Raw genomic sequence first — 274,969 nt, 5'->3', positions numbered from 1 at the left:
CATCTAGACATAGCAGCTTTTAATAAATTTGAACCCTCTATTACATAGGAAAAAGATAGCACTGCACAAATACCTTGTAATTGCAATAAAGGAAAAATAGACCAATTCTTGCAAAAATTAAAATGTTTATTTAACTGTTTTTTAGACAATTCTGTATTCAGAATAATGGAACACTTAGCGTTCCACATTTTAAAGGAATATATTAAGAAAACGTCATTATGTAATTGTGTGTACATTTTTTCTAGATTAGTTTTTCCAACTTATAGGTTTTAGCCCAAATTTGTTTGCTGAAACATTTTATAATGCATTGCCTGGAATACTGTATAATATTAAAATGTGTACAAGGTAGTGTGTCAAGGTAGAGGGAAAATTATTGTGCCTGGTACCTGATCTATGCCTCATGAGTTCATTTATAAGTAACTGAATTTCTTCATTAATTAAATATTTAATTCTGGATGTCACTATTTCTGTGATTTTTAAAGCCATCATGTTGGGTTGTGAAACTTTTTGGATTATGAATAGGGGATTACATCCTAAAATGATTTGTAATCACTGTTCAGGATTTTACAGCGTGAAAGAATGTAGAGCAGTTAAATATAATGACATAATCATTACAATTTTACAATTAAAAATTCACTTTTTTTTTAGCCTTCTCCAAAAGAAAATGATTAACAATAAATAACTTCCGTTCTAGTCCCCCCCCCTACCTGCTTTGTGCCAGAAAAGTTTCACAGTTCTTTCATTTAGCCATTCTTTAAGTACAGTCGGTCCTCGTATAACACGTGTTTACATTACACGAATTCGATCATACACGATTTATAAATAGGGGAACGTTATCTTATATAACACGAACCGAATTCGCTTATGCACGATTCGCCTTTGTTTTTACAAGAAATGGCAGTCGAACGTGGAATCACCCCAACCGAACGCAACAAGATAGGAATGAAGAAGATTCTGAAAATGTATTTATGTTTTTTATATCAGTGAAGGGGAAACACATTTCACTATAATAACGTAAAAACCAACACAATTCCAGCTATCGGTATAATCGCAAATGCAATTACATCGAGTTTACTACCAGTTTATAACAGATTCCACTAGCAGAAACGAAACTGGAAATTGTTTTTATTGTTTTATGGTAGTAATCCCCAGAAATGTGCTTTAGTAAAATGTGAGGTGTTAATAGCGTATCTCGGCCTTTACGGTGTTGTTTATTCAGTTGCTATACGCGCGCAGCTTTGTTTATGTGTATTAAGCGTGCCTCCTTGTTTTGTAATTGCGCTTTATTCCCTAAAAATGAGTAAAATACTTAAAAGGTGTGAAAAGGAAGCGTCCTGGCGAAGACACTGCAGATTCAGAGAGAGAGAAAAAAAAGCAATATCGATAAACAGAGGCGGACTGGGTCAAAAATTCTTACCCGGGAAAATTTAGTGGCCTCATACTACGGTTTATGGCCAAAATCACACTGGCCTCCGGGATTTCCCAGGTAAGGCTTATGGCCAGTCCGCCTTTGTCGATAGAGAAAAAAATATGAAATTGTGAAACGCTTTGAGCGAAATGAAAGACCATGTGATATTGCACGTGCTACAGACCTAAATGAGGCAACGCCGAGAATTACAAAGAATGCGGAGAAAATAAAAACAACTTTCATAGCAGGAACAACTCAAAGTGTAATTAAAATCCATTGGATTAAGACAAGAATTGGAAGAGATGGAACGGTTGTCACCTGTTTGGATAGAAAAATCAAACAAAAACAAGTTTGCTTATGATAGAAGCAAAAGCATTAGCAATATTTTATTACGCCTATTTTATTTAATATAATAAATTTTTTACGAATAAAATACGTATTTTATTCGTAAAAAATACTTTTTTAATATTAAAAAATACTAAAAATACTTTATTATAATATATTATATTTTTTATTACGTATTTTAATCGTTATAAAATACGTAAGTATTTTATAACGATTAAAATTACCCGATTATTTATTGTGTTTGGTAATGTTTTGGTTCCAAATGTGTGTTCAATCTTGGGTGGTCGGCACCTAACCCCACTTTTCCCATAGGGCCTGTTGTTTATATTGCACGATTTTGCATTGCACAAGGGTTTCTAGGAACACAACTATCGTGCTATACGAGGACAGACTGTACATTTCAAAAATTTCCTGTAGAGTGTGTGCAGTAAATGCATACGAGGTGTGACGATAAAATTCCTGGACTAGTGCTGTTGTGGTCATATTTGATAAGTTTGAAAATAAACATAAGTGGTATGTTGTAGTTCAAACTTCCTCCAACAGATTGTTCAGTAGACTGACAAATTGCAAGTAACAACCAATTTTGTTAGTAGCATTAACATTCCATATCAGGGTTTTGCAACAGAGCAATGAACAAATATCTAATTTTGCTTTAAACTGGAAAAATCTGCAGCAGAAATTGTTTAAACTGTTTATGGTGATGAAGTCGTACTAGTGTGTTTGAATGGCATAAATAGTTCAAATACGGATGGATGTGAGGATGTTTGTGATGATCCAAGAAGTGAATGTCTGTCAACCTCTCAAAATGAGGACAGAGTTTGAAAAGGTTGGGAAAATTGTGGCAAGAAATCATTGTTTGACCCTCAGAAGAATGGCTAATGGTTGGATATGGATAAGGAGATGATTTGTTAAATTCTGGATGAAGATTTAGTTAAAAGGAAGGTCTGTGCAAAATTTGTGCTGCACAGCCTCACAGAAAAGCAGAAGCAACAAAGAGTGTCATGCAAAGACTTCATCCAGACTTATCAAGACAATCCTAATTTTCTTGACTGTACTCTTACTGGAGATTAGTGTTGATGTTTCAGTACAACCCAGAGATTAGAGTATGCATTGGACTACACAATCAGATCATTATCAAGTCCCAAAAAGTTTTGTTTACAGAAGTCCAGGATTGGGATAATGTTGATCATGTTTTTTCATCAAATAGGATGTGTGAATTCCTTGGAAAAAAAAAAATTTTTTTCAAGGAATTTTTACCCGAGGGGTAGGTAGAGTGAATAGAAAGAAATACATGTAATTGCTAGAATATTATGAAACAATGCAGTACTATTATTGCACCTATTGTGTGGAATATGAAAGAGCTTGAAATTTTGCTGTTTCCTATGGTAGCAGTGACTAAAGCTTGTCTGTAGAGGTCTCAAGTACCCTTGCTTTAGAGGTTCAGATGATTCCTACTAATGTTTGAAGTGAAATGTTTACTAGACTAATGGAAAGTGTTGGCAAGGAAAATTCTTTCACTTGGCTTTTTTTCGTTTTTTTTTTAAATATTTGGTGAATACCAATGGACTCAGGCAGTGTTATATCATGGGCCTGGCCAGACAAAGAGCCTGGCTGTTAACTGAATGCTGTCTGTGAAATTGCAGTCTGTTGAAGCAAAGTTACGATATGTAAAATCCACTCTGACATTACTATTAACAGCTTAGTGTTTAGGCCTTCAAGTCTGGTAAGTATGAGATGGTAAATGAGAATATTGTTTCAGTGTATTTGTTGGTGAAACAGTATTTATTTTTTCCTTTATGTACTGAATCCCTTCAGATATCTGTTTTGTCAGTTAACATAATGTGAGGAAATTTTGCAAAATTCATACACAGAGCCTACTGTGATTAGATATGCATCTTGCCAACAGTCAGGGAACAATTAAGTTTCATATAAGTAAAATTGCTTGAATAGTAGTCAGAATTTTCTACAGATGTAATAATAGAATTGTAATGTATTTTGACAATTGCATATTGCCTATAAGTGAAATAATCTTAATGTGAGAAATGACAAATTTAAACAGTAAGAACAGTCTTCATTAGTGCTGTACAGTATCTTGCTTATATTAGATATTTTTAGCATGCCCAGGTTACCAGCATACTGAATTGGGTTGGACAAATAGCCAACAGAATTGAAATGTTTGATTTTGAGTTCAGAGTTCCTTGTTTTCAAATGTTTCATTGAATATTTTTTTACTTTTTTTTTTCCTATCGGTAAATATGGTTTCCACTATAAATGGTAAGCATAATGTGATTTAGGATGGCATGACTTTGGGGAGAATTCTCACTGGTTCTACACAATTCACATTTTTCTTAACTGAATCTGTGTGTCTATTTTATGACCACTGATCTGCATCAAGATTGAGGTAATTCATTAGCCATGATGAAGAGTTTGAGTGATGATCAAAACATATCAGTCTGTTCAGCTTTAAAGTTAATCTTAAGCAAGTTTATATGCCAGAAACTTCTTTGTATTCTTTTATTAAGATGTTCTGTGTGGATTTCTGAAGGCAAGTTTGGAGTCTAAAATATTTGCAAAAGATAAGCTCTTGATGTGCTAGTGAGAAGTTGATGTACTGAATTAGCAAAATTCAATTTCAGGTTAAAGAAGGTAAGATGAGATTTTGAGGTAAAGAAAACTTTTAATGTCTCTTCAGCTGGTACTGATGGGATTTCTGGTTTTTATTTTAAAAAAAAGTATAGCGGTGGCAACAAAGAGTAGGGCTGATGGGGAACCACCTTGGGCAATCCCTGTCTTTGGAGTACTTGGTTAATAATTGATCCTAAAATTTGAAATGAAGTATTTTCTGATAGAATGAAAGATAACACAGAATCTTTGATTACCAAGAATTGTTCAAGCAAAGAAAGAAGGGATATAATGGTAACAGAGTCAAATGCAACAGATATGTCAAGGACAATATCCGTCAATATTTATCAATGATATTGATGAAGGTATATCAGGCTTAATGTCGAAGTTTGCAGATGATACAAAGGTTGGCAGGGTTGTTAATGACAGTAATGGCAGTGTGCTACTGCAACAGGATCTAGATAATTTGGGCAGATGGGCTAAGAAGTGGCAACTGAAGTTTAACCTTGACAAATGCAAACTACTGCATATGGGTAGAAGTAACCCCAGAGAAACGTACCAACTGTGTGGTACTACACTTAAGGTGGTAGAAAATGAAAAAGACCTGGGAGTAATTGTGCAGTTTTCTGAGCAATGCAGACAGGCTGCCAGGGCAGGTCATGGGGTTTTGTCAATAATATATAGGAATTTTGCTAGCAGGGAGAAGGTGATTGTCCCTCTGTATAAGGCAATGGTCAGGCCACGCCTTGAATACTGCGTACAGGTCTGGAGGCCTCATTTTAGGAAGGATGTAGATTTACTTGAGCGTGTACAGAGAAGGGCAACAAGATTGGTGAGGGGAATGAAGGGATCCTCTTACCAAGAGAGAGGCTTATGTTCTGCAAATTGCAGTGGCTGGAGACTAGGCACCCGCGCGGTGATATGATTGAGGTGTATAAGAGCTTGAATGGGTTGAGCATGCTGAATTCTGATGGGATCTTTCCACTTGTTCAGATTACAAACCTAAGAGGCATAAATTCAAATTAAGAAAGGACAGATGTGCAGAAATTTGCCTTTAGCCAGTGGGTGGTTAATTGCGGAACAAACTTCCATCTGTTATTGTGGAAGTTGATAGGTTGAATAAGTTTAAGGAGGAACTGGACAGGCATTTGGAGGGAATGGTGTGATTTTTTTTTTTTTTTTTTTTTTTTGGCTGATGTTGCATAAGCTCATACACTTGCTTTCTTGCATCACATGCCACTACTACTACTACAATTGCATGAAGATGCATATCCTAATTTTAAGAATGTTTTTAGAATTAGAGCATCTAAGCATGTTATGGTAGACCATTTTTTCATTCCATAAACCTACTATGGAATTAGCCTTTCACGGAAAATATGGGCTGATAAGTAATGAAGCATACATTTTTCTAACAATTTCAACAAGCCCGAATAGACTGAGATTGGTTGAAAATCCAGTTTTATGCACAGGAGGTCTATATCAGGAAGAACCCAGACTTCTGCAAACATTCTGTTGATCAACAAAGAGGATATCAGTATAATGATGAGTAGTTTTAAGGGCATAACTTGTAAATTGCTTTGCCCCAAAGCTAGAGCAGTTAGGTAACATTTAATATTTCATTTGGTTCTTTTTTGGAGATATTGACCCTGCTAAGGATTGGCATATTAATATAGGCATTGTGATTCTATCACTGCTTAATGAGAGGAGGAGAATTTAAGGATATATTTGACCCATTCACTTGACTGCAGCATCCTTAGACTGCTTGGTTTGTTGTGAAATTGTTTTTTCTTGCTTAACATGCTTGTAGCTACTAGAAGTGTTTCCTTTTGTCAATAAACTCATTAATCGATATTGTGGTCAACGCTGTATGTATGATGCAGACTGAAATTTTGAGCTCCTAAAAATGGACAGGTTTTTGGAAAATTGCGTATATTACTAAACTGTATAGTAATACATAGTTTTGTCATCATGTATATTAGTGTCTTTTGGAATTTAACTAAGGATTTAATAAGTTACAACTTATTATTCATAAGGTTTGTTATTAGTAATTTTTTTGTGCAAACGTAGGTAATTGCAGTATTTTATATCATAGTAAATAAATAATTTTAAGGTTCTAATCAAAAGGCACAGGTTTTAATTTCAAAAGAGAGGACTTTGATAGTTTAAGGTACTATATGGCATCTGTTGGGTGGATTGCAGAATGAGGGTGAATACACTTGAATTATGGAATGCTTTTAAAGCAAAAATCACAGATCCATGAATGCATACATACCATTAAGAAAACACAAGAAGAGGATTCCGAAATGGATGAATGGAGCTGGCCGATCAAATAGAGCATAAAAAGATAGAATGGGACAGTTACAGAGTGATGGAAATTACTGAAGCCTACAACAGCTACAAGTTGATTTGTAACAGTACCACAGATGAAGTTACAGAGGTGAAAGCTACTTATGAGAAAGCACTGGATAAGAGAACAAAGTGGGGACAAGGAATTTTTCATGAATGTGAATACAATTAAAAAAAAAAAACAGATCAGATCAGACCCTTGTGCACTGGTTGTGGGAAAGTCTTGAACAATCCATCTGATGTGGATCAATTGAACAGGTACTTTGCATCTTCTTTACTAAAGAAAGACCGCGTTGAGAAGAGGCTGTCATATGAAATTAGTGATTTCGGAATTACAAATGACTATTTATTAGAAAAACTTTCAAGCATAAAGGCAAGTAAAGCTCCTGGAGTTGATGGCATAGTAATAGTAGTAGAAAAGGCATGTGATGCAAGAAAGCAAGCTTATGTAGCATTAGCCAAAACATTTCACACATCTATTCCCTCTAAACGTTTGTCCAGTTCCTCCTTGAATTTATTTAAGCTATCAACTTCCACAACGATAGATGGAAGTTTGTTCCAGCAATCAACTACCTGCTGGCTGAAGGCAAATTTCCGTATATATATATCTGTTCTATAACTGTCTTTCCTCAATTTGAATTTATACCCCTTCGGGCTCGTAATCTGAGCAAGAGGAAGAATCCCATCTCAATTGAGCCTGCTGAACCCATTCAAAGCCTTATACAGAAGCCTATGATATTAAGCATATTCCCAGTGATTTTGAGTGAGGCTGCCAAGGAGTGTATTGACCAATTGAGGTTAATTATGAGGGCATCTTTGGACTCAGGAATTAGATTGGAGAAGTGCCAGTGTATTTGGTATAGCTGTGGCATTCTGAATAACACACATGGTTTCGTTAAGGGAAAATCATGTTTAACTAAATAAACTGTTTTGACTTGCCTCTCATGAGCTGGTTTTAGGTTATAATTTTGACATTTATTTGGATTTTAGTAAGGTATTTGACTCTGTCCCTCATAAGAGGTTACTGTATAAGCTGGAACATGTTGGGATTACTGGAAAAATTCTAATGTGGTTTTCTGATGGCTGCAGGGCATTGTGATTAATGGATATTCTTCAGATTGGTGTAAAATCAGAAGTGGGGTAATCCCCCCCCCCCAAGGACTACTTGGACTACTGTTTCTGATTTTCATAAACTACATCAGTAATGAGATAGAAGGCTTGATGTCAAAAATTTGCAGACGTAAAGATTGGTAGAGTAGTTACTAAACCGTACCAAGCAGTGCTCCTTCAGAATGATTTGAACAGGCTGCAAGAATTGTCATAAAAGTGACAGCTATGTTTTAATGCAGCAAAATGTAAGGTATAAGCAAGGACTTGGGGAATATCAACCCCAAAATAAATTATACACTTGGTGGGGTTGAATTAAAAACAGTAGAGGAGAAAATGGATCTGGTAGTTATAATACGGGCAGATATGAGGTTTTCTTAGCAGCGTAAATGGGCAGCCAGGAAAGCCCAATGTCATATTGATAATTTATTAAACATTATCCTGTAGAGATATGGAGGTCATAGTCCTACTGTATAAGGCAATTGTAAGACCATATTTGGAATACTGCATTCAAGTATGGATGCAAATTTCTGTATCATCTGAAAAAAGACTGAGCTTCTTGAAGGGTGCCAAAGATGGGCAACTTGCATGGTGAGATCAGCAAAAGGGCAACCATATGAAGAGACTCCAATTATGTGGGCTAGAGTTTGGCAACCAGGCACCTTAGATGAGACCTGATTGAAGTTTATAAAGCTCTGAGAAGGGTTAATAAAATGAACAAAGGTGGAATTTTCACCGTTATAGAGAATTCCAGAACTTGGGCATAAATTCAAATTAGAGGGGAAGAGGTTTAGACTAGATTGTAGGAAGTTTTCTTTTAGCCTGCACAGGTAGTTGTGGCTGACAGTTTGGACAAATTCAGAGATCAACTGGATAGTTACCTATGTGAGGAGGGAAGCAAATAATTTATATTTTCTTATCTACTTGGTTTTTTTGTCAGCCAGTGCTGCAAAAGCCGGTGGCTTTCTTGCACTATATGGCTATTACAGTAGCTGCAGACAGAGGTAAAAGTGATTCTTGCACTGTTTTTTATTGGATTTTCATAGTGCAACTCAGAGACATAAAGGTAGAAGAGTTTTGCTCTTGATTAAGAAGTACACAGAATATAAGGCAGTCCACCCATTTGATATGGGTGGCACAGTGTAATGTTTAATTGAGCAGGAGTATGTTATTATTATAAAAACTCCTTTGTGGGATTTTTTCTGCACTGTGATTGATAGATACTGGTATGATTTTTTTAGTGGTTGGTTGTGTCCAGTTACTATTATTGTTATTACTGTCAGTCAAGGAACTCTCTTACTATCCTATAGGTGTTCATAATTGTAGCTTTCTGGAGTTCCATGTAAGTGATTCTTGGTTCTTCTGGAGTTCCATGTAAGTGTTCTCTGGGACATCTATTACTGTTAGGTTCTTATAGAGGCTCTTTTGCACCATGCTGGTGGTTGACATGGTAGTAAAGATGGCTGTTACTTGTTCCATTTGCCACATTTCTTTGACTTTCGTGATCTGTTTCTCACGTTTTCTGGAAGTTGTTAGTGTATGGGCACCAGTATGTTGAGAAGGTAGGTAGCCTTCTTGTCGATTAGAATTATGTCTTGTTTGTTATTATGGTGTATAGTTTGTGAGGGGTCTTTAGTATGGCCTGATGAGGTTCGTACTTGTAATATGATATGCTTTCTTTGATCAACTGGTATTTTTGCACTAGCTTCTGATCTATTAACCGGCAACCTAGTCAGGGGCTACCAGTGTACTCCGCCTGGGTGATGTGCTGAATTGTTTCTGGAGCCAGGTAGCATTATTGATGTGTCATCTGTCACTATGGGGCCCTTGGCAATGTAGTTCCTGGTATTGGATGGCAAGCGTTTGTTCAGTGAGGTCAGCCAAACCCTTTCCTTTATTCTAGGCTGTGACCAGTCTCTCGATGGCCAATTTTAGGTGATGTTGGTGGCTCCTGGTCAATCTCCTCCAGCTTGGTGTGAGGCCAATCTCTGATTCTGAAGGAGTATGTTAGTACTGGGACTGTTTATTGCTGTGACCATGTTTCCACCATTCAGCTTTCATTTTTTCAAGTTTCTCAGTGAGGTGGACCTTGATCTCCATGTTCTAACTGGTGAGCCTGCATCATTGTCCCCAGATATTTGTAGGTCTGTTGATCTTTTCCTCACATTTTCTGGAGGTTTGCTAGTGTTGGGCAACAGTATGTAGATCAGGCAAGTAGCCTTTTCTTCTTGTTGATGAGGGCTATGTCTAGTTTGTTGTGCAGGATCGTCTTGTCCATTATCATGGTGCAGTCCAAGTATAGTTTATGAGTAGGTGTCTCCCTCTGTCATAGCTTCGATATCTTCACCAGTCTTCAGTTGGTAGTTTCAGCTGACTGGACGTCGATGTTATTCATGGGTCTTGCCTCTAGGCCAAATTGCATCCTGATATCAGTGCTGAACTCTTCACTGATTTGGAGTCACTGTTGGGGTTGATTCTCGGTTATAGCATAGTTTGATGCCATCCATGTACATAAGGTGAGAGTATGAATCAGAGCTGTAATACTCAATATGTTCCACGTTGAGGAAGGAAAATCGTTTTGAATATTTTCGTTAGATTCTTTTAATTGCGTTAATTTGAATTTTAATTGTTTTAAATTGATTTTGAATTGTGTTAAATTGATTATTTAATTATTTATATTTTACTTTAATGTACCGGTAAGTTGTCGATTTTTTCGTTTTTTCCGTTTTAATTTCTGGAGGGTATCATACGGAAGTGTTCTACGTACTATGTTGAGGTAAACTCCTCTTATTAATTTACTAATAAGGTGAGAGTGTACAGGCTCTGCCTTCTTTTTAGGGTATATCCATACTTGTTGCTATTGATCATGGTGGATAGTGGGTTGAGTGGTCATCATGGTTACTTCTACAAAGTGTCAGTGTTGTGATACTTTATTATTATAAAACTCTTTCTCCTTTATGGAATTTTTCCTATTCTTGATGAGTACTGGTATCAAGAGCATGAGGGTTGCTTGTGTCTGGTTAGTGTTGTTGGTTGAGGAATTCTCTTGCTATCCTACAGGCGTTCAGGATCATGGCTTTCTGGAATTCCATCGTACTCTTGAAGGCCTATTGCTGCTAGGTTCTTATGGAGGCTTTTTAGCACCATGCTGGTGATGGACATCGTCATTGGGTTGTTTTTTACTTGTTCCATATGCCACATTTCTTTGACTTCCTGTCTTAAGTATTTCTTGATCTTTTCCTCATGTTTTCTGGAGGTTGCTGGTGTTCAGTGTCGCTATATCAATCAGGTAGGTAGCCATTTCCTTCTTGTCAGTGAGGGTTATGTCTAGTCTGTTGTGTTGGATCATCTTGTGCATTATAATGGCACGGTCCCAGTATAGTCTGTGGGTAGGGATTTCTAGTACAGCCTGAAGCTTGTTCTTGTAATATGGTATTACTATTAGTGGCATATGATGCAAGGAAGCAAGCTTGCATGTGAAAAAAAAAAAAAAAAAAAAAAACCTCGCACATCACTTGTTCACCCTTTCCAATAATTTGGCTAGTTTTCCTTTAATTTATTCAGACTGCTCACCTCCACAACAACAGATGGAAATTTGTTTCAACAGTCAACTACCCTCTAGCTGAAGGCAAATCTCCTCACATCTATCCTGCAATTTGAATTTATGCCCTCTCGTGTGTGTAGTCCTCTCAAACCATTCAATGCCTTAAACTTCCCAGTCAGATCACCTTGTAGATGCCTAGTCTCCAGATGCTGCAATTTTCAGAACTGAAGCTTTTCTTGGTAAGAGCACCCCTCTGTTTTGCATCACCAATCTTGTTATCTGTACCTTCTCTGTACCTGTTCCAGCAGCCCTGCATCATTCCTAAAATGAAGCCTTCAGACCTGTATGCATTACTCCAGATGTGGCCTTACCATCTTATACAATGGGTTAATCACCTTGTCCCTGCCATATGATATACTGGAACAGCAAAGTTCCAGTATATCATAAACAAAACTCCTTAAGCTATCCTGGCAGCCTGTCTGCACTGCTCAGAGAACTTAATATCTGACTGCACAATCTGCACAATAACTCCCAGGTCTGTTTCATTTTCCACTATCCTGAGTGCAGTTGGTACATTAATCTGGGATTACTGGCAGTAGTTTAACATGATAAGTGCAAGGTACTGCATTTATTAAATGTTAAACTACTGCCATTTCTCAGACGATTGGCCTAATTTGTTCTTATGTCAAATTGGCTGATAAATATAACAAACAACTCTACAGAAAAATAGTGGGCCTGTAAATCGGAATGTCTTCAAATGGGGGATTTTAACTTTTCAGATATTGACTGCAGGTTGGTTTCTTGCGCGGTATTGACTTCTGGATTTATAGGATGATAATAGAGAAAGCAATACTCTATATCTGATTATCAGCAGCAACCCTTCTTGCATTAAGATTCTGCAAACCTACTATGTGGAAATGATCACAGTGTACTGATGTGGGATTTACTTAAAGATGTAGCTGCTGTTGAGGGTAAAGGGATGAGCTTTTGTAAGTGGTCTCAGGCAGTTTTTAAATTCTGTTCAGCGGGATCACCTTAAAGGAAGTAACCCTACTAACTACTAGTTCTTTTATACCAAATAAGAGATGCTGTTCAAGGTGTAGAACTAAATGGATCTTAGATAAATTTAAGACTGGTGGCATAGAAGAAAAATGTGTGGAATACAGAGACCTACAGAAGTATAAAACTATTCTATAATCAAGTTACTAAGGGGGATATCCAAGCCAAAGCAGATTATTTGAAGTCTTTGGCTTTTGCTTATGTTAACACTAGAAGTAAAGGAATGAACCACATTGACCCACCAGATAAGGATGGTATAACTATTGGTGATTCACCCACAAGCACATTTTCAATTATTCATGCCTGCATGTATCCTGTTTTTAATTGAGTCTAACCAACTGTATAAGTTATTTTGGGGTTTCCATTCCCCAAATGTAAGACTGCATTAAAACAGCTTCCACTTTTCTGACCATCTCTGAAGCCTATCCAAGTCACCCTGCTGGACATTGATTAAAAATCAGGAACAATGGTTCCAAAATAGATCCTTGGGGGGAGGGAACGTCTCTTCTGTTTGGACTAACTTCTAATGTTAGTCCAAATGGAAGAGTAGCCACAACACTTTTGCTCTGCATGCACCCTGCAATCCATCTTAGAATCTTACCTGTAATCCCATGTTCCAGCTTATATGGTAACCTCTCATGAGGGACTTTGCTTAAAATCCAAATAGAGCCTATTGAGATTTGAAGAATTGAAATTTTAACTAAAGACTGCATGAGTCTTTAGACTCGTGAATAAGTCTCAGATTGGAATTCTGAAGATGAGCAGGGTCTTCGGTATTCCATTTCTATATAAATGTCTTTCATTGCCTCCATGGTTTTCTTATTTCATGCTTAGAACCACTTTTATGTATTGCTGATATATATTGATTATGTATTGCAGGGCTCTTTGGTTATGGTTTAGTTATGAGGACAAAATTGCCCTCATAATTAACCTTAATGGTTCAAAGCATTCTTTCATCATCTTCAACGTTATTGGGTGGGTGTATGCGGCAGGAGCTATACTTGAACCTGGGCCTTTTTTTTTTTTAATAAACAGTCATCTGTATACTGGTAGATGTAAGATCACTAACCTCAAAGCAGTGTTTGTACTGGAAATGAGAGATAAGTAGGAATTCATTGTGTTAATGTGAGACTTACCCAAAAACCCTATAAAAAAAGTATTAAAAATGTTTCTTATTTAGATAGTATTTTCTACTTAATTTGGATAACTGAAGTACCACTATAATGCTAATGAAAAATTTGGTACAAATTATTTTCAGAGTTTGTCTATGCATAAAATGCGTTTTATGAAATGTGCTGACAAAAAGGAAAAAAGAAAACTGAAAATCGTAAATGATTAGTGTAGGAATGAAACTGTGTCAGTTATGTATATGTTGATTTATTTCAAATTGATCTGGTGGTGGTAGTGCAGTGTCTGACAAGTGCCTTTTCAAAATACAATTCCGCATTAAAAGTTCAGTGATTAAAAGTCTGAAATTTTTTTCTGCCTTCCTAAGTATATAGTCAAAGTGATATTGAAAGAGCCCCTGAATTTTTTTTCTTAGTTTTCACAGAGTAACTGATTGTGAAAATCTGTCAGGTGCCACGCTATGCTTTTTGTGACTAAGAGAAAATCAAAATATGGTATGTACTTGCCAGCACTATAAAGTTTCAAGTTACACAAAGTGCATTTATTTAGAGTTCAAAGTTACTTGCTTTTCTTTCAAACTAGTTGTACAAACATCTAGTCTTAAAGTTTCAAATGGTTTTGAAAGATTTGTTTACTGTTTTCACATAAAGAAGACCATGGCACAATATTTACTGAAGATGTCTTCTACCCTGTGGGAAATAAGATGTAGGTTTCAAATTTTGCATACTTCATGAAATAAATTTTTAAAATATGTGAAAATGGAAGTTAGTATCTCTAATAAGAATAATATATAGGAGCTTTGCCCACCCCTGTGCAAACTTTTCTAGGTAAAAGACACACCTGTCGAAATGCACTGGTCGATATCTAATCAGGAAATGACCTATGTAATTATTTACCTATGTATTTGGAGTGCGTGGCATTGTCAAGGTCGAATAAACATCACAGTAAAACTCCAAAGGTGTACAATGAGGTGGTCTTTGAGGTTGTCACAGACATTTCGCTGTACTTGCTACCTGGGAGTCTAAAATGCTGATGTAACTGATATTCGGGGTGACATTCAAGTCAAGTGAACACAATTTCAGAGAAGTCCAGGCAGTCTGTGACAGCCAAATCCTCTGCTTGCACCGTCACGATGGTGGGACTTAATAATCCTGGGTATAACCTCCATGCACAAGCACACTGTGGGTGACCACCCAGGGGGTGAACCAAGCAGGGGTCAAGGTGTGGTACCCACACCACATGAAGGAATGCTGCCCCTCTGTGTTAGCTGGCAATACTAGGTGGTAGATGACCCATCAACCGGTGCAATACCACCACTTTGCTTATTGGAGGCTTGAAGTGGTGGAACCCATGTTTAGCCACCAGAGATAAGTCCATCATGCAGTATGGCTGATGACTTTTGAGTTACGATGAACATCATGGTGAGATCCAATCCTCCTTACATTTCGAGGGTACAGCTCGAAAACGGCGTACGCAGGCCAGCCACTAGTTAGTACACTGGACCGAACCTATTGGTAACTCTTTAGGAGGCTTCCTGATCAGCTAGTGTATAATCTTGCTACCACTACTCTGCCAGACAGTGACTGGAGGGAGTCCGAGTAGTGTGTATGCAGGAGCCATTGTCGTCGCCACGTTATGTCATGGATCTGGGCATATTCTTACCATTTTTATGCCATATCGAAAAATTTCATTACTTCATACAGCATTCACCCCCCCCCCCCCCCCACACACACACTTTTTCTTACTATTGAATACACAGTGCCTCCGTAGCCAGGTGGGAAGGAGCAGCAGTGCATAGCACACGCTCCTTGATTAGACCGGGGTTCGAGCCCGTCACCACTAAATACGGAGGATGCGGAAAGATCAGGGAATGACCACCGCATATTCCCGGAGCAATATGGCCTTAGTTAGTTGCTAATGCTCCTAAAAACCGAAAAATAACTATTGAATACACCATGAATTGTCAAATTAATAGAGTAAGCTTATCTGCGAAAAGATCTAAACCTTCCAAATACTTTCCAGTTCATTTCACAAATATACGTGGTCTCAACTCTAATCTCAATGACATCCATTTCCACTTGCAGTCTGCCAAACCCCATGTACTTTTTCTGACAGAATCTTAGTTATCAGTTGATTCAACTACTCATCACAAATGCCCAAATTATTCACTGTATGATTCCTTTTGCCTCAAAGGTGGTATTTGTGCATATGGCCATTCCGATATTCGCTGTCAGAGACTTGGTAATTTGGAATCTTCTCTGGCTTAAAATCTCTCTACCTCGCGTCAAATTCATCTGTTGTCTCTACCGTTCTCCCACCTCCACTAATCATTTGGAGCACTTTGACTTCCTCTCTTTGCAACTTGACTTTCTCCAGTCCAACTTTCCTAACAGTGAGGTAATTTTTCTTGGTGATTTTAATGTTCACAACTCCAGCTGGCTTCCGTTTTCTAGTCGCACTGACCCAGCTGGTCGAGATGCTGAGGCTTTTGCAATTTCTAATGACCAAACGTGTTTCTCACAAACAACCCTTCTAATAAGTACAAGGTCGAAGTGAGCGGTCCTTTAGGCACCTAAGATCACAACTTGGTATTATCTCTTCTCCAATGTAGCCTTTATCTCATGGCTATTCCAAACCTCGTATTGTTTGGCATTACAAGAATGCAAAATGGGATGACCTGCGAGACTTCTTTTCCTTGGTTGGATTACTGTTTCAAAACTTCTGATGTCAACGTTTGCTCAGATCGTGTCAGTGAAATTATTCTTGCAGGAATGGAATCCTTTATCCCACACTCCACTTTAAAATCTCAACCTTTAAATAAACCTTGGGTTTCCAATAAATGTGCTAAGGCTGTTCAAGAGAAGAATGTTGCATATCGTAATTGGCTTGTTTCCAATTCTTCAGTTTCATTTTCTGCCTACACCAAAGCTCGCAACAATTGTAAAGCAGTTATTAATCAGTCCAAACTAGATTTTGAACAGGCTGAGTAGAAAACTTACTACTTGCCCTTATGGTAGCCGAGCATTCTGGTCTCTTGCCAAAGCTATTGGCCACAACTTTTGCCCATCTCTGCTCCCACCTCTGTCAAAACCAGATGATTCCGTTCGTTGTCACTTCAGCCAAGGGTAAAGCTCACCTGCTAGCATACCATATTTCTTCCAACTCTCGTATTAATGATCTTGGTAAAATACCTCCCACCATTCCTAGTCCTCTCCATTCATGCCTCCTGTGATCTTCCATCAAAAGAATGTCAGAAGGATTTTGACTAATCTTGATGCTAAGAAAACTCCAGGTCCTGATGGTATTTCTCCACTTGTTCTAAAAACCTCTGCTCCTGAACTTACTCCTGTTCTTTGCTGCCTTTTTTCACTTCCTTATTCCAAAGTTTTTCCTTCTGCTTGGAAATTTGCTCATATCCAGCAAAAAAAGGATTTGTCATTTTTTTTTTTGCTGGAAAAAGGATGACAAATCCCTCCCATCCAATTATCGTCCCATTGCAATTACTTCTACTCTTTCTAAAGTAATGGAGAAATCAATTAACTGCCATCTCTAAAACTACTAATAACTTTCCGTGTGATCAACGATCGCCAGTATGGATTCTGTCAGTGTCGATCCACTGGTGATATTCTGGCTTGTTACTCATTTATTGAAAAATTCAATGGAAAAGTTTAGTGAAACACAAGCAGATGCTCTTGACATCTCAAAAGCTTTTGATCGTGTTTGGCTTAAGGTTTTCTAAACAAGCTTCCATCTTATGGTTTGCCAACTGTTTTTTGTAATTGGTTATCAAAACAGATACTTCCATGGTTACTGTTCTTCTGAATTGGCTTCTATAATTCCCGCTCTCTTTCAAAACTGTTCGAACATGCCTCCACCAGCCAACATCCATTTACTGTCCAACTTGAAACTCACAGAACCAACTTTTCATCTTCCTCGTTTATTCATTCAACTGCCGTTTTCTGGAACAACCTTCCTTTGTACATATTTCCTGAAAATTACAGTCTACAGAAGTTCAAGTGTAATGGCAACAAATATCTTCTTTCGTCTTCTCAACCTCTAATCCAATCACAGTACTAAGTACTATAGGTTCTAATACCTCTCATGTTTGAGGTTTTCATAAAAAAAAAAAAAAAAAAAAAAACCGGTAAAGATTCAATATGGGGTACGGCCACCAAAAATGGCGGCGAGGAGAGGAAGGGGGAAAGCAGTGATTGACGGGTTGTGACTCCACCCACTCACTGCGTTCCCCCTCCTCTCCTCGCCCGGCGGATGCGAAGTGACACGCAGATGGCACGTAGCACAGCAACGAATGTGGCGGCTGAAAACAAAGAATAAACCCGATAATCAGAAAAATACAAATACCAAAATACACGTTTCAACGGTTTCGCGAAATGCCACGTGACATTTGAATAAGTCTGATTGAGCTAAAAAGAAGATGAAAAAGGAAAGGGGAAAAGGTAATTTAAACCGAAATTTCGCTAAAATGAAAGGCAAATAAACTGAACAATTTAGAAAAACTAACCCTTTTCTCGACCGCAGGTAATACAGCACAACGTAAAATTCGACAGGGAATTGCAAAAAAGACTATTTCGCCAAACATCAATTAACCACGAAATTGAAAATTGCGCAATAAAAATAGGTTAAACACAGAACAAAAAAAATTAGAAATTTATTTATTTTGTAGTTCGCCTTTACTACCTTTAAAAAACTAACCCTTTTCTCGACCGCAGGTAATACAGCACAACGTAAAATTCGACCGGGAATTGCAAAAGACTATTTCACAAACATCAATTAACCACGAAATTGAAAATTGCGCAATAAAAATATGTTAAACACAGAACAAAAAAATTAGAATACATACCTAAAACAAAGGAATACGGCAGAAGCACTTAGGAATTACTAATCAGTGATTATGTATATAAAGTGCTTAGCATCATAATACACAGCCATTTCTGAATAAACAGAAAATTTTTAAGGTGGCATCGTTTTAGGTTATATCTCATATTGTGAATGCCTTCACAACGAGTTGCCATGATATTGCACTACTTCGAATAAGTAACGCTTCACCTAAGGAGAAGACTAGTGTTACTTATTCTCAGATAGGTACCACCACCCAGACAGCACTGTTTCAGGGCTATTTGGCCCTTCGTCAGTTCGCAGCTTGAGGCTCTAGCCCTAAATGCGCCTTAGTCTAAATACATCATACACCATCAGGCATCTCTCATATTGTGGAGTTATACTTCATAACTGTTTTTGCCATCATTGCATCACTTGGGTACCTATCCACTCACTGACGAAGGGCCAAATAGCCCTGAAACAGTGCTGTCTGGGTGGTGGTACCTATCTGAGAATAAGTAACACTAGTCTTCTCCTTAGGTGAAGCGTTACTTATTCGAAGTAGTGCAATATCATGGCAACTCGTTGTGAAGGCATTCACAATATGAGATATAACCTAAAACGATGCCACCTTAAAAATTTTCTGTTTATTCAGAAATGGCTGTGTATTATGATGCTAAGCACTTTATATACATAGTCTAAATTCGTTCGCAGCTTGAGGCTCTAGCCCTAAATGCGCCTTAATCAGTGATTAGTAATGAGAAGGCTCAGAAGAGGAGGAAAGTGGCCATGTCACTTTCATCAGTCGACATTTAAAAATTAATTTAATTTTTTTTCTGGGGGCTCTGCCCCCAGACCCCCGTTTGAGCGGATTTTCGGGTCGCTCTCACGCTACTTTTATTTTTTATTGCACATTGAAATTCGGATAAGTGATTTTTTTTAAATTACGAATGTAATTAGGAATTACTAATCAGCCAATGAGAGGGCTCAGAAGAGGAGGAAAGTGGCCACGTCACTTTCCTCAGTCGACATTTCGAAATTACTTTATTTTTCAGAAAAAAAAATTAATTTAATTTTTTTTTTCTGGGGGCTCTGCCCCCAGACCCCCGTCTATGTGGGGGCTCCTGCCCCCACACCCCCGGATTTTTTAACTTTACCTTTAATTTACGAATGAAATTAAGACCGATTATTATACCGCAACCACGTGACACGTGCGGCACAAGCTACACACACAACTAACACGGGCGGACAAGGTAACACGCACTGCGTGTCAGTTGTGATCGTCTGACGTCATTGACTCCGCCCACTGGGTGGAGCCGGCTGCCTTCTTTCACTTCGTTCTCATTGGCCGTACCCGATACTGAATCTCGACCAAAAAACCTCCAGCAAGCAAAACAGTGGGAAAGCGGTGATTGACAAGTTGTGACTACCATATTTCGACAAAAGGACATAAGAAAGCAGTGATTGGCAGATGCCACCCACGTTTGCCGTTTTTAAATCGGGAACTCTTTCAGATTTTAAAACAGCAGGATGGAGGAATAAACACCCTACCTAAGCTAAGCCCCTCCTCCTCAACAAAGCAATCAGAAAAGGGAGGTATCTTCCTCACTTTCATCGAAGTATCTGCCAGTGTATACTATACTGGACATATTACTATGTAATTATTTACGTGCATTCACTTAGGAAAAGGCCTTTGGCGTTAAGATGCATGAGGAATATTGTTGCATCCAAAAGAGCAAGACTAAAATATTTACAAAATACTAAACTACAGAATTTACAAATAGAGAATATTCATTAATATACAAAAACGTTACAATGGAGTATCAAATATTACACAGTGAATCACGTGCACGAGGTTGGTGAACGTCGCGGAGGCAGTTGTCAATAATTAATTGCATTTGTAGTGACGTAATTGCGCTCTTCTCCCATTGACTCGAATAAATATCACTTGGAGGAAAACGTTTTTAATGTATAGAGTATTTTAAATGTATTCAATGTACATAATATAATATTAATAAATAATGGCACAAATATATACATATATATATTTTTTTTTTAACTTTGTGCATTTAATAAGAAATATATGTGGGTGCACAAGTTTAAAGGGCTAAGGTAAAGAAAGCCTGCACGAGAAGCACGCAAAAGTTCGATGAAATTTACAGGTAAAAGTACCTTGCCTGTAGAATTAGTTTTTTTTAATAAAATTTAAAAAGTTACATAAATATTGCAATCCATTAAGAAATGGAAAAAATGCCATCGAGGCTAGAACTAACTCATCTGTTTGTGTGCAATGTCCACACACAAACAGATATTTGCTGGATAAGAAAACAAGTTTCTGGGAGAAAAAACACCTTGCTGTCTATGCTCAAGACTGACTGACTCAGCCACAAAGCGAAAAAAAAAAGCCCATAAACATTCGTTGTGTCATTTATAGGATTTGAACCTGAGCATTTTCCACCCAGTGTGAGGACACAATCCATTAAGAAAAGATGGAATATTAGTATTGTCCAAGCAGAATTCAGAAAAAATAAAACTTTTTCCAGAAAAGGACGTATACTCGCATCATGTAGTGAGGGCCGGATGTGGATAGGCAGTGTTCTGTTGGAAAACAGTATTTGGGAAGGAGCGTATAAAGGACAACAGTGGTGGTCTTAAAAATGTTCTTACCACCTGTATCCCATCAACAATGACCAGAGGTGAACAGCTATTGTAATATATGGCTTCCAGGTTCAAAGAAAATTTTTATTCTCCCAGTAGTTGTGATAAAATAATGAAATTTTTTTTTTTGTTTGAATGAAGTGAAGTTTCACAATGAATAAAATTCTGCAAAGGAAAACACCCAAAACAATCCAAGAAATGGTTGATTATATTACAGGTTGCTATATTACAGTGTTGTTTCACATGGAAATTGAAAAGCAGAAGAACCTCATTAAATAAGGAAGAAATCCCTGAAACTGCTAGTGTAGTCTACGGCGAACATCCCTCAACCGCTGCATATGAGCATAAAGTATATGCTAGACGAGCTCCTAGACTTCTGACCCTTTACCAGAAGGAAAGAGCAAAATGTGCCAGGAAAAGCACGAGTTGTTTTCATGGCTCATCACCATAGATGAAACTTAGTTCCATCACTATAATTCAAAACTAAACAAATGTCAAAACAATGGAAGCATGCAGAATCAATTAATCCCCCCCCCCAAAAAAAAAGACAAAGGTGCTGGCAAGGTGATCTGTCATACTTTTGGATCTGCATCCTCCAAAAATACCAAGAGATTACCTCCAGAAACTGCTGTACTTTGATGGAAAAGTACACTGCTCAAAAAAATTAACACAAAATGATTTTATTGTGAACAGTGTCAGCAAAGGCAAATATTTCATATAATTGGCATACTGGCCTGCAAATTCTGAGTATAGAAATTGATCTACCACCTTGCAAAGTCACACAGGTTTAGGCTGCAAAAAGCGAACTGGGAACTCTACATAGCTATCAACATCAAACGAACTTTTTGCTGGATCTGCAACAGAAGGACCCTAAAGGTCTACAAAAGGGAAGTCAACCAAATTATAACCACTGCAGAAGCAGCCATAAAAAGAAAGGCACTAGGAGCAGTCCCTTGGTGGACCACAGAAATCTACAGCCTGTGAAGGGAAGTGATCGCTAGGCAGCAACAATTCCAGCGAGCCCGGTAGAGCTGAATACAGTAATGTTAGAAACCACTACAAGAAATTTATAAATAGCAAAGGGAAGGCCTGGGAGCAACTTGCCTCCAGTAGTGGGAGCAATGCCCCCTGGGGTGTGGTGTACAAAGTCCCGACTAATAAGCTCCCCAGATGTGAGGTCGTATCCACAACCCTCCGGGCACATTGGCCACAATGTGGGACAACTCAATCAATAACATCCTGAATCCAAGAACCAGTCATACCATACACTCTCCAACAGATTATGATACACCAGGCAAATGAACAGTACTCCCTGTAACAACTGGAGCCACCCTTTACAGAAGAAATCCAATTGGCAGCACCACAAATCAAGAAGAAATGCCCAGGACTTGACCCCTCAAGCCTGAGATTGTCAGGAGGGTAGTAGAGATAGCACCAAAACTCTTCCTATCCATATTCAACAGATGCCTCCAAACAGTCACCTTTCTCAAAGACTGCTAATGTAAAATTAATCTTGAAAAATCCTAGAAAACTCACGGAAAAATTGAATCCTACAATCCAGCAAGCTTCTGGAGAGAATGCTACTAAAAAGAATACAGATCCACTACGATGTATCTGGGCTAGCAAGCCCAAATCAATATGGTTTCAGACCTGGAACCTTGACAATCGAGGTGCTCCAAAGCCTCACTGACACTATGCTGATGTGCGAGAAGAAATACTTAAGTCGTATTTATTGACTTTGCGGGGACGTTTTACACCATCTGGTGTCCTCACAAGACTCAGGCATCCATATCTATATAACATGAAGTCTCTCGGGAAGGAAATTTGCAATTAAAATGCCATATAGAAGCCCCAAGACCCCGCCTGCAGGCGGGGCTCAGTTCTCGGGCAGCTCCTTGTACATGGTAATGAATTCTTAACCCTCGATTTGGGCATAGCCCGCTCCCAGGCCTTTGCAGACTATCACATCATTACGATAATGGCTGATTCTAGAGCCCAACTCAAGGCTATCGCAAACCCAGCACTAATAAAACTCCAGGAATGGACTTCGACCCATTTTTTAAAGATCTCTCCTGCAAAAGCCAGTATAATCCTCTTGAATGGCAAATTGGAACTTCGAAGACCACTACAAATTGTGTTTGTGTGGTATGGTTGTTTATTGGCGCATTAGCTGCTATGGCTATAGTGCGCCTATTCGTAGTTATATCAGAAAATAATTAAGAACGTAGCAATTCAGTTCAGTTCTGAAAGCTATTCATAAAAGATTATATACTCTAATTTGTTTCAGAAAGCAAAAAAAGTTCCTTAATATTGGCCTCCTCTCCTATGATATGATATAGTGTGAACGGTTCTTGAAGATTAGCCAGATTTTGAAGTGTTGAAATACGATGTGGTTGATAGTGTGGACAGTCAATCAAAATATGTTTGACTGTTAGATGTTCATAGCAGTGTGAACACTGAGGAGGATCATTGCCGGTGAGTCAGATGGGTATGCCCTATTCTTATCCGTGTGAGTACCACTTCTTCTCGCCGAACTGTCAGAGTGCACGAGTGCCATAATTTTGGGTCCTGTTTCAATTGAAAAAGTTTGTTATTTGTTTCTTTATGCCACAGCTTTGTCCACTGTGCATGGTATGTTGTTTGAATTATGATATTATAATCAGATGCTGGAATGAAGACAGAGGTTGTCTAAGGTTGATGGATTTTTAGCAGATATATCAGCTAATTCATTTCCTTTTATGGCTGAATGTGCCAGAATCCAGCAAAACTTCATTAGTTGTTGATGGTGATCAATTTGCAATAGCAAACTCCTGCTTTTCATTAAAATACGGTGATTCTTTTGAGAGGGATTCTGTAGTGCTCTAATTGAGCTGAGAGAGTCAGTGTAAACTATATATTTTGCAGATGAGTGTAGAGCCAAATTTTCTAGAGCTAATTGTATTGCATACAGTTCTGCTGAAAAGTTGCTATACTCAGGTGGAAGAGAAGCTGATATGATAGCAGACGGAAACACTGCTGCTGCTCCAACTGTTGAAAGAGATTTGGAACCATCCGTATATACCGACAAGAAGTCAGCACATCTTTGAAGATGGCTAGCATGGAGTTGTTGCACATTCAGTGTCGGTAGGCGATTCTTTCCCCATTGTAGAAAATAAGTATCACAAGTCAGTTGAAGAAAGGGGGTCCACGGAGGATGAGAGTAATTCTTGATCTATTGTCTATTGTGGAGAGGAACATTCCAGTTCTGTGATATTTCAAGGAGCCGTAGGCCAGCTGGTCGGATTTTACTTGGTTTATTTCTATAGAGATTAACTACTGGTTGATTAAAAAGGTATGGCTGAATAGGATGCAAAGAGGAAGTCTGTATTTTGGCTGCATATTTAAGTAACAGCATTTTTCTGTGGAGATGCAGAGGGGGCTCATGAGCTTCGATGTATAGACTATGAGTTGGAGATGTCCTATACGCACCAATTGCAATCCGAAGTGCATTATGTTGAATAGGATCCAGTCAGCGTAGTACACTCCTTCGGGCAGAATCATAAACTGGAGCACCATAATCTAAACGGGATCTGATCAATGCTCTATATAAGAGCAGCAAAGTTGTACGGTCTGCTCCCCAAGAATGGGCAGATTAAGCTCTTAGCATGTTGATCTTTTTGAGACAGGTAGTACGTAATTAACATGCTCAAAGAAGTTCATGTCCAGGATTAGTCCCAAGAATCTGATATTTTTGGCAATCGGAATGGTGGTATTTGATATCCGAAGTTCAGGACCCGTATGCAGTTTGCGTTGATTGCAAAAGTGGATCGCAACTGTTTTCTGTTGGGAAAGACGATATCCATTGAGCTCAGCCCACTTTTGTACTTTATTGAGAGAAATCTGCAATTGCCTTTCAATAGATCTCATATTCTGTGAATGGCAAGAAATAGAGAGATCGTCAGCGTAAAGGTACGCCTCTACAGTATTTGGGAGTTCTTTTGTGATAGAATCAATTCTGAGGACAAACAGGGTTGCACTCAAAACTGACCCTTGTGGTACTCCTTCTTCTTGCAAGAATGTAGTAGAAAGGGAATTTTGATATCGGACCTGGAAAGATCTGCTCTTGAGGAAGTTCCTAATAAATATAGGCAGGTTGCCACGGAGACCATGATTATGGAGGTCACGGAGAATTCCATAACGCCAGGTAGTATCGAATGCCTTCTCTATATCTATGGAGACCATAACTAGGTGTTCGATTTTAACAAAGGCATTGCGAATTTCGGATTCAGCCTTGATCATCAGATCAAAGGAGGACCTGTTTTGGTGAAAGCCATGTCGACTGTGGATCATTTTTTCAAGAATTTTACCGAGGCAACTGGACAGAGATATTGGTCTGTAACTGTTAGGATTGGAGGGGTCTTTTCCAGGTTTCAAAAATGCCAGAACTGTAGCATGGTGCCAAGAAGTGGGATAAACATTTCCCGGGAAGATTCTGTTAAAGAAGGCTAGCAGCACTTGGAAGTTTTTCTCATCAAGGTGCTGTAACATAACATAATCTGGCCCAGTGGCACTGTTGCGTGTTGTTCTGATGGCTTGCATAAGTTCACAGTATTAGAACGTCTGGTTATATGGAAGTAGCAGTGAAGTTCGAAAGTTGATGTGTCTCTGTTTTGTGGTGGTCTAATTTTCTGAAATTCCGGAGTGTAGGTGGAAGCAGCTGAGACGGGAGCAAAAGTTTTGCCTAAGGCATTTGCTATATCCAGAGGAGCAGAGACGTCTAGACCATTGCAGGAGAGAATTGGGGAAGGAACATTTGGAAACTTCCCGGAAAGCTGCCTAATTTTCTCCCGTATTAAGCGTGGGTTCGTGTTTCTATTGATAGTCGATGCAAACCGAGTCCAAGAATCTTTCTTGGCTTGTCTTTGAATGAGACGAGCTTTTGCCTTTAGTTTCTTGTAGTTAATAAGATTAACTGTAGTTGGAGTTCGACGAAATAAATTCATGCTTTATTTTGTTCTTTCTTCGCTTTTGTGCATTCCTCATTCCACCAATAGTTGAAATGGCGTCGAGTCTTGGAATTTGATATTGGAATTGAGCTTTTAGCTGCAAATAAAAGGCAGGAAGTGATATAATCGGTAACTCATCTATGGGATTTAGTTGTATAATTTTTTTTGTCCAGTGTGATTGCTGACTGAAATTTGTCCCAATTAGCTTTCTTGGCTGGTGTTTATCATTAATTATTATAGTATGGAAATTCCCAGCCCCATATAAGTTTAGGGAATTTCCATTTCCTGCAGGGTTCATCTCATGGTGGTTGTGTAGTCATCAGATTACAAACAATTGGGAAATGATCACTGCCCATGGGATTATCCAGAGCGGACCATTGCATGACTGAAAACAGTATCGGGGAGCAAAATCGATAAGTCAATGGCAGAAGCCTGTCCATTAGGTAACTGTACATGGGTGTGTGAACCACTGTTAAGAAGAGTGAGGTTTTGTTTTTCCAGTCAAGTTTTGATCAGTCAGCCGCGTCTGTCTAATTTAGATGATTCCCATAAAGGGTGGTGGCCGTTGAAATCCCCTAGCAGGCAGATAGGGGAGGTTAGCTGTAATAAAAGTTCCTTAAGATCATTATAAGAGTAAGTATGATTTAATGGGGAGATAAACTGAGACTAGAGTTAAAGCAGTCTGAGTAATCAGACGCACAGCAACAGCTTCGATTCGGGTGCAATTAATTTTCTTGCTTCCTGATAACTAACTTTATATTTCACAATTTGTTTCTGTTTTCCATCTGTCACATGTCTTAGAGTAGGCCGGGTGGTTGCCTTTGCAGTTGGGACAGATCATTTCTTTCACAGAACAATCACTTTGAATGTGATCAGAGGAGCCACAGTTGGGGCAAACTGGGTTGCTTCTGCATGTCATTTGAGAGTGGCCATACTTTTGGCATTTATAACATTTCAACGGATTGGGTATGAAAGGACGAGTGCGGCAAAGATATCCTGCTTTTACTGATGAGGGCAGATTTGGAGTGTTAAAGGCGAGAATTATATTTCTGGTAGGTATGAGTATATTATCTTTTGACCATAATTCTTTTTACAGTGATTACATTTTGTTCCTTAAGCTCTTCTTTTCTTCCTCCATAACATTCATCAGGTCCCAACTAGATATTACAGCCTTTGATGTATTTAGGGTTGCACGTGGAGTTACATTAACTGGAATGCCAGCAAAATTTGCAATTTTTAGTAGTTTTTCAGAATGCCTGTGGTTTAGTTTCAACAAGTAAATCCCTTGATTGCAGTCTCTTAACCGTCTTGGGAAACCCTGCAATACTTTCCAAATGCTTTTGGATTAGAAAAGGGGATAGCTTACTATCCCCTTTTCAGGGATAGTATCAGGGAAAGGCTGTTCTTATAGAGCATTATTAAAAATGCTGGTAAGTCTGTCACCGAGGGATTGGTTTTTCAACCTCTTTGCTTGTGACAAATCATGTTTATGTTCGGTATCTGCCCGACAGCTTGTCGACTCTATCGATGGAAACATATTTTTTTCCATGTTAGTTCCTCTTAGCCCCTGGCATATGAACTTTTCTGCCAAGGTTACCGGCCCTGCCACGGGAAGGCAGCAGTGCCTGGTGTGACCAAGCGAAGTTAGTAGGGGTTAGTCTATTAAATATGAAAAAAGAAAGGTTACTTTCCTTTCTTGCTCTCGATCAGTACTTTTGAAAAAAGAGCTGCTATTAAATAAAAGGCTTTATTAAGGAGAAGAATGTAAAAGAGAACTAAAATTCACCCTTTGAGAATCGCAGTGAAAGTACAGAGAAATCGCTCAGTCACAATCGCTTGGCACCCGGGGCCACCACTACACCTTGAAACTCACCAAACTCAAATATCTAGGAGTTGTACTGGACAAACCTGTCTTTTCTACATTTCCAGTATATAAGCAAAATAAGAAAGTATTCGGCGCTCATTGCAAGAGTCACCCAAAAGACTAGGGCTTAACGAAAGCATCTTCATTATACTATAAAATGATCTTCACTCCAATAATTACATACGCTACACCGATCTGGTAGAGCAAAACCACAATGACAGTAAATAGAAGACAACTAGACTCAATCCAAAGAACCATCCTCCTTGTCATCACTCAAGCGTGCCGTACAGTAAGTATGCATGCCCTAGGGGTCTTAGCGGGGAGCCCTGGACCTAGAGGTTATTAAGACTGCCTTCATGTATTATTTTTCAAAATGAATCCCCATTGCCTTTGCTGGGCTCACCGTCAACTCTGCAAATGGCCAGAAAAAAAAAAAAAAAAAAAAAAAACAGACTAACAAAACTGCAGCAGACATGGCAGGATAGGCAAACTAACTCTGCCAAAGGAGAAATTACGAAGAAATTCCATCCACATATTGACAGGGTGTACCCAAAAGCCCCTATCCCAAGACAACACAACATTCTTAATTACAGGACATGGGACCACTTAATGCAACCACTATGACTACCACCTACAATGCATACTCATAATGAAGATCAGATACTAACCAAGAGACATACCTTGACACCGAGCGTTCACGAGCTTCACCCTATAATTGTTTTCTAGAAGATGAACACTCAATGCTATCCATAAGCCAAATTGAGACTGGACTGACCCAGATTAGGAAATGGAACACTAAATACTTGACGGGATTTCATCCCATGAATGAACCCCACAACTGGCCAGATCCTTGTTGGGATTGGACTGAGACCACCAAACTGCAGCTCTGCTGCTAAACACCACTTGACGATCTGAATAGGGCACCCTACCCTTAATCACTTTTATTCCATATCCCTGGTGGGGGGAGGATCTACCATCTCCCCCACTGCTGCCCTTCTTTTGTCTGGTGAGGCATGAGCTTGTCTCATTGCTGTTCTGGGGCCACCCCCATCCCCTATTGACCCTATCCTTCTGTCTCACCCCTAGGCGCCTCCGTAGCCAGGTGGGAAGGAGCAGCAGTGAGTAGCACACGCTTCTTGATTAGACCGGGGTTCGAGTCCGTCACCACCAAATACGGAAAGGTCAAGGGAATGACCACCGCATATTCCCGGAGCAATATGGCCTTAGTTGCTAATGCTCCTAAAAACCAAATAACAACTGTCTCACCCTCTGTCTATCCTGCAATGTGCAAGACCCACACACAGCTTACTGAAATTAAAAATGGCTAAATTTGAAACAGATTATAAAAACTTTTGGCTTTTCTCCTTTCTAGTGCTTTTTTTTTTTACATAGGCTCTAGCCACTGAAATCTCAGGAAACTAGGTAGGAGTCTGTTCCACCAACCAACTACCCGCTGGCTTAAAGGCAAACTTCCACACATCTATCCTACAACTGTCTTTCCTCATTTTGAATTTGTGCCCTCTCAGGTGATTATTCTGAGGAAGAGGAAGAATCCCATCAGCATTGGGCATGCTCAAACCATTCAAGGCTTTAACACTTCAATCAGATCACTTCGCAGATGCCTAGTCTCCAGACACTGTAATTTGCAAAACTTAAGCCTTTTTTCATAAGAAAGGAAGGAAGCCATTGGTTTGCATCCCATTAACCCCGAACCACCACAGAGCTCATCAAGTCACGTGTGACTTGTAGCCCTCATGAATGGGGTACAGTTCTGTTCTTTGATGGGTCCTGTTTTAGCCTACAAACATTCTAGATGTTATTTCATCTACAATGAGGAATGTGGTATCATCCCTCCAACATCAGAGAAAAGGACGCTTATGGTGGAAGCAGTGTTCTTATGTGGGATGGAATAATGATGGAACAACAGCTACATCCCTCCATGTTTTTGATAGGCTACTGTAACTATGCAGAGGTACTGAGAACAGATCTTTGAACAACCCTGTGTGACTTTTTAGGGTGCTGTTTGCCTAGATTTTCTTTTCATGCACGACACTGCTCCTCTTTAAAATCTCGTTCTTTATCTAAACCTTGGTTTTCCAATAAATGTGCTAAGGCTGTTCAAGAGAAGACTGTTGCATATCGTGATTGGTTTGTTTCTAATTCTCCAGTTTCATTTTCTGCCTACACCAAAGCTCGCAACAATTGTAAAGCAGTTATTAATCAGTCCAAACTAGAGTTTGGACAGGCTAAGAGTAGAAAACTTGCTTCTTGCCTTAATGGTAGCCAAGCATTCTGGTCTCTTGCCAAAGCTATTGGCTGCAACTTTTGCCCATCTCTGCTCCCACCTCTGTCAAAACCAGATGGTTCTGTTGTCACTTCAGCCAAGGATAAAGCTGACCTGCTAGCATCCCATTTTTCTTCCAACTCATGTATTAATGATCTTGGTAAAACACCTCCCACCATTCCCAACACGCTCCATTCAATGCCTCCTGTGGTCTTCCATCAAAAGGATGTCAGGATTTTGATGAATCTTGATGCTAAGAAAGCTCCAGATCCCGATGGTATATCTCCACTTGTTCTCAAAACCTGTGTTCCTGAACTTACTCCTATTCTTTGCCGCCTTTTTTCACTTTCTTATTCCAAAGGTGTTTTTCCTTCTGCTTGGAAATTTGCTCATATCCAGCCAGTTCCTAAAAAGGGTGACAAATCCCTCCCATCCAATTGTCGTCCCATTGCAATTACTTCTACTCTTTCTAAAATAATGGAGAAATCAATTAACCACCAACTCTTCAACTATCTAGAAACCTTCCGTCTGATCAACAATCGCCAGTATGGATTCCATCAGTGTCGATCCACTGGTGATATTCTGGCTAATATTACCCCTTTATGGACTAATTCAATGGAAAGGTTTGGTGAAACACAAGTTGTTGCTCTTGACATCTCAAAGGCTTTCGATCGTGTTTGGCATAAAGGTCTTCTAAACAAGCTTCCATCTTATGGTTTGCCAACTGTTTTTAGTAATTGGTTATCCAGTTTTCTCTCTGATCACTCACTGAAGGTGATGGTAGATGGCTCTCTGTCTTCTAACTTCTCCACTAATGCCGGTGTCCCCCAAGGTTCAGTTCTTTCTCCCACTCTTTTCCTCTTGTATATTAATGGCCTTCTTCCATTGGAAATTTTTTGGATTGACTGGAAATCCTATCCATAGTTTTGCCGATGACAGCACATTGCATTCCACTATCCATTTTGAAACCTTGTTCTGCTCAATCAGCTTCAACTTCTCGAAAATCTGCTACTAATTCCTTAAATGCTGATCTTCAGGTAATTCTCCAGCGGGGCAAAGACAACTTAGTTGATTTTAACCCTTCTAAAACTCAGTCTTGTCTTAAATCTCGCAAAAAGGATTCTTCTGCTCTTATGCTCATCTTTAGTGACACTCCGATTTCTAGGCAAAATGATATATCTCTTTTGGGGATTACCCTGACTTCTAATCTCTCTTGGCACAAGCACATTAATATTGCTTCCTCTGCATCTAAAAAACTTGGTTTTCTCTTTCGCTTTCAGCGATACTTTTCTTCCAAACAGCTGCTCACTCTGTATAAATCGCAAATCCGCCCTGCCATGGAATATTGTTCCCACATCTGGGGTGGTGCCCCCAAAACCTCTCTCAGGCTTCTTGAGTCCATTCAGAAGAGGGCAATTAGGTTAATTAATGATTCATCTCTAACAGTCTCTCCACTTGTTGTCTCATAGACGTACTGTCTGCTGCATGCCTCTTCTACAGATCCTTCCACAGGCACTGTTCTTCTGAATTGGCTTCTATAATTCCCACTCTCTCTTTCAAAACAGTCCGAACACGTGCCGCAACCAGCCAACATCCATTTACTGTCCAACTTCAAACTCACAGAACCAACTTTTCATCTTCCTCGTTTATTCATTCAACTGCCGTTTTCTGGAACAACTTTCCTTCCTATGTATTTCCTGAAAATTACAGCCTACAGAAGTTCAAGTCCAATGTCAACAAATATATTCTTTTGTCTTCTCAATCTCCAACCCAAGCACGGTACTAAGTACTATAGGTTCTAATACCTCTCGTGTCTGGGGTTTACATAAAAAAAAAAATAATAAATAAACAATAAATTCATATTACATAAATTCATTGTGAAAAAAACTAACCCTGAATTTCACTAATATGCTAGGGCTTTAACGTGGATAATTTTTATTTGTGAATAGTGTATCCATGAAATAAGTTTGCTTTTGAAAAAAAAATTATTGATCATTTAGAGATGCTTAATTAATTAATTTTTAATTTTAAGTATCCGTAAAATAATCTTGAGGAATATATTTCTGTGACAATTGTGAGTTTTACAGGGTGTCGGGATCTAAAGTATATATTTCTCCAGTCTGTCTTTAAAAGTGTGTTCACAGCCAAGTTACATGATGTGTAAGCTGAAACACCTAGAATAACTTGCAATGATAAACTCTACTCCTTCCAAATGAGACTGTAACTACAGTCGGAACTGAAGAGACTTCTAAGAATTCCTTCAGTCAACAATGGGATTTGAATGCAGAGCTCTAAAAACAAGCCTATGATTGCACAGTTATTATTAACTATACTGGTTTCCCTTCTGCTTGTAAATCTGCTCATATCCAACCAGTTTCTAAAAAGGATGACAAATCCCTATCTATATCGTCTCACTGCACTTCTACTTCTTTTAAAGTAATGGAGAAATCTATTAACTGACTATCTCCAAATGAGACTGTAACCACAAAAAAAACTGTACTAGAAATCTTTCACCTGATCACCAGTATGGATTCTATCAATGTCAATCCATTAGTGATATTCTGACTTATGTTACCCATCCAAGGACAAATTCAATGAAAAAGTTTGGCGAAATTCCTCTACATCTAAAAAACTGGGTTTTCCCTTTTACCCTTGGCGTTACTTTTCTTCCAGACAGCTGTTGCCTGTACAAATTGCAAATTTGCTCTATTGTGCCTTGGTGCCCCCAAAACCTCTCAGGCTTCTAGATTCCATTCAGGTTCTAATACCTCTCATTCTTGTGGTTTACATTAAAGAAAAGAAAAAAAAACAACAGAGCATCTATAATGATACACATACTGCAAGTACTATATCCAATAATAAGCAAATAAGCTTTATTGTTTATATTCCAGGACGACCACATGACTTCACAAAATAAAACAAGGAACAATAAATATTTATCAATCATGTGGGCTTGAACCATTTACTCAGAGTGTGTATGTATGCTGTAACTTTTGAAAATTAGATTCAGTGGCAGCTTCTCTTTCTGCTGCAGAATGTTCTCCTAGAGATTGCATCTCATCATTTATTTGAATCTTAATTATCCAGTATCCTACATATAGATATTGAAAAACTATGCTTGTAACTCTATTTTCAATTTTCCCAGAATAATAATGGCTCAAATAAAGGTCAAGGTTCTGAGCAGAAATCAAAGTCAGGTATAAACGTTTTGTTATCTCTGGCTTGGCTATTCCCCATAAACTTAAAAAATGTTAATGCCACCTGTAAATTGGTGAAATAATTAAAGATTATTCTCAGACGTTTCGTGGTGCATCCTGTACCACTTCTTCAGTGACAGTACAGTCAGTAGAACTGGCACATGATGTTGATATGATTTACATAAACTTTAATTTTGATTACACAGTCCCTATTTGTTAAGATTAAGAATTAAGTTGTAACAAAAATAAGAATTTTAAATAATTCTACCTTAGTTATTAATTTGGTTAATAAGATTAATAATAAATCAATTAACATTAAATAAATGGATAACTATGAATACTTACACTCATGTAATGTTCTCCTTACAATACCAAAACAGTAGATTATAATTCATTTTTTTTGTTTGTTTTGTTCTGTTTTATTTGTTATTAATTCCAGACTAAGAAAGTCTGGAATTAAACTCAGGGACAATCTTAGGTTAGTTTGTCCCTGAGAGTGAGGGTAATTAGAGCAAGAGTAAGGATTTGGATGTTATCAAAACGTTTAGCACCTATCCTTTGCGAATGTCTTAATTATATGAGTTAACAAAGGTTAGCCACAAAACAGAAGTCTAATCTGACAATATACAAATCTTTATCCTCGTTCTAAATACCCCCATCCTCAGTGACAAACTAACATAAGACTGGCTCAGGAGACCTTAACTGGAGTTTTAATTCCAAAGTTTAAGAGTACAGTATAGAACATATAATGAATTGTAATCCACTGTCTTGGTATGTGAGGCTGATGGTATTGTAAGGACAGCATTACAGGAGTAAGTATTTGTAGTTATCAATTTTATCATCATCATCAGCCATTTTCAATCCACTGCAGGATGAAGGCCTCTCCAGCAACTTTCCAGTTCCTTCTGTTTTGAGCACTGGCCATCCATTTACTACCCAAAAACTCATGAATTTCATCTATCCATCTCCGCCTTTGTCTTCCAGGTTTTCTTCTAGCTCCTCTTGGGTACCATTCTGTTATTTTCTTAGTCCATCTGTCATCATGTCTTCGAGCTATGTGTCCTGCACAAGACCATTTTAGTTCTTTAGTTTTGATAAGAATGTCCTTTACTTGAATTTGCTGCCTAATCCATGTGTTTCTCTTCTTATCTAACAGTCTGATTCCCAATATAATTCGTTCCATTCTTCGCTGTGTAGTTCTTAGCTTCTCTTCCATTCTTTTGGTGAGTGCCCAAGTTTCATTTCCATAAGTCATGGTGGGGAGTATACATTGATTCATTATTTTACGTTTCAGACAAACTGGGATATTGCTCTTCAGTATGTGACTATATTTCCTGAATGCTATCCATCCAAAATTTATTCTTCTCTTGACTTCCAGCCATTTATCATTATTACAGCTAATAACTTGTCCCAGATAAGTATATGACTCCACCTTTTCAATTACTGCTCCTTCAATCATTATTTCCCTTTCCGTGGCATACTTGTTCATCATTACTTTTGTTTTAGCCATATTCATCTTTAGTCCAAAATCCTTACTAACTGTGCATAACTGATTAAGATTTTCCTCTAATTCTTTGGGATCGTGGCTTATAACCACAATGTCATCTGCAAATCGTAAATGGTTTAGGTACTCTCCGTTCACATTGACTCCTTTCCGCGACCAGTCTAATCTTCTGAAAGCTTCCTCAAGGGCAGCAGTAAACAGCTTCGGAGATGTCTCCCCTTGTCGAACTCCTTTCTCGATTTTAAATTTGCTACTGTCTTTGTCTAGTCTAATAAAGGAGGTAGCACTCTCATATATTTTCTTTAAAATCATAATATATGGGGTATCTATGCCTTGTCTTTCCAGTGCCCGAAACATTGCCTTATGCTGTATGGAGTCAAATGCCTTTTCATAATCCACAAATGCCAGGCATAATGGTGTTTTATATTCATTTGCTTTCTCCATTAGCTGTGTTATCAATTTACTTAATGTTAATTAACACCTTAATGTTAATCGATTTATTATTAATCTCATTAGCCAGATTAATAACTAACGTAATATTTAAAACTGTTAAAACTTAATTCAAGACTAAAAAATCTTAAATAAATGTGTAATCAAAATTAATAACCTTTATATAAATCATAATCACCATAATGTACCGGTTCTGCTGTCTTTACAGTCACTGAAGCGGTACAGGAAGTACCATGAAATGTCTGAGAATAATCTATAATTATTTAAGAAATTAAAGGCAGATTACACTCCATGCAGGTTTAAGTGCGCCGGGTGGGTAAAATACCTGCCTGGCAACCCAAAGGTCACGGGTTCGAATCCCACCTTGGGCTTGGATCAGAGTAGTGCAAAAACCTTGGTAGGTGCATTATGACCACAGAAGCCGATGTGCTAACAAAAAAAAAAAAAAAAAAAGAGGTTTAATTGCTCATTATTTCACCTATTTTCAGTTCTTGATGTACATGTGCACCATTCCACTAAACTTCCTTTAAGACTGTGACGTGCTGGTTCAATGACCCTTAAGCATGTAAATTTTCAAATATGTAGCAACTGACAAGAGGAATTCATAATCAGTTCCCACTGAAGTGTGTATAGTTTATGAGCAATGCCACCTTAAACGAAAATTTAAGTGTTACTCTAAAGTCAGAGATAAGAAAAAGTGAAATACTGGCAGCAAGTTCTTGACAGGATACCCAATATGACACTGACTCAGACAACTTCTAACATAACATTTTGGGACCGTGATAAATATTCATAGGAAGAAGGAAAAAGAAATAACTTCTAGGCTATTATAGATTTACTGAGCATGTGTGATGAATTGCTCAATAGACCAAAGGGAGGGACTGTGCATTATAATATGGAGTGGAGTAAATGATTACTGAGCAATATCTTTAAACAAATACTTAGTAATGCTAAATCATCTTATTTTATTCTGCCATTGCTGATACTGCGCAGGCCTTAAAAAGTGAGCAATAAGAAGTTAATGTGCTATATAATGTTAAAACCAAACTGATAGTGGTTGATATAACCAAAAGATATAATTTTCTTGATGCACTTAAGTCAATATTGAGTGCTGAAGAATTAAGAGGCTCATACAGTAGTAACTTTAAAAAGCACCAAACTGAATCTCAAAATTATAATAGTGTTATGATAGCACAGCATATGAGAGTTGTACTATAAGAGTTCAAGTGCAGTTACTGACATTCTCGTGCAAAATGCATATGCTATGCCAGTCAATTTAAATTTTATAATTAATAATTCAGTAAAGTTAGCTCTAAAACAAGTATTTTTTTATGATCATGTAGAGTACAGTCCTGCATTGGTAAATTTGCAGGTTAGTTCTATTTTTTATAAATAGCTCATTGCAATGACATCAAAACTGAAAGGTAGAGAGAAAAAGGAGGAAGGCAGACAATTCATTTGATATTAGTACTACACTGGTGTGCAAAACTTAAGGACCAACACTGTTTCTGAAGGTTACAACCAAAAAATCAAACAAAAGAGCCTGTGGCAATTTGCATAACTGTGGCTGTTCAGCAGAAAGCTGGTGCACATGCAAAAATCTGAATCGTGATAAGAGGGCTCACATAAACAGATAAAAGCAGCAGTTATGTGCAAATTACCGAATGGTGAGCACAATTGTTACAGACGTTTGATTGGTTTCATACAGTGCTACAGACAACAAAATGGCCAGTAGACAACATCTGAATGACTTTACCCGGGGTCGAATAATTGGGAAGGTCGAAGTGTGACTGCAGAGTTCGGTATCGCCCACATCATCTCACGCGTGTGGTCGTCCACGAAAAACAATGCCCAATTATGACCACTATATACTCCTACAGGCCAAGAGGGACCGACACAAGACAGTGGGATCCATTGCAAATACCTCAGGGGCTCAACATCTGGTGAATATTGGCTTGGCACACCCAGGGTCCTGAGCTGGATATCATTATTCTTCTCTTTCTTATGATTCCCTTCTACTTCTCTCTCTCTCTCTCTCTCTCTCTCTCTCTCTCTCTCTCACAGGGTAACTCGGGAATTATTTTTTTTTTTGGCTGGTGCAGCATAAGCCTCAGGCTCCCTTGCACCATGTGGCTAAATAGTAATAGCTGCACAGGATATCGCAGTATACTGTGGCCAGGAGACTCCACAAAGGTGGACTGTTTGCCCAACAGCCAGTACGCTGTGTCCTTTTAACACCTGCCCATCAGAGACACCATTTACAATGGTGCATTGAACACAAAGACTGGACAGCAGCACAGTGGGTTAAGATACTCTTTACGGATGAGAGTAGATTCACTTTCAGCAGCGATTCTGGACATCAGCTAATCTGGTGAGAAGTTGGCACACGGTATCACCCCACAAACATCACTGAAAGGGATCGACATGGCGGTTGAGGTGTTCTTGGATGGATATACCGAATTCCAGATACTGGAAGGTGGTACTGTAACTGGTGCACGCTACTGTACTGAGGTAATCTTTCCCCATGTGCATCTGTTCCCAGGTGCCATTGGCCCCGAGTTAGTGTTTATGGATGATAACGCCACACTGCAGCTGTTGATATGCTTTTGGAAAGTGAGGACATTGTTCGTATGGATTGGCCTGCTTGTTCACCGATCTAAATCCCATCGAAAACATTTGGGACGCTCTGGGGAGACTCCTAGCGGCACGTTCACACCCATCAGAAAATGTTCACCAGCTGAAGATGGCGCTGATAGAGAAATTGACGATGTTACTGCAAGAACCTATCAACAACATTGTTCTAAGTATGGACAGGTGGTGCAAAGCCTGCATCAAGATTAGGGGTGGCCATATATCCTACTGAGGACTACCTCTTCTCTTTGTTCCATCTTTGGCAGTGATGCATCTGTATCATGGCAGCCAGTGCTACGTTGCCATTTTTGAATAAAGTCCCCCTGTACCGTTTTGTTTCCTTCATCTTTCTGTACTTCACAAGGTTCCTTTGGTATGCTTTTCTCATATCCTGGCCACTCCTATGAGAAGCTACAGGCGAAAACCTGACTGGTCCTTAAGTTTTGCACACCAGTGTAATAGTGGCGTATGATGAGAAAGCAAGCTTGTAAAGCATCAGCAAAAAAAACCCTTCCCACATCACCTGTCCATACCTCTCCAATAATTTGTCTAGTTCTTCCATTAATTTATTCAAACTACCCACCTCCAAAAACAGAAGTTTGTTCCAAAAATAAACCACCCACTGGCTGAAGGCAAACCTGCACATCTACCTGCAACTTCAGTTTGAATTTATGCCCCCTTCTGTGTGTAGTCTGAGCAAGAGGAAGAATGTCATCTGCACTGAGTTTGCTCAATCTATTCAAAGCCTTAAACACTTTACCTCACTTAGATCACCTCGCAGGTGCCTAGTCTCAAGATGCCGCAGTTTTCAGAACTGAAGCCTTTCTTGGTAAGACCATCCTTTTTTTTTTTTTGTTCCCTTCACTAATCTCACTACTGTTCTTTTAAATGTGTGTCTCTCCCAGCCCCTCGCCTGGTGGGTTCCCCACTGCCAGCTAACATATCCCACCCCCGGATGTGGGGGTGAGATATGTTAGCTTAACCTTCATACCGGATTCGACACTCCTTGGACATGACATCGACGAAGACATTCTGCAGCTTTGCTGCCAAGGCGCCATTGGTGATCTGAACTGGGTACTCTAACCTGGTTCTCTTTAAAACCCCATCCCCAGGCAGGGGAGGGAGGAGACGGATCTCTGTCTCCTCTCCTCCCTGCCTACCCCCCATACTTCCCCTGGTGGGGCTCGTCTCCACTGACCTCTTTAGGGATGACTACTCTATCGTCCCTATTCTTCTATCTGTTTTCCTTTAGTCTTCAGTCTCCCTCCCTCTCTCACTAAATCGACTGAGTACACCCTTAACAATGCTGCCAAATTCTAATCAACGTCTAAATTCTACTGGTTTCCTGTAAATCTCTAAGACAACTAACACTATTAGCTTTTGTCTAGCATGTAGCCTCACATGTCTAAATTTAATAACATCAAAATTTTGCCTGACCTATGTGTCCTTTAACACATCTCTTTAGCATTCAACCCCAACCAGCGATTTCCTAACAGCAATCCCATTAAGCATTAATGTCAAATGCATTTTTTTTTTTTAAATAAGTCCTAGCCACTGAAATCCCAGGAAACTAGGTGGCAGGACCTGCCAGAGCAATTTGTTGTGATACTGGATACACCCGGCTAGCCTCCACGTGGCAGGGTATGGGCAACGTAGGGCCTCACTAGGGGCCTGGCGGCCAATAAGCCGGATAAACAATGGGCACAACAAATCACACTGCACAGACACGGCCCACACACTTTCAAGTCTCTGGCTTGACAGTGTACTGTCCTCGATACAGTGAAACACACGCGGAGATGGGAGAAATCCCAGGTGCCGTCTGACACGACCATACCTTATACCTACCCTTCTTTGCACCTATTCCACATCAACATCCTTCTAAAAATGAGACCGCCAGACCTGTATTCAAGATATGGCCTAACATTTAATGCCTTGTACAATGGGATAATCAACTCCTTATCCTTGCTAGCAAAGTTCCTGCATATCATTGACAAAACTCCATCAGCTGTCCTGGAAACCTGTCTGCAGTGCTCCGAGAACTTCATATTTGATTGCACAAGTACCCCAGGTCTTTTTCATTTTCCACTACTATGAGTGTAGTACCACACAGTTGGTACATTAATTTGGGATTACTGCCCATACACAGTACCTTGCATTTGTCAATGTAAACTTCAAATGCTATTTCTTGGCCCATGTGCCTAATTTTTTTTTATTTTTTATAGATCTTGCTTATCTCAATTACTGTCCTTAACCACCCTACAAAATTTTGTATCAACTGCAAACTTAGACATTAAGCCTGATATACCTTTATTGATATAATTAATAAATAGAGAAAACGACAATGGGCCCAGCACTGAAACCTGGGCGACTCCACTAATAACATTAGTTGGGGCGACTCCACTAATAACATTAGTGGAGTCGCCCCAAGACTACTCTGACTATTTCCACTCAACCATCCCTTTATTCAAAACAGTAATTTGACCTTAATGCCACAATGCTCCAATATGAAAGATTCAAACAATGAAAATGTTGTACCTCCTAATGACAACATCCAAAATTACATCAGTGAAATTAGATATAGCTTTTATCTGTTAGAGTGATGAAAAATATTTTATTTTATTTTTTTGAAACCTTGGAGCTGTAGCTCATTTCATTTCTGCCATCCCTGTTAACAGTGTAACCAATGAGAGATTTCTGTAGCTGAATTTCTAATTCAAAAAAGAACAGCTGAACCCAGAAACTGTTTGATTGTCCTGTTTCAGTATAGCAAAAATATGTAAAATTAATTGATTTTTGCCTATTTGTTTTTTTTATTTTTTTGTATTATATACAATAAAAATATCAATGATGTTGACTGATTTTTGAATTACTGTTGTATAAAAAATCCAAGACATTTTCTTAATATAGTTTTTTTTTTTTTTTTTTGTGCTGCCTGTCTAATGTAGAGAAAAGGTCTACTTATATTTAACTAGTACTCCCATTACTATTCTGAAGAAACTGCTTAACAACACCAATCCTTGCATTATGATTTCCTATATGGCATAGATACAATATCATTAAATGAAATTTTACTCTTCAATAAATTATGGCTGAAAGAAGCAAAGCATCTAGTTTTAAAACATTTACAGAATTCCCAAACTACAATTTTAATTGTTAGTGAATGTGAAATTTTGAAAATGCAATATCTAAGATATTAACAATGCTAGACTCAGAATATCATTTCTGCAGAAGATATTTTACAAAACACTTGTAGTCTGGATCATGAGAGATGACTTTAACGAAATTAAAAAAAATAAAACCTCTGAACTGGGGGCAGTAAAAATTATTTTGTTCTAGTGAGTTATGTGCTGATCAGTGACTTGCTGGTCCAGAAGCCAATTTTAAAGTGAATGTATTCTATCCAACTATACACATAATAATAGTTGACTTAAAAAAAAAAAAAGCTTTTTTTTTTAAAAGGGCTTAAAAATGTGTTAATCAGGCCCCCTCCCTAAACCTCTAGTACTGCCTCACTTGTAAACATGGGTAATAATCAACTTTTCAAAGCAGGAGACGCATGGCACATGCCTATGTGGACAACATTAACTTTGCAGGACCAGCATTAAATGAAAGCTAAAATCACCAGCTTTGATTATGTATGTGACGTCACCAAGCTTCTGTTGGTCGACACACACAGTTTCCTCTACATTTCCTGATGTTATACAGCTGTTTTTGACTATACCTGTCATAGTTGTATCAAATGAAAGATAGTATTATCTTTAAATGAGGATGTTGCTCCCGATTTCCTGGTATAATTAAAATTTATTACATCTAACATGAAAAGTTCTTTTGTATCTGATACTTACATATGAATGTCAACGTCACAAAACAGACTGCCAGTGCTCACTACATTATCTTGAAAGAGCTTAAAGGAAATAAAATATTTTTCATTATAGTGTAAACATTTTCAGATAATAAGTGTTAATGATCAGTGTTTTAACACTTTAAATTTAAAAAAAAATATTTTTCATTGTGCAAAATTTGAATTTCTGTAGACTGTAATTTTTGGGAAATACGTGTTTCATATGCATCTTACATCATTCTGCCCATTCTAATATTAATACATCAAGAGAAATAAATTTGAAGAAACATATATCTGAAAATAAATTGAACATGTTTCCAAATTGTCACAAAATCCATGATGCTGTTATCAGTGTTACAAATCATCACAAATCCAAAATATCTAAATGGACTGGTTTAGTGATTATAAAAAAAAATTTAAGGTCTCTTAAGGTCATAACTGTTTATTTAGTTCCTTGATCAAGAACAAGTGCAATGATGCCCACTGCTCTTGTTCGATGATTTACCGAAAACAAAAATGAAAACTGCAAGTAGTCTATTTGCACTCACAGTAACCATGGATTATTTTTCTATAGCAAAGATATTAAACATTACCCAGATTGACAAATTGACCGGTGGTATAAAGAAAAGGGAGAGGAGTCTTAACTCTTCTCCTCCCCTAACAGGAGCATGCTTTATATATTGTTCTGTCAGTGGCTCCATTATTAAAGAGGTACTACTACTACAATTTTACTATACATGTATTTTAAATGAGGATATTGCCCCAAATATTCTGGTATAATTAAAATTTATAACATTTGGTCTTTTCCAGCATGAAAGTTCATTTGTATCTGATACTTACAAATTAGTGTTTTGTATTGTTTTCAGTTGTTTTGCAATTTTTTTTTTCCTGGCTATATTTAACAATATCTTTCATCCATGAGTTTTTTAAGTCCCATAAAACAAGTGACACGGTTGAGAAATTTTTTATTTCACAGATCAGACAAGGCTTGTATACCAATTTTACTATTCTTTAATACTTAGTACCAAGCTTGCTATGAGGTTGTAAATGACCTGATAATAATTTCTCCTATATGAAATCATTCCAGTAATGTTTACCACATGCATGAAAATTAACAGATCAACAGCATGTTAATGGACAACATTATCTGAAGACAAGCTTTATATTTACACTGAATTCTAAGTGAACACATTAACATCTTCACACAGACACAGGCCACCAGTTGCCACCCCTCTTAGCCATGCTGAAATCTACATATTCTAAGAGCTACCAACATAGAAAAAATTTACAAGAATGTACAAGCTCTAATCTCTATGTTTACCTGCCACGGTAGACATGGCACAAGTTAGGCACTGACAGCTCAAGCCACATAGGCACATAAAATGTGAAAAATAACAATAACACTCTAAGGCAGTGCTTTTCAACCTTTTTGATGTGATTTTTTTTTTTTTTTTCATGTGGCAACATGCCTTAAGTGGTATACGAGATCAATAATCTCATACACTCAAGGCCAATTACTTAAATATTGTATATTTAATACGAGACCCCAGGGGCTCACATCTGGTGAGTATGGCACACCCAGGGTCCTGAGCTGGATATCATCATTCTTCTCTTTCTTGGTGATTTCCTTCTCTCTTTCAGGGTAACTCAGAAATTTTTTATATATTTTTTTTTTTGCCTGGTGCAGCAAAAGCCTCAGGCTTCCTTGCACCATGCGGCTGATAATGATGAAGTAAATAACCCATAAAATTATGTATGCACAACTTTCCATAATGATTTCATCAAAAAATCTGAATATTTTTCTGCATATTTAAGGGGTAGTAAAGCACTGGTTGAGAAGCACTGCTTTAAAGAATAAAACAAGTTTAAAAAAAAAACAATGAAAAAAATATAAACTTATATAAAATAAAAATTATTTAAAAAAACCACATCAACATAAAAGTAAAGGTTACAAATTACAAAATTTAAACTTGGCAACACTTGTACATGTAAACCAATCTAATATGTTTCGACATTGCAGTTTGACTGGCAACACTTTTTTTTATTTTATTTTTTTTTTATAATATATATATATATATATAAAAATTTGATTGAAAGACTACCACCACTGCAAAATACATATAACACAATGTCTCATCCTTGATTCAGCTGCTTCAATTTTTTTTTTTTTTTTTTTTCCAATCTCTATTAAAAGATTTTGAACAGCAAGATGATATGGCTTTGAGAGAACAACAAATTTCTGACAGATTTTTACTCAATGTATACATATCTTCCAGCAATTGCTGGCAACAGTTTTACTCATCTACAAGGTAATGAGGAAATATTAAACTGAATAAAACATAACATAATGTAAAACCAATATCATGTTGGTGTAAATGAAGAATGCATTAATTTTTTACAAAAAATACACACACACACGCAACAATCAACACAAAAAACTGACATTGAACATTAGTTAAATGATGTTCATATATTGATAAAAAGATATTTTCACATCTGTAGATATAGAAGCTGTAGGTAAATCACCAATTCTGAAGGTAAAAGATAGAATTTCCAAACATCAGAAACATTAAAACCTAATTATATGAAATAATGTTCAAATATTAGTCTCAGGAATGAAACACAGTTTACACTCATGTGATAGAAATAAATTCTAATAAAAAATAGTCCTTCAGAAACATCAATATTACTTTTATTAAGAAAGGATATGTTTATAGTTATTTTGAATCTGCACCAGACTAGCTAGTAGTAACACTTATACACCATTTTAAACTAAACCTCTAAAATCACTGCATAAAATTTATCAATGTGTAAAGCAATTTTCAGAGAATGCAAAATTCATGCGTAAATTACAAAACAGTGGTGTAGCTTTCAAAATTACTGGTACTGAGTATTCGAAGACTTGAGCTAATACTATCTACTACCATATTCCACAAAGAAAATATAATCTAAACTACTGCATATCACAACATTTTATGCATACTGAAATCTTATTTTTTTTAAATTGTATATTTTGTGGCTGCACACAAAGGAAAAAATCACTTAACCTGCTTCCTTACACGTGCATACCCACATTTATAGGAATATATATACTACCAAATGCAATACTAGCTTGATAATTGTTCAAAAAATTCTGAACTCTTTATAAGTCAAATAATAAACAACACATACCTATAAAAACAAAAATAATCTACAAATGTAGTAATCTACAAGTGAATAATAATGATACAGGCTCTATCACTATCAGGTTTCTTAGCAGTAATGTTAAAATTCTAATCCTTGTAAATAGAAGATAGCAGAAGCATTTCCTACATCTGATGTAAGGATAGCAGTCAGTGAAATTAAATAATATCACAGACTGAAGTCCTGTAGATTATAACAGAAGTTGGAATAACAAACAGTCAAACAACTGTGAATAAATCCATATTCTTATAATCATCTCCATTCCACTTATAGATTCTTATTCAGTCAGATAAAGATATTTTAACATTCTTGGATTTATCTGCTAAAAACTTCAAGGAAAAAACTAATGGTTGTGGCTATCACTTATTATATTTGTTTATAATGAATAATACAGATAAAATCAACTTACTTGCAGATATGTTTCTTATGTATATTTTAAAAAATAGGCAGTCCATTAACATATATGTACATACAATGTACATATATATTAATCATACAATGTATACAGCATCTATTTATTTGGATCAAAGGATGAATAATGAATGGCATTGTATAAATGCTTTTAAGTGCATTATTTTTTTTCTTGTTCTTTGCATTTTCTTTTATCTTGAACTACTTAAAGATAATTTTCTGCAAATAAATAATATAGTTAAAGTTCCAACTTGGAATATACTGGACCAGTGTACCAGTGAGTAAATAAAAATTTAAGATGTATACTTTTATTAAAAAAAAATTGTTAAAAAAATGAATATATAAAATCAAAATATATATATATAACTTCCAGATATATGGATACAAAAAATGTTAATAACATATGTACTAAGTGATGCACAAATCGTATTTTTCCATGTCCAGCTATCAGATGTGAATCATTCAAAATTTGCTAAATGCTAATCGGTCCTCAGATAAAGAATGATTAAACTAGAACTTCTCTATATGAAACAGTCTATGATAAACATGGTGAGTACAAGCCAATGTTCATTTTCAATATTAAATATTGCATCAGGCAAAAACCATAAAACCGACAAAAAAGTAATAGTATTCCCCCCACCCCCAAAGTTATTTTTAAATTCATTGAATAAGTTAGATTATCAAGAAACTACCACAGCCCAAGTTTAAGACAAGAATAACTTACCACAGTGCTTTTCTACAAGATGCATCAGTGTAGCATAAGATTTTATATAATAATTCTGAGAGCAAACAATACTCTCGAAATAAATTAGATTATAAAATAGCTGACAAAGTGTTTGTTTTTAAGGAAAATAATGTAGCTGCCCCTGCCCTTTCTCCACAAAAGTTGCATTGCATTTTAAAATCAGTAATTCCCAACCTGTGGTCGGCCTTGGGATCTGCAGAGTATTTAAGGGAGGGTGGGGGGGGACATTTCCTTCTTAAATATACAGCAGAAGGGAACATTTTGAAATTCTTTAATAACCTACACAAATTAAACAAAGAAATATTGAATTCCCTATCGGTTAATTTTGATAAATGTGGCTGTACATTTGTCGCAATATTCAAAGGATAGCCACCCAAAGCAGATGTGACAAATACACAAGATGTTTCAGAGCTTACCCATCTTCCATCGAGTGTTGTGTATTCATTTTACATCAATATCATCAGTATATAATAAAATATTTTGGGCAAAGCCACGGTAAGCTTTACAGCATGACTGGAAATAACCATAAATAATAACAACAATATTTATTGTTTGCTACTTGCTATTATTCAGTTAATTGCTGTTCTTAATTCTAAGTTATGATGATTTATGGCTGAATCTCAAATAAGTCTCATCATAACTTAGAACCAAACGACCCACAGTCAGCCAGTATCTAAACAAGTAACAGTGATTCTCACTACCGAGTCAAGAATATAAATAGAGGTACTTAAGACTTTTCAAACAAATATATTCTCTTTAGTACAGCCTTAGTCTGTAAGTGTGTGCAGAGGTAGGTAAATCTTCAAATTTATATTTCATATGTTAACATGAAATATAAACTGGAAAATTATATTTCCAATTTACATTTCACTACAAGATAACATTGAAGTCTCACTATTTTAAACATTAGGCCAGGAGACAGGGATTTATGTCACAGTTCACGCTGCTGTTTGAGCCACACGACTATACGTAGTGTCATAGATAACACTCTTTAATGTAAAATGAATCTAGATGACCTGGCAAATCCAAATATGATTCTGGTTTCAACTTTTTTTTTTTGTCAGGTATATTTGTAACTATATGAATCATCATATTAAGTACATTTCAAAAATAAAAATGTCCCCTAGAAACAATTTTTTTTTAATAACATATGGCAATCAATGTGTTAACTGCTAGTACCTAAAGCCTATTTGGTAGTAATATAATACTTAAATCCTGCAGCACTATAACCCAGAATTCCCAAATTTAAATTTAAAATAAAATAAACTCAATTACATGATGTTGAAGATTTTTATTAATAACTTTTCTGTTTTTACAGACACTGAAGTAGTGCTAGAGGATCATACTAGAAAAGGTATGTTTTAAATATATTTTTTAGAAAATAAAATACAAATTTATTCTAATGAAAGTGGTGCTCATTTTCATAACTGCAAAACTATTTTTTTTTTTCTAAAGCAAAATGTAGCAATTTCATATGAGGTATTAAAACTTTTTTATTAACACTTATTGCATTTTTTAAGATATCCCTATTTGATATTAGTTACTCCATTTTGGATTATTCATAAAACAACTGAAACTGTTTTTTTGTTTGTTTTGTTTTATCAAAATAAATATTTTCTTAAGTCAGTATCACCCTAAGAATATGAATATTTTTGTGCCAAAAATGCAAAAATTAAATTAAATTCCAAATGAATGGCAAATTCCAATTAATTTGTCTGACAATGTACATAGAAAGGATGAAGAACAGGATAGACTGACAAGCAAGTAAAAATAAATAGTTAAATATATCACTGGAGAGATACATGAAATAGACTACACAAGCTTGTGCAGTCAATTACAAAGATATGTTTCAATCGAAAGTACAGCAAAGGTGGTAGGGTGACAAAATGGATGACAGAGTTGGCAGTCTTAACACAGCTAAAGAAGGAAGCATGGTATAGCCACATATTATTGTGTAACACTCTTAATATATGAGTGTAATGCAGATATTTAACAATACTACAGATTGGATTAAAAAAAAAAAAAAACTCATTATGACAACTCAGTGTGGCAAAAAAGAGCAAATAATAGAGACAAGAGGTTCACATATGTGAATGCAAAAAAGAAGACAATTCAGCTTGCAGATGAGTTGAACAGGTATTTTGCAATTTCACTTTTAAAATAGAAAGCACATTTGAAACAGGAGGGAAAAAAGGAGTCGCACTTATTAAGATTTGAGATATAATAATCTCTGAAAAATACCTATCAGAAAAACTACAGTGGCTGAGAGAATGTAAGTCCCCTGTGGTGGATAGATGCACCACACCAGTGGGAACACTGGTGAGATCGTCATTAACTTTTAGAGTGATTCCTTTGGACTAAGGTGGAGAACAGGGCTGCTGCACATGGGTATACAAACTGTGCACCTCACAAAGGCAAAGGCACCTAAAATTAACAGTTTATAAATTTTAAAAATTAAACTAGAATGATTATTCTCATTTTTTGTTTGTACTAGCCATAAACATTACTAAAAAATGACCAGTCATTACATTTTCACCTAAAATCTGCTTTCATCTGTAAATTATAAGAAACAGAATGATAAAAATTCTGATAAAGACTTTTTTTCTGATTTTGTTGTACAGTGTTAGAATATAGTTGTAGCTTTTTTTTTTATTCAAATGTAATTTGTTATGTGTTCATTGATCATTACAATATATATTAAAATAATTGGCTACAAGTATTTATTTCTATTTTTTTTGGGGGGGGGGGGCACACCAGAACCGTTTCTGGTGCAGAGAGAGAGAGAGGGGGGTAATAATAAACCAGTTTCTGTACCTTTCTGGTGCAGAGAGAGAGAGTGGGGGGGATAATAATAAACCAGCAAGTTTGATTTCAATGACAGGGCAAGATAATGTAATACAGGAGCATTTTGATAATAAGAATGAAATCCTAATGGGATCAACAGCACAGGTTTGTGAGAGAAGAGTCTTAACTGACAAATCCGGTTAACTATTATGATGAAGGTCTAAAGCATTTAAGTGCTGGAAACAGTTTCAATATTGTACCCCAAGGATTTGGTAAAGCTTTTGATTTGGTGCTACATAAGACACTACCGTAAAAAGTGGAAGTTGCTGGAATTTCTGAGAAGATCCATATATGTTGATCGGTAGCTGTTGTTGTTGTTATTTGGTTTTTAGGAGCATTAGCAACTAAGGCCATATTGCTCCGGGATATGCGGTGGTCATTCCCTGACCTTTCCGCATCCTCCGTATTTGGTGGTGACGGGCTCGAACCACGGTCTAATCAAGAAGCGTGTGCTACGCACTGCTGCTCCTTCCCACCTGGCTACGGAGGCGCCGATCGGTAGCTGACTAAGTGAAAGGGGAGTGAGGGGAGAGGGTGGCAATTAATAGGCATTGAGACATAGAGGGCAGCAATTAATAGGCATTTTTTGCAGTGGAATGCTAGTAGAATAATGAGTAGAGTTCCTGAGTTCAGTGTTTGTGGCCACCCCCCCTCTTGTTTCTTATTAATCACACCAAAATTCCTAAATGATACTGATGATGGTATCAAGGTAAGTTGGAAAAATTTGCTCATGATTTAAAGGTATAATCTGAGAATGGCAACTGAAGTATTATCAAACTAAATATATTTATTTCTTTTCCCTGTGCATTCAGAAAAAGGAAATAAATAATGGGGAGACTTATAGACTATGGAATATATCATTAAAGTTGGTTTAGGGTGAGAGAGAGAGATTTAGGGGGTAATGATACAAGCAGACGTGGTTTCCTTTGCAGTGTAAATGGGCAACCAGGAATGCTCAGGGTGTACAATCACTCACCTAAAAGACGACATAGAATTTTCAGAATATCCAAAGAAGGGCAACTGGATTGGTTAAGGAGAATCTCTATCTCTCTTTAAAAGTACTCCTTATGAGCAGTATCTTACAAGTTGTTGCTGCAGAGCCTAGAGCTTAGTTACATTTGGAATGGCCTTATCAAAAACCAGATATTAAAGATAAAATATAAAATTTTGGGAAGTAAATGGACATTACATGAAATTCACCTTCAAGCCAACATGTTGTTGATCATTTGGATAAGTTGCCTCTCAAGGTATTTTGAGGTAGAAAGTCTCACAAAATTCTAGGCAGAATTGTATAGTTACTTTTTTTTTTAGTGTTGGGCAAATTGTGATCATACATTTTTTGGCTGATGCAAAATAAGCTTGATTCCTTGCATCACTTGGCCTGATCAATAGTAACAAGATCAATAATTTCAATACAGCGACTTTGCAGTTGTCAACATTAGCAGGTTCCATCATTATTTTACTTTATTCTTCCTTAGTGTGCACTTTTTACACTGATGTGCTTAAAATCATATGGATATAACATTTTTAGGACAGGGATGGACAACCCATATTCTGCACCCTTTTCATGAAGCAAGTAACTTGCATGTTTTTTCTTTATGTTATTTCTCTGAATTTGGGAATATCTTCCCTCTTGTAAGCTCCTCCCAACAATCTCTACAATGCTCCCAATGAAAGTAGAGTGCAGTCACATTTTATGCAAATATGAATTATGCAAATTTGAAATTGACATAAAAAATATTAATAAAGTCTCACTTTATGTGCAAAATTTGAAATGATGCGAATCCCAAAAAAATTTCATCAAGAATCATGCATGTATTTCAAAATTGGCGTTTCAAGTGTGTTTATGTTCTTATCACATGGTGGCACCACTTTAGATGACAAACAGAAATGCCTACCATTCTTTGTCAGCATTGTGTGTACCATGCTATTGTTTGCATGCATCAGAAATTCTGCAAATGATTTTGCTGACTATTGTGCTGTTATTTTAATATTCACTGTTATTATAATTTAAAATTGTTTTTATATCTCATAACAGGGGTCGGAAACCTGTGGCTCTTTGAATATGTAACTGTAGCTCTTTAACCTTTAGCCCACATATACGACAAGCAACATATTTCTGTGAGCATATATTTTCAAACAAGAACTATATTAAAAATAAATCAAGAAACCGTCTGAACAAATAGAGTCTCTCAGCATGTTTAAAGATGAAAATTATGGCATACTTGCCTGATGTTGAGAGACTCGCTCAAGAAGTTCAGCAGCAAAAGGCAGATTAATTCGTACCTAATTGGATGTCTGTTACGTTTTTTCAGTATTAATAACTATTTCAAAAAATATTTTTTAATAAAACACCTTCCCACTCTATTCCATTTCTTAAAAATCCCCCCCCCCCCACCAGCTTGAGCTGAGGTGCAGCTCTTTGGAATTTTTTTTTTAATTAGATCAAAAATGACTCTTCACTTAAAAAAGGTTGCCGACCCCTATCCCATAACAATGTTATCAAACCATTCATTAAGTGGTGGTGGTGGTGCTAATAGCACTAAAAATGCAATGAAAATCAATAACTTTGGAACAGAAGTTAGATGTGATAAAATACTGTGAAGAAGGCCAATCACCATGATATGACGTGCCATTAATTTAGAAGAGTACTCTGCGAAATATTAGAGTTAATACTGAGAAAATAAAAAGCAGCATTAAAGGCAGTATACCTTTAATTTTGCAAAAATTGTCATGAAACTGGACATGAATAATAGAAAATATGCTGGTGACATTGCTGAAAGATCAACACCAATGTAATGTGCCCTTAAGTCAAGCTATGGTCTGTGCTAAGGCACAAAGTATTTTTGATTATTTGAAAGGAGGTAACAGTGATACAAAAATTTTTACTGCAAGTCATGGCTGGCTTTATAATTTTAAAGCCCGTCATGGTTTCAAGAATATAAAAATGAGTGGGATAACTGAATCTGCTGACTTCCAAGCTGCCAAAAAATATCCTGAAGAACTGAGAGATATCATAGAAGAGAGTAGATATAACTGCCAAGCAAGTGTTCAATGTGGATGAGACTAGGTTGTGTTGAAAAAAAAAAAGCCTGATAGAACATATGTCTCCACTGAAGAAAAGACAACACCAGGTATCAAAGCTGCCAAAGATTGGCTTATCGTCCTGCTAGGTGGAAATGTAAAAGGAGACTTCAAATTGAAACTGCTAGTTGTGTGCCATTCAGAAAACCCGTGGACTAAAAGGATGCAAAAAAACTTTACTGCCAGTCCACTGGTATGGACTGGCAGTAAAAAGTAAAACAAAAAAAAAAAAAAAAAAAAAAAGGCTGGTTGACTGGCTCCATTTTCCGAAATTATTTTGGAAGCCAACTATATTCAGAATTAAAAACATTACTGCAAGCAGGAGGAATTCCATTCAAAATTCTTCAGCTGCTAGATAAAGCTCCAAGTCATCCTCCCAGCTCTTGATTTTTCCAATAACATCAAGATCATGTTTCTACTTCCAAATACAACCTATGAACCAAGGTGTAATTAAGACCTTTAAACTATTTAGGGTCATTAAATGCACTTCAAGGCAATGAAAAATGGCAAGAACAACAGTGAAGGAGTTTTGGAAAGCATTTAACATCAAAGATTCTATTAATTTCATCAACGTTTCGTGGCAACAGGTCCCTAGGCAGTGTATGAACAGCATAGGGAAGAAAATTTGCCCCCAATTCTACAATGACTTAAGAGGTTTTAATATTGAAGACAACATAACTGCTAATAAGGAATCTGTGAAGGGGGTGTATCAAAAATTTGCTTGAGTCACACATCTAAGAATTAACAAATAAAGACTTGCTAGAATTAGAAGAGGAAAGGAAGGAGGAGAGGACACCACCAATCAGCCTGAGCCACCAGCATCAACTGACAATAGTAAAGCAACTGGCACAGGTTTTGACTACATTTCAGCAGCTATTGCCATTTTTGAAGATGATGATCCAAACATGAATTGCAGTTCCTTGGTGGCACAACAGATGAATGCCTGTCTGCATACCAAAAAATCCTGAGGAAAAAAAAAAAAAAAATTCAAACCACATTGGACTTTTTTTTTTCAGCAAAAGAATTTTAATAGAATCAGGCTAGCCTTCAACATCAAGTGAGAAGATGGCGTATCCTAATTTGACAGCTGTTGCATCTCCTTCCTTCAGTGTTGTCGGACTATGATTATAATATAATAATGTAATAAAAATGAAAGCAACATTAATTAATAAAATTATCATATTTAAAAGCAAAAATATGTTACAATGGTTATAAATTTATGCACTCAGGTACGCATCCCTCGCATAAAATGAGACCACACCATATCTATAAATGTGAGCAATGTTTCTGAAGTGAAATACATAAAATGAAAAACAAAGCTGAGGCTGACACATATCATAAAATCTCTAAAATAATTTACAAATTCCCATGATAAGCATTTTATCCATACTGAAACTTGTGAAAAGATGCCCAAATATAAAAGTTCCATTAATACAATATTTATTTCATTTCTTGCATTATTATATAATAATTTCATGTTGTGAATTGCATGTTGCCCTTGTATAAACTAATACAAGGGCAGGAGTGTCTATTTTTATCCTATCCTTACTAATCTTGCCTACTGTTAGCTAAACTGCTATACCATTGCCTGTGACTGCAACACACAAAGTGTGCGTGCGTGCGTGTGTGTGTGTTTTGAATAACAGCCCTGGACCTAAATCAATGAATGCTGACATATAGGAATATAAGAAATACTGTTTTTTTTTTTTTTTTTTTTTTTTTGATTTGGTAGTTGTTGGCGCATCGGCTTCTGTGGCCATATTGCACCTCCCAAGGTTTTTGCAGTACTTTGATCCAAGCCCGAGGCGGGAATCGAACCCGCGACCTTTGGGTTGCCGGGCAGGTACTTTACCCACTCGGCTAGCCCGGTCGGCAAGAAATACTGTACCACTTTAATATGAGAGGTATGGAATATGAATATGGTATGTTCAATATATACAGAATACATATTGAACATACTATATGAAGGTGGGAGTAGAAGTACTTTTGATCAAGAAGTACTTAAAAAATCTTGTCTGTTGCTCCAAATGAAATACATTAATAATTAAAGGAGGTGACAAAGGAAGTAAGCAAACCCTTAGCTATAATTATGAGAGATTCCTTAGACTCAGGGGAGGTCCCCATGGACTGGAGATGTGTAAATGTATCTCCAATTCACAAAGGGGGATCAAAGAGTGACATGAGTAATTACAGACCTGTTAAGTTTGACTTTTGTTCCAGGGAAAATAATGGAGTCACTGGTTAAAGAAGCATTGCAGAATCATCTAGACAAGACAGAAGTAATAATTCAGACACCATGGGGTTGTCAAGGGGAAGTCTTGTCTGACCAATTTGATTGGATACTATGAAATTGGAACTGGATGAAAAAAATAATTTTGATATCATATACTTCGATTTCAGGAAATCTTTTTATACTGTTGCACATGGAAGACTACTGTACAAATTAGAGCAGTATGGCATTAAGGGCAAGTTTTTACAATGGATAAAAGGATGGTTGAATCGGAGAAGACGGAGTGGTAATCAATGGGTACTGCTCTGCGTGGACTAATGTTATTAGTGATGTCCCTCAGGATTCGGTGTTGGGCCATTGTTGTTTTATATATTTATCAATGATATTAATGAAGGTAGAACTGCAGCCATTATCAACCCACTGAAGGATGGAAGCCTCCTCAACAATTCATGCTGAGGGAAATGGACCATAATCTGCCAAGCTGGTCCAGTGTGGATTGGCAGATTGACCATATTTAGCAGTCAGGGGCTTGAACCCCAGTCTACTCAAAGAGCGTGTGCTACTGCACTCCCGCTCCTGACTGGCAATGGAGGCCTTGATAAAAGTATATCAAGCTTAATGTCAAAGTTTGCAGATGATACAAAGGTTGACAGGGTTGTTAATAACAGTAATGACAGCATACTGCTGCAACAGGATCTGGAAAAGTTGGGTAGATGGGCTGAGAAGGGGCAACTGAAGTTTAAACATTGACAAATGCAAAATACTGCATATGGGTAGCAGTAACCCTAGAGAAACACACCAACTATGTGTTGTTACACTCAGGGTAGTGGAGAATGAAAGCGACCTGGAGGTAATTGTGCAGTCAGATATGAAGTTTCTGAGCAGTGCAGACAGGCTGCCAGAGTAGGTCATGGTGTCTTGTCAGTGATATATATAGGAATTTTGGGAGCAGGGATAAGGTGGTGATTATTCCGTTGTATAAGGCAATGGTCAGGCCACACCTTGAGTACTGCTTACAGGTCTGGAAGCCTCATTTTAGGAAGGATGTAGAGTTGCTAGAACGAGTACAGAGAAGGGCAACAAGACTGGTGAAGGGAACAAAGGGGTGCACTTATGAAGAAAGGCTTAAGTTCTGAAAATTGCAGCTTCTGGAGACTAGGCACCTGCGAGGTGATCTGATTGAGGTGTATAAGGCCTTGAATGGATTGAGCAGGCCCAATGCTGATGGGATTCGTCCTCTTGCTCAGATTACAAACCTGAGGGGGGCATAGATTCAAACTGAGGAAAAGACAGTTGTAGAATAGATGTGCGGAAATTTCCTTTAGCCAGCAGGCAGTTGATTGCTGGAACAAACCTCCATCTGTTGATGTGGAAGTTGATAGCTTAAATAAATTCAAGGCAAAACTACACAAACATTTTGAATGAATGGATCAGTAAAATGGGAAGAGGGTTTTTTTTTGGCTGATGCTGTATAAGCTTGCTTTCTTGCATCATGTGCCTCTACTAATCTAATGCTAACATCAGGCCAACACAACTAAATCAATTTTTATCCATATTAAGATGTACAGATTGAAAAAATTCGAAACCTGGCAGACAAAATTCCAAAAACATTCTCTATCATGCGCCTGGCTCATGATAATCTATAATTAGCTGTCTTTTACAGAAAGGTTTTGAAAAATTGTGGCATAAAAAAAAAGCATCACCAATAAAGATGTATGATAGCTTGGTGTTACATTCATTTGGTTTTACACTGGATGGCAAAAATAATTCATTTTTAATAGCGTATCATAAAACAATTAATCACACCCATCTGATGCTGCTCCAATGGTACCAGCATGAGTGTGTACAAATTCACAATTGGGATTCATAATTGCCAATAAAACCATAGTGTGAAATGATTTGTAACTCCAGTAGAATGAGCCACTTTCTGAAGAAGCTATAATCCTCATCAACTGCACTCAAACAATTAGAAACTTTTGTTTCTAATTGTTTGAAAGCCCATTGCAACTGTAATCATTCTTATTCAGATGACAGAAACTGAAAAAAATTTACATTTTTAGGTTTTTATTAAGTGTTAAAATTTTCAATATTTCATAATACCCAATGTAATTTCCATTAATTTTTTTTGGATGATTCTGAGCAATCTTCAAACATCCAAGCATACAACATTGCAGACACTGTTATTACTTTATCTAGTATGGAAAATGATTTGACATAATCTCCGAACCTTGAAGATCAAGCATCACTACACTTGTCTTTAAATTCTGATATAAACCGAAAAAAGATTGTTCAAAAAAAAATATTACAGCTTGTATTTGGTGCCTGTGTGTCCGAAGAGTTATGAAAAATGCCTCCAGAAATTATACCATTTGTTAAAAAATTAATTAACAAGACTATTTTTGAAGATCAAATTAGACCACTGAATAGGCACAACCAAATGGATATAATTTGACAAATACAGGTTTTGTGGATTTAGTTCACAAAACCTGTATTTGTCAGATACTGAATTTTGTGAAGTTAGTTAACAGGAATTCCACCATGTTAACTTACTTTTATGTAGTCTTTGAGAATGTAATTATGGCTTTGCAAGTTTCTGGAATTATATTAGAGATGCTCGAAGTGGACATTGCTGTTGAAATTTTCAACTCAGCATATTTTCCTTCTATTGCCAAGAATCTTAGCGTACAACTTAGATGTTCTTGAGGTGATAATGCGATCTGCATATTCATATTTTGTCTTTTGATGTAAGGCATTACCAAGTTTAACAGTTGTATATATGATTCTTCATCCATTCTTAAATAGTTTTGCTAGTCATCAGGTTCTAGACTGAGTTCTTCTAGCAAATTAATAATGAAATTTTTTTTCCATTGGAGCAACCAAGATTTGCACAACTTGAATTTTTTCTTTATTTTTCTTATTTAATATGATAGCTAGTGCTACAGAAATTTCCTGAAACTCATTCAAATTACTAGCGTTATTTCGCTCTTATTACCCTACCTTAACGAAGTGAAAAATGAAACAATAACTAATTGTCTAAATGCTACTTCAAAGCTCACTCGGCATGAAGCTTGAAATGATGAGAAAAATGATTGTGTAAATGGACCTTGATAACAAAAGCCTAGCTTTATGTCAGTATACATAAAAATGTTTCTAATCCTGCAGGCTAACAAGCTAAATCATCGAAGGGATATGAATTTTGTTGTAATTTCCCAAGTGGCTATTCAATTAATCTTTACAACATGGTACCCCATCCCATGGATCTTTGCAACAAGCAATGATAGACAAGTGTAGCTCCTCCCACTTATTGCTCTGACAAGCTGATAATTACTGGTGGTTTGCATTAGAGTGAATGTCGTCTTTCCACCGACTAAAGTTGGTAGGTTTGCATTAGTGTATACAGAAACATGGTAACATGTTCTAGAGATGCAAAGAATGTTATCAAGGTCCATGGGATACTGTTGCTCTTATGGGCTACTAATTAATGGTGGTAAGTGAATGTCATCTTGATGCTGGTTTTAAATTGGGAAACGAATCCCCCAGTGAGATTTTTAAATCAGGAAATAATTTAAAACCAGTGCTGGGGCAGGGGAGCCAGATTTGATTCCCTCTGATTCAACAGCCCCAGCACTGGTTTAAACCATTCCCTGATTTTAAAACAGCACTGGGGGAAAGGAGCTCTTTCCTGAATTTAAACCTGTGCCAAGACAGCATTCACTCTATCCTGTGGACCTCGGCACATTCTTTGCATCTTTAGAATATAGTACCCCCATGTTTCTGTATACTATACTCAAATGCACACCTGCTGGCTTCAGTCGGTGAAAAGACAGCATTCACTCTAATGCAAACCACCAGTAATTAGCAGCCTGCCAGAGCAATAAGTGGAAGGAGCTACATTTGTCTATTAATGCTTGTTGCAAAGATCCATTGGATGGGGTACCATGTTGTTAAGATTAACTGGCTATTCTTGTGAGGGGAGGCTGGTGGAGTGCATGGGCTTTCTATATATAGGTGCCTAGTTTCATGCCTTGTTTTTTAATGATTAAATTTAGGAAGTTAATATTGTTATTGGTCTCAAGTTAGAGGGTGTATTTTAATCACAGGTGAAATGAGCTGGATTTAACAAATATATTGTCAATGGTGGAGCTATGACTTATTATAAGAATTCATCATTGAAACTAACAAGCAGCTTAATTTAAGACCTGAAGTACAGAATTAATATGCTATTTTCAATGGTCTTATGCTATTTTCAATGGGATTAGACATGCCAGCCCTGATCTCTGACATCTATTTGAAAATAGATGTCTGAGATCAGGGCTAGCATGCCTAATCCTACTGGAAGCTCAAAAATTTGTTTATAAATGGTACTGATAGGCTTTTGCATGTTGGTTAATAGTAAAAAAGAAGTTAATTTGATAATGTACTCTGGAGTAATTTTGTGCATTGTTTTTATGACAGACAATGCCCAAATTTTAGTCACACTAAATAATGACTATAAACAACATTGGAAGCTTTGACTATAGTTAAATATAAATCAGAAGTTTCAAATAAACTAAATGCCAGACCACGACTTTTCAAATGTCTGGCAGATACCTGGATAAAATTAAGTTCACAAATGACCAACCCAATATATATGCTCCACAGAAAATGTACACCCCAAATATACAAATCCATATGGTAATTTCATGCACATCCATATGGTAATGGATAACAAAATCTGAAAAGACTTGTGCTCATTTTAGCATTATATTATTTCTTAAAATTTCTCCCCTTTTGTTTATATCATAACTAGTAATTGCAGCATTAAGAATGTTACACTCAACCTAGAAGTGCTCTTCAGGAAGACTATATTTCTCAATGACTCCTCAAACCTTTAGTTTTCCTTTCCCCTCTCTCATGGAAATTTAAACAGTAGATCTATAGTGATGAATTACCTTTATAAAGAAGTTTCTAACAAGTAGCTATATATATGGTTTGCAACAGATGGTAACATGAAAATAGTTTTCAAAATCAGAAAATCAGAGGAGATTAGCCATCATCCAATTTGAGATTACAAAGCAAAAATTCTCTGAAATTCAGATTTGGAAGTCACCAAAATTGAATCAGCAAATACATAAATAGATATAGAGTATATATTACTTCTTCAAAAAAAAAGGAGTAATGATGATCTTTTTCAAAAATTAAAATTATTGAAAAAAATTGAAATTTGTTTATTACAAAAATAAAATGTACAATTATTCTTTGTTAATTTTTTTTTTCTATTATACTTTTTTATATTTTATGTAATTCCTTCAAACTAGATTTGCTATATCAGGGCAAGCCACTATGCAATTCATAGCAATAATCTCAGCAAAAAAACATATATATATATATGTACAAAGGTTTTTTTTTTTTTTTTTTTTGCAAATTTTCAAAATTCCATGAAAAAACTTGCTCCACAGGAGTTAATTTCCCACTGTTACCAGTGGGAAATTAACTCCTGAAAGGATTAATGAGGGAGAACAATCATCAGCAAGCAAATGGTTGTTGGCATCAATTATTTGATATGAATGGCATTGATTATTTGATATGAAGTGATATCATGAAACAAGTCCCCTCTACCCACATAAAAAGTGACAAAAATGTGATTTTTTGTGCCACTCTTCAATGATCCAAAGATGCATTTTATCTGACAATACACTGTTCCACAAATGCTCAGATAACTAATATAAATAAAATGCACTCTTGTGTACAATGATCGAAATCCAGATTGGAAATCCAATCAGAATCCAGACACTGGATCAGATTTTTATTATTTTTATGACCTACAAGTTAAGTATCATTTGGGATACTTAATAATAATCCTTTTCACCATAATCAAAAAAATTTAATGTATGACTTCAGAAACTAAAGTGATGTTTGAAGTTATCTTGACAGTCAGGATATTATCCATTAAAAAGTCAAAAGGGTTATTAATATAGCACTTTATATGCAAGTACATTAATAATGTTATCTGATAAAAATGTCCTTACCTTTGACAAACAAATAAATGGGTGCTTCTGCACTGTAATAATGAATCAAGTTTACTTCTTGATTCATTTATTCCTTTTACTTTTGGTCTCTGAACAACTTTCTTTTATATATGTTTCCTGAAAATTAAAATCTACAGAAATTCAAGTCTAATGTCAACAAGTATCTTCAGTCTTCAACCCATGCACAGTAATAAATACTACAGGTTTTGATACCTTTCACATTTGGGTTTTCATTAATTTTTTTTTTTTACTTCTCATTTGACAGTTTTCTGGCAGAATTTAATATTAAATAGCTATATTCCAATAACTCCCTACTTGCCACACTTTGCTCCAGCCAAGTCTTTCAAGTTCTCTAAAAACGAAAGTGATCCTGGAAGAATTTTAATTTAAATCTACAAAAGAAGTAAAAATGGCCCACATGGCCATTTTTACTTCTACACATACAAGGTAAAATAAGATATACTGCAAGTATGGCACACTTTTTTTTATATGTCCAAGATCTTCTAACCATTATCCTGAACAGAAAATTATGCTGCTACACCATTACTGATAGAAAATTAAAATACACCTCCATATTAATGGCTTAAAAAAAATAAAAAAAAAAAAAAAACAAGGCCAATTGTTTTCACAATGTCCACCATTCAAAGTCAGCTAACAATCAAGAATATAAAGCATATTTTAGGATAATCATAAATGCAAGAATTTATGATTATCCTAACCTAATCATTTTGGAATGCAAGTTACAATGAAAACTAACATGGCTGTGATACTGATGCTAGTTATTACGGCAATAAACTAATCATTCCATTGACCATGACAATATGTACCCAAAAATAAATGAATCACGGGTCTATTCCAACTGTTTTATATTGACAATTAAACTAATCAAATGATGTTAATATATTTTTTTGGAACAGTAGTTCAAGGAAACAATCACAAAAATCTTTAGAATTATGGGACATGAAATTTTAGGACAAACATTATGGGACAAATATTTTTCAAAAAATCTTGAGAATGCAGGATTTGTACAAGTTTCTTAAGAAACAAAACAAAGTTACAAGTACTGTTTGTTTAAATCTTATTATTATTAGCTACATAGTGCAAGGAAGCCTGAGGCTTATGCTGCACCAGCCAAAAAAATAAAAAATTCCCGAGTTACCCTGAGAGAGAGAGAGAGAGAGAGAGAGAGAGAGAGAGAGAGAGAGAGAGAGAGAGAGAGAGAGAGAGTCAGTCAAAAGTAGAAGGAAATCACCAAGAAAGAGAAGAATGGTGATATCCAGCTCAGGACCCTAGGTAAATTATGTAGCAGTGTTTGCATATTAACTTAACAAAGATAAAAATTAGTGTACATTTTTAGTTCAATGAACAAGAACTGCTAGAATGACTGCATTCCTCTTCAAATATCTGGAGACTGATCAAATAATACTTATTATTAATATTAATAATACTTATTTTATATATAGTATTAATAATATAAATACAAATAATTAGTAGGAAAGAAACTTTCCTAAGTTTTGTAATACATCTATATTTATAGCAGTTGTAAAAGTAATTTCTTAGAGTAATTTTTGCAGGGTAGATAAACTTCTCTGTGAAGTTATATGCGATAATTGTCATATTAGGTCAACTGATAGCTTGGCTTAATATGATAGTTAAAACTTTATAGACATGTGCAGTAAGACTAAAACAAATAATCAAGAAATTTCTGAAAATGCAATACATTTCTCCTAGTCCATAAATTTCAAAATAAAAGGACATTATTAAACCAGAAGTGTGTATATTTAGGATAAAAACTGATGTCTGAAGAATGGCTGGGTGGGTCACTCTTTCTTCAGGAAAGAGCAACAGAAGCCAGATGCAGGTGAAGCAAAGATGCTAGAGCAAAAGAGAAACTATGTGAGCTTTTAAAAGTGTCAAACCAAAACATATAACCTTTATAAATTATAACCAATATTTAGTCTAAATTTATTTAAATTTTTTTCTAAAATTCCTTATTAAAAGCTGTAGCGAGAAGTTATTTTTGCACTAAGAGAAGTGTTTTTCTTCACAGTTTCTAATGACTATTCCCTGTGGTTGTAAATTATTTTATCAGAAAACCATTTAATGGGCTAACTCTCTAGTTGGTGCACTTGGTGTATTCTATTCACCAAAAACAGTAAAACTTAAAAATTTAATTATCTATTACAGTGTGAATTTTAGTATTGCTCTGGAATAATATATATATATTTTTTTTTGAATAACAAGATATTTTTAATGTTTTTTTTTTTTTTTTTTTAATCTTATTATACAATATAATGTGAGAATTAAGGATAAATTCTTATTTTACCATGTTAAACTATTCCTTGCCTATTTTCCCCAGAAAACTGACTGGTGAAGAAAGATAACTAAGCACAAACTGTTGTTTTCTGGCATCTTATTGTTATCTGATATTATTATCTCATATTGTTATCTATCCATCACACCTGTCATGCCTCACTTTGCCAGTTTAAATCCATTACATTTGATATGACATATTTTTTCAGATATCAACTTTACACAGCAATAATCCATCATGAACCTGCAAAAGCAAGCATCACTTCATGTAACAATTTCTGAATGATTTGTTTATTTCAAGTTCAAATAGATGAACTGGCAATATTGACTTTTTTTTCCCTAACAAGTATTTTAGATAATAACGTATGCCTGCATCTTTTAAGGGATGCACAGATTTCAAAACATTCTATACAGTGAGCTCCAAATTACTAAGTAAGTTTTCTGGCAATAAAGAAATAACAAGTAGTTCCATAAACTGATAAAAACCTGGGTATAAAATTAATCTTTGCAGTTTGAGCTTATTGCAGCATTTTTAAAAATGCTGCAGTAAGTTCATTCCTGATTAAGAAACTGAATTCATATGGCCTTATTTGACAATTTGACAGTAAACCTTTGACCTTATTTGACAGTAAAATCTGATTTTATGGACTGTATAGGGATAAGGACTGTCTACCAAATCAAATTGTAAATTAAACTCAAAAGAAATACAGGCAGTTGCCAAAGCTGCTAGAATGTACGAAAAAATGTTGTACTATATAATAAAAAAAAACTGCGTGTATGCATGAAAGATGTTTCATTTTATGTGACAACATCTTTGACAAATATCAAAACCATTTAAATTTTTAAATTTGAACAGCTAGAACCGAAGTTATGAATGGTGTAACGCTTTATGCATACACTCACTACTTACTCAGAATCAACATTAGTGATTGAGTTAGAGTCATTAGCATCATTTAAGAAGTGACATCATTTCTGTCTCACATTTGTTACCAATTGGTTTTGCTTCAGTCCGAAATATTTAGTAAGAACGATGCAACGTTTTATGCTAATGCCTGCTACTTATACTACCAAATCAATGTTAGTGACTGAGTTAGCATCGTTTAGGAAGTGACATTACTTTCGTCTTGCATTTTTTTTACCAATCGGTTTTACTTCAGTCCGAAAAATTTAGTAGTGCTGGAAAAGATATTTGCACATAAAAAAAAAAAAAAAAAAAAACATTAATTGTAATATTATATATTGCCCAAATTTTGTTGTGTCGTATAGACAAAGTAGAAACTTTGACTAAAGCTTATTCAGAGTCTGAAGGGCTCTTGAGTACCCTTTCTACAGGTTCAGATAGTTTCTTACTAATGTTTGACATGCTGAGCAAGAAGGTGATGGAGACGTTCCTGGCTCTCTGGCACCGTGTTTTATTGTGAAATATTTTTAACTGATGGTAACTGCCATTAGGCTGAGGCAGTTGCATCACTGGGTTCCATAGATGGAAAGCCTAGTTCAGTGGCCACATCTCTGTTATTTCCAAAGTGCTTTAAATTGAAGTCTATTAAAGCAAGGTCTTATGATATTAACAACTTTAGATGACCAATACACAACTGTTGCTGAAGAGTGAATTTTTAATGTTTCAGTTATTAGGGGGGAAGGTAACATGGAGTTTAGCCACTGTGATTCCTGTTCTAGAAACAGGTAACAAATAATTCATAATTAGATACATTTATGGGTTCACTGGGAACTCTTTCCAAGTACAACCTTGGCTATGTTTAGATGATGAAAAATATTTACTGAGGAAAAATAAAATAAACACACTTGCATAAATTATTTTTACAATGTTCTGGAATGAAATTTTAGCTAAAAATAATTTCATTTTTTTTTTTAGCTAAAATTCAGTAAAAAAAAAAAAAAAAAACACTTAATCTTTAAATTTTTAGTAGCGGAAGCTACTACTCACTCCTATTTCTGAGGTGAGTAATAGCTTCACAAAGCTTTAAATTTCACCTACATAGGAAACAATTAAGAAGGAATCCAATACTGCACTATGCCAGTAGAAATTACTTAGCTTATTAGCAGATTAATACCTACTAAATTTTAAACTAACCATATCAGAACTTTGGGGTAAACTGCTACCTGTCAAAGCATTTACCCAAATATTTCAAAATATGGTTAGCATACAAAGCAGTAAGTTTTAATCTGTTAATAAACTAATTCCTACCAAGGAAATGCAGAGTCAAATTCCTTCATAACTGTAAGAAGGTTAACACTATGTTCTTTTTAAGAATAATCACAATTCCAAGAATGATCTCTATATAATCCTATTTTTTAACAATAAGGTCATCTCAGATTCAATGAGGTAGGAGGGTCATGAATCTGAGATAACCACTAAAATCTGAACATCAAAAATAAGAAAATTAAATAATCTTAAGATTTGAATAAATACAAAATATATTTGTTATTTGATGGTTAAAAAAAAAAAAAAAAAAAAAAAAAATCAGCCAGGTAAAAAAAAATTATATCAGCATGACTAGACTATGTCTGGTGCAAGTTTTTCTGAATAAGTGACTTAGGATAAAATTTTAAATATTTATCAACTACTTTTTCAAAGAGATTTTTACAAAAGTGAAATACATGCATTTCTAAAGAAATATTTTTTTCTTTAGAAATGTGAGGGGGGGGGGGGACAGTATGATAAGGTAAAATTATTTTATTGACAACATTAACTATAGTACACCACTGCATGAATGTACACATGCATACAATTCATAGCTGTTGTACTCTATTTTACGATAAATAAAAACAACAAAAAACAAAAAAGGTATGAACACATACTGGTATCTATATATATATGCAAAAATTTCAGCATTTTCAATATTACCCATGACAGATGAAATCTTAATTCCACCTTGTGGCACCTCAATGACTGTAGTGAATAATAAATGTTAATTATATATTTTACCCCTGCAACTGAGGCCAGTTGGTCCCTATTACAGATGTGCTGGATTTTGACTGTCCCTAACTAGAGACCTGAGTGGAGAAATCTGAACCAAGAACAGCTCAGACTGGAGCATATTTACTGAAATGGGAAATTACACAGATTAGTAGTGAAGAGAATGTGATATTCGTGCAATGGTCAACAACACTGATACATACCTGCATATTATACAGGACGATAAAGGCTGAAATATTTTGTAGCAGTTGCTGAGCACCAACATTAGAGTGATAAGGATATTTACACATGCATACATGTGAATGTGCATATATGCACAAACACACACATTTTTGTCTTTCTGCAGCAGCCAAGGTATGTTTTGTGTCTATGCATGATATACAGATGGGACGACAGCCTGGAAAACACAATGGCTCAGGCTAAGGTAAACATCACTGTTTGTCAGTCTGCTTCATCTGTCTCTGTAAATATTGATCTCACATCAAGAACACTAGCAAGTTCCAGAACTGCCCTCTTCAGACTGGGATGATCCAGTATCTCACTCTCTGGAAGGGGTGGATGTGCATGTGGAAAAAAGTTATGACCCTGAAATAAATGCATGTTACATTTACATAAATTACAGTCTACTATTTAAAAAAGAAAAAAATTAATAGTCCCTGAAAATTTGAAAACATTATGAAGAATTATATATAAAAATGCATAAAATTCTAATAATGCATATTAGCTTTAGCTGCTAACACCAATTACCATTAAAACTTAAATTATATGAAAGATAACACTGTATTCATTATTGGTCTCTAAATAGAGAAAATAGTTTCTTATACCTGCCACATTCAATATACTAAAAAAATTTATTTGCTGACAATATTTCTGAACTCACTTTGGGATTCTATTTTCAAGTCTGATGAGATGGGTTTGACCAATTGATCAGAATGTGAATGAAAAATGAAAGATATTTTTTCACATCTCAGTCAAAGTTTGTCACTCTCAATCTCTAATTTATTTTTTAAATTTTACATGGAGTGCAGTATCCTTTATATATTTTAAGTATTAAACAGCATAATATCACTCAATAACATAAATACTTTTTTTCTTGTATGGTACAAACCAATATATTTTGAAAATAAAAAAAGTAAATTAATCATTTTAAACTTTAAAAGTTGTGTTTGACGAGTCAGAAAATAAATGGAAGTGGCATGTATGTTACTTGCAGCCAGGCTGCAAGTAACAACCAGTTTCGTTAGTGAAGTTAATGTTATGTGTTGTGATTCTGCAATGGAGCAACAAATGGACATCAAATTTTTCTTTAAACTGGAAAAATCTACAACAGAAACATATGAAACATTAAGTTGTACAGTTTGTTTCAAAGACAGGTGTGAGGATGTTCACGATGACCCAGAAGTGGGCATCCATCAACTTCTTGAAATGAGAGCAGAGCTGCAAAAGTTGGGAAACTGTGGAAAGAAATTGTCTGACCCTCAGAACGATGACTGATGGGTCGGATATGAATAAGAAGAGGATTTGTCAAACTCTGCATGAAGATTTAAGAAAAGAAAGGTCTGTGCAAAATTTGTGCCACACAGCCTCACAGAGGACGAAGCAACAACGAGTATCATCACACAAAGACGTCATCCAGACTTGTCAAGCCAATCAAATCTCCTCGACTGTATTGTCATTGGAGTTGAGTGTTGGCCATTTCAGTATGACTCAGAGCATGTAGTGAACTTCTGTAATGCTGATCATATTTTTGACAAACGAGCAATTCACAAGAAATTTGTACCTGAAGGGGGGAAGAATATCAATGCTGTATTCGTACAGGTGCTTCAAAGACTATTGAAGCATATTTCCTGGGTGAAGACACAATTTCCAGAGAAAGGCAGCTGGTTCTTGTTGTACAACTGCCCATTCTGCTCTCATGAAGACATTTCTGACATGTCATTGTATAAATCAAGCATTCACCTTACTCTCTCAATCTAGCAGCAGCAGCAGACTTCTTCCTATTTCCCTAGGTGAAAACTGTTCTCAAAAGAAAGAGGTTTCAGGATTTTGAGGACATCCTGAAACTTACTTAATCACCGAACTGAATCACCAGACATCCTCAATCACCAAACTGAACATCATCTCTTTGGACGCCTTTGCTGACTCCCTTCAGGAAATTTTAGAAAAAAATAAAAAGACCAAAAAGAAAAAGAACTCTTAGAAAAATAAAACCATTTTTGAACTCCTGCTCTTTGTAATTCTTTTTTTTGCACCAGTCTGGGAACTTTATTGCCACACCTCATATATACTTTCTCCTGCTTCCTCCTGTTTAAGAATCTGCATATGAGTTACTAAAAAATTAAACAACATATCATAAAATTTTGCATAACCACATGCAAATCATGAAACATTTACTGTGCTCTACACTGTGCCAATTAAATAACGAGACTGATGCTACTACAAAAAAAAAAAGAATTAGATTAGGAGGCATATGATGCAAGAAAGCAAGCTTATGCAGCATCAGTCAAAAAAAAAAAAAAAAACCACTTCCATTTCACACCTCCATTTGTTCGAAATACCTGTCCAGCTGAGCCTTAAATTTATTTAGGCTATCAACACTAACGGCAAAGTAAGGTTATATATTTTCGAAGTAATCACCTCCGATCTGTACACACTGTTTACATCTTTTATACAAGTTTTGAAAACACTTCTGGACCGCTTTCAGCTGATAGTGATTGGTCACTTCAGCCTGGATGTCCTCTATCGTCCTGTATCACATTCCTTTCATGGATGTTTTGATTTTGGGGAACAAAAAGTAACCTGCGGGAGCCAAATCCAGTGAATATGCAAGGTGTTTGATGACTGGAATCGATTTTTTTTGCCAAAAATTGCTTGATGAATTCCTGGCCGACCGAACAGAGACCAGGCAGCCAGGTCAGGGATCATCCTCTAACAACTCATGTTCTTTACGAAAATGAGAAAACCATTCAAACACTCTTAGTCGAGACAAACGTTCATCACTATAAACTTTTTTAAATTGTCAAAAGTCCCAATAGCACTTTTTCCCAATTTACAATAAAATTTGATAACTGCTCTTTGTTCCATTTTCAATTTTCTGACGACGTGCACAAAACTACTATTACTCTTTCTGCCGTAAATCACAAACTACTGACCAGACAAGTTTCAACTTGCACTCGTTGGAAAGAGCACACACTAGTGGATCTAATCATGTACTATTCTGGCCTTTTATGTTAATACTAAATGCAGAGTGAACGCAGTCTCGTTATTTAATTGGTACACTGTGTATTGTAGTACATCATTATAATCATGTATGCTACTATATAATGATCAAAATGTATGCAAGAAAGTGAAAGCTCAAATTATTGTAATAAAACTGAATTTTGATAAGCTTTTATTGTTATTTAAGCTATCATTTTGAATTTATTTAAGCTGTCAACTTCCACAACAACAGATGGAAGTTTGTTCCAGCAATTAACCGCCCACTGGCTAAAGGCAAATTTTTGCACATCTATTCTGTAACTGTCTTTCCTCAATTTCAATTTATGCCCCTTCAGTTCATAATCTGAGCAAGCGAAAGAATTCCATCAGAATCCAGCATGCTCAACCCATTCAAGACCTTATACACCTCAATCAGATCACCTCGCAGGTGCTTGTCTCCAGCCACTGCAATTTGTAGAAGTTAAGTCTTTCTTGGTAAGAGGACCCCTTCGTTCCCCACACCAATCTTGTTGCCCTTCTCTGTACACGCTCAACCAACGCTACATCCTTCCTAAAATGAGGCCTCAAGACCTGTACACAGTACTCTATGTGTGGCCTGACCATTGCCTTGTATAACGGAATAATCACCTCCCTGTCCTTGCTAGCAAAATTCCTATATATCATTGACTTGACTCCATGACCTGCCCTGGCAGCCCAACTACACTGCTCAGTGAACTTCATATTTGACTGCATGATTACCCCAAGGTCTTTTTCACTTTCCACCTCCCTGAGTGTAGTACCACACAGTTGATACGTTTCTCTTCGGTTATTGCTACCCATATGCAGTACTTTGCATTTGTCAATGTTAAACTTCAGTTACCACTTCTTAGCCCATCTGCCCAAATTTTCTAGATCTTGTTGCAGTAGCACACTGTCATTAACAACCCAGCTAACCTCTTTATCATCTGCAAACTTCGACATTAAGCCTGTTATACCTTCAACAATATCATTGATAAATATACAAAACAACAGTGGGGGGATTCCACTAATAACATTAGTCCAGGAAGAACAGCGTTCACTGATTACCACTCTCTCTCTTCCCCCACTCAACCACCCTTTTATCCATTGTAGCAACTTACACTTAATACCATACTGCTCCAATTTGTACAGTAGTCTTCCATGTGCAACAGTGTCAAAAGCTTTCCTGAAATCCAAGTATACGATATCAAAATTATTTTTTAATTCCAGTTCCTTTGTAACCACATCATAGTATCCAATCAAATTTGTCAGACAAGACTTTCTCTTAACAAACCCATTTTGTGTCTGAATTATTACTGCAGTCTTGTCTAGATGTTCCTGCTATGCATCTTTAACTAGTGATTCCATTATTTTCCCTGGTTACAGAAGTTAAACTAACTGATCTGTAATTGCTCGTGTCACCCTTCGATCCCCCCCCTTTGTGAATTGGGGATACATTTTCACATCTCCAGTTGGTGGTGACATCCCCTGAGTCCAAGGATACTCTCATAATTATGGCTAAAGGTTTGCTTACTAATTCCTTTGCCACCTCCTTTAATATAACTGGATAGATCTCATCCACGCCAGGTGCCTTTCTTACATTTAATTTCAACAATTTCTCCTCCACTTTGCTCTCAGTTATTATATCATCTTTTAAGGGCTCAAAAGATATTGTTGTACACACTGACACTAATGATATTAAGAGTAGGAGACCGGTGGAATTATTTAACAAGTACAGGTCACTGTTGAAAAAAAAGAAAGGAATTAGGGTTGAATTTGAAAGCGTCTGCAATTCTGCCCAGACACGATAGGAGGGAGTATATGATGAGAGGCTTGTTGATCAATTTGGCACTGGAAAGATTGTGCAAGGTTCAAGGTGTAGAATTTTTTTTTAAACTAGTTTGTTTGTTTGTTTGTTATTTGGTTTTTAGGAGCATTAGCAACTAAGGCCATATTGCTCCGGGATATGCGGTGGTCATTCCCTGACCTTTCCGCAATCTTCGTATTTGGTGGTGATGGGCTCGAACCCCGGTCTAATCAAGAAGCGTGTGCTACGCACTGCTGCTCCTTCCCACCTGGCTACGGAGGCGCTTCAGACTAGTCTGTACTTGTTAACAGGAGAGACTGCTTCTACAGGGATGGGATACACTTAAACAGAAAGGTTGCAAGAATATTTGCTGATGCTATCGAAGCAGTGTTAGATGGGTCGAAAACTGCTAGCTTGGGGAGATACAAGGACTAATAGATTAACAGTGTCCATTGGCAAAGGTGAAAGTGATTCTTGTACTGCTTCTATTGGAATTAGCAGCAGCCTGGAAAACAAGATGCAGGGTATTTCAGAGACTGCTGGGAGTCACTGCAGTACAATTAAACACATGGGTTGTGTTAGGGTCGCTAAGAATAGGAACAGGTGCATGTATACTTGCGTATACACCAATGCTAGGAGTTTGGTAAATAAATTTGAATTTGAGGTATTGCTCAAAATGTCAAAGACAGATATTGTTCGGATATCAGAGACGTGGTGACACACAGATATAATATACAGAATGCAGAACTGGAATTTGGGGAGTGTACAATGTGTACAGGAAAGATAGACAGGATAGGAAGGGAGGAGGGGGTTATGCCATTAGTTAAAAAACACACAAAATCCAAAGAAGTGAAGCCAGTAAACATCGCTGGACAGTCCAGTGTTGAGTCAGTTTGGTGTGACATAAGCATTGGAAGATCAAAATTGAGAGTGAGTGTGTTATAGGCCTAATGACTCTGATGAGTATAATAAACAACTGTACAGGCAGGGAAATAGAGTGGGCCAGTAGAGTCTCTTATAATGGGGATTTTAATTTCCCAGATATTGACTGGAATTTGTGGGTTGGTCTCACACACACACACACACACACACACACACACACACACACACACACACACACACACACACACACTAGCAAGGTTTTGTGGATTTATTGGATGATTGTTTTCTACATCTGCATGTTCGGGTAGTTGTTGCCGCATCGGCTTCTGTGGCCATAATGCACCTCCCAAGGTTTTTGCAGTACAGTAATACCCCGAAGTTACGCGATAGGTGGGTCCGATGAAAATCGCGTAAGTCGGGGTACAACTTTGCATATAAATACATATAAATTTTGCTTAATTGGGACCAAGGACTAACAAAAACACTAGTTTAGAAGAAAAATATTAATAAAATTGCAGTTCTTTATACATATTAATACAAAATATGTATTAAAAAAACAAATGACTTACGTTAAAAAGTTATTTCGATGTCGATGGCTTCATAAAATCTAACAAATTCGGCTGACGACACAGCGCCTACTTTTCTTCACCCAGAATTTCTTCGTAGCAAGCTAATATTTTTTTTTATTCCTTGCTTTGTAGCTATAACGCGTTCTTCGTTCCACGTGCTTTTCGCCGTTGCTTCATTTAGGCCTGTAGCACGTGCAATATCACATGGTCTTTCATTTCGCTCAAAGCGTTTCACAATTTCATATTTTTCTCTATCGACAGAGGCGGACTGGCCATAAGCCTTACCGGGGAAACCCCGGTGGACCAGTGTGATTTTGGCTATAAACCATAGTATGAGGCCACTATAAATTTTCCTGGGTAAGAATTTTTGACCCAGTCCGCCTCTGTTTATCGATAATTGCTTTTCTTTTTCTCTCTGAATCTGCAGTGTCTTCACCAGGACGCTTCCTTTTCACACCTTTTAATTAAGTATTTTACTCATTTTTAGGGAATAAAGCACAATTACAAAACGAGGAGGCACGCTTGATACGCATAAACAAAGCTGCGCGCATGTAGCAACTGAATAAACAACACCATATAGGCAGAGATACGCTATTAACACCTCACATTTCTAGGGGTTACTACCATAAAACAATAAAAATCCAGTTGCGTTTCTACTAGTGAAATCTGTTATAAACTGGTAGTAAACTCGATCTAATTGCATTTGCGATTATACCGATAGCTGGAATTGTGTTGGTTTTTACGTTATTATGGTGAAATGTGTTTCCCCTTCACTGATATAAAAAACATAAAAGCAGCAAAGTTGAATTTTGTTCATCTTTCGCTCTCATTCTCCGCCGTCGCACCGTATATCGATAACATATGAAAAACGACCTTGAAGATAGTAAGCGGCAGCGTTGCCAAACGAAAAAATCAAGAACCGCGTAACTCCGAGTTCGCGTAAGTCGGGGTAGCGTAAGTCGGGGTATTACTGTACTTTGATCCAAGCCCGAGGCGGGATTCGAACCCGCGACCTTTGGGTTGCTAGGCAGGCACTTTACCCACCCGGCTAGCCCGGTCGGCTCATGTTCGGGAGGCAACTAGAGGGAGTAATACTCTTGATCTGATTATCAGTAGTGATTCTTCATGCATTAAGAATCTGCAGATAAAGGAACCACTAGGTGGCAGTGATCACAGTGTGCTGAAGTGGGATTTACTCCAAGAGGTAACTACCATCAGGGTTTCTGCATTCGTAAAGGCCACTACGGTGGTCTGAGACAGTATTTAATTTCTATACGGTGGGACAAACTGATGGTGTTACCAACAGCAAATTCAAAATGGGAAGCATTCAAAGAATTTATCTGGGAAGCTACTAGGCTTTACATACCAACTAAGAAATATTGTTCAAGGTTTAGGCCTAAATGGATGTCATATGAACTAATGAGACATGTGGCAGAGAAGAAAAATGCATGGGATACATATAAATTAATGGGTGACTTTGATTAATAGATATAAGCTAGTCTGTAGCCAAGTCACAAAGGAGGTTAGGCAGGCAAAGGCAGATTATGAGAAATCTTTGCCAAAGGATGCAAAGAAAAACAGCAAAGAGATGAATCAGATTGGTCCTCTGTATATTGATGGTTCAGCTGCTGATGATCCTGCTCAGGTGGCTAACAAACTAAATGAGTAATTTGAATCTACATTCACACATGAAAAGTTATTCAAGGAGGGGAATGCCAGAGGTGAGTTAAACTCTGGCAGTGAGCTAGATGATTTTGTAATAACTGAGAGGAAAGTGGAGGAGAAATTGTTGAAGATAAACATAAAAAAGGCACCCGGGGTGGATGGGATCTATCCAGTTATATTAAAGGAGGCAGCAAAGGAAGTAAGCAAACCCTTAGCCATAATTATGAGAGCTGCTTTGGACCTAGGGGAGGTAACCATGGATTGGAGATGTGAAAATGTGACCCAAATTCACAAAGGAGGAGGATCAAAGGGCAACACAAGTAATTATAGACCTGTTAGTTTAACTTCTGTTCCAGGAAAATTAATGGAGGCACTGCAGGATCATCTAGAAAAGACTTCAATTATAGCTTGGACACAGCATGGTTTTGTTAAGGGAAAGTCTTGCTTGACCAATCTGATTGGATACTATGATGTGATCACAAAGGAACTGGATGCAGGGAATAACTTTGATATCATATATTTTGATCTTAGAAAGGCTTTTGATACTGTTGCACGTGGAAGACTGCTGAACAAATTGGAGCAGTGTGGCATTGGAGACAAATTGCTGCTATGGATAAAGGGATGGTTGAGTGGGAGAAGACAGAGATGGTAATCAATGGACATTGCTCATCATGGACTAATGTTATTAGTGGAGTCCCTCATGGTCAGTACTGGGTCCATTGCTGTTTTCTGTATTTATAAATGATACTGATGATGGTATATCAAGCTTAATGTCTAAATCTGCAGACGATACGAAGGTAGGCAGGTTGTTAAGGACACTAATGACAGTACGCTGCTGTAACAGGATCTAGAAAAGTTGAGCAGACGGGCTGAGAGGTGGCAAATGAAGTTTAACATTGACAAATGCAAAGTACTACATATAGGAAGCAGTAACTCCAGAGTAACGTATCAACTCTGTGGTACTTTACTGACGGTGGTAGAGAACGAAAAGGACCTGGGGTAATTGTGCGGGCAGATATGAAGTTTTCTGAGCAGTGCAGATGGTCTGCAAGAGTAGCTCATGGTGTCTTGTCAATGATATACAGGAAAATTTTTCTAGCAGGGATAAGGAAGTGATTATCCTCTTGTATAAGGCAATGGTCAGACCACACCATGAGTACTGTATACAGGTCTGGAGGCCTCATTTTAAGAAGGATGTAGAGCTGTTGGAACGGGTACAGAGAAGGGCAACAATATTAGTGAATGGAACAAAGGGTTGCTCTTGCAAAGAAAGGCTTAAGTTTTGCAAATTACAGTGTCTGGAGACTAGGCACCTGCGAGTTGATCTGATTGAGGTGTATAAAGCCTTGAATGGTTTGAGCATGTTCAATGCTGATGGGATTCTTCCTCTTGCTCAGAATAATCACCTGAGATGGCATAAATTGGAATTGAGGAAAGACAGATGTAGGATAAATGTGTGGAAGTTTGCCTTTAGCCGGTGGGTAGTTGGTTGACGGAACAGACTTCCATCCTTTATTGTGGAAGTTGATAGCCTAAATAAATTTAAGGCTGAGCTGGACAGGTATTTGTAATGAACAGAGGGATGAAATGGGAGCAATTTTTTTTTTTTTTTTTTTTTTTGGCTGAGGCAGAAAAAGCTTTCTTTCTTGCATCATATGCCTCTACTAATGCTACTGTCTAGACTTGGCTGGCAAGAACATTTCCAGAGCTTCACCAAAAAGAGAACAGCTGAACTAGGCTTGTTCTAACCTGGCTGAATATTCTCACACTCAGCACTGTTATGAGGAATTGTTAAAATGCCAAGCATGGCTTGGGATAATTTCTGGCCTTTCAAGTTTCCTTGTACACTTGTCATTTCCCAAATCAAGAACCACTGTATGGCTTGGCAGTAGAAATGACTATTTCTAGTCAGAATCATCCTTCTGAATTAGTCTGCTATGGTAATCAATATCCAAAGTGGAGGTAGCACATTTGAAAAATGTTGGTAAAATAAATTTGCACACAACATCCTTCATATCTAAGAGTAATGACCTCAGAAGATGAATGTGAGGTGTGATGGATTGAAGAGCTATGTTCGGATTTTCAAATATTGGCGTAACATTTAGAAACAAGCAAACTGCATTATTCAAGCCAGAAGAGAGAAACATGAACAGACTTTCTCCACGAGTGAGGATAACATGCCTAGAATTTTCAGTTTACTTGGTTTAATCAAGATTGCTTTTACCAGAAGTTTGCAATTCAGAAGTTCTTTTCCTGGAATTCATCAATTTGTCTTTCAACACTTTTGGATCACAAACCAGATTGGAACATGAGTCAGTGCCACTCAGTGATCGCCTGTTGTAGTTTACAAATTTGGTAACTTGGAAAAGTGCTCATTGTTTTTTTCACCACTTCTGATCTCTTCTTTAAACAAGAACATGCCACTGTTTTACCAGCTTAGTCGCAAAGTTAACCATAGATGGCCAATGTGTACACACACACACACACACTAAAAAGGTGTGTGCACATTGGTATGCATCAGCTGAAGTTGTGTGAATCTATCTTTCCTTTTCAGCACATCTTAGATAATAGTAAATTCCCACCAAGTATTCATCCACTTTCACAGGAAGGCATGCAGATCCCTTTTTGACATACAAATTAATATTAATAGAATGCCAAGGACATTATCACCAAGTTCTCTACCTCCTCTTTAAACATGTAGGCCAGTTTTAGGCCTACCATAACAGGTGCATTATCAACACTAAGTGCCAGACAGTTTATAAGGAATCCCACTTGCTTTCCAGTTGATCAGAATAAGATGTCCAATGTTATACTCTGAAGAGTTACCTTCCAAACTGGAACTGAGAGCAGGCTGCTTTTGATTTGACTTTTTTTTTTTTTCTTTTTAAATCAAAAGGTCACTACAATGGAATATAGCTTGGAATCACTTTGTTTACTACCACTTGTAATAACCAAATCCTGTCCATTTTTTGGAGCCATTACTACCTCTTCTTTCACTATCTGCTTAATTTCATATAACAATATGTCTTTTGTGCTGCAACAACGGGTTTTTTTTTTTTGCTGTTTCACTATCACGATCTCAGTTCTATAACAAAAGATCCAAATAAACATTCAGCACATGAGATTGTCACCACAAAATGCTTCTATTTTCGTATTTCTTTCCATGCACTACACTCTGTCTTTATGTTCATTTGTTTGCAAATGCCTCATTACATTGGGTTTCCCCCCTTAAAAATGAAAAAATCACAACTACATATGGTACACAAGACAAATGTCTTGTGTACCATACAAGACATTTGTCTTGTATGGTACACAAGACATTTGTCTTGTGTACCAGCATTCAGGAAAGAAACAGTCACATCACAACAACATTCAAGACAAATGTGTTACCTTTGTCAGATTTTGCAATGACAAAATCTGACAAAGACTTTGTAAGACAAATGTGTTACCTTTGTCAGATTTTGCAATACATGGAAAATCTTGTGTATGTTTTCTTAAATTTTATGTTTTATTTCTTTGAAATCTTACTAAAAGACTTAATTAGCTTTGCACTACGTAAGTAATATGAAATGGCAACACATAACAGAGAGCCATGCTACTATCCCGTGTTTCTATTTTGCAATGTACACTAAAACAGCATATCTGATGGCCAATTTGTTAACTGATGAATTGTCCATCAGATGTACAATATAGTCTATGTTGCAAAAATCTAATCCTGAACATACTTTAATTCCTCTTTTTCAAATCTATAAACTCCTCATGGATTCTGTTCTCCAAGTATAATATTTTACATTTGGTAGCATTAGACTTTAGCTGTCATTTTTCCGACCAAAATTGCAGTCGTTCCAAATCCTTTTGGAGCAGCATGCCCTACTGCTATCATTAAACTCCCTCCCAACTTTGTCTTCAGCAAACTTTGACAGTTTCTCCTGTTTTCCTTTGTTATTTAGGAAGATAAAAAACAAGAATAGTCCAAGCACTAACATCCAGTCCACTTGCTGCCCCACTCTGAACAATAACCATTTATGAACATCCCTATCTCCCTCCTTCAACCAACCCTGCTGGATCTTCCCCGTTATCCTGACCAGCTCTAATTTATATAGTAACCTCTCATGAGGAACAGTATCAAAAATATTTCTAAAATAAGGTTATATTTATTAGATATATAAATGCCATTCTTGTCATGACCGTGTATTAATACAATCAGATTCCACAATCTTACCAACCACAAACATTAAACAAGAGGTTCAAGGAAGACAGGATAAATGGCAGCTCACCCATGAAGTAAGGATCCATCAACCACTGATGCAGCTGTGCCTGCTCTAGAAGAGCACATTGATAGACCGACTGCATCATTGATAGATGGATTAGCCAGTGCCTGGCTAATCCATCTAAAATCATCAATGAGGATTTTAAGTATGACAGTACGGCAAGATACACTAAGATATATTAGTGGTATCCTTACAAAATCTGGCTTGTGCAGACTGCTATTACAATATTTATCCAAGTAAAAAGTACATGTTAGGTTGTTTTCTGAAAAGATGAGCAGGATGAGAACTGATGGTTGTGCAATGGATGGATGAAACCCATTTCTTGTTAAATAGGGGAACCCAGAAATTCTGCATTTGGGCAACAGCCAACCTTCATGATTGACTTTGCTCTGCACACATAAAAGATAATGGTGTGGTGTGGTTTTACTGCTTTTCATTTCCAGGACATATTTCTTTGGGGAACATTACACTGTAGTCTGAAAATCTGCATAAACACAGGCAGGTAATATGCTGAACTTCTGTGACACAGTGTCATGTCCAGCATTCAGGAAAGAAACAGTCACATCACAACAACATTCAAGTGCAATGGTGCCTCAGCCCATACAGTGCTCGGTAAAACAATTACCCGTGCCAAACTTTAATGCAAACAATCTGTTTAACAGCTACTGCCCACACTGAATGACCCCAAAATACCCAGACACAATGCCAACTGATTTGGGTGAGGGGGATTATCTCAAGTCTCTTGCATACAGAAGTAATCTGACATCTTCTCCACTGCTAAAAGATGCCGTAAAAATGAGGAACTGCAGAAATTCTGATGGAAATGTTATTTTTCACAGGCAGACACATTAAGTAATTGCTGCTGTAAATTTGTTAAGAACCATGTGATTCACTGACATCACCTTGTGCATCAGTGCAGCTTTCCTAGTGATACATGGAAATAAGTACTGATTCCCCTGTAATTTGTAGAATATCATTGTAAAAACTGCAATGTTATAACCAACAGTATTCCAATAATCGAATTTTAATTTTTTGCCAGACTTCTGGAACAAATGGAAATATATAACGTAATTCAAAGTAATCATCTTGTTTTGTTTCAAAAAATGTACAACAAAATCAATAAAGATACACTGAAAAACACGCTACCTTCCGAAAGACAAACTGAAAAGTTTTTTAGGCTAATAAAGTTTGCTCATTTTCTTCTTTGTGTTGGTACTGAGTATATGTCTTCAAGAAAGTCTCAACATAACAAAGTATCTGGTGTACACTCATTTATCATAACAAAATCAATGGCCATTATCCTAAATTTTTTTAAGTATACAAAACATTTGCCAAGTGGAAACTGCTTAAGTTGTGCATAGCACCATTTCATTTACAAACCAATTGCAACAACAAGGGGAAAAAATACAGAATAATTTTCTCCTTGTGCTATAACAAGTGAAAATCTTTTTGGTTCTTTTGCCTGTAGCCTAAACACAATCTAAATATTGTCTCAGTTGTGAAGTGGAACCATTCCCTATGCTCAAATGAAACATTATACTGTTTCAAGAAGTGGGATTTACTTAAAGATATAATTACCATCAGAGGTAAAGGAAAGGGTTTTTGCTTCCATAAAGGTGACTAGAGTGGGCTCAGACAGTTTTTAAATTCTGTACAGTGGGATCAACTGATGATGTTGCCAACAGCAAATTCTAAGTGGGAAGCATTCAAGGAATTAATCGTGGAAGCTACTAAAAGTTTCAAACCTATTAAGAAATATTGTTCAAGATTTAGGCCTACATGGTTGTCAAAAGAACAACCTTGGCAAAGAACAAAAATGCATGGGATGCATATAAATTATCAGGCAACACAGAAGCCTATGGCAGATATAAGCTAGTCTGTAATCAAGTCAAAAAGGAGGTAGCAGCAGTAGTAGTGGCATGTGATGCAAGAAAGCAAGTGTATGAGCATTATGCAGAATCAGCCAAAAAAAAAAAAAAAAATCACACCATTCCCTCCAAATGCCTGTCCAGTTCCTCCTTAAATTTATTCAACCTATCAACTTCCACAACGACAGATGGAAGTTTGTTCCAGCAATTAACCACCCACTGGCTAAAGGCAAATTTCCACACATCTATTCTACTGTCCTTTCTTAATTTGAATTTATGCCCACTTAGGTTTGTAATCTGAACAAGTGGAAGGATCCCATCAGAATTCAGCATGTTCAACCCATTCAAGGCCTTATACACCTCAATCAGATCACCGCGCAGGTGCCTAGTCTCCAGCCACTGCAATTTGCAGTACTTAAGCTTCTCTTGGTAAGAGGATCTCTTCATTCCCCTCACCAATCTTGTTGCCCTTCTCTGTACACACTCAAGCAAATGTACATCCTTCCTAAAATGAGGCCTCCAGACCTTTATGCAGTACTCAAGCCTGACCATTGCCTTATACAGAGGGACAATCACCTCCTTTTCCCTGCTAGCAAAATTCCTATATATCATTGACAAAATCCCATGACCTGCCCTGGCAGCCTGTCTGCATTGCTCAGAAAACTTCATATCTGACTGCACAATTACTCCCAGGTCTTTTTCATTTTCTACCACCTTAAGTGTAGTATACCATACAGTTGGTACGTTTCTCTGGGGTTACTTCTACCCATATGGAGTACTTTGCATTTGTCAATGTTAAGCTTCTGTTTCCACTTTTCAGTTCACCTGCCCAAATTTTCCAGATCCCTTTTGCAGTAGCACACTGCCATTACTGTCATTAACAACCCTGCCAACCGTTGTATCATCAGCAAACTTCAACATTAAGCCTACTATACTTTCATCAATATCATTGATAAATATACAAAACAACAGTGGGCCTAACTCTGAACCCTGGGGGACTCGACTAATAACATTAGTCTACGAAGTCCATTGATTACCACTCTTTGTCTTCTCCCACTCACCCACCCTTTTATCCATTGTAGCAATTTCCTCTTAATACCACGCTGCTCCAATTTGTACAGTAGTCTTCCATGCACAACAGTGTCAAAAGCTTCCATGAAATCCAAGTATACAATATCAAAATTATTTTTTGCATCCAGTTCCTTTGTGACCACATCATAGTATCCAATCAAATTGGTCAGACAAGACTTCCCCTTGACAACCCCATGGTGTGTCTGAATTATTGCTGCAGTCTTGTCTAGATGATCCTGCAATGCATCTTTAACCAGTGACTCCATTATTTTACCTGGAACAGAAGTTAAACTAACTGGTCTGTAATTACTCGTGTCACCCTTCAATCCCCCTTTGTGAATTGGGGATATATTTGCACATCTCCATTCTGTGGGAACATCCCATGGGTCCAAGGATGCTCTCATAATTATGGCTAAGGGTTTGCTTACTTGCTTTGCCACCTCCTTTAATATAACTGGATAGATCCCATCCACCCCAGGTGCTTCTCTTATGTTTAACTTCAACAATTTCTCCTCCACTTTGCACTCAGTTATTACAAAATCATTAAGTATCCTGCTACAATTTGATAGCCTTCTGCCATTTTCAAACCTAAATAATTCCTCATGCGTGAATGTAGATGCAAAATACTCATTCAGTTTGTTTGCTATCTGAGGAGGATCATCAACATTCGAACTATCGATGTCAAGTGGACCAATCAGATTCATTCCCTTCCTTTTAGAGTTTATATAAGTAAAGAAATTCTTGCTGTTTTTCTTAGCATCCTTTGCCATAGATTTCGAGTAATCTGCCTTCACCTGCCTAACCTCCTTTGTGACTTGATTACAGACTAGCTTATATATATCATAGGTTTCTGTTTCGCCTGATAATTTATATGCATCCCATGCATTTTTCTTCTCTACCATGAGTCTCATTAATTCATTTGACAACCATTTAGGCCTAAACCTTGAACAATATTTCTTAATAGGTATGAAACATTTAGTAGCTTCCACTATTAATTCCTTGAATGCTTCCCACTTAGAATTTGCTGTTGGTAACATCATCAGTTGGTCCCACTGTATAGAATTTAAAAACTGTCTGAGACTACTATAGTCACCTTTACAGAAGCAAAAACCCCTTCCTTTACCCCTAATTATATCTTTTAGTAAATCCCACATCAGTACACTGTGATCACTGCCACCTAATTGTTCCTTTATCTGCAAATTCTTAATACACGAATGATCACTGCTGATAACCCGATCAAGGGTATTACTCTCTCTGGCTGCCTCTCGAACATGCTGCTGCAGAAAACAATCATCCAATAAATCCACAAAAGTCTGACTAGTGTGCGAGTGACCAACAAGTTCCAGTCAATATCTGGGATGTTAAAATCCCCCATTATAAGACATTCCGATTTACTAGCGTATAATTGTTCATTGTACTCATTTGAGTCATTAGGCCTATAACACACTCCTACTCTTATTTTTGCTTTTGCACTGCTTATGTCACACCAAACTGACTCAATAGTGCACTGTTCATCTATATCAACTGGGTGATCTTCTTTTGATTTTATGTTTTTCTTAATTAACAGCATAACACCTCCTCTCTTTCTATCCTGTCTATCCTTTCTGTACATATTTTACTCCCCAAATTCCAGTTCGGCATTCCTTATATCTGTGTGACACCACGTCTCTGCTATCCCAACAATATCCGCCTTTAATGTCTTGACCAACACTTCAAATTCATCAAATTTATTTACTATACTTCTACCATTGGTATACATGCAAGTATACATGCTTCTATTCCTAGTTACCCTAACACATTCCATATACCCACCTATTTCACGATGACTACCATCCGTCCCTGAAACCCCCAGCACCCCTCGCTCCAGTTCGCTACTTAGTCTAATAGAAGTTGTGCAAGAATCACCTTCACCTCTGCCTGTGGCTACTGTTAAATTATTAGTCCTTGTATCCCCCCCCCCCAAAGCTAGCAGTTTTCCGATCCACCTAACACTGCCTCGATAGCATCAGCAAATATTCTTGCACCCTTTCTTTTTAGGTGGATCCCATCCTGTAGAAGCAGTCTCTCCTGTTAACAAGTACAGACCAGGATGAAAAAAATTCTATCCCTTTCCATGGCCGAATTGATCGACAAGGCTCTCATCATATACTCCCTTCTATCTTGTCTGGGCAGAATTGCAGACACTTTCAAATTCAACCCTAATTCATGGCTTTTTTCTAATTTAGTAAAGTAATTCTAATTTAGGTTAGGCAGGTGAAGGCAGATTACGAGAAATCTTTGGCAAAGGATGCTAAGAAAAGCAGAAAGGATTTCTTTACTTATATAAACTCTAAAAGGAAGGGGATGAATCTGATTGGTCCACTTGATATCGATGGTTCAACTGTTGATGATCCTGCTCAGACAGTAAACAAACTGAATGAGTATTTTGAATCTGCATTCAAACATGAGTTATTAAGGTTTGAAAATGGCAGAAGGTTATCAAATTGTAGCAGGATGCTTAATGATTTTGTAATAACTGAGAGGAAAGTGGAGGAGAAATTGTTGAAGACAAACATAAAAAAGGCACGTGGGGTGGATGGGATCTATCCAGTTATATTAAAGGAGGCAGCAAAGGAAGTAAGCAAACCCTTAGCCATAATTATGAGAACTTCTTTGGACTCAGGTGAGGTACCCATGGACTGGAGATGTGCAAATGTATCCCCAGTTCACAAAAGAGGATCAAAGGGTGACAAAAGTAATTATAGACCTGTTAGTTGAACTTCTGTTCCAGGAAAATTAATGGAGGCACTGGTCAAAGAAGCACTGCAGGATCATCTAGAAAATACTTCAGTTATAGCTTGGACATAGCATGGTTTTGTTAAGGGAAAATCTTGCCTGACCAATTTGATTGGATACTATGATGTGGTCACAAAGGAACTGGATGCAGGGAATAACTTTGATATCATATATTTCTATCTTAGAAAGGCTTTTGATACCGTTGCACATGGGAGACTGCTGAACAAATTAGAGCAATGTGACATTGGAGGCAAATTGCTGGTATGGATAAAGGGATGGTTGAGTGGGAGAAAACGGAGAGTGGTAATCAATGGACACTGCTCATTGTGGACTAATGTTATTAGTGGAGTCCCTTGGGGTTCAGTGTTGGGTCCATTGTTGTTTTCTGTATTTATAACTGATATTGATGATGGTATATCAAGCTTAATGTCCAAGTTTGCAGACGATACAAAGGTAGGCAGGGTTGTTAAGGACACTACTGATGCTATGCTGCTGCAACAGGAACTGGAAAGGTTGAGCAGATGGGCTGAGAAGTGGCAACTGAAGTTCAACATTGACAAATGCAAAGTACTACATATGGGTAGCAGTAACCCCAGAGAAACACAACACTGTGTGATACTACACTTAACGTGGTAGAAAATGAAAAAGACCTGGGAGTAATTGTGCAATCAGATATGAAGTTTTCTGAGCAATGCAGATAGGCTGCCAGGGCAGGTCATGGGGTTTTGTCAATGATAAACAGGAATTTTGCGAGAAGGCAAAAGGAGGTGATTGTCCTCCTTTGTATAAGGCAATGGTCAGGCCACACCTTGAGTACTACGTACAGGTCTGGAGACCTCATTTTAGGAAGGATGTAGATTTGCTTGAGGTGTACAGAGAAGGACAACAAGATTGGTGAAGGGAATGAAGGGATCCTCTTACCAAGAGAGGCATAAATTCTGCAAATTGCAGCAGCTGGAGACTAGGCACCTGCGAGGTGTATAAGGCCTTGAATGGATTGAGCACACGCTGAATTTTGATGGGATTCTTCCACTTGTTCAGATTACGAACCCAAGGGGGTATAAATTCAAATTAAGGAAAAACAGAGGTAGAATTGATTTGCGGAAATTTGCCTTTAGCCAGCGGGTGATTAATTGCTGGAACAAACTTCCATCTGTCGTTGTGGATTGTTGTTGTTATTTGGTTTTTAGGAGCATTAGCAACTAAGGCCATATTGCTCCGGGATATGCGGTGGTCATTCCCTGAATGACCTTTCCGCATCCTCCGTATTTGGTCGTTGTGGAAGTTGGTAGGTTAAATAAATTTAAGGAGGAACTGGACAAACATTTAAAGGGAATTGTTTTGTAAATTTTTTTTTTGGCTGATGTTGCATAAGCTCATACACTTGCTTTCTTGCATCACATGCTACTACTACATCTTTGAACACAGTCATAAATATGAGTTGGTTAAATTCAATTTTTGGATTTTATTTATTTAGTTATTTATTATTTTTTGTCATAAAAACAGAAGGGTCTAATATTCTAAAAACCTACAATAATACCTGCACTTAGTGTGGAAACTAATTTTTAACAGATTACATTTTCATTTTTCCCCCAGTGAATTACACTTCAAACAACAATGTAAAGTGACAACAGTATTAACAAATAAATACTGAACATCTTTACCAGAATATTTTCACTCTGAAACTAGACACAACATTGAAAATTTAATGTTCATAGAAAGCATTTAAAAACATAAAGCAATCCGTTAGCAACATAAAATTATTTTTATTACTTTGAGTAGAAATGTGCCAAATGGGGTTTCTGTACTTTGATAGATAGACTTGATACATGAACTACATCTAATTTTAAGTGAATAACTGGAGAGAAGAACTTACTTTAAATAGACGATGCAATTTTAGAACAATGTGGCAAAAAATAAATCTCAACATCAGTAACCGAAGAAAATCATCTCCATAAAACTGGAGGTAAGCTGGATCTGTAAGGTAAAAAGAACATAAAAATAATCAAATTACATTAAACTGAGGATTATTTTTTAAAAAAAATGATCATAAATTTAAAAAATTAATAATAAAAATCTTCCAAATAATTCAAATTTATAGCATAAGACCTACTCTTTATCTACATACTAATGCATGGCAATTATTGCAGACACATTTTTCATGTCATAATAGCTAAAGGATGTACATAGACATATCTACTTATGTATTATGGCTGACATATTTGAAGAAAAGTATAATGCTCTTAAATTTTGACACAGTTATAAGTCTGGTGGTCCAGGTGTTCAAAGGGGATACAGTAATCAATCGAAATGTGAACACTTACTGGTACAGCACATGAAGATCACAAATGACTGAAGACTCCTGCTGATATCATGGGCAATATTTGTACTACAGCACATAACTACCTAAACATGAATCATGACTGCACATGTTGAGATCTGTTTGGAAATGAAGAAACTGTTTCTATTATTGTCAATGGTAGTGATAATTTCTTGACAAAGATTATAACTGCAGCTAAGACCTGAATATGATGTTATCTTTCCACAGACAATTTCAGTTATCTTTCCATTTTCAGTTAAAATGCATCAGCAGATGATATGCTTAGAATGTCACAAATATTGTTAAACATATACTGACTATACTCAAGATTTCTTGATGCACTTTTTCCAGCATTTTCATCAGTTCGACTTGATGGTAAACAACCTGTGCACTCAAAACCCTCAACTGAAGTATGAGTGTCTTGGAAATGCAAAACCATTGAAAAGTTTCTGTTCTACCCATAGCATCCCCACAAAAAGCTTGTTTAAGCATTTTGTAAGTCTCCAAAGTTATTTTCCCAAATTTATGACAAAATTTGATACAAATTTGCTGTTCCTTAGTCTTTTAGACCAAACATAGGATCATTATTGAAGCAAATGGGTTATTAGTTTAGTGCATAACATTTCACTGCATGTGATTGGTTAATTCAGTGATCACATTACAGTTAATATTTTTGATATAACACATTAATGACCTTCGTTTTTCAGGCACATTAGCATATATTCATAAAGTGCTTATTGTCTTCACCAGGTCTGTCCATCCATCTACATATAATAACTCAACTCCTAGTGGATGGATTTTCATAAAATTTTATATTTTTGTTGAGCCCTCCTAAATTTCATTAAATATGGAACAACAGAAATCTGAGGACTCCCCAAAATCAACCAAGTATACCACATACCACTGCACAGTCCTGGAAAAGTAGCATTATTAATTCTTTGTCCGTCCATCTGTATGTAATAACATGATTTCAAATGGATGGATTTTCATGAAATTTATATTTCGCTCTTTTAGAAATATTTTTGTTAAGCCCTCCCAAATTTTCATTAAAACTGGACCAACAGAAATCTGGAGACTGACTAAAGAACGTGGTTCTTCAAATATCAACCGTTAACTGGGTCCGTGGATACCACTGCACAATCCTGGAAAAGCAGCATGGATTGGCTGAGTATGCACCTATTATCTTCAAGCATGACTATCTAGCAGTATCACAAAAGTTGTTACATTATTGACAGGCATATTGAAACTGATTGGTGCATACTCACTTTCCAACTTGCCTATGAGTAGGATTGGATTGAATACCTTTACACAAAATAAATTGATTTAAAAATATAGTCTTTTCTTTTCTCAATTACTGCATCCCTCCTGTCTAAGTGACCAAAATTTCTCAAACCATTTACCTCATAGATTTTCTTAATTTCTGGTCTGTGTGTGTGTGTGTGTGATACACTGAATATTTGACATATGCCAAAATGTCATATGCACCAAATTGTTGCAGCATGTCTTTTAGCAAACTGTCTCGAATTGCCATACAACAAATTGTCATACACCCAACAGACATGATCCCAAGCCCGGGGAGTAATTTTGGCATTTAGGGAGTACTAGCTGCAGCATTCACTTTCACAGCTTATCAAAGAAACACATGATGAAGATAGTATAATTATCACAAAATTTTGGCACAACTATAAGATCCTGAATGCAGTAAAAATATAGAAGCACAGAATGAAATAGCCAAACAGCTGCAGGAAAAAAAGGTGTGGAAAAATTGAGATGGCAGTATCCATCCATGCAAAGTTAAACTGATGACTTTTTTTTTTTCATTTATGTTAGATGAAGTTTATATTTGGCGGTGAAGGAATAACTGGCAAATCAAGGTCAAAATTTATGTGGTGGGAGAGAGGGCACACATGGTGCAGAGGATATGATATTTGTAATATTTTTTTACAATTTATTAAAAATATTATTGTACAGAACATTTGTGCTTTTTATTCAAATATCCCCCCCCCAAGGTCAAGGTCAAAATTTATGTGGTGGGAGAGAGAGGGCACACATGGTGCAGAGGATATGATATTTGTAATATTTTTTTACAATTTATTAAAAATATGATTGTACAGAACATTTGTGCTTTTTATTCAAATATCTCCCCCCCCCCCAAGGTCAAGGTCAAAATTTATGTGGTGGGAGAGAGAGGGCACACATGATGCAGAGGATATGATATTTGTAATATTTTTTTACAATTTATTAAAAATACGATTGTACAGAACATTTGTACTTTTTATTCAAATATATCTTTCATGCAATATATCATATGCAAGTCAATAAATATACAGATTAATCAACCCCATTGTTTGCTGTTTTGTTGTTTGTTGCATTTTGGAGAAGCATAACCATAACAAGCAAGCATCTTATTATATCTAATTAAGGGAAGATACATTATTACTATAAAAAAAGGTTTAGTTTATTACTGCACTATTGTCAAATTTAAAAACTCCATGTCAATGCTTATAGCTATGAAAGGGATTTAAGTGCTAAAAGAAATAAATTAAAATATGTATATCACAATAAGGAAAGAAATTTTATCCATAACTAAAAATTATCAGTTTATTATAGCTGTTCAAAAATACAATAATCCCCTAAACTAAAGGCCAGCATAACCTACTAATTTTAAGTCAAGAACAAACTGTTGGTTCATTTCTTTACTGAATTCAGATGATTTCATGCTGGAGTTGATTTAAACCCCAATAGCGTAACCTCAGGATGGGATCACACAGACAATCCAATAACAGACTGTAACCTTTATATTAGCAGATAATTATATTTTCACAAGAAGAGTATTTTAATAAGCTAAAATTTTTCATATGGATAAAGTAATAAACTTTTATGCTTCTTCTAGCACTTAAATTTCTTTCATATATATTATAAACAGTGTGAAAATTTTAAATTTTACTTAGTGCTAACAATAGTTTACCAAATTGAAACCAATTTTTTTCTTATGACACATTTATTCTAGAGTACTCTGGGCTGTAGAATTATGATCATAACTTTATTTGGCATTGTTTGAATGGTATACCAGCATATTGTGCCACCCAATACAGTGGACTGGACTGGATGTGTGCAAATGTATCACCAATCAAAAGGTGACACAAGTAACTATAGACCTGTTAGTTTAACTTGTGTTCAGGATTAAATAATGTAATCGCTGGTTAAAAAAGCATTGCAGGACCATCTAGACAAGACTGCAGTAATAGTTAAGACACAGCATGGCTTTGTTAAAGGGAGGTCTTGTCTGACCAATTTGATTGGATACTATGATGCGATCACAAAGGAACCGAATGCCAAAAATAATTTTGATATCATATACTTGGATTTCAGGAAAGCTTTTGATACTGTTGCATATGGAAGACTGCTGTACAAATTGGAGAGGTATGGCATTAAGGGTAAGTTGCTACAATGGATGAAGGGATGGTTGAGTGGGAGACAACAGAGAGTGGTAATCAATGGACACTGCTCTTCATGGAAAAATGTTATTAGTGGAGTTCCCCAGGATTTGGTGTTGGGCCCATTGTTGTTTTGTTTATTTATCAATGATATTGATGAAGTTATATCAGGTTTCATGTCCAAGTTTGCAGATGATACAAAGGTTGGCAGGGTTGTTAACGACAGTCAAGACAGTATGCTATTCCAAATGGATCTAGATAAGTTGGGCAAATGGGCTGAGAAGTGGCAACTGAAGTTTAACATTGACAAATGCAAAGTACTGCACATGGATAGCAATAACCGAAGAGAAACATATCAACTGTGTGGTACTACACTCAGGGAAGTGGAAAGTGAAAAAGACCTGGGGGTAATCGTGAGCAGTGTAGATGGGCTGCCAGGGCAGGTCATGGAGTCTAGTCAATGATATATAGGAATTTTGCTAGCAAGGACAGAGAGGTGATTATTCCGTTATACAAGGCAATGGTCAGGCCACACCTAGAGTACTGTGTACACGTCTGGAGGCCTCATTTTAGGAAAGATGTAGAGTTGCTAGAAAGAGTACAAAGAAGGGCAACAAGGTTAGTGAGGGAAACAAAGGAGTTTGCAAAATTTAATCCTTTCTTACCAAGAAAGGCTTAAATTCTGCCAACTGTAGCACCTGGAGAGTAGGCACCTGCGAGGTGATCTGATTGAGGTGTATAAGGCCTTGAATGGGTTGAGCAAGCTGAATGTTGATGGGATTCTTCGTCTTGCTCAGATTAAGAACCTGAGGGGGCACAGATTCAAATTGAGGAAAGACAGTTGTAGAATAGATGTGTGGAAAGACTTCTATCTTTTGTTGTGGAAGTTGATAGCCTAAATAAATTTAAGGCTGAGCTGTACAGGCATTTGGAACGAATGGAGAGGTGAAAAGGAATTTTTTTTTTTTGGCTGATGCTGCATAAGTGCTTGCTTTCTTGCATCTTATACCTCTACTAATGCTAATGCTAATACAACAGTTTTTGGCTGGTATTGTTTCTATGCTTAATATATAACCAGAAATGTTCTAATTTTCATATTGGTATGTGAATGTACCACCTCTAGTTGTCAAGGAGTTCTCTGCTTTCAATGCGAATTATCTACCAATATCCTCCAAGTAGACCAAACCAGGTCTACACAAAGGGTGACTTGTAACTTTTGCTAAAAAAAAAAAAAATAATAATAATAATAAAAAATAATAATAATTAATAAATAAATAGAAAATAAGGGGATGTAACATACTCTTCAAAAGCAGAGATGATTCTGAAGGATACAAGGGTTTTTATAAGTTTCTAGCCTCTCACAGAGGATGTATTTCTGGTGCATATTTTATTCAACAGTGAACCTTTACATGAACACATACGAAGTTATAGTTCACAACTTATGATCACTGAAGTTTGAGCCTACATAAATGGAAAGGTTGAATTTTTTCCACTTATGCATACTCCATAACAAAGCAAAATATCTTTACAGAAAGGGGTTACTGAGCAAGGATATTCATGAAGATACCATAATTTTCCCTATCATATGCAACTGTTAAAAATTTGGTGGCTGAATTTAAATGTGCCAGAAATGGTACATCAAAGATGAATAATGATGGACATCCATCAACCACATGCACTGAAGAAAAATATCAATAATGTTCATGGATAACAAACAAGTAATAACTGTTAAAGAAATAGTATGGGTTATAGACATCTCATCTGAATAGGTGCAAAACATTATCAAATGAATTAGGTACAAGAAAGGTTTCTGTATGATGGGCTGCCCACCTTTCTGAGACCCAATCAGAAAGTTGCTTCAGTTTGAAGCAACTTTCTGCTCATTATCAAGCAGATCTTGAAAACATTTTAGTCAGATATGCAACTATGGATGAAACATGCCTTTATCTCTACCAACCAGAGTCAACACTGAAATTAAAACAATGGAAGCATGCTGATTCACCACCTCCAAAGAACAGCAAATTGGTCCCACTGGCAGGTAAGATCATGGTATCTAATAATGGTAGACAGATTACCTTCCAAAGAGACAAACAATAAATGGGCAATACTATGCTAACTTTATAACTAAATTATGAGATGCAATCAATTCAAAGAGGCTTGGAAAGCTAACTAAAAGTGTTTTGTTTCACCAGATCAATGCACCTGTTTACATACCAGTTGGTGCCATGGCTACGATTCATCAGGCTGGCTACGCATAATTTCCCCATCTGTAATACTTTCCAGATCTAGCACCATCTGATTTCCACATTCTCAAAATTAAAAAAATCAACTTATCTGAAAGGAAATTTGGGTTGGAGGATGAGGTGAAAGTAGCCACATTCCTCTTTTTAGACCAGTCAACAAAGCAACTACAAAACTGGGATCATGAATCTGCAGCATCACTGGGAAAAGTTCACTGAGTTGCAAGAATACTATATCAAAAAAGTGTAATGTCAACATCAAACCACAATTTTACACTAGGCTAGAAACTTAAAGATTCATATAATGATGCTCATACATCAATGATTAGAGAAAATTAACATCTTTTGGATGTTCATTAAAATAAATAATTAAAATTTATAATTACTCTCAGTGTGTGCACATGCATGCACATAGCTGTAGTGCTGATTAACCTTAAATGGTGAGCTAGCAAACCCATATTCCAAAAATTAGTATATAAATGAAATAATTTAATGACTACATCAAGATCAGGCACATGCATGTAATTTAAAGACAATTTAAAAGTGCATACCAATATTTCTTGACCTTGTAAATAGTCTACTGGTTTCACTCATAAAGCGATCCACGTGGCTCTGTCCTTTCTCCCATAATGCAATTGGAATGTCCATAATATTGCATATAAAGCATATTGCTGTTAGAGGACTATGTAGAAACAGAGTAAACAGGTTCCCTTTGTGCTGCTGATCTGCACAATAAAAACTTTTTAATAATACACCAATGGTTTGAAAAGGACATACACACACACACACACACACACACACACACACACACACACACACACACACACACACACACACACACAGGGAGCTTCAAAAGTACGTGAAAAAACTTCTGGGGGTGTTTCCAGGGTCTGAAACAAAAAAAAGTTATGCATGTGTGCGTGCATGCGTGTCGAATTCTGAACAGTTATTGAACTATGGCTTTTTGAATTTATAAAACACTGCTGAGTCATGAACAGTTAAAAAAAATAATACAAATAAAAACAAACAGCACATAATCAGTAAGAAGAGACATTTTACTAGACAAGACACATATTTGCTTATTCAAAACTCTACAGCCATTTCCCTCCCCCTCAATAATACATTCCAGAAGTTTTTGCTCATACTTTTGAAGGTTGTGTGCATGTGTGTGCACGTATACATGTACAGCATAAGCCAAAGGTAGCTTCACAACTTCTCTGGTACCTACAGCTACTAGATTATCTCCACACCATGGTAAGAAAATTGGCAAGCCTACCATAAGTGAGAAACTGTTGAGAAAGTAAGAAGTTTCATCTAGAATCAACTGTATTTTTTGTAGTACACCAAATTCTATGCTAGTCCCAACATATGAAGAGAAGTATCACTGTAACAATTAGCACAGATACATCAGCCATGCTACAGTGCATCTGGTAAAAATTTGAATATCAGTGGGATTGTGTGCTACATTACTGCTGGAAGTCATATCAAAATGTAGTAACTGTTGCTTCTACTGCAACTTTGGTTTGGGTTTATACAAATTTTCTCTAAATACAACGTTTTTGCTATGTAAAGAAAGTAAAAAGCTATAAGGCATCAAGTGTGTGAAGCTGCGTTTGATATACCCTGTGTGTGTGCATGTATACATGTAATTTTATATATATATAATAATAATCATAATAATAAAATAAAATCATAATATCATAATAATAAAATCAAATCATAATAATCATATAATAAGAAATAATCAAATTGCACTGGAATTAAAATTTTCAATCTCAATATAAATATGACCTTTATTGCAAGGTGCAAAAGTACATGCAGGTACCCAGACTTTACAATACCCTTCACAGGACAAAGCCAGAGGTTAACAAGCAGCGAGATATAATACAGGATAAATAACATAAAATAGATTATATTTCTTTAAAAATTAATAAAATATAATAATAATAATACATCAATTTAAAATAATAAGAGACATAAAAAATTACACAGAACAGTTTCCTTGAATACAGTCAAACATAAAATTGTATTTATTTAATTATTGAAAAAGTCAAGAAATAAGTGAATTGCATTGGAATAAAGTTTTCAATCTCAATATAGTCAAACTCAGTTATTGTATCATTGAAGGGAATACAATATTATTCACATTATACCTGACGTTGACATTTGTAAAATTACATTGATATTGGTAGAAATGTAGTAATAAAATTTAATAAACTGATATAAAATACATGCATATCACAAAGTTTTTCAATTGATTCCATTTTGAACTAAATACTGTTTCACTTTCAGGGCATTGCACACACTGCTCACATACAAATAGTAAATCACAAATTTATTTGGGGTTTAATGCATGTTTATGTAAATCGTGTGGGCACAATACTATCTGTACAGTATATTGCACATTTAATAATACTATATCACTATCTTTTTTTTTTTTTTTTTTTTTTTTTGTTTCCCAGCCAGAAGCATTTCTCTAAATCATACTTAATTTTTGCAGTTTATGAAAGAACATGATTGTACTTTTGTGTAAAACAACCCAAAAGTTCAGTTTAGCTGCTTGAAGTGCTTCATGAATAGTAAAACTTTTGGTTCTACATCAACTTCACCTTACAGTGATTATGTATCATTTATCAGGGCTTCTTAAACTTTTTTCATTCACGACCCCATTTATGATTGCGAGTTTCTTGGCGACCCCATATAAATATAAAAGAAAGATAAATTAATATTTTTTGATGATTTATTTATTAGGTAACAATATACATATGAAAATATATAGTTTTAGAATTCGTTTTGAAACATACAAAAATCTAAAATTAAAAATTGCACAAAAAATTGTAAAATTGTATTTATTATAGTTACAAAAATTATATGCCCTATTTTTCATCAAAATTGCATTTTTTGCAATAACATAAATAAAAGGGGATTCTGACCGTCTTAGTTCGCTCGAATATATTCGAATGCAGTCGTTGAGTGGTAAGTATTAAATTAAAATTAAAGTAAAAAATTTAATGAGATGGATGTGCCTGTTTTTTATTGCATAACAAATTAAATCTTGGTGGAATGTTTGACACTGCTGGACGTAAGACCTCTTCAACATTTTTTAGTGCTGAACGATACTGGGATTTAATGTGTTAAAGCTGAGAAAGTAACTTCACATAAATATGTGGTGTTGAATGGCAGAAGTACATTTAACGCCATATCAGCGATTGTGGGAAATTCAGTTCTAGTTCCGATCCAGAATTCAGTCAAGGACTTTTTTTGAAAATGTAGTTTTAAGTTTCAGTCACTCGAAAGCTCAGCAAATTCCTCTTGAGCTTTAAGTGGCAGGTGATCAATCTCACTTAAGCCAATCCAAAACGGCTTTTGAATCCAAACTGTTTTTTGGAAATCAATATTTAATATAAAATATGTACGGAACTGTGTTTCTAGCGCTTTTAAGTGATCTACAATAATTTTTGCAATAAAAGTTTTACAATGAATTTTCTCGATTATAAAATTGTCGACACTGGAAAACATTTCGAACGAATTTTTTTCTACCCTACTTTTCCAAATGTTGATCTTTTTGATAAAACTTTCAATTTTATCATTCGAAGTAAATATATCGCAATTTTTTCCTTGGAGAGACAAGTTGAGATCGTTTAATTTCGCAAAAATATCTGACAAATAACACAGCTTGGATAGCCATAAGTCATTTTGAAAAAAAGCAGCAAGTTCACATTTTCGTTCGGTTAAAAATATTTCGATCTCGTCCTTTAATAGCAATAATCTTCTTAAACTTTGACCTCTTGACAACCATCTTACTTCTGCATGTAATAATAAAGTTGTCTAGTTGGAATCCGTATCCATACAGAGATTTGAAAATAAGTGGCTGTTAAGGGCATGGCTCTTAATAAAATTTATAATCTTAACAGCATCCTGAAGCACATCGTTCAATTCTGGTGCTAATTATTTTGCTGCAAGGACCTCTCGGTGAATAAGGCAGTGAGTAAAAGTTATATGATCATAATGAGCAGCTTGAAAAAATTATTTAAAACCAAAATTTTTGCCGGTCATCGCTCTTGCACCATCTGTGCATATTCCACAGCAATTTTTCCATTCTAAACCTTCAGTTTTTAAAAATTCGTCAACTTTACAATATATGTCTTTCCCTGTAGTATGGTCTTCCATAGGACGACAAAATAACAATTCTTCCTCCACGCTTTCTTTATAAACGTACCTGACATATACTAACAACTGAGCCAATTTAGTAATATCAGTTGTTTCGTCCAACTGAATTGAAAATTTTGGGCTTTCTTTAATTCTTGTAATAAGTTGCACTAATTGGTCCTTGTTAATATCAGAAATTCTATTCGAGACAGTGTCGTTCGACAAAGGAATTTTTCGAATATCATCGCCATATTTACTTCCATGTAGTATTTCTGCCATTTTAATAGCAGCAGGTAATACAAGATCTTCTCCAATGGTGAACGGCTTTTTATTTTTAGCAATACAGTATGAAACTTCATATGACGCTAGTAAACATTCTTCACTAACGGTTATAAATTTTTCAAAAGATTTTTTTTCTTTATTTAAAGATTTATACAGTCTTTCAAAATATTCTTTTGGTTTATTGACATACGAAACATGCTTTAACATGCTTTGATTCAAGATGTCTTTTTAATTTTGATAGTTTCATACTCTCCGGAGCCAATAATTCATTGCAGATCAAACAAAGAGGTTGTTCATTACCCTTACAATTTTGAAATGTAAAGCCAAATTGAAGAAAAGACTCATCATATTTTCTTTTTCGCACATAAGATGCCTGTTTTTCAATATTTTGTCCTGCCTGAGAAGAGTTTGTAGCATTATTATCTGCTTCATTGCTATTCTTATTTAAGTTCAGCCATTTATCCATGGCCAAAAATTATTTTGATCCTAAAATACAATAAATATATAAAAATAACATATTGCATATAATAATTGATTTATTAATTACCGAATAAATAAAAAAAAACTAAAATCTCGTTACGGCGGAACACTGACAATTGACTACACTAGTTCACATTACAGTCAGTGTTATTGAATCACAGTCTCGCTGCACGTCTGCGCGTGCATGCCTCCCTTTGTTTGTGTGCAGGTGTGTGAGTGTGACTCTGCACAAATACACATCTAGATGTTATAAAATCGTGTATTTAAATATTTGACATTAAAATCTCTCGCGACCCCAGAATTTTGCTACGCGACCCCAAATGGGGTCACGACCCATAGTTTAAGAAGGCCTGATTTAAATGAATAATGCTACAGCATAAGTGTCTAAATCATGCTGATTTAAATCGATGCGATTTATTCTGCAAATCACATTCTGATAAAAGAAAGTATTCCTTGTTAGTACCAGCTTCCACAGAATCAGTCCTAGGAGTTTCTGTACTAAATCGAGCATGGTGAAAAGTATTACAGATGACCTGTAATACTTTTCAGATACTCTGTTCCATGTCTTTTTTATATTTTTATTTTCTCTATTTTTTTTTTTTTTTTTTTATGTGAACCCCAAAACGAGAGGTACCAGAACCTATAGTACTTAGTACCATGCTTATGTTGGAGGTTGAGAAGACGAAAGAAGATATTTGTTGACATTGGACTTGAACTTCTGTAGATTGTAATTTTCAGGAAATACGTATGAAGGAAGGTTGTCCCAGAAAACGGCAGTCGAATGAATAAATGAGGAAGATGAAAAGTTGGTTCTGTGGGTTTGAAGTTGGACAGTAAATGGATGTTGGCTGGTGGGGGGCACGGGTTTGGACTGTTTTGAAAGAGAGAGCGGGAATTATAGAAGCCAGTTCGGAAGAACAGTGCCCATGCAAGTATCTGTAGAAGAGGCATGCATCAGAAACATCTATGAGAAAGCGAGTGGAGAGACTCTGTTAGAGATGAATCATTAATTAACCTAACTGCCCTCTTCTGAATGGAATCAAGAAGACAGAGAGGTTTTGGGGGCACCACACCCAGTGGGAACAATATTCCATAGCAGGGGGGATCTGCGATTTATACAGAGTGAGCAGCTGTTTGGAAGAAAAGTAACGCCGAGAGCGAGAGAGAAAACCAAGTTTTTTAGATGCAGAGGAAGCAATATTTGTAATGTGCTTGTGCCAAGAGAGATTAGAAGTCAGGGTAATCCCCAAAAGAGATATATCATTTTGCCTAGAAACTGGAGTGTCACTAAAGATAAGCATAGGAGCAGAAGAATCCTTTTTGCGAGATATAAGACAAGACTGAGTTTTAGAAGGGTTGAAATCAACTAAGTTGTCTTTGCCCCACTGGAGAATTACTTGAAGATCGGCATTTAAGGAATTGGTAGCAGATTTTCGAGAAGTTGAGGCTGATTGAGCAGGACAAGGTTTCACAAAATGGAAAGGAGAAGTTAGAAGACAGAGAGCCATCTACCATCACCCTCAGTGAGCGATCAGAGAGAAAACTGGATAACCAATTACATAAAACAGTTGGCAAACCATAAGATGGAAGCTTGTTTAGAAGACCTTTAGGCCAAACATGATCGAAAGCCTTTCAGATGTAAAGAGCAACTACTTAGGTTTCACCGAACCTTTCCATTGAATTAGTCCATAATTGGGTAACATAAGACAGAATATCACCAATGGATCGACACTGACGGAATCCATATAGGTGATCGTTGATCAGATGGAAAGTTTCTAGGTAGATTAAGAGTTGGCGGTTAATTGATTTCTCTATTACTTTAGAAAGAGTAGAAGTAATTGCAATGGGACGATAATTGGATGGAAGGGATTTGTCACCCTTTTTAGGAACTGGCTGGATACGAGCAAATTTCCAAGCAGAAGGAAAAACACCTTTGGAATAAGAAAGTGAAAAAAGGCGGCAAAGAACAGGAGTAAGTTCAGGAGCACAGGTTTCAAGAACAAGTGAAGAAATACCATCGGGACCTGGAGCTTTCTTAGCATCAAGATTCGTCAAAATCCTTCTGACATCCTTTTGATGGAAGACCACAGGAGGCATTGAATGGAGTGTGTTGAGAATGGTGGGAGGTGTTTTACCAAGATCATTAATACATGATTTGGAAGAAAAATGGGATGCTACAGGTCAACTTTATCCTTGGCTGAAGTGACAACAGAACCATCTGGTTTGGACAGAGGTGGGAGCAGAGATGGGCAAAAGTTGCAGTCAATAGCTTTGGCAAGGAACCAGAATGCATGGCTACCATTAGGACAAGAAGCAAGTTTTCTACTCTTAGCCTGCTCAAACTCTAGTTTGGACTGATTAATAACTGCTTTACAATTGTTGCAAGCTTTGGTGTAGGCAGAAAATGAAACTGAAAAATCAGAAACAAGCCAATTACGATATCTAACATTCTTCTCTTAAACAGCCTTAGCACATTTATTGGAACACCAAGGTTTAGATAAAGAACGAGATTTTAAAGTGGAGTGTGGGATAAAGGATTCCATTCCAGCAGAATAATTTCACTGACACAATCTGAGCAAATGTTGACATCAGAAGTTTTAAAACAGTAATCTGACCAAGGAAAAGAAAATCTTGCAGATATCATCCCATTTTGCAATCGTGTAAGGCCAAACAACACGAGGTTGGGAATAGCCATGAGATAAAGGCTCCAATGGAGAAGAGACAATCACCAAGTTGTGATCTGAAGTGCCTAAAGTACTTCTCACTTTGACCGTGTACTTAGAAGGGTTGTTTGTGAGAAAAAGGTCAAGTGTGTTGGCTGTATGATTAGGATTGTCTGGTATTCTTGTAGGTAAATGAACAATCTGTTCAAGGTCATTAGTAATTTCAAAAGCCTCAGGATCTCGACCAGCTGGATTGGTGTGACTAGAAAATGGAAGATAGCTGGAGTTGTGAACATTAAAATCACCAAGGGAAATTACATCACTGTTAGGAAAGTTGGACTGGACAAAGTCAAGTTGCAAAGAGAAGAAGTCAAATAGCTCCACGTGATTAGTGCAGTTGGGAGAACGGTAGAGACAACAGATGAATTTTACACAATGAGGTAGAGAGATTTTAAGCCAGAGAAGATCAAAGAGAGTACATTCCAGATTGCCAAGTCTCTGACAGGGAATATCAGAACGGACATTTGCACAAGCACCACCTTTGAGGCAAAGGGAATGATACAGCGAATAATTTGGGCATATGAGATGAGCAGTAGTTGAATCAACCGATAACTGAGATTCTGTCAGAAAAAGTACATGGGATTTGGCTGACTGCAAGTGGATATGGACATCGTTAAGATTAGAATTGAGACCACGTATATCTGTGAAATGAGTTAGGAAGTGATTGGGAGGTTTAGATCTTTTCGCAGATAAGCTTGCTCTATTAGTTTGACAATTCATGGTGTATTCAATAGTAAGAAAAAGTGGGTGGGACATGCTGTATGAAGTAATGAAATTTTTGGATATGGCGTACACATGGTAAGAATATACCCAGATCCTACACATAACGTGGCCTCGACAATGCTCCCCGCATACAGACTACTCGGACTCCCTCCAGTCACTATGTGGCAGAGTAGAGGTAGCAAGATTATACACTAGCTGATCCGGAAGCCTCCTAGAGAGTTACCAATATGTTCGGCCCAGTGTACTAACTAGCGGCCGGCCTGCGAACACAGTTTTAGAGCTGTACCCTCGAAATGTAAGAAATATCGGATCTCGCCACAATGTTCATCATAACCTCAAAAGTCATCAATCATACTGCATGATGAAAGAGATAGGGAACAGTTGACCAGAACTTAGCTCTAGAGACTAAACATGGGTTCCACCACTTCAAGCCTCCAATAAGCAAAGTGGTGGTATTGCACCGGTTGATAAGAGTTATCTACCACTTGGAGCTCTTTTACTTCCTCTCTTCACAACTTGACTTTCTCCACTCCAACTTTCCTAACAGTGAGGTAATTTTCCTTGGTGATTTTAACTTTCACAACTCCAGCTGGCTTCCGTTTTCTAGTCTCACCAATCCAGCTGGTCCAGATCCTGAGGCTTTTGAAATTACTAATGACCTTGCACAGATTGTTCATTTACCTACAAGAATACCAGACAATCCTAATCATACAGCCAACACACATGACCTTTTTCTCACAAACAACCCTTCTAAGTACACGGTCAAAGTGAGAAGTACTTTAGGCACTTCAGATCACAACTTGGTGATTGTCTCTTCTCAAATGGAGCCTTTATCTCATGGCTATTCCCAACCTCGTGTTGTTTGACATTACAAGAATGCAAAATGGGATGACCTTCAAGATTTCTTTTCTTGTTTTCCTTGATCGGATTACTATTTCAAAACTTCTGCTGTCAACGTTTGCTCAGATGGTGTCAGTGAAATTATTCTTGCAAGAATAGAATCCTTTATCCCGCACTCCACTTTAAAATCTCTTCCTTTATCTAAACCTTGGTTTTCCAATAAATGTGCTAAAGCTGTTCAAGAGAAGAATGTTGCATATCATAATTGGCTTGTTTCTAATTCTTCAGTTTCATTTTCTGCCTACATGAAAGATCGGAACAATAGTAAAGCAGTTATTAATTAGTCCAAGCTAGAGTTTGAACAGGCTAAGAGTAGAAAACTTGCTTCTTGCCCTAATGGTAGCCGAGCATTCTGATCTCTTGCCAAAGCTATTGGCCGCAACTTTTGCCCATCTCTGCTCCCACCTCTGTCCAAACCAGATGGTTCTGTTGTCACTTCAGCCAAGGATAAAGCTGACCTGAAAGCATCCCATTTTTCTTCCAAATCATGTATTAATGATCTTGGTAAAACACCTCCCACCATTCCCAGCACACGCCATTCAATGCCTCCAGTGGTCTTCCATCAAAAGGATGTCAGAAGGATTTTGACAAATCTTGATGCTAAGAAAGCTCAAGGTCCCGATGGTATTTTTTCAGTTGTTCTCAAAACCTGTGCTCCTGAACTTACTCCTATTCTTTGCCACCTTTTTTCACTTTCTTATTCCAAAGGTGTTTTTCCTTCTGCTTGGAAATTTGCTCATATCCAGCCAGTTCCTAAAAAGGATGACAAATCCCTCCCATCCAATTATCGTCCCATTGCAATTACTTCTACTCTTTCTAAAGTAATGGAGAAATCAATTAACTGCCAACTCTTAAACTACCTAGAAACCTTCCGTCTGATCAACGATCACCAATATGGATTCTGTCAGTGTCGATCCTCTGGTGATATTCTGGCTTATGTTACCCATTTATGGACTAATTCAATGGAGAGGTTCGGTGAAACACAAGTAGTTGCTCTTGACATCTCAAAGGCTTTTGATCGTGTTTGGCATAAAAGTCTTCTAAACAAGCTTCCATCTTATGGTTTACCAACTGGTTTTAGTAATTGGTTATCCAGTTTTCTCTCTGATCGCTCACTGAGGGTGATGGTAGATGGCTCTGTCTTCTAACTTCTCCACTAATGCCAGTGTCCCCCAAGGTTCAGTTCTTTCCCCCACTCTTTTCTTCATGTATATTAATGACCTTCTTCCATTGACGGGAAATCCTATCCATTGTTTGCCGATGATAGCACATTGCATTCCACTTTCCATTTTGAGACCCCTTGCCCTGCTCAATCAGCTTCAACTTCTTGAAAATCTGCTACCAATTCCTTAAATGCCGATCTTCAGGTAATTCTCCAGTGAGGCAAAGACAACTTAGTTGATTTCAACCCTTCCAAAACTCAGTCTTGTCTTATACCTCGCAAAAAGGATTCTTCTGCTCCTATGCTTATCTTTAGTGACACTCCGATTTCTAGGCAAAATGATATCTCTCTTTTGGGGATTACCCTAACTTCTAATCTCTCTTGGTACAAGCACATTGCAAATATTGCTTCCTCAGCATCTAAAAAACTTGGTTTTCTCTTTCGCTCACGGCATTACTTTTCTTCAAAACAGCTGTTCACTCTCTACAAATCGCAAATCCACCCTACTATGGAATATTGTTCCCATATCTGGGGTGGTGCCCCCCCAAAACCTCTCTCAGGCTTCTTGATTCCATTCAGATGAGGGCAGTTAGGTTAATTAATAATTCATCTCTAACAGAGTCTCTCCACTCGCTGTCTCAGAGACGTACTGTTTCTGCTGCATGCCTCTTCTACAGATAATTCCATGGGCACTGTTCTTCTGAATTGGCTTCTATAATTCCCGATCTCACTTTCAAAACAATCCAAACACGTGCCGCTACCAGCCAACATCCATTTACTGTCCAACTTCAAACTCATAGAACCAACTTTTCATCTTCCTCGTTTATTCATTCAACTGTCGTTTTCTAGAACAACCTTCCTTCATACATATTTCCTGAAAATTACAGTCTACAGAAGTTCAAATCCAATGTCAACAAATATCTTCTTTCGTCTTCTCAACCTCCAACCCAAGCACGGTACTAAGTACTATAGGTTCTAATACCTCTAGTGTTTGGGGTATACATAAAAAAAAAAAAAAAAGACTCAGGGGAGGTCTCCATGGACTGGAGATGTGCAAATGTATCTCCAATTCACAAAGGGGGATTAAAGAATGACATGAGTAATTAGACCTGTTAGTTTGACTTCTGTTCAAGGAAAATGGAGTCACTGGTTAAAGAAGCATTGCAGGATCATCTAGACAAGACAGTTGTTGTTGTTATTTGGTTTTTAGGAGCATTAGCTGCTAAAGCCATATTGCTCCAGGGATATGCAGTGATCATTCCCTGACCTTTCCGCATCCTCCATATTGGTGGTCATGGGCTCGAACTTGATTAGAAGCATGTGCTACGCACTGCTGCTCCTGCCCACCTGGCTACGGAAGCGCCTCTAGACAAGACAGAAGTAATAATTCAGACACCATGGGGTTGTCAAGGGGAAGTCTTGTCTGCCCAATTTGATTGGATACTATGATGTGGTCACAAAGGAACTGGATGCAAAAAATAATTTTGATATCGTATACGTGGATTTCATGAAAGCTTTTGACACTGTTGTGCATGGAAGACTACTGTACAAATTGGAGCAGCGTGGTATTAAGAGTAAATTGCTACAATGGATAAAAGGGTGGGTGAGTGGGAGAAGACAAAGAGTGGTAATCAATGGACTTCGTAGACTAATGTTATTAGTCGAGTCCCCCAGGGTTCAGAGTTAGGCCCACTGTTGTTTTGTATATTTATCAATGATATTGATGAAAGTATAGTAGGCTTAATGTTGAAGTTTGCTGATGATACAACGGTTGGCAGGGTTGTTAATGACAGTAATGGCAGTGTGCTACTGCAAAAGGGATCTGGAAAATTTGGTCAGATGAACTGAAAAGTGGAAACAGAAGTTTAACATTGACAAATGCAAAGTACTGCATATGGGTAGAAGTAACCCCAGAGAAACGTACCAACTGTGTGGTACTGCACTTAGGGTGGTAGAAAATGAAAAAGATCTGGGAGTAATTGTGCAATCAGATATGAAGTTTTCTGAGCAATGCAGACAGGCTTCCAGAGCAGGTCATGGGGTATTGTCAATTATACAGGAATTTTGCTAGTAGGGAAAAGGAGGTGATTATCCCTTTGTATAAGGCAATGGTCAAGCCATGCCTTAAATACTGCATACAGTTCTGGAGGTCTCATTTTAGGATGTAGAGTTGCTTGAATGTGTACAGAGAGGGGCAACAAGATTGGTGAGGGGAATGAAGGGATCCTCTTACCAAGAAAAGCTAACTTCTGCAAATTGCAGCGGCTGGAGACTAGGCACCTGCGACGTGATCTGATTGAGGTGTATAAAGTTTTGAATGGGTTGAGCACACTGAATTCTGATGGGTTTCTCTTCTTGCACAGATTACGAACCTGATGGGGCATAAATTCAAATTGAGGAAAGACAGTTGTAGAATAGATGTGTGGAAATTTTCCTTTAGCCAGCGATTGGTTAATTGCTGGAACAAACTTCCATCTGTTGTAGTGGAAATTGATAACTTAAATAAATTCAAGGAGAAACTGGAAAAACGTTTAGAGGGAATGGATGCATGAAATTGGATTTTTTTTTTTTTTTTGGCTGATGCTAAATAAGCTCATATGCTTGCTTTTTTGCATCACGTGCCTCCATTACAACAACTACTACTACTACCACTCTGCTTACCAAGGCTTTACTTTACTTGCTTACTTTAGTCTCTAGAGTAAAGATTCTCATCCCCCTAAATGAGGCCTTATTAAATTAATTCATCTTACACATCCCTGGGCCAAGTCTTCATTATAAAGCAAACATCAAATTAATGAGCATAAGTCTCAGAATAATAACACTATTTGTAATGCATGTTATGCTCATCCATAAAATTTTATCTGAAGAAAGTCCTCACATTTAATTCAAATGATCTGTAACAGAAGGAAGTGGGGCTTGTCCTGATCACAATTCCTAATCAAGTGATTGATTAGGAATTGTGATCAAGACAATGCTGCTCTGACTGGAAACAAGCAAACTCTTTTGCATAGGAAAATGTCCAATGCTTAAAATAAAAGGAAGTGTCCACTTCCTTTTATTTTGGGCAATGAAAATAGAACAGATTAATGCTAAACACTACATTTAGCATGAAACAAGCTAAAATACAGGGGCTATTTACAAGATTGCCAGCAATGATATAATTGCAGCCTAATGAAATAAGCAATCATCACTTGATGACTGTTTGAAATTGGTGATTGTTTTGATAATCAAACGTGCCACACCTGCATTGTGGGATCAAATTTAGGGAATTTAAATTTTAACCATGCATTAGAATATTACATATGTTTCAAGAACACCATGGTTCCTTTATCTACACAAACTCTTAAAAATTTACATAATTCATTATCCTCCGATTCATATATTGTTGCACACAATGAGAGAGGAAAACTATAAAGAGTGAACAAACAAGGAAGAAACAGTCTTGAAACAAAGAGGTCGTGCTTTAGAATGAATTAAGCTGTGTCTAGGTGTTGACTTATCAAAATTAAATTTCTAAATAAATTTTAATCTTTCTGTTCATAATTTAATTTTCTAAAAGTTAAAAATTTAAATATTCGTTAAACATTATTAATTACCATGGAAGGCTGGAGGAACATCTTCAGGTGACATTAGAATTACCATAGGCTGACCAAAGTAATGAGGCATATGTTGGAAGGCTTGACTGTTGTCACTATCCACAATGAGGAACAAAGGTTTTCTTGTAAAAGGATATAAGTCACCAGGAAAGAGACTGAAAAGGTCAAATTAGTAATGAATTGTGGAAAAATAGGGAAAAAAATATATATTCTGAAACCAACAAATCATCTAAATACTGCAAGATTAAACAAAATTTCTTAATATGATATTAAATGCTACTTTGCATTCTATTTTTTTCTGTTATATCTGCAGAGGCTTCACTCCAATGACAGCAACAGGCTCAAGCTTAAGCTCACTTTAGAAATGACTATTTTCCACAAGTCTACCTAAAATTACTTATTTCAATTTTACTTCAAACAGAATCACAAAAGAGGTGACCGCTATTCAATCAAACTGAAATGCTGCAACTATAGTCTGTTTTGAGATTTCCAAGTCAGATAACAGTCGACCTCAATTAGCAACTTTGTGCTAAATCAGTGAGTCAAATTTAAATGAGCAATCAAGCAGTGTGTGGAAGAAAATTAAATAGTAACAAAAGTTGAGTATATTTTAATCTCCAGTCCTGTGCTGTATTGACCCATCGCAGAAAATTAATAAAAACTGGAGATTTATCTCAATTTCTACAGCAAAACAAAACCCCAAACCCTAGATATCAATGTTTTTTGCAAATATTAAAATAAGATTTAATAAAATATACAAATCAAGAGTGTTAAATATAAATACAGAGTAGATAAAATCAGTTAAGAACTGATAATAAAATATAAATGATTAAAAGTTATAAATAAAAATATACCAAATACAGAAGCTTTAAACAGAGAGACTTTTTATCAACTCTAAAGTGCAACATCGCCAATGCAATCACCTTATGCTGAATAACAGATTGCCTCGGGTGATGTGGCAGTAACCAGGAATGATCATGTTCAAAGAGGGAGAGGAGAGAAGAATGAAAACAGTCTAGCAGTCAGATTCATTGAAGAACATAGTATATAAGGTTATGCCAGAACTCATCACATTACAAAATTTCAGTGTCCTTAAAAAACAATTGTGTTCCATAGTTCTTTATACTAACAGATTCAGGATACAGCCAGGGATGAACTGGAATCCAAATTCAAAATCTTTTTGAATCTGCTAGTTTTGATCAGGCTCTGGCAACACTTGATGATCTGTTTGCAGCTGTTGATGATGATCATCATTTCTAAGGAAATGGTAACTATTGCTCCTCTGCTATCTCGATTCCCTTTCTTCTTATATACAATTTACTGTGAAATTAGAGGCAGATTTCTTCCATTCCTGGACATTGTAGTGTTATTTAGATTCACAAATGAGATCTCAGAGTATGTATGGGCCAACTGTAGGTTTATACATGTTTTCAGCATTTTTGAAACCTCCACAGAGATAGATTTCCAGGGTAAGTTCAAATCTGATGAGTGTGGTATCCTCCTCATGTCCATAATAGACTTGAATTGCAAGCTCGTGATTCTGTGCACCATCAAGGTTCTCCTTACTATTAAATTGAGTTTTTGTCCACCGTCTATTTCTTACTATCTGAGCATTTCTAAGTGCATTACCAGTTTTCTGCAATATTATCATATTAGGCAAGTACAATACCCATATAGTACCTAAGAGGCCTCCATAGCCGAGTGGTCAGGAGCAGGAGTGCAGTGGCACACGCTCTTTGAATAGACCGGGATTCAAGCCACTGACTGCTAAATACAGTCGATCTGCCAACCCGCACTGGACCAGCGTGGCAGATTATGGTCCATTTCCCTCAGCATGAATTGTTGAGGAGGCTTCCATCCTGCAGTGGGTTGATAATGGCTGAATTTACTTTTTTTTTTACCTATTAGGCTATAGTCTGTTATTACTGTTTTGAATGTCCCTATTCCTTTATTTTCACAAAGCAGCCTTGTTTACTGCACAAAGTACCTCAGAATGCAGGGTGAAGGTTACAATGGATCAGGTTTAGCCTCCTTAACACTGAAATGATCAGCCAATCACACAATTTCTGCCTATACACTGGACCCCAATAATAATCAAAATAAGGGGCTTGTATACATCATGTTATGGAGAATGCAATTTTAAAATGCAGTGAGTGTTGACATACTTCATATACATCCTTCAACAGGCACTATGCCTGTTGAAGGATGCTGATATTGTGCACCACTGAATTCATTTCTTCCCTCCTCCTTCTTTCCACTCCGCTTTCCTTGAAGATGCCCAGTCCTGGTTTGTTACTCATCACATGATAATCCTTGTTATATAAGTTGATATATGGGCACTTCGGAGTTTATAGAGGCACTATGCCATGAAAGCAGTGTACAGGTGACCCCTGTTTAACGCTGATAATTCATTCCGGAAAAACAGAGCACTAAGTGAATTTGCGCTAAGCGAGCGCCGCATTCCCATAAGGTAACATATGTATTTGTGAGTTGTGGTCGGTGCCATAGGATATTTCCTAATCAATAATAAACGGTAGTGAAAAGATGCACAAATGTCAGTCAAAATATTTAATATTCAAATATTTGTACATATAAAATATTCTCCATTACATATGCATATAATTATGTGGTAACTACTTACGTATCAAAAATTAAACTTAAAATCATGAATTTAATTGATCTAAATTGATTTTAATTGATTTAATTTAATTGATGAATTTAATCATAAAAAATGTGTCAATTTTGAGTTGTACTTTGGCCCTCTTCCTGGTAAACTAAAAGGGTTTTTAATTTTAAATCCCCCGCAGCGCTACCACCCAACAATAAAGTCAACCGATCCTTCGCCGCTTTGAAACCTGGCATGTTTTTTTTCTTATTTTAATATGAAACTTCTTTCAGGCATTCGATTCCGAAAAAGTCCTGCTTCATCTATGTTAAAAATGTTAAAAACTTGTTAGGAAGTATAACACATAATACCCCTCTTCAATAATTTTAACAAGTTCTCTTTTGAAAGTTTCGGCTCCTTGATCTGCACTTGCAGCTTCTCCCTGGATTTTAAATCTATTCAACCAGCCCTTACTAGTTTTAAATGGTTCCACTTTTTTTTTTTTTAAGGTGAATTTTCTTCAGATCATCATATAGCTAATCTCTCTCCTCTCTCTCTCTCTCTCTCCTTTTTTTTTTTTTATAATATTTAACTTAACTGAATTCTGTATTGGATATTATCTTTAATAAAATTAGTTAAAGTCTCTCCATTTCAATAGCCGGCCTAGCCCTAGTTGCTTGCAGTGGAACAGCCGTCTTTCCTGCTGCTAAAATTAATTCTTTATTTTTTATAATTGTTCTTACAGTTAAGTCCTAAATTATGGCATACATCCGCTTGTCATTGACTGGAATCAATTCGCTTCAAAATGCCCAATTTAATTTTCAAATTCAGTCTTTTTCTTACATTTGTAGTCTTCGTATTGTGCCCAGACATTGTTGCTTTTTCATTCTTATCCGCCATTATTAACTCTTCGAAAATGTAACTGCGTTGGTTGCATTAATTATGATACAATGTTCGATCGAGCCTGTGACCACCAAATACGGAAGATGCGGAAAGGTCAGGGAATGACCACCGCATATCCCAGAAGCAATATGGCCTTAGTTGCTAATGCTCCTAAAAACCAAATAACAAACAAACAAACAATGTTCAAGTAAATTGTCTGTTATGCACAATGTCTAATACTGTACTGAGTGATAACTAGACTTTGGATAAATGCATATAACACAAATATTACAAGCAATATACTTGATCATTTTTTAAAATGTTGATCTCGGAACTATGTAACAAGTCACTCTACTGCAATTAAATTAGCGTGCGAGAAAATTTCACAGAGCATAGGAAAATTTCTCAAGTCGGCATGGGAAACGTTTTAATGCTGTTTTGCTATTCATTTTCAAGCTATCAACTCCATCAAATGAAACGATTTCGTTAAATATGCCAAAAATTCAATCTATAAAAGAGCGTTATAGCGAATCAACATAAAGCAAAAAATGTTATAATGAGGGCCAGCTGTATTTTTCATGTTTTTTTTTTTTACTGTTTTTATTGGTTTATATTTATATTTTACCAGTTATTTATTTATTTTATCATCATTGATTTGTACAATTTATAAATTATTTTAATTATCCATGTAATTCTATGAATAGTGGGGGTGGGGTTCTTTTAGTACTTATAATTATTTTTATATCCTATTATTCCAATTATGATCAATTTTCTATTATTTATTTTATTCCAGGGAATTTTACCAATGCTAGCAGCCACATTTATTATTCCGTGAAAAGTTATTGGACTATTAAGGTTTGATTAGTTATGTTCTAATTCCCAAAACTTCCAGTTATTTATCCTTTAATCTATTTCCTAGAGATCAAAACTTTCAATGTTCCTCATGGGTTTAATTAGCACATGTGACCTACAAATAATGGAACAAAAAATAACATCTGTCTCATAATGGTTCAGGCAAGTCAGTCTAGAATCTAGTGCTTGTGATTTTCTTTGCCTTACTTATGTGCTGTTTTTAGATATTTGAAATTTCTTTACATGTAAAGGATTTCTCTTTCTTAAAAAATACTGAAATTTTGGATGTAATGGTAGAATTTTATTATCTTGCCACTTTTTTCATAATTTCTGAAGGGCACTGAGAAATTAGTCCCATCTACTGTCTCAGTTCTCTTCAAGACATTTATTTTTATTATTTATTTATAGCTTTATTAAATACTAATAAGGTTAGCTGACAACTACTTTTGTTTAGAATTTCAGGTATTATTGAAGATAAGCTTTTGGTGAAGCAGATTTTTGTGAGGAGACAAATCAGTCAGCTTTAATTCTGAAACTAAAGTTCACTGACTGATTTATCTGCTTTCACCTGAGATGTTCTGTGCATTAGCATTTAAGGAGCTGGTGGTAGTTATTCAGATAGTTTTACTTGCTTGTGCAGTTCAAGATTTGTAAAACTATACATTTCTGAGTGCAAAGAGGAAGGTATCAAAATACCATCAACAAAACAAAGGAGAGGATTTCCAGTAAATCTAAAGTTTCAATGGAATAGAATGTTCAGGTAATCTAGCATTGTTTGCAAAGTTTAGGAGGCCTTTAAATACTGTGGTGAGTAGCCAAGGAAGAAAGTGGCTTTCTAATTGCAAAAGGAAGATTACAGCATGGGAACTTGCTTAAAAGACCAAACAAATAAAATTTGTAAATTTATTTAATAATGAGATATATGTTGTACATTTATTTCTGTTATAACCATTAAAGCATAATAATAATAAATATGCATATTGATTATGCTGAAAAATAAAATAAAGGCAAATTAAATGCAGTCCTTCAATTAAATTTGAATCAAAAATAATCCAAAACATTCAATATCTCACCAATGCATATCTTTTATCTGAACATTCCTTTTATTTGCATGATCAGGCTCTCTCTTGCTGTTAGTTGCAACACCACCATAGTCATAACCCACTAAAAATGAATTAAAATTGTACTAATTATATTTCTAACATAAGTTGTGAATAATAAATATTTCATTGTTGTTTTAATAATAATAATAAATATTAATAACAATAAACAGGATAGGAATAAATACTGATGTTTTAGCAACTGAAACATCAGTGGATTAATTTTTGATGCAAATGATGTAATCAAGTTAGATGGAAGAAACCCAAAGTGGGATTGTAATAAATGTCTTTAATGTGATTATATGAGGAGGTATCAAAAAAAAAAGTTCATACCCTGACCTAGATAAAACATCAGTAGGAAGATGCTGTTTTTAATATAAGTTGTCTACACATTCAATAACTAACATATAAAGTTTCATTCCCATAGGTGGGAAAGGATGCTAGGGCTGATGAAGTTGAGTATTGAGCAGTGATCAAGTTCCTGCATTTGCGGGGCAAGAAAGCTCAGGAAATTGACGAAGAAATGAAAGCTGTGAATGGGCAGAATTGTCCATCCTATGACAAAAGTGGAAATGAGAGTTCCAGTGAGGTCGTACAAGTGTCTTTGACGAGCCAAGTGAAGGAAGGGCATCAACATCCACAGACAGTGAGACAGTTGCAAGGGTTAAGCAGCTGATGCTGAGTGAAAGATGTGTGACAATTCATTTCATCGCAAATGCAGTGAGAATTAGTTATGGGTCTGACCACAGCATTTTACATGACCATCTACACATGTATAATGTCTCCGCATGATGGGTTTCGAGATTTCTGAAGCCTTTGCAGAAGAAATGTCGAATGCAATGTTCTCGCTAACTGTTGGATTTGTGTAATGCGGACATTGAGAACATTTTTGATCGGTTGGTGACAAATGATGAATGCTGGGTGTATCAGTATGATCTAGAGACTAAAGACATGTCAAAGCAGTGGAAGCACACCTACCAAAAAGGCAAAGCCCACTCCATCTGCAAAGATGATGATGTCTGCATTTTGGGACAGAAAAGAGGTTATTCTGACAGAATACCTACCTTGTGGTTTCACACTTACTGGAGAATACTACCGAAACTTTTGAAAAAGTTACACAATGCTTTGAAGGTGAAAAAGGTGTGGAATGTTAACCAAAAGTGTCCGCCTTCTGTCAGTCAATGCACCGGCTCACACGGCATTTGCCACCAACAATTTTGTTGCCCAGTGCGGCTTCAAACTACTACAGCACCCACCCTAATCTCCTGACCTAGCACTGTCAGACTTCTTGTTTCAAGAAATGAAGAAATCATTGTGTGGATGCCGCTTTGATTCTTCTCAAGAAGTCATCAATGAAGTGGAATCATGGTTTCAGGCAAAAAAGTGCAAACATCTATGATCAAGGCATTAAATAACTGATCCATAGATGGAGAGTACATAGAAAAGGATTGAAGTTCCTGTGAAGTTTCACCTTTCTAGGGCTATTATTTCTAAGTAAAGGGTACAAACCTTTTTGATAACCCCTTGTAAATGTGATGAGAAGCTTTGAGTTCTTTTCATTTTTATAGTTTCATACCTTTCCAATACCAAAATTCAGCTAATTTCTGATTATTGATAAATTAAAAAAAAAAAGGAAAAGTCAGAGGCAGAACTATCATAAAATATTTTTTTTGTGAAGGGTTTATCTTTTAATATTTTTTAATAGTAATCCAAACACAAAAGATTACTGGAACCAATAGTACTCTGGCAGCATTTATAGATTGAATAGATAGACACAAGATACTTGTTGATATCAAAGAATTTTCACAGATTGTAACTCTCAGGAAAGAACATAAAAAAGAAGGCTGCTTCAAGAAAAAGATGTAGAAGGAATAAATAGAGAAAAAAAGTTAGATTTTTTGAGAGGCATCATGTGCAGGTAAATCAAAATAGAGAATAGTGAAAATCTAAGCACTTCAATCTATAGATTGACAAACTTAGATTTCATTTCTTAAAGGAACAAATAAGATGTTTTGTTAGTACCTCCTATAGCAATTTAGTCACTTTTCAGTGACTAAATTGGTGTCCTTCTCACACCATGATAAGGACAACAATTCAGTCACTGTGTGTGCGCGTGTGCGTGTGTGTGTGTGTGTGTGTGTGTGTGAGAGAGTGAGAGAGAGAGAGAAAATGAAAGTTGGTGGTTGGGAATAAGTTGCATTCCATTTGGAAATTAAAGTCAGGCTACACTCCACATAGATTGAAGTGCTTTGATTTTCACTAGAGAAGTTAGTTTAATGAGTTTAGAATGTGGATAGGTAACAGTCCAAACTTGATCCTTTTTCTTACAGTTGGTAATTCAAAACAAAGTATCCACCATGGGAAATGCAAGATACAATCGAGTTATAAGGTCTCCATTTATATTTCACAAATATGCTTCAAACAAATATACTTATATAAATATGCTTCAAACAAATATACTTTATATAAGTATATTTGTATACTTGAAGCATATTGAAGTGCCTCCCAAAAGATTGCAGCACTATGCACATCACAACGTTGTTTTCAGCATCCCAAGTGGATATGTGTGTGATACAGAGAAAATGACATCTGAAAGGGAAGGAATAATGAATGGTCAAAATAGTGAAAACAGATTATAATCTAATTTTCAGGTTTTTTTTTTTTTTTTTATGGTAATGAACCAACCAATGTGCTTTCAATCCAGGCTATCAATTGGTAAATACTAATAGTAGGAATTACCCTGCTCAAATGTAAAAATCTAATGTAACACTGCTTTTGCAAGGAAAACATGCTATTTTCACTATGTCATACTGCCAGTTTTCTGTGAAATATATAGTGCCACCATCTTATAGGTGGAATCTCAAATAGCAAATATATGCCAAACAAGTGATTCCATTCCTTTAATGTATTTTATTCACTGGTGAAAGAGACAGTGCTGTTTTTTTTTTAATTTTCTGAATCCATCTAAAGATCTATTTTATCAGTTTTGGTATAAGATAAGGGTGCATTTGCTGAATTCATTCACAATTTACAAATTGTTTTACGAAATGTATGTACATATGTGTTCTCTCTAGGTGATACCTAAGGATTCCCTTACACTCCACTGCCTACGTCTATGTGATAAAGTAAAATTTATACAGCCAGACTTGTGTTGTGTTCTGCAGATTGTGTTTTGTTTCATTTGCTTGTACGTTAGACTTCTTAATGATCATCTCACCTCTTCATAACCAGGAAGCTGTAATCACTAGCAAAGCTTTCTGGATTTCAATTCCGTCATGTGGAGTTGGGCTATTCACTGCAAAGACACTGACTGAGATACCTTTCAATTCATCTGCCGGTAAGGAAAGAAGGAAAATCCAGTGCATTGGTGAAACAGATTTTTTTTTTTTTTTTTTATTATTATTTTATTTTTATATTTTTTAAATCACTTGCATAGCATCAAACTATAGTAAATTTCAGAGGCCCATCAGAACTTTGATGTGCCAACCTGGTGCCAAGTGTACATTCATTTGGTATGGATGCACGCTTGATATTCCAACTGACTACCAGAGGAACTATGGATAATGTGGGCTGCAACATGATAGCTTTCCAACACATTTTGTTGTGCAGACCTGACATAGGATTAGCTTTCACTACATCCTACAGCTACAAAAAACACACACACACAAAAAAAAAAAAAAACTGTTTGGACCACAGCAGTACCATGATAAATAGGAATACAGTGCTATTCTAAATATTCAGAGTAGAAAAAGCTTGTATATTTCTAAATCAATTTTCGTTTCCTAGCACTGCCAGCACACTAGCACTTTCTGTTAGTCCCTTTCCCTTCACCATTGTAATAAGTAAATAGGAACGAAGAGAAGATTCTGAAAATTTATTTATGTTTTTTATTTGGCTGAAGATTTCAGTGAAGGGGAACTCATTCCACCATAATACCATAATGTAAAAACCCAGTTACAGAATTCCAGTTATCGGTATTATCGCAAATGCAATAAGATCGAGTTTACTACCCATTAATAACAGATTGAACTAACAGAAAAGCCTAATAAACCAGAAAGTGCAAATTGTTTTTACTGTTTTATGGTAGTGACCTCCAGAAATGTGTTTTAGAAAAATATCACAAAGATGTTCAAAATTGATTCTTATAGTGGAACATATAATAATAATGAAAGTGTAACACAATTTCCATTATACAAATGACTTTTTAGAGAGATAAATGATCTTTTAGAGAGATAAATTATATAGTGAATTTCAACTTCTGAGGTCTTGGAACAAATTATGCAAAAAAAAAAACAATGTGTTATTGGGTTCACATTACGATATTTTCACAATACCTCCATTCATTCCTATGGGAAGCAAATTATGTTTCCATGATTTTTTTTAAGTTTGCACTGGCTGGTAAAAACTTATGTAAAGTCGAATATGCATAAGTTGAGTATTACGTAAGCCGGGGAGTGCCTGTATTTATAATTAGATAAGTTTTACATAATAAAACTCTATTTATATTTTTTTATATTTTAATATAATGTCATCATAAAATATATTCTACATTTTATATATGTGCAAGTGTGTTAAACAGATTAATAAAGTGAGAAAAAAAATATATGAGAGAGAGAAAATTCAATATATATTGCTACAAAAATAAAGTACACACAAATCAATAGGCTACATCTACCTGTGATATTGCAGGCAGGCAAGCACAACTGTAAGTCATTACAGACCTATTACATATTCTAGAATGTTTACAAATTATATGCAAAGGATGATTGTAAACATTTGACCTATTACATATTCTAGAATGTTTGTTACAGTTGTGCAGAACTGTAAGTCATTACAGACCTATTACATATTCTAGAATGTTTACAAATCAAATTATATGCAAAGGATTGTAAACATTTGACCTATTACGTATTCTAGAATATTTACAAATCAAATTATATGCAAAGGATGATTGTAAACATAATTTAATTTTTAAAGGAAATTAATATTTTAATTCAGAAATTTAAACATTTTAATATAAATGTTTTGCTAACTTACTATCATCTGGATGTTTAATGTTTGAAAAGCAGCCATCTGCAGAAAGATAAAGAAGTAAAACACCACTAGGAGGTAATTCTTTAAACCCTGACGCCAGGAACACAAAAAGCTGACTAAAAGTGGGCTTGTACAAAAGATATTTATGAGGGTTCTCACGTTTTAATGGACGCTGGTCTCCATTTTCAGACTAATAAAATGAAAGTAAATTATGATTTTACATATTTTATCTTGTTAAATATATAAACAAGCAACTTTCTTCTAAGTACTGGGTGTGGCAAAAAAGTACAGACATTTTGTATTTTAATATTTGTGTACTATTGAAAAAAATATCCTTAAAAGATATACTAAAATACTGGAAAATATTATAAGCTAGCCTAACCACTCACTTATGTCTTTTAGATGATGACATTAAGGTAACCCCCCTTCTCAAGCTTTACACTGTCACATGACATGACATTTGCATCGTCTGATGGGGAATATCAGATAAACTCTGCTTTGTGACATTTTCTCCAAAAAAGACATTTACAGAACAAAGATCTTTCATGGTAAAGAGAAACTAGTGCAAGTGAAGCTGGAAAGCACAAAATTAGTGATACTGAAATTTTAGATTATCTATTAGAAAAACTTTGAGGGAGACAGCAAGAGAGTGCACTGTACTATTAAGGTTAAATATGGGGCATCACTGGACTTTTGTAGGATAGCTGCAGGGCAGGAGGCAGAAGGGTTATGATTAATACTTATTTTTCAGACTGGACTAATGCTGGGACCACTGCTCTTTTTGAATTTTCTAAATGACATCAACAAAGGAAAGTGAGTGTGATGTCAAAATTTGCAGTTGATGTCACGATTGGTAAAGTAGTCAATGACAGCGCTAGGCAGTTTCTTCAGGACAACTTAGATAAGACTTCAGAGATGGTCAGAAAAGTGGCAGCTCTATTTTAATTCAGCAAAATTAAAAATATTACAGTTGGGGAATAGCAACCCTCCAAATAACTTATACACTTGGTGGGGTTTAACTAAAAACAGCGGAAAAAGAAAGGGATTTGGGAGTTATGATATGGTCAGACATGAAGTTCTATGAGGAGTATAAGCAGGTGGTGAAAGTACTATGATGTTCTATTGATTATTTATCATACATTTGCTTACAGAAATAGAGAGGTCATAATCTTACTGTAGCATTCCAAGTGTGGAATACAGTAATCTTACTGTATTCCACACTTGGAATGCTATATTCAAGTATGGAAACTGCACCTAAAAAAGACCAATCTTCTCAAAAGGGTCCAAAGAAGATTGAGATCAGCAAAAGTGCATCCATATGAGGAGACTTTAAATACATATGTGGCCTACAGAGCTTGGAAACTACTCACCCTAGAGGAAACATGAGAAAGGTGTGTAAGGCTCTGAGAGGTGAAAATAGAATTTTCAATGTTATAAATGATTAGGGGTACCGTAAATTCAAATTACGGAAAATTAATTTAGAAATATACTAACAATTTACTGACCAAACAAAATAAACCAAAATCTTTACAAATTTACAATCTCATCAGAAAACAACAGTTTTAATGGGTACGTATATTTGTTCATCTTACATTTATAGTTCCCATTTCTATTATTGTTCTTAAGTTCAATCACTATATAGTTCAATCATATGAGGAGAAAAATAAGCAAAATAACAGAAGAAAAAAGGCACTTTAGGTGGGGGGGGAGAGAAAAGCTTGAAATCAGAAATTTGTCAAAACCATTATATTTGCACCTGAACATGAACAATAAATGATATAATTATGAAACTTACAAAGGGTACTCTTCCTGGAGCAGGAGATGTATCATACATTTGACTTGAATCTTCCTGTGGCTCTCTTTCCAATGTTTGTAACATTCGAAACATATCCAACGTCAATTCACTAAATTTTACCTACAAGAATTAAAATATTAATTTCAGCAGAATATACCAGTAATCATTATATAACAGTTATACGTTGAAAGTTATTAATTTGACTATTCCATAAATTCTAGAAAAAATTTTCCATTTTGTAAACATAACTATAAATTTGTAAAATTTGCTGTAAAACTTAAGCTATTATTTATTTTCATATACTTTGAATAACATTCCAATCTGAATCTATGAGGATTTAAGAAAATGTTGAACTTAACCAAAAATTATTTATAAATTAGCCAAATAAGATTTAGATATCATGGTGGAAGAAGTTCTCATTCATAATGGATCCAAATTCAAAGGAGGCAAAGAAAACAGCAAAGACTTACCTTATATAAACTCTAAAAGGAAGGGGATGAATCAGATTGGCCCACTTGATATCAATGGTCTAACTGTAGATGATCATTCTCAGATAGCTGTCAAACTAAATAAGTATTTTGCATTTACATTCACACATGAGGAGAAGGCCAGATGTTTATCAAACTCTAATAGGAAGTTAAATGATTTTGTACTGAGAGCAAAGTGGAGGAGAAATTGAAGTTAAACATAAGAAAAGCACCTGGGGTGGATGGGATCTATCCAGTTATATTAAAGGAGGCAGCAAAGGAAGTAAGCAAACCCTTAGCCATAATTATGAGGGCATCCTTGGACTCAGGGGAAGTCCCCAGAGACTGAAGTTGTGCAAATGTATCTCCAATTCACAAAGGGATAATCAAAGTGTGACACGGGTAATTACAGATCTGTTAGTTTGACTTCTTTTCAGGGAAAATAATGGAGTCAATGGTTAAAGAAGCATTGTAGGATCATCTAGACAATGCTGCAGTAATAATTCCGACACCATGGAGTTGTCAATGGGAAGGTCTGACAAATTTGATTGGATACTATGACGTGGTCACCAAGGAACGCAAAAAATAATTTTGATATCATATACTTGAATTTCAGGAACGCTTCTGATACTGTTGCACATGGAAGAATACTGTACAAATTGGAGCAGTATGGCATTAAGGGCAAGTTGCTACAATGGATAAAAGGATGGTTCGGTGGAGAACACAGAGAGTGGTAATCAATAGACACTGCTCTTCGTGAACTAATGTTATTAGTGATGTTCCCCAGGGTTCAGTGATGGGTCCATTGTTGTTTTGTATATTTATCAATGATAATGATGAAGGTATATCAAGCTTAATGTCAAAGGTTGCAGATGATACAAAGGTTGGCAGGGTTCTTAATAACAGTAATGACAGTATGCTGCTGCAACAGGATTTGGAAAGGGTTGGGCAGAAGAGCTGAGAAGTGGCAACTGAAGTTTAACATTGACAAATGCAAAGTACTGCACAGGGATAGCAGAAACCCAGAAAATGTTTGTTTGTTGTTGTTATTTGGTTTTTAGGAGCATTAGCAACTAAGGCCATATTGCTCCGGGGATATGCGGTGGTCATTCCCTGAACCTTTCCGCATCCTCTGTATTTGGTGGTCACGGGCTCGAACCCCGGTCTGATCAAGAAGCGTGTGCTACGCACTGCTGCTCCTGCCCACCTGGCTACAGAGGCAGCCAACCAGAAAAATGTACCAACTGGGTAGTGGAGAATGAAAGAGACCTGGGGGTAATTGTGCAGTCAGATAAGAAGTTTTCTGAGCAGTGCAGACAAGCTGCCAGAGTACATCATGCAGTATTGTCGATGATATACAGGAATTTAGCTAGCAGGGATAAGAAGGTGATTATACCCTTGTATAAGGCAATGGTCAGACCACACCTTGAGTACTGCATATTGGTCTAGAAGTCTCATTTTAGGAAGGATGTAGAGTTGCTAGAATGAGTACAGAGAAGGGCAACAAGACTGGCGAGGGAAACAAGGGGTGCTCTTACGAAGAAAGGCTTAAGTTCTACAAATTACAGTATCTGGAGACTAGGCACCTGCAAGGTGAATTTGGGGAAGAATCCCATCGATGCTGATGGGATTCTTTCTCTTGCTCAAATTACAAACCTGAGGGGGCATAAACTGAAATTGAGGAAAGACAGTTGTTGAACAGATGTGCAGAAATTTGCCTTTAGCCAGTGGGTGGTTAATTGCTGGAACAAACTTCCATCTGTCATTGTGGAAGTTGATAGCTTAAATAAATTCAATGAAAAAGTGGACAGACTTTTGGAGCAAATGGATTGGTGAAATGGTTTTTTTTTTTTTTTTTTTTTGATGCTGTATAAGCTTGCTTTCTTGCATCATATGCCTCTACTAATGCTAATGATCACGCCATTTTAGGAATTACATATTCACGAGGTCTAATTTTAGTCTTCTTCTGGTATCATTTGGAACTATTCTTTGGCTAAGGGTATTTTGAAAACAGTGGCAGGAAAAATTATAGAATCTATGAATAAGGGTACAGTTCAAGAGTCATCTTGATAGTAATATTATGAGAGTCACAAATGAATTAGATTCAGGAAATAAATTTGATATAATTTACTTAGATGTCAGAAAGTCTTCTGGTATAGTCCAGAATGAATATCTTGAACATAAGTTAGAGAAGTCTGGCATTGGGGACAGGGTGATACAGTGCAACAAAGGGATGCTAACTGGTAAAAGACGGAGTGGTTATAAATGAGCAGTGCTCCAAATAAATCACTGGTAGGTAAAGGTAAACTGCAGCCATTATCCATCAACTGCGGGATAGAAGCCTCTTCAACAATTCGCATTGAGGGAAATGCACCATAATCTTCCAAACTGGTCCAGTACGGGTTGGCAGATCGACTGTATTTAGCAGTCAGGGGCTTGAACCCCAGTCTACTCAAAGAGACTGTGCTACTGCACTCCCTCCTCACCACTCAACTATAAGGCCACTGGTATAAGTCAGGTTCCTCGGAGTTCTGAGCAGGAGATCCATGTTCTTTTTAATGATATTGATGATGACATGACAAGTTTCATAACAAAATTTTGTTATAAAACTTGTCAGATCATTGTTGATATCATTAAAAGAACAAGTCGTTGATAATGGGAAAAAGGGAATGAAGTTGTAAAAAGACAAACAAATTATATAACTGGCCTAAAAAATGGTAAAATAGGGGTGTGATATTCCCCTCATCCCATCCCATAATTTCAAAGTGGGGGGGGGGGAACCGCCAACTCTGTTGAATATAAAACGAACACTGGATTTTGATACAATACAGCCTCATTCGAAGCTCTTGCAACAATATACCAAGGCTGCAAGAACAATACATGAGGTATTATTCTTGCAGTATAAGGCTGCAAGAACAGTACATGAGCAAAATACCTGTATATAAATGATATACAGGTATTTTGCCAGTGGAGTATTGCAGAGGCCACTGTACAAATTAACAGATAGACAATCTTAAATACTGCACAGGTGACCCTCGCTTAACATTGATAATTCGTTCCGGAAAAACAGAGCACTAAGTAAATCCACGCTAAGCGAGCGCCGCATTCCCATAAGGTAACATATGTATTTGTGAGTTGCTGTTGGTGCCATAGGATATTTCCTAATCAATAATAAATGGTAGTGAAAAGATGCACAAATGTCAGTCAAAATATTTAATATTCAAATATTTGTACATATAAAATATTCTGCATTACATACGTATATAATTATGTGGTAACTACTTACGTATCAAAATTAAACTTAAAATTCCAATTAAAATCATGAATTTAATTCATCTAAATTGATTTTAATTGATTTAATTTAAATGATGAATTTAATCATAAAAAATATGTCGATTTTGGGTTTACTTTGTTCCCCTTCCTGGTAAACTAAAATGGGTTTTAATTTAAAATCCCCCGCAGCATTACTACCCAACAGTAAAGTCAACCGATCCTTCACTGCTTTGAAACCTGGCATGTTTTTTATCTTCTTTTAGGCATTCATTTCCAAAAAAAGTCCTGCTTCATGTTAAAAACTTGTTGAGAAGTATAACACATAATACCCCTCTTCAATAATTTTAACAAGTTCTTTTTTGAAAGTTTTGGCTCCTTGATCTGCACTTGCGGCTTCTCCCTGAATTTTAAATCTATTCAACCAGCCCTTACTAGTTCGCATTTTTTTTTTTTTTTTTAGGCGGGTTTTCTTCAGATCATCATATAGGCTAATCTCCTCTTTCTTTTCTTTTCTTTTATTTTATTTATTTATTTTTATAATATTTAACTTAACTGAATTCAGCACTGGATATTTTCTTCAATAAAATTAGTTAAAAGTCTCTCCATTTCCATCCTAATAGCCGGCCCAGTCCTAGTTGCTTGCAGTGGAACAGCTGTTTTTCCCACTGCTAAAATTTTTTTTTTATAATTGTTCTTACAGTTAAACTTGCCATTCCTAAATTATGGCACACATCTGCTTGTCTTTGACTGGAATCAATTCGCTTCAAAACGTCTAATTTAATTTTCAAATTAAGTCTTTTTCATACATTTATAGTCTTTATAATGCATCCAGACGTTGCTGCTTTTTCATTCTTATTCGCCATTATTAATTCTTCAAAAATGTAACTGCGTTGGTTGCATTAATTATGATAAAATGTTCGAATAAACTGTCCATTACGCACAATGTCTAATACTGTACTGAGCGATAAATGCATATAACGAAAATATTATAAGCAATACACTTGATTATTTTTTAAAATGTTGATCTCGGAACTACGTAACAAGTCACTGTACTGCAATTAAATTAGAAATTTTCACTGAGCATGGGAAAATTTTTCAAGTCGGCGTGGGAAATGTTTTAATGCTCTTTTGCTATTTATTTTCAAGCTATCGACTCCATCAAATGAAACGATTTTGTTAAATATGCCAAAAATGCATCTGTGAAAGAGCGTTATAGTGATTTGTGACAGCGTTATAATCAGATATGGGTTTATAATATAAGAACAGCGTTATAGTGAATCAGCGTAAACCTAGCCGCATTATAATGAGGGCCTGCTGTATAAAATACAGAATGCTTCATTCAAGAAAAGACAAAAAAGAAAGCAAATAAACTGGTTGTGGATAAACAGCGACACTCATAGAGGAATGGGTTACGTCAGTAAGCTGCAAATTTTGGAAACTAGGCATTTGTGTGGGAATCTAACTGATGCTGTTTAAAAGTGCATATAAAGGGTTTGGCAAACAGAGGAAGCAGATTCAAATCAAGAAAAGATAACTGTAAACAATGTAAAAAAATTAGTATTATTAATGGCAAATGATGCAAGAAAGCAAGCTTATATGCAGAATCAGTGCAAAACTGATTCTGCATATAAGTCTATCCCTCTAATACAGTGGATTCCGGTTATTTTGGCCACCGGTTAATCGGGGCAGCCGTTTATTTGAGGCAAATCTTAAAAAACAGAACCCAATCGAGAAAATAGCCAGGATTTACTTCACTTAATTGGGACAACATGACATTTAATTGGAGCAGGAGACCGCAGCACTGGAGATTACCCTACGATTGTCTCCAATGGTACCACAAGTCACAACCATAAAACAATAAAAACAATTAGCAGTCACCTGTTTATTGGGCTTTTCTGTTAGTGCAATCTCTCATAAACAGATAGTAAACTCGATCTTATTGAATTTGCGATAATACCGACAGCTGGAATTCTGTGGATTATTATGGTGAAACGTGTTTACACTTCCATGGAATCTTCAATCATATAAAAAAATTAATTTTCAGAATCTTCTCTTCATTCCTATTTTTAAAGCTTCGTAACTTGTTACTCCGTTCTCAGTTACTTGCATATCATGTTACTCGCATATCATGTTACTTGCAATTTGTGTATGCTATGTTCTTTGTTATTGATTGCTTATCTTTTTACTTTTTTAAATTTTGACCCCCACCCACAAATGTCAGTGAACAGATATGTCAACTAGTTAGTATATACATATTACAGTACGTATTAATTATTCCGATTATCATATATATTCTTCCCATTTTCACGTATCATTTAATTTTTTAATTGGTAAGGTAATAAAGGGTAAATTTGTGCTTAATATATCTTTACTTTTATAGCCTGTGGATAATATTCCTCCTATTTAGAAATAAGAGTTAATTAGAATGGGTGTTTAATAGAATTAAAATTCAATTCACAAACGTGATCACAATGACCGGCGCTTACTACACATCATATAATGAACGGTATATTTTACTATGGTGAGTCCATTGTAATGTGATTTGATTGTACAGTGAACCAATTGTAAAGCGGGGGTCCGCTGTATTTTTAACTATTTACGTGAAACGTCGGATAATTTGGGCAGCCGCTTAATCAGGCCAAAATGCACTAGTCCCAATGTGTCCCAAATAACCGGTATGTACTGTAGTTTGTTTCACCCTTCTTTAAATTTATTCCAATTATCCACTTGCAAAGCCTGACAGAATGTTGTTCCAACAAAGCCAGGTCTCCTTGCAGGTGCCTCATTTTTAGATGCTACAATTTACAGAACAAGTATTTTTTTGGTAAGGATACCTTTTGTGGTTCTTGTTTCTTTGTTGTTCTTCTTTGCACCCTTTCTAACGGGTGCAAAGAACAACTACAAAGAAAGAAGAACCACAGTTTCACTCATATATATATCCTTCCTAAAATGAGGCTTCCGGACCTGTATGCAGTACTCAAATATGCAGCCTTATACTTTGACTAAATCAAATTTTGTCAAAGTAGCCAAGGAGGCTGGCTAGTAATCTTATGTAGATTTAAAAAGCTCAGATAAAGATTTGGAAGAGGTAGGTAATCTATAGCAACTTGAGACATTTTATTTTATTTCATCTAATTTTAATTTAATATTTTTTTTTACAGCAAATGCTACATAAGCTTACTTGAATTATTCTTTCTATGGGCCAGCCATGGCTATAAGTAAGGAGGTTCCAGGTTTGAGCCTGTACACCACCAGGAAAAAAATGCATGGCCCACTGTGAACTGTGGCACAAAAATCTGGCAACTTTAAATAATTAAATCAATATGTATGCAATCACAATGAATACAAACTTTTATGGTCATAGCTATCTTGAGAATAAACAGAAATTTATTTATTCATTCTGCCATTTTAATACTATTAACTTTCATGCTATCATACAATTTTATAGAGACAACCAACAAACTGAGTTAAAATAAATTTATTGAAATAAATAAATAATATATACATAAAATACTAAAACTTATTTATTTCAATAAATTTATTTTAACTCAGTTTGTTGGTTGTCGCTAGAAAATTGCATGATGCAACCTGAAGCTCAAGGCCTGTTTTCCAATTTTAATGCTGGTCTAATTTTCATCTAGGATCTGTAATTTCTTTCTTTTCCTTTTCTATTTTTAGACTTGGGAACAAATTCTAGACTAGAGCTTTCCAAAGGTGATTATCACATAGAGTAAAAAAAAAATGTTGCTAAATTTTGCCATCATATAATTATTGTTTTCACTGATTTCCTTTCACTACATACATTGATGTAATATGTTGATTAAAACACAATTACTGGATAATACATTAAGAATTTAGTTTTTATTTTTTTCACATGTTTTCATATTTGGCAGCTGGGGAGCTCGGGGCACATTCTTTCTCTTTAAAAGCTAATAACTGAAGTAGTCAATTTCAGATGATAGTACCTCATATCTTCCATTTCTCTTACTTTTATTCACTTATTTTTGGTTTAAACAAAGGAAGATGCATACCACTGCATTTACCAGCAACTTAAAGATAAAGAACAAAATGATAGGGTGCTAAATAATTACAAAATTCTGGGTATTGTGTTGAATTACTTAGCATTAGCATTAGTAGAGGCATATGATGCAAGAAAGCAAGCTTATTCAGCATCAGCCAAAAAAAAAAAAAAAAAAACCCTCTCCCATTTCACCCCTCCGTTCGTTCAAAATACCTGTCCAGTTGAGCTTTAAATTTGTTTAGGCTATCAACTTCAACAACAAGTGATGGAAGTCGGTTCCACCAACCAACCACCCGCTGGCCAAAGGCAAATTTCCGCACATCTATCCGACATCCGTCCTTCCTCAATTTGAATTTATGCCCTCTGAGGTGATTATTCTGAGAAAGATGAAGAATCCCATTGGCATTGAGCATGCTCAAACCATTCAAAGCCTTATACACCTCTATCAGATCACCTCGCCGGTGCCTAGTCTCCAGACTCTGTAATTTGCAAAACTTAAGCCTTTCTTCGTAAGAGCAACCCTTTGTTCCATTTACTAATCTTGTTGCCCTTCTCTGTACCCGTTCCAGCAGCTCTACATCCTTCTTGAAATGAGGCCTCCAGACCTGTATACAGTACTCAAGATGTGGCCTAACCATTGCCTTATACAAGGGAATAATCACCTCCTTATCCCTGCTAGAAAAATTCCTGTATATCATTGACAAGACACCATGAGCTACTCTTGCAGCTCGTCTGCACTGCTCAGAGAACTTCATATCTGCCTGCACAATTACCCCCAGGTCCTTTTCATTCTCCACCACTGTCAGTGTAGTACCGCAGAGTTGATACATTGCTCTGGGGTTACTGTTACCCATATGTAGTACTTTACATTTGTCAATGTTAAACTTCATTTGCCACCTCTCAGCCCATCTGTTCAACCTTTCCAGATCCTGTTGCAGCAGCATAGCGTCAGTAGTGTCCTTAACGACCCTGCCAACCTTTGTATCATCTGCAAACTTAGACATTAAACTTGATATCCCATCATCAATATCATTCATAAACACCGAAAACAACAATGGACCCAACACTGAACCTTGAGGAACTCCACTAATAACATTAGTCCACGTTGAGCAGTGTCCATTGATTACCACTCTCTGTCTTCTGCCACTCAACCATCCCCTTATCCATAGCAGCAATTTGCCTCCAATGCCACACTGCTCCAATTTGTGCAGCAGTCTTCCATGCGCAACAGTATCAAAAGCCTTTCTAAGATCCAAATATATAATATCAAAGTTATTCCCTGCATCCAGTTCTTTTGTGACTACATCATAGTATCCAATCAAATTGGTCAGGCAAGACCTGCCCTTAACAAAACCATGCTGCGTCTGAGCTATAACTGAATTCTTGTCTAGATGATCCTGCAGTGCTTCTTTAACCAGTGCCTCCATTAATTTACCTGGAACAGAAGTTAAACTAACAGGTCTATAATTACTTGTGTCAGCCTTTGATCCTCCTTTGTGAATTGGGGTTACATTTGCACATCTCCAGTCTATGGGTACCTCCCCTGAGTCCAAAGAAGTTCTCATAATTATGGCTAGGGGTTTGCATACTTCCTTTGCTGCCTCCTTTAATATAATTGGATAGATCCCATCCACCCCAGGTGCCTTATTTATGTTTATCCTCAACAATCTCTCCTCCACTTTCCTCTCGGTTATTACAAAATCATCCAGCTCACTGCCAATGTTTACTTTACCTACATCATTCTCCTTCCTGAATAACTCCTCATGCGTGAATGTAGATGCAAAATACTCGTTTAGATTGTTAGCCACCTGAGCAGGATCCTCAACTGTTGAACCATCAATATCCAGTGGACCAATCTGATTCATCCCTTTCCTTCTCGAGTTCAAGTATGTAAAGAACTCCTTTCTGTTTTTCTTTGCATCCTTTGCCAAGGATTTTTCGTAGTCTGCCTTTGCCTGCCTAATCTCCTTTGTGACTTGGTTACAGACCAACTTATATCTATCATAGGCTTCCATGTCACCCATTAATTTGTATGTATCCCATGCATTTTTCTTCTCTGCCACGTCTCATTAGTCCATCTGACAACCATTTAGGCCTAAACCTTGAACAATATTTCTTAGTTGGTATGTAAAGCCTGGTAGCCACCAAGATTAGTTCCTTGAATGCTTCCCATTTTGAGTTTGCTGTTGGTAACATCATCAGTTGGTCCCACTGTATAGAATTTAAATACTGTCTCAGACCATCATAGTCGCCTTTACGAAAACAAAAGCCCTTCCCTTTACCTCTGATGGTAGTTACCTCCTTGAGTAAATCCCACTTCAACACACTGTGATCACTGCCACCTAGTGGTTCATTTATCTGCAGGTTCTTAATGCATGAAGAATCACTACTGATAATCAGATCAAGAGTATTGCTCCCTCTTGTTGCCTCACGAACATGCTGATGTAGAAAACAATCATCCAATAAATCCATAAAAGCCTTGCTAGTGTGCGAGTGACCAACCCACAAATTCCAGTCAATATCTGGGAAATTAAAATCCCCCATTATAAGACTCTCTGATTTACTGGCCCACTCTATTTCCCTGTACAATATATTATTATACTCATCAGAGTCATTAGGCCTATAGCACACTCCTACTCTCAATTTTGATTTCCCTATGCTTATGTCACACCAAACTGACTCGACACTGCCCTGTCCATCGATGTCAACTGGCTTCACTTCCTTTGACTTTATGTGTTTCTTAATTAATAGCATAACCCCTCCTCCCCTCCTGTCCTGTCTATCCTTTCTATATACATTGTATTCCCCAAATTCCAGTTCCGCATTACTTATATCTGTGTGACACCACGTCTCTGATATCCCAACAATATCTGCCTTTGATGTTTTGAGCAATACCTCAAATTCATCAAATTTATTTACCAAACTCCTAGCATTGGTGTACACGCAGGTATACATGCACCTGTTTCTATTCTTAGCTACCCTAACACAACCCATGTGTTTACTTGTAACGCAATGACTACCAGCAGTCTCTGAAATATCCTGCATCTTGTTTTTCAGACTTCTGCTCATTTGAATAGAAGCAGTGCAAGAATCACTTCCACCTCTGCCAGTGGCTACTGTTAATCTATTAGTCCTTGTATCCCCCCCAACTAGCAGTTTTCGACCCACCTAACACTGCCTCGACAGCATCAGCAAAAATTCTTGCACCCTTTCTATTTAAGTGTATCCCATCCCTGTAGAAGCAATCTCTCCTGTTAACAAGTACAGTCCAGGCTGAAAAAAATTCTACCCCTTGAGCCTTGCACAATCCCTCCAGGGCCGAATTGATCGACAAGGCTCTCATCATATACTCCCTCCTATCGTGTCTGGGCAGAATTGCAGACACTTTCAAGTTCAACCCTAATTCACGGCTTTTTTTCAACAGTGACCTGTACTTGCTAAGTAATTCCGCCGGTCTCCTACTCTTAATATCATTAGTGCCAACGTGTACAACTATATCACCCTTTGTGCCCTTAAAAGATGATATCCGCTCTACAACGTCATCAACCTTTGCCCCTGGCAGACATACCCTGGTCCTATTCCACCTATCCTTTTTACAAAGTATGTTCCCCGTTTCCCTGACAATAGAGTCACCAATAACTACTAGTTCCTGTGGGACCAGCGCATTCTGCCTAGGGGGCTGCCCCTGTGTTGCCTGATGACCAAGTGCAAGCTCTGGCGTTGATGTGGGCAGCTGAGAGCTTGATGGGCCCCTCAATTTATTTCCTTCGAGGGCATCCACCCTGTCCTTCAAGGTCTCATAAAGGCCCATAACAACGCTGAGTTGTCGCCTGATTTCCTTGCACTCCTTACATCGTGCACACACAAAGACATCCCCCTTGGCAGTATCATGTCCTGTACCCGACTGCTCCGCAAACATCAAGCAAACAGTGCATTTTAATAGACTGTGATTCAGAGGGCAACTGCCCCCCTCAGTTCTCCCCTGAACCACAGCACTCCCATTAGCTTGAGCCTTTTGCTTTGCTGCTCTGGTCAGAGTCATGATTCCAATTTAATTCAATAAAATTTAAAACAAAAATTAAATCCTTAAGTTATATCCCAAAACAGTTATGTTATATATATATATATATATATATATTTTTTTTTTTTTTTTTCGGTATCTAGTGTTCCCTTTATACAACTTCCGTATCACGTGTACCACTATAGTTATGTATTAATTATTTGTTACGATTAAGTCGTTATATATATTTATAGAGTTAAAAATACAATTTAATTGACAATAAAGTTTATCAAGATTAATAGATTTACTGATTAATTGACAATATTATATTATGCAGTATACGACACTAAGCTTATGCTATCGTGTAAAAATGGCGGGAATTCACGAACGGTACTTTTGGCACGTGTTGTCAAAAAAAAATAAAATAATAAAATAAAATGGAAAGCACTGTTTCTACAGTGAATTAAAAACATCAGAAGTGGATAGGTTATTTGTTCTGAAACATGGTTTTATATTTATACGATTTATAACTGTTAGTTATCTCCCAACATTATACCTTTCACAAGGTTTTCATCACTATCAAGAGTAACAGTGACAATGGTATTCAGCATAACTAGTATATACATGTATATATATCACTTCTTCAGAATTTCATTTTAACATTTGATGGTAACAGAGCTGACTATACTGAAAAAATAAAATATATACAAAACTGCTTCTGGGAAAAAGAAGTACTTTTGCTCAATGCCATATCAAAATTTGGAAATGAGAAACTTGTGAAGTTACCACATCAATTACTCATAAAATTACTTTGATCATGTTCCATTAAAAAAATAAATATATAAAATATATTTTATATATTTATTAAAATATATATTAATATATTAAATATATATATATATACATATGTTAAAATATAAAATAACAATAATCTTTTAAGTCATATAATAAAGCAAAAATTTAAATTTAAACATACCTGATCACAACAATTGCCAACAATCAGAATTTCTTGCAAGGTCAGGTGATTTGATGGTAACTTCTCCATTGGAGGAGTATTAAGTGGACTAAGTCTATGTGATAAAACTATAGAGGATGAATCAACATCAACCACATTCACAAGATTGTCAGCCTAATTAAAGAAAAAAATATATTATTAAATGATACCCCCATTGTGTATTATAACTATGTTACAAAATTTATTCCATAAAATATAAAAGGAACGAAACCCCCCAATTTCCATAAACACAGGGCCGAAAAACATGGCATAAAAATTATAAACATTAAATCCCTATTTCAGAGTTAAATTCTATCCACTCTGCACACTCACATTTGGAATGCTTCTATGAAAATATCAGAGCTGTTAGCATTGAAAAGAAAAGGGGGAATGATTTCATCAAGATATCACAGAGATGAAGATGAGGTATCAGTGTATGTGGAACATCAGGTGGAGTATGATGGCAGATTACTATTGCATGTTCCAACAGAGAACCCCAGAAGAAATACATATAAGAAAGGCAATGAAGTGTAGCTTTCAGAATAAAAGACAGATTTCACACACAAAAAAAAAAACAAGATAAATGATGATAAATATTCATTTCACATGAATATTCTTTTATTTGATTTTTAACCAGCATAATAACTATTATGCTAGGAGAGAACAAAAGACTATTTTAGAAGGTTACTGATCATCAGAGAAAAAGATATAGTGGATGCCACAAATGGAAAAGATGAAAGGAGGTAAACTGCCAAGGTGCAATGAAATCACCATAAAAATTGTAAGATGTGCAGGGCAAGCAAGGTCGCAACAGATGTAGCCATTTGTAGCTAATGGATTATGTACATTTTCTTATGTGCACAGCATATGCATAATATGAATATCACTAGAACACTGCATGTGTTGTTAATTTGATTAGTTTTTCACACATTAAACTCTGAAATGTAATGACAATCATTGAAAACATCACAATATTAAAAAAACATTAATGTAGGAAACATCAACAGTGCTTAAATTCTTTCGCCATCAATGACACCGGATAAGAGTATAATCTTTGAATGTGTTAACACAGTTCAGTTATGCTATAAAAAATTTACAGAATAGATAGTTGGAACTTTCATTCAAAATGCCAAAAATCAAATATGCTGCTAAACTTATGAATCATGAAAAAAAAAAAAAAAAAAAAAAGAGTTTACTACAGATGGCAATATTGGCTTTTGTGTTGTTTATAAAAAGAATGTCCCATGCAGAAAAAATTCCAGATTGATGTGTAAACAAAGCCACCTAACTCAAGAGAAGAGAAAAGTGACTTTTCAAGGATCACTGTATCACCTTGGTGAGCAGCAATACATCTTTCAATAAGTTAAGCGATACATCTTTCAATAAGATAAGCAATCCAGTTTTCAAATGAATTTTGAAAAAATATTATATAAATTAAAACATTCCAGGTGAATCTACATTAAAGAAGAATTATTTTAATGATATTTCTGATGATATTATTTGTGACATTTATCAAAATATCAAGGGGGAAACCACCCTGTTACTTTTCTGGCAAAGTTAATAAAGTTATTTCTTATGTAAAAAAACATGTTTGTAAAAACCCCAGCAAGCATAGCTAGTTCCAGAGATATGAAACCTAGGATCTTCCAACAGTTTGTAAAATCCCTGCATGTATAGCTAGTCACAGAGATATGAAACCTGAGATTCCTCTTCCAACAGTTTGTAAAATCCCTGCATGTATAGCTAGTCACAGAGATATGAAACCTGAGATTCCTCTTCCAACAGAGCCTATTTTGACAAGGTGAAGAACATTGGTTATGCACATAATTGATTTTATGCAAAAAAATTTGATTCTAAAAAAAAAAAATTCTTCATGCTTTGGATACTGCAGATGCTGTAGCTATTGCTATCTGATACTTCAGTTATAAAAAGTTTGGTGTTGACTGAGACTCATTCTACGTGGTTACCTAATTCTATAACTGGACATGAAACGTGGGGATGCATTCTATGAGCAGTGCAGCTGAAGAAGTTGAGAGAAAGTTCAGCTAGATATTTCAATGATCTCTAGAAATGAGAAAGAAAATAAATAAGTTTGATTATGTTTTAGCATTAGTAGAGGCATTTGATGCAAGAAAGCAAGCTTATGCAGCATCAGCCAAAAAAATAAAATAAAATAAAAAAATAATAATAAATAAATAAATAAAAAATAACCACTTCCAACTTCACCCCTCTGTTCATTCGAAATACCTGTCCAGCTGAGCCTTAAACTTATTTAGACTATCAACTTCCACGACAAGGGATGGAAGTCTATTCCACCAACCAACCACCCGCTGGCTAAAGGCAAATTTCCTCACGTCTATCCTACATCTGTCTTTTCTCAATTTGAATTTATGCCCTCTCAGGTGATTATTCTGAGCAAGAGGAAGAATCCCATCAGCATTGAGCGTGCTCAAACCATTCAAGGCTTTATACACCTCGATCAGATCACCTCGCTGGTGCCTAGTCCCCAGACACTGTAATTTGCAAAACTTAAGCCTTTCTTCGTAAGAGCACCCCCTTTGTTCCATTCACTAATCTTGTTGCCCTTCTCTGTACTCGTTTCAGCATCTCTACATCCCTTTTGAAATGAGGCCTCCAGACCTGTATACAGTACTCTAGGTGTGACCTGACCATTGCCTTATACAAGGGAATAATCACCTCCTTATCCCTGCTAGAAAAATTCCTATATATCATCGACAATACACCATGAGCTACTCTTGCAGCCCGTCTGCACTGTCAGAAAACTTCATATCAGCCTGCACAACCACCCCCAGGTCCCTTTCATTCTCTACCACTGTCAGTGTAATACCACAGAGTTGATACGTTGCTCTGGGGTTGCTGTTTCCCATGTGTAGTACTTTACATTTGTCAAAGTTAAACTTCATTTGCCACCTCTCAGCCCATCTGCTCAACCTTTCCAGATCCTGTTGCAGTAGCATAGTGTCAGTAGTGTCCTTGACAACCCTCCCAACCTTCGTATCGTCTGCAAACTTGGACATTAAGCTTGATATACCATCATCAATATCATTTATAAATACAGAAAACAACAATGGACCCAATACTGAACCCTGAGGGACTCCACTAATAACATTAGTCCACGATGAGCAGTGTCCATTGATTACCACTCTTTGTCTTCTCCCCCTCAACCACCCCTTTATCCATAGCAGCAATTTGCCTCCAATGCCACACTGCTCCAATTTGTGCAGCAGTCTTCCATGTGCAACAGTATCAAAAGCCTTTCTAAGATCCAAGTATATAATATCAAAGCTATTCCCTGCATCCAGTTCTTTTGTGACTGCATCATAGTATCCAATCAAATTGGTCAGGCAAGACTTCCCCTTAACAAAACCATGCTGTGTCCGAGCTATAACTGAAGTCTTGTCTAAATGATCCTGCAGTGCTTCTTTAACCAGTGCCTCCATTAATTTTCCTGGAACAGAAGTTAAACTAACAGGTCTATAATTACTTGTGTTGCCCTCTGATCCTCCTTTGTGAATTGGGGTCACATTTGCACATCTCCAGTCCATGGGTACTTCCCCTGAATCCAAGGAAGCTCTCATAATTATGGCTAAGGGTTTGCTTACTTTCTTTGCTGCCTCCTTTAGTATAACTTTCTTTGCTGCCTTTCTTGTATTTATCTTCAACAATTTCTCCTCCACTTTACTCTCAGTTATTACAAGATTCTCTAGCTTACTGCCAGAGTTGAATACACCTCTGGCATTCCCCTTGCTGAATAACTCTTCATGTGTGAATGTCGATGCAAAATATTCATTTAGTTTGTTAGCTACCTGAGCAGGATCATCAACAGTTGACCCATCGATATCAAGTGGACCAATCTGATTCATCCCCTTCCTTCTAGAGTTTATATAAGTAAAGAACTCTTTGCTGTTTTTCTTTGCATCCCTTGCCAAAGATTTCTCGTAATCTGTCTACGCCTGCCTAACCTCCTTTGTAACTTGGTTACAGATCAACTTGTATCTATCATAGGCTTCTGTGTCATGTGTTAATTTGTATGTATCCCATGCATTTTTCTTTTTTGCCATATGTCTCATTAGTTCATCTGACATCCACTTAGGCCTAAACCTTGAACAATATTTCTTAGTTGGTATGTAAAGCCTAGTAGCTTCCAAGATAGCTTCCAATTTAAAAAAGGAATTCCAGATTTCATATTTTAAGGAAAATAGATACCTTTGTTAATGGAAATGATCAGGAATGTCCATAGATGTGGAAGGATTGGTCTCTACCTTCAAAATGTTAAATGCCATATATTTACAATGGGATACATTGAAAAAGGCACTGTTGTTTACTGTAAAAAAAGGTTATTTCGTGTAAAATGATACTTCATCTAAGACTTTTCCTTTAACAGTTTGTTACTTTTAAATCCTGAATACAAAGGAATTGTAATTCAATTAATAAAAAAATCTATAATAAATGTATTGTAACATATGTAAATATGTACTGTAATAAATGTAAAAATGTTACTGCATATTCTGCCTATTTTTAGTGCATATTATCTAATGTCTCTTTATTTGTTACAAGATTTGTTACAAAGAACAGCTATTAGCTCACTAGAACAGCCATTTTGGTGCTTAATGGAAGCTCACCAGCACAGATGAAGTGTCACATTAATTCTTCCAGCAGCTGACAGAGTGATCCAACTATTAGCATTAGCAGAGGTGTACGATGCAAGAAAGCAAATTTATATAGCATCAGCCAAAAAAAAAAAAAAAAAAACCCTTCCCATTTCACCCATCCATTCACTCCAAAAGTTTGTATAGTTCGGCCTTGAATTTAATTAATCTGTCAATTTCCATAATGACAGAAGTTTGTTCAGCAATCAACCACCTGCTGGCTAAAGGCAAATTGCCGCACATCTATCCTACAAACTATCTTTCCTCAATTTGAATTTATGCCCACTTAGGTGCGGAATCTGAGCAAGAGGAAGAATCGCATCAGCATTGAGCTTGTTCATTCAAGACCTTATAAACCTCAATCATATTACCTCCAGATGCTGCAATTAACAGTCACCATTTGTTCGACTCACTAATCATCAGATTAGTGAAGTTACCCATGATATTGAAGTTACCTATGCATGTTTTATTGATACACAGAGATAAGATATAATTGGCGGTGAATAAAAAAAAAATAATAATAAAAAAAAAACTGATGCATGCAAATTAAAAATTTAAATAATTTTGTATAATTATCCTGTTTTCAAATCAAGTTTTTCGTCTCCCATCATTAGTCTGATAGATTAGGAGTTTAATGTATATGGGCACTGATGTGGAATCTCTGTCCCAACTCTTATTTTATTTCTATTTTTAAACTATTATGATGAGTTTTGTTTTTCTTTTAATTGCAGTACAGCTTAAAAAAAAAAAAAGGCAAGTAATGACACTGATTAGTTGTTTTAAAGTCATAATGCTTTTACTAATTTGTTCTACAAATTGCAGCATCTCCAGACGCTGCAATTTGCAGAACTTAAGCCTTTCTTTGTAAGAGCACCCCTTTGTTCCCCTCACTAGTCTCGTTGCCCTTCTCTGTACTCATTCTAGCAACTCTACATCCTTCCTAAAATGAGACTTCCAGAACTGTATGCAGCACTCAAGGTGTAGCCTAACCATTGCCTTATACAAGGGGATAATCACCTCCTTATCCCTGATAGCTAAATTTCTGTATATTATTAACAATACTGCATGATGTGCTCTGGCAGCTTGTCTGCACTGCTCAGAAAACTTCATATCTGGCTGCACAATTACCCCCAGGTCTCTTTCATTCTCCACTACCCTGAGTGTAACACCACCCAGTTGGTACATTTCGCTGGGGTTACTGCTACCCATATGCAGTACTTTTCATTTGTCAATGTTAAACTTCAGTTGACATTGACAAATGAAAGTTAGGCAAATGGGCTGAGAAGTTGCCACTTCTCAGCCCATTTGCCTAACTTTTCCAGATTCTGTTGCAGCAGCATACTGTCATTACTGTTATTAAGAACCCTGCCAACCTTTCTATCATCTGCAAACTTTGACATTAAGTTTGATATACCTTCAATATCATTGATAAATACACAAAATAACAATGGGCCCAACACCGAACCCTGGAGAACACCACTAATAATGTTAGTCCATGAAGAGCAGCCTTCATTGATTACCACTCTGTCTTCTCTCACTCAACCATCCATTATAGTAACATGCCCTTAATGCCATACTGCTCCAATTTGTATAGCAGCCTTCCATGTGCAACAGTATCAAAAGCTTTCCTGAAATCGAAGTATATGATATCAAAATTATTTGTTGAGACCTTGACTACACAATCCAAACAAGGCCTAAACTAACAAAAATATAATACATTAACCCTCTTCTCTTCCCAGACTAGCCATTTTCAAGATTTTGAACCCCAAGCTGGAAATAAGGCAATCTTCCCCTACCACCACCCCAAGTGTAAAGGATTATTAATGACACCATTCAGGTTGCCAACAAACTGAATAGGTATTTTGCAGCTATATTCGCACATGCAGAATTTTTCAGTGATACTGCTAACAGAAGTATATCAAATTCTAACAGGAATTTTGTGATAACTGAAAGTGCAGGAGAAACTGTTGAAGCTAAAAGTAAATAAAGCAACTGAGTTTGTTGGTATATCCAATATATATCCAATTATGTTAAAAGAACCAGCAAAATGGTTAAGCAAACCTTTGGCCGTAATTATGAGAGCATTCTTGGATTCGGGGGAAGTCCCTATGGACCAGAGATGTGAAAATGTCTTCCCAGTTCACAAGAAGGATCAAAAGTTGAAGTGAGTAATTACTCACTGAACTGTTTACTATAGAGAATGAACAGTAAGGCAGGTAGGTTTTTGTTTTTTTTTTTTTTTTTTGCTGATGCTGCATAAGCTTGCTTCTTTGAATCATTTGCCACAACTAATACTATAAACTACTGTATTGTTAAGTGGAAAATTAATAAAATAACTACTCTGTAACTAACAAAATATTTTCATTTTAAAATAAATTAAAAATTTTAAAGTTAACAGTTGACTTTAAAATTAATCACAGTGAACAGTTATTACAAGTGAGTTATTAATTTAACAGTTATTAATTTAGTACAAGTGAATCATTAATAATACCTCAATAAATGATTTTATTTCCCCTAGAACTAATGACCATTCTAACTGGTCTTCAGGTTCATATGTGGCAGTATAGTCATCTATTTGCTTTGCCAGTTCCTAGAGAGGAAAAAAATCATTAATATTTGAAGAAATAATTAAATATGGTATTAGTGTAATACAGTAAAACCTTGATTACATTACCCATGATTCTATTAACTGAAGTCAGTAGGAGAGGAGACGAAAAGAAAATGAAAGGAAAAATTTTTAAAATATACACAATTTTATATTAGAGTACCTACCCACTCACCAATGAAGGGCCAAGTAGCTCTTCTCCAGTGGGGAAGCATCAACTTATTTTAGGTATAATGAGATAGGCAACTTGTAAAGGAAATCACATATCAGATATTACGTAGTGATGCCACTGCACATCTTTAGCTGGTTTACTGTGTATAGAAATAATGCTAATGCACTAACTTGTAAACTCTTTGGCATCTGAGGCCTTTTAGCCCCAAATCCTACACATTAAACTACATCTCACTTGGCATCTCTCATATAGTAAAATTAATTCACAACTGGGTTGTCAGTTGTTATACTATTGGGTACCTACCCACCACTGATGAGGGACAAAATAGCCCTGAAGCGTTATTTATTTGAGGTATAATAAGATAAGCAACTTGTGAAGTCACTTTAAAGTCTAGACAGACTTTAAAGTGATGCAAAGTGTGAAGGCCTTCACCTAACACCACAACTGAAATTGTCAACAGATCCACAACATAATGAAAGGATAAGTGATCACTCGTACACAACTGACACCCATAATATGTCAGAAAAAATTCAAAATGAAAAAGGTTTTCTGCCTTGGGCCTCAAAGTTTGACACCTAATCAAAAATGTATGCAACATACGCTCTCAATAGAACATTTTGAGATAGATCTAAGCAATTTTACAGTTAGATATGTGAAATGGAAGAGAGACAACACTACACAACGCACCACCACCACCACTTTTGGTTGTCTGGATCAAATGGCTGACAGTGCTTTGATCCGGATAACAAAAGTAATTTATGGTTGAGCATACCAATGGATTGACTAAAGGGGGACCAATACAACAATTGGCCAGTGGACTAAAGGGGAACCAATATAACAATTGGCCAGTGGACAAAGGGTTAAACATGTCAACTGGCTGACTGAACAAGAGGCTGAAAACACAACTGAGTGACAAACAGCGACAACAAAGTCCTCAGCTGTGTTTTCAACAAACAGCGGAAAACTGTTTGTCCACTATGAAAATCAGTGATATATCACCATATATTTATCCGTAGTAGAAGAAACTACAAAAGTGTAAATGGCATTGATTTAATTGTATCTCATATTGTGACTACCTTTACAATGAGTTACCATGTATTGCACTACCCCAAATTTTATTTTATTACTACTATTCACACCAACTGGCATCTCTCATATTGTAGAATTATACTTCACAACTGGGTTGGCATGATTGCAACATCGAGGTACCAACCTGCCCACTGACGATAGGCCAGCAAGCCTTGAAACGGTTTCATCTGGGTGGTGGTGGTGGTGTCCACCGAGAATAAGTAACAACAGTCTTCTCCATTGGTGAAGAGTTACTTATTCGAGGTAGTGCAATACATGGTAACTCGTTATTAAGGTAGTCATAATATGAGATACAATTAAATCGATGCCATTTACACCACTTTTGTAGTTTCTTCTACTACAGATAAATATATGGTGAGATATCACCGATTTTTATAGCATAAAACTAAACTAAACAACAACAAACAAACCCACTACAGATTAACTGCACTACCTACTGGAGAGAGAAAAAGATGTATAAAAATTTAAATAATCATGTTCAAAGTAAATAAGACTACCTAAAACCCTGCAACACTGGTTGTTATTACTGTAGGATTTTTGGCACATTGATTTAGATTCTACTGCACCACTATGTATTATGTCTGTTGTACAAGAACGTGTTCACAGCTCAATTTACACGTGCGGGCTGAAAAACCTAGAATAAATAAAAGGAAAAATGGGGGATGGGATGAAAACATGCAACAATCACTGAATTTCAAAAAAAATTATTTACACTTTCTGTCTAAAAAGAAAAAAAAAAAAAAAAACTGCTCAGTTTTCAGGACAGTACTCTTGAAAATCGTAACAAGAGAATGGAAAGCCAACAACCACAGGTAAGTACAAAAATTGATTTTTTCCCCTTCTAGCTTGAATGTTTTTAATCAATATGAATAACAAAACCTAACTATATTTAAATAGAAAATCTGATAATATAATTCTGATGCAAAGAATACAACCCCCTAAGTTTATATTCTTTGCATCATTGGATCTTAAATTACATAGCAAGGACTCAAGTGAAAAAGGCAACAAAGCTTAAGACCCAGGTTGAATAAAGATTGAGAAATGCGACAATACAGAACAATTTGTTCTGTATTGTGGCATTTCTCAATCTTTATCCATAACTATTCTTCTGTATAAATTCCTGAATAGCCAGTTTAAGAATTTAAAAGAATTATATTATCAAATGTGCTACATTATACATTTTATTGAAATAAAGCTAGAGAAATTGGCAAAAAAAACTATATACTACTTCAACAAAATTTTATACAATTAAAAAACATACTTACTCTAACTAAATCTCTAACAAGTTTCATTTTCTTGAGAAGGAGACAAACTACAATAAATCGTGCATAGTACCGGAGTTTTTTCACCATCAGGTCAGACCTAAAAAAAATTAAGAATAAAAAAATGATTGTGTGACTTAGAAAACAGCATGGAAGCTTATGAGCTAAACCAGTGGCACTCAAACTGTGGACTGCTAATGTCAGGGGATCTGCAGTCAAGTCAGTAGGATCCACAAGGAAAGGTTTTTTTTTTTTTTTTTATAAAATCTCAAACACAAAAGGTATTAGAACCTATAATATTTAGTACCATATACAGGTTGAAGGCTGAGGAGAAAACTGGATACCTAATTTAAAAAAAAAAAAAACCAGTGAACAATCCATAACATGAAAGCTTATGTTGAAGACCATTATGCCAAAGACAATTAAAAGCTTCAGAAAAGTCAAGAGCAACTGCTTATTCATCACCAAACTTTTCCACTGAATTTGTCCACAGATGGGTAACAGAAGCCAATATCATCAGAGGATCAACACTTGTGGAATCTATACTGGCAATCATTGATCAGATGGAAGGTTTCAAGATAGATTAAAAGTTGGCAGTTAATGGATTTCTCCATTATTTTAGAAACAGTAGAAGTGCAATGGGACAATAATGGATGGTAGGGCTTTGCACTTTTTAGCAACTGACTGGGAATGAGCAAATTTCTAAGCAGAAGGTAAAACACCAATGGAATAAAAAAAAAGGCAACACAGTAAGCTCAGGAGCACAGGGTTTTATGAACAAGTGGAGAATTACCACCAGGATTTGAACAAGACTGGTCAAAAATCATCTTGATAGCAATATGTTTGTATAACTTCACTAATGAGAGTACCCACATATCAGTCAAGGAAATTTGAGCTCCTGGGAATGGATAAGTTTTAGAAAAATTTTTTCATTTTATTAACCTAATTGGTATAAAAAATCGTATTCTATAAATAGCTTTATAGTCCTAGTCATGTTTGTTAGTTTATTTTTAGATTTAGCTAAAGGTTTTGTAGGTTATTACTATAAGCATAGAACCGTTGTATTGATGATTTGTTATGAATATTGTATCTTGTAACTTTGTACTGCAGTGTATGGTAGGGGAATTCTTGTGTCTTATTTGTGGTGAATAGGTATCTCAAAGTTTGCAGGTTGGCATTAATAGATAATTTTATTAGCTATTATAATTAACTTAACAACTTTACAAGCATAATGGTATAAATTCAATAACATGAAGGCAATAATGTAAGTATAATGTAAACTTGATATCATAATATATAACAGGGTATTTCAAAAATGATGGTCAATAAATTAAAGGTGAAAAGTACAAACTAAAATAAGCAAAAAAGTCCCAATGAACATCGGGCCACAAATGAACCATTTTCGAGATAATGCACATTTTCTATTAAGATCCACCACTGACTATGGGAGCACTAGTTTAGAGAAAAAAGCTGTGAATCCTTTGCAAAGGGTGGTTTTATTAAACATAAGATAACACATTTTTAATTTTTGGTTTCAACACCACAGGATTTTACAGATGTTACAAAAGGTGTTCAAAATGCTTCTCTGCATTGAGTTGCAAATCCTCTCAGGCATTCCTGGGTCATTTCTGATTTTCTGAAAAGCTCCTTCAACCTGACACTGCAATTCCTAAATGTGCTAATGTCAGAAGTGTACATCAAGCTTTTTACATGACCCCAGATACAAAAATCCATAGGATTTAAGTCTGGTGATCTGGGAGACCACATTAAAAATCAGCAAGAAAACAGCAAGGATTTCTTTACTTATATAAACTCTAAAAGGAAGGGGATGAATCTGATTGGTCCACTTGACATTGATGGTTCGACTGTTGATGATCCTGCTCAGACAGCAAACAAACTGAATGAGTATTTTGCATCTACATTCACACGTGAGGAATTATTAAGGTTTGAAAATGGCAGAAGGTTATCAAATTGTAGCAGGATACTTAATGATTTTGTAATAACTGAGAGCAAAGTGGAAGAGAAACTGTTGAAGTTAAACGTAAGAAAAGCACCTGGGGTGGATGGGATCTATCCAGTTATATTAAAGGAGGCGGCAAAGCAACTAAGCAAACCCTTAGCCATAATTATGAGAGCATCCTTGGACTCAGGGGAGGTTCCCACGGACTGGAGATGTGCAAATGTAACCCCAATTCACAAAGGGGGATCGAAGGGTGACACGAGTAATTACAGACCAGTTAGTTTAACTTCTGTTCCGGGTAAAATAATGGAGTCGCTGGTTAAAGATGCATTGCAGGATCATCTAGACAAGACTGCAGCAATAATTCAGACACAGCATGGGTTTGTTAAGGGAAAGTCTTGTCTGACAAATCTGATAGGATATTATGATGTGGTTACAAAGGAACTGGATGCAAAAAATAATTTTGATATCATATATTTGGATTTCAGGAAAGCTTTTGACACTGTTGCGCATGGAACACTATTGTACAAATTGGAGCAGAATGGTATCAAGGGTAAGTTGCTACAATGGATAAAAGGATGGTTAAGTGCGAGAAGACAGAGGGTGGTAATCAATGGGTGCTGCTCTTCTTGGACTAATGTTATTAGTGGTGTCCCACAGGGTTCGGTGTTGGGTCCACTGTTGTTTTGTATATTTATCAATGATATTGATGAAGGTATATCAGGCTTAGTGTCGAAGTTTGCAGATGATACAAAGGTTGGCAGGTTGTTAATGACAGTAATGGCAGTGTGCTACTGCAACAGGATCTAGATAATTTGGGCAGATGGGCTAAGAAGTGGCAACTGAAGTTTAACCTTGACAAATGCAAAGTACTGCATATGGGTAGAAGTAACCCCAGAGAAATGTACCAACTGTGTGGTACTACACTTAAGGTGGTAGAAAATGAAAAAGACCTGGGAGTAATTGTGCAGGCAGATATGAAGTTTTCTGAGCAATGCAGACAGGCTGCCAGGGCAGGTCATGGGGTTTTGTCAATGATATATAGGAATTTTGCTAGCAGGGAAAAGGAGGTGATTGTCCCTCTGTATAAGGCAATGGTCAGGCCACGCCTTGAGTACTGCGTACAGGTCTGGAGGCCTCATTTTAGGAAGGATGTAGATTTACTTGAGCGTGTACAGAGACGGGCAACAAGATTGGTGAGGGGAATGAAGGGATCCTCTTATCAAGAGAGGCTTAAGTTCTGCAAATTGCAGTGGCTGGAGACTAGGCACCTGCGCAGTGATCTGATTGAGGTGTATAAAGCCTTGAATGGGTTCATCACGCTGAATTCTGATGGGATCCTTCCACTTGTTCAAATTACGAACTAAGCGGGCATAAATTCAAATTAAGAAAGGACAGATGTAGAATAGATGTGCGGAAATTTGCCTTTAGCCAGCGGGTGGTTAATTGCTGGAACAAACTTCCATCTGTCATGGAATTTGGTAGGTTGAATAAATTTAAGGAGGAACTGGACAGGCATTTGGAGGGAATGGTGTGAATTTTTTTTTTTTTTTTTTTTGGCTGATGCTGCATAAGCTCATACATTTGCTTTCTTGCATCACATGCCACTACTACTACTATTACAGGCCCACCTCTACCTATCCACCATTGACCATGCCTTCTAATTAGATACTGACTCGCAACTCTAGTAAAATGTGCCGGTGTACCATCATGCATAAACCACATGTTCTGGTGTTGCTGAAGTGGAACATTATCATCATCAAGAAGGTCTGGAAGAACATTCTGCAATAACTGAAGGTATAGCTATCCTGTTAGCCTGTTTGGCAGAAAGTGCGGTCCAATTAGATGGTCTCCTAGTAGACCTGCCCAGACATTCAATGGGAAACGTTACTGATGTTGTGACTCATGAATTGCATTAGAATTTTCGTCGGACCAAACATGACAGTTATGAAAATTAAAAATACCATCACAAGTAAATAAATAAAATTTCTGTTTATACTCCGGGACGACCACACAGAGGAGTTCACAGTCAGAGGAGTTCACAAAGTAGAGAGAATACAAGAAACAGCACTGTATTCAGCAGTCGCGGGTCATGGGCTCGAACCCTGGTCTAATCAAGAAGCGTGTGCTACGCACTGCTGCTCCTGCCCACCTGGCTACGGAGGCGCCTCACAGTGTACTGATGTGAGATTAATTAAAGATAACTATTATCAAGGGTAAAGGAAACCACATTGGTCACAGGCAGTTTTTAAATTCTATACAGTGAGAGTAACTAATGATATTACCAACAACAAATTCTAAATGGAAAGCATTCAGAGAAATAATCACAAAAGCTACTAGGCTTTTCATACCTACTAAGAAATAATGTTCAAAGCTTAGACCTAAATCATGTTAGATGAACTACGAAGACACATGGTAGAGAAGAAAAATGCATGAGATGCATATAAATTATAAGATGATACAGAAGACTATGATAGATATAAACTAGTTTGTAATCAAGTCAAAATGGAGGTTAGGCAAGCCAAAGCACATCATAAGTCTTTGGCAAAGAAAGCCAAGAAAAGCAGCAGAGACTTCTTTAATTATATTAACAGAGGAAGGAAGGATGGATCACAGAAGACCACTTGATGTTGATGGTTTAACCGTCAATAATACTTCTCAGGTTGCAGACAGGGTGAACAGATAGTGTGCACCTACATTCACAGATGAGGAATTCCTTGGGGAGGGGAATGTCACAAGTTAAACTAATATGCCTGTTACTCTAACAGGTACTTGCATGATTTTGTGATAAACAAAAGGAAAGTGGAAGAGAAATTCCTGAAGTTAAACTTAAAAAAAGTAACCTGGTGGATGGAATTTATTCAATTATATAAACAGAGGCAGCAAAAGAGATAAGCAAACCCCCTTATAAGGGCAGTTTTGGATTCGGGTGAGGTTTCCTGTGGACTAGAGATGAGCAAATGTATTTCCAATTCACAAAGAGGAACCAAAGGTTGACATGAGTAATTACACACCTGCTAAAGAAGTAATGTAGGACCATCTAGACATTAGTGCAACAGCATGGGTTTGTTAAGGGGAGATATTGTCTGACTAATCTGATTGGATACTATGATGCAAAAAATAATTCTGATATCATATACTTCGATTTCAGGAAAACTTTTGATACTGTTACACATTAAAGACTGCAGTACAAATTGGAGCAGAGACTTTAAGGGAAAGTTACTACTTTGGATAAAGGGATAGCTGAGTGGGGGCAGACAGAGATGGTTATGAATGGATAATGCTCTTTGTGGACTAATGATATTAGTGGAGTCCCACAAGTTCAGTGCTAGGCCCATTGCTGTTTTCTGTATTTATTAATGATACTGATGAGGGTATATCAGGGTTAATATCTAAGTTTGCAGATGATACAAAAGTTGACAGGGTAGTTAATGACAGTAATGACGGTCATCATTGTCAGCCATTTTCAATCCACTGCAGGATGAAGGCCTCTCCAACAACTTTCCAGTTCCTTCTGTTTTATGCAATGGCCATCAATTTACTGCCCACGAACTCGTGAATTTCGTCTGTCCATCTGCATTTTTGTCTTCCAGGTTTTCTTTTATCTCCTCTTGGGTACCATTCTGTTATTTTCTTAGACCATCTGGCACCATGTCTTCGAGCTACGTGTCCTGCCCAAGTCCATTTCAGTTTTTTAGTTTTGATAAGAATGTCCTTTACTTGAGTTTGCTGCCTAATCCATGTGTTTCTCTTCTTATCCAATAGTCTGATTCCTAATATAATTCATTCCATTCTTCGCTGTGTAGTTTTTAACTTCTCTTCTGTTCTTTTGGTGAGTGCCCAAGTTTCACTTCCATAAGTCATGGTGGGGAGTATACATGGGTTCATTATTTTACATTTCAGACAAACTGGGATATTGCTCCTCGGTACAGTAAACCCCCGCAAATAGCAGGGGTTACGTTCCTGAGAAATGTCGCGAATACTGAGTTATGACTCCCATAGTAATAAAGGGGTTTCGTTCCAAAGTATGAAATATATAAGAAAAACTAGTCTAAAATTTTGTCTATGTATGTATTATATGTACTTTCATAATATGACTATGTACATAGACAGTACATAGTGAAATGCAAGCATATGGCATCGAAATGAAAATAAGAAACAATTTAATATTAAATGTAATGTTTATTAGAAATTTCAAACAAATCTTTCAAACCAGCGTCTTTGCTAGCTAAAAAACTTATTGTGCCAGTGCTATCACCAGTTTCGCTAAAGGGTTGATAAGGGAGTTTTGCCCTTTCACGAATGATGAGTGAACTTAACGGAATTTTATTTTGAGTTCGGTCTTCTATCCACAGATTTAAAGCTTTTTTTTTCCATTTTTTCTAATTTAACATCACGAGTTACAGAGCAAAGTTTTGAAGCAATTAGCGTGTTTTCACGGACACTACGGCGGATTTTTTCTTCCGATTTTTTGATTGATCGTACCGTTGACTCATTGATTTTATAATGTTTTTCCACTGAGGAGACACTTTCACCATTAGAAATTTTATCTAATAACTCAATTTTATTCACCAATGTCATCACCTTCTTTGCTATTTTCACATTTCCCTGCCATATTTTTGTACGGGTTAGAAAGAACTTGTCCACAATAAAGTCACTTTCTACCATTAACACACTCGAAAAAGCCTGCTTTACACTGCAAAATGGTAGATTTATCATTTTTGTAAGCATATCAATTTATAAATTGATAATGGCTGCAGTTTACCTTTTACTGAAAAAATATTGCGCATCAAGGGAAAAAAAATAAACCAAAGATAAAAAAAAAAAATGATAATAAGATCAATTTATAAGCATATAAATTAAAAGCAAACGACGAAACCTTCCATGGCAAACGCATAACACATACCGAACAAGGATTAGTGAGAAACATCCACGCTCGCGATTTTGTCGCCACTCTCCCCCCACCCACTGAGCGCTGTTTTGACCGGCAAAGATAATTTTAGCCACGCCCATGTTTTTTTATGGCAGAAAATATTCACGGCGCTTTAAAATTCACATCTTTTTAGGTTTCATTTTATATTAAATCAGCGATCGCGAATACGCGAAACCGCGAATAGCGGGGGGTTTACTGTATGTGACAATATTTCCTGAATGCTATCCACCCAAAATTTATTCTTCTCTTGACTTCCAGCCATTTATCATTATTCCAGCTAATCACTTGTCCAAGATAAGTACATGAATCCACCTTTTCAATTTCTGCTCCTTCAATGATAGCCCTTCCTGTGGCATACTTTTTATTATTATTATTATTATTATTATTATTATTATTATTAGCCACATGGTGCAAGGAAGCCTGAAGCTTTTGCTGCACCAGCCAAAAAAAAAAAAAAAAAAAAATTCTGAGTTACCCTGGAGAGAGAGAGAGAGAGAACAAGAGTCCAAAGTAGAAGGAAATCACCAAGAAAGAGAAAAATGATGATATCCAGCTCAGGACCCTGGGAGTGCCAAGCTCATACCCACCAGATGTGAGCCCCTGGGGTTATTTGTTTATCATTACTTTTATTTTAATCATATTCATCTTTAGTCCGAAATCCTTATTAACTCTGCATAACTGATTAATATTTTCCTCTACTTCTTCGGGATTATGGCTTATGACCACAAGTCATAAGCCATAATCCCATAAGGAAAATTACCTCACAGTTATGAAAATAGGGCTGAAAGCGTAGAGGTTCAAAGAAAGGAAGTCAAAGAGTTCCAAGTGATTACTGGTATTGGAAGATTAATATAGGCAACAAATGAATTTGGACAAAATGGGGTAGAGATGTTAAGCCAGAGAAGATCAAAAATAGGAGCTTACAAATGACTAAGTCTCTGACAAGGAATATTAGTGACATATGCCCAAGAAGTGAAAGAAATTGAACACAAGAAACTGCATTTTGAAGTGAAAGGAACTGTACAGCAAATAAGACAACTCAGATGAGCAATGGATGAACCAAGTGGTAATTGTGATTCTGTCAGAAAAAGTACATAGGGCTTAGCAGACTGTAAGTGGAAATTGACCTCACTGGGATTGGAACTGAGACCACATATGAACGAAAAAGCGATCGGGAGGTTCAGATCTTTTCGCAGATAAGTTTGTTTCATTAGTTTGACTAACAAGCTGACTTATTATTGCACCAGTGCAGACATTACTGCACTCTGAGCAGTGCACACATGCTACCAGGGCAGCTCATGGGATTTTGTCAATGATATATAGAAACTTTGCTAGCAGGGATAAGGAAGTGATTATCCCTTTGTATAAGGCAATGGTCAGGCTGCATGCTGAGTACTGTATTGAGGTCTGGAAGCCTCACTATAGGAAGTATGTAGTTCTGCTGGAATGGATGCAGAGAAGGGTAACCAGATTGGTGAAGAGAACAAAAGAGTGATCTTACCTAGAAAGGCTTCAGAGTTCTGCATATTGAAGCATCTCAAGACTAGGCACCTGCAGAGATCTCATTGAGGTGTTTAAAGCCTTGAATGGATTGAGTAAGCTGAATGTTAATGATATTCATTCACTTTCTCAGACTACATACATGAGGGGCATAAATTCAAGTTGAGGAAGGGCAGGTTGCAGGATAAATGTGTGGAAATTTGCCTTCAGCAAGAGGGTGGTTGATTGTTGGCTTTTGTCTGTTCTTGTAGAAGTGGATGGGTTGAATAAATTCAAGGGATGGGTACAGATGGATGAAATTTGTTTTATGGATGGGTGAACAGCATTCTGAGATTTATGAGTGAAATATATCATCTCTATAAATCTGTTGTTTTTTTACACATTTATGACTTTGTAAACTTAATTTCTTCTTTTTATTTTATAATAATTCAGTCCAATATTTGTTGCCATAAATAATTTAGACATATAATTGTTGGCATTAATTTATTTACTGTTCACACATTTTATGACATTATAAGGTTAAAATGTCAAAATATATGCTATATAAATTTCTCCTCCTCCCTCTCTCGGCTATTATTTTGGCTTCTTTTCTTTCTATCAATTTTAATCTAAAATATATTTTTATTTATTTACCCTTATCAGCAATGTCGCTATTTCTGATGTGAATTTTATATCAAAAATAGAGACAATATTATTGTGTATATTATTTCTTGCAATTCTGACAGTTGACTCCTGATGAAGATGCCAAGGTTGTGTGGTGTACAGCAGCATCCCTTCATGATTAGTTTATTTTTTATTTATTATTTTTTAATCTCTTATCTCTTCCTCTCTTTTTTCATTTTTTTGGCTCTTTATCTCTTATTGCTTTCCTTTCTCATCTTTTTCTCTTTCTCACCATTTTCTCTCTCTCTCATTTTTATTTTATAAGTGTGTGTGTGTGTGTGTGTGTGTGTGTGTGTGTGTGTGTGTGTGTGTGTGTGTGTGTGTGTGTAATTGCAGGATAGCGCAGTGGTAAAATCACTGATTGAGTGGTAATACCAGTGTCAAACACTACAATAATGCACACATCTCAGTTGTCCATGGTTTAAGCCCAGTGACTGATAAATACAGATAAATAGATACTGATAAATGATAAATAGATACTGATAAATAGAAACAGGTGCAGGTATACTTGCGTGTACACCAATGCTAGGAGTTTAGTAAATAGATTTGATGAATTTGAGGTATTGCTCAAAACATCAAAGGCAGATATTGTTGGGATATCAGAGACGTGACGTCACACAGATATAAGGGATGCAGAACTGGAATTTGGGGAGTACAACGTCTACAGAAAGGATAGACAGGATAGGAAGGGGGGAGGGGTTATGCTATTAGTTAAGAAACACACAAAAACCAAGGAAGTGAAGCCAGTCGACATCGCCGGACAGTGCAGTGTTGAGTCAGTTTGGTGTGACATAAGCATTGGGAGATCAAAATTGAGAGTAGGAGTGTGCTATAGGCCTAATGACTCTGATGAGTATAATAAGGAACTGTACAGGGAAATAGAGTGGGCCAGTAAATCAGAGAGTCTTATAATGGGAGATTTTAATTTCCCAGATATTGACTGGAATTTGGGGGCTGGTTACTCACACACTAGCAGTGCTTTTGTGGATTTATTGGATGACTGTTTTCTACATCAGCATGTTCGGGAGGCAACTAGAGGGAGTAATACTCTTGATTTGATTATCAGCAGTGATTCTTCATGCATTAAGAGTCTGCAGATAAACGAACCACTAGGTGGCAGTGATCACAGTGTGCTGAAGTGGGATTTACTCAAAGAGGTAACTACCATTAGGGGTAAAGGGAAGGGTTATTGCTTCCGTAAAGGCGACTACGATGGACTGAGACAGTATTTAAATTCTATACAGTGGGATCAACTGATGATGTTACCAACAGCAAATTCAAAATGGGAAGCATTCAAAGAACTTATCTTGGAAGCTACTAGGCTTTACATACTAACTAAGAAATATTGTTCAAGGTTTAGGCCAAAATGGATGTCAGATGAACTAATGAGGCATATGGCAGAGAAGAAAAATGCATGGGATACTTACAAATTAACACATGACACAGAAGCCTATGATAGATACAAGTTGATATGCAACCAAGTTACAAAGGAGGTTAGGCAGGCAAAGGCAGATTACAAGAAATCCGTGGCAAGGGATGCAAAGAAAAACAGAAAAGAGTTCTTTACTTATGTTAACTCTAGAAGGAGGGGTATGAATCAGATTGGTCCACTTGATATTGATGGGTCAACTGTTGATGATCCTGCTCAGATAGCTAACAAACTAAATGAATATTTTGCATCGACATTCACACATGAGGAGTTATTCAGCAAGGGGAATGCCAGAGGTGTATTCAACTCTAGCAGTAAGCTACAGAATCTTGAAATAACTGGGAGTAAAGTGGAGGAGAAACTGCTGAAGATAAACACAAGAAAGGCACCCGGGGTGGATGGGATCTATCCAGTTATATTAAAGGAGGCAGCAAAGGAAGTAAGCAAACCCTTAGCCATAATTATGAGAGCTTCCTTGGACTCAGGGGAGGTACCCATAGACTGGAAATGTGCAAATGTGACCCCAATTCACAAAGGAGGATCAAAGGCTGACACAAGTAATTATAGACCTGTGAGCTTAACTTCGGTTCCAGGAAAATTAATGGAGGCACTGGTTAAAGAAGCACTGCAGGATCATTTAGACAAGACTTCACTTATAGCTCAGACACAGCATGGTTTTGTTAAGGGGAAGTCTTGCCTGACCAACTTGATTGGATATTATGATGCAGTCACAAAAGAACTGGATGCAGGGAATAACTTTGATATTATATACTTGGATCTTAGAAAGGCTTTTGATACTGTTGCACATGGAAGACTGCTACACAAATTGGAGTAGTGTGACATTGGAGGCAAATTGCTGCTATGGATAAAGGGGTGGTTGAGGGGGAGAAGACAGAGAGTGGTAATCAATGGACACTGCTCATCGTGGACTAATGTTATTAGTGGAGTCCCTCAGGGCTCAGTGTTGGGTCATTATTGTTTTCTGTATTTATAAATGATATTGATGATGGTATATCAAGCTTAATGTCTAAGTTTGCAGATGATACAAAGGTTGGCAGGGTTGTCAAGGACACTACTGACACTATGCTACTGCAACAGGATCTGGAAAGGTTGAGCAGATGGGCTGAGAGGTGGCAAATGAAGTTTAACATTGACAAATGTAAAGTACTACACATGGGAAACAGCAACCCCAGAGCAACGTATCAACTCTGTGGTACTACACTGACAGTGGTAGAGAATGAAAGGGACTTGGGGGTAATTGTGCAGGAAGAGATGAAGTTCTCTGATCAGTGCAGACGAGCTTCAAGAGTAGCTCATGGAGTATTGTCAATGATATACAGGAATTTTTCCAGCAGTGATAAGGAGGTGATTATTCCATTGTATAAGGCAATGGTCAGGCCACACCTAGAGTACTGTATACAGGTCTGGAGGCCTCATTTCAAGAAGGATGTAGAGCTGCTGGAACGAGTACAGAGAAGGGCAACAAGATTAGTGAATGAAACAAAGGGGTGCTCTTACGAAGAAAGGCTTAAGTTTTGCAAATTACAGTGTCTGGAGACTAGGCACCTGCGAGGTGATCTGATAGAGGTGTATAAAGCCTTGAATGGTTTAAGCATGCTCAATGCTGATGGGATTCTTCCTCTAGCTCAGAAAAATCACCTGAGAGGGCATAAATTCAAATTGAGGAAAGACAGATGTAGGATAGATGTGAGGAAATTTGCCTTTAGCCAGCGGGTGGTTGGTTGGTGGAACAGACTTCCATCCTTTGTGGTGGAGGTTGATAGCCTAAATAAGTTTAAGGCTCAGCTGGATAGGTATTTGGAACGAACAGAGGGGTGAAGTGGAAGTGGTTTTTTTTTTTTTTTGGCTGATGCTGCATAAGCTTGCTTTCTTGCATCAAATGCCTCTACTAATGCTAATACGCTGTTGTTCTGTATTATCTCTATCTTGTAAATTCCTCTGACCCTATCCAACCAAGCCACAATATAAACAGAAAATTTGTTTATTTAAATATTTATGTGGCTCTGTAGTCTAGGGATAATCTTGTTTTGGGTGCAAGAAGTCCAGTGTTCAAATCACAGCTGAGCTCAGAATTATTTCGCCAGGTTGCCCCAGATCTAGTGATTAACATGTGTGGCCGTAAGCAAGGAAGTCATGTTTGGGCCCATACATTGCCACAAAAATGTATGACCCAATGCTCCTTTTATAAAAAATATGGTAAAACTTATACAATCTAGGACCAACTATGGGCCAGTTGGTCCATAGTTGGTCTCTTTTTTAGAAAAAGAGACAGAGAGAGATATATATCTTTTCTGTACCTGCAGAAGGTGTTTAAAAATTAATACATAATAAAATTACAATTTCGAGAGAAAACAAGTCAAATTCTTATTTATTAAATCATTGATTTTTATCAGTTAATTATTCGGTGTGTTTATATAATGTATAAATACTATGAATGAGAAACACGGTATAAACTTGTTGTTTGTAGTTATCATAAAAAAAATTATGAAAATATGTCATTCGATTTTCGTTGCAAAATTAAGCAAAGAACGCTCCTAATGTAATTTTTTCAGATTAGACTGAAATTTAATTTTGAATTTATAACTAATACATACTGTATATATATATATATAAAAATTATTTATAATTATAAAGAAACTGCAATGGCCAGGAATCAAACCTGGGTCAACTATTTGGAAGGCAGCTATGCTACCCACTATACCACCATCGCTTCACAACACAGCTTTCTTATTCATGACATATATAGCCTTGTTTTTGTGACCATTAGTCACAAAAACAAGGTTTTACTATTTATGAATAATAAAAATATTCAGCATTTCACTTATAATTTTAAACATATAAAATTACCGAACTCTAATTAAATAAGTCTAGTCTACTTGAAGGATATGCACTAGAACTTTATTTTGAACTACAAATAAATTTATTAAATTCTCAGTCACTCTATATATAATTTATTTTTGTAAAAGGGCTTTTATAACTTATTATATAAATTAAATTAGAGAAAATCACATCAGCTGATGAGTATTTAACATGTTGTCTGCCGCACAACAGCTGTTAGGGAGGAGGAAGAGTGAATCCTTGTATATTGGCCTAGTACAAACAAAGTGATCATTTAACTTGCTCTACTAGCATAAACAACTGTAAACCACCAGTAGCATCTTAATAAATAAACAAATAAACAGACATATAAACAGACAAATAAACATTTTGTACTGATTCACACATGAAATCAGTACAAAAAGTTAAAATACGAAATTAAAGAAAGATTTATATGATAAATAGAGCATTTCACTTTAATTTTAATGTTCTTTGTAATTGGTGGACTGTGCACAGAAAGGAATGAATCAAATATGAGCACTATGGAGATCTCTTTCACATCCTCAATTTTGCACTTGCAATTCACCTTCGTTACTTAAATATTAGATAGTCAAAAGTTACGTGCAGAAGCGTTCAATGAATAGTGTTTGTTTGATAGTGTGCTATGGACTATGCCTCCGCAACAGAGTGGCAAAGCCGCCAAGAAAGCAGTGAGAGTGGGGGGCAGAAAGAAGAGGAAGAAGAAGAGAAAAGAAAGTTTTAGTATATATATTTACAAAGTGCTAAAACAAGTTCTTCCAGACACCGGCATTTCTAGCAAAGCAAAGTCGATAATGAACAGTTTTGTTAATGATATTTTTGAACGTATCGCAGCTGAAGCTTCTTATCTTTCACATTATAATAAACGTTCAACCATCACGAGTCAGGAAATTCAAACAGCTGTTCATCTTTTGTTACCTGGTGAGCTAGCAAAACATACAGTCTCTGAGGGTACTAAGGCTGTAACAAAATATACTAGTTCTAAGTAACATTTTTTTTCTTTCAAGTTTGCCTAAGGGTAAAATAAAGATCGGGAGAGGTAGGAATCAGAATTGTATAAGTGTCAAATTACTGCACATTTTATTTATAGTTATCATGGACTTTCAATCATAGTATGTAAAGCCATGGAAAACCTGTGCATCGAAATGCGAATTCAAAGAGCAAAAATGGAAATGAACTCAAGGAATTTTAATTTTTCTCCGTGTTCTAACAGTAAGTTCTCCACGTGAGCAGCTTTTGTGAATTTTATTGTGATGGGCATAACTGTGCTGTAAATTTATGAACAATGTTATGGTGTTATTCTTCCAGCTGACTTTCATCAATCTTAATGTAATGCTTTTTCGTTGAACAGAAATTGTGGAACCACTTCGCAACTGTGATGGCATGTTTGCATTATCAGGATACCTGCCCACCCACCGATGATAGGCCAACAGCTTTCAAATGGCGACTGTCTGGGTGGTGGTATCCACTGAGAATAAATAACAGTAGTCTTCTCTACTAGAAAAGCATTACTTATTCGAAGTAGTGCAATACCTGGTAGTTTAATTTATGGGTGGGCATAGGTGACCACCATGTCACCTATGATTTTAATATTTAAAAACCTATAAATAAATAATACATTCATGCCCAATTTTTAAATTTTCATGAAAACAAGCTTTCAAAATTTGATAAAGCAAACTTAAAAGTTCCTGGAAGTTCATTATAATGAAAATTTCTGTACAAAAAATTTAAGTTACAAATTAAATCTTTCTTGCAACTTTTTTCAATAAATCAAGGATTTGTGAAAATATTTAATTTGTGTACAAATAACAATAATTATTCCTATTGTATTTCTTGTTAGTTCAGATTTTGATTTATAGAGTTGAACCTCCCAAATCCAGCAATCCATTATAAGACACCACCAATTTTCTAGGTGTTTCTAGAAAAATGGGTGACACCAGCAAACGATTCAAAGAGCATCAGATATACACCGAGTGATCACTCAATTATGCTACCCCTATGAAAACTGAATGCAACCCGGTGACCATGTGAGGTACGAGAGTGCGCAGTTAGTCGACATATGTAGCATAGATAAGGTGTCAATGGTTCCATAGGTAGTAAAATTCCAAGCAAGATGGGTAAAAGGAAGGATTTATCGGACTTCGACAAAGAACGGACTGTGGGAGCTTGACGAGCTGGTGCCTCAATTTCCCAAACAGCTGAACTGGTGGGGTGTTCAAGAGTCATCGCCACTGCTATCAAAGTGTACCAGGATTGCGTCAAAATGGTCAAACAACGACCCGACGGCAAAACTGCAAAGATCAGCAAAAGGTTGGTGTTAGAGGTGAGCATTGGGTCCGACGACTCGTACAGGCAAACGAGCACAGTACTGTTGAAGAAATGACTACCCAATACAACATGGGCCAACCCAGAACAGTATCTGACATGACCATGCATTGCACGCTTGCATGTATAGGCTATACCAGCAGACAACCCCTACGGCATCCTTTCCTAACCAAGGTTCATCGGCATAAAAGATTCGCCTGGTGCAAAAAGCATGCAAGTTGGACATTAGAAGACTGGAAGAAGGTGTGCTGTTTGGATGAGTCACATTATTTACTCCACACCGAGGATGGTTGTGTACAGATTTGGCGTCAACAAAGGCTCTTCATCCACCATGCATGGTATCAAAAGTGCAGGCCAGTGGAGGCGGTTGAATGGTGTGGGGCATTTCACTGGCAGGAACTTGGACCCCTGGTGCATGAGGAACAATGTATCGCTGGTCTCCGCTATCATCAACTGCTTGCTGACTGTGTACATGCCGGTATGTTACACTTTTTCCCAAATGCCGATGGTGTCTTCCAAGATGACAATGTGCCGAGCCATCGGGCACTTGATGTGCAGGAATGGTTTGAGGAACACAGTTCTGACTTCCAGCATATTGATTGGCCTCCAAACTCCCCCGATATCAATCCCATAGAGCACTTGTGGGACACTATGAAAAGGCATATCAGGTGTCTGGATACACCAATCACCTCCATACCTGCATTGCTAGCTACATTACACACAGCTTGGTTGGACATACCTCCCGAAAGCTTCCGACATCTTGTTGAATCAATGCCACGTCAAATAGCTGCTGTACTGAGGGCAAAAGGAGGACCGACAAAGTATTAGTTAGGTGGTCAGTGTAACCCTGCGGAAGTTGAGTCTACCAACATTTTAATATAATATAATTCTAGTTGCAAGTTATATATGTACGAAACCATAGAAACTAAGTGGTTTGGCAGAATTCTTGATTAAAAATTCTTAATGTAAAATTACCTATCAATTTGCACAAACGGTAAGAATCATTTGTGCAAACTGGAGTTTTATTATGGTTTGAAGTTTCAATGACAACCCACTGAAAGTGCACTTTTTCTCCAAGGGCATTCAGAGTTCTTAGTTTTTAATTTCTTTCATATGACTAAATTTTTGTTTCTCCCTCTTTATGCTTTAATCAGCAGTCAGAAGGTAAGTTTCATCTTCTAAAGCCATGTTAATTTACATAATTGTCAATTTCTCAGAACTTAAAGCAATATTACAAATCATTCTTATTGCAGTTTATTTATAAGTTATGCAAAGTTTATACTTAGATAGAAGGGGGGGGATGGCATCTCAAGGTCACGAATTCTGTGGGCTCTACAAGGCATACGAGAAGTGAGGAATGGTGGGGTGTCTACTGAATAACCTCAAGATGTCAATTTTTTTTTTCCTTATTAATTTTTTTTGTATTATAGAAATTAACTAGAAATGATAAATGTGATCTTACAGAACACCTGTGTTGTTTTTTTTAATTAATTTTTGTGCCTTTAGAAAGTATCTTTTATGCAATACATGTACATTGGAAAGTCAGTACATATGTAGATTGACCAGTCCCCATTATTTGTTGCAGCTCTTAGGAACATAACCACAATGAGGGCTTAACTGTATAGAATAAGCTGGGATACTTTAATTTTTGTATGATCTACCCAACAGCTTTGATGGCTACTCTAAATCCAGAAATGGTTAGGATCTGGGAGGTTTAACTACCTTTGTATACCAGCTATATATTCTTAATATGGTCTTCTGGTGCACTGAATTACAGATAAAAAATATATATTTAAATTAAGAATTGTATTTGCAAATTTATTTTGAAATTATGCATACTAATTTTAAGAACATAATAATGAGACAAGCTTTAGCATTTCTTATTATTCAGTTTTTATTTTATTTAATGACTGTTTATTTTTTTTTATTGAAGATATTCGTATGGCTGAATATCTTCATTAAGCCTACTAACTGACTAGTATTATCACCTTTTTTTTTTTTTTTTGATTTGGTAGTTGTTGGCGCATCGGTTTCTATGGCCATATTGCACCTCCCAAGGTACATAATAAAACATGCCTGCGTGCTCTGGATTCATAATTTATTTATTTTTGTTACACAGAGCATTAAAACTATGATAAATGAATTAGCTTTCGGCTGGGTGGCAGCCTTCATCAGATTAAAATGCTTTGAATGGCAGTTAGAATAGAGATGCACTGCCAGGATGGTACGTGAGACACGTGGTTAATTGTTTGTTGATGTTTGTGGCTGTGACGTATGGTGGTGACGTGGCCAGCGTTTGTCTATGGACAGAATTACTGTTTCTGTGATGGGGTTAAGTTGACAACCACTGTTCCTGTTCAACGAGGTATCCGAGCATTTTATACTTAACGATTCCAACCAGGTGCGCCTTAGGTAATGGTGGGACTTGTCTACAACCACGACATCGCGGGGTGGGTCGATGTCGTGGTGGGTTGTCCAGACATGCTCGGCAATAGCTGAGTGTTCTACATCCGCCAAACGGATCGCCCTTTTATGTTCTGAGAGGCGTTTCTCGAGACGACGACCAGTCTCTCCAAAGTAGCAGCTCGTGCAGTCACGGCAAGAGATGCGATAGACCACACCACTCTGTAGAAGGGTGGGGACAGGTGTTTTTATGTTGGAAAGGAGAGAACGCAGTTTCTTGCCTGGGAGTTGGATGCACTTTACCCCATGCGATCTTAGGATTCTACCGATCTGCTGTGACAGGTTGGGGTAGTATGGGATGAATGCCCTCGTGGAAGACTCGTCACTGTTGGCGTTGCTGTTGGTCGTCACGTTGTCGCGTGCTTGTAGATCACATCTGTTAAGGACATCGATGGGGTAGCCACACCTCGTAAGGTCTACTCTATACCATACCTAGATACACTTGTCCGGCGCGAAGACACATGCTTGAAGACGACGGTTTATCGTAAGCCTATGTGTGCTGGCCAATTTACCAACTTCCAGTCAGCACACACATGGGGCCACCTCCTCTCAACCGCCCGAACCTTGCTAACTCGCGCCTGGACACACTCCAGCTCTGCAGATGAAAGGCGCAAAGAGATCACCAGAGTCAAAGTAGACCTTACGAGGTGTGGCTACCCCATCGATGTCCTTAACAGATGTGATCTACAAGCACGCGACAACGTGACGACCAACAGCAACGCCAACAGTGACGAGTCTTCCACGAGGGCATTCATCCCATACTACCCCAACCTGTCACAGCAGATCGGTAGAATCCTAAGATCGCATGGGGTAAAGTGCATCCAACTCCCAGGCAAGAAACTGCGTTCTCTCCTTTCCAACATAAAAACACCTGTCCCCACCCTTCTACAGAGTGGTGTGGTCTATCGCATCTCTTGCCGTGACTGCACGAGCTGCTACTTTGGAGAGACTGGTCGTCGTCTCGAGAAATGCCTCTCAGAACATAAAAGGGCGATCCGTTTGGCGGATGTAGAACACTCAGCTATTGCCGAGCATGTCTGGACAACCCACCACGACATCGACCCACACCGCGATGTCGTGGTTGTAGACAAGTCCCACCATTACCTAAGGCGCACCTGGTTGGAATCGTTAAGTATAAAATGCGCGGATACCTCGTTGAACAGGAACAGTGGTTGTCAACTTAACCCCATCACAGAAACAGTAATTCTGTCCATAGACAAACGCTGGCCACGTCACCACCATACGTCACAGCCACAAACATCAACAAACAATTAACCACGTGTCTCACGTACCATCCTGGCAGTGCATCTCTATTCTAACTGCCATTCAAAGCATTTTAATCTGATGAAGGCTGCCACCCAGCCGAAAGCTAATTCATTTATCATAGTTTTAATGCTCTGTGTAACAAAAATAAATAAATTACCTCCCAAGGTTTTTGCAGTACTTTGATCCAAGCCCGAGGCGTATTATCACCTATCAAACCTACTAGTATTATTATCATCTGCTAACCCAGCATTATTATCATCTGCTAACCCAGTATTATTATTATTATTAACAAAATAATACTGGGTCAGCAGAATGGCTAACACACAACATTTACAAAATAATCAAAAAACATTAAGTCATTTCAATTTAACCTGTTTAAAAATTGTAAAGGTATTTTTACACATCCAATATATTGTTTTTGTGAAAATGTATGTTTAAATTCAAATCAGTATAGTTAAGCATTACCTAAACTAATCTATTATATTAAGCAAATAAATCTGTCTTGTAGAGTTTTATTAAAGAAATAATATTTATTAATTACCTCTCTTCTTTGCTTGCTTTACTATAATAGCCTCTAGCTCTAATTGCGGCATAAAATGAAAATGTTTCATTGAGATAGTTGGTTTCACTAGTTCTCAGGCTATTAAAAAATAATAATAAATAAATATATGGAATTAACTAACAAACAAACATATACATTTTATAATTATTTCTCCAAGAGCATAAGAAAAACCTACACTCAAATATTCCTTAGAACAGATACAAATATAAAATAAATGTTTATACAATATATATGAGTTAAAAATACAAGGAATAAGTATATTATATTTTTTTAACTATAGGAAATTACTGACAATCTTGCAATCCATGGCTTAACCATTCACTGTTTTCCTTATTGTTATTTTTTGGTTAGATTTCTGATACTGATTTTCTTGATTGTCAGCAGTTAATTTACTCAGAATTTGCACTTTGATCATACTTTGCCCATCACATGTCAAGTGCTTGATCATTCAACAAATCTAACTTTGATAATTGTCTACTATGTGCAACCACAGAAAACTGCATACCTAGAAATGCCAGACAATCAATTAGTCTGATGCATACTTTAGTAGCAGCAGTAAAAGTAGTAATGGAGGCATGTGATGCAAGAAAGCAAGTATATCAGCTTATAACAACAGTCAAAAAAAAAAAAAAAAAAAAAAACAATTTCACACATCCATTCTCTCTAAATGTTTGTCCAGTCCCTCCTTGAATTTATTTAAGCTATCAACTTCCACAACAACAGGTGGAAGTTTGTTCCAGCAATTAATCACCCACTGGCTAAAGGCAAATTCCCGCACATCTCTTCTACAACTCTCTTTCTTCAACTTGAATTTATGCCCCCTCAGGTTCGTAATCGAACCAAGCAGAAGAATTCCATCCGAATTCAGCATGCTCAATGCTTTCAAGACCTTATACACCTCAATCAGATCACCTCGCAGGTGCCTAGTCTCCAGCCGCTGCAATTTGTAGAAGTTAAGCCTTTCTTGGTAAGAGGACCCCTTTGCTCCCCTAACAAATTTTGCTGCCCTTCTCTATACACAATTAAGCAACTCCACATCCACCATAAAATAAGGCCTCCAGACCAGTACATAGTACTCAAGACATGGCCTTACCAATGCTTTATACAAAGGGATAATCATCTCCTTTTTCCTACTAGCAAAATTCCTTTATATCATTGGCAATACTCCATGAACTGCTCTGGAATCTGCCTGCACTGCTCAGAAAACTTCATATCTGATTGCACAATTACTCCCAGGTCGTTCTCATTTTCTACCACCCTAAGTGTAGTACCACACAGATGGTACATTTCTCTGAGGTTACTTCTATCCATATGCAGTACTTTGCATTTGTCAATGTTAAACTTCAGTTGCCACTTCTCAGTCCATCTGTCCAAAGTTTCTGGGTCCTGTTGCAGTAGTACACTGCCATTACTGTCATTAAGAACCCTGCCAACCTTTGTATCATCTGCAAACTTCAACATTACACCTATTATACCTTCATCAATATCATTGATAAATATACAAAACAACAGTGCAACCCTGGGGGGCTCCACTAATAACATTAGTCCATGAAGTCCATTGATTACGACTCTGTCTTCTCCCAATCACCCACTTGTTTATCCATTGTAGCAACTTACCCTTAATATCATACTTCTCCAATTTGTACAGTAGTCTTCCATGCATAACAGTGTCAAAAGCTTCCCCTGAGTACAAGAATGCTCTCATAATTAAGGCTATAAGGGTTTGCTTACTTCCTTTGCAGCCTCCTTTAATATAACTGAATATATCCCATCCACCTCAGGTGCATTTTTTATGTTTAACTTCAACAATTTCTCCCCTCCACTCTGCTCTCAGTTATCGCAAATTAAGCACCCTGTTACAGTTTGATAAACTTCTGGCATTTTCCTCCCTTGATAACTCCTCATGTGTGAATGTAAATCCAATATCTAAGCAGGATCATCAACAGTCGAACCGCGAACATCAAGTGGACCAATCTGATTCATCCCCTTCCTTCTAGAGTTGATAGAAGTAAAGAAGTCCTTGCTGTTTTTCTTAACATCCTTTGCCAAAGATTTCTCATAATCTGCCTTCGCTTGTCTAATCTCCTTTGAGACTTGATTGCAGACTAGCTTATATCTGCCATACGCTTCTGTGTCACCTGATAATTTATATGCATCCGATGCATTTTTCTTCTCTGCCATGAGTCTCATTAGTTCATCTGACATCCATTTAGGCCTAAACCTTAAACAATATTTCTTAATTGGTATGAAAAGCCTAGTAGCTTCCATGATTTGTTCCCTGAATGCTTCCCACTTAGAATTTGCTGTTGGTGACATCATCGATTGGTTCCACTGTATAGAATTTAAAAACTCCCTCAGACCACTGTAGTCACCTTTACAGAAGTAAAAAACACTTCCCTTTATCCCCGATGGTAATTATTTCTTTAAGTAAATCCCACATCAGTACACTGTGATCACTACCACCTAGTGGTTCCTTTATCTGCAAATTCTTTATACATGAATAATCACTGCTGATAAACAAGATCAAGAGTATTACCCTCTCTGGTTGCCTCTCAAACATGCTGCTGCAGAAAACAATCGTCCAATAAATACACAAAAGCCTTGCTAGTGTGCGGGTGACCAACCCACAAGTTCCAGTCAACATCTGGGAAGTTAAAATCCCCCATAATAACACAAAATCCCACAATCAAGAAAATCGGTATCAGAAATCTAACCAAAAAATAACAATAAGGAAAACAGTGAATGGTTAAGCCATGGATTGCAAGCTTGTCAGTAATTTCCTATAGTTAAAAAAATATAATATACTTATTCCTTGTATTTTTAACTCATATATATTGTATAAACATATAAAGGGATTTCGTAGATAACACTCATTACTGAAACATAAATATTTCGTAGATAACACTCGTACTGAAACAAATATTTCAGAGATAACACTCGTTACTGAAACATAAATATTCGTAGATAACACTCGTTACTGAAACATAAATATTTCGTAGATAACACTCGTAGATTTTGTAGATAACACTCGTTACTGAAACATAAATATTTCGTAGATAACACTCGCTACTAAAACGTAAATATAGCGTTATAACTGTGTTGGGATACAAGTTTAGGATTTAATTTTGTACTGAAACTGAAATTTTATTGAAAGTAAATCGAAATCATGACTCAAACCAGAGCAGCAAAGCAAAAGGCTCAAGCTAATGGGAATGCTGTGGCTCAGAGGAGAACTGAGGGGGGGGCAGTTGCCCTCTGAATCACAGCCTTTTAAGATGCACTATTTGCTTGATGTTTGTGGAGCAGTCAGGTATGGGACATGACACTGCCATGGGGGATGTCTTTGGATGTGCACGATGCAAGGAGTGTAAGGAAATCAGGCGACAACTCAGCATTGTTATGGGCCTATATGAGAGCTTGAAGGACAGGGTGGAGGCCCTCGAAGGATTACAAGTGAGGGGCCCATCAAGCTCTCAGCTGCCCACACCAATGCCAGAGCTTGCACTTGGTCATCGCGCAACACAGTGGCAACCCCCAAGGCAGAATGCGCTGGTCCCAAAGGAACTAGTAGTTGTTGGTGACTCTATTGTCAGGGAAACAGGAAATATGCTTTGTAAAAAGGATAGGTGGAACAGGACCAGGGTATGTCTGTTGTTGTTGTTGTTATTTGGTTTTTAGTAGCATTAGCAACTAAGGCCATATTGCTCCGGGATATGCGGTGGTCATTCCCTGACCTTTCCGCATCCTCCATATTTGGTGGTGACGGGCTCGAACCCCGGTCTAATCAAGAAGCGTGTGCTACGCACTGCTGCTCCTTCCCACCTGGCTACGGAGGCGCCAGGGTATGTCTGCCAGGGGCAAAGGTTGATGACGTTGTAGAGCGGATATCATCTTTTAAGGGCACAAAAGGTGATATAGTTGTACACGTTGGCACAAATGATATTAAGAGTAGGAGACCGGCGGAATTACTTAACAACTACAGGTCACTGATGAAAAAAAAGCCGTGAATCAGGGCTGAATTTGAAAGTGTCTGCAATTCTGCCCAGACACGATAGGAGGGAGTATATGATGAGAGCCCTGTCGATCAATTTGGCCCTGGAAAGATTGTGCAGGGCTCAAGGGGTAGAATTTTTTTCAGCCTGGTCTGTACTTGTTAACAGGAGAGACTGCTTCTACAGGGATGGGATACACTTAAACAGAAAGGGTGCAAGAATGTTTGCTGATGCTATCGAGGCAGTGTTAGGTGGGTCGGAAAACTACTAGATTGGGGGGATTCAAGGACTAATAGATTAACAGTAGCCACTGGCAGAGGAGAAAGTGATTCTTGCACTGCTTCTATTGGAATGAGCAGCAGCCTGGAAAATAAGATGCAGGATATTTCAGAGACTGCTGGGAATCATGGGGGTACAAGTGAACACTTGGGTTGTGTTAGGGTGGCTAAGAGGAAGAGCAGGTGCATGTATACTTGCGTGTACACCAATGCTAGGAGTTTAGTAAATAAATTTGATGAATTTGAGGTATTGCACAAAACATCAAAGGCAGATATTGTTGGGATTTCAGAGACGTGGTGTCACACAGATATAAGGAATGCAGAACTGGAATTTGGGGAGTAAAATGTCCACGGAAAGGATAGACAGGATAGGAAGGGAGGAGGGGTTATGCTATTAGTTAAGAAACACATAAAATCCAAGGAAGTGAAGCCAGTCAACATCGCTGGACAGTGCAGTGTCGAGTCAGTTTGGTGTGACATAAGCATTGGGAGATCAAAATTGAGAGTAGGAGTGTGCTATAGGCCTAATGACTCTGATCAGTATAATAAGAAACTGTACAGAGAAATAGAGTGGGCCAGTAAATCAGAGAGTCTTATAATGGGGGATTTTAATTTCCCAGATATTGACTGGAATTTGGGGGCTTTTGTGGATTTATTGGATGATTGTTTTCGACATCAGCATGTTCGGAGGGCAACTAGAGGGAGTAATACTCTTGATTTGATTATCAGTAGTGATTCTTCATGCATTAAGAATCTGCAGATAAATGAACCACTAGATGGCAGTGATCACAGTGTTCTGAAGTGGGAGTTACTCAAAGAGGTAACTACTATTAGGGAGTAAAGGGAAGGGGTATTGCTTTCGTAAAGGCGACTACGATGGACTGAGACAGTATTTAAATTCTATACAGTGGGATCAACTGATGATGTTACCAACAGCAAATTCAAAATGGGAAGTATTCAAAGAACTTATCTTGGAAGCTACTAGGCTTTACATACCAACTAAGAAATATTGGAAGCTACTAGGCTTTACATACCAACTAATATTGTTCAAGGTTTAGGCCTAAATGGATGTCAGATGAACTAATGAGGCATATGGCAGAGAAGAAAAATGCATGGGATACATACAAATTATCACGTGACACAGAAGCCTATGATAGATACAAGTTGATCTGTAACCAAGTTACAAAGGAGGTTAGGCAGGCGAAGGCAGATTACGAGAGATCCTTGGCAAGGGTTGGGAAGAAAAACAGCAAAGAGTTCTTTACTTATGTAAACTCTAGAAGGAAGGGTATGAATCAGATTGGTCCACTTGATATCGATGGGTCAACTGTTGATGACCCTGCTCAGGTAGCTAACAAACTAAATGAATATTTTGCATCGACATTCACACATGAGGAGTTATTCAGCGAGCGGAATGCCAGAGGTGTATTCAACTCTAGCAGTAAGCTAGAGAATCTTGTAATAACTGAAAGTAAAGTGGAGGAGAAATTGTTGAAGATAAACACAAGAAAGGCACCTGGGGTGGATGGGATCTATCCAGTTATATTAAAGGAGGCAGCAAAGGAAGTAAGCAAACCCTTAGCCATAATTATGAGAGCTTCCTTGGACTCAGGAGAGGTACCCATGGACTGGAGATGTGCAAATGTGACCCCAATTCACAAGGGAGGATCAAAGGCTGACACAAGTAATTATAGACCTGTGAGTTTAACTTCTGTTCCCGGAAAATTAATAGAGGCACTGGTTAAAGAAGCACTGCAGGATAATCTAGACAAGACTTCAGTTATAGCTCGGACACAGCATGGTTTTCTTAAGGGGAAGTCTTGCCTGACCAATTTGATTGGATACTATGATGCAGGGAATAACTTTGATATTATATACTTGGATCTTAGAAAGGCTTTTGATACTGTTGCACATGGAAGACTGCTGCACAAATTGGAGCAGTGTGGCATTGGAGGCAAATTGCTGCTATGGATAAAGGGGTGGTTGAGGGGGAGAAGACAGAGAGTGGTAATCAATGGACACTGCTCATCATGGACTAATGTTATTAATGGAGTCCCTCAGGGTTCAGTATTGGGTCCTTTATTGTTTTCTGTATTTATAAATGATATTGATGATGGTATATCAATCTTATGTCCAAGTTTGCAGACGATACGAAGGTTGGCAGGGTTGTCAAGGACACTACTGACACTATGCTGCTGCAACAGGATCTGGAAATGTTGAGCAGATGGGCTGAGAGATGGCAAATGAAGTTTAACATTGAAAAATGTAAAGTACTACATATGGGAAACAGCAACCCCAGAGCAACGTATCAAATCTGTGGTATTACACTGTCAGTGGTAGAGAATGAAAGGGACCTGTGGGTGGTTGTGTAGGCAGATATGAAGTTCTCTGACAGTGCAGACAGGCTGCAAGAGTAGCTCATGGTGTATTGTCAATGATATATAGGAATTTTTCTAGCAGGGATAAGGAGGTGATCATTCCCTTGTATAAGGCAATGGTCAGGCCACACCTAGAGTACTGTATACAGGCCTGGAGGCCTCATTTCAAGAAGGATGTAGAGCTGCTGCAACAAGTACAGAGAAGGGCAACACAAGATTAGTGAATGGAACAAAGTGGTGCTCTTACGAAGAAAAGCTTAAGTTTTGCGAATTACAGTGTCTGGAGACTAGGCACCAGCGAGGTGATCTGATAGAAGTGTACAAAGCCTTGAATGGTTTGAGCATGCTCAATGCTGATGGGATTCTTCCTCTTGCTCAGAATAATCACCTGAGAGGGCATAAAATCAAATTGAGGAAAGACAGATGTAGGATAGATGTGCGGAAATTTGCCTTTAGCCAGCGGGTGATTGGTAGGTGGAACAGACTTCCATCCCTTGTCGTGGAAGTTGATAGCCTAAATAAGTTTAAGGCTCAGCCGGACAGGTATTTCGAACGAACAGAGGGGTGAAGTGGTTATTTTTTATTTATTTATTTTTCTTTATTTTTTTATTTTATTTTATTTTATTTTTTGGCTGATGCTGCATAAGCTTGCTTTCTTGCATCAAATGCCTCTACTAATGCTAATGCTGCAGAAAACAATCATCCAATAAATACACAAAAGCCTTGCTAGTGTGCGGGTGACCAACCCACAAGTTCCAGTCAATATCTGGGAAGTTAAAATCCCCCCATAATAACACAAACTGATTTACTGGCCCATTCTATTTCTCTGTACAATTGTTTGTTGTACTCAATAGACCTATAATACACTCCTACTCTCATTTTTGCTTTCCCAGTGTTTATGTCACACCAAACCGATTCAACATTGCACTGTCCATCTATGTCAACTTGATGCACTTCCTTAGATTTTACGATTTTCTCAATTAACAGCATAACCTCCTCCCTTCCTATCCTTTCTGTACACGTTGTACTCCCCAAATTGAAATTCTGCACTGCTTATATCTGTGTGACACCGTGTCTCTGATATCCCAACAATATCTGCCTTTGATGTCTTGATCAGCACTTCAAATTCATCAAATTTACTTACTATACTTCTAGCATTGGTGTACATGCAAGTATACATGCAACTATTCTTATTTTTAGTTACCCTAACACAGTTCATGTATTTATTTGTTTTGTGATGACTCCCACAAGTCACTGAATGCCCCAGCACCCCGATCTCCAGGCCGCTGCTCTTTCTAATAGAAGCAGTGCAAGAATAACTTTCACCTCTGCCTGCAGGTACTATTAACCTTTTAGTCTGTGAATTCCCCCAAGCTAGCCATTTTCCGACCCACCTAATGCTGCCTCGATAGCATCAACAAACATTCTTGCACCCACTTCTATTTAAGTGTATCCCATCCTTGTAGAAGAAGTCTCTCCTATTCTCTTTCATACATAGTGAAAAATCTTTCATTACGAATGACATTATGAGTAACAGAATCATTATATATGATTCTGTTACTCATTAAATGTTATCTGCTATTGGAGGTTTTTTTTTTTTTTTTTTTTTTTCATTTTGCATCAAAAATCAAAATCTGCAGAGAGCTGTACGACCACCCCACCAACATAAACACATTCAGAGCAACAAATTTATGGACACAGTTCAAAGGACATCCTATATATACAAGATGAAAAGGCTTTTAAATTTCTTTACATATTTAACTTTTATTCCTGTTTGTGGAGTACAGACAACCTTTACCTTTACTCAGTGGTACTCAAATATATTATATACAAAAATTCCTTCCAGGCCGAGGGTTTAACCCCCCCCCCCATCCCCACCTCTACCTCAGCCCTTACTCTCACTATTTGTAGATTTGCAGTTGTTTCTGAACATGTTTAGGAACATAATCCCTGTGAATGGTGAGGTACTAATGCAGCTTGTAGAAATATTTATATAATTTTGAAAAAAAGTAAACCTAGATATATGAAATTAACACAACTAAGTGAAACTGAGCATCATACATCCAAATGAGGTTTTCGATTCTCAATGAAGTTGTTTCCATTTGCTTAGACATACTATCACACACACTTAATCAGTCCACAGAATATTACAGAACTTCAGATCCTTATCTAATTTGCTCTACACACCAAAATTTGAAAAATTTATTACAGTCAGTTCTGCTATAACGTGCATTTTCGCAATGTGAATTTGCTCCAAAACAACTGATATATTAGGGAACAATGCAAGTATAATGCAATTTTCACATTGGTTCATGTGCGAATTCATCTGCGAGTAACACTAGGTGAATGCAAAACCCGGCAACAAGCTGAACATAAAAACCTCGCAGCAATACATATACAAGTTTATGAAGCTTAAAAAATGTCAAATGTGTGAGCCATATTTCCCATTTACTGTAGTTGTATTGGTCAGAGATATACTGTTGTCATTTGCTGTATTCACAAGATACAGGCAGGCCTCGATTAACGAGATTAATTCGTCCCACGAGCGCATCGCACAAAACGGAAACACGTTAATCAAATATCATAACCAATAGGAAAAATTATAATTGGTCCTTGACCTTCTGGAATGTCCATAAAGAATTTTAAAAATACCTTTTAAATAACTTTTTAACTGTATATAATGTAAAAGATAATGAAAATAATTATGGAATTAAATGTTTATTGCATAAAACAATGGTTCTTAAACTGTGCGCCGCAGAATATTTTAAATTTTCGAGGGAAACACAGCAATACTTGACATCTGTCGGACACTGCACGAACTACTAGCTCGAAGTAGTTCACAGTTTCAGCATTTCTTATTAAGTTTTTGGATCTAACTAGTAAACGAAACTGTTAGGTATTTCTTTTGGTCTGGGTGAACCTTGAAAAATTTACTGAGACATTAAAGGTGCCATGAACCGAGAAACTTTGGGAACCTCTGACATAAAATACACAATGATGAAATTACTGTTGCAGAAATATTTGAACAATGTTGACTTTCTCTTTTCATCAATCAATTTCCGATAGCCGACAACAATCTTCTCTGGACCCTGGCGAAATAAATATCGCAGAGAACATCAAACCTTTTGTTTGAGGTTCTATGCGATACGAAAGATTTCATCTAATTCTTTTACCGTTATCTCCTTCGCAGTAACATTTTCATCTGGCTCATTTAAAAATTTGAATTTTTAAATGCAAGTCTGCATTGACTTTATTAGCAGGAGACAAACACGTCTTCTTCCGATGGATGGAACACACCGGGGCGGGCAGCAGGCAAACGTTTGTTTATTGACCGTACGTACGACTTGCAGTAAGCTTAACGCGCAATTCAAATCTTGTTCAACTATTGCATAAAAAAAAAAAAGATCGCGTTAACTGGAAATTTGCATCGCGTAAAGTGAAAAGTGGTATCATTTTTCAAATAGCGTTAACTGAATATTGCGTTAATCGAACTCGCGTTATGCGAGGCCTAGCTGTAATAGGTGATATTGTAGGCTGTCTCACGTCTTCAGAAGCTCACATTTTTCTGTTCGGACAGAAATTTCATGAGGCAGGATAGTGTCAGCGGAGGAGCACATTTCTGGAGGTCACTACAATAAAACAATAAAAACAATTTGCAGTTCCTGGTTTATTGAGCATTCCTGTTAGAGCAATCTGATTATAAACAGGTAGTAAACCCGATCTTCGTCATTATTGATTGTTTATCTTTTTTACTGTTTTAAATTTTACAAGCCAAAAAAAAAGTCAGTGAACAGAAATATCAATTAGTATGTATATATTACAGTGCTACCGTAGCCGAGTGGTCAGGAGCGGGAGTGCAGTAGCACACGCTCTTTGAGTAGACCGGGGTTCAAGCACCTGACTGCTGAATACAGTCGATCTGCCAACTCGCACTGGACCAGCGTGGCAGATTATGGTCCATTTCCCTCAGCATGAATTGTTGAGGAGGCTTCCATCCTGCAGTGGGTTGATAATGGCTACACTTTACCTTTTCCTTTTACAGTGCTAGATATACTGTAATATTTATTTATTAATATAAATTTAAGATGTTCAAACCTTTATTAGCAATTTTTTGGGTTTCTAACTTTTTTTAGTGTTTTACTTACCAGACTGGACTTTTTTTTTTTTTTTTTTGAGTGCACTGCCCTTTCCCGTAAGCCCTGTTGTTTTCAGTGCACGAAATACCATAATGTGCAGATTGTTAGAAACACATGTGCGTTATAGCAGAACTGACCTGTATTTGAATATGCCAATCTCCAGTAATGGACTGGTGGAATGTTGTTGTTGTTATTTGGTTTTTTAGGAGCATTAGCAACTAAAGCCATATTGCTCTGGGGATATGCGGTGGTCATTCCCTGACCTTTCCGCATCCTCCGTATTTGGTGGTCACGGGCTCGAACTAGGGTCTAATCAAGAAGTGTGTGCTACGCACTGCCGCTCCTGCCCACCTGGCTACGGAGGTGCGGTGCCGAACTGGTGGAAAACAAAACAGTTGTAGTTATGAATTAGATTAAAAATAACTCCAACTAGTCAACATCAGTCCATTTTGTCTGTAAATTGTGTATTTAAAGCCAGTCTGTCTATCCTCGAGATGAAAATCTTTACAGCTCTTGTTAACTTGGTCCACCTGAAACAGTCTCAAAAAAGAAAGCAAGCATATACAGCATCAGCAAAAAAAGAAAAAAAAAAAAAAAAAAAAAAATCCCATTTCACCTATTCTTCCCCTCCAATAGTATAATTCTTCCACACCAATGGATAAAAGCTTTTCTAGTTCTTCTATAACAACGGATGTAATCAACCACCTGTTCTTAAACAGATCTTAAACTTTCTACAATCATCCCCTCGTGTGCAAAATATGAGCAAGAGGAAGAATCCCATCAGCATTGAGTTTGCTCAAGCCATTCAAACCTTAGATACCTCAATCAGTTCACTTCACATGTACCTAGCCTCCAGATGGCACAATCTGAAGAACTGAAGCCTTTCTCGGCAAGAGTACCCCTTTGTTCCACTCACCAGTCTCGTTGCCATTCTCTGTACCCATTTGAGCAGATCTACATAAATTCCTAAAATGAGGCCTCCAAGACCTGTATGTATCAAGATTCAGCCTAACCACCACTGCCTTGTAAAATTCACCTCCTTACAAATCACCTCCTTAAATTTCTGGTATATCATTGACAAAACTCCATAAGCTGTCCTGGCAGCCTGCACAGTTATCTCCAGGTCCTTTTCATTTTAAAATAACCTGAGTGCAGTAACACATAACTGATAAATTACCCAGGGGTTACTGCTACCCATATGCAGTACCTTGCATTTGTCAATGTTTAACTTCATTTGCCATCTCAACCCATCTGCCTAACTTTTCTAGATATTGTTGCAGAAATATATGCCCTTCATTACCATTGTTAAGTATCCTGCTAACCTTTATCATCTGAAAACTTAGACATTAACCCTGGTAAATTTCATCAATATCATTAAGAAATACAGAAAACAACAATAGGCCCAGCACAGAACCTTGTGGGACTCCAATAATAACATTAGTCCATGCAGAACAGCATCCACTGATAACCATGCTCTGTCTTCTCCCACTCAACCATTGATAGCAGTAACTTGCCCTTAATGCCACATTGCTCCAATCTGATTAGAAGTATTTTATGTGCAACAGAAGCAACATATATCATCAATATAATCTGAATCTTTCCAAATGGAGCCACTACCCTGATGAAGGGCAACTATAGTAGTATGGGATGTTCAAATCTTCATGGGACTCAACATATTATACAGGATTCAGTTTCATTTGAACTACAATGAGAACTGTGAGGGAGCTTATTCTGCCTCTTCCTAACTGTTGTTACTTTATTACCATTATAAAGTTATTTTTACTTGATAATGCAAGGATAAGGGAATTATTAAAATCTATGTTCCTGACAATAAAAGGAATTGAAAATGTTGTTAGTTTTTTTGAAGACAGCAAAGTTTTAAGAAAAAATACGTCCAAGTTTTGTGATGATGCTTCCAGTATCAGAGGTATGGATGCAAAAATGACATGATTTACAGGAATACAATAAATAATACTCATAATACTCACTCCAATATGTTCATCATCAGACCTTGTGGCACACTATGGCAACAAATACCGATGCACCTAATAAATCCCCAAACAAACAAATCAGACCTTGACATATTTGTTCAAGGTCTAGTCATCACACTGCCAAAATCTGGTCACCAGATGGAGGGAGGTACTAAAATTCTAGAACAGCATTATGCAGTAAACTTGAACCACATTATGATGCAAAAAGGCCTGTGTTCACCTTGCTTATTAGCATTAAATTCATATAATGCCAATTTCCTAAAGCATATCTGATATCAATCAACCTAACACTGTGATATGAGCCTGTCTACCACTAACCAATCTCTAAAAATTAAGCTTTTAAATTTCTTTATACGGCATGCTTTCAATGTCACACTGAATCTATGCCACAACGAATCTAGGCTATTCAGTGCACTAATGGGGGGGGGGGGGGGGGCTACTCACTTATAGGATAATAAAAGGCAGAAATCACACAAGACCTACTCATTATTAGATAAATATACCTAATAAGGTGGCCATCCAGTGTATGCACTACAGAGCATGGTAACCAGGCACCTTGCAGGAATCTGATTTAAGGTCTATTTAGGCTCTTAGAGGGCTTATTGAAATAAATGAAGGTGAAATTTTTTTTCAGTTAAAAAAGATACTTGAGCCATAAATTCAAATTAAGGGAGGAAGAATTATAGAAGTTTCATTTTAGCTAATGAGTTGCCAATTGTTGGAATAAATGGCTCCATGAGCAGTTGAGACTAATAGATTGGGGAAATTCAAAGGTTATTCAGTGCTTATTTGAAGAGCAAAACAACACATAGATAGTTTTTTTTCTTTTTTATTGTTGTTTATACAGCATAAGCATATATTTTTCTAGTACTATAGGACTAATACTATGCATACAAAACTGTAGGACAAAAGTAATAGGAGTTTATAGTCTACACTCAACACAACAGATTAAGTAGTTTTGCCTCTGTATTTTTAAAATGCATATTACAAAAAAAAGTTTTCAAATAAATAGGTTCATTTCTATATTTTAAAACATTAGATTGAAATCATTTAAGATATGTTTGTCAATCTTACTAATTTTAGAAACCATCAAGTACAAAATTCAATATAAAATATATTAAATATGTTAGAAAAATTATTTAAGGTAAAATACTAATTAAAAGAAAGACATGATTCTAATGAATCATTTAAATCAAAATAGAACATAGTATTTCTCATTAATTTAACTTACTAATAATGATAGTAGAGTTGTCCAATTTTTGAGGCAATTTCTCCTATTTGCCATCGTTTAAGTCCATATTTTGAATCTAAAACTTGCCTAAAAAGAAAATTAATTTTAACATAAAATAAATATTTGATAATACTAAATTAATCTAATTTTAATTAGAAGAGATTTCTCTATTTTAATCGAATAATTAAATATTCAAGTGTTCTTGATTAATTATTTTATTATAGCATTGCAAATACAGCAAAACTTCATATATACCAGATATGAGAAGTTGTAAATATTCACGGCTGACATGTAATTTGATTAAATTTGAACGATGCAAAAGGACAGTAAATTGATGCATTTGCATAAAATTTATCATTAGTGCGACACATTGTTTATATCCAAGTGATACAAAAATCAAATGCTGCACATCCTCAGCTTGTCAGAAACACTAGCTCGGAACCCAAGTTATAACGATAGTTCCTGGACTGATGTTTTTGGTTTTTTTTTTTTTTTTGTTTTTTTAGGAGCATTAGCAACTAAGGCCATATTGCTCCGGGGATATGCAGTGGTCATTTCCTGACCTTTCCGCATCCTCCGTATTTGGTGGGCACAGGCTCGAACCACGGTCTAATCAAGAAGCGTGTGCTACACACTGCTGCTTCTGCCCACCTGGCTACAGAGGTGCCTGGACTGATGATGCAGTTACAGTCATGTTCAATGATGCATAGTTCAAACTTCCTCTAAAGTGGTACAGAGATTGCCAGTAGGCTGATAGGTTGAAAATAGGTCAGGCTGATAGGTTAGGTCCTTGAGGTTGTCACACATGTTTTCTCTCAGATATGCCAGACAAGCTGTACTTGCTACCTGGGAGTCTAAAACACTGATGGAACTGATATATGGGTGACACTTAAGTCAAGTGGACCCAATTTCGGCGAAGTCCAGATGGTCTGTGACAGCCAAATCCTCTGCTTGCACCTTCACGATGGTGGGACTGTTAGTAATCCTGGGTATAACCTCCATGCACAAGTACATGGTGGGTGACCACCCAGGTGTGAACCAGTTTAAGCCGGGATCGAGGTGTGGCACCCATACCACATGGAGGAATGCTGTCCCTCTATGTTACCAGGCAGTACTAGGTGGTAGATGACTCTCATCAACTGGTGCAATACAACCACTTTGATTATTGGAGGCTTGAAGTGGTGGAACCCATGTTTAGTCTCTAGAGCTAAGTTCCGATCAACTCTTCCCTATCTCTTCCATCATGCAGTATAATTGATGACTTTTGAGGTTATGATGAACATCGTGGTGAGATCCAATATTCCTCACATTTCGAGAGTACAGCTCTGAAACGGTGTTCGCAGGCTGGCCACTAGTTAGTACACTGGACCGAACCGACCGGTAAGACTACAGGAGGCTTCCGGATCAGCTAGTATATAATCTTGCTACCTCTACTCTGCCAGATAGTGACTGGAGGAAGTCCGAGTAGTGTGTATGCGGGGAGCATTGTCGAGGCCACGTTATGTCAAGGATCTGGGTATAATCTTACCATATGTGCGCCAAAAATTCTTAGCATGTGTATATCCAAAAATTTCATTACTTCATACAGCATGTCCCACTCACTTTTTCTTACTATTGAATACACCATGAATTGTCAAACTAATAGAGCAAGCTTATCTGCAAAAAGCTCTAAACCTCCCAAGCACTTCCTAATTCATTTCATAAATATATGTGGTCTCAATTCTAATCTCAACGATGTCCATTTCCACATGCAGTCTGCCAAACCCCATGTACTTTTTCTGACAAAATCTCAGTTATCGGTTGATTCAACTACTGCTCATCTCAGATGCCCAAATTATTCCCTGTATGATTCCTTTCACCTCAAAGATGGTACTTTTGCATATGTCCGTTCTGATATTCCCTGTCAGAGACTTGGCAATTTGGAATCTCCTCTCTTTGATCTTCTATGGCTTAAAATCTGTCTACCTCATTGTGTAAAATTCATCTGTTTTCTCTACCGTTCTCCCAACTCCACTAATCACTTGGAGCTCTTTGACTTCCTCTCTTTGCAACTTGACTTTCTCCAGTCCAACTTTCCTAACAGTGAGTTCATTTTCCTTGGTGATTTTAATGTTCACAACTCCAGCTGGCTTCCGTTTTCTAGTCACACCGATCCAGCTGGTCGAGATCCTGAGGCTTTTGCAATTACTAATGACCTTGCACAGATTGTTCATGTACCAACAAGAATACCAGACAATCCTAATCATACAGCCAACACGCTTGATCTTTTTCTCACAAACAACCATTCTAAGTACACAGTCGAAGTGAGAAGTCCTTTAGACACTTCAGATCACAACTTGCTGATTGTCTCTTCTCCAATGGAGTCTTTATCTCATGGCTATTCCCAACCTCGTGTTGTTTGGCATTACAAGAATGCAAAATGGGATGACCTGAGAGATTTCTTTTCTTCTTTACCTTGGTCGGATTACTGTTTCAAAACTTCTGATGTCAACGTTTGCTCAGATCGTGTCAGTGAAATTATTCTTGCAGGAATGGAATCCTTTATCCCACACTCCACTTTAAAATTCATCCTTTATCTAAATCTTGGTTTTCCAATAAATGTGCTAAGGCTGTTCAAGAGAAGAATGTTAGATATCATAATTGGCTTGTTTCTAATTCTTCAGTTTCATTTTCTGCCTACAACAAAGCTCACAACAATTGTAAAGCAGTTATTAATCAGTCCAAACTACAGTTTGAACAGGCTAAGAGTAGAAAACTTGCTTCATGCCCTAATGGTAGCCAAGCATTCTGGTCTCTTGTCAAAGCTATTGGCTGCAACTTTTGCCCATCTCTGCTCCCACCTCTGTCCAAACCAGATGGTTTTGTTGCCACTTCAGCCAAGGATAAAGCTGACCTCCTAGCATCCCATTTTTCTCTTGGTAAAACACCTCCCACCATTTCCAACAAGCTCCATTCAATGCCTCCTGTGGTCTTCCGTCAAAAGGATGTCAGAAGGATTTTGATGAATCTTGATGCTAAGAAAGTTCCAGGTCCCGATGGTATTTCTCCACTTGTTCTGAAAACATGTGCTCCTGAACTTACTCCTATTCTTTGTCGCCTTTTTTCACTTTCTTATTCCAAAGGTGTTTTTCCTTCTGCTTGGAAATTTGCTCATATTCAGCCAGTTCCTAAAAAGGGTGACAAATCCCTCCCATCCAATTATCATCCCATTGCAATTACTTCTACTCTTTCTAAAGTAATGGAGAAATCAATTAACCGCCAACTCTTAAACTACCTAGAAACCTTCCCTCTGATCAATGATCGCCAGTATGGATTCCGTCAGTGTCCACTGGTGATATTCTGGCTTATGTTACCCATTTATGGACTAAATTTTAGTTGCTCTTGACATCTCAAAGGCTTTCGATCGTGTTTGGCATAAAGGTCTTCTAAACAAGCTTCCATCTTATGGTTTGCCAACAGTTTTTAGTAATTAGTTATCCAGTTTTCTCTCTGATCACTCACTGAGGGTTATGGTAGATGGCTCTCTGTCTTCTAACTTCTCCACTAATGCCGGTGTCCCCCAAGGTTCAGTTCTTTCCCCCACTCTTTTCCTCTTGTATATTAATGACCTTCTTCCATTGACTGAAAATACTATCCATAATTTTGCCGATGATAGCACATTGCATTCTACTTTCCATTTTGAGAAACCTTGCCCTGCTCAATCAGCTTCAACTCCTCGAAAATCTGCTACCAATTCCTTAAATGCCGAACTTCAGATCCTCTGAGTTTTAGAAGATTTGATTTCAAAACTTCTAAAACTCAGTCTTGTCTTATATCTCGCAAAAAGGATTCTTCTGCTCCTATGCTTATCTTTAGTGACACTCCGATTTCTAGGCAAAATGATATATCTCTTTTGGGGATTACCCTGACTTCTAGTATCTCTTGGCACAAGCACATTACAAATATTGCTTCCTCTGCATCTAAAAAACTTGGTTTTGTCTTTCGCTCTCGGTGTTACTTTTCTTCCAAACAGCTGCTCACTCTGTATAAATCGCAAATCCACCCTGCCATGGAATATTGTTCCCACATCTGGGGTAGTGCCCTCAAAACTTCTGTCAGGCTTCTTGATTCCATTCAGAAGAGGGCAGTTAGGTTAATTAATGATTCATCTCTAACAGAGTCTCTCCACTCGCTGTCTCATAGATGTACTGTTTCTGCTGCATGCCTCTTCTACAGATACTTCCATGGGCACTGTTCTTCTGAATTGGCTTCTATAATTCCCGCTCTCTCTCTTTCAAAACAGCCCGAACACGTGCCGCCACCAGCCAACATCCATTTACTGTCCAACTTCAAACTCACAGAACCAACTTTTCATCTTCCTCGTTTATTCATTCAACTGCCGTTTTCTGGAACAACCTTCCTTCATATGTATTTCCTGAAAATTATAGTCTACAGAAGTTCAAGTCCAATGTCAACAAATATCTTATTTCGTCTTCTCAATCTCCAACCCAAGCACGGTACTAAGTACTATAGGTTCTAATACCTCTTGTGTTTGGGTTTAACATAAAAAAAAAAATAATAATAATAACAACCAATTTCATTAGTAGTGTTAACGTCCCATACCACAATTTTGCAATGGACCAACAAACAAATATCAAATTTTGCTTTAAACTGGAAAAATCTACAACAGAAATATATGAACTGTTAAATACTGTTTATGGTGATGAAACATTAAGTTGTACCAATGTGTTTGAATGGCATAAGCAGTTTAAAGACAGATGTAAGGATGTTCTCAATGAACCAAGAAGAGGGCATCTGTCAAACTCCCAAAATGACAACAAAGATGCAAAAGTTCAAGAAATTGTAGTAAGAGATTGTTGTTTGACCCTCGGAACAATGGCTGATAAGTTCAATATGATTCAGAAGATGATTATTCATATTCTGCATGAAGATTAACAAAGAAAGCTTATGCAAAATGTATGCCAAACAGCCTCATGGATGAGCATAAGCAACAGAGTGTCATCATGCAAAAACGTCATACAGACTTGTCGAGATAATCCTGATTTCTTTGACTGTATTGTCACTGCAGTTAAGTGTTGGGTGCTTCAGCATGAACCAGAGACAAAGTGTCAATGTACAGTGAACTTCGAAATCATCACCAAGGCCCAAAAAGTTTTGTTTCCAGAAATCCTGGATCAAGACCATGCCAATCATGTTTTTCGACATACAGAGTGCAATTTACAAGGAATTTATGCCTGAAGGGGAGAGAGTCAATGATGCATTCTTGGATGAGGCTGTAATTTGGAGAGAAAGGCAGCTGGTTCTTGTTGTAAAGACATTTTTCATGGAAATTTCAGATTTTTGTGGCATTGGTGATGATTTTGAAGTTCACTGTATGTTCTGACGCTTTGTCTCTGGTCCACTCTACAGTGGACTTCTTCCTCTTTCCCAAAGGGGAAACTGCCTTCAAACTAAAGAGATTTCAGATTGTTGGGACATAAAGAAAAACATAACCATCAAACAGAACATCATCGCTTTGGGGGCCTTTGCTGACTGTTTTCAGAAACTTTTATAACAGTGTAATAAGTGCAATCAATCAAGTGGTGATTGCTTTGAATAAAAATAAAACCATTTTTGAGCTCCTTCATTTTGTGTTCCTTAGGCCTGACATAGCCGAGTGGTCAGGAGCGAGAGTGCATAGCACACGTTCCTTGAGAGGACCGGAGTTCAAGCCCGTGACTGCTAAATACGATTAACATTTGTATTGATTGATTTATTGTAAACTCCACTGACCTGGTGGTCGTGCCGGAGTATAAACAAGAACATTTTTTTTATTGGACCAGTCCGGGAACTTTAATGCCACATCACATATAATGGCACCTCCGTAGCCAGGTGGGAAGGAGCAGCAGTGCGTAGATTGATTAGACCGGGGTTCGAGCCCATTACCACCAAATACAGAGGATGCGGAAAGGTCAGGGAATGACCACTGCATATTCCGGAGCAATATGGCCTTAGTTGCTAATGCTCCTAAAAACCAAATAACAAACAAACATCACATATAATGGAACACAGAGGTTTAGTTAAGTAAAATTTAATATGATATGCCCATTATGGGCTTTAAATGCAAAAAAAAAGTATATAAGAGATTTTTTTATGTGAACTTTCCATTTATAATTCACACAAGTCGGATTTTGGTTTGGCTTACAGTTGCTGCTCCAAAAAAATCACAGATTTAATAATTTAAAAAAAAATTAACTTTTTTAAGGAACTAAATATTTAATATAAGTAAAATTAAATATATTTTATTTCATTTGTTATTTAGAGTTTATTTGGAGTAATAAAATACCAAGCAAAATTGTGATGGCACAGCATATGCCTTACCATCTTTATCCCAACTAGCACCAAAAACATTAGTGCTAGGTGGGATGAAAATAAATAAATAAAATAGAAATAAAATAAAATAAATAAATAAAATAAAAATAAATAAATTAAATAAAATAAATATTAAATAAATAAATAAAAAAAGTGGCACTGGTTAAGAATAATAATACTGTAATAAAAAATAAAAAAATGTAATAAAAAAAAAAAAAAAAGTAGCCTTCAATAAGTACTCTTGTTTCGACATCCAGGATGATTCAAAAGTCGAAATGGTGACCTTTAGGATCACCATTTCGATTAAATATCATATTAAATATTTAATATAAGTAAAATTAAATATATTTTATTTCATTTGTTATTTAGAGTTTATTTGGAGTAATAAAATACCAAGCAAAATTGTGATGGCACAGCATATGCCTTACCATCTTTATCCCAACTAGCACCAAAAACATTAGTGCTAGGTGGGATGAAAATAAATAAATAAAATAGAAATAAAATAAAATAAATAAATAAAATAAAAATAAATAAATTAAATAAAATAAATATTAAATAAATAAATAAAAAAAGTGGCACTGGTTAAGAATAATAATACTGTAATAAAAAATAAAAAAATGTAATAAAAAAATAAAAAAAAGTAGCCTTCAATAAGTACTCTTGTTTCGACATCCAGGATGATTCAAAAGTCGAAATGGTGACCTTTAGGATCAGTGCGATGACAATTCTTGCATACATGAACCACACAAGAAAATTCTGCGAGCAAAGACCATGGAGGCAAAGTTCTGGAGAGCTGAAAGACAGTTCTTATTCTGCAGAAGCAATTCCTCCCACCCTGGAGGGGGGGGGGGGGAGAGAGAGAGAGAGAGAGAGAGAGAGAGAGAGAGAGAGAGAGAGAGAGAGAGAGAGATCTGGAACTTCAGTTCAGAGCTTCAACCTTAGATCTTCATAAATTGCACAGTTAAAGAGCAGGTGACTCCAGTCTTCTGTATTCCCACAGCTGCACAGATCGGTGTGATGTAAGCCAAACTGATAAAGTTTTTGATTGAGAGAGCCACGTCCAAGTTACCAAAAAGGAAGTTTCCATAGTTAAGGAGCATCAAGTTTTAACCGATTTAGAGAGTAAGAAGGTCACATCAGACAGGAATTTTCTTGTGGCAGCTCCAAGTGGGGTGGTGTTCCATCTGGTCTGCCAGATACAAATTAGTTCGTTAATGCATCTGGATTCTCTTTTTTAGCATCTTCATTTAAATTTAGCTGCATACCAAGTAAGTCTGTAGGTATTTGTTTTTGGTGTCAACAGCAGAGTCCACGATAGATGACAAATAGATCCAAAGGAAGGGACCCAGCAATAACTTGCACTGCAGCTATGGAAACTGTTCTACAGACTCTGTGTTGTCACTCGTATCACCAGGGTACTTATCCACCCATCGATGAGTGGAAAAGCTTTGAAACAGTCCCATGGTGGGATCGGCCGAGAATAAGTAACATTACTTTTCTTTACTGGCAAAATGCTGCTTATTCAGGGTAGTGCAATATCTTGGATATGAGAAGTAACAAAAACAATGTCATTTCACCTACTTCGGTGATTTACTACAAACTAAAATAAGAAATAATTGCAACTTGTTTATCTTGGAAATTCATTTAAACAAGGGCCTAAGGGAATATCTCATATACAGGAAGAAAGTTAAAAACTAAATATCCTCTTATACAATTCGTAAAGATTTTGCAATATTATACCTTATTCGCATGCAAAACATTTCCAACCGAAATTAGAAAGTCGTGTACTATCTACTTCAGATTTTTTTTTTTTTTTTGACATATCCTGCATAAAAGAACAAAAACTACAATTTGAATATAAAAACATGACATGATCAACTAATTAAAAAAGAAAAACTAATAGCACATATAAAAATATTCTCGAATATCAGGTACTGGGGACTTTATCACATTTAGTACTTAAAACAGATATACACTGAGTAGGCTTTGCATTAGCAACCACCTACCTAATACCTCGTGAGGCCCAGCTTTCATGTAACACTGCCTGTACACATCTTGGCACAAGGTGTTGCACAATGTTTCCAATGATGCCTACACCTTGGTCAGTGATGATGGACACAGCATTGAATGTCCTTCTCAAATATGCTCAACTGGGTTAAGATCGGGTGATTTGGGAGGCTATGGGAGAATGGATAATTCATTGTCATGTTCTTGAAACCAGTTAGCAACCTGCCAGACCTTTGTGGCATGGAATGTTGTCTTGCTGATAGATGCCACAGTTGTGTGGATACGATGTCATCATGAACAGTGTATTTGGTCGATGATGACAGAAAGGTAGGTTTTCCAATTGAGCAGTTGATTAATGGTGATCAGAGGATTCAGGGCATGCAATGAAAACAGTCATCAAATCATAACCACTGCCTCGAGCCTGCTGAACACCAACAGTGTTTGGCAGGCTCGAGGCAGTCTCATGTTGCCTTCTCAAAATGCAGATACAACCGTGAGAACAATAGAGTTGGAAATGTGATTCAGCAGACCAGGAAACAGATTTCTGTATGTCAGTGGTTCAGTGTTAGTGCTGACATGCCCATGCAAGGCATGGTTTCTTGTGTCTCACAGTGAGTATGGGCATCCATGATGGCTGTTGACTGCCGCAGCCTATACAAGCTATTGTCCAGCACATCATCATCAACCATTTTCAATCCACTGCAGGATGAAGGCCTCTCCAGCAATTTTCCAGTTCCTTCTGTTTTGTGCAATGGTCATCCATTTGCTAGCCACAAACTCATGAATTTCATCTGTCCATCTCCATCATTGTCTTTCAGGTTTTCTTCTAGCTCCTCTTGGGTACCATTCAGTTATTTTCTTAGGCTATCTATCATCTTGTCTTTGCACTCTGTGTCCTGCCCAAGACCATTTTAGTTCTTTAGTTTTGATAAGAATGTCCATTACTTGAGTTTGCTGCCTAATCCATGTGTTTCTCTTCTTGTCTAACAGTTTGATTCCCAATATAATTCGTTCTATTCTTCACTATGTAGTTCTCAGCTTCTCTTCCATTCTTTTGGTGAGTGCCCAAGTTTCACTTCCATAAATCATGGTGGGGAGTATACATTGGTTCATTATTTTACGTTTCGTTCAAATTGAGATATGCTCCTCAGTATGTGACTATATTTCCTGAATGCTATCCATCCAAAATTTATTCTTCTCTTGACTTCAAACCATTTATCATTATTATAGCTAATGACTTGTCCCAGATAAGTATATGACTCCACCTTTTCAATTACTGCTTCTTCAATCATTATATCCCTTTCTGTGGCATACTTGTTCATCATTACTTTTGTTTTAACCATATTCATCTTTAGTCCAAAATTCTTACTAACTCTGTATAACTGATTAAGATTTTCTTCTAATTCTTTGGGATCGTGGCTTATGACCACAATGTCATCTGTAAATCGTAAATGGTTTAGGTACTCTCCATTCACATTGACTCCTTTCTGCGACCAGTCTAATCTTTTGAAAGCTTCCTCAGGGGTAGCAATAAACAACTTCAGGGTTATTGTATCTCCTTGTCGAACTCCTTTCTCAATTTTAAATTTACTACTGTCTTTGTCTAGTCTAATAAAGGAGGTAGCATTCTCATATATTTTCTTCAAAATCATAATATATGGGGTATCTATGCCTTGTCTTTCCAGTGCCCGAAACATTGCCTTATGCTGTATGGAGTCAAATGCCTTTTTATAATCCGGGAATGCCAGGCATAATGGTGTTTTATATTTATTTGCTTTCTCCATTAGTTGTGATATTATGTGAAGGTGATCCATAGTTCAGAATCCTGTCCTAAAGCCAGCTTGCTCTTTCGGTTGATTCTCATCAAGTATTCTTTCTAATCTGTTAGTAATGACCCTTGTGAACAACTTGTAGATGTGGGATAACAAGCTAATTGGTCTATAATTTCCAATTTCTGATTTATCTCCTTTCTTATGCAGCAAAACTATGATTGCATTATTCCACTGCTTAGGCTTCACACTTTTTCTAATGCATTTTGTGAAGAGTCTTGCCAGTTTTTGTGTCATGTCTCTTCCTCCCAATTTTAATAACTCTACAGTAACTTCATCTTCTCCCGGGGCTTTCTGATTCTTCATTTTCTTCAGTGCATGTTCTACCTCATAAGAACATCAGGTATGTTGTATGTGTTACTAATTTGCAATCCATCTTCCCCATTGCTGGCATCATTCCCTCGTTCCTTGTATAACTCTTTATAGTAGTCTTCTGCTATTTGAATTATGCCTTCTCAGTTATTCATAAGTACACCATCGCTATTGTTCAGTTTCAGTACCATTTGTCTTTCTGTATTACTGCTCATGGCTGCTGATTTAAATCCTTTGTTTTCCCTTAATGCTTGTTCTCTTTTCTTGTGTTAAATTTTCTTATGTCCTCTCTGAGTCTCTTTGTAATGGCTTTGCATAACTCAGTATACTGAATTTTCTCCTTGTCAGTGTTTTTTCTCACTTTTCATTTGTCGTCTTCGGTTCATCATGACAAGTGTTTCTTGACTAATTTTTTCTTCTTTGGATTTCTTTTTACTTATAGGTTTCTTGGGCTTTATCACTTTCAGAAAGTTGTAATATTCCTCATCGATATCTTGACCCTGAGCAATCTGCAGAAGCTCAAACTTGTTCTTAAGTTCCAGTACATACTGCTTTTTCTCCTCTTCTATTAGCTCAAAGACCTTTGTATTATTTACTTGAGTCAATTTTTTTCCTTTCTTTTCTTACATCTATATCAAGTGTGCATCTTACAATTCTGTGACCACTTCCAACATTTTTCTTGTCCAGCACATAGTCCATGTGAACTATGCACCAGAAATTATTGGTCTTGCTATTCCTAAATTGTACTGGGTGGCTAGCTGGACTACTGCGCTGCATCATTGCTGTGTTACAAGATGAGACACATGACACTCACATGGGCATCGGCAAACCAATCAAGGGTGTTTGATCACTGTTTGGCCAGTCACAGTAGACTTGTAACACCACAGGACAAGAGTACTTAACTATGGTTGCTGTTGTCGAGATACTGGAACCTGGCCATCTTGCTTCCACAATCATTCTACATTCAAAGACAGAAAGATCTAAATGCTGACCCAGTCTTCCTCGCAGACACTCAAAAACTGATCACTGCAGCACATGCAAACCAGTTCATTCCTATACAAGGGACTGTTGCTCGTGCAAAGCCAACACAATGTATAAGGCAACTCCCCATATAACACGGTACTTCTACAACACAGTTTCGTTCTAACACAGTTTGAGAATTGCTGGAAATCTTGCATAACACGGTATTTTTGTGCAGGGAAAACCCTGCTATTATGTTAGATGTAATTTCAATGTTTCCATTCCTTTTTGTGCATCCCTACTGTTGACTCGCTAGTTGTTATTGCCTTTGTGATATTTTTCTAAAGCACATTTCTGGAGGTCACTACCATAAAACAATAAAAATAATTTGTAGTTTCCGGTTTACTGGTCTTTTCTGTTAGTGTAATCAATTATAAACCAGTAGTAAACTATCTTCTTGCATTTGCTATAATGCCGATAGATGAAATTCTGTGTGTTTTTATGTTATTATGGTGAAATGTGTTTCCTTCCATGAAATATTCGATCATATAAAAAACATAAATAAATTTTCAGAAACTCATTACTCCGTATCGTGTTTGTTGCAACGTGTGCGTGTTGCGTTCTTTGTTATTGTTTTATAATTTTTACTGTTTTAAATTTTACAACAAAAAAAAAGGTCAGTAAACAGCAATATCAATTAGTATGTATATATTACAGTATGTATTAATTAAGTTATGTATGTAAGCGTAAATTTATTTTTATTTTGCTAACTGTAAAATATTCTTCCGATTTTCACATATCATTTAAAGCAGAGGTCCACCATATTTTGTTGGGAGATCCCTGGGTTAGGGATTCTGTGCTATTGAACTTGTGTTCATTTGAGACCATAAAAATAACTGTGACTTTGAAGAGTGCATTTCATGACTTTTAAAGAGAGCAGAAGGTACACGAAATCTAGATGCCGTAGAAGAGATTGTGCTTAGCAGCAATGAAGAGGAAGAAAATTAAATGAACATACATTATCTGACATATAAGTATCACAGTTTGTAAGGTAAGACATTTGTTCAGTTATTACTATTTAAGTTACTACTATAATAAAAAATAAAGTTAAAATTTTAAGTTATTACTACCATAAAAATTAAGTTTCCAATAGTTATAAAAAAATAGCGTTTTTTTTAGCTTTTGGAACTTAAATCCCCTTTTTGTACTGGTTCTCAAGTCCCGTATAACAAGATTTCGCATTACACGAGATTTTGTAGGAACCAAACTACCACATTATACAAGGGTTACCTGTATATTCATTTTAACAGTGGGGTATGAGAGGAGTCATATCCCCCCTTTTGCCATGTATAAAAGTCAGGAACAGTGATTCATTTACATAACTGATACTGTTAAGTGAATTATAGTCCCTAACTTTTAAATAAGGGCAGGGGAGGAATAGTACTCCTCCCATATCTCACTGTTAAAATGAATATTTTATGGAGGAGGAATATTTCTCCCATATATATCATTATATAAAAGTAGAACCCGTGATTCCATTACTTAACTAATTATAAGAAAAGTAAGAAATATAATATCAAGTAAGTCCCTGATGCGCCTCCGTAGCCAGGTGGGAAGGAGCAGCAGTGCGCAGCACACGCTTCTTGATTAGACCAGGGTTCTGATTATAAGAAAAGTAAGAAATATAATATCAAGTAAGTCCCTGATGCACCTCCGTAGCCAGGTGGGAAGGAGCAGCAGTGCGTAGCACACGCTTCTTGATTAGACCAGGGTTCGAGCCCGTCACCACCAAATACGGAGGATGCGGAAAGGTCAGGGAATGACCACTGCATATCCCGGAGCAATATGGCCTTAGTTGCAATGCTCCTAAAAACCAAAATAACAACAAGTCCCTGATAACCACCATTCTGCTGAATGCATAGTTAAAAGCTAGATACTGTCTATGCTGTTTAAATAATATATTTGACAGTGTTCAGCAGCCAATAAAACTAACTACTGAGCAGGAATGTTCGAATGGCTGATTGAAGAAACAAAGAAAAACCCCGAATTACAAACCAAACACGGTTAATTTCAGGAACATACACAGTTCATGGGTGGGCTGCATAAAATGAATATTGTGTCATAGTAACGAATAAGAGTATGCAACGGAGTGATTGAGTGACAAGTGGGCATAGTAAACTATAATATCACAGGTTTAAATGACTGATTGACATGATTCCAATCAATCAGTACTTAACGGAAAGCAGTTTGCCAATAGGGTACTAGTTGTTTACAGATATTTTTTTTTATGTGTCATTTTTTATTAAACGATTGTTATTTGCACAGATGAAATTCTGCCTCCTTTGCAAATTATGAAACTACTTAAATTATTATTAGTGCCAAATTTTCTCTTAACATCTGTACCCAGAAAGAAAAAAAAAAATGAGGCAGAATACTCGCTACTGCTGATACTGAAAACTTGACTTTCATTTTAGTTTGTTTCAAATTAGGTGCACAACAAGAATATACCATGAGTCCATGCTTTACGACAATCCACATTCATGTCAGCTTTCAAGTGCAGAAACAAAGTTGTGCCAATATTTTAAAAAATAGTTAAGTTATTTTTAATCAGAATAGAAGAATTGACAGAGAATTTTTTTTCTCTCATTATAAGTTTTTTTTTAAATTGATTTTAAGCCACTTGTTATATCATTTATAATGAAATAAATGCTGCTGTTAAACACCGAGTTCTTCTGCTATGTCTGTGACAGTGTGCTGCAGTTATGTTGATCAGATAATAGCTATGGGCGGCCACGTGACTGGGCTGACTATTACATTTATATCACTGTTGTCACAGGATTTTTATTAAACTTTTCATAATTTTCAATCTTGATGGATGAATTAAAAATAATTTTTCCAAAAATAATGGCTGTTTATGGAATAAGAGATAATACTAGTGACACTTCTGATAAGAAAACACAGAAGTCTGTTTCTTTGATTAAAAGCTAAAACAATTTAAGGTACTGGATCTAGTCTATCAAACAGCAAAATCAGTCATAAAAATAATCTTCCTCATATAAGTGTGACAACCATAAAAATGGCAAATCACAGACTCAAAAAATAATAGGTTCCATTTTAAGTCAGAATCTTTTCTATGATAGTCAGCTAGACTCTAACTAAAATTTAGTGCCATCTATGTATAATGTTTACATTTATGTACACAAATCCATTCTTGTTTTCTGTAAACTCACTTTAACATAATAAAAAATCTATTTAAAAAAAGTGGTTATTTAGTGTTTTCCATTTTAACAAGATATCTTAAAAGATTATTTGTGTTTTAAATTCATTCAAATATTTATCTATCTAATATAAAATAGACAGAGTTAAAGTTCTGTTATTTATATATATCACCTCTTAATTTCACTTCTCTGAGAGTTGCCTACATACACATATTGAAAAAAAAAAAATTTCAAAACCAATGTAAACTTTGGCTTACTATAAATACTTCACACTACCCTACCAAAATATTTGAGAACATATACCTAACAGCACATAGATTAACCTCTAGCAATCATGATGGCAGCATTCACCAAGTATACACAGTTGTCCCTAGTGAAATTTCATTCCTGCTCAAGAATGATTGATAGATCTGTCAGATTCATTGGCTGCAAGACTATTAAAAATGCAAAGCTCAAGCAATGATTTTATTTTATTTTATTTTATTTTATTTATTTATTTTTTTTTTTTATCATTGTTTTGTTCAGATTTTTTATTTATTTTTTTTTTTTTTTTGGCTGGTGCAGCATAAGCCATAGGCTTTCTTGTACCATGCGGCCGTTACTAATACTAATGTCAGATTATCACTGAAGGCCTGTCATACCAATCTTACACATTTAGCATGTAGCACTGTCATCTTCAAATAGTTGGTCACAGTCCAGGTATGATATAAGCATCACAGGAAGAACCTGTCCGGCAGCATATTCAGATAAACCCTCAAGGTAACAAATTATTTCAGATAAAAGAGAGGTCCCATGACATCAACCCTTCCCCATCTCTTCCATCATGCAGTACGATTGATGTCGTTTGAGGTTATGATGAACACCATGGTGAGATCCAAACTTCCTTACATTTCGAGGGTTCAGCTCTAAAAGGATGTTCGTAGGCCAGCCACGATTTAGTATACCAGACCGAATCTATTGGTAACTCTCTAGGGGGCTTCCTGATCAGCTAGTGTATATTCTTGCCACCTATACTCTGCCAGATAGTGACTGGAGTGATGTGTATGTGTTGTCGAGGCCACATTACAAGGATCTGGGTATATTCATACATCATATCCAAAAAATTCATTACTTCATTCTGCATGTTCCCCCCACTTTTTCTTACTATTGAACCATGAATCGTCAATACAACAACCTTATGTACAAAAAGATCTAAACCTCCCAGGCACTTCCTAATTCATTTCGCAAATATACGTGGTCTCAATTCTAATCTCAACGATGTCCATTTCCACTTTAAATTTCCACTTTAATATGGTTGATATGCTAAGACTTTTGCAATTGCTAATGACCTTGCACAGATTGTTTATTTACCTACCAGAGTACCAACAAATCCTAACCATACAGCCAACACGCTTGATCTTTTTCTCACAAACACCCCTTTTTAGTACAAGGTTGAAGTGAGTGGTCCTTTAGGCACCTCAGATCACAACTTGGTGATTGTTTCTTCTCCAATGGAGCCTTTATCTCATGGCTATTCCCAACATCATGTTGTTTGGCATTACAAGAATGCAAAATGGAATGACCTGCGAAATTTCTTTTCCTTGGTTGGATTACTGTTTCAAAACTTCTGATGTCAATATTTGCTCAGATCATGTCAAGTGAAATTATTCTTGTAGGAATGGAATCCTTTATTACACATTCCACTTTAAAATCTCGTCCTTTATCTAAACCTTGGTTTTCCAATAAATGTGCTAAGGCTGTTCAAGAGAAGAATGTTGCATATCGTAATTGGTTTGTTTCCAATTCTTCAGTTTCTGCCTACACCAAAGCTCACAACAATTGTAAAGCAGTTATTAATCAGTCCAAACTAGATTTTGAACATGCTAAGAGTAGAAAACTTGCTTCATTCCCTAATGTTAGCCGAGCATTCTTGTCTCTTGCCAAAGCTATTGGCTGCAACTTTTGCCCATCTCTGCTCCCACCTCTGTCAAAACCAGATGGTTCTATTGTCACTTCAGCCAAGGATAAAGTGACCTGCTAGCATACCATTTTTCTTCCAACTCATGTATTAATGATCTTGGTAAAACACCTCCCAGCATACTCCATTCAATGCCTCCTGTGGTGTTCCGTCAAAAGGATGTCAGAAGGATTTTGACAAATCTTGATGATAAGAAAGTTCCAGGTCCTGATGGTATTTCTCCACTTGTTCTCAAAATCCGTGCTCCTGAACTTACTCCTGTTCTTTGCCGTCTTTTTTCATTTTCTTATTCCAAAGGTGTTTTTCCTTCTGTTTGGAAATTTGCTCATATCCAGCCAGTTCCAAAAAAGGGTAACAAATCCCTCCCATCCAATTATCATCCCATTGCAATTATTTCTACTCTTTCTAAAGTAATGGAGAAATCATTTTTTTTTTTTTTATGGAAAACCCCAAACACGAAAGGTATCAAAACTTATAGTACTTAGTACCACGCATGGGTTGAAGGAGAAGTATGGGGGAAGGGAGATGCCGGAAACTTTACTCTAGAGACTAAACATGGGTTTCACCACTTCAAGCCTCCAATAAGCAAAGTGGTGGTATTTCACCGGTTGATGAAAGTCATCTATCAATTAACTGCCAACTCTTAAATTACCTAGAAACCTTCCGTCTGATCAATGATCACCAATATGGATTCCATCAGTGTCAATCCACTGGTGATATTCTGGCTTATGTTACCTACTTAAGGCCAAATTCAACGGAAAAGTTTGGTGAAACACAAGCAGTCGCTCTTGACATCTCAAAGGCTTTCAATCATGTTTGGCATAAAGGTCCTCTAAACAAGCTTCCATCTTATGGTTTGCCAACTGTTTTTTGTAATTGGTTATCCAGTTTTCTTTCTGACCACTCACTGAGGGTGATGGTAGATGGCTCTCTGTTTTCTAACTTCTCTACTAATGCTGGTATCTCCCAAAGTTCAGTTCTTTCCCCCACTATTTTCCTCTTGATGACCTTCATATTAATGACCTTCTTTCATACCTATGCTCCCTGTGTGCTGTGTTAGTGAAACGGACTTCTAATGTCTAGTGTTAAATGTTTTGGTAATTGCTTGCAATGCTGCCTTCCAATTTTTGGATATATAGCAGGTCAGACATCGGCAGTTTCAATTATAGAGATCTTTTGAACTTGTTCTTGTCATTATTTGATTTTGTCCCACAGTAGCTACTGATTAAAGGCCACAGACTGTGTCAGTAACATTCATGTAAAAATGTTTACATTTATGTACACAAATCCTTCATCCAATAAAAAAAAAAAAAATCTTACAAAATGCCCATGATCAGGTTCCATGAGGTCACCAACATTAGTAGCATTTCCCATAGCAATCTTCACTGGGCACTGCAGCTCTTCTTATAGGACTATCATATCACATGACCCAGCACATCAGTGGCTATTTCATTTGTGAAATAGCCACTGAAATAGTGACTATTGCCTATAGCAAAACACAGGTAAATAGTAGAATGTTAGGGAAATGTATCATTTTAAGAAAATAATCCAATAAAGTTCTCTGAAATCAAATGTTAATCATACCAATATGTCATACCTGTGTTGCTGCTGAAATTTCCACAATTTGGTATAAACATCAAATGTTCTACCAAAATATGCTTGCCATTGTTTATGGCCATACTGAGGCAAATCTCTAAAAACAAAAAAAAAAAAAAAAACACATTAAAATCAAAAATTACATTACACATTTCTACAAATAAAAGTTATGCACAATAATGTTTCTCAGTTATTCAACATAACATAAAACTTAAAAGTTACAAAAAAATAAATTTAACTAGAAATGACTGTTTACTAATTTAACCCTTTGAAGAGCAGGTATTTTTTTCAACATCTTTATGCTCGGAAGTGATTTTTTTTTTTTTTTTTCGAAAATTAGTAAAATTAGTACACATTAAAAAAAAAAGTAAACATCTCACATATGCTAAATGTAAAAAGACACCTGGGATGGCTGGAATCCAATTATATTAAGGAATAAGCAACAAAAGGGGTAAGCAAACCTTTAGCCATAACTATGAGAGCATCCTTGAATTCAGGGGATGTCCTCTCTATATACGTATATATATATAGTCTATGGACTGGAGATGTGCAAATGTATTACTAATTCACAAAGGGTTCAAAAGATGAGATGCATAATCACACATCTGTTAGCCTGACTGTTCCAGGGAAAATAATGAAGTAACTGGTTAAAGAGGCAATGCAAGACCATCAAGATAGGAATGTAGTTATACTTCAGTCACAGCATGGATTTATTATGATAATACTACTAGTATTAGTAGTGCTAATTCTGAATTAGCTAACAAGATAATTTTCACATGAAAAAAACAGATAGGTTTGTGCAAATTAGAGCACGCGTGTGCATGCGCACACACAAATTCCAAAATAATCATGCTATCCAAAGGGCAACAAGTACAATTTAAAAGTGGTTATGTGCCTGTTTTATCAAAGAGTGATAAAACATGCACCTACAAACAGTAAAAGCCTACACATCTAGTATCAGTCACTTTTTAATGCTGCTGTTATTATTTATATACAACATTATAAAGAGTGTGTTTAGGGACTGATTTTGCATGTTATGTGGGTTAAAAAACCTGGAATATATAGGGGAGGAGAACAAACCCTGTTCACACCACCTAAAATCAACCAAGCCCCAATCAAAGAAGCCTTTTAAGAACTTCAGTCTCCAACGGGATTCAAGCCTATACCTCTCCAAACAAGTGATATTTTTGAATGTTTCTCACCAAGTTTTTTTTTTTTTGGATCAACAGAACTATGTATATTTTATAATTAATTATTTTTCAAAATTGTAGTAGAAGTAGCAATGAATTTTGGGGTTACAACATGGACAAACATGAAATTCTCTGTGCAGCATACACAGGCAGCAACGAGGGGCTCATAGTGTCCTATTAATGATTTATTGAGTATCCTGAAGAGAGAGAGGGGGGGAGTTGTAATCCCACTGTATAAGGCAATTATAGGACTATACTTGGAATATTATGTTCAAATATGGAGACTACACCTAAAAAAAAAAAAAAAAAAAAAAAATTTTAACTGAAGGGTCCAAAAACAGGCAAATCACTTTGTAAGATCAGCAAAAGGGCACCCATTCGATGAAAGACTTCAGATTTGTAGACTACACAACTTACTAACCAAGACCCCTGTAGGGAGACATGAGTTGTTATTTGGTTTTTAGGAGCATTAGCAACTAAGGCCATATTGCTCCGGGGATATGCGGTGGTCATTCCCTGACCTTTCCGCATCCTCCGTATTTGGTGGTGACGGGCTCGAACCCCGGTCTAATCAAGAAGCGTGTGCTACGCACTGCTGCTCCTTCCCACCTGGCTACGGAGGCGCCCGGAGACATGAGTAAGATCTATAAGGCTCTGAGAGAGGATAATAAATGAATTAGCTAAGGTAAAGAAAGCCAACACGAGAACGATGAGAAACGTTGGATAACTTATGCGGAAAATTAGTTTCCCGACACCGGACACTAGCACTGCTCGCTCGGTAAACAGATGGTAGATGTTATCGGTCTGGAGCCGAAATCAAGAAGGATATATTGATTGACAGGTGAGCGTGGCAAACAATGAAATGATTGGTGGTGGGCGCGATGGACGACAAGTTACTGTGCAGTCATTGGTTGACATTATAATGTGTTTTTATGCATTAGCATTAGTAGAGGCATATGATGCAAGAAAGCAAAGCTTATGCGGCATCACCCAAAACAAAAAAAAAAAAAAAACATTCCCATTTCACCCCTCCGTTCATTTCAAATATCTGTCCAGCTCAGCCTTAAACTTATTTAGGCTATCAACTTCCATAACAAAAGATGGAAGTCTGTTCCACCAATCAACTACGTGCTGCACTGGCTAAAGGTAAACTTCTGCACATCTATCCTAGAACTGTCTTTCCTCAATTTGAATTTATGCCCTCTCAGGTGATTATTCGGAGCAAGAGGAAGAGGAAGAATCCCATCAGCATTGAGCATGCTCAAACCATTCAAAGCTTTATACACCTCAATCGGATCAGCTTGCAGGTGCCTAGTCTCCAGACACTGTAATCTGCAAAACTTAAGCCTTTCTTCGTAAGAGCAACCCTTCGTTCCATTCACTAATCTTGTTGCCCTTCTCTGTACTCGTTCCAATTGCCCTACATCCTTCTTAAAATGAGGCCTCCAGACCTACATACAGTACTCAAGGTGTGCCTCACCATTGCCTTATACAAGGGGATAATCACCTCCTTAATCCCGGATAAAAAAATTCCTGTATATCATTGACAAGACTCCATGAGCTACTCTTGCAGACCATCTGCACTGCTCAGAAAACTTCATAGCTGCCTGCACAATTACCCCCAATTATGAGTAAAGAGCAGTGCATAATAATTTTGTGATGAATGGTAAACAGGTAATAGTAGCAATGAATTTTTTAAAGATGGAAGAAATTTGTAAGGAAAATAAAACATTGGTTGATTTTTTTGAGGAAAACTAAATTAATAAAAGTTTCATTACGTTCATTTTTATGTTCTTCATTATGTTTTTTTCTCATTATTAAAAGCAGATTTTTGGAGTTCATGAGTGTTTTTACTATATTGTTGATTTAGGTTTGGTTACGAAAAAAGGAAAAGGTTTCTTTATTTATCGTTATATTTCATAACCTGATCTTAAATGTTAGGTTAGGAAATAATGGGAAAAGAAAGAAAGAAAGATTCTTTATATACAGTGAATAGCTATTGATCGTGTGTATCCACATGAGTGTTTGTTTAAAAATAAAAGTACAGTAATAATAAATTAAAAATTTGTTAATAAACAATTTATGCACTAGTCCACCCATGATTCTAAAGAAAAAAGGCTAGGTTATCCCCTCCATTTGGGGGGGGGGTTCAAGCTCCCATGCGTTTCAAGTGGAAGTAATCCGGCCTTTTTTTCACCATTATGGAAAGCATTCATTAGGGCAAGTTACCATTGAAGCAAGTGACCATTAGTGATACTACACTGATGTTATCGTGTGTTATGTTCATGCGTCAATCAGCACATCGTTTGCTACACCTACCTGTCAATCAATATCATTCTTGACTTCTGCTCCAGACCGATAACACCTACCGTCTGTTTACCAAGTGAGTAGCGCTAGAGTGCAGTATCGGGAAAATAATTTTCCACGTAAGTTATCCAATGTTTCTCATCATTCTCGTGTTGGCTTTCTTTACCTTCGGCGTATATTCTTGTTTATACTTTGGCTCAACAACCAGGTTAAGGAATTTATTTATTGTTAACTCTTCCTCCTCCTATCATAGGAGGAGTTTACAATAAATCATGAATTTCATCTTAATTGTATTTAGTAGTCACGCAGGCTTGAACCACAATCACTCAAAGAGCAGTTGCTACTGCACTCTTTCTATGACCGCTCGGCTGCATCAGGCCTGCTTGAGGTAACATCAATGTTTGTGATTTCTGAAAAAAGGTTTGTATTTCAGTTGTTGACTGCTATGCAGAAAAATGTCGACTGACATCATATAGGGATGTCAGTCAACATTTTTCTGCAATCTGTATTCAGATCATATAGGGGATATCAACTGATGTTTTTCTGGATGGCAGTCAACAACTGAAATATGTTTTATAATTCACAAGCACTGATGTTCCCTGATGAAGTAATGCTTGAGGCTCAGTGTGCTCTGCCCAGAATATTTTCCCAAGCCAGGTGGCATTATGAAGTAGCCAGATGGGGAAGTGTAATACTTCGCATAGTATGTTCAAAGTTTGATCGAGATCAGTACCACACGGTGCCTTGAGAATAGCTTAAATTTTAGCCGGGCAGTCGGTTAATTCACCGGGCAGTGCGCCCATTCGATAGGTCCTGGGGAGAACACTGAGGCTCTTTGTCTTTATTTTATTTCAATTTTGGATTGCCATGCTTCTTTAGGCATGTGTGAAGGTACTTCTCCTTGGGCAGGGAGCTATGCATTTATATTGCTAATGGCAAATGCCACTTTAGTTTTTTCTTTTATGATCTGATTTTAATTTTCACTGTTAGGGTATCTTGGTATGCTGGTAACAACTTGGAGATAGTCAAGAACTAATAAAAACTTAGTTAATATATAATTTTGCACACAACTTTTACTGGTAGATGGGGGTGATAGCATTAGTCAAAGTGCAAGGATGTTGTTGTTGTTGTGTGTGTGTGTGTGAGTGTGAGTGTGTCATGCATTTGCACTGCTAAGGCGAGTATATATTTATATTTACTATGATTTATTTATATTTTTTATTTTGTGATCTTAATTTCATTGCTAGGGTATCTTGCTACATAAGTAGCAGGATTAACCTTGGCCCTTAAAACTCGTTATTAGTTGCTTAAATAGTGATATATGAACTTGTTTTTGTTACTTGCATTGTTAGTCTTTTTGAAGTACAGGCTTCTAAATAACAGTGATGGTTGCTGGTGTACCTGAATTGTAATTCTCTTCTGCTGGTTGTTGGGAGTTTCTCATTTTGAAGGTTGTTAAGATATAGTTCCTTTTGTTTTTGATCTTCTAATCTATGTGATCATCTTTTGTTTGAAGAGATGATGACATTCTTGCAAGGTACTGGTGTCTTCTTTTCTGCTGGTGGCTGTACTTATTATTGCCTTTGATGAAATAGCCTTCTCTAAGCAGGCCCCTGTTGCTGTCTGTAGTTGAATCTGAGGACAGCACTCAGCTATTGTTAAATTTCAGTTCACCCCATTCCAGTTCACTTTCAAAGACACAATAATGAATATTGACAAATCTGACAGGAAAAGGTCACATTTGTCAACTCGTCTTTTTTTTGACATCTTAATGAGTTGACACAGGACTTACCTAAGTCGACTCATTGGCAACTGCACACTAGTCTACATACAGAACAGTGGTGTAGCTACCATGTAGGCAGGCAAGGCAATTGCCTCCGGGTCCGGGCCCACCGTCTTTGGCTGACACCTGTTTTTGCAATTTTCATTAATTAAGTGGGGGAGGCCCGAACATGTTCTTTGCCTCCAGGTCCGAAAAAGGGTAGCTACTGATACAGGACCTCTTGTATTCACCTTGGTTGGAGCTGCAGAGGTGCTTTCAGTGAGGATGAGCCTATGCAGTACACAGTGTGGAAACTGGAAAACAAAACCGATGTTATAAGACTAGCGCTGGTGCTGCCATCTACTAGAAGTAAACAAGAAATGAAAGAGTAATTGTTCCTTGATTACCACAGTCGTGGTAAGCAGAAATTGCCACCATTTCAGAACATAGTGTGAACTGAACTGCACATCTCTCCTGTGTCTGTGTTGTGGAGGGACAATGGAACAAAAAGCAAACATCAAGTTTTGTATTTGACTGGGCAAAAGCACCACAGAAATGTTTAAAATGATGAAGTGTATGGAAAGAACTGCTTGCCTTGTGCACATGTGTTCAAGTGGCATAAATGTTTTTTAAGGGATTTAAAGAAAACAAAGGTCTGTGTGCAGTTTGTTCCACACTCGTTAAGTGACAGTCGACAACATGTGTGAGTTGAACTCATTGAGGCGGCTGAAGGCAAATCCAACTTCCTGAATTCAATCGTTATGGGTGATAAGACGTTTGTTTGTTTGTTTGTTTGTTTATTTGGTTTTTAGGAGCATTAGCAACTAAGGCCATATTGCTCCGGGGATATGCAGTGGTCATTCCCTGACCTTTCCACATCCTCCGTATTTGGTGGTCACGAGCTCGAACCCCCAGTCTAATCAAGAAGCGTGTGCTACGCACTGCTGCTCCTGCCCACCTGGAGCACCATCAAGGAGGTGGATATATTCTTGCCATATACAAAAATTTTATTATTTCATCCAACATGTCCCTCCACTTTTACTTTACTGAATGTATCATGAATAATCAATCTAATAGAACAAATATATCTGTAAAAAGATCTAAACCTCCCAAAAACTTCCTCATTCACTTCAAAAATATGAAGTCTCAGTCCCAATTTCAATGATGTTCATTACCATCTATAATCTGCCAGTCTCCATTTATCAGTTAGCTTAAATACCACTCATCTCAGCTGCCATAACTATTTGCTCCATGATTCCTTTTGCTTTAAAGGCGGTACCTGTGTCCACCTATAATATTCCTTTCCTTGTCCGAGTTTCTCCTATTTTTGATCTCCTCTGACTTAAAATCTCTCTCTCTCTCTCTCTCTCTCTCTCTCTCTCTCTCTCTCTCTCTCTCTCTCTCTCTCTCTCTCTTTTTCCCCTCCCTCCCTCCTGCCCCATTTCTGTAAAATTCATCTGTTGTCTATCATTCTCCCAGCTCCAGTAATCACACGGAACTTATGACTTCCTTTTTTTGAAACTCAATTGTCTCAACTTTCCTAACAGTGAGGTAAGTTTCCTTGGTTTTTTGATGTTCACAACTTCAACTACAAAAGCTTTGGCACCTCTGGTTAAGAATGCCAAGGTTTTTGCAATTACTAATGATCTCACAGGATAAGCATTTATCTACCAGAATATCAGATAATCCTAATCACATGTCCAATGCACTTGATTTTTTTCTCTCCAACAACCCTTTAAAGTACAGGGTCAACATTAGCAGTCCTCTAAGCACGACTCAGTGACTTGAATACCATAGTATCATCTCCAACAGAGCTTCTCTGCATAATAGAAATTGGATTGTAACAAAATTTCTAGCTTCTTTTTCTGCTTACAGTAAAACTCAACAATTATAAAAGTTATTAATCTCCAAACTCAATTTTCAACAGGTGTACCCTAAGAGCAGAAAACTTATTTATTGTCCAAATAGTAGTAGCAGTAGTGGCAAATGATACAAGAAAGCAAGCTTATTAAGCATCATCCAAAACACACACACAAATAATCCTTAACCTCCAAGAATCTGTCTAGTTCTTCCTTGAATTTATTCAAACCATCCACTTCCATAACAGATTGAAGCCTATTCCAACAATCAACTATTCGCTGGCTGGGCTGAACGCAAACTTCCGCACATCTATCCTGCAACCATCCTTCCTCAACTTAAATTTGTATAGTCTCAGCACCCTATGTGTGCATTCTCAGCAAGAGGAAGAATGCCATTCACATCCAGCTTATTCAATCCATTCAAGGCCTTAAACAACTCAATCAGATCACCCTGAAGGTACCTAGTCTCCAGAGGCTGCAATTTGTAGAACTGAAGCCTTTCTAGGTAAGAGACCCTTTTGTTCCCTTCCCCAATCTGGTTGCCATTTTCTGCTCCCATTCCAGCAGATCTCATCCTTCCTAAAGTGAGGCCTCCAGACCTCTAGAGTATTTTATACAGCCTAACCGTGGCCTTATACAAACACAAAGCTGACCCACTAGCATCCTACTTTTCTTCTAATTCTTGTATTAACAATTTTGGTAAACCAACTCCTGTCATACCCAATACACTCCACTCTATGTCATCCACAATCTTCTGGAAAAAAGATGTTAAAAGAATTCTGAAATATCATGATGTCGAGAGAGAGAGAGAGAGAGAGAGAGAGATCTATCTTCTGCTGTCATTTCTCCATTTTTCTCAAAACTTCTGCTCTTAAGGTTGCTCCTGTTATGACATCTTTTCTTATTCCAATGGTGTTTTTCCTTCTGCTTGGAAATTTTCTCACATCCAGCCAATTCCTAAAAAGGGTGACAAATCCCTCCATTACACTTACCTCTACTCATTCCAAAGTAATGGAGAAATCCATTAAACCTTCAAAACCTTCCATCTGATCAATGATTGCCAATATGGATTCCACTAGTGTCCATTCACTGGATATAATGGCTTATGTTACCCAGCTACTGATAAATTAAATGGCAAAGTTTAATGAAGCTTAAAAAGTTGCCCTTGACATTTCTAAGGCTTTGGAATATGTTGGACATTAAGTTCTTCTAAATAAGGTCCCATCTTATTTTTTTTTGCAATTGGGTATTCAGTTTTCTGTCTGAATACTAACTACAGATAATGGTAGTGGTTCTCTAATAATGCTGGTGTGCCCCAAGGTTCAGTTCTTTCTTCTCCTCTTGTATATTAATGATCTTCTTCCACCAATTAGAATTTCTATCCACAGTTTTGCTGATGATAGTACACTACCTTCGTCCTTTGAAAACACCAAACTCTGGTGGAGTCCCACAGGGTTCGGTGTTGGGTTCACTGTTGTTTTGTAGGTTTATCAATGATATTGATGGAGGTGTATTGGGCTCGGTGTCAGGGTTTGCAGATAATACAAGAGTTGGCAGGGTTGTTAATGACAGTGATGGCAGTGTGCTGCTGCAACGGGATCTGGAGGGTTTGGGCAGATGGGCTGAAAAGTGGCAACAAGTCTAACCTTGACGGGTGCAGGGTGTTGCATGTGGGTAGAGGTGACGCCAGGGAAGCGTGCTGGCTGTGTGGTGCTGCGCTTAAGGTGGTGGAGAATGAAAAAGACCTGGGAGTGGTTGTGCAGTCAGATATGGAGTTTTCTGAGCAGTGCAGATGGGCTGCTGGGGCAGGTCATGGGGTTTTGTCAGTGATATATAGGAATTTTGCTAGCAGGGAAAAGGAGGTGATTGTCCCTCTGTGTAGGGCAGTGCTCAGGCCGCACCTTGAGTGCTGCGTGCAGGTCTGGAGGCCTCATTTTGGGAAGGATGTAGATTTGCTTTGGCGTGTACAGAGAGAGGCACTGGGGTTAGTGGGGTGAATGAAAGGATCCTCTTACCAAGAGAGGCTTAAGTTCTGCAAATTGCAGTGGCTGGAGACTAGGCACCTGCAAGGTGATATGATTGAGGTGTATATGGCCTTGAATGGGTTCAGTATGCTGAATTCAGATGGGATTCTTCCACTTGTTCAGATTACGAACCTAAGGGGGCATAAATTCAAATTAAGGAAAGACAGATGTAGAATAGATGTGCGGAAATTTGCCTTTAGCCAGGGGGTGGTTAATTGCTGGAACAAACTTCCATCTGTCATTGTGGAAGTTGATAGGTTAAATAAATTTAAGGAGAAACTGGACAAACATTTAGAGAGCATTGTTTTGTAAATTTTTTTTTTTTTTGGCTGATGCTGCATAAGCTCATACACTTGCTTTCTTACATCACATGCCACTACTACTACTACTTTCAGCTTGAGAAACCTTGTGCTACACAAACAGGCTCAATTCCTTAAATATCCTCTACCAATTCCTCAAATGTTGATCTCCAGTTAATTCTCCAATAGGGTGAAGAAAACTTAGTTAACTTTGATCCTTCTATAAATCAGCCATCTTATTTTTTATTTCTAAAAAAAAAAAAAAAAAAAAGTATACTGCTCTTATACTCATCTTTGGTGACACAGATTTCTAGACAACAACATATATCTCTATTATTTCTAATAGAGACTTTTAATCTCTCTCTCTCTTGGCATAAGCACATCACAAATATTGATTCCTCTACATTTCATTCTTGGGGTTATTCTGTACAAGCCTCAAATCTGCCCTCCCATGGAATACTGTTCATCTGGGGTGATACTCCACAAATTTCTTTTTAGCTTTCTGACTCCAATCAAAAGAATGGCAGTCGAGTTAATTAATGACCCATCTCTTACAGAATCTCTCCACTCTGTCTCATTGATGGGCTGTTTCTGCTGCATACCTTTTCTAGAGATACTTCCACTCTTTCTTCCAAACCAATCTGAACACACATGTGCCAAAAGCAGTCAGTATCTACTCCTGCCTTATCATCCAACTTCACCTCATTCATCTCTTCTACTAATGTTTTCTGAACAACTTTCCTTTGCATGTATTTCCCAAAAACTACAGTCGACAGAAATTAAGTCTACTGTCAGTTATCTTCTGTCTTCTCAGACCTCAACCTATACAGAGTACTAATACTAAATGTTCTAATACCTTTCACATTTGAAGTAAAAAAAAAAAAATTCAAGAATTTCTCCAAGACATGCAAAACAGAAAAGTATCAAAACTAAAACAGCAACCTGATGTCATCAAAATCAGTGAAGACCTACATAAAAGCCTGAATCTGAACAATTCAGAATATCCCTACATATTCACAAACATTAGAATGTATAAAGACAACATCCCAGACAGAGCAATAATTAGCAGATGTTCCAGCCCAGGCAGAAAAGAGTAACTTGGGTTTTTTGGTAACTATCTGCCAAATAAAATACAAATAACCTACTTTCAAGACTGGACAAAATCACCTTCCAACCTCAACTCGTCTCCTTCAGTGTGAACTCTACACTTAAAGCCATCTCCCACCCAAATATAAAAAAAATAAGAAAAAAATAAAAATCAGTTTATTAGTCAGTAAATCGGATACTATATTACCCACCAACTCTGAATGGCACATAAGTCCAGAGGGGTTTACATTAAGCACTAAATATTACATAAATAAGGAATAAAAGCATATTAATTCCAGAAGATAGATAAAAAATACCAAAAGTCAGCTTTCAAAATGTACTTCATTAAATTAAAGAAAAAAAATTATCTTTTTTTTCCCCATCCTCTTTTTCCCCCACTCCAAACATAATATTATCCCTATATATCTTTTTCAGATACAAAGATAAGTCAATTTCTAGCTTACTTATAAGTTTAATGGAGGGATAAGAGGGAAAAAATCTATAAAGAAAATAAATTCTATTACATAATGGAATTAAGTTTTGCTCTTGCATTTCTTTGGGGTGGGGGGAAAAGAGGATGTGCCATGCTATCTTGTTCCAGAGATGTAACACCAAATTCATCACCCTTGCTTGAATGTTCTTGTCTATAGCCATATATTAAAGGTAAATTTACTTTCTAAATCTGGTAGATTCAAATCCTGACTTAACATTAATCCATTTAATAATACTGTGCTCTACAAGATGGATGCCATTCAGATTAGCATTGACAACAACGGACTGAATCTCAGCACTAACAGGTGAGTAAAAGTGAGATTTAACAAATTTCATTGTAATAGGGTAGAAAGAAGGACAAGGTATAGCAGGAAACATGGGCAGGATATGGCTGCGTAAACAAAACCTAGTTTTGTTGTTTAAGCAGCCATACCCTGCTAATTCCAATACTCTTAATATTGTTAATATGGGAATTAAACATAAGCTTTTCGTCCGTGTTCTTTCTGAGTAGAAACTTTCTTGAACCAAGTGACTATGTAAAGTTGGTGATAAAATAGAAGGATATGACTTTTTTTAAGAAGGTCAGTTAAGCAGATTTGTTTGGGTTTAGGTTGATGACTAAACCAAAAGTCTTAAAGTAAGTACAGAGCGTAATAAGTGCATCATCTAATTTAGTGTTATTAATAAAAGCTTGAAGATCTAGGCTATTTCTGGTTATTTCAAATAAACAGAAATAGCCTAGATCTTCAAATTATCCACAAACCCAATTATCAAAAGGTGATCCTGAATGAGGGGAGGAAGAATAGCTGAGAAAGGAAGAGTAGACAGAGTGCCTCCTTGGGGAATCCCCATAGAAACCACTCTGTGCCATATATCATTATTATCAGAATCTTATTATTAAACAAAGATATAATTATAATAGTGATTCACACAAAGTACAGAATATCATCGTTAATATTATAGCATTTATAAAGTTTTGTAAGAATCATTAGGTGGACAGAATCAGATACAGAAGCCTGTGATAACAAAAGCCTGCAGATGAAGTCCATCCATCTCCCATGGCTGGCAGTCTAATGCCAGTATTACCATCAGGAAAAACTTGAAGTGTGGCAATCCGTTGTTTAGAAACTGATTAATTTTAAATTTCTAAAAATATCCAAAAAAATGCTTAAAACAAGCTGGATACTCAGATCCATTTGGATCAAATGTCTAGCTTGTTATTAGAAGAATCAGCCAATAGTAATGCCAAAATAATCAAAAAAAAAAATTTTTTTTTTTTTTTTTCTTTTGACTTTCAAAAATCTAGACATAAGCAGTTGTAAGTAAGAGAAAAATAGAAAACTTTGGGCTTCAAAACAGGCAAAGCAAAAAAAGTTTTTTCACAAAAATCAGGAATGCTTTAAAAAAAACAGATTTTTAAAAAATCAGGAGGTTTTTTAAAGTTCATACTGCACTAAAAATTAAATTTCGCTGCCAAAATACACATTTTGTATTAAAATACAACCACTGGATTGTTTATCAATACAGTATTCTTTTAAACATTAGCTTGCCTAACACTAACACACTCTCTCTCTCTCTCTCTCTCTCTCTCTCTCTCTCTCTCTCTCTCTCTCTCTCTCTCTCTCTGTGCATTTCTGTTTGCATATTCTATTAAACATTAACCAATTTTCATTGCTTCAAGAAAGATATTACTGCAGATTTTTCTCTCTTCAGAAATGTTGAGTTAACAACAGCCACATGTCTAGAATTGGCCGTCAGGTACATTTCTTAAGAATCACTAGAAAGAGAAGATCTGAACTCAATTTTTGTTTTTCTAACCTAGCTGAATATTCTCTCAAGCTCAAGTATTGCTACGAGAATTTTTTTTTTAAAATGCCAAGCATGACTTGAAATAATTTGTTATATTTAAAGCTTCCTTGTGCACTTGTTCTACCAGTCTTGTTACACATTTAACCAGACAGCCATCACATGTGATGGCTGTCTGGTTAAATGTGATGGCTATCACATGTACAAAAATTCTTCAAAATCTTTTTTATTTCAGTGATGTGCACAAGTACTTATGAAATGACTACACAACAGAGAAAAATGCTATTATCCTGCATTTTCATTTGCAATGTAGATCGCCACAACACACAATGATGGCCAATTTGTTAACAAAAAGAAGCAAATATTCACAAACTTGTTAAAAAAAAATAATTTTAACACAGTTTTATTATTTTTTGGGAAAATAAAAAGACAGAGAAAAAATCCAGTTTTTGCAAAAAGATAGTGAAACTCTTCGACTATATTACAACAGTGAAATGGAGAAGGGTCAACTTGAGGAGAGATGGATAATCTCCATTGTAAACATGAAGAGTTGGCAGCTATGAATTACTTATCTCATTCACGGTAAATAAACACTAAAAATAGCATGCAAGAATGCACTTGCATCTGGAGCCACTCTTTCTTTGGTACAACCTAGAAAATCCTTTCCTTTTTAATAGTGATGCTTTGCAATGCCAAAAACAGTGAGCTACTTGCTAAAAAAAATTTATAATTATTTCCTACATGGAAATGAGAGCCAATGTTTCAAAGTGGAACATCACTTTGTTATATTGACTAACACTTATGAGTGCATTATATAACATTCAACCATTTATAAAATCAGTTATAGATAAGAAAAATATAAAGCAGTAATAAATACAAAAAAAATGTTTGTTTACTTTTATTTTTTACTGTAAATAAACACTAAAAATAGTGTTTATTTACAGAGTTACATGCCCTTGGCTCAATGGCACTTTATAGAAAATAAAATTTCTATTTCAATTTCTATGAATAAATTGAAATTTCCACCACTGATCATCAGATCCCTTCATGAATGACCTCCTGGACATCACAAATTTTCTGTAGGAAAAGCCTGCTTTGCCTTCAAGAATGACTTCTGTATATACTAGGAGTTTAGTAAATAAATTTGATGAATTTGAGGTATTGCTCAAAACATCGAAGGCAGATATTGTTGGGATATCAGAGACGTGGTGTCACACAGATATAAGGGATGCGGAACTGCAATTTGGGGAGTACAACGTCTACAGAAAGGATAGACAGGATAGGAAGGGGGGAGGTGTTATGCTATTAGTTAAGAAACACATAAAAACCAAGGAAGTGAAGCCAGTCGACATCGCTGGACAGTGCAGTGTGGAGTCAGTTTGGTGTGACATAAGCATTGGGAGATCAAAATTGAGAGTAGGAGTGTGCTATAGGCCTAATGACTCTGATGAGTATAATAAGGAACTGTACAGGGAAATAGAGTGGGCCAGTAAATCAGAGTGTCTTATAATGGGAGATTTTAATTTCCCAGATATTGACTGGAATTTGGGGGCTGGATACTCACACACTAGCAGGGCTTTTGTGGATTTATTGGATGATTGTTTTCTACATCAGCATGTTCGGGAGGCAACTAGAGGGAGTAATACTCTTGATTTGATTATCAGCAGTGATTCTTCATGCATTAAGAATCTGCAGATAAATGAACCACTAGGTGGCAGTGATCACAGTGTGCTGAAGTGGGATTTACTCAAAGAGGTAACTACCATTAGGGGTAAAGGGAAGGGTTATTGCTTCCGTAAAGGCGACTACGATGGACTGAGACAGTATTTAAATTCTATACAGTGGGACCAACTGATGATGTTACCAACAGCAAATTCAAAATGGGAAGCATTCAAAGAACTTATCTTGGAAGCTACTAGGCTTTACATACCAACTAAGAAATATTGTTCAAGGTTTAGGCCAAAATGGATGTCAGATGAACTAATGAGGCATATGGCAGAGAAGAAAAATGCATGGGATACTTACAAATTAACACATGACACAGAAGCCTATGATAGATACAAGTTGATATGCAACCAAGTTACAAAGGAGGTTAGGCAGGTGAAGGCAGATTACGAGAAATCCTTGGCAAGGGATGCAAAGAAAAACAGCAAAGAGTTCTTTACTTATGTAAACTCTAGAAGGAAAGGGATGAATCAGATTGGTCCACTTGATATTGATGGGTCAAGTGTTGATGATCCTGCTCAGGTGGCTAACAAACTAAATGAATATTTTGCATCGACATTCACACATGAGGAGTTATTCAGCGAGGGGAATGCCAGAGGTGTATTCAACTCTAGCAGTAAGTTACAGAATCTTGAAATAACTGGGAGTAAAGTGGAGGAGAAACTGTTGAAGATAAACACAAGAAAGGCACCCGGGGTGGATGGGATCTATCCAGTTATATTAAAGGAGGCAGCAAAGGAAGTAAGCAAACCCTTAGCCATAATTATGAGAGCTTCCTTGGACTCAGGGGAGGTACCCATAGACTGGAAATGTGCAAATGTGACCCCAATTCACAAAGGAGGATCAAAGGCTGACACAAGTAATTATAGACCTGTGAGCTTGACTTCTGTTCCAGGAAAATTAATGGAGGCACTGGTTCAAGACGCACTGCAGGATCATTTAGACAAGACTTCAGTTATAGCTCAGACACAGCATGGTTTTGTTAAGGGGAAGTCTTGCCTGACCAACTTGATTGGATACTATGATGCAGTCACAAAAGAACTGGATGCAGGGAATAACTTTGATATTATATACTTGGATCTTAGAAAGGCTTTTGATACTGTTGCACATGGAAGACTGCTACACAAATTGGAGCAGTGTGACATTGGAGGCAAATTGCTGCTATGGATAAAGGGGTGGTTGAGGGGGAGAAGACAGAGAGTGGTAATCAATGGACACTGCTCATCGTGGACTGATGTTATTAGTGGAGTCCCTCAGGGCTCAGTGTTGGGTCCATTATTGTTTTCTGTATTTATAAATGATATTGATGATGGTATATCGGGATTAATGTCCAAGTTTGCAGACGATACAAAGGTTGGCAGGGTTGTCAAGGACACTACTGACACTATGCTTCTGCAACAGGATCTGGAAAGGTTGAGCAGATGGGCTGAGAGGTGGCAAATGAAGTTTAACATTGACAAATGTAAAGTACTACACATGGGAAACAGCAACCCCAGAGCAACGTATCAACTCTATGGTACAACACTGACAGTGGTAGAGAATGAAAGGGACTTGGGGGTGGTTGTGCAGGCAGATATGAAGTTCTCTGAGCAGTGCATATGGGCTGCAAGAGTAGCTCATGGAGTATTGTCAATGATATACAGGAATTTTTCCAGCAGGGATAAGGAGGTGATTATTCCATTGTATAAGGCGATGGTCAGGCCACACCTAGAGTACTGTATACAGGTCTGGAGGCCTCATTTCAAGAAGGATGTAGAGCTGCTGGAACGAGTACAGAGAAGGGCAACAAGATTAGTGAATGGAACAAAGGGGTGCTCTTACGAAGAAAGGCTTAAGTTTTGCAAATTACAGTGTCTGGAGACTAGGCACCAGCGAGGTGATCTGATAGAGGTGTATAAAGCCTTGAATGGTTTAAGCATGCTCAATGCTGATGGGATTCTTCCTCTAGCTCAGAATAATCACCTGAGAGGGCATAAATTCAAATTGAGGAAAGACAGATGTAGGATAGACGTGCGGAAATTTGCCTTTAGCCAGCGGGTGGTTGGTTGGTGGAACAGACTTCCATTCCTTGTGGTGGAGGTTGATAGCCTAAATAAGTTTAAGGCTCAGCTGGACAGGTATTTTGAACGAACAGAGGGGTGAAGTGGAAGTGGTTTTTTTTTTTTTTTTGGCTGATGCTGCATAAGCTTGCTTTCTTGCATCAAATGCCTCTACTAATGCTAATGCTAATGCTATACAGTAATATCAGAAGTGTTGACAATAAAAGTTAACGAGTAAATTTGAACTCTCGATTAATAGTGATGCTTTGTGATCAATGCTGACATAATAGGGCTAATGGAAACATGGTGTCACACAGAAACAAGGGATAAGTCTCACTAAGGTACGTATGATGTATTTAGGAATGATAGATGGGCAAGATGAAAGCAATAGGAGGTTGGGGTCATGCTTCCTCTCAAATGAGCATGGCAAAAGATTTCCGAGATTCAGAACTTATATATGCCAGCATAGAATACGTGATATGAAGCAGATGAATGCAAAGTGTGGGGGTAGCTACAGACCAGAAGATTGTGAATAGCATGATGAGAGCCTCTACATGCTGACTGGAGAAATCAAAATGAGTAAGCAAGTGTGAACATCTTATTAAAGGTGATTTCAATATGTCCCTTTACTGGTTGGGGCAAGAATGGGGGGGATTCACCATGCAGTGAAAATATTTTAAAATAAACTAGATTATTATCTGCATCAGCATATTAGAGAAAATACTATGGTTAACAATATTCTAGATCTGATTATTACCCAAGAACCAAATGAAATCATAGGGTTCATGGTACAAATACTATTAGCATAGAAGTAATCGTGCAATTCTTAGTTGAAAGATGGAGAAAGGTGATAAAGTTGTTAAAGGCAACTTTAACTATAGGGTTGCTATTTCCCATATGTAGTACTCTACATTTTTCAATGTTAAACTCCCTGCCAAGTTTCGCATCGTCTGCAAACTTGGACATTAAGCTTGATATACCATCATCAATATCATTTATAAATACAGAAAACAACAATGGACCCAATACTGAACCCTGAGGGACTCCACTAATAACATTAGTCCATGATGAGCAGTGTCCATTGATTACCACTCTCTGTCTTCTCCCACTCAACCATCCCTTTATCCATAGCAGCAATTTTCCTCCAATGCCACACTGCTCCAATTTGTGCAGCAGTATTCCATGTGCAACAGTATCAAAAGCCTTTCTAAGATCCAAATATATGATATCAAAGTTATTCCCTGTGCATCCAGTTCCTTTGTGACCATATCATAGTATCCAATCAAATTGGTCAGGCAAGAATTGAACAGGTATACTTTGCCTCTATCTTTACAGACAAAAGATCCTTCATTGAGAGGAGAGGCTGAGCAAGTGAGACAGAGCAGTATGAAATGCAGTATGAATTACAGCACTGTTCATTAGAAAAATTTTGAGATGTAAGGCCCCTGGAGTTGCTGGCTGAGGGAGGTGGAAAGAAATAGTGCACTTAACTTAACATAATTAAGTTAATTATGAAGGCATCACTGAACCCGGGGGGGGGGGGGGGGGGGGCAGAGATTCCCTTGAATCGAAGAAATGCTAATGTGTTGCCAATAGATAAAGGCAGTCCTTAATGCACTTAACTTAATTAACATAATTAAGTTAATTATGAGGGCATCACTGAACCCAGGGGGGGGGCAGAGATTCCCTTGAATTGAAGAAATGCTAATGTGTTGCCAATAGATAAAGGCAGTCCTAGGAGGAGTCAAAGTGGGTAACTACAGATCAGTAAGTCCAATTTCAGTGGTAGGTGAAATCATGGAAGAAAAGACAAGAGAGTAAAGTACAGGGACATTTAAATAGAAATAGATTTTGTTAATGGAAAACCCTGTTTAATCAACCCACTTAGCTATTTTGACAAATTTATCATGAGCTGGATGTAGAAAATATATTGAACATTGTTGATTTTAATTTACTCTCTCATGAAAGGTTACTCTATAAGTGGAAACATTCTGAAATCACAGGTAAGGTTCTAAGAGGGCAGCAGGGTAGTTGCTGGGTAAGAGACAGAGGGCTGTGATTACTGGTTGCCCTTGAGATTGGCCTAAAGTTAGAAATACTTCTTGAAAGAGTCCAAAGATGAACAACTCACTTGGTGAGATCTACAAAAGGGTGTCCTTTTGCAGAAAGACAGAATATGTGAGCCTGGCAACCAGACACCTTAGAGAGGACAATAAAATGAATGAAGCAAAATTTTCAGTTACAAACAATTCCATAACTAGGAGCCATAAATTCAAATTATGGGGAAAGAGACTCAGACTGGATTTTCTAATGATGTGAAGATTGGGAATGTAGTTAACAATCAGTGGCAAGCATCACTTCTTCAGGATGACCTGGATGGCTTCAAGGATAGACAGCAGCTAAGTAGCAGTTATGTTTTAATGCAGCAAAATGTGAGATCTTACACATGGGAAATACTGATCCCAAAATAACTTGTATATTTGGTGAGGTTGAATATACTTATTATTTATTACAGTAGAAAGAGATTTGGAGATAATGATATTGATAAATACAAACTTATCTAAACAGCGTAAACAGGCAGAAATTAAAACCTGCTGTGTCCTATCAATGATTTATCAAGCATCTGCTGATAGAGATAGCAATATCGTAATCCCACTACATAAAGCAATTATAAGAAAGCACTTGTAACACTGTGTCCAACTTTTCGATACTACGAGGTGGTCACAAAGGAACTGAATGCCAAAAATAATTTTGATATTGGCCTACGTAGCCGAGTGGTCAGGAGCAGGAGTGCAGTAGCACACACTCTTTGAGTAGACCAGGGTTCAAGCCCCTGACTGCTAAATACGTTTGATCTGCCAACCCACACTGGACCAGCATGACAGATTATGGTCCATTTCCCTCAGCATGAATTTTTGAGGAGGCTTCCATCCTGCAGTGGGTTGATAATGGCTGCACTTTACCTTTTTTTTTTTTTACTTGAATTTCAGGAAAACTTTTGACACTGTTGTGCATGGAAGACTGCTCTACAAATTGGAGAGGTATGGCATTAAGGATAAAAGGGTGGGTGAGTGGGAGACAACAGAGAGCGGTAATCAATGGACACTGCTCTTCGTGGACAAATGTTATTAGTGGAGTTCCCCAGGGTTTGGTGTTGGGCCCATTGTTGTTTTGTATATTTATCAATGATAATGATGAAAGTATATCAGGTTTAATGGGCGCCTCCGTAGCCAGGTGGGAAGGAGCAGCAGTGCATTGCACACACTTCTTGATTAGACCGGGGTTCGAGCCCGTCACCACCAAATACGGAGGATGCGGAAAGGTCAGAGAATGACCACCGCATATCCCGGAGCAATATGGCCTTAGTTGCTAATGCTCCTAAAAAAACCAAATAACAATAACAATCAGGTTTAATGTCCAAGTTTGCAGATGATACAAAGGTTGGCAGGGTTGTTAACAACAGTAAAGACAGTATACTACTCCAACTGAATCTAGATAAGCTGGGCAAATGGGCTGAGAAGTAGTAACTGAAGTTTAACATTGACAAATTCAAAGTACTGCATATGGGTTGCAATAACCGAAGAAATGTACCAATTGTATGGTACTACACTCATGGAAGTGGAAAGTGAAAAAGACCTGGGGGTAATCGTGTAGTCAAATATAATTATTATTGTTATTTGGTTTTTTTTTAGGAGCATTAGCAACTAAGGCCATATTGCTCCGGGAAATGCGGTGGTCATTCCCTGACCTTTCCGCATCCTCCGTATTCGGTGGTGACGGGCTCGAACCCCGGTCTAATCAAGAAGCGTGTGCTACGCACTGCTGCTCCTTCCCACCTGGCTACGGAGGCACCTGTCAAATATAAAGTTTGCTGAGCAGTGTAGACAGGTTGCCAAGGCAGGTCATTGAGTCTTGTCATTGACATATAGGAATTTTGCTAGCAGGGACAGGGAGGTGATTATCCCGTTATACAAGGCAATGGTCAGGCCACACCAAGAGTACTGTGTACAGGTCTGGAGGCCTCATTTTAGGAAGGATGTAGAGTTGCTAGAACAAGTACAAAGAAGGATAAAAAGCTTGGTGAGGGGAACAAAGGGGGTGCTCTTATCAAGAAAGGCTTAAGTTCTGCAAATTGCAGCACCTGGAGAGTGGGCACTTGCAAGGTGATCTGATTGAGGTGTATAAGGCCTTGAATGGGTTGAGCAAGCTGAATGCTGATAGGATTCTTCCTCTTGCTGAGATTAAGAACCTGAGGGGCACAGATTCAAATTGAGGAAAGACAGTTGTAGAATTGATGTGCAGAAATTTGCCTTTAGCCAGAGGGTAGTTGATTGGTAGAACAGACTTCCATCTTTTGTTGTGGAAGTTGATAGCCTAAATAAATTTAAGGCTGAGCTGGACAGGCATTTGGAATGAATGGAGGGGTGAATAGGAGGGTTGTTTTTTTTTTTTTTTTGGCTGATGCTGCATAAGCTTGCTTTCTTGCATCGTATGCCTCTGCTAATGCAATGGAGACTGCATATAAAAAAAAAAAATTTTAAATTGAGTTTCTTTGAAAGAGTTCAAGTCAGATAACACACTTAGTGAGATCTACAAAAAGGAGCCCATATGAGGAACACCAAAATATGTAAGCTGCAGAGCTTCAAAACTAGTCAGTGTAGAAGTAGCTGATTGAGAAGGAATATTAGAATGAATCCATAAATTCAAATCATAGGAGAGGAGAATTATACTGGATAGTAAAGAAGTTCTCTTTTAGTCAGCAAGTACTGAAATAAGTTACCTCCATGAGTAACTGAGGTGACAGCTTAGGTAAATTCAAAGGTCAATCGAACAGTTACCTCTGTGTCTGTGTAGAGGGAAACAGATAGATTATTTTTCTTTTACTATTTATTGTTTACTTATTTCATTATTATTTTTTGTTTTTATGGGTTGGTGCAACAAAATCCCATGGCTTCCTTGCAACATATGGCTAATACTAATATCAAAGTGTAAAAATGAATACAACAATCCTCATTTTTAAACATCTTAATCACAAGACAAGATTAACATCAACAAATCTATACAAAAAGTGACAAACATTCAGAATTTTAAGTTATCCTACCCTTACTCTATAAAAGAGAGGCTAATTAAATTCTACATACTCAGAGCTCTAAACTTATGTAAAGGAACAGAACTATAAGAATTAAAATATATTCAATGAAAAACCAAGGGGAATGGGTCCCCAGGTCTCTTGTTACCAAAATTATAGATGCCACCAAATCTCTGTCCAACAGAACAGAGATTTCTTCACCATCAGATACTTTCCAATAATCAGCAAAATGATTGCCTGGTGACCAAATTGCCCCAACCTTTCTCTTACTACTCAAGTTTAACGTCGCTAAAAAAACTCCAACCAAGGAGAATAAACTCAAGAAGCCTTCTATATAGACCAGTATGCATCTGACAAGTCTACATATGTGAATCCAAAACGTCCCAACGTGTGGTTCAAACTCAGTACCAGTCATTGAAAAAAAAAAAAAAAAAAGTACCAGTCCTTAGAAAATATACAAATAATAGTATGATCCTATTATTCTTGTGAAAAGTTCATGAATGCATAAAGCCACAACTAAGTGCGAAACTAGTTTCTCGTCTTTGGTTTTCTTCAAAACTAAGTACAAAAATTGACTGAATGTTGAACTCAGATCTAAGAATCTGAGTCTACAATTTAAAACAATACAAATGTGATCATATAATGTAAATGTATAGCATTATTACATAATGCAATTTTATAACATGGCCTTTACTACTGTTGCATAACATGAGAATAGCATACATTATAATTGTACTTCTGTATCTCTTAGTACAGAGAGGTATTTTTAATTTAAATTTAAGCTAAAATCATGCCTCAGACTAAAGCAGCAAAGCAAAGAGCTCAAAGTAATGGGAATGCTTTGGCTCCAGGAAAAACTATCAGGGACAGTTCCCCCCCTTCTGAAGCCATAGAATATTGTTGTGTTTTCAATGCAAAAACTGTGAGATCAAGTGCAATTCAGTATTCTTACAGGTAAATATGAGAGCTTGCAGAACAGGGCTGATGCCTTTGAAGAAACTAACAAGAGGGACCTGTCAAACACTCAGCTGCCTGGCTCAGTGACCAAGTCTACACTTGTGCATCAGACAACACTGCAGAATCCCCAACAGCAAAAAGCACTGGTACCAGAGGAGGTAGCTACTGTTGGTAACTCTATTGTAAAGGAAATATATTGTATAAAAATTAGATAGAATAAGACTAGGATTTGTCTGCCACAGGCAGAAGTTAATGATGTAGGCAGTTATTATCTTTTAGGGACATAAAAGGTGATAATATTATACACTTTAATACTAATAAGATTAAGAATAAGAGATCTGAGGTTTTACTTAAATGATATAGGGAAATGTTGAGAAAAAGTTGCAAGTTAGAGTAAAATTTTAAAATCCTGCATTTCTGTTCAGACATAATAATACATGATGATAGCCATGTCAATCAATTCAATCTAGAGAAAGTGCAAAGCTCAATTTTTCTCAGCATGGTCTGCACTTGTAAACAGGAGAGAATGTTTTTATGAAGGTGGGAAACATTTAAAAAGGAGTGAAAAAAAAAATGTGTTAATGCTATCAAGGCAGTATAAAGTGATTTGGAAAACTACTAGGTGGGATATACATTAACAGTTTAACAGCAGCTGCAAGCAGAGGTGAAATTGATTCTTTCACTGCTGCTATTGAAACATGAAGAAACCTAAAAGGCAAGGTGTGAAATGCAAGGCCTACTGAGGGTTCTCAAAGGATGAGCAAACATATGGGCTATGTTGGAAGTTACTAAGAGAAAAAAGAGGTGTGCATATACTTGTTTGTAGACTAAAGCTATAAGTATAGCAAACAAATATGATAGTTTGAAGTATTGGTTGCCATCAAATACAGACATAGGGTCAGAAACAAAATGCTACTGAGACATAAGAGACATAGAATTTGAATATAGTGAAAACAATGTGTAAAGAAAGAAAGAAAGAACGTGTATATCTTTCTGTCTCGGTAGCTTCTCAGGATCATCCAACAATCCACTGATGTTATCATTGTTGCAAAATCTCTCTGCATAGCAGTCATGCATGTTGTGTAAGTTCATATGTTTAGCATTGTCTTACATGAAAGACAATGGACTGTTAGGAGGAGAGGAAAGTTATAGATAGGAAAAGAAGGAATTATGGTTGAGACAGAGAAGGCAATCCAGGGTATGAAACATGGGATTGATGTTGGCTAACATTCCCATCTCATGTGGTTTTAAACCTTTACATGTAAATAAATGACACAGGATGGTGGTAGAGATGCTCTAAGTAGTAGTAGTGGCAAATGATGCAAGAAAGTAAGCTTATATAGCATCAGTTTACTCAATCCATTTAAAGCCTTAAAACCTCAACCAGGTCACCCCACAGGTGCCTAGTCTCCAGAAGTTGCAAACTGCAGAACTGAAGCCTTTCTAAGTAAGAGCACCCTTTTGTTCCCTTCACAATCTGGTTGCTCTTTTCTGCACCCATTCCAGCAGACCTACATCCATCCTAAAGTTACCTGTATACAATACGCAAGATGAAGCCTGACCATTGCCTTGTTCAATAGAATAATCACCTCCTTATCCATGCTTAGCAAAGTTTCTGCATATCATTGACAAAATGCTATGAACTGTCCTGGCAACAAGAACCACGAGGTGGCAGTGATCACAGTGTGTTGAAGTGGGATTTACTCAAGGAGGTAACTACCATCAGAGGTAAAGGGAAGGGTTTTTGTTTTCGTAAAGGCGACTATGATGGTCTGAGACAGTATTTAAATTCTATACAGTGGGACCAACTGATGATGTTACCAACAGCAAACTCAAAATGGGAAGCATTCAAGGAACTAATCTTGGAGGCTGCCAGGCTTTACATACCAACTAAGAAATATTGTTCAAGGTTTAGGCCTAAATGGTTGTCAGATGAACTAATGAGACATGTGGCAGAGAAGAAAAATGCATGGGATACATACAAATTAATGGGTGACATGGAAGCCTATGATAGATATAAGTTGGTCTGTAACCAAGTCACAAAGGAGATTAGGCAGGCAAAGGCAGACTACGAAAAATCCTTGGCAAAGGATGCAAAGAAAAACAGAAAAGAGTTCTTTACATATTTAAACTCAAGAAGGAAAGGGATGAATCAGATTGGTCCACTGGATATTGATGGTTCAACAGTTGAGGATCCTGCTCAGGTGGCTAATAATCTAAACGAGTATTTTGCATCTACATTCACGCATGAGGAGTTATTCAGGAAGGAGAATGATGTAGGTAAAGTAAACATTGGCAGTGAGCTGGATGATTTTGTAATAACTAAGAGGAAAGTGGAGGAGAGATTGTTGGGGATAAACATAAAAAAGGCACCTGGGGTGGATGGGATCTATCCAGTTATATTAAAGGAGGCAGCAAAGGAAGTAAGCAAACCCCTAGCCATAATTATGAGAGCTTCTTTGGACTCAGGGGAGATACCCATAGACTGGAGATGTGCAAATGTAACCCCAATTCACAAAGGAGGATCAAAGGCTGACACAAGTAATTATAGACCTGTTAGTTTAACTTCTGTTCCAGGTAAATTAATGGAGGCACTGGTTAAAGAAGCACTGCAGGATCATCTAGACAAGAATTCAGTTATAGCTCAGACGCAGCATGGTTTTGTTAAGGGCAGGTCTTGCCTGACCAATTTGATTGGATACTATGATGTAGTCACAAAAGAACTGGATGCAGGGAATAACTTTGATATTATATATTTGGATCTTAGAAAGGCTTTTGATACTGTTGCGCATGGAAGACTGCTGCACAAATTGGAGCAGTGTGGCATTGGAGGCAAATTGCTGCTATGGATAAAGGGATGGTTGAGTGGCAGAAGACAGAGAGTGGTAATCAATGGACACTGCTCTACGTGGACTAATGTTATTAGTGGAGTTCCTCAGGGTTCAGTGTCGGGTCCGTTGTTGTTTTCGGTGTTTATGAATGATATTGATGATGGGATATCAAGTTTAATGTCCAAGTTTGCAGATGATACAAAGGTTGGCAGGGTTGTTAAGGACACTACTGACGCTATGCTGCTGCAACAGGATCTGGAAAGGTTGAACAGATGGGCTGAGAGGTGGCAAATGAAGTTTAACATTGACAAATGTAAAGTACTACATATGGGAAACAGTAACCCCAGAGCAACGTAGCAACTCTGCGGTACTACACCGACAGTGGTGGAGAATGAAAAGGACCTGGGGGTAATTGTGCAGGCAGATATGAAGTTCTCTGAGCAGTGCAGACGAGCTGCAAGAGTAGCTCATGGTGTCTTGTCAATGATATACAGGAATTTTTCTAGCGGGGATAAGGAGGTGATTATTCCCTTGTATAAGGCAATGGTTGGGCCACACCTAGAGTACTGTATACAGGTCTGGAGGCCTCATTTCAAGAAGGATGTAGAGCTGCTGGAACGGGTACAGAGAAGGGCAACAAGATTAGTGAATGGAACAAAGGGTTGCTCTTACGAAGAAAGGCTTAAGTTTTGCCAATTACAGAGTCTGGAGACTAGGTGTATAAGGCTTTGAATGGTCTGAGCATGCTCAATGCCAATGGGATTCTTCATCTTGCTCAGAATAATCACCTCAGAGGGCATAAATTCAAATTGAGGAAGGATGGATGTCGGATAGATGTGCGGAAATTTGCCTTTGGCCAGCGGGTGGTTGGTTGGTGGAACCGACTTCCATCACTTGTTGTTGAAGTTGATAGCCTAAACAAATTTAAAGCTCAACTGGATAGGTATTTCGAACGAACGGAGGGGTGAAATGGGAATGGTGTGTGTTTTTTTTTTTTTTTTGGCTGATGCTGAATAAGCTTGCTTTCTTGCATCATATGCCTCTACTAATGCTAATGCTAACATGTCAGCACTGCTCAGGAAGTTTCATATCTGACTGCACAGTTACCCCCAGGTCTTTTTCGCTTTCCACTATCCTGAGTATAGTAACCATATAGTTGATTGATAAGCTACTCTGGGATTACTGCTACCCATATGCAGTAGCTTGCATTTGTCAATGTTATATGTCAACTGCCATTCTCAGCCCATTGATCCAATATTCCTAGATCTTGTTGCAGTAGCTTACCCTGATTACTATTATTACCCACCCTGCCAACCTTTATATCATCTACAAACTTTGACATTAAGCCTGATATACCTTCATCAATATCATTAATAAATAGTAAAAACAACAATGGGCCCAGCAATGAAATCTGAGAGACTCCATTGATAACATTAATCCAGAAGAGCTTTGCCCATTGATAACATTCTCTGTCTTCTTCCACTTAACCATCCCTTTATCCATAGCTGTAACTTGCCCTTAATGCCACATTGCTCCAGTTTATACAGCAGTCTTTTATGTGCAACAGTATCAAAAAGCCATCCTGAAATCCAAGTATATGATATCAAAATTATTTTTTGCATCCAGTTCCTTGGTCACTGCATCATAGTAATGTTAACAAATCATTGCTGTGACTGCAGTATAATTGCATTCATGTCCATATGGTCCTGCATTACTTTTTTAACAAATGACTCCATTATTTCTCTGGAATAAATGTTAAGCTAACAGGTCTGTAATTACTCATTTCACCTTCTGATCCCCTTTTATGAACTGGGGACACATTTGCACATCTCTAGTCCATAGACCTCCCCTCAATCCAAGGTTACTCTCATAATTATGGCTAAAGGCTTGCCTACCTCCTTTGCTGCCTATCTTGATATGATTGGATAGATCACATCCAGCCCTGGTGGCTTTTTTATGTCCATATTTCTCCTCCACTTTCCTTTCAGTTATCACAAAGTCATTTAGCTCCTCTTTAGAGTTTGATAAACTTCTGGCATCCCCTTCCCTGAAGAATTCCTCATGTGTGAATGTAGATGCAAAATACCTATTCAATTTGTCTGCAACCTGAGCAGGGTCATCAACAGTTAGCCCTTAGACATCAAATGGCCCAATGTGATTCAACCCCTTCCTTCTATTGTTAATATAAGATTATACTTCTCATAATCTGCCTTAGCTTGCCAAACCTCCTTTGTGACTTGATTAAAGACTAATTAATATGCATCCATGCACTTTTCTTCTCTGCCACTCATCTCAATAGTTGTTCATCTGACATCCAATTAGTCTAAGCCTTGAAGAGTATTTCTTCATTGGTATGTAAAGCCTAGTAGCTTCCATGATTACTTCCATGAATGCTTTCCATTTAGAATTTGCTGTTGGTAACATCATCAGATGGCCCCCATTGAATATAATTTAAAAACTGTGTCTGAGACCACTGTAGTCAGCCTTACAAAAGCAAAACCTTTCCCTTTACCCTTGACAGCAGTTATGTCATTAATTAAATTCCACATTAGTACACTGTGATCATTGCCACCTAGTGGGCCTTTTACCTGCAGATTCTTAATGCATATAGAATCACTGCTGATAACAAGATCAAGTAAAGCGCATAAATCTAAGCCAGTGCACAAAGTTCACATGGGAGACCAAAATAATGCAGCCACTCCCCGACTTACGTAAGTGTTGCGTTCCACAGAATGCTATGTAAGTAGAATTTTACGTAAGTCAGAATTTCCCTAAATGCTTATGCAGCACTCGCAGTATTTTATTTAATTTGTTTGAAGCAAAAAAGAAATGTTCGATGAACATGTAAACAGAATTATTTATTCAATTTTTTTACCTCATGCACAGGTAAAATTACAAAAATTTCAAAATTATAAAATTACAAAAAGAGAGGAGACAGGCATAACGTCAGCAAGTTTTCTTTCGGGAATCGTTGCCAGAATTAACTCTCCAGATGATAAGCATGCCATTGAAGAAGTTGAGGACTGTAGAGATTTAGAAGGGGTTTTTTCCAACACAATGCAAAATTTGTCTGCACTTGCAGAATCAGCACTGGTGACTTCACCAGTTAATGTTTTGGAAACCAGAATGATGCTTGAACCTATTAAACCACCTGCTGCTTGCCACGAACTTGGCTTGGGGTTCACCGTACTTATCCTTAATATCTTCATAAATACTTCTTGCTTTTGCTTGAATGGCCATTGGACTCAGGGGCATTTGCTTCTGAATCTGATTTTCCATCCATATGATTAATAGCTTTTCTATTTTGATATAGCACCTGAACTCTGTTGATCTTAAATGCATTGATCCTTTAACATGTTTTTTTATACATGCACTGTCCCTTAAAATAGTATTCACTGTTGAAGGAACAAGGCCTAATTCCATTCAATAGATGACAAACTTTGTCCTGCTTTGTACTTCTTAATTAATCATCTTCATTTCTAAATCAATTTTGTTTTGTTTCCTAGTACTGCCAGCACTAGCACTTTCCATTGATCCCTTTCCCTTCACTATTGTAATAAGTAAACAGGAATGAAGAGAATATTCTGAAAATTTATTTATGTTTTTTATATGATTGAAGATTTCAGTGAAGAACTCATTTCACCATAATACCATAATGTAAAAACCCACAGAATTCCAGTTATCAGTATTATCGCAAATGCAATAAGATTGAGTTTACTACCTGTTTATAATAGACTGTGCTAACAGAAAAGCCCAATAAACTGGAAAGTGCAAATTGTTATTATTGTTTTATGGTAGTGACCTCCAGAAATGTGTTTTAGAAAAATATCACGGCATTCAAAATTGATTCTTATAGTGGAACATATGATAACGATGAAAGTGTAGCGCAATTTCCATTATAAAAATGACCTTTTAGAGAGATAAATAACTTAGTTATATAGCGAAATTTTCAACTTCCGAGGTCTTGGAACGAATTACCAAAAAAAAAAAAAAAAAAAGAAGTTGATAGTTCTAGTTGATAAATAAAGAATGCTGTTGATAAATACATACAAATAAAGATTTTAGCTGAATAATAAAAGCTCTTTAATAGCCATTAATTGCTAATTTTCTCCATTAATAATATATGTCCGATTTTTTTTTTTTTTTTTTTTTTTTGCTGAAATTGATATTTACTTCAACTGATGCTCAAAGAATGTGAATTTCATAGTACCCATAGTAGACTTTTATTCATTAAAAAAATATATAAATAAAAACTGACATTTAATTTTGAGCAAAAAAAATGCTGAAATCAACAAGATGCTATTAACTTGTCCAGCAATGTATGTGTAAACTCCTGTTAGTCATATTTCATTACCCTCAACTTTTATTGATCCATATTTGGGTATGTGTCATCAGCTCACTTAATGTCTAACCGCTTTACAATAGCATTAGTCCAACCAGATTTCAATATCAATCTTTAACTTAATCTTGAACTCAATCATTTGTGTGTGTGTGTGTGTAAGCACAGTAAACTCCCATTATAATGCTCCAGCTGATAATGCTCTTCCACTTTTACTATTTTCTTCTGGTCACATGGTCAAGCCGATGAATTTTTGAACATCTGTAGCACTTCTGTTTAAAATATTTTCCTGCTTATAGGCTTTTTTTAAGGTTCCAAGAAGGAGCAAACCAGATATAACTCTCCATCCTCTTGATTTTTGTGTTTGGGAAAGGGATGATAAAGAACTAAGTTTTAAGAATCATTTATGCTGCAGATACCATTTGCTTATTTCATATTTAACTGAGCTTTAAAGGAAGAAAGCCATTCTTTACAACTCTGTGTAGCCACTTTTTATCTGCACTCTACTTTTTTTTTTCCTTCTTTTTTTTTTTTTTTTTTTTAAATACGTCTGCTTTCCTTGCTGGTATACTCAATTGTGTGTGTGTGTGTGTGTGTGTGTGTGTGTGTGTGTGTGTGTGTGTGTGTGTGTGTGTGTGTGTGTGTGTTCAATAAGGCATCAATAAATTTGATTAATGAAGGCAGCATTATTAATTGTTAATATCAACATTTATCATGTTTATAATACTCAAGATATGTTAGTTTAACTTAATAAAATCTTTTTAAAAATTTTCATTCTTTTTTAATTGCATGCAAAAAGGTTGAAGGTGCCAAAAAAGCAAGCGTAGTACATTAAGTATGCAGGCTTTCAACTTACATATTAACCACTGCTTCATAAACACTGCAAAAAAAGAAAAAAAACTGAAAAATCAATGTTATCTACCAAAATATTTATGAAATATGAAAAATAGCCCCCAAAAATGGGGTCCCACTTATAACGCTTTCCCACTTACAGCGTGCTTTTGGCCTAGTCTCCTCGAAAGCGTTATAATGGGAGTTTACTGTGTATATATACAAGGAGGGAGGGAGGTTCTCATTATCCAAGGAAAATTGGGATCAAGAAAAGACCACTTAAAGCTTGGCCCAAAATCTCATACAAAATACGTAATGAAAATAAGGTCTTTGGGACCTTAACACAATAAATGATACTAAAACTAATTATAAAAAAGTTTATTAAGCACGTACCATTTTTAACAATGTTTAGGCGCCGTACCTAAAAAATATTTCAATATGAAATCTGTATGACTATTAGGTGATGAAGGAGGAGGGAAAGGCACAGATACAAGGGGACTTACTCTAAAACCTATTCCTTGAAGTTCAAAGGACAAATCAAGGTTGCTTGTTTTATTTATTATAACAGCATAAAGTCAACCCTGTTCTCTCTCTTCTTCTTCAATGGTTAACTGTTCTCACTCTGCAAGATCCTTATTTGTTAACAACACTTTATGTGATTTGAGAAAATTCTCTGACATTTTCATCAACTTCCTAGAATCCTGAATCTTTGCAAGATTTGTCATTTCAGTTTGCATCCAATCACTACTGAATTCTTCAAACGCATAAACAGCATCAGGTTAAAAGTTTTCTGGCAGCTATTCATCAACTGAATAGAAACTTGTCCAATAATTTCAATACAATCGAAAATATTAAATTTGCTCCAAAAATATTTCACATTGTTTTCATTGTCTGTGTTGGTTTTGGCAATTAATTTCCCTGAAAGTAAGGTTTACTTACTTAATATGCCTTCAAAACACATAACTTGCTGGTCCATGGGTTGAATGATGGATGTTTTACACGGTGATAAAAAGCACTATCTTAACATTAGGACCAACGTTAAAAAAATGTTTAATGGTTAAAATATTTCCTTAATGAAAATTAAGCATACCTTGTAACTGAAGGGACTTGGATAAACAATACTCATATTTTACAGGTCAACCCAGTGGCTGTGGAGTTGAAATGCTAGTCTTTGTGTTAAAATTGCTGTGTATATTTTGCCAAGGATTTACACAATTGACAATAAAAATACAGATGCTAAAGCAGCTAAACTATCAACAGCACTTATCCACTTGTATTCAATCAAGGGAAAAATAAATAAATATTATAAGGCCTTTTATTCAAGAAAACATTCCACTGTTCATCTTATGAAGCTTCATTCACATCCACTCTGATCCTAAGTCTGAAGTTCATAACTCTGGGAATGACCTAGCAATTTTATTATCTTCTGTGGTTTTTCGGTTTGTGTTGCTTCGATATGCTAGTAATAATTAATTTAGCACATAGATAAAAGTTAATCACAGAGAAATTTAAGTTTTGCAGAGTTTAATTATTAACAGACCATCCAATATCATAAGCACGAGTTAGACTGATAAAGTTATTTTTTTATTTTAATGAAACCCTCAAATACGAAAGGTATTAGAACTTATAGATTATTATAATTTTTGGGAAATATGAAAAGGAAGGGCGTTCCACAAAACAGAAGGAGGAGATAAATGAGAAAGAGAAAATGTTGGTTCTGTGAGTTTGGAATAGGGCAGTGAATAGATGGTAACTGCTTTCAGCATGTGTTCGGATTGATTTGGAAAAGAGTGGGATATTTACAGATTTTGGAAGTTGACATATAAATGAATTTAACATGCAAGAATTAAAATACATTTACATTGATCGCATGACATAAGGAGGAGAGATTTACATGTGTAAAGATCTTAAACACATTTATTGAGGACTGCGCATATATATATATATATATATATATATATATATATATAGAGAGAGAGAGAGAGAGAGAGAGAGAGAGAGAGAGAGAGAGAGAGAGAGAGAGAGAGAGCGAGAATGGATAAATATGGTTCAGTCCCTTTCTATCAGTGTTCACAAATATAAAAAATGATTACTGTCCTTTGTCAAAACTTTTCCAAAATCTTTTTCAAGCCATATGACAGGGGCAGTTCTGAGTAAGTATGAGAGGTGCATCACACCTAGCCCCATGATTTGAACTAGCTCCATGTTCATAAAGAGAGCATAGCATTAAAATTTTTAGACTTGAATAACTGCAGAGGCTCTGGTTTCTCTCTCTCTAAAGAACTTTCATTTTTCAAAAAGCTAAAATACTTTGTTTTCTCTCTACATCCTTCTTGAAATGAGGCCTCCAGACCTGTATGCAGTACTCAAGGTGTGGCCTGATCAATGTCTTCTAGAAGGGAATGATCACATCCCTATCCCTGCTAGAAAAATTCCTGTATATCATTGACAAGACACCATGAGCTACTCTTGCAGCTCGTCTGCACTGCTCAGAGAACTTTATCTGCCTGCACAATTACCCCCAGGTCCTTTTCATTCTCTACCACTGTCAGTGTAGTACCACAGAGTTGATACGTTGATCTAGGGTTACTGTTTCCCACATGTACTACTTTACATTTGTCAATGTTAAACTTCATTTGCCACCTCTCAGCCCATCTGCTCAACCTTTCCAGATCCTGTTGCAGCAGCATAGCATCAGTAGTGTCCTTAACAACCCTGCCAACCTTTGTATCGTCTGCAAACTTGGACATTAAACTTGATATACCATCATCTATATCATTTATAAATACAGAAAACAACAATGGACCCAACACTGAACCCTGAGGAACTCCACTAATAACATTAGTCCATGATGAGCAGTGTCCATTGATTACCACTCTCTGTCTTCTGCCACTCAACCATCTCTTTATCCATAGCAGCAATTTGCCTCCAATGCCACACTGCTCCAATTTGTGCAGCAGTCTTCCATGTGCAACAGTATCAAAAGCCTTTCTAAGATCCAAATATATAATATCAAAGTTATTCCCTGCATCCAGTTCTTTTGTGACTACATCATAGTATCCAATCAAATTGGTCAGACAAGACCTGCCCTTAACAAAACCATGCTGTGTCTGAGCTATAACTGAATTCTTGTCCAGATGATCCTGCAGTGCTTCTTTAACCAGTGCCTCCATTAATTTTCCTGGAACAGAAGTTAAACTAAGAGGTCTATAATTACTTGTGTCAGCCTTTGATCCTCCTCTGTGAATTGGGGTTACATTTGCACATCTCCAATCTATGGGTACCTCCCCTGAGTCCAAAGAAGCTCTCATAATTATGGCTAGGGGTTTGCTTACTTCCTTTGCTGCCTCCTTTAATATAACTGGATAGATCCCATCCACCCCAGGTGCCTTTTTTATGTTTATCCCCAACAATCTCTCCTCCACTTTCCTCTTAGTTATTACAAAATCATCCAGCTCACTGCCAATGTTTACTTTACCTACATCATTCTCCTTCCTGAATAACTCCTCATGCGTGAATGTAGATGCAAAATACTCGTTTAGATTATTAGCCACCTGAGCAGGATCCTCAACTGTTGAACCATCAACATCCAGTGGACCAATCTGATTCATCCCTTTCCTTCTTGAGTTTAAATAGGTAAAGAACTCTTTTCTGTTTTTCTTTGCATCCTTTGCCAAGGATTTCTCATAATCTGCCTTTGCCTGCCTAATCTCCTTTGTGACTTGGTTACAGACCAACTTATATCTATCATAGGCTTCCATGTCACCCATTAATTTGTATGTATCCCATGCATTTTTCTTCTCTGACATATGTCTCATTAGTTCATCTGACAACCATTTAGGCCTGAACCTTGAACAATATTTCTTGGTTGGTATGTAAAGCCTGGTAGCTTCCAAGATTAGTTCCTTGAAGTTAGTTCCAGTACAGACATTATCTTATTATTTGGTAATTATATGGTATTGGTTAGGTACAGCTCTGACTCATACTATCTAATGGTACTGGTTAGGAAATTATTGTTGAATTATTATTATAAAAGAAGCAATATTAGTTTTATTCATATTTATTTCCACAAATAAAAGCTATTGAATTTTATTGTACAGATTGCCACAAATCTATTGCATTTAGTATTATTATTTATTTATCCGTATTTGCTGCTGTCGTTCACTATGTTCAAACATTTACCTGCCATGAAAGTAATTTATTGTCATAATAAACTTCCATCTGGTGTTGTAGAAGTGGAAAGTTTAATTCAAGGAAAGAGTAGAAAAATTATTACAGGAGATGGACAAATGATGTGGATAATATTTTTTTGGTCAATGCTGTATAAGCTTGCTTCCTTGTATACACCACTATTTTGTTGTTCATGCTGCATTCTTGGAAATGGAAGTTTATTTAAAAATTTTAAAAAAGAAAGTAAGGTGTCAGGAGAAGCATTTAAACCTAAGTTTGAATAAATTTAAAGGTATGGACAAATAATTAAAAGGAATGAGCAATGATGTGGGTAGTTTTGGGGGTTTTTTTTGGTTTTTTTTTGCTTTCACTATATAAGCTTTGCTTTCGTGCATCATGTCACCAATACTAATATTAAATGGTGGAATCAACTGTCAGTGTGTCTAATAGTTTTGATTTAAAGGAAAGTAAACAAGGTTTTAAATGTAAACTTCTAGGAGAAGCCTAAAGAAAGTGAAATAATATTTTAACAATGCAGAAATACAGTGAAGTTTTTATAATAATTAGTTTGCTGGAAATATATGCTCAGAAATCAGTGAATTATGGCCACCCCCATCAGTAATGGTTATGCCGCATAGCTCACAGTATAATAAGCTGAACAGCTTTGTACGCTAGAGCACTGGTAATTTGCATCTGGTTGTGCAAGAAACAGTAGCAGTTATGGGATATAGCAGAGATACTATGGAGTTTCAAAAGGGCATGATTGTGGAAGTTCATGCATTGGGTGCTTCCGTATTAGAAAACTGCATGTCTTGCCAGTTGTTCACAGTCCACTTTGGTTAAGGTGTATGAATGGTGTCAAATGAGTCAAACCACATCTTGCCAATAGAACTGTAAAGGATTGTGCAAGGTGGATGTTCATGGTGAGCAAAGGATGCAACACATTATACGGGCTGAATGGCAGGTCATTGTGCAACAGCTGACATAGCAATACAATATGGGGAGTGATGAGGTGCTGTATGCTTGGACATATGGGGTTCCACAGCAGACAATCTAGAGACACCTTCTCCTCACTGGTGATCATCGACTGTAAAAGCTGAGGTGTCAACAACACACCGGTTGAACACTGGAGGACTGGAAAGGAGTGTGCTGGTCAGATGAGTCCAAATATCTGGTGCAACACGCTGATGGATGCCTTTGTGTGTGGAGCAAGCAAAACAAGTCCATGGACTCATCATGTGATGGCTACTATCCAGGCAGGTGGTAGTGGTTACTTAATATGGGGCACATTTTGCTGGTAAGAACTAGGAGCCCTGGTGCATATGGATCAACTTTTCACTGATGAGGGATATTGGCAGCTCTTAGGAAACCACGTGAACCCTGCCATTTTGCATTTTTTCCTGGACAGAAACAGCATCTTCTAAGACAATAATGAGCTATGTCATCAGGCCCAAACTGTGCACAAGTGGTTTGAGGAACACAGTGAAAAAAATCACACATCTTGCTTGGCCTTCAAATTCGACTGAACTAAATCCAATTAAACACCTATGGAATGTTTTTGAACAGGAAGTGAGGTGGTATTGATAGGCAAAGTCATCTATTCCAACACTTGTAGGCAGCATGACTGCAAATTCCTACGGATGTCTTCAGACATCAAGTAGAGTCAATGCCTAGGCAAACAGCAGCTGTTCTCCATGTGAACAGTAGCCCAACATAGTATTAGGCAGGTGGTCATAATTCAGTTGTGTGTGTGCGCGAGCGTGAGTGCATGTGTGTGCGCACGTGCACACATTTTAAAGTGTTAACAGTAAAATCAATGATAATTTCTAAGAGTATTCAAAAATTTAACTTTGGAGAGATAAAAAAAGAAATCGATTAATTTCCAAAAATCATTGCTGCAGTGTTACAACAATTACAGTTTTTTAAATAAAGGTATTGCAGAGTTTGTGAAGAAGATTTGATTCCTATAATTATATTAGGATAAAGAGATAACAGTCAGTTCTGCTATAATGCAGTAATTGTGTTCCTAAAAATCTCTGCGTTATGGTATTTCATACAAAAACAGGGTGCCTCCGTAGCCAGGTGGGCAGGAGCAGCAGTGCGTAGCACACGCTTCTTGATTAGACCGGGGTTCGAGCCCGTGCCCACCAAATACAGAGGATGCGGAAAGGTCAGGGAATGACCACTGCATATCCCCCTGGAGCAATATGGCCTTAGCTGCTAATGCTCCTAAAAACCAAATAACAACAACAACAATAAAAACAACAGGGCTTATGGGAAAAATAGAAATAGGGGCAGAGCACTCAAAAAAAATGTTCACTCTGGTAAGTAAAACAGAAAAAGTAAGAAACCCAATAAGATTGCTAACACAGGTTTAAACATCTTATATTTCTAAAAAATAAATAAATATTAAAGTAAATATAGCACTTTACCTTGACAAGATATGAAGGTTGCTTGATCAATATTTCTGTTCACTGACATTTTAAATTTTAAAATTTGAAAATTTAAAACAGTAGAAAATTAGGAAATAATAATGATGAATGCAAGAGACACAAATTGCACAAGTGAGACAAGTGTATGAAGCTTAAAAAATAGGAATGAAGAGAAGATTCTGAAAATCTATTTATGTTTTTTATATGATTGAAGATTTCTTGGAAGGGGCATCCCATTTCACCATAATAACGTAAAAACCCACAGAATTCCAGATATCAGTATTATCGCAAATGCAGTAAGATCGATTTAATTATAAACAGGTTTACTACCTGTTTATAATTAAATTGCACTAACAGAAAAATAAGCAAGTAAGTAAGCATGTATGTATGTTTAAGAACAGGGCAGCTCCTAGAACATTAGTACAACTCTGCCTTGTTTCACAAAAAAATAAAATCTATTTAACAATAACGAAATTAGCATTAGCAAAGGCACATGATGCAAGAAAGCAAGCTTGTATAGCATCAGCCAAAAAAAAAAAAAAAAAAAAAAAACCAACCTTCTCATTTCACTCATCCACTTTCTCCAAATGTTTGTCTAGTTCTGCCTTGAATCTATTTAGGCTATCAACTTCTACAACGACAGATGGAAGTTTGTTCCAGCAATCAACCACCTGCTGGGTAAAGGCAAACTTCCTCACATCTATCCTACAACTGTCTTTGCTGAATTTCAATTTATGCTCTCTCTCAGGCGATTATTCTGAGCAAGAGGAAGAATCTCATCAGCAATGAGAATGCTCAAACCATTCAAGGCTTTATACACCTCAATCAGATCATGCCTAGTCTCCAGACACTGTAATTTGCAAAACTTAAGCCTTTCTTCATAAAAGCAACCCTTTGTTCCATTCAGAAATCTTGTTGCCCTTCTCTGTACTCATTCCAACAGCTCTACATCCTTCTTAAAATGAGGCCTCCAGACCAGCATACTCAAGTACTCAAGGTGTGGCCAGACCATTGCCTAATACAAGAGGATAATCACTGTTAGAAAAATTCCTGTATACCATTGACAAGACACCATGAGCTACTCTTGCAGACCATCTGCACTGCTCAGAAAACTTCATATCTGCCTGCACTATTACCCCCAGTTCCTTTTCACTCTCTACCACTGTCAGTGTAGTACCACACAGTTGAATACATTACTCTGGGGTTACTGCTTCCATTATGCAGTACTTTACATTTGTCAATGTTAAACTTCAGTTGCCACCTCTCAGCCCACCTGCTCAACTCTTCTAGATCCTGTTGCAGCAGCAGCAGCATACTGTCATTAACAACCCTGCCGACCTTCGTATCATCGGCAAACTTGGATATTAAGCCTGATATACCATCAATATCATTAATAAATACAGAAAACAACAATGTACCCAACATTGAGCTCTGGGGACTCCACTAATAACATTAGTCCACGAAGAGCAGTGTCCATTGATTACCACTCTCTGTTTTCTCCCACTCAACCATCCCTTTATCCATAGTAGCAATTTGCCTCCAATGCCACACTGCTCAAATTTGTACAGCAGTCTTCCATGTGCAACAGTATTAAAAGCCTTTCTAAGATCCAAATATATGATATCAAAATTATTCTTTGCATCCAGTTACTTTGTGACCACATCATAGAATTCAATCAAATTGATCAGACAAGACTTTCCCTTAACAAACCCATGCTGTGTCCGAGCTAAAACTGAAGTATTGTCTTGATGATCCTGCAATGCTTCCTTAACCAGTGCCTCCATTAATTTCCCTGGAACAGAAGTTAAACTAACAGGTCTGTAATTACATGTCTCCCTCTCATCCTCCTTTGTGAATTGGAATCACATTTGCACGTCTCCAGTCCATGGGTACCTTCCCTGAGTCCAAGGAAGCTGTCATAATTATGACTAAGGGTTTGCTGCCTCCTTTAATATAACTGGATAGATCCCATCCACCCTAGGTGCCTTTCTTGTGTTTATCTTCAACAATTTCTCCTCCATTTTATTCTCCTTTATCACAAGATTATCTAGCTTATTGCCAAAAATTTAATACACCTCTGGCATTCCCCTCCCTGAATAACTCCTCATGTGTGAATGTAGATGCAAAATATTCATTTAGTTTATTAGCTACCTGAGCAGCATCATCAACAGTAGAACTGTCGATATCAAGTGGACCAATCTGATTCATCCCCTTCCTTCTAGAGTTTACATTTAGCATCTTCACTTTTAGCAGCAACAATGATATAGCTATCAGCAACCAATACTTAATTCCCATAATAGATGACAAAATTATGACATACTATTAACTTAACATTTTAAAGTTAACTTAAAAAAAAAAAGTTGTAACATCAACTTCTTCAAATTTAACATTATTGACATTGTTATTTACAACTTTACCAAAATTTACAAATAGATACAAATAAATAAATATATGACTACTAACAAAATGAGTGCTGAATTCAAAACTAAATTTGACTTCAATAGTGTATCTAACCTTTACACAAATTTTGAATATATAGCCATCAATTGCACAATCATAAATGCCTACATCCTTTATACACTTAACTTGGCAGCTGAACTGAGTGCATGGATACAAATGGTAAGACAAAATCATGAAATATACAGTTATTTACAAGTAAAATCTACTTAAAGCCACTTAAAGCTTATGGTACAATATTTCACCTGGTTACTTATACCAGTGTCATTTGTGTTGACCAGAGAAGCACACCTACACTGGAAAGTGTTCCTGGCAAAGGTCTGCAAAGACTGATAAGATCCAGCATCCTGAATGAGAAGATATTCATTGCCTGGAGCAAAACTGATCGGCGATGATCTGTTTATTGAGGATCTTAATTCCTCCCTAAAGTCGTCATACAAAGGACAATGATACAATATGTGCTCCCAGCTCTTGCTTTCTCCAAAGTTATCACTCCAAAATACAAAACAAGGAGCAGGACTGGAACTGTCATAAACTGGGTGGTTGAACTCTCCCCAGTGGCCTGGAAAATTCTTAGCCATCAACAAAGACTACATAAACTGGAGCAGCCACCAATTCAAGAAACACGTAGCTGTTCCCAAATGTTTCAGGTGTTGTTGCTACAGTCAAACAAAACACACAAGTGCACAGAAGCAGCCAACCTGCAGGCACTGTGCAGAAAGTGGACATCACTACAACACATGTCTGAACAAGTAAGTGTCCCCAACCTGCACAAACTGCAAAGCACAGAAAATGCCAGCTGACCACTCGATCTGCAACAAACATGTCCGGTGTATCTAAAAGCAAAGAATGCCCTCCAATCATGGATCAACTATGAAGAGTAACTGCAAAAATTTTAACACCAACATCGTAAAATTTGCACAACATAACGCCCAGAGAGCTGCGGCAGTTGTGGCGCAACTTAGAAAAAAAGCAGAGGAGGAAAACCTGGATCTCCTTATTCACGAGCCTTACACACCAGAAAGAAGTGAAAGAATACCCGCTAACCAACAAGGTTGTGCAGGTGAAGGGTGAGACCTCCTGGGCAGCTGTTGTTGTCCAAAACCCGGATTTCACTGTCACAAAAATCTCTGATCTCTGCACCAGCTGGGCAGCATACGCCCACATTACCACACTGTTGGGAGAGTTCTATGGAATCTCACTCTACAGCAGATCAGGAATTGACATTATCCCAGTTATCAGATACCTGGAAAACATCCTCATACAACTCCCAAATGACAGACTCATCATCGGTGCTGACGTGAAATGTAGGTCACCAGCCTGGCACAGTGAAACACCAGACCAGTGTGGCACTAATAATGGTCAACACCTAAAAGATTTTCTTTCCAACAGCAGCCTCACGATCCTCAATAGACCAAATAATCTACCAACCTGCTCAAGCACTCTGTGGGAGGTGACGATCGATGTGAGCCTTGCAAGCTGCTCGATTGCAGGACACCTTTCTTCCTGGACGGTAAAAGGTGACTGGACATCCGACCACAGGGTGCTCACCTTTCAATTGTATCGCTCTCTCAATGTCCAACCAACAGCAAGACAAGCTCTTCACAGATTCGCGGTCAGCAAGGCTGACTGGAACCTCTTCTGGGAAACCCTGAATAGGACAGCCGAGAACTTTAACTCCTCAGACCTCAGTCCTAACCAATACCAACGTGCAATAGTTAAAATAATTATAGATGCTGCTATCAAGAGGAGAAAACAGACTCCTGGAGTGGTCCCCACAGCTCCAAGCACTAAGGCATGAAGTCAACACCTACCAAAAACGCTACCAGTGAGCTCGTCATTCGTGGCCAGAGGTAGAGATAGAGGCCCTGAGGCAACTCTACAGAAAAAAAAGAAACGACTTAAATCAAAACCAGAAAGAAACTTTCCTGGGAACACCTACTCAACAGTCAGAAACACTGACCCCTGGGAGGTAGTCTACAAAATAGCCACCAACAAACTCCCTAGGGGTGAGGTCATCCCTACCACCAAACTCCCACAAGGCAATTACACAAGAACATGGCAGGAGTCAAAAAACAACATCCTGGACGAGACATTCCTACTGCCTGTTATTCCGAGCGCCCCTGACTAGATATGACTATGCCAGGAGAACACTGACTACGACCCCTCACATGTTGAAGGAGCCTTCACTCAAGTAGATCTTGAAATTGCAGCAAACAAAATTCAAAACAGGAAATCACCTGGCGAAGACTTACTGGAACCTGAAATCATCAAAAATATGGTCGAATATATCCCAGACAATCCTGAACTTATTTAACCACTGCCTCACAGAGAGCTACTTCCCCAATGATTGGAGGTCAGCAAGAGTGAGACTCATAATGAAGAACCCAAAAAAGGCAACAAGACCTTCCAGGATCCTATAGGCCGATTGCATTGCTCTCGGGGCTCTTCAGGGCTTTTGAACAACTGCTCAATCAAAAGATTGAAACCGATTATATTGGTGCAGGGCTCTCCTCTCTAAATCAATACAGTTTTAGGAGAGGGCGATCTGTAGCTGATGCAAACATAATAAACGAAGCACATACCTGTACCAGCAAGTATTTCCTAATAATCTCAATAGATTTTGCCGGGGCGTTCGACTCACTATGGTGGCCAAGCGTCCTCAGCAGGTTCCAGAAGGCAAACATACTCATCAACTTATACCGATGCATTCAGATCTACCTAGCAAATAGAAAAGTCAACATCAGTGCTCCGTACTGCCAAGTATTGTGACCAGTCTTCAGGGGTTGCCCGAAGGGGTTTGTGCTGTGATTCCTTCTGTGGAATGTGGTCCTTGATGAGTTCTTAAACTTTGACCTGAACACAGTAAAAACACAAGCCTACGCCGATGACTTGATCATGATGCTTGACGCAAACAGCAGACCCCAAATGGAAGCAATGGCAAATCGAGCCATCTCAACACTGCTGCACTGGACCCAAGAGAACCAGCTCAGAATTTCGTCAGAAAAAACCAGTTCAATCCTCTTGAGGGGCTCTCTGGACATTAGGAGGCCCCCACAGATAAAAATCCACGGAACAACCATAAAGCTAAAAATGGAACTAAAATATCTCGGGATAGTCCTGGATAAGAACATGTCATTCACCCCACATCTCAATTACCTATGTATCAAAATCAGGAATTACTCCGCTATGATTTCCAGAGTTACCAGAAGGAACTGGGGCTTGAAGAAGAGGATACTCTCCTTTTTCGACAAGGCTATTTTCATCCCGGCGCTGTCATATGCCGCAGGTACGTGATACAACAAAGCAATCACTGCAGTAAACAGGAGAAAACTAGACACCATACAACGCTCTATCCTCCTGACTATCTCCAGAGCATGTTGTATTGTTAGCACCCACGCGCTCTAGGTCCTCGTTGGATCCCTTTCCCTGGACTTGGAAATGGTGCGCTGTGGGCTGCTTTACCAACTGTCCAGAGGGAGAGCGGCCACCTGCATTGGCTTCACTACTGATCCAACAAACAACACAACTGCTGAAAAGAGGCATCTAACGACACACCTGTTGCAGACCTGGCAGGCCCAATGGTCCAACTCCCCCAAAGGAGCCATAACATGGAAATTCTTCCCGGATGTACATCAGATATACCCAAGCCAGCCTGCATGGTTCACTCCAGGCCTCCATACCACCTTTCTCCTCACGGGACATGGGTCCTTCAGGAGGAAACTCTACGGCTTTGGTCTCTCAGATACACTGCTGTGTTATTGTGGAGAGGAAGAAACCTGGGACCACCTCATACATGAATGTCCTACCTATGATCAGATTGGTCCACTGGATATTGATGGTTCAACTGTTGATGATCCTGCTCAGGTGGCTAACAAACTAAACTGGTATTTTGCATCTACATTCACACATGAGGAGTTATTCAGGAAGGGGAATGCCAGAGGTGAAATAAACTCTGGCAGTGAGCTAGATGATTTTGTAATAACTGAGGAAAGTGGAGGAGAAATTTTTGAGGATAAACATAAAAAAAGCACCCAGGGTGGATGGGATCTATCCAAGTTATATTAAAGGAGGTAGCAAAGGAAGTAAGCAAACCCTCAGCCATAATTATGAGAGCTTCTCTGGACTAAGGGGGAGGAACCCATAGACTGGAGATGTGCAAATGTGACCCCAATTCACAGAGGAGGATCAAAGGCTGACACAAGTAATTACAGACCTGTGAGTTTAACCTCTGTTCCAGGAAAATTAATAGAGGCACTGGTTAAAGAAGCACTGCAGGATCATCTAGACAAGACTTCAGTTATAGCTCGGACACAGCATGGTTTTGTTAAGGGAAAGTCTTGCCTGACCAATTTGATTGGATACTATGATGCAGTCACAAAACAACTGGATGCAGGGAATAACTTTGATATTATATATTTGGATCTTAGAAAGGCTTTTGATACTGTTGCACACAGAAGGCTGCTGCACAAATTGGAGCAGTGTGGCATTGGAGGCAAATTGCTGCTATGGATAAAGCAATGGTTGAGGGGGGAGAAGACAGAGAGTGGTAATCAATGGACACTGCTCATCATGGACTAATGTTATTAGTGGAGTCCCTCAGGGTTCAGTGTTGGGTCCATTGTTATTTTCTGTATTTATAAATGATATTGATGAATTTATATCAAGCTTAATATCCAAGTTTGCAGACGATACAAAAGTTGGCAGGGTTGTTAAGGACACTACTGACAGTATGCTGCTGCAACAGGATCTGAAAAGGTTGAGCAGATGGGCTGAGAGGTGGCAACTGAAGTTTAACATTAACAAATGTAAAGTACTACATATGGGAAACAGTAACCCCAGAGCAACTCTGTGGTCCTACACTGACAGTGGTAGAGAATGAAAAGGACCTGGGGTAATTGTGCAGGCAGATATGAAGTTTTCTGAGCTGTGCAGACAGGCTGCAAGAATAGCTCATGGTGTCTTGTCAATGATATACAGGAATTTTTCTAGCAGGGACAAGGAGGTGATTATTCCCTTGTATAAGGCAATGGTCAGGCATCTTAAGTACTACACCTTGAGTACTGTATACAGGTCTGGAGGCCTCACTTCAAGACGGATGTAGAGCTGCTGGAATGAGTACAAAGTAACGAGAAATAGGCACTGGCGTGGTGATCTGATAGAGGTATATAAAGCCTTGAATGGTTTGAGCATGCTCGATGCCGATGGGATTCTTCCTCTTGCTCAGAATAATCACCTGAGAGGGTATAAATTCAAATAGAGGAAAGACAGATGTAGGATAGATGTGTGGAAATTTGCCTTTAGCCAGAGGGTAGTCGGTTGGTGGAACAGACTTCCATCCCTTGTTGTGGAAGTTGATAGCCTAAATAAATTTAAGGCTCAGATGGACAGGTATTTTGAACAAACGGAGGGATAAAATGGGAGTGAGGTTTTTTTTTGGCTGATGCTGCATAATCTTGGTTTCTCATATGCCTCTACATTCTAATGCTAATGAGGACCTGCACCACATCCTCATGACAAGGACCCAGTTTACACTCAGGAACCAAGAACAGCTCATGTTGCAAAATGAGGAACATTACCATGCCTTCACACTCTTCATGCAGGAGCTCTTTTCAAGACAAAAAACTCTTCCACGACCATAGAACCACAGACTGACACATTGTAAAGCTATTGGCATGGCTTCTCAGCAAGTCTACAAGCCCACAACACTCAATTCAAATCCTCCAAACCCAGTGACTCTTAAAAGACAATACACTACAACCAGAGGAGAGAATAAGAAAAGAAATCGAAAAGAAAGGAAAAGGGAAAGAATAAAGTAGAAGGAAAGTCTCCTCTTCAGTCTCCTCGCCCCCTTTTCTCTCCTGGTGGGGCATGGGCCTGTCCCACTGACTTCCTTGGGGGTGCCTTCTCTATTGCCCCCATATTTCTGTCTTTTCCCTCCAGTTTTCTCCCCCCTCTATCTTAATGAAAGCAAATGCCCCACAGAACTAAATTTAAATAAACTTTCAAATTAACTTTCGCTCATATTCTAGGCCTTTCCTATTCAAGCGACATCACCCTTTGCAATTGAAATAAAACTAATTAAATGATTATTTTATTTATTTTATTTTTTTTTTTAAGGTCCTAGCCACTGAAATCTCAGGAAATTAGGTGGCAGGACCTGCCAGAGTAAATAATTATAATACTGGTCTGCCTCCACGGGGTGAAAGTGGGGCAACGTTGGGCCTCAGCACAGGTCCAGTGGCTAAATGACCAGAAGAATAACGGTACACAACACTACACATGTACAATATCCATACACTTTTAAATCTTTGCCATTTCCAACAAACTGACACACCCATCACAATGCAAGCAACACAGAGAGGGGAAAACCACTGGTGCCGCTTGATACTAAACACACTACTTTTTCCACAATTGCACAAATCCATTCTGGAAAGTCTGAACTGAAAAAGTTTCTGGTTCAAAGATCCATGCCCTGTTATGACGAGTAGATGTCAAGAGAAAAACCAATAATTTTGCATCTTATTAATAAGAAAGGAAACCTTGGGAATAAATGTTCTTGTCAACAGCCCGGCTGTAGTAGTAGTATCCCAACAGGTCTGCTATATGTTCACACATTTATTCCAGAAATGAGATGGTTTAACATCCATCTGTAAAATTAGCATTATGCCCAAAAAGTCAGTAGGTATTCTCTTTTTGATATGGTAACAAAGACCCCGTAAGCCACATAAAGATCTAAAGGCATTTGGCCAGCTATAACTTGCAGAGCCACAATTCTGCACATAGAAACAGTTCTGCACATTCCCAACATAGATAACAGCATAGTTCTCTCAAGCGAGGCAAGTTTTTTCTGTATCTAAACAATTCCCACTGTATGAAACCATGCACAAGATGCATAAGTTATCATAGGGAGAAATACTGCATTATAATAGAGTTGCAAAGTTTCCCTTCAAAGTCCCCAGTCAGTGCATGATACTCTCATCAAAGCTTCAGGAAACCTCCTGATTTTCATCATTAAGTTTGTGACATGTGGAAGAAACGAAAGATTACTAACAGAAAAGCACAATAAACTGCAAATTGTTTTGCAGTTTATTGTGAACTGCAAATTGTTTTTTCCAGGAACTGCAAATTGTTTTTATTGTTTTATGGCATTGACCTCCAGAAATGTGCTCCTCTGCTCACACTATCTCGCCTCTCAAAATTTCTGTTCAAACAGAAAAGTGTGAGCTCCTGAAAACAGGAGTCTGCTTACAATATCACCTGTTATCTTGTGAATACAGCAAATGACAACAGTGTGTCTCTGACCAATACAATTACAGTAAATGGGAAATATAGCTCTCACACATTTAACGCTTGACAATTTTTAAGCTTCATAAACTTGTACGTATTGCTGTGCAGGTCACTACATTCAGCTTGGTGCTGGGTTTTGCATTAACTTGGTGTTACTCGCAGACGAAATCGCGTATGAACTAATGCAAAAATCGTGTTATACTCAAAATTTTCCCTAATATATCAGTTGTGTCGGAGAAAATTAGCATCGTGAAAATGCACGTTATAGCAGCACTGACTATATCTAAAATATTCATCTATTTGTAACCAAGATTTTAGATCCCAAGTTAATGCCCAAGAAATTTAATAAAGCTTTCAATATGAGTTTAGGCTGAACTTTGAAATACCCTAGGCAGCATGCTAAGGCTTGTAGTTCAGGATGAAAAGTCTTATTCATTCTGAACTTCTATAGCTGTATGTTGTTGAAAAGATTTTTATGTAAATTTGTCAAAATGGCTCTGAACTTCTTAAATTCCTGGACCAAGCCAAAAAAAGCAGAGGTTAGAAACTTCAGTTTAATCATTCCTTGTTTATGATTTCTAGTTAGATGCTAAAATAACAACCAACTAGAAAAGATGCAAATAAATTTTACACCAAAGTTAGTAACAATACAGAAGAATTTCTACCCCAAAACTAAACTCATGTGAGGGAAAGTCTCTGAACAGAACAACTGATAAATAAAAACTAAGTGTTTATGACATTCATACATAGAGAAAGGTGGATGGACAATAAGAATAAATTTGATAACAACTAAAATTCTAGTAAACAAAAGAATCCATAAATTTTTTCCATACAATGTGGTACTTTTCCTACCAAGTTACCACTGCTGGGTTAATAATGTATTTTGCCATTGACAATTTTCTATTAAACGTAACAATTAGGATTAATTTTCTGAGAAGCACATTAAAATTAGATAGTGAAGTAATAATTTACTGTTTGGTGTTAGTTGTATTAATAGCAGCAAATGAGCCAAGGAAAGCAAGCTTATGTAGGTGGTAGATGACTTTCATCAACTGGTGAAATACCACCACTTTGCTTATATATACTTCTCCTTCAACCCATGCACGGTACTAAGTACTATAGGTTTTGATACCTTTCGTGTTTGGGGTTTTCATAAAAAAAATTAAAAAAAAAAAAAAAAAAAACTTGCCCACATCATTTGTCCATCCCTCTAATAATTTATTTTATCCTTTTAAATTTACTCAAACTATCCACTTCTGCAACACCACATAGAAGTTAATTCCAACAAGCACTAGCTGAATGCAATGCAAATTTTTGCATATCAGCCCTGCAACCAACCTTTTCCAATTTAAATTTATGTTCCCTTATGTGTATCGTTTGAGAAAGAGCAGGGATACAATCAGGATTTAGTTTACTCAATCCATTTAAAGACTTCAATCAGTAACCCACACAAGGTGCCCATTTTCCATCATTTGTTTTATCTGTGGTTCTCATAACTAATTCTCTGAATTTAAGGCAACTACTTCACACAAGGACAAAAATTAATGAACTTAGAGTTTCCATAGCTAAGTTTTTGATTGAAAAACTAGTTGGTCATCCAAACAGCAGTTTATCATTTGAGATCTTACCTCTATATATTTTATAAATAAGTCGAGGCTCTTTATAGCACCCTCTTTTTAACGTCCTAACATGTTATAACATCCTATGTGGTTGGTCAAGCGAATTTCTCATTAGCCTAATGCTATTTTATATTCAGTATAATGACCTTGAAAATAAAAGGATTTATCTATAATGACCATAAATTTCCACCTCTTAATCTAAATATTTACTTTTTTATTACAATATTTGCATTTAAAAACGACAGAATGCTTTAAATATATTGAAGTAATTGCAGCCTGACCATGAGAAATCATTTGAAATGAATAATGAAATGAACATCGGCTAGAAGTTAATTTCATTAGTTCGAGTATGTCTATTGGTATAGGTCCAAAAAAAGCAGATAGCTCTCCCAATCACAAATAAAATTAGGATTTTGCAAGCTGTAGATAATGGTGTGCATTCTAAGACTGACACTGCCAAACAGTTCAGCATTCCAAAGAGTATTCTGTTCACTATTCTGAAAGATCAGAAAAAGATTGAAAGTTTAGAGAAATCTGCTGCACGCGGGTAGGATTCGAGAACAAAAGGCAAGGTATCTGGATCTTGAAGTGGAGTGGCTAATAATGGTGCATGCAGAAAATGTTCTTGTAGATAGTAATCTTTTAAAAGCTAAGGCCTGATTGATTGATTGATTTTGGGTTTATTGGCGCAAAAACAACTAAGGTTATACTGCGCCAAGAAACGATTAAAATAACAATAAAGATAAATTCTGGTAACCTTTAAAAAGGTTACCTCGTCAAATTGTTATTTATATATGTGGGTATATATTAATAGCTTTTAAAAATTTAAAAACTGCCGACACGTGGTTGTTGTCTGATAAAATCTGACTGAGTGTATAAGGCTCAGTCGGATGAGTAAAAGCGGTAAAATGTATATTGCGAACATAGGTAAAATGAACGCAATCTATTAAAATATGCTTTAGAATTAAAATGGTGTCGCAAGACTCGCACATAGGAGGGTCATCCGCCCTCAGCAGAAAAGAATGTGTCAAATGACTGTGTCCTATGCGGAGTCGGGCAAGAACAACTTCCTCACTCCGATTCCTGCGCAGACTAGACTGCCATATTTCTATTACAGACTTTATTTGGTATAATTTATTTGTTCTCTGTCTGTGCCATAGTTCTTGCCATTGGGAATATATCTTGTTGTGTATTATTTGCCTGTAGTCTGTATAGGGGACTGACAGGCAACAATTATGAGTGGGTGTTGCTGATTTGGCTGCAGCGTCAGCCAAATCATTTCCCTTTATCCCAATGTGGCTAGGAATCCAGCAGAAGTGGATATCAAACTTGTATTCATGAAGAGAATGTATCTTCTGCTGAACCCGACAAAGAACTGGATGAGAATTGTGTCTCAGAGATAATAAAGCCTGTAATACACTCAAAGAGTCAGAATATATTATTGACCTTTGGAATTGACAAGTTCGAATGTGATCCAAGGCTAGCTCTATAGCATACAGCTCTGCAGTGTATATGCTGGATTCAGGAGGAATCTGCTGAGATATTATAGTGTCCGGAAAGACAGCAGCAGATCCTACACACGATTCAGACTTCGAGCCGTCTGTGTAAACGGGCAGGAAGTCTGAGTACTCAGCTTGGTGTGCAGAGTAGAGCTTCTGGTAGACAGATGATGTCTCAGACTTGACCCATTTCTTAAGGGAAAAGTCGCACGGTGGGGGATGAGCATGCCAGGGTGGAGGAATTTCTTTTCGTGTTTGTGCAACCTTGTCTACCATGATGTTAAACTCTCTGAATAGCTCTTGGACACGAATGCCAAAAGGTCGGTTGGCAGTCTTACAGGTATTGTACAAGTTTTCCCAACGTGGCTCAAAAACGGATGTCCACGTCGGATGGTCTGGCAGGGATTTCAACTTTAAAGCATAGTTTAAAGACAACTGCTTACGTCGAAGGGATAACGATGGTTCGTTTGCTTCGACGTATAAGCTCTGGACAGGAGATGTGCGATATGCTCCAGTAGCGATACGGATGGCCTGATGATGGACAGGGTCAAGCCATCGAAGGGCACTGTCTCTGGCTGAGGAGTATACCTGGGCCCCGTAGTCTAATTTGGGTCGTACAAGTGCATGGTAAAGCCGTAGTAGGGTGCATCAATCTGCTCCCCAACGCATTGAGGAGAGAGAGCGGAGAATATTGAGTCCCCTCGTGCATTTTGTACGAAGTTGACGAATATGTTCGAGAAAGGTCAACTTTTTATCAAACACAAGTCCCAAGAATTTTGTGTCTGACACTACTGGAATAACATTTTGTCTGAGCCTTAATTCAGGTTCAGGATGAAGATTACGCTTGCGACAAAAGTGTACGCAAACGGTCTTCTCCGGCAAGAACCTGAAGCCATTAGCAAATGCCCAGGAATTAAGGCGATCAATGGCTTTCTGCAGTTGTCTTCCAATAACCCTCATGTTGCATGACTGACAAAATATGCTAAAGTCATCAACATAGAGGGCACAGTTTACAGTTGGAGGAAGTTGTTCTGTGATGGAATTGACTTTGATGGCAAAAAGCGTGACACTTAATACTGATCCTTGTGGTACTCCCTCCTCTTGGCTGAAGGGACGAGAGAGTGAGGATCCCACACGAACTTGGAAAGATCGATTGGCTAAAAAGTTTTTAATAAAAATGGGGAGTTGCCCCCTAAGGCCAAGGCTATGTAGATCTTTTAAGATGCCAAATCTCCAAGTTGTGTCATACGCTTTCTCCATGTCTAAAAGCTAAGGCTAAATTGTTTACACATCGAATGGATATTGAAGAATTGAAAAGTTCAGATGGATGGTTTCAGAAATTTAAGACTCGTCAGGGCCTGTCTTTCAAAAAAGTGTGCCGAAAATGCAGCCATGGACATTGACACTGCAAACAAATGGAAAGAAAATAGTTTAAGAAAGCTACCGAAGAATGCTATTAAACAAAATTGTGCTATGTCTTGAAAGCAAAAATCAGTGAAAAATCGACATCCTGCAGGCAATGTATTTATTTGTTTCAGCATGTGATGAAGTTGATGAAAAAGTGATCACCAACTGCTTCAAACATGCTGGATTTACCGCCATGAATGATGCAATATGTGAAGTTTCACATTCTTCTTCCTCTATTAATTGCGAAGAACAGCCCGATAATAGGGAAGAAATATTTGAGCATGTGCATCATTACCTAAACTTAGAGAAAAACTTATGTTTCAAAGATTATGCAGAAGTGAATGCAGATATTGAATGTTTCAGGATATGCACAAAGGAAGTATTGTTTCTAATTTTCATAAATTACATCGACAAAGGGATAGAGGGCACGATGTCAAAATTTGCAGACAATGTAAAGATTGGTTAGATTCGTCAATGATCAGTGCCAAGCAGCACTCCTTCAGGATGACTTGAACAGACTTCAAAGATAGTCAGAGATGTGGCACTATGTTTTAATGGTGCTAAATGCAGTCTTATATTTGGGAATAGCCACCCACAAATAACTTATACAATTGGTGGCATTGAATTAAAAACAGTGTAGGAGGAAAGGGATCTGGAAGTTACAATACAGGCAGATATGAAATTTTCTGAACAGTGTAACCAGGCAGCCAGGAAAGCCTACGGTATCCTACCAATGATTTATCGAACACTATCCTGTAGAGATAGGGATGTCATAATTCCACTGCATAAGGCAATTGTAACACCTCATTTGAAATACTGTGTTCAAGTATGGAGACCTCATCTGAAAAAGGACGTCGAGCTTCTTGAAAGGGTCCAAAGATGGGCAACTCAAATGGAGATCAGCAGAAAGACTGATTATGCGGGCTACAGAGCTTGGCAACCAGGAACCTCAGAGGTGACCTGATTGAGGTTTATAAGGCTCTGAGAGGGATTAGTAAAATGAATGAAAGTGGACTTCTCACTATTCTAAACAATTCCAGAACTATGGGGGGGGGGTCATAAATTCAAATTACAGGGCTTGAAGTTTAGATCAGATTGTAGGAAGTTTTCTTTTAGCCAGCGAGTTATTGAGAGCCAGAATAAGTTGCCCTCGCAGGTAGTTAAGGCTGATAGTGTGTATAAATTCAAAGGTCTACTGGATACTTAGCTGTGCGAGGAGGGAAGCACATAATTTGTTTTCTTATCTAGTTGGTTGTTTTTTTATGTGAAAACATCTTTGGCTGCATCTACTAAATTTTGGACTGAAGTAAAACCAATTTGTCATGAAAATGCAATGCGGAAGTGATGCTAACTTAGTCACTAATGGTGATTTGATATGTCATTTTCGTAAAGGTTACTAATCTTCATGTTTATTTTAGGTGTTTTGATTTGTATATATTGATTACAAAATAAAAGTGCTTTTTCATTGTAAATATTTTATTGATCATTCACAGATATCCATAATTTCAGCTCAAAGACAAGAAACAATGGATTTATAATAACTCAAGTAAGAGACATATACTTGCCACAGCAACGCATCTAAATGTTTCTGGAACACGGCATCAATTGAGGTACCCGATCTAGTGGTTGAAATTGAGGGATTAGTGTTGAGAGTTAGATCGAACATTTCTTGCAGGAAAGTAATTAATAGTTTAGTTTCTTCCAATCTGAAATTAACGTTGAAATCATTGCCCATGATCATGGGTATGCCGGTATGAGTATGGCAATAAAATTAAATGAATGAAGTCAATTATATCCTGTATGTCACTGTTAGAAGAAATATAGACAACCGTTGTATCATTGGCCGTTGAGTAAAAAGCACTCTGTGTACATATATCACAATGTATACCTGATCCATCTTGTTGTGATATATTGCAACTCCAGCTGTCCGTTTGGTTTCACACTTGAATTGAACCATGCAATTGAATTTCGGGATGCTGACACTCTCGTTATTATCTAACCAAGGCTCAGATAGCAGCAAGATTTGGCACTGCTGTGTAACAGAGTCAGTGAGGGTTGCCATGGTGTGCCCATAGGCTTTGGCAGTTGAGTAAGAGAACTGAGAGCTGGTTTCTTTGAGTCATTTTTGAACCATAGACAATCGCAAATGTAGCATACAGAACAGAAATCATTTTTCATAAATGTCCTTTCAAACTCTCGATGCGCATTCTTATGTAAATAGTAGTCAGCATAAGGTAAAGGAGCTTAATCATTTAAACTCATCTGCTCCGCAATTGGAGAAATGTTCTGCTGTACATTAGCATTAGTAGAGGCATATGATGCAAGAAAGCAAGCTTATTCAGCATCAGCCAAAAAAAAAAACACACCACTCCCATTTCACCCCTCCGTTCGTTCGAAATACCTGTCCAGTTGAGCTTTAAATTTGTTTAGGCTTTCAACTTCAACAACAAGTGATGGAAGTCGGTTCCACCAACCAACCACCCGCTGGCCAAAGGCAAATTTCCGCACATCTATCCGACAACCGTCCTTCCTCAATTTGAATTTATGCCCTCTGAGGTGATTATTCTGAGCAAGATGAAGAATCCCATTGGAATTGAGCATGCTCAAACCATTCAAAGCCTTATACACCTCTATCAGATCACCTCGCCGGTGCCTAGTCTCCAGACTCTGTAATTTGCAAAACTTAAGCCTTTCTTCGTAAGAGCAACCCTTTGTTCCATTCACTAATCTTGTTGCCCTTCTCTGTACTCGTTCCAGCAGCTCTACATCTTGAAATGAGGCCTCCAGACCTGTATACAGTACGCAAGATGTGGCCTAACCATTGCCTTATACAAGGGAATAATCACCTCCTTATCCCTGCTAGAAAAATTCCTGTATATCATTGACAAGACACCATGAGCTACTCCTGCAGCTCGTCTGCACTGCTCAGAGAACTTCATATCTGCCTGCACAATTACCTCCAGGTCCTTTTCATTCTGGCGCCTCTGTAGCCAGGTGGGAAGGAGCAGTAGCGCGTATCACATGCTTCTTGATTAGACCGGGGATTCGAGCCCATCACCACCAAATACGGAAGATGCAGAAAGGTCAGGGAATGACCACCGCATATCCCGGAGCAATATGGCCTCAGTTGCTAATGCTCCTAAAAAAAAAAAAAAAAAAAACCAAACCAAACCTTTTCATTCTCCACCACTGTCAGTGTAGTACCGCAGAGTTGATACGTTGCTCTGGGGTTACTGTTTCCCACATGTACTACTTTACATTTGTCAATGTTAAACTTCATTTGCCACCTCTCAGCCCATCTGTTCAACCTTTCCAGATCCTGTTGCAGCAACATAGCGTCAGTAGTGTCCTTACCAACCCTGCCAACCTTTGTATCATCTGCAAACTTGGACATTAAACTTGATATCCCATCATCAATATCATTCATAAACACCGAAAACAACAACGGACCCAACACTGAACCCTGAGGAACTCCACTAATAACATTAGTCCACGTTGAACAGTGTCCATTGATTACCACTCTCTGTCTTCTGCCACTCAACCATCCCTTTATCCATAGCAGGAATTTGCCTCCAATGCCACACTGCTCCAATTTGTGCAGCAGTCTTCCATGTGCAACAGTATCAAAAGCCTTTCTAAGATCCAAATATATAATATCAAAGTTATTCCCTGCATCCAGTTCTTTTGTGACTACATCATAGTATCCAATCAATTTGGTCAGGCAAGACCTGCCCTTAACAAAACCATGCTGCGTCTGAGCTATAACTGAATTCTTGTCTAGATGATCCTGCAGTGCTTCTTTAACCAGTGCCTCCATTAATTTACCTGGAACAGAAGTTAAACTAACAGGTCTATAATTACTTGTGTCAGCCTTTGATCCTCCTCTGTGAATTGGGGTTACATTTGCACATCTCCAATCTATGGGTACCTCCCTTGAGTCCAAAGAAGCTCTCATAATTATGGCTAGGGGTTTGCTTACTTCCTTTGCTGCCTCCTTTAATATAACTGGATAGATCCCATCCACCCCAGGTGCCTTTTTTATGTTTATGCTCAACAATCTCTCCTCCACTTTCTTCTCAGTTATTACAAAATCATCCAGCTCACTGCCAATGTTTACTTTACCTATATCATTCTCCTTCCTGAATAACTCCTCATGCGTGAATGTAGATGCAAAATACTCGTTTAGATTGTTAGCCACCTGAGCAGGATCCTCAACTGTTGAACCATCAATATCCAGTGACCAATCTGATTCATCCCTTTCCTTCTTGAGTTTAAATATGTAAAGAACTCTTTTCTGTTTTTCTTTGCATCCTTTGCCAAGGATTTTTCGTAGTCTGCCTTTGCCTGCCTAATCTCCTTTGTGACTTGGTTACAGACCAACTTATATATATCATAGGCTTCCATGTCACCCATTAATTTGTATGTATCCCATGCATTTTTCTTCTCTGCCACCTGTATCATTAGTTCATCTGACAACCATTTAGGCCTAAACCTTGAACAATATTTCTTAGTTGGTATGTAAAGCCTGGTAGCCTCCAAGATTAGTTCCTTGAATGCTTCCCATTTTGAGTTTGCTGTTGGTAACATCATCAGTTGGTCCCACTGTATAGAATTTAAATACTGTCTCAGACCATCATAGTCGCCTTTACGAAAACAAATACCCTTCCCTTTACCTCTGATGGTAGTTACCTCCTTGAGTAAATCCCACTTCAACACACTGTGATCACTGCCACCTAGTGGTTCATTTATCTGCAGATTCTTAATGCATGAAGAATCACTACTGATAATCAGATCAAGAGTATTGCTCCCTCTTGTTGCCTCACGAACATGCTGATGTAGAAAACAATCATCCAATAAATCCACAAAAGCCTTGCTAGTGTGCGAGTGACCAACCCACAAATTCCAGTCAATATCTGGGAAATTAAAATCCCCCATTATAAGACTCTCTGATTTACTGGCCCACTCTATTTCCCTGTACAATATCTTATTATACTTATCAGAGTCATTAGGCCTATAGCACACTCCTAGTCTCCCAATGCTTATGTCACAAAAAACTGACTCTACACTGCACTGTCCAGCGATGTCGACTGGCTTCACTCCCTTGGACTTTATGTGTTTCTTAACTAATAGCATAACCCCTCCTCCCCTCCTGTCCTGTCTATCCTTTCTATACACATTGTATTCCCCAAATTTCAGTTCCGCATTACTTATATCTGTGTGACACCACGTCTCTGATATCCCAACAATATCTGCCTTTGATGTTTTGAGCAATACCTCAAATTCATCAAATTTATTTACCAAACTCCTAGCATTGGTGTACACGCAGGTATACATGCACCTGTTTCTATTCTTAGCTACCCTAACACAACCCATGTGTTTACTTGTACCGCAATGACTCCCAGCAGTCTCTGAAATATCCTGAATCTTGTTTTTCAGGCTTCTGCTCATTTCAATAGAAGCAGTGCAAGAATCACTTCCACCTCTGCCAGTGGCTACTGTTAATCTATTAGTCCTTGTATCCCCCCCAACTAGCAGTTTTCCGACCCACCTAACACTGCCTCAACAGCATCAGCAAAAATTCTACATAATTAATATTCACTTCTTGTACATCACTGTTAGATGGAGCAGCAGCAGCATTGCTGGTTAAAGGCACTGCTAAATCCAATGACTGATTTTCTGTTTGTCTTTTATACAAACTCGATAGCCTTTGTTGTTCTTGCACATTTACTGCTACCTCCGCCTTTATTTTCTTAGGTTGGCTTGCTCAATGCTCTGCATTTGAGTTCAGCATCGTTGAACACAAAGCCTATAATGGTGTGGCATTCAGTCCCTTTCACTAATCAGAAAATTATTGATGTGAAAACATCTATAGCAGTATCTAACAATGTAATGTAATGAAAATGTGGATTGCAACAATACAAATACTTGTATTGTTGCAATCATACTATTCAACAAATGGGTAATTAGGGTTATTGGCTTGGATTTCACTAACCTCTTCCAAACGTTGATTCAGTAGAGTAAGTAGTGGGCATGAGAATAAAACGTTACATCGTTCATACTAAATATTGCGGACTGAAGTATGGTGCTAATGTCACTAACATTTATTCGGTAGAGTAAATAGTGGGCACGAGCATGAAATGTTACATTGTTCATAACTTCAGTTCTAGCTGTTCAATTTTAAAACAGTTCTGATTTTCATCAAAGATGTTTTCATGTAAAACATCTTTTGTGCATACAGAGTACACACGCAGTTTTTTTTTTTAATTGCATATCACCACCAAGGACGTGATGATATTAGCTGCAATGGCTACTAAGGACATAATACACCTATTACAGGTCTTATTTCGTACAGGGTTGGTACCAAGGAGGTGAAGTCTCCTTTTTGTAAATTTATTTTAATAAAGGTCAGTCAGTCATATCAAGAAATTTTATTGTTCATCAGCAAAGCTATGGATAGGACTTCCAGTCAGATAATCGTTAATATACAGGAGGGAAAGAGTGGGAGAAAGAACTAAACCTTGGGGAACTTCAGCATTAGTAGAGTAGTTAGAAGACAATGCCATCTACCATCACCAGCACCAAGCAATCAAAGATTATAGTTGTCAAGTCTCCAAAATGTCAGGAGAACAACTGCTTGAGTTCGTCAAACGTTTCCATTAAATATGTCCAAAGATGAGTAACACAAGCCTATATATCACCAATGACATTTTTCAACAAGTTCTAGGGCTGTTCAAGATAAGAATGTAGCATATTGCAATTGGCTTCTATCCCAAGTCTCCAGGATTGCTTTCTGCAAACACTAAATCTCACTACAATCGTAAAACAATCAGTCCAAAACTTAATTTTGAACAAGTCAAGAGTAGAAAATTTGCTTCTTTTCCAAATGGTAGCATTCTGGCCTCCTATTGCCAAAGCTCTTGGCTGTAACTCTTGTTCATTGATTCTCCTACTCCTGTTACAACCAGTTGATTCTACTGTATCCTCAGCTAAAGACAAAGCCACTTACTAGCACCCTATTTTAATTCTAACTTTTGTATTGACAACCTTTGAAAGCTGCCTCCTATCACACCCAGCATAATCCACTAAATGCCTCCTGTGGTCTTCCAATAGGACATTAGAAGAATTCTGAACCCTGATGCCAAGAAAGCTCCAGGTTATATATATATAAAATGGGATTTCTCCATTTGTTCTGTGCTGATAAGCTTTTTTTTTTTTTTTTTTTGTTAAAAAACCCAAGAATGAAAGGTATTGGGATCTTAGAACCTATATTACTTAATACCCTGCATGGGTTGAAGGTGAGAAGACCAAAAAAAAACTTGTTCATGTTGTGTCACCTTCTTACACTTTCCTATTCCACTGATGTTTTTCCTTCTGCTTGAAATTTTGCTTATATCCAATCAGTTCCTAAAATGAGTGATAAATCCCTCCCTTTCAATTATTGTTCCACTTCTACTCTTTCCAAAGTAATGGAGAAATTCATCTACCACCAACCTTGAAACCATCCCCTCCCATCTGATCAATGATCACCGGCATACAGGATACTTCAAAATAAAAATAAAAAAATGTTAAAGTTATCATGAGAAAATTGCTACTAAAAAGCCATCAAAGCAAGGTCACATTGCAAGAAACAATTATTCATGTCTGGTACCATTAACTAAGCAAGCCAATACCCTAATATCAAGAATCTGAAATACTCCAGGCCAGACAGGTTCAAGGCAATAATTAAAGCTTGTGATGGGCCAACAAAATACTAATATCTGTTATTAAAGACCTAATGGTATCATAACCATATCTGTTTGCTACTGGCATTTTTTTCCCCATCTTATTACATAATGTTAATTTTAAACATTGATCACATTGAAAAGGCATTCATAGATTATTTGTAAATAAATGCCTAAATAGTTTTTTCTTTAATTTATTTTCTTATCAATAAATATTTATTTTACATAAATATGCATAAATATTTTACATCCATGTATAAAAAATTTGAAGCTATAAGGGCAATTATTTCAAATGTAATTGCTCGTTTTGGGAGAAATTTTGCAGTTATGCAATTTATTTGGCCACCACTATATACTCCCTCCCTCTTCAAAACCAGTCCAAACATAAGCCACAACCAATTAACATCCATTTACTATCCAACTTCAAAACTCACAGAAACAACTTTTCTTCTTTCTGTATTTGCTGAAATTATAATTTACAAAAATTCAAGTCTAAATGCTGACAAGATAGCCTTCAAACCATTCCGAGTCTGAGTATTATATGCATAATACTCTTAAAGATGTCTCAAAAATATTGGTACAAACGTTTAGGGGGAGGTAGGTAACATCTAAAGGAATGTGAATCGCATAGAAACTCATAACAGGAAACGTCACGGGAAAGTGGTAGCAGAGGCACAAGAAGCAGAAATGACACAAGACAGTAATTAGTGGCAAACATTTATTTGACATAATATTAACAATAGAGTACGAGATGGATGCATTTCATGATGTTGCAACAGATGCATGTGTGACACCGACGCAGCATGGATTGGCAGACACAGTCGAACACACCTGGAGTTTCTTTGACAGTAGCAGCAGTGCAGACGAGTCTCGCCACGAGATCCATTTCTGTCTCCACAGGCAATTCATATATGACAGATTTGAGGCCCTCCCCCACAGAAAGAAATCAAGGCTCGATAAATCAGGTGAGCATGGAAGCCAGGCAACAGGTCCACCATGGCCAATCCATCGACGCCCAAAATGCCTGTTCAAATGGTCACAAACACACCTTCCATAATGGGCAGGCTCCCCGTCATGTTGAAACCAAATGTTGCATCTCATATTTGCTGGAACATCGTCAAGTAACCCTGGTAGAACTTGTTCAAGAAAGATCCGATATTTAGCGGAGTTCATGTGGGATGGTAACAGGTATGGGCCGACTAAGCAGTCACCGACCATACCTGCCCACACATGAGCATTGTGCTGATTGAATAAACCTTCCCAAATGAAATAAGCCTCATCTGTGAACAAAACATAAGCTGGAAAATTCAAGTCTTGAACACTTTCTTAGAGAAACCACTGCACAAAAGCCACACGTGCAGGATGATCTTGGGGGAGCAGTAACTGAACCCTTTGGAGATGAAAGGGGTGCAAGGAATTGTTGTGCCAGACACGCTGTACACTGCAATGAGACACTCCCTAAGGCAGAGGCAACGCCATGTGTGCTGCTAGTAGGATTATTCTGGACAGCATTCAACACACTTTCTTCCATGCAGGAGTTCACGTCAAACGTAGTCTGCCCGCACTACTCCTGTTACCTCTAAATGACCCATAATCGCACAAATTTTGATGCACACGTGCAAACAAACAGTGGTCCGGTACATGTCTGTCTGAGAAGCGTTCTCCATAAATTCATTGAGCGGCTCGTCCATTGCCCTCTGCTAATCCATACACTAGGTGCATGTCTGCCAGCTCACAGTTCGTATATCGATGCATGCTCTTCATGCAGCGACTACTGCTTGAATGAGTAAACCAGAAATTTTCCCTCTTGCGAACTGATAAACACGCCGTGTACCGACTTACGGTGACGTTTCCAGTTATGGGTTCCTATGCGATTCACATTCCTTTAGATGTTACCTACCTCCCCTAAACATTTGTACCAATATTTTTGAGACACCCTGTATATATAATATGGTATAATACTACTTATATAATACCTACTGTGTTTTGGTTTTCCATTTAAAAAAAATGCAACCTATATCAATAGCTGCATTGAAATAGTAGCCTGCTTTTAATGCTAAATTGCTGCATAGGATCAATGCTACCCTGTGACGTGGGTTACATTACACATGTAATAAAAGCTACAGTTTAAAGTGGAAATTTTATTCTGCTGGTTTATTAAATTTGATACAGTCATTCACCAAAACAACACAAAGTTGTTAATTGAGGCTGCGTACTATCTGATAATGGAGGAGTCATAACAATGCCTCTGGGTTTTTAATAATCGATTCACCTCCTTTGTGATGCTATTCAATTAAAAATGATATTAATTATTTTAGATTCACTCATATAAAAATAGGAGTGTCTTTAAAGAGCATAAGCCAAACTGTCACTGGAAGGACAACAGTTACAACTCCCTAATAATAAAGACTGAGGACAGCAGTTACTACTCCCTAATAGTAAAGATTGAAAAGATAATGCAGAGCAGCATTATTTTCTCAAACCATTTCAATTTCAATACCTAAGTTGAAATGGTAACCCACTTCTTTACTAAATTATTATTATTGTAATTATCTTCCACATGGTAGGACCATGACAAACAGAACTCAGCATGTTGTCTCCCTCTCTTCCCCTCCCTTCAGCCTATGACATCCATCAGCCTCTATCAAATCATTCATCATTCCAACTCTCCTTCTTCTGCTTGACCATTATTTACCCTACATGCCAATCCAATTTTTCATTCTCTTCCTACATGCCAATCCAATTTTTCATTCTCTTCCTTATAGCTTTTATTATACTTCGATTTTCTCCTATCCTCCACAGTACTTCCTCATTTCTAACCTTATCCATTTCACCCTTTCAAGCCTTCATATCTGCTCTCAAAAACTGCAATTCTCCTAAATATCCTCCTTATTCACTGACTATATCTTAGCCCCATAAAGCATGACACTCCATTCAAAACATTTAACTTACCTTTAATTTCACATCCATTCTCCCTGTAAACATCTGATTCCTCTTCTCAAATGCTACCTTATCCATTGCAATTCTAGCTATAATTCCTGATTAATTATCTCATCACTTGTTAACAGGCGGCCTTATACACATATACCCTTTAATCATCGATTTCTATAGTGATTTCCACTATAGAAATTCCTAACTACCATTACATCCCTAACTACCATTACAACTTTAGTCTTATCAAAATTTATTCTGATCGAATATTCTTCCCAACTTTTCTTAAGAAAATCTTCTCCCAACAAAATCTGTAACCACTTTTCTGTATCAGATGTCACTACCATATCATCTGCAAATCTCATTATGTGTATAATTTTATCCCTTATCTTTATACTTCTCTTCCATCTCTTCTTTCATTTTCCCCATACTATAACCTCTACACATATACTGAACAATGCTGGGGGAGGGACAACACCTTGTCTCAACCACTACAAACTTCTATTTTTCTTGTTATCAATGCCTTTTGTCAAGACTTCATCTACCTTCTATCTCTCCGATCACTTCCCACAGTCTTCAGTACCTCCATCAACTTTTTACAATTACCCTATTAAATGCTTTTCCCAAAACAACAAAACAAATACAATCTTATTCATTTCTATATTTCTTTCCATCACAATTCTCATTATTCCTATCATATTCTCATTCCCTTTCCTTAATCCATATTGTTCCTCTCCTATCATTTTCTCCATTCTCTGCTTCAATCTACTGTTCATTACCCTCAACGACATCACCTTTGATGCATGTGATATCAAACTAATATTTCTGAAACCTTTGTAATTGATTGCGCTCTTTTCTTTCTCTGCTGGAATCATAGTAGTAATCATAAAATCCTCTGGACATTTTTTCTTCTCATATATCACACTGTACATTTTTATTAGTTCCCTTATCCTAGCATTTCCCATAACTTCAAGTATTTCCACTGCATCTCATTGATTCCAACTGCCTTTCCCTTAAAATGGGTCTAACCTGTTTCAATTATTATTGGACTCAATTCATCTTCAACTCAACCTTATCCTCTATTCCACCTCTCATATAAATTTTCTATATATTCAGCCCATCAATTCATTATAGCATCTTTATCTTGTAATAATTCTCCATTCTCAATTGCATTCTGTCTTAGTAAATTCTTAAATTTATTAATCACTTTAAATTTACCTTTTCAAATATTAAATCATATCTTCCTTTTTTCCTCTCCTCCATCTGTTCTTCTAAATCTATATTATACTCTATTATTTCTTTTTATTCTACTATCTTCATATTGTTCCATCTTCTTTCATTCATTCATTTCCCTTATCATTTCCAAAGCAACAAAGTTTTTTGGCTGAAATTTGCTTGCGGATGCACTCTCTAAACTGGGAAGAGAAGAAGAAACAAGTTTCTTCCCCTCAGTAATGGTTTAAAATAAGAAAACAAGTCCTCCCCCCCCCCAGTCCTGGTTTAAAACCACTGGTCAGTCACGAAGGGTGCAACCCATAATTGAATTTTTACCGTTTTTTTTTTTTAGCTATACTGTAGTTCCATTCTTATATCCTATTATTTCCTCAGTAATCTTATTTCAATCCAGTTCTTACTGGCATCTTCACTTTCAATCTTCCTTGCAACATTTTTCTTACTCATATTCATCATCTTTTTCATATCCCATTTGTTATCTTTCTCTGTCCTCTCAGTTCTTTTAAACTTTACTTTTATATCCAAAATCACCATATAGATCACTATCAGGTCCCAGATATACATGTGAAGTTCCTATAGCTTTCTCTTACCATTATATAATCCAGTTCAGTTGGTACTTCCCCCCCCAGGGCATTTTCCAAGTATAATACTTCCTTTTATGACTTTTGAACCATGTATTTGTCAGTTTTTTATTTCTCCCAAATTCAACCAGTTTCTCCTCTTTCTCTCATTCCTTCATAATTCCATAGTTTCCTACACAATTCCCATCCCCTTTTCCTACCAATGCATTCCAGACCCCTGTTGTAGTTATAGGGATTGGAATGCAATTTAAATATTTCTTCTATTCTCCCATTCATTCCATGTTTTTCCTCTTTATCATATTATGAAGTTGGCATATATATAGCTCTAGAATTTGCTTTTATGCTTGCTATCATTATTCTATCGGTCATATAGTAAACTCTTTAAAATCCAACACCCTTAGGAATTGAGGGTTTCCAGATTTTAAACAAGTTATACCTAGTGATTAAGCAGTTCTGGTGAAGCACTTTCAATGAATATTAAATACTAACCACTAAACTTATTTACATCTGTACACATTTAAAGATAGTACTAGTGGTTAAATTGAAAATAACACTTCAATTTGTTAAATGTTAAGAAAAGAAATGACAACAAACAGTCACAGCATGTTGTCAGCACTGTAATGTCAATTTTAAATGCATGACTAGTACAGTAACACAGAGAACATCAATGAATATGCTTCAAAGAAAAAAATACTTTCACGTTGGAGTATGAAAAAATTAATTCAATATTCTTCTTAAGGAATAATCATATTGATGTATGTGCAAATAATTGATTCAAGTAATTCTGAATTGTCGAGTTTCAGATTTTATAGTTTACTGTTTAAATGTTTTTTTTTTTTTCATTTGCTCTCTTCAGAGTTTACTGCATATTAAAATGATATTAGTAAATTCCTGCAGTAAGAGGCCTAAAAAAAAGGCCATGAAATAACATTTAATTTGTACACCTTTTGGTATCTCACAGTACAAGTGCCAAAAGAAAGTGAGCGTAAGAGTAGACAATCGAAAGGGAAAATATTTTGCTTCCAGGTTGTCCACTGCCTACCCTCCTACTGAAGAGGGAACAAAAATACCTGAAACAGTGCTGTCTGAGTGGCAGCACTAAACAGAATAAGTAACAATAGCCTTCTCTATTTGGAAAATGATACTTATTCAAAAGTGCAAGGCTAAATATCTTGTTGAGAAGAATTTCATAATATGAGATGTTACAATGATACTATATTGCAAACTTTGTTTGCTCTTTTCATGAATTTATTTTGTATTAAAATACTCAGTGCATTACTCAAAAACATATTCATAAATTAAAACATCCAACTTAAAAATCCATTAAAAATAAAAATTTAAACAAATGCAATTGTTATGATTTTTTTACTCCAGATATCTTTCTAATATGTGAGTTAAAAAATATATATATTTCATGCAGCTTCATGCATTTCTCTAATGCCACATAATTCAACTAGACAGCTGGACATGAGATGCTTTTAGGTTCTGTTCATTAGTTTAAAAATGGCTTTTATCTGCTTCCAATAGTTCTCCACAACATATAAGAAAAAAAAAAACTTATCATAGCAAATATAATGTATATTTATTTAGCAAATATATATACATAACAGAACAAAATCCAGCTAAATACATCAAGTTTACAAATGAAGAAAATGAAAACTAATTTAAATAAAATATTACTAAAGTCACTAAGATGAATATTTACAATCTTAAAATTTTTTGTATTCAGAAATAAATCTAAACTGAAATTTAATTATTAATTAATTACTCTAAGCGTGTTACTAAAGATTTTCCCCAGTTTGTGTTGTATTTGATACCAATTAATTTATGGAAATGGAAGATTTTAGTTAGAACATTCAAAGCAAAAATGTGTAACCAAACTATTCACTTTACACACCACAATAAATAATTTTAATAAGAGCATTACGTTACAAACCCTTTACTGAGTTTTTGTTCATATGCATGAGCCAGAACGATTACAAATTAGCCTTTTTCTAACTGCTAATCATGGTGTATGAAGTATCTCCAATCCAGTGTCCAGTGTTCTCAGTGTCTTATTCCTCCGCAACCCCCCCCCCATGTTCCATTAGTCCCTGCTGAATTTTATTGTTGAAAAGCCCTCTCCAACGTTCTGTTGTTTCTATTTAAATCCATTTGGCAAAATTTGTTAATGTAAAAGGCTTTTTATTTTTACAAAGTTCCTATCATGATATGCCTGAATGCATGTTGTTCTGCCAATTTCAATTCTTTAGTATTCCCTTTAGCTATGTGTTTGTTGTGTTCATCTATGCACTTTTTGAAATTTTCTTCTGGTCTCACCTATGTATACTTTTTTGCTGCATTATCATAAACTGTCCACCCATCGATGATAGGCAAACAGCTTTGAAACAGTGTCATCTGGGTGGTGGTAACAACTGAGAATAAATAACATTAGTCTTCTCTACCAGAGAAGAGTTACTTTTTTTTTTTTTTTTTTATGAGAACCCCAAACACGAGAGGTATTAGAACCTATAGTACTTAGTACCGTGCTTGGGTTGGAGGTTGAGAAGACGAAAGAAGATATTTGTTGATATTGGACTTGAACTTCTGTAGATTGTAGTTTTCAGGAAATACGTATGAAGGAAGGTTGTTCCAGAAAACGGCAGTTGAATGAATAAATGAGGAAGATGAAAAGTTGGTTCTGTGGGTTTAAAGTTGGACAGTAAATAGATGTTGGCTGGTGGCAGCACGTGTTCGGACTGTTTTGAATGAGAGAGCGGGAATTATAGAAGCCAATTCAGAAGAACAGTGCCCATGGAAGTATCTGTAGAAGAGGCATGCAGCAGAAACAGTGCGTCTATGAGAAAGCGAGTGGAGAGACTCTGTTAGAGATGAATCATTAATTAACTAACTGCCCTCTTCTGAATGGAATCAAGAAGCCTGAGAGAGGTTTTGGGGGCACCACCCCAGATGTGGGAACAATATTCCATGGCAGGGCGGATTTGCGATTTATACAGAGTGAGCAGCTGTTTGGAAGAAAAGTAACGCCGAGAGCGAAAGAGAAAACCAAGTTTTTTAGATGCAGAGGAAGCAATATTTGTAATGTGCTTGTGCCAAGAGAGATTAGAAGTCAGGGTAATCCCCAAAAGAGATATATCATTTTGCCTAGAAATCGGAGTGTCACTAAAGATAAGCATAGGGGCAGAAGAATCCTTTTTGCGAGATATAAGACAAGATTGAGTTTTAGAAGGGTTGAAATCAACTAAGTTGTCTTTGCCCCACTGGAGAATTACCTGAAGATCGGCATTTAAGGAATTGGCAGCAGATTTTCGAGAACTTGAAGCTGATTGAGCTGGACAAGGTTTCTCAAAATGGAAAGTTGAATGCAATGTGCTATCATCGGCAAAACTATGGATAGGATTTCCAGTCAATGGAAGAAGGTCATTGATATACAAGAGGAAAAGAGTGGGGGAAAGAACTGAACCTTGGGGGACACCGGCATTAGTGGAGAAGTTAGAAGACAGAGAGCCATCTACCATCACCCTCAGTGAGCGATCACAGAGAAAACTGGATAACCAATTACTAAAAACAGTTGGCAAACCATAAGATGGAAGCTTGTTTAGAAGACCTTTATGCCAAACACGATCAAAAGCCTTTGAGATGTCAAGAGCAACTACTTGTGTTTCACCGAACCTTTCCATTGAATTAGTCCATAAATGGGTAACATAAGCCAGAATATCACCAGTGGATCGACACTGACGGAATCCATACTGGCGATCGTTGATCAGATGGAAGGTTTCTAGGTAGTTTAAAAGTTGGCGGTTAATTGATTTCTCCATTACTTTAGAAAGAGTAGAAGTAATTGCAATGGGACGGTAATTGGATGAGAGGGATTTGTCACCCTTTTTAGGAACTGGCTGGATATGAACAAATTTCCAAGCAGAAGGAAAAACACCTTTGGAATAAGAAAGTGAAAAAAGGCGGCAAAGAATAGGAGTAAGTTCAGGAGCACAGGTTTTGAGAACAAGTGGAGAAATACCATCAGGACCTGGCTTATTCAAAGTCGTGCAACACCTGGTATCTCGTTGTGTAGGTAGCCACAATATGAGTTACAATTAAAAACGATGCCTTTCACACTACGTACGTAGTTTAATTTATGGGTAAAGTATGGTGTATCTACACCGATATTATAAGTTAATTTAAACTCATATCATATTATGCCTTGTGCATTTAATCTTGAAATATTTAATACTTTAATAAAGTAGAATAGTATTGTGACACCTTCCTGGAATGCAAATATACCGGGGGAAATTAACCAACCATTAGCTGATTTACTGTTTGCAACCAAAAACCAGAATTGCTCTTATTTTCACAAGGGAGTATGATAAACTATCGCATAACCTCACAAGCACTATAATTTTACACAGAGGCGAACAACAATAAATAAATATGAACAAAAACAATGGTGCATTCAAGACTAAAGACACTATTAAGGTAAAATCAACCAGGTAAAATCAATTTGCAAGTCACAGCAGCTAGCAATTTCCTTGCTAGCTGCTGTGACTTGCAAACCATAAATAATTTTCTGCAAGGCTTGTCAGACTATGTGACACCACTTGCAATGTCATGTGGTATCACATGGTTAACACATTTCCAATAGTTTACTTTTTCTACTAGATGAATATAAAATAACACAAAAAAAAAAAGAACTAGGGCCAAAATGTACAGAATTTTATAGCTGTATTTAAAAGTCAGAAATCTGTGTCTTCTCACATAATGGGATGGGGGGGAGGTTCCAAACGAAGCGCTAATACCTCGTGGGTTCTAAGATAACCTGCATGATATAAACCTTTCAATTTTTTTTTTTTTTCTTTTTAACAAACCCCTAATTAACTAACTATACGTGCATTTCATGCACGTATAGTTAGTTAGTTAACCCCTAATTAACTAACTATACGTGCTAACTATACATTTCACAGAAAAATGTCTGAGTCGTGGCCAATTAATAAAAATAAAATTACTAGACGTACCACACAAAGTTGATTCGTATCTGTTATTTGGAGAATTAGTTGAATATGCATGTATCTGCCCTTGGCCGATAATGATAATTTACTAAGGTTTTAAATTTATATATTTATCGACAAACGATTGAAAAAAAAAATGCTCTTTTCTAAGCATTAAAAGGCAATTCTACATCTTCAGCGCCCTTTACAACTATAAATTATTTTATTTAATTAAGCAAATACATAAGTACATGCCCATCTATTTGTCATTAGTCTTATGCTACTAATAAATACTACCCAGCCAGGAAAATAGTTTTAAGCACTGCAAAATTTCATTCAAAAAAACGGATAATATACTTTCATTCTTACCTAAGTCCATTAAAGAGCTGCTTCGATTTCTCCAGAAAGTGACAAAATTCATTCACAATCTTTCGCTCTTGCTCCTCTATTTCGCTCATGATTGCCATCCTTCGTGATGCATGTTGGGAAGTTGCCTTCAAATGTAGTGCAGCGCGTTTCGCTGATCGCGAAATTCTGTATGATAATATTTGTATTACTCAAAAATCCTCAATACAGATGTTATCACAAAATCATATAAACACCAATTCCATTACTTAATTAATTTTTCCACTACATTTAGAAATAAGCAGTACGACTTGTTTCCGTTTCTTGACAGACCAAAAACACCCACAGAACACTACGCTTGCCTACATCTGAGAAATCATATACGAAAAACGTACAACAGCTTCTCCACTGGACGTACCAATGATGTGCGTGAATTCAGCGCCTCACCGTGCTAGAAACAGCCATTTCCATGTAAACCAAAAGATCCACACCCATTTGTTAACCATTCCAAAAAAAAAATTAAATAATAAAAAGAAAATTAGAAGTGCTGTAGTAGTATAGCAGTCGAGGCGTGTGATGCAAGAAAGCAATCTTATGTAGCATCAGCCAAAAAAAAAAAAAAAAAAAACATTTCACACATCGAGTCCCTTTAAATGTTTCTCCACTTCTTCCTTGAACTTATTTAAGCCATCAACTTCCACAGCGATAAATGAAAGTTTGTTCCAGAAATCAACTACCAGTTGGCTAAAGGCAAATTTCCGCATATATATTTTACAACTGTCTTTCCTCAATTTCAATTTATGTCCCCTCAGGTTCGTAATCTTCAAAAGAGGAAGAATACAATCAGAATTGAGCCTGCTCGACCCATTCAGTCTTATTATTATTATTATTATTATTATTATTATTATTATTATTATTATTATTATTATTATTTCACCCTAATTGGGGGATTCCACTCCGTGATGGGTACTGCTACCAAGTACACTGGGTAGTTGTAATGTCTGTGTTACTGTTGGTAGAGGAAATCTCTGACTATCCTCTGATTGTGACTTTCTGGAGTTCCTTGTAGGTGTTCTCTGGAAGATCTATTGCTGCTAGGCTGCTATGTAAAGTCTTTGGCACCATACCAGTGGTTGACACGATTATCGGGATTGTCGATAATTCTTGCATATGCCACATCTCCTTGGCCTCATGTCTCAGGTTCGTGTACTTCCTAATTTTTTCCTCATGGATTTTCTGGACATTGCTAGTGTTGGACACCACTATGTCAATCAAGTAGGTAGCCTTTTCCATCTTGTCCACAAGGGTTATGTCCGGTTTGTTGTGCGGGTGGTCTTATCCGTTATTATGGCGCGTAGCCAGTACAGCTTGTGGGCTCGGGTCTCTAGTACTGCCAGGGGTTCTTACTTGTAGTATGGTACACTTGCTTTGGTCAACTGGTATTTCCTCGCTAGCTTCTGATGTATTATCCTGGCTACCTGGTCGTGTCTATGAGTGTACACAGTCTGGGTGATCACCTTGCACCCAGCGGTGATGTGTTGGATCGTTTATGAGTCAAGGTTGCATCGTCGGCATGTGTCATCTGACATTACGGGTTCATTTGAGATGTATTTTCTATAGTTTCTGGTGTGAATTACCTGATCTTGGATGGCCAGCATGAATCCTTCAGTCTCGGGGAAGAGCGTCCCGCTTGTGAGCCATGCGTTGAAAGCAATGTTATCGATGTGATATTGATGGAGGTCATTGTAGTGTCTTCTTTGCCCAACTTTCTAACTTGGTTTCTTGTGCCGTCTGGGCGGGAGGGAGTGCTGCCTTACTTAGGTTGAGTGGGGTATATCACTTATCTATCTTACTTATGGCCTGGTGGAGTGGTGCTGTGTTGTTCTCGAAGTAATCCTTCAGCTTAACTATCGCTGTTTTCTATTGCCCTATCAGGTCTATCAGGCCCCTTCTTCCCTCTTTCCGAGCTATTGTTAGTCTCTCCACTGCTGACTTCGGGTGGTGTTGGTGGCTCTTGCTCATCATTGTCCTTTTCTTTCACATCATATCTTCTAGCTCAGTGTTAGTCCAATCTCTGACCCAGAAGGTGTACGTTAGTACTGAAGCTGCATAGGTGTTTATGGCTTTAACTGTGTTCCCTCCGTTCAATTTTGCTTTCAGCAGGCTTCTGCGTCTCTGATGATATTTTTCGGTTAGGCACATCTTGATTTCCTTGTGCTCTAACTGTTAAGCCTGCATCATCCCTATGTATTTGTAGGTCTCTACTTCTGTCATAGCATCGATCACTTTACCAGTCAGCAGCTGGAAGGTTCGGCCAACTAATTTTACCTGGTGCAGTGTGTGGGTCTTGCATTTGCCTAGACCAAATTCCATCCTGATGTCCTTGCTGAATTTTTGGTGATCCGGAGTAGTCGCTTCTTAGATGCAACTGCAGCAACTACTGCAGTTGCATCTATGTAGAACTTGATGTCATCCATGTACATCAGGTGGGGGAGGGTGTACAGGTTCTTTCTTCCTTCTTTGAGGTTATATCCATACTTGCTGCCTTCCTGTCTTAGATTCATGTACCTCCTGAATTTTTTTCCCCGTGGGTTTTCTGCAGGTTGCCAGTGTTGGATATAGCTATGTCAATCAGATAGGTAGCATTTTCCTTCTTGTCCACAAGGGTTATGTCCGATCTATTGTGAGAGATTGTCCTATCCGTTATTAAGGCGCGGTCCCAGTACAGATTGTCGGTTGGGGTCTCTAGTACTTACTGATCATTCGAAGCCTGGGGTTCGTACTTGTAGTACGGCACACTTTCTTCGATCAACTGGTATTTCCTTGTTAGCTGCTGATGTACTATCCTGGCTGCCGTGTCGTGTCTATGAGTGTTCTCAGTCTGCGTGATCACCTTGCACCCCACGGTGATATGCTGGATCGTTTCTGAGGCTAGGTGGCATCGTCGACATGTGTCATCGAACACTCCGGGCTCCTCGGCGATGTATTTTCTATAGTTCCTGATGTTGATTACCTAGTCCACAATGAAACTTTCTTTTCACTTCAAAAACTGACAGTACTCCTTTAAAAAAGTTAGTCTCACCATCAGATAATCGAGGAGAGAAATCATCCTGGTCTTTAAATGAAAAAGCATTTAACAGTGTTCTAACAAAAAGATTGAGCGACGACACAGAGAGTTTTAGTGGAGAAAAGCATTTCAATAATGTGTGCAATAAAATTTTTACAGATAATCATGAAGAAAATCTTTCCATTAGTGATGAGCGTTCATCATCAGAAACAAGTAATGTGAATAATAATAGTGAAGCTGTAGATCAGAAGTTAATAGATGTAAATAGGAAAGAATCTAATGAAACAAACTCTGATGAGAACAGAAGTAGTCCAAATTATATACAACAGGATCCTAATGATGTACATAGTGCACTTATAAACCACCACAATGAAACTTTCAGTGATGTTCCTAAAGAAAATATAGCTACTAGTAATTTTGCTATAAATGGTAGCAACACATCAGATGTTTTGGAAGAGGCATCTCATCAAAACCTGGAAGGGAAAAATGAAACAGAACATAATAGTACAGAATTATTTCAGGGAGTGAAAAACAGAAGAAGTGAGAAGTCAAGAATACTGAGACCTGCATTAAAATTGCAGCTACCAAAAGCTCAGCACAAAATAAAAGATACTAGCAGAATTAGAAAACTGTCCAGCTGTAATGGAATTCGAGGGCCTTCTGACCAGTTGCAAAAGATTGTTATTCGAGATATGTAAGTTGTTTTATACTATATTATTTTATATTTATTATGATTAAAATATATTTATGTATGGTTGTATTTTAATCATAATAAAATATCACAATATTTTATTATGATTGAAATCGTATTAAATTTTATTTTTTTTTAAATTATGAACTTTTTTTCAGTCTAACAATTTAATACTTAAGCATTGATTTCCAAGCTGACTTATTATTATTACTACTATTATAGTCTTTTAAGGACTATGCTCATATACAGTGACACATGGTGTCACTTGCCAGCATTTGTGTATGGTTAACTCCATCAATAGTGTAGTGCAACTGAAGGGATGGCACTTCATCATTTCATGAAACATTATGCTTCTAAGCAAGTGTCACTTCTTTTAACTGCAGTTTTGTTAAGATAACTTAGGTTATGGAAAAGAAAGAAATGTGAGCAAAATTGAGAGCAACCCTTCTACTGCTACAAAGGTTTGCCTTGAATTTGGTCATGCAATGTTAACTTTAGTTTGCTTTCCATAAGGAGATTCCTAGTTGTGACGAATAGTGAAAGCCAACTGGGGTTAACATCATATGCCCAGTTTTGAAAATTTATGGTAAAGTGTTTTTCAGCAGTACAAGGGTTGCTTCCATTTCTTGCTGCGAATCTATGGTGGAGTTATGTGATCTAGCTGATATTAGCCATCATTAGTTTTAACTGATCATGATTCACAGCTGAACATCTCCCATTCCTTGTTGCAAACCCCAGGGGCTCACATATGGTGAGTATGGGCTTGGCACACCCAGGGTCCTGAGCTGGATAATTCTTCTCTTTCTTGGTGATTCCCTTCTCTCTCTCTCTCTCTCTCTCTCTCTCTCTCTCTCTCTCTCTCTCGCTCTCTCTCTCTCTCTCTCTCTCTCTCTCTCTCTCTCTCTCTCTCTCTCAGGGTAACTCGGGAATTTTTTTTTTTTGTCTGGTGCAGAATAAACCTCAGGCTTTCTTGTACCACATGGCTAATAATAATAATAGTCTTGGATGGCGAGCATGGATCCTTCAGTCTCCAGGATGAGCTTCCCACTCGTGAGCCATGCATTCGAAGCAATTTTATTTATGTGTTCTTCCTGGAGATCATTGTAGTGATCTCCAGGAGTGCCTTCTCTACCATGGAGTGCCTTCTCTGCCCATCTTTCTAGCTTCGTTTTTAACTCCTGGTTGGGGGAGGACTCCTCGCTTAGATTGAGTGTGGGGTATATCGCTTGTCTATCTTCCTTATGGAGTGCTGCTGCTGTGTGTTTCTGGAAGTAGTCCTTCAGGTTAACTATCGCTGTCTTCTGTTCCTCAATGAGGTCTGTCGGGCCCCTTTCTCCTTCCCAGGCAATTTTCAGTCTCTCAACGGCTGATTTCGAGTGGTGTTGGCGACTTTTGGTCATCATTGTCCTTGTCTTTCTAATGATATCCTCCACGTCGGTGTTAGTCCAATCTATGACCCCGAATGAGTATGTTAGCACTGGGACTGCATAGGTGTTTGTGGCTTTAACGGTGTTCCCTCCGTTCAGCTTTGCTTTCAACCAGCTCCTGAGACTCTATTTTTCAGTCAGGTAAGCCTTAATTTCCTTGTGCTGTAACTGCTGAGCCTGCATCATCCCCAAGTATTTATATGCCTCTCCCTATGCGATGGCTTCGATCTCTTTACCACTCTGCAGCTGGTAATTTCCGTTGACTAATTTTCCCTGACGCAACCCGTGGGTCTTGCATTTGTCTAGACCAAATTCCATCCTAATATCATTGCTGAATTCTTCGGAGATCTGGAGAAGTTGCTGAAGGTGCTTCTCGGTTCCCGCGGTGAGTTTGATGTCATTCATGTACACCAGATGCGTGAGGGGGTACAGGTTCTTCCGTCCATCTTTGAGGTTATATCCATACTTGCGACTGTGGAGCATGGTAGATAGCGGGTTAAGTGCTAGACAGAACCAAAATGGGCTCAGGTTATTATTATTATTATTATTATGATAAATAAAATTGTATTGTATTGTATTATTATTATTATTATTATTATTATTATTATTATTATTATTATTATTATTATTATTATTATTATTATTATTGTATTGTATTGTATTATTATTATTATTATTATTGACTACAGGTTATGGATTGACTAAAGCCTAAGTTGGGCAATGCATATAACAAATTTGTACAAGAAAATGAGATTCTATGTGTACTTTTTTACTACATTAAGAATAAATTAAATCTAAGAACAAAGGTAACCTTATATTATGCTTTAGTGGACTCACAACTCAATTATTTAGTAAATGTATGGGCAAGAGCAAATATAAAAATAACAGTAATAAGCAACTTAATTAACAGGATTTTGAAACTTTTAATGGGACAACCTCTTGGAATGACCTGAATAAGAGAAGGCAATTCTTGTTGAAATAAAAAATACTGTATCCAGTTCAAAAACTGAAGTTAAACTTATTCTTGAAAAATCTAAACACTATTTTTGAAGAATCGAATCTACAAAGGAATGTCTCACATAATTTAAGGAACCCAAAAGCAATAGTTCTGCCACACCCTAGGGTACTAAATTGATTTGGAAATAGGCACACAATGAATGATTTCAGGCTCAGGAGAAATTATTCTATCTCCAAATTAAAATTCCTAATAAGAAAATTTTTGATACACAATGATACAGTAGATTAGAATAGATATGCAGAAAATTACTACCTCTGTTTGCAATGTGGAACGTACTATGTGTAGTGACATCATTGTCATTTCTGTAAGATAACAAATTGTATTCAAAAACTGTTGTAAATGAAGAATTACAACTAGTCAAGAAATTTACTTTTCTTAACAAGTTCATTTATTGTAAACAAATCTCTTGATAAAATAAAATTGTATTGTATTATTATTATTATTATTATTTCCTATTGTATATATATATACAATAGGAAAGAACCTAACAAAAATGGCGAATGATTTACAACAGGATGCAATACATTTACAATCTTGGCTGCACGATAATAAATTAGCACTCAGCTTTGAAAAAACTAAATTTTTGGTAATAAGACCTCCTCATCAAACCTTGGACATTCAACCCTCTATCAAATTGCACAAACATGATTGCCTACATGATCAGAATTTCCAGAATTGCGAATGTCTAACTGTGGAAGAAGTCTCAAATCATTGTTACCTTGGGTTATGGATCGACTACAGTCTAAGTTGGATAATGCATATAACAAACTTGTACAAAAAAATGAGATTTTATGTGTACTTTTTCTACTACATTAAGAATAAGTTAAATCTTAGAACAAAAGTTACCTTATATTATGCATTAGTGGACTCCCAACTCAATTATTTAGTAAATATATGGGCACGAGCAAATAAAACAGAAATAAGGGCAATAGACAACTTAATGAATAGGATTCTGAAACTTTTAATGGGGACAAACTCTTGGAATGACCTGAATAAGAGAAGGCAATTTTTGTTGAAACATAAAATATTGTATCCAGTTCAAAAACTGAAGTTAAATCTATTCTTAAAAAATCTTAACACTATTTTTGAAGAGTCGAATCTGCAAAGAAATGTCTCACATAATTTAAGAAACCCAAAAGCAATTACTTTGCCTCACCCTAGGATACTAAATAGATTTGGAGATAGGCACACAATGAAAGTAATAAACAACTTGTTGGCTAGCATTGATTTCAGGCTCAGGAGAAGTTATCCCATCTCCAAATTAAAATTCCTAATAAGAAAATCCTTGATACTCAATGACACAGTAGATTAGAATTGATATGCAGATAAACTACCTCTGTTTACAGTGTGGAATATACTATGTGTAGTGACTTCATAGTCTTTTCTGTAAGATAACAAATTTGTACAAAACTTGTAAAGGAAGAATTACAACTTGTTGTCAAGAAATTTAGTTTTCTTAACAAGTTCATTTATTGTAAACGAATTCTCTTGATAAATAAAATGGTATTGTATTGTATTGTATTGTATTATTATTATTATTATTATTATTGCTCTTATATTATTTCTCCCTGATTGGGGGATTCCACTCCGTGACGTGTACTGATACCAACTACACAGAGTGGTTGTAATGCCTGTGCTTCTCGGTTCCCGCGGAGAGCTTGATGATGGGTGAGGGTTCTTCCTTCCATCTTTGAGGTTATATCCGTACTTGCTACTGTTGAGCATGGTAGATAGTCAGTTAAGTTCTAGACAGAAACACAATGGGCTCAGGTTATTATTATTATTATTATTATTATTATATCAATTATACAGGAGATTAGACCTGATATGCAGATTAATTACTTTCTCTGTTTGCAGTGTGGAATGTACTATGTGTAATGACTTCATTGTCTTTTCTGTTAGTTAACAATTCTGTATGCAAAAACTGTTGTAAATGATGAATTACAACTTGTTGTCAAGAAATTCACTTTTCTTAACAAGTTCTTTTATTGTAAACAAATCCCTTGATAAAATAAAATTGTATTGTATTGTATTATTATTATTATTATTATTATTATTGTTGCTCTTATATTATTTCTCCCTGACTGGGGGATTACACTCCGTGACAAGTACTGATACGAAGTACACAGAGTGCTGAAATGTCTAATATTACTATTGGTCAAGGAAATCTCTGATATTACTGTTGGTGAAGGAAATCTCTGACTATTATTATTATTTTTATTACTATTATTATTATTATTACATAATAATTATAATTTATAATTATAAGAATATAATAATTATATTATAATAATTGTAATAATAATTATAGTTATTATTACAATACAATAAATAAATTGTACTGTATTGTACTGTATTATTATTATTAGCCGTATGGTGCAAGGAAGCCTGAAGCTCATGCTGCACCAGACAAAAAAACTTCCCGAGTTACTCAGAAACAGAGAGAGAGAGAGAGAGAGAGAGAGAGAGAGTCAAAAGTAAAATGGAATCAACAAGAAAGAGAAGAATGATGATATTCATCTCAGGACCCTGGCTGTGCCAAGCCGATACTCACCAGATGTGAGCCCCAGGTATTAGCATTGGCATTAGTAGAGGCATTTGATGCAAGAAAGCAAGCTTATGCAGCATCAGCCAAAAAAAAAAGAAAAAAAACCCACTTCCACTTCACCCCTCTGTTCGTTCAAAATACCTGTACAGCTGAGCCTTAAACTTATTTAGGCTATCAACCTCCACCACAAGGGATGGAAGTCTGTTCCACCAACCAACCACCCGCTGGCTAAAGGCAAATTTCCGCACGTCTATCCTACATCTGTCTTTCCTCAATTTGAATTTATGCACTCTCAGTTGATTTTTCTGAGCTAGAGGAAGAATCCAATCAGCATTGAGCATGCTTAAACCATTCAAGGCTTTATACACCTCTATCAGATCACCTCGCTGGTGTCTCCAGACACTGTAATTTGCAAAACTTAAGCCTTTCTTCTTAAGAGCACCCATTTGTTCCATTCACTAATCTTGTTGCCCTTCTCTGTACTCGTTCCAACAGCTCTACATCCTTCTTGAAATGAGGCCTCCAGACCTGTATACAGTACTCTAGGTGTGGCCTGACCATTGCCTTATACAATGGAATAATCACCTCCTTATCCCTGCTGGAAAAATTCCTGTATATCATTGACAATACCCCATGAGCTACTCTTGCAGCCCGTCTGCACTGCTCAGAGAACTTCATATCTGCCTGCACAACTACCCCCAAGTCCCTTTCATTCTCTATCACTGTCAGTGTAGTACCACAGAGTTGATACGTTGCTCTGGGGTTGCTGTTTCCCATGTGTAGTACTTTACATTTGTCAATGTTAAACTTCATTTGCCACCTCTCAGCCCATCTGCTCAACCTTTCCAGATCCTGTTGCAGCAGCATAGTGTCAGTAGTGTCCTTGACAACCCTGCCAACCTTTGTATCGTCTGCAAACTTGAACATTAAGCTTGATATACCATCATCAATATCATTTATAAATACAGAAAACAATAATGGACCCAACACTGAGCCCTGAGGGACTCCACTAATAACATTAGTCCACGATGAGCAGTGTCCATTGATTACCACTCTCTGTCTTCTCCCACTCAACCACCCCTTTATCCATAGCAGCAATTTGCCTCCAATGTCACACTGCTCCAATTTGTGTAGCAGTCTTCCATGTGCAACAGTATCAAAAGCCTTTCTAAGATCCAAGTATATAATATCAAAGTTATTCCCTGCATCCAGTTCTTTTGTGACTGCATCATAGTATCCAATCAAGTTAGTCGGGCGAGACTTACAAAACTATGCTGTGTCTGAGCTATAACTGAAGTCTTGTCTAAATGATCCTGCAGTGCTTCTTTAACCAGTGCCTCCATTAATTTTCCTGGAACAGAAGTTAAGCTCACAGGTCTATAATTACTTGTGTCAGCCTTTGATCCTCCCTTGTGAATTGGGGTCACATTTGTACATCTCCAGTCCATGGGTACCTCCCCTGAGTCCAAGGAAGCTCTCATAATTATGGCTAAGGGTTTGCTTACTTCCTTTGCTGCCTCCTTTAATATAACTGGAGAGATCCCATCCAACCCAGGTACCTTTGCTGTCTTTATCTTCAACAATTTCTCCTCCACTTTACTTTCAGTTATTACAAGATCCTCTAGCTTACTGCTAGAGTTGAATACACCTCTGGCATTCCCCTTGCTGAATAACTCCTCATGTGTGAATGTCGATGCAAAATATTCATTTAGTTTGTTAGCTACCTGAGCAGGATCATCAACAGTTGACCCATCAATATCAAGTGGACCAATCTGATTCATCCCCTTCCTTCTAGAGTTTACATAAGTAAAGAACTCTTTGCTATTTTTCTTTGCATCCCTTGCCAAGGATTTCTCGTAATCTGCCTTCGCCTGCCTAACCTCCTTTGTAACTTGGTTGCATATCAACTTGTATCTATCATAGGCTTCTGTGTCATGTGTTAATTTGTAAGTATCCCATGCATTTTTCTTCTCTGCCATATGCCTCATTAGTTCATCTGACATCCATTTTGGCCTAAACCTTGAACAATATTTCTTAGTTGGTATGTAAAGCCTAGTAGCTTCCAAGAAAATTCTTTGAATGCTTTCCATTTTGAATTTGCTGTTGGTAACATCATCAGTTGGTCCCACTGTATAGAATTTAAATACTGTCTCAGTCCATCGTAGTCGCCTTTACGGAAGCAATAACCCTTCCCTTTACCCCTAATGGTAGTTACCTCTTTGAGTAAATCCCACTTCAGCACACTGTGATCACTGCCACCTAGTGGTTCATTTATCTGCAGATTCTTAAAGCATGAAGAATCACTGCTGATAATCAAATCAAGAGTATTACCCCCCTCTAGTTGCCTCCCGAACATGCTGATGTAGAAAACAATCATTTAATACATCCGCAAAAGCCCTGCTGGTGTGTGAGTAACCAGCCCCCAAATTCCAGTCAATATCTGGGAAATTAAAATCCCCCATTATAAGACTCTCTGATTTACTGGCCCACTCTATTTTCCTGAACAGTTTCTTACTATACTCATCAGAGTCATTAGGCCTATAGCACATTCCTAGTCTCCCAATGCTTATGTCACAAAAAACTGACTCAACACTGCACTGTCCAGCGATGTCGACTGGCTTCACTTCCTTGGTTTTTATGTGTTTCTTAACTAATAGCATAACCCCTCCCCCCTTCCTATCCTGTCTATCCTTTCTGTAGACTTTGTACTCCCCAAATTGCAGTTCTGCATCCCTTATATCTGTGTGACACCACGTCTCTGATATCCCAACAATATCTGCCTTTGATGTTTTGAGCAATACCTCAAATTCATCAAATTTATTTACTAAACTCCTAGCATTGGTGTACACGCAAGTATACCTGCACCTGTTTCTATGCTTAGCTACCCTAACACAACCCATGTGTTTACTTGTACCGCAATGGCTCCCAGCAGTCTCTGAAATACCATGCATCTTGTTTTTCAGGCTTCTGCTCATTCTAATAGAAGCAGTGCAAGAATCTCTTTCACCTCTGCCAGTGGCTACTGTCAATCTATTGGTCTTTGTCTCCCCCCAAGCTAGCAGTTTTCCGACCCACCTAACACTGCCTCGTTAGCATCAGCAAATATTCTTGCACCCTTTCTATTTAAGTGTATCCCATCCCTGTAGAAGCAATCTCTCCTGTTAACAAGTACAGTCCAGGCTGAAAAAAATTTTACCCCTTGAGCCTTGCACAATCTTTCCAGGGCCGAATTGATCGACAAGGCTCTCATCATATACTCCCTCCTATCGTGTCTGGTTGATACACCTCAATCAGATCACCTCGCAGGTACCTAGTTTCCAGACACTGCAATCTGCAGAAGTTAAGCGGTTCTTGGTAAGACCATACCTTTGTTCTCTTCACCTATCTTCTTTCCCTTTTCTCTACTCGTTCAAGCAATTCTACATATTTCCCAAAATGTGGCCTCCAGACCTTTATATATATATATATACTACCATTAAATATTGACAAAAGTTACATTATAATAAAATAAATAATTTTATATTGGATTTAATAGTTCGAAATTATACAGGGGTTTCTGGGCTATTATTTATGTCTAACTTTTATTCTTCTTTTTCGTTCGTTTGTTTATTTGGTTATTTTTATGTTATTTTCGCTCTACAGTTTTTGCCATACTACTGGTTTATGTTTTATTTTATTTAATTTAAAAAAAATATATATATATATTTTTTTATTTTTTATTATTATTTTTTTTTAATGAAAACCCCAAACACGAGAGGTATTAGAACCTACAGTACTTACTACCGTGCTTGAGTTGGAGGTTGGGAAGAGGAAAGAAGATATTTGTTGAAATTAGACTTTTGAACTTCTGCAGACTGCAATTTTCAGAATAAGAAGGAAAAAGAGCGTATCAAAGAAAGTTGTTCCAGAAAAAGGCAATTGAATGAATAAACTGGGAAGATGAAAAGTTGGTTCTGTGAGTTTGAAGTAGTAGTAGTAGTGGCATGTGATGCAAGAAAGCAAATGTATGAGCTTATGCAGCATCAGCCAAAAAAAAAAAAATCACACCATTCCCTACAAATGCCTGCCCAGTTCCTCCTTAAATTTATTCAACCTATCAACTTCCACAACGACAGATGGAAGTTTGTTCCAGCAATTAACCACCTGCTGGCTAAAGGCAAATTTCCGCACATCTAT

At 37.1% G+C, this 274,969-nt stretch overlaps 2 protein-coding genes across 3 annotated transcripts; one reads left to right on the top strand and one right to left on the bottom strand.

Annotated features, from left to right (window-relative positions):
• Window positions 1–65,649: 65,649 nt before the first annotated feature.
• LOC150087769 (protein SCAI) lies at window positions 65,650–262,446 on the bottom strand. 2 transcript variants are annotated; one of them, XM_090370293.1, is made up of 15 exons: window positions 262,067–262,446; window positions 223,401–223,424; window positions 192,741–192,836; window positions 174,510–174,596; window positions 160,483–160,581; window positions 140,529–140,625; window positions 137,889–137,987; window positions 130,710–130,862; window positions 117,973–118,092; window positions 116,181–116,367; window positions 111,117–111,207; window positions 105,705–105,859; window positions 92,241–92,414; window positions 85,569–85,669; window positions 65,650–66,153 (listed from the first exon to the last, which is right to left on the bottom strand). In XM_090370293.1, the coding sequence occupies exons 1-15, from the start codon at window positions 262,162–262,164 to the stop codon at window positions 66,010–66,012; spliced, it is 1,725 nt and encodes a 574-aa protein (XP_090226419.1). In that variant the 5' UTR covers window positions 262,165–262,446; the 3' UTR covers window positions 65,650–66,009. The 2 variants fall into 2 exon arrangements, with proteins under 2 accessions (XP_090226419.1, XP_090226420.1); XM_090370294.1 differs by lacking the exon at window positions 223,401–223,424.
• LOC150087770 (histone H2B, gonadal-like) lies at window positions 154,520–154,876 on the top strand. Its single transcript, XM_090370279.1, has one exon. It carries the CDS (start codon window positions 154,520–154,522, stop codon window positions 154,874–154,876), a length of 357 nt encoding a protein of 118 aa, XP_090226405.1.
• Window positions 262,447–274,969: the final 12,523 nt, after the last annotated feature.

Source organism: Mastigoproctus giganteus, chromosome 3 (assembly GCF_048544385.1).
Source record: "Mastigoproctus giganteus isolate SK-2022 chromosome 3, ASM4854438v1, whole genome shotgun sequence".
Lineage (NCBI taxonomy): Eukaryota > Metazoa > Arthropoda > Arachnida > Uropygi > Thelyphonidae > Mastigoproctus > Mastigoproctus giganteus.
Note: the sequence above shows the minus strand (reverse complement) of the source record. Positions and strands in the feature narration are given on the sequence as shown.

What these genes read in the sequence shown, in the direction of transcription:
- LOC150087769 (XM_090370293.1), bottom strand. Translation starts at nt 262,164, where the DNA reads ATGGCAATCATGAGCGAAATAGAGGAGCAAGAGCGAAAGATTGTGAAT. An exon ending in TATGAAGCAGTGGTTAATAT is followed by an intron (nt 192,837 to 223,400) that starts GTAAGTTGAAAG and finishes TTTTGTTTTTAG; the next exon opens with AGATTTGCCTCAGTATGGCC. An exon ending in AAAGCAAGCAAAGAAGAGAG is followed by an intron (nt 140,626 to 160,482) that starts GTAATTAATAAA and finishes AATTTTTTTTAG; the next exon opens with GTCTGACCTGATGGTGAAAA.
- LOC150087770 (XM_090370279.1), top strand. Translation starts at nt 154,520, where the DNA reads ATGCCTCCGCAACAGAGTGGCAAAGCCGCCAAGAAAGCAGTGAGAGTG.